Source organism: Phaseolus vulgaris, chromosome 6 (assembly GCF_000499845.2).
Source record: "Phaseolus vulgaris cultivar G19833 chromosome 6, P. vulgaris v2.0, whole genome shotgun sequence".
NCBI lineage: Eukaryota > Viridiplantae > Streptophyta > Magnoliopsida > Fabales > Fabaceae > Phaseolus > Phaseolus vulgaris.
This window is the reverse complement of record NC_023754.2, coordinates 21,671,381-21,932,972: the sequence shown is the minus strand read 5'-3', so window position 1 is coordinate 21,932,972 and position 261,592 is coordinate 21,671,381. Positions and strand designations below refer to the sequence as shown.

The window sequence follows — 261,592 nt, the reverse complement described above, 5'->3', positions numbered from 1 at the left end:
TCTTTTGTAAGAATTAAAGTTGAATTCAAAGATATTTTAATGGTCCAAAAACACGTATTATTCATGCTTTTAAAATAAAAATATTCAAACAAACATTTTATTTAACAATTAATTTGAACTAAAACTAGTTTTTGAAATGCTCACCCAAACACTAAATGACGTTATCCTTTCCAATGCCGGTTATTTAAATTACATGTTTATTCTTTCTTTTTTTACTTCATAATTACATGTTGCTTCTGTCCATTGATGTGTATAATAAGATTTTAAAATATCTCATAATGGATTTACATTTACGGAAGTGTAAGACTAACTTTTTTTATACCACGCAATAACTTTGAACAGTTAGGAATTTCAGTTCAATATTTGAGATCATATTTTAATAAAAATGTTTTAGAAAAATATTTAAAAATCATAATATCCAATCCTTCCTTTTGTTTGTGATAGTTCAAATCATTCTAATGTAATCTACAATCAAGAATCTAACGAATCTGGTAAACTTGAGATCTTCGACAATATTATATAATGTAATTCTTGGATAGTTAGTATTTTGTAAAGAATGTATTTCTGCAAGAGGTATTAGAAACATCACTACTGTTAAATTATTAGAATTCAAACTCATTCATTTGCATGGTACATAAACAAGTTTTGTTGAATGGTTGATTTTTCCCAATTTGTATAACCCCAAGTTTAATATTGTGGAAATTGTCGTGTTGGATCTTAAGAACGAAGCACGTCATTCTTCAAAAATGTGTCAACCTAACAGTTGATCCACCTTGTGAGAAAGTATCTTTTCCCTTAAGCATAAGGTTGCTTCATGCATTCCAACAAGTTCGCATGAATATTGTCCCTTGCTCATTTAAATTAATTATTGTTATAATAATGCATAAAACAATGGATCCAAGAAACTCACAAAATGGGAAAGGATATATCACTATAAAAAATGACCTTTAAAGACACTTACGTAGTTGTAATACTCAACACACAATTGAATCACTTCAAATGACATTGCTGAATTTGTGCCTGTTACAGCTTATTAAGTCCTAGTTTATAGAATTTGCTTACGCCGTTTTATGTGGCATGCCATTGAGTCAATTCCAGAACTAAACAAAAAATATACAAGACATACAATTCATAGTTTTGACTAGCAAGTTAACCATCGACTCGATCAGAACAACCAATGCAAAATATTTTTTAAAATAGTCCGATTTTAGTTTTTTTTTTCCTTATAAAAGTGTCCTAGTTTACAAAAATAATTCTGTCTAAGAAATGGATCTTACGAAGGAATCTTAGCCTATAGAAATTAATGAATTGGGCTTGTGATAATTCATAAAATACAAAAAATCGTGTGAATTCGTATTCAACAAAACAAAACCTATTTCCTATGTGCAAGTTAATCAACTAGCTGATCAGACTGACTGTCAAAATCTCGTACCATTCGTACAAAGGCACTTATTAACTTTCCTCCTATATCTGCAAATGAAATGATAACAAATATACGCCATACGTATACAAGGGGGACTACGGAATGAGTAAGACAATTATACCGTGTGTTCTGTTGCCTCTTGAGCTGAGTTCTTGTAACATCAGGATCATGATTTCATTGGGCATGAGATTGTTGTCTTGGATGTAATTAACTACTAAGCTTAAAAGTTAGAAGCCTATACCAAAAAAAAAAATATTCTATGAAGTGGGGCGTGTATGCTGTAAGGCATACTTCACAACTTCGTAAAAGGAGACGACTATGCCAACCGATGGACCAGCACGACATACGCGAGGACCAACACCTGTAAATAGCCCTCTTAATCCTCCATCCCTGTCCCAATAAAGTGTTAGCCCCAAGGTCAGTTAACAAGCCTATGTCCAGAATGTACCTCTAGAGTAATGTTGTTTCGTATCAATGTCAAGTTTAGGAAGATGCACATACCTCCAAATCTCAATTAATGTTGTTCTTGTTGTCATCTTTAAAGCTCTTTCATGATTCTTCTGTAAAAATGCAAATGAGACCATATTTTAGAAAGAAAACAAAAGTCACCAAACTATGTCTTTTATGAGTGCAAATTAATTCAATGTACATTATTCCTCATTGAAATTTAAAAATGGCGATGACTGTAAAGAAAATGGTCGATTCTACATTAGGAAACTATCCCTGTAAATAAAACTATCTACTGGCCGTTCATTAAAGATTAGAGTTGCTTGAAAGCCATATCAATGGCCAGTTATAAGACTCTTAAAGTTAATCTACATTATGAAAAGAGCTTACTTTAATTTAGGAATGGCTAAATATTCTAAATGAGTTGAACTTGCTTACAATTTTTCATTTAATTTTGAAGCCCAACGTCATATGTTCTCAAATAATGACACAAACATGAACAGTTGAAAATATAGCACATTCACCCCCTTGCAGGGCACTCGGAAAAAAAATCAAAAATCAGTAAAGTTGTAATAAACTGCATAATGTATTTGATATCAAGTATTCTGATTGATTTTTGAGGCTTGGCTTACAGGTTTTAAAAACCAAAACAGAATAGTGACACTGGCTGTTTGATTTAAGTCAATAGTTAGCGTGGTATTTTCTATATGATAAATTCACCTTCTAAAAGAACCTAGGTTATTACTTTTCCTGATGATGCAAGGTCCAAATTTCTGACTTTTCTTGGCAGTGGTAGGGTGATTAGAGGAATAGAAATTTTATACACTAAGTCGTGGCTTTGAGAAATAACCTCAATTTGTCGTCGAGTTTTTGCCACATCTAGTGGACATGTGACAGCAGATGCCAAAGTTCCTGCCACAAAACCAGCAGAAAAATTTGCTCCAAGGACAGTGGCTGCACTTGTTTTATCACCCACAAGGCCGAGAATGTTTTTCCTAATCTGCAAAATAGGCTCCAAAGTTAACACATAATACCCTAAACAAAAATAAAAATGAACTCCTTTTCATTTTGCTCGTTGTATGTAAGAAAATCTCACTGGTTCAAGGGTTGACCAGCAAATAGCAGAGAATGGAACATCCCGAGAAAGTTGTGCTCCAAGGCCAGTCCACCAGAAACGGTATCTATGAACTGTTCAGAAAAATGTAATAAGAAGAATAACAAATAGAGGCAACCAAAAGAACACAGGCAGCGTGCAGTCCAACAGAAACTGAAAACTTGGTCATGTACATAAGAAAGGTTTATGAAGAAAAGTTCGCCTAATCAGTAATCACGTGTGTATGAACTCAAAAATTAAACAGAGAAAGATAAATCAAAGAAGATGCCAAGAGTAAACTTACAGCTTTGAAAAATACTTGTGCTCTTGTCAGGGTGAACGACTTCAAGCAATGTCTTCCACACCCCTGGAGGCTTGCCACTTTGGGTTATTCTAAATGCCTAAAGAATGAGAGAAAACATGTAAGAATAGAAATTTAACATACCCCCAACTTTAGCACTTAAAATTATTACCTGCATGCGAGTCCTTGCAAGTTCTACAGGATAACAAGAAATGCAAGCAAATGAGCGAGCAACTGATCCAGCAAGTAACGGCACATAAGGGGTTAAATTTGGAGCATTCTTTGTAGTAAACTCCTCCATCATGACACGTAAAATATCATAACAAGGCATGTAGATTCCAACCTATACGACAGCAGAAAAACACAAGACCATAAAACATATACAAGGAGACCCAAAATATATCAACTTTTAAAGTAAACAACAAATCATGGAACAGAAAATTCTAGACAGAAAATATAGCTTACAGTTGGCACAGCCAATGCTAAACTTGCACTTGTGCCTCTCCACAATCTCGTAAAGCCCTCCTGCAAAACTTAATCCTGTGAACCGTCTATTCGATGCAGACTTGAACAATTACTGCATTTGTGAAAACATGACTTGACATGCAACCCCTTTACTAACTATTTCATCATAATATTATCACAAACTTCATGCAAGTTTAATAAATCTATTTCACCAGTTAACACTATCAAGGTTGGAGTTCCTTATAGCAAGACTTGCAACATCTCAGCCTTAAATCAAACATAACTTATCAGATATATTTGAATCTAAACAGGTATACCACAGAAAATCCCCTTCACCATAAAATTCTAGAAACATAATTTCTTTCTAATCAACTTTGAATGAGGTACAGAATTTCTCAACCTACTCTTTTGCACAAACCAAGGTCTAAGAGGATCATATGCCTAAACAAGAAATAGAAAAAATTATCAAATAAACTTTCATATCTTGTGCCCTGTAAAAACCATAACTAGTTAACTACCTTACCCACAGAAATATCCATTTAACAAAATCCCCAAATGTCCTGTGTATCAGTGGCAGTTAGTTACTGTCACAATCCTGTATGCACGAAAATAGCTTTGCCTTTTTCTTCGCCCTTCTATGAGCAACCGTAAAAAACTCTAAGGAAACATCATTACACGTAGTCAAGGAGTGACAACCGACAAAACCATCTACACAACATGTCTTTATGGACGACACAGTATAAATTTCTAATTTTCTGTTGTGAGAAAATAATTTGCTATACAAAACTACTCACATAGTTGACATAACTATCTTCACAATGAGGAAATCAAGGGTCATTTGACAAGAGTAGAGTGAAATCTTGCAACTTACATGACGTATAACTTTGTAAAAAACGTCTAAGGTCCCTTTATAGGTGCAACACCCAAAAGAACATGGCCGTGATGGCTGAGAGCCAGAAACAGGAGACATGATATCTTGTAGTCTCTGAAAATAAACAACAGTTAAAACTGTACAAAACACAATTCAATTAAAGAATACAAATTTTGGAGAAAACATTACTGTGTTTGTTTGAAAAGGTGCCATTCGGCAAACACCTTGGTAAGGAACACCCGCAGCCTGTGCTTGTAGTCTTGTCTGAAAGCAGAGTGGTATGTCACCGTGACATTTCGTGCATATAATTAAATTGGAACTGCTTTTACTAACGAAGAAACAAAATTGATGGATACCTTGGCGACATCGAGGGGATTTACAATAATGGCGGATAGGAAGGCGGCACCAGCGGCGGAAAAAGCCCGTTCTTCGATTCTCAGTTGCGTGTTAGAATCGGTATCGATATGTGGTCGTGACATTGGGGAAACGATTTTCCAAGTCAACATCAGCTACGGCGTAACAACGGTTTAGGTTTTGGTTTCTTCTTGCAGAGAGAGAGACAAACAGAGAAAGAGAGAGATTCGTGGCGTCAATTTGAGGGCGCCAAGCAATACACATGGGCTTTCAGCCTGAGGCAGGTGTGTGGTTTGGACTTTTGGACTCAAACTCAACCTGGTTTCGAACACGAATAATCTAGAAACCAAACAGGTTCTTTTTTCTTCTATGATTTCTTAAAAATATTATTCAATTATATTTTGCTATACCTAAAAGATGTTTGAATGGTTTTATTCAGAGATATTAAAGAGATATAAGATATAAATACTGAGATATAGTTAATAAATTGGTATATAAATAGTACTCTTTTATTTTTGTTATATAAATATTACTATTAAAAAATATTTTTAAATTATTACTATATTTTATGAATGACAATGCGGGTTGTTTCGTCCGTCTATTCCATATTTAGTTTGTAAAATGTAAGTCAAATTGTTTCTCGTATAAAAAAAATACATATTAATTTTATTGATTTGTTTCGCATAAGAGTTGATAGGTAGGCTTGTGAGTTAGCCTGCGTAAGAAATATTTTAAAACTAATGAAAAATAAAATTTTAAATAAATTTATTTTTTTATTAAATTATTATTTTTTCTTATTTATATCAAACAATATTATTTTTACACGTAATAAAATATGAATAAAAGAAATATTATGATATTATGATTTTCAATAAAATTTAATCTTACTAATAAATTTGACTAATAAAATATTTTATTAAATATATAAAAAAAATTAAGATAATACAATATAGACATGATTCTAATTTGACAAATAAGTATAAAATAATATATACATATATATATAATATTATATTTATATTTTATTATAGAAAAGATTAATCTCTCACTGGATGAGTATTGAAATTTAAACAAAAATATATGCCTATAAAAAAACAATAAATACTATTAAATATTAAAAATTCATTATCAAATTTGGTATTATGAATTAAGAATTAAGGGAGTTCCTTCGTGCAGTGCAGTTTCGTGCCTTTCTTTTTCCACCAAACTTCAACAAATATTCAAAATTACCTTTTGACTTCTTTTTAATGTTTTTTTTTTCTTGGATCATAGAATATGAAAGTTAAAATTTGTGTTTCGGACTATACAATATTTCAAATTTCACAATCCAAAATACATATTTATAATCCAGTTCGTAGAATTTGGAAATGATAATTTTAGAAGTTTTAAAAATAAGACTACAGAAAAAAAAAATTACGAAGGAGCAAAATAAAATTTATAGATTTTTAATATATGCATGTATGCGGGCTAGTCCGTCCTATACTTGATCTACAAATTATGTGAAACAAGCCTAAATAGATTAGCAAAGTAAAATAAACAAACCCGCGTTTATGCTTAGTGGACCACAGATCACCTCGTACCGTCATCACTTCTAGGAAGTACATAATGTTTACAATCAAATAAATATGAATAATATATTTTATATTTTATAATAATAAAATAAATTTCTACGAAAAATATTTATTTAAGCTCGTTTAATTCTACAATATAAATTTTAAAGGTTGTATAAATATTTTTAATAAGCTCTCAGTATACAAATTTTACACTGATTATACATGTTCACTGCGAGTTAATTATCTCTTTTACACTATAACCTCGTGCTAGTTGTGATATATTAAATTGTCTCAATTGTTGATTAAGGAAATAATCAAAACAAGCTACCTAATTAAAAAAAAAAGTAAATAAATCACAAATAATGAACTCATCCTTGTTAAGAAAATGATAACAAATCAAATGTTAAAACTGAACATAATCAATCATCTATTTAAGTAACTATAATCACAATATAAAATTTGATTTATTTAGTTTATTTTTCATAAAAATTTTAAAAAATATTAAAAATAAATAATATATATATATATTCTTTTATAAGTTACAAATAATTACGATGGAAATAAAAACATGTTTAAAGAAATTAATACGAAAATTACATATTTAACAGAATAGAAAGAAAACAAAATTGTATTGACGAAAAAAGTAGTATTTAATGGTGTTGTTGAAGATGACAAACAAAAATGAATGAATAGGGTTTAGAAGAAGAAAAAATGTTGCATTTTTAGGAGACACGGGCATCGGAAATATGAACCAGGAAGGAGGGGGAAAAGCCAGAGAGAGTAAAAGTCCAATAGAGATATTTTTCATTTGAAGATTTTTCTTTTTAAGAAAATAATATCAATATATTATTTTTGTATAAAAATTATAGTAGGAAGTTTAGAAAACTATTTAATAATTGAAATTTGGTAGTGGATAGTGAAAAAGTTTTAAGTTAACTTATTAAATTTTAAGAGTGTGATAAAATTAACCGTTAAATTGAAGTAAAATGATAATTACAATATGTTAATAGGATATGCTATATAAATTTTAATTTTATATTTATCATAAAGTATTTTGGAGCATTTTCAATTTTTAATCAATTTAAAAGTCTAATGGTTTTTTTTTATGAAGTGGTTATTTTAATTGTACTTTCTTCGTTCCAGTAATTGCATTTTGTTATTGTGTTTATATTATTTCTCTTATATTATATCTTAAAAGGCATTCAAACTTTCAACCAAATTTAAAATAAAATAATGTATTATATTTTCGTTGTGTTGATTAATTTATAGTAACACATAATTATGAGATACAAAAATTAAAAGACTATAATGTGTTTTTTTTGCCTCTTACATTTTGAATCGTCCCATTTTGGTCATTCATGTTTTAAAGTAATTGTTTTTCTAATCAACAATATAAATTGAAGTTAGAATCCTGGTGAGCAACCATTGTCCTTACAGGCAACAAACGGTTTGAAGTTTTGGAATGTATTTGCAATCGTTTGATTTGACTGAATGTTAAGTAGTTTGATTTTATGTTAAAATTTTATAATAAAAAAAATGTTGAAAAAGGATGAAAAGCAAATATGAAATTTATAGCTTTTAAAGTTCAATAAAAGTGTATTTTAAGGGTTTGAAAACGATACTATGTTTTTTTTTTATTTAAAAAATCTAAGATACAAATACTTAATAAGCGTTTGTTTAAAATTCATGGAAGGATCTGGTTACTTTTGAAATTTAAAACATCGAAACATAAATCATTAAAAAAATAAAGGGATTCATTTATCTTGAATTTATAGTTTATGCATGTAGATTTAGAAAACATTTCCACACTTATTCTTTGAGTGCATAACTCTTCTTCATCCTTCGCAGTATGTTATCAATCATAAATTTCATATTTTTGTTTTTTGGGTGATACATGCTAATAGAAGCAAAACATACAAGTTTGTGAAATTTGATTGAATGTTATTGTTCGTGGTAAATAAAGAATGACGAATGTATAATAATTTATAATTTATTTTTGAAATAATTTGATTATGGTAGGGTTTCGTTAAGTAATATTTCCTGTAAATTAATGAAGGGTAGGAACAATCATTAGTTTATCATGATCTTATGAAAAGAAATTTCAGTGAGAGATTTAGTGAGAAGATCTTCAATTTGTTGGTGGATATGAATGTGTAATAGCCAAAGGTGTTTTTGTTCAATAGAGTTACATATGAAGATAAAGATTGAAATGTTTAAGTTTTGAGTGTATTATAGGATTAGTAACAAGCAAAACAACATCTAAGTTATCACATTAAATTTTTGGTGTATGGTATGCTACGCGTATTTCTTGAAGAAGATTACGAACCCATTTGATTTCAGCTAAAGACACAACAATATTGCGTTATTCAGCTCAGTGGTATTGCGAGAGACAATCTTTTGCTTGTTTGAAGCCCATAATATTGGATTGAGTCCCATATATACAAGCCAAAAGTGGATTTTCGATCACCTGGTTGGATCCCCAATTAACATTGGTAAAGGCAGTTACGGTGAAGCGTGGAGAAGGCTGAAGTAAGAGACCATGTGATGTGGTGCCATCAAGATATCACAATATGCATTTGACAACTTTCCAATGGTGAAGTTGAGGATGGTGAAGAAACTGACAAGCTTTGTTTACGCTATAAGACAATTCAGGACGAGTGAAGAGAATATATTGAAGGAAAGCAACAATGGATTTGTATAGAGAAGGATCATCAATTATTGTTGTGTCATTCCGTGTGAGACGAATAAAGGATATCATTGGTGTAGGTTGTGGTTTGGATGACAACATTCCTGAATTTTGTAGCAAGTCCTTGATGTACCTTTGAGAAAGATAAAGAGAGTCATTGTTAGTCCAAAAAGCTTCAATGTTAATAAAATAATGGAGTCTGCCAAGGTTTTGAGCCCAAAATGTTGTTGTAGCGAAATAAATAAGTGATTGTATAGCATTAAGAGAACTCTTAGTAATTTAGAATATTATCAACATAAATCAGAATAAATAATGTAACATTTGTATCAGTTTAATAAATAAAGAGAAATCAGATTTTGTTGAGAAAAAGTGACGACTTAGTATGGAAAAGTATGTTAATGATTAATCCTTTTAAGAAATTCAAGATTGTTTATTGGTTTTATAAAATATGGTGAAAATATTTATGGATAATGTGTTAGATTGATTTTAATTTTTAAGCATCTGACATTTTTAGGGATAGTAAGAAGCATGCTTGTATACTTACTAATTTGAGGACCAATTTTTTTTTAAAAAAATATTTAGTTTGAGAAGCTTATTAATTTGGATTAATTTTCCTAATAAATTTTGGCCAGTTAAAATACATGTGTTTCTTATTTTTGATAGATTTTGGTTAAGTTTATCAATCTAGAATAACCTAATATTGTGTAGATTGATACTTTTTATATATAAAAGAGGAAAGTTTAAAAAAGACAAATGATATTGGAATAATAAAATAAATATTATGAATTATATATTTGTTAAAGTAAATAGTGCGATATAAAGGTTTTAACAATAAACCTTCTATATATTATGAAATAAAACTGTCAAACCACAAAATGTAAAAATAATATTGAAATTATACTTTTTTTTTGAGCGAAATAAAAAACAAATATAATTGTGCTGTTCTAGTCCATCAAAAATTTTAAGGAGCTTATGATGTAAGAACTATTTAGAATAAAAACTTAAAAATATATCTTAAATAATTATCGATTATATGTAACATCGGATTATGGAAAAAAAAATATCATCTCATCCCAAAAAAAAACATGAATAGGTAACTTTTTATTTATTAAAAGTAATAATAACGTAGAAAAATGATATATTAAACGGAGATTTTGGTAAAACTTTTAAAATAAATATTTAGTCTTTTATTAAAGAAAAAAATAAGATTTTTTTGAGATTTTTCTACGAATAGGCTATAAAAAATAAACTTCAAAAGATGATAAAGATGGAAAAAAATATTTTGTGCTTATCTTATGTGAAAAATAATAATAAAAGAGGAAATGTTATTTTTTGTTTAAAATTGAGTGGATTAATTTTGAAATTAAAGCAAAACAAAGATTTGAAATGAGCATGGAAAAAGAAAGATGAGATGAAAATTTTGAGAAAAAAGAAGAATGCAAGTTGTGGGGGCAAAGGGGCAGCAGAGAGGAGCAGAGCAGTGTCATAAAAAAGGAAGGAATTGGAGATGCTCTTCATTTAATACCCTTGCATTACCAACAACCACAATCAAAACTACCTCTCTCTCCTTTTCACAAACATCATCAAAATCTGTTCCAATAACACTAGGCTTTTGGAATTGCAATTCCTTTTATTTTCGTATACTTTTATTAATATTCATAAATCTGACTGCATGGTCTTCCAAATCTACCAAAATATCATGACTTCTATGAAATTTTGTATATTAATTTCATAAAAATAAATTATATCGAATTATAAAAAGTTAATAAATTACTTTCACCAAATTAAAGGAAGTTTATATATATACGGGTGTGTTTATTTTTCATAGTTAAATCCTATAGAATTTATAATGCATTTTTCCTCTATTCGTGTGACTGAAGAAAAGTGTAATATTGTTAGTCATCATAAGATATGACTAATAGTTTGTACCACTAAGACGAGTAAAACAATATTTCAATTTTTTTGATCATTTTATACTGTTTTCTTTAAATATTTATTTTACTTGTCATCTTTGTTTTTCTTTTACTCTTTCTTCATGTGTTTATTATTTGTGTTTGGTATATAAGTTAAATGTTACATTTAAAAAAAATTATATGCACTATCATATTATATTTATTTTAAATTTTTGAAATATATTCTGTGTTTGCTTTCATTAGAAGAACTTGGTTATTATTATATCTTTTTTTAGTATATCTTTCAACCGGAAACTAACTAACATAAAAGTGTGTATCCAAACAAATTTCACCAGATGATACAAATCATATAATATTAATAATTATTAATCATATTATACTTGTCACTATCACCTATATAATTACTGCATTCACTTGTTACTAGTTAGGATTTCTTTTTCTTATTATTGATAAAAAAAATGACATTAAGTTAATCATACCACAAATTTCAATCTTCTGTATGGAGCAGTTATAAATTTATTGGCACAGTAAAAGGTTTTGGAAAAGGACCAATGAAAGAGTTCACTGCATGAGTATGAATCTGGTTTTGAACACACCTTTGTCTGTGAACAGGATATGCAAGTTGCTCTGTTCTCTTCTGTTCTGCTCTCATTTAAATCCTATTTCCTTCACATGTACACACTAAAGCACCCGACAAACAAAAAGTCTGTACCAACCTCAACCTATTTTCTCCCTAAACATTTGACCAAACCCAAAAATAGTCATTTATAGCTAGAGCAAATTCAAGAAGCGTGCTCCCATTTTTACCCTAAAAGCAACTCACCATTCTCTTATCAGTCTTACAATTTTAAGATGATCAAACTCCACACTTCCCAATAGACTGTGATCTTTATTTGTTTCTAGGCAAAACTAAGAAATTACTATCACCCTTTTTATTCTACTATCTAGGACAGAGAGCACAAAGGTAAATATCTCCAAAAAAACTACTCAATAATCAACCCATTCTGTTATATTTCAGTGTCTTTTTTTTACTCCCTAATCAATAAACTCTTTCAAATCCATGGGTCAATGTCTCTTGATGGGGCCAACTAACTCATCTTGGTACTCAAAATCTTTGTATGGGAAGATGGTTTGGTTTCATAATACACCTTTTGTAACAACTGTTTCCTACTACATTCCATCCACACTCTTTTGAAAAGATCATGCTGCTACTCCTATGTCCTCACCTCATGCCGACATCTATCATATCTGTCTTCCACATGATTTTTTAAAATGGTTTTAAGGTGTCAGTTTACCACATGCCTAAAGACAAACAATAGTATCTTTCACAAAAAAGTTGTTCTTATTATAACTGTGTTCTTATTTCTTCTACAGTTAAATGCAGTCTTTATATACATCTTTAATTATAATTACATGATCCTCCTTACTACCTTCATCTAGCCTATTTAAGTTATTGTACTTAGAATGTTAGACAAAAAGACAACTCATCTTCTTTGGAAGAAGAGATGTTACCTCTAAAAGTGTTATGAATGTGGAATGGTTAATGGTCAACTATTAATTAAACACGACAACTGAAAATTAAACTTTGCACCAGCCTTTCACAACTAAACATAAATAACTTACCAACTCTTCAAACTTAATATATAAAGATCAAAATCTAGAACAGAGTCAAAATTGAAAACCAGAATTGGTTAACATTACATAATACTCAAAACAAATTGCAAACATACATCCACAATCTGAGAAGATGTTTCAGTACATTTAAACAACAATTGGTATATCTAATTCAACACACTACTTCAGTCACTCTAAAACTTCGCTTCGTGGACTTGGTGAACACGGAGAAAGATTGTTGAAATAACTATCTATATCCCAGTTGCAGGATTGAAAATTCTCATTGAGAAAATGGGAAATATCACTCAGACTGTCATCAAACTGTTTTACATTAGTCTCAGTGATAAAATGATTTTCAAAATTGAAATCTTGTGAATCTAAAAAAGTATCTTCGAAAGTTGGATCTTCTATAACCAAACCATCTGTTTGAAAAACTTCTTCTAACTCAAGTTTCTCATGTTCAAGTCCCAGCACAGAAGTGGGTGAAGGCAGATGAGACTCTTTACTTGAATCACTCACATTCTCAACCAAACCAGTCACACTATCCTGAGATTCATCATAACCATACTCAGAAGAAATAGCATCCCTGTGGCTGTCTTCCCTTGTAGGAGGCATGATGAAATTAGTGAGAGCATTGCAACCTCTTAAGTTAATAGCTGCTTTGTCATAAACCATGGCAGCTTCTTCAGCAGTGTCAAAAGTCCCTAACCAGACTCTTGTTCGCTTCACAGGATCTCTTATTTCTGCAGCCCATCTTCCCCATGGCCTTTGACGAACTCCTCTAAGTTTTCTTCTACCACGCTCTTCAGTTTTTTCCTTGTAAAGTTGGTTCATTGACACAGTGGTTGAAGGCTTCTTCTCCACAATTCTGATTTCATTCACAATCTTCTTTATTTTAGGAAGGTTAACCAACCCTTCATCTTCATCATCTGTGGCATAGGGATCCATCATAGAAATCCTAACTATCTTTGGTGTTTGGTTCAAAATGCCATGTTTGACATGCATGTAAGTGACAACTTTCTCCTCCCTCAGAATGGTTTCCATGGAGTGAACAAAACAGAGAGAGTCCTACACTAAGAGAATTGTACGTCTTTCACTCGTGTACATGTCACCTTTATGCTGCTTCAGTTTTATATAATTTATTATAGATTATGATTTTCAATTTCTTTTTTCTTTTCAAATCTTTCCTTTCCTAATATCATAGTTTTTCTATTCTTGATCTTCTTATTAGTTTTTATCTTTTTTAAATTCGGTTTCTTTTATATTATTAAATAATTAAGTTACTTTTATTTTAAACTTAAAAAATATTACTTTTAATTTTTAAACTTCATTATAAATATGTTAAGATACTATATAAGATTAGTAATTGAATAATACAATATAAATAATTAAACTAAATATCAGTCAAAATAACTGATTTTAAATGAAAGTTAGTATAAAATTTAAATTACAAATATCTCGAAAATATTTATCCACAATTTATAAACTTAAAATTAAAAGTACAAGATTATGGATTGATATTGTTATTTTGGATTTACAATTCTCCATATATATCTTTACCAGATGTTTTTTTTTTTTTAAAAAAAAAGCTATTAGAAAAAAAAATTAGGAAAAAAAGTTATGATTATTCAGATATGAAATTTCTCTATATAAAAAAAATAAAAATTATTTTCACATTTTGTTCTGTCGACAATTTTGATCTCACATTCTTACAGATGGAGACATTTGATTTCTTTCTTTAAAGAATCCATAATTTTAATGAAATCCTTATCTTTATTTCTTCTTATATTTAAATTAATGAATTTAATCTCTATGATACTTTAAATCAAAATACCAGGTTTACAATTTAATTAATCAAAATAATAAACAATTATTTCTTTCTTATATTTAAATTAATGAAATTAATCTCTGCGATATTTTAAATCAACATACCAGGTTTACAATTTAATTTAATAAAAAATATATATAAAAAATATTAAAAATTCAGGTTTTGACTAAATTTACAATTTAAAAAAAATCAAATATTCTGTATTTAAAAGTAAAATAATCACTATTTAAGAAAATCCGTTGAAGAAAATTACTAATCAAAACTACATCTAGCCATTTCAGTAAAACAGGAATATAGTTAGAGTAAGATCATTTAAGATTGTATTTTATAATATAATATAATATTATCCTGTTTGTATTATATCTTTTTATCAAAATATATGAATTTTGTATAATAATAAACAATCTAAAAATATACATTCTATAAGGACATATAAGTAAAAAAAATATAATTAAGGTGATATTTAAATATTTTATTATTAAAATAAAAGTTAAAATAAATAGGAAATTCAATTATTTTGGTTTTATTTTAAAACAATCATTGTATATTTGTAAAAGATTTTTTTTATTATTTTTCTTCTCTTTATAAATCTAACTTTATTTTTTATCAGATCCTCACGTCTTCTCTTTATAAATCTGATTTTATCCTTCATGAGTTTGATGATCAAATATCACCTTAAGACTTTTGATAATGAATAGAGCAAAAGTTGTCCGATCAGATTTTTTATTTGAATAAATTCAATTTTTTTTTCTTTGAACCAATTTTTGGATTTTTCTGTGTACCTAGATACATGTGCCTTGCATGTTAGATTAGTCTTTGTTAGCTCAGGGTCCTACTAGTGATATGTTTAAATTACTGAGCGAGACTCTCTGGTGTATTTTTAAGTTATTTGTGCTTTCTTTAAAAGTTTTAACTTGTTGTGAGTACTCGTACTTCTAATAAGGTAAGGAAACTAATTTGATCTTTCAATAGAACTATAGGTTAGAGAATCTCAATGTGAAGTTGAGGTGATCACAAGTTCCAAAATTCTCTTAGTTGTTTGTTGTGTGAAATAAATGTTAATTGATAAGAACTCTTTGAAGTTTATCAAATTAAAAAGTAGTTAATAAAGTATGTTTGAGTTTGAAAGGGAGTTAAATGTTAGAGTTTTAAAGTCTTGGAATTATTTGATGTGATTTCAATGAGAAATACATATTATATATATGAGCACTTTAAACGCATAAATTTTTTTACGAAGTTGCAAAACTTTGTATTAATATTGAGTAAAGACTTTAAAATTGATTTTTAGGATTCCGTTAGAGTTTGGTGAATGAGATTTTTTATGATATTTTTGTTCAAACAAAAATATAAAAGAAATCCAAGTCTATACTTAGTTCTATTTTGCTTTAAGTGCAAAGTTATTTTTTCTCAAGGTAAAAAAAAAAATCGTTTTTAAAGGTTATTTATTACTTTAATTAAATTATATAAATTTTAATTATATATGTATTTGAAACATTGATTTTACGTGTTTGTGATATTTTTTTATATTTTTTAAATGTTTTGAAGATCTAAATTTTTTGTGTGAGATTGAAAGATATATTGAAGGATGATATAAATTATGAATAATGTGAAAATATGATCGAGACATAATATTTTTAGAAAATAAAATATGTTGTTGAAATTGTCAGGATGTGCATTGAATTAGAGATTCATCTAAAATGAGATATATCGACTCTATTGGTATGTTGAAATCATATATATATTTTTTTATTTTTAAAAATATATGATGATTGTGTGTTATATCGGAGTAAAACATGTTAAAAGTGGTAAAACTCCATGAACTCATTTTTTTTAGATATTTTTGTTTTGACACACATATATATATATATTAATAATTTCTATGAAAAAATATATCTTTTGTAATATTATTAATTTATAATCTTATTCTTTTATTTCCAAACAAATAATATATGACAGTTTTCTTAAAAAACATTTAAATATTAGGATTATAATTTAATTATCTTGTTATTGGATAATATTTGTGATATATAAATTGTATTACCAGATAATTGAGAAGACTAACATGGCCGAATGGTCAAAAATGTTGAATAACTCTCTTAATCAAAACACAGTTCGTAAATCCATAATTATCCGTAATTAAGCTAGGTCAGTGATAAATCATGATTAAGGTATGATTGGGTCTTTTGTTTGACCCATAAGCAGACCCATGACAGTTAAAACTCATCCAAAAGGTATAAATACCAGAGGATACCTAGCGCCAAAGGTAACTTTTCACTCTCAACTCACTTGCACCTTGTACAAACTATAGAAGGACCTATAAAGAAGAAAAATACTCGGATGAAACAGAAACTTAATGGAGATCCAACAATCCAAGAGACTATAGAAGGGGAGCGTCCCAAACTAAAAACATCTATTCGAGACAAATGTTTATATGGTATAGCTATAATAATTAATTAAAAATATATTATTTAATTAAAAGACAATTTTCCATTTCTAAAATTTATTTTTATATATTTAATAGTTTTATATTACATAGTAATAGAGAGAGACGAAGAACAATTAAATACACCTTTTATAATGGAGTTTCAAATTCTAAAATTAACAATAATAATTAATATCATGACGCCGTTTTAGAGCGGACATATTTTACAATAACTTTACCTTTTTTTGTTATTAAGCAAGAAAAGATATTTAAATCAATGCCAACATAGATTAACTGGTTCCAGCGTCAAGATAGAGTGCCACATCCAAAATTTAAAATATTAGATCAATTATTTTAAGTGCAATAGATAACTTATTTATATTAACTACCATTTTATATCACCCAATGTTATTATTAATACAACAATAGTATAACATTTATTTAACTATATTATTTTTTATTCAGGAGAGAACTTTTTAATAGACAAAAATCATGATTTTTTATACACAAAAGTCTTGTATTTTTTTATAATGGTAAATTATAGGAATTATGATTTGTAGGAATGACTAAAAACATGTTTTGTAAAAAATATTCATATAAATTTTCTTGAAAGCAAGAAATAATATGTTGGTCTGTCTCAACAAAATAAAATAAATAGAATCACCTTGCAGTGATAAATACACAAGATGATAGCACGTTTCCTTTCTCAACAGTCAACACAATGATAGAAATGACCCACTGTATTTGGTCTTTGATTTTTGTTCAGATGTGTTTAAAAGTGATTCATGTATTCTTGTAACTTTTGAGACACCTTTATGTAATAAGAAAATATAATTGTTGGAGTTTGAAACAAGATAAATAAAACCTAGTTAATTAAAGTTAAATTATAACTTTTCCCCAAACAGAACAGAAGATGATTCTATAGTCAATAACATAAATACAATTTCAGTATATTTATCCATATAATGATATATATAAAGTCATAAAGAAGTGAACTATTGTTAAGGAATCCAAGTAACTTGTAGGAACTAGGAATCATCATAGCATGCAAAGATAATAAATGTGAACACACTGAAGAACATAAGCAACTGATATTTCCCAGCAATCACAGGAGAAGTTTCATACAAAACACACTAAAAATCCTCCCTATTGTCTTCACAGATGTATGTGGGCAACACCTATCCTCGACACAAGTCAACAGAGGGAATGGAAAGATAGATTATACATTAATGTCTTTTAACAAATGGAAGGAACACGTCCTATCCTATATAATATAAGGCCTCATTCCAACATGCTAACCCATTGCATACTTCTGAGTCCAGCTCCTAGCAGTTGTCTCATACTTGGACCTGTCTGTCTTGTACATATGAGCAATTTCAGGCACCAAGGGATCATCTGGGTTTGGATCCGTCAACAGGGAGCAAATGGAGAGCAACACCTGAAAAAGGAAATTGAAACCCTTCCCACCCATTTAAAAAACAGCAATAGTCCAACAGAAACAGCAACCATACATAATTCATTGCAATGGGAGGCCTTCTAATGTTTCCCCCAGAAAAAGTTTCCCAACAACAAGACCACATTAAGAAATGTTCCTTGTATGATATAATATTACTAGCCACAACTTAGGCTTTTGAAGGCGAGACAGATGCATGCAATAACATAGTATGCTACAAGAATGGCACGCAGTCCAGACCCCAGAATTTGAAATATACCCAAGATATTTTTCATAACATGAGAAATGAAAGAGCCCACCCTACTATTGGGTGAAATTTATTAGAAATCATAAAATTTAGTGGGTTCCAAATCATATTTAATGAGTCTTATTCATGATTTACAATTTACAATAAATTTTAGCCAATAGCATAAAATGCATTAGAAAGAATATGTTTCTTGCACTCCCCCGATGGCATACTTATCCATCAATATTCGGGATTATGGCAAGACATCCTGATACCATAGGTTTGTAACCTTGTACAACACGATGCTAAATTAACTGATGGATTTTTCTACGAATTACTTTTATATTCTTTGCCTCAGAAAATATTTGTGATTTATTGTTGCTGTATTACAAAACTACCTTTCCAACACAAGTGAAGCTATTGAATATTAGCATTAAGAAGTTTAGTACAGTCATGACCTTAGATATTGTCAAGGCAGGGCTCCACTGCTCCTTTAAGATATCGAGACAAATGCTACCATTGCTGTTGATATTTGGGTGAAAAACTTTGGTCCTAAATGCAACCTGCAAGAAATAAAGTAGACATACAGAAAAAGAAGGGTTAAAGCATTGAAAAAACGGAACTTTATGTGAATTGGAGGTCACATCGTGAACATAAAAGTCATCGGAAAAGCTCATTCCATTTACCTAAAGACAGAAGAGAGGTTAACACATACTTTCTAAGCAAATAAATCAAATCTAAATTCTGAAATATCAAATAGAAAGTGCGAATCCAGATCACTAAACTAGAGAATTTATTCTGTTCTGTCTTTAAGGTGCAACCACACAAACTTCTGTTGAATGATTTGAAGGTAAAGTTAGAGTAACGATACAAGCCCTCAGTGAAAGAAACCAGAAACCACAGTAAATTTATTTGCATACACCACCACTCATGGTGAATTGGATGAATAAAGTATGAATTTTATGATTATGAATGAAAAAAGATAAAAATGGTTGGTATTTTTATAAAATACAAGCACATGGACAATTATGAACATGTTACTTGTAAACTCTCTTCATTTTCTCTACAACAGTTACTATTTACACTTTACTCTCTAAAGTACACCCTATCACATGAAGGATCTGGATCTTTCTGATGGTCAATGGGTTCTCTGAACCAAGAAAAAAAGGCTTTTCTGTCGTATAGATATTGAGTAACCACCAGTTCCACGGTCATATCTTCTAATAACTCTCTCCTCTCCCCAACTGCTCTGACCCCAAAATCATGCCCTTGAAAGTTAATATTTCAACTCCTTTGATCCCCTCACTAAGCATATCCCAAAACAACATCCACTACTCCTAGTTGCATTCTCCAAGTAGTGGCTACTTCAAACTTAGCACCTTCACAGCTTATAATTACAGAATTCAATATTTTTCTAGTTTTTTTAACTTTTTATTACTCACTGAAAAAAATTGTTTTGATGAGGTGGCTCCATCTCTACAGGTAATTGTTAGAAACTTCAGCATGTGAAAACATCACACAAGCTTCTAAGCTAATATTTGCATACCCAATCAGGAAAACTAATATTTGTTTTTATCCCAAGTCAGCCAGCAAGCCCATATTGTGAACTTCTAAGCAGAAAATAAAACTCAACAACTGAAAAACTAGAATAGTCCACTACATATAAAATAACAACATTTCCATTAGTAAATAGTAAGGATTCATCAGCCCCCCAAAAAGGCCACCAGACTGTGATTTAGCACACAAATTAGTCACTGCCAAGATTCAACATATCACTAGTATAAAAATCTCAGTCAAGGCACTCATGTTACATTATGACAAGATTTTAACAGCACAGTGAAGAAGCAAGCATTGGATTATTGAAATCGAAATAAAAATGTCTTTAAAAAAACTCCATAAAATCTAATCAACAAATGGCAGGAACAATCTAAAATTCAGGAAAAAGAAGAAGAAAATGTAACAATATAAACGGAAAAAGGTCCACTATCCTAGCATAGATATAATAAAGGCAGAATTGTTGAAATTGTATTGAGCAGGACGCTAAGGCAATACCTTGGGTGGCTTGAAAGGATAATCAGGAGGAAAATGAATAGTAACCAGAAAAACACCCCCAGCATAAGGACTGTCAGGGGGTCCCATTATAGTTGCTTGCCAATGAAACATATCCTCTGCTACGGGACCTGGGAAGGTAATAATCATCAGAAAACAATAAACTTAACATTTAATTTGAAATATGGAACCAGAGAATAATGGAATAATGTATACAGACTTAATGGAGTTTAAATAAAATGTTCAAATATATACAGACTTAACAAGTTACATCTGCTTGTTTGAAAATACACTCTTCACTTCAGATAATAATATATCAGTAAAATATAATCATAACATGAGAGTAATCTTCCAATGCATTCAACAACCAAAGCATATATAATCATAATAACTCAAGAATGATAGTTCTTGCAAATCCACAACTCAAGAATCTCAGACTTTGGAGAAAATCTCTAATAAAAGAAGGTAATAGAGATTCTAACAGTCGCGGCGTTTGCACTTCAAATGCAGGGTTGATTAGCTTCAGTGGAAAGAACACGAAGGGGATTTAATTTAAAATAAAGAAAGAAATCCGAGAAAATTTAAGAAACAACAAACTTGTGAATCGTTCGTTATTAATTATTGCCCTTAACCATGAAAAGCTTCTGACTAGCAGAAAGGTCTCACAAGATATAGTATTGAGAATAATCCTCTAAAGTCACGCCCTGGGGTGAGAAGCTCGCAACAAATATATCATCCTACCACCTCAAAAATTGAAAATTTATTACATTCATACACGTAAACCACCATCTAGTAACCACAACAAAATCAAGACAAACCCATAAAACAAAGACAGATAGAAAAAAAATAAAACAACGACCCAGATACTTGTAAATTCTAAAACTCATAGATCGATCAACATAGGAAGCTTAATTAAAGTTTGGGGTCGATACAACGCGAAAAGGGGCAAAAAGAAGAGGAATTGGGTTAAGGGAATTGTACCGGCACTGCAAGAGGTTGGAGGATCTTTCTGGAGGTCCTTGAGCTCCTTCAGAATCCGCTTGGAGGCCATGGAAAAAGAACAGAAGAAGATTCACTTTCGATCTACGAAGAAAAGGGAGCGTTGCGGGGAGAGAGAGAGAGAGAGAGAGGTCCCTCTTGAACGAAACAAAGGAGGAAGCGAAAACCAAACCAAGTTGCAGATATGACTAAGTAAGGAAAGAGACAATATAATTATACAAATACAAATCTAAAATCGCTATCCATTTTTACTAATCTTGCGCGGCCAAAACACAGACCCGTGTTTTTTTCTTTTAATGTTTGAGTTTTTTTATTTATTTTTAGGAACATTTTTTTATTGTTTTTATCTTTCTTTTAATTATTTTTACTGCTTTCATCTTTTTATTTTTTTCATTTAAGCCAATAATAGCTTTTAAATTATATTATTTGTTTCAATTACTTATTTAAACTTTTTATAATACTTTTCTTTTCTTTCATAAGAATAAAAATAAATCTATGATTGAAAAAATAATAATCAAGAGTATTTTTTTAATTTTAAAATAATTGATAAATAAAAAATATTTAAATAAAACATGTAAAAATATTAAAATTACTTTCTTGCACATTTTCTACAATATCTTTAAGTATAAACGAGAACTTAATCCACTCGTTCCAATCCAACTAGACTCCGCAATGAGTGACATTGGATTGGGTTTAAATTCTTAATTGTAGTTAGGTTTACGTTTTCATATCCCAAAGATTTTTTTTTTTCAATTGAAAAAACGAAGGCAGTAAAATTATTTTGCTCTAAATTCACTTTTTTAATCTTTATAAAATTTTAGTTACTTACTTATCTTTTAAAATTAAGTAATTTTAGTTTATAGTTAATATATCATTCAATTGTTAAAAAAATATTAACATATTTGTTAAAATAACATGTATGACATTTTTTTAAAAACCTTAACATTAATATTTTTTATAAATGAGTACCTGGCACTATTGTCAGTTATATATATAAATTTTTATTATTAAATAAATAACAAATTAACAATTAACCAAAATTACTTTATTTTAAAAATTAGAGAAACAAATCTGTAGTTAAACTTATATTGATATTAAAATTACACATTCGCAAAAGTATGAAAATTAAAAGCACATTATTTTAAGTGCGATATATTTATTAATAATTTAAATTTGTGCCATAGGAGCATCAGAATTAGTGTTGGTCCAGTGTAAACTTGATTGATGTTATTCATGTGCTCTTAATTGACTTTATATATCGCTTCCTTCATTTTAAAGTAATAATTATTACACACTAATTAAAAAAAATAGTCAGTTAATCCGAATTTAAGAAACAAATATCATCAACTTTTCAACTACTCTAAAAGAACTATTATTTTGAAATGGCATTTTTTTCTAGTAAGTGACTTTCACCCCTTTTTTTCAATATGGTCAAATATTTTATGTGGAGGCTTGATTTCTACAAATAAAATTAAATATTTAAGTAAGATATTATCTTTAACAATAATGTTAGTTTTGAAATCTTCCTATATCCTAATTAGACTATAACCTAAAACTAACTAATCTTTACATAATATATTTATTTTCACTTGAGTTTCAACCACTTTCATTAAGTAAATCGTTAACTGCTTATTTAAAGTCACATTACAAAAATTTACTTTGATATCCTTACATTTCTTTAACACGTTGGATTTTTGATAAATAAATAAAAAAACCATTTTAGTAAAAAAATAGTGAAAAATTGTGATTTTTACTTTCATTAAATTATCTAAATCTTGTAGTGTCTTGATAAAAAAAATTATTGTAACCATAAATCATATCCAATAATTCTCAATTAGTACATAATAGTATCAAATATCATTAATATATAATAATATTTAATATATTTGTAATTATGATATTATTATTGTGATTCATGTTACGACTCTCTTAATACGGGATACACATGCATCGATCGCGATCCTTACATCGTCTTACCCGCCTTGTGATCATGGTGATTAGCACGACCACCAATCTGAATCATAACTTCTGGCCTTGAGTTGCGAAGCGCAAGAAAACTTACTAGAATTCAAGGGATCGAGGTGATTAGCTCAACCACTAATCTGGACGATTTACAGCCCCCATCCCTGAGTTGAGAAGTACAAAAAGGCTTACCAAAGATTATTTTGATACTGTGAATAATTGGTTTGGTCTCATGCTCGAACATCTCATAATCATATTAATAAAAAATTATCAAGTGGTGAGAGTCGAGAGATGTTCATATAACTATGTTTGCAGTTTGAAATATATTTGGTCTGACAGGTCACATGGATTTACCGTGGCATATAAGAAGACTTAATTTTTTTTTTTATAAAAAGTTTTTATGTTAAACATCACTATGCAACTTGACATCTCAGCTAAATATAAGAGGACTTAATTATTATGTTCACGTCATTGTGTGGACAGATAACATACTATAGTATGACAAGTGCATATTTTTTAGTCAAATTCATCAGGTGTCTTATAAAAATATAACTAAATATTTATGTATGTAGGTAAGTTAATGTCTGTATTAGTGATATTAAATATAAATTATTCAAAAATCCTTAATTGTTTAATACACTATAATGAATAAAATGTAAAAATTAAGATATTTGTTAGTGTTACACGAGAAAAAAAAATAGGATGTTGAAGGTGATAAAGTTGTCAATAACAACTTTAAAGTTTCATAATCTCCTTTTAATTGTTTTATTTCAGATACATCATATATATATATAAACATGTTTTTAGGTGATGTAACCAAAAGTATTACAAATAACATATATTAATTTGTGAAATGTGTATTTTTTATCAATTCAATAAAATAGTAACTTTTTAATTATTAATTTAAACTTGAAAAGTGGTAAAAAAAAGAAAAATATAATTTAGTCCATGGAATAGTAGTATTTATCTCAAATTTCTATATTTTCAAACCTAAATTAAGAGATACTAAGAAAAAGTAAATCGAGGAAATAAGTTTTCTTCGCAATTAATAATTTTTGTGCTATTTAGCCATTATATTTTTTTTGTTTTTTTTAATAAAACCAGTAACACTTTTAGAACACAAAAATCGTAAAAAAAAAAAAAACAAACTTAACAATATCATTAAATTTAACTTTCTATCATCATTCAATAATAATTGGAAAAAAAATGCATATAAACAATAGATAGAGCAACACATGATATATCAAAACCATTCATATTTTAGCTAATATGTACTAAAAACAAAACAATAAAATGTTTACTTTTTCTCAAAACAAAAAATTACAAAAAACCTGTTATATGAAAAATGAAAATATATTAAATTTAAATAATTGCCACGTCACTTTAATCAATTGTGTAAAAAATTAACGGAACTATTTAAAATCCAAATAAATAAAAACACTTATTATACGAAGTTGAGTCAATTCTTTACCTAAAGTAGAAGTAATGAGTGTCATGCAAGAGAAATGCAAATTAGCTAAACAATCATTTTATTCATTTATCTAATTGCCCTAAGCCCTATTTTGCTTTTGCTTCAATTCAATCACATTATTATTGCTTCTTCTTTTTCCCATTTGGGAGTTTGATAGGGTGTTGTGCTCAAACAACACCCCAAATTTCTTTAAATGTGCTTCAAGTTTCAGATCACTATCCCAACAAATTCTTGTTTCTCCACTCCTTTTCTATCCAAAAGGCTATAGCTCAAATACTTTGCTTAATTTTCTATGGGAAAAGTTAAGGAAGTGAGAGCAACACATGCAAGTTGCAATGAACTTAATTTGAAAAGAAAATTATTGAAAACTTGAAAAACATTTTATTTCTGCAGTTAAGCTGGATGCAGCATCTGGCTTAATACCTAGTTTTTTGATAAAGGAAAAAGTTTCCATGTAAGCTAATAGCATGCATGTAGAATGCAAAACTTTCCATGATGGGGAAATTATACCCAAAATGCATTATTACTTTACACCAAAATAATTAGGCACAAGGTAGCAGACCTAACATCCCTCTCTTCCTAACTGATGACCATTTCTTTCACCAAAATTATTGCTTTGGTCTTTAAATTCTCTTTCTACCATAGTTTACCAATGAGAATGATACGTTACACCTTAAAAAGCTACCATAACTTATATTTAATTTGCCATCTGATGAAAGCTACCATTTCTACTTACTCCCTAGTTAATTTACAAGGAAAAACTGAGTTACTCTACTGATCCAAGCTGCTCCATCACACTGTGGTTTTCTTCTTATTCACAAAAGAAGCAGTGAACATTTTCTCAAGTACTTATGATTCCTATATCACCAACCACACAAAAAAACCAGTAAAAATGTTTTGATCAATACAAGCTAGACTTATGTGCATTCCACTTCGCAATCGGGAGAACCAGCAGCAAGTTAAACTGCTGTAGAAGAGACCCTTTTCTTTTTTCTAAGCAAAGAATATTACATTTCTTTTTTACATTTTATTCTTCCTTTACTTTTGTAAAGTGAAAAAAAGAATATAAAAAATAATTTAGATACAAGCGCACAAAATCTTCACCTCTAAATGGCGCGCAGTGGACATCATTCCGCCATATGTATAGAACACATCTCCAACTCATCGTATTTTGATCCTGTGGTCAATTCAAAGCCAAGCAACAACATCAATTAGAATAATCAAATTGCAAACACACAAGTATTAAGCCATTCAAGACCACCATAACATGCATTCCACCAAGATCCAAAAAGCCACGTTGAAGGTCCCTACCCTATTCACCACATACACCTAATGCAAGAAAAATGACAGTTGACCATTAATTTGGATTTACATTTTCTTATTGCACATTAATTATGCAGCAGATTCATGAAAAACAACTTTACTTTTTTAAACAATCTACACTCCACCCTACCCTTATTAATTTTACATTTTGGTGAATGATTCACTATATTAAATACAAAAACACATAAATTTGTGAATAGCTTATCAGATTCATCACATGGCAGTAGACCGGTTTGAGAAAGTTTTGAACATAACAAAAAAGAAAGGCAGATCTTCAATTCCCCCACACATGATGTTCTTGTTTTTCCATTATAAATAAAAGTTACGTATACATATGTCATGTAATTGTACTAGCATCAACACTAACAATTAACACACGTAACAAGTACATTGAAAAGTTCTGATCTATGAACATAACACTTATGACGTCTTATCTGATGTTTAAAACAGAGATACCCATTTGAGAAACTAACATATTGAATAGATGACTTTTCATAGTATATACAGTGATCAAATTCCTGATAACTGGAAAACATAGTTATCTGATATAAATGTGGCGCACCATGACGCTATGCTAGCACTTAAAAACAATTAAGAAACAAGTATGAACATGGGTGGGTTATAGAAAGCATTAATAGCAGTGAGTAGTGTAGGTTACCATCTGAGGAGAGTGATGGAGCAAATGGGAGGGTCTCCGTTTTCAAGTGTCCTCATGGGGACACCTCCGCATACGATAGTGACGGCGATGGAGGGTGACTTCCAACCCTGCAAGCCCACACTGGTTTTGGTTTGAACCTCCAAAGTGGGGACCAACATTTTGCTCTCCACCGCGCCTTTAAGCCTTCTACTCTGCCTATCTTCCAATGCAAGCTTCCTCACTTCCATCTCCGCCTTCACCTGCGCCAAACCCTTCTGCTTCACCACGAAGCCCGCCACCTTCGTCGACCCCAGAATCAGGTTCCCGCCATACGCCGACACCGACACCTTGCTCTTCCCGAAATGCCACGACATCTTGCCGCTCCGGTTCTTCACCTCCACCCGCGCCGCCGTGTCAGCGTCGAGGTAGGCCCCGTCGTTGCTGTTGGAGACGTTAAGCTTGGGCACGCGGAAGGAGCCGAGGTGGAACACGGGCAGGGCGGGGTCGTACAAGAGGTAGAAGATGGCGGCAGCGATGACGAAGAGGAGGAAGAGGATGATGAAGATGATACAGAAGGTGCAGCAGCATACGCCGCAACAGCCCCTGCGCTTTGGTTTGGGGCGGAAGGAGGGTGGGAGGACGGGCTTTCGCGGCGGCCCAGGCGGCGGTTGGGAGTCGAAGTCTCGGTAGGCGGGGGGTTTCTGTAGCATCGGTTTGGGTTGGGAGTTGGGGTCTCCATAACCGGGGGGTTTGGGTAGCTGGGGTTGGGGTTGGGGTGCGGATTGTTCCATAATGGTGGGAATGAGATGAATGGGAATTGTGGAAGGCAATGAATCAATTGGGCGATGTGATGGAAGTTGAATGGTGTTTGAGAATGTAAATGAATGCAGGAGTTAAAGGGGTGGAAAGATGGAAGGTGATGGACATGTTTGTGAGTTTTGGTGTTGTGATGAATGAGATGATGAGAAATTGAAGATGATGAAAATGCAGGAAGGTTAGGGAATTGAAGATGAATGGTGTTGGATCTAAATGTAGTGCATGTTGGGAGAGAGAAGATGAAAATCTCAAAATGGTATTTGAGAGAGAAGCGGAAGTAAGTGTGAGGAAAAGGTAAGGTTGTGGTTGTGGAGTAATAAGAGGCTGGAAATGAGCAGTACAGAGAGATACACGCGCCGCTTTGTGTTTGGTAGGGAAGAAGAGAGTGAGTGAGTGAGTGACATGGGCAACACAGAAGTGCAGTGTCACAACGCACACCACAAAACACTCATTTTCTCCACCTTTTACTTTCCTTCTTATGTTCCAACTCACCTTCTGCACCCAAATACTAACATAACACTACAAACAATTGTATTCTCGTACATTTGTTCCAACAATCTTAATCTTCCAACCCTATCTGCACCCATCCACGTGGATTCATTCACAACCACCCATACATACACCACACTCCTAACTAGATTCATTCACAGTAACTAAAATAATTACTTCATATCTTCACTCCTCTCTACTATATATACTTCTTTAATTCTTGTATTTTTTTTTTCATTTTAACTCCTTCATATTTTCTAATTCTTCCATATTAATTTTACTAAAAGTATGACCTGTTGCTTAGTGTAATTAAATAATATTTTTAATTAAGATAATTATATTTCTAAGTTTATATAATTTATTAAGTAATATACTTTTATTTAATCAAAATAAGATAAGCTAGTTATATTTTTATTCAATATTTTACTTTTAGTATTGTATTTTTATTCAAAATAATTGTGATTTACCAACATGTTTATAATATTTTAAAATTATATAAAACAATCATTATTTTCCTATGAGTGTTTCCACAGTATAAAACTAATTTAAAATTGTTTTTTTCCAAATATATTAATATATTTTGCTATTAATCCTTCTTTGTGTATAATATGTAATTGTCAAAATAAACACTATATAATAATTTTATTTAAATACATTTTATAAATACAAACAAATTAATAATTTGAAAATAATATACATTTATTGTTCATAATATATTAAACATATTACATGTGAGCATCTTATTTGTAAAAAATATTAAATACGTTATTTAATTGAGATTTTCTCTTAAAAGTAATCTAATTATTTTAACTTGTATTTATATATTTTTGGTACTTAATTAACTGTAGTTGATAATAAGGACTAAAAAACACTAACGAAATGGGAAATTGTTAAAAGTAACAAATAAGATTCATAAAGATTAAATAAGATGATAAAATATTTGTAGAGACTTGAAACATATTTAACATAATTATTTTATATTCGTTTTAAATTATATAGGGATACAAAAATAAAATAAAAATATTTTTTACATGTATAATTTAATATATTATAATTATTAGCTTTAAAAATATAAACAAACTCTCATAATAATAAATATTTTTAGTGTTTTTTTTTCTCACTTCGATGTTTTTCTCAACCGTAATGTATTTAAGGAAAAAAAAAACTGTCCTTATCATAGTTTATAATTTATTCCACCAAACATTTAACCTAAAACCAAACTTGTCAGAAAATTTATAATATTAAATATGTTGGTTATTGATTGTATCAGAGCAATTAACTCTTACAGTCAATAATCTTTATTTTTTTAATTAATTATTCATTTAGTCCCTAAATTTGTAAAGGAAAATATAACTTTTAATCCTTAAATCAGAATAATAATAATAATAAAATTGTATAGAACTACATTTAGAAAATAAGGAAACATTAAAAGAAACAAAAAATCTCTATTAAAAAAAAACTTTTTTGTTAAAACTTTAAGTCTTGTCAAATTACATGGTTATTATCAATTATTATTTTTTATTTGATGTTGATAGTTTATGTTAGATGATTTTAATTGAGTATATTGATTAACGTATTTAGTGACTAGTTGTTTATTTCGAATGAATTAGTTTAGATTTAATAAGTTTTTTTTTTTAAAGTTGAAGTTGAGTAAGTTTATTATGTTTTTTTAATAGTCTTCAAAAGTCAAGAGAAAAAAAAGCATATAAAGTGTTCTTGGAATAAATATAACAACTACATTAAATTAAATCAATCAAAATATACTAAACATCAGATAGTTATTAGATGTAGTCTAATAACTTGAAGATTACTTAAATTGTTACAGTGAAAAAACACTTATTTAGTTTTAATTTTATTTTTTTAAAACTTCTATGTTAGACATTTTTATTAACTTGTCATCTCATGTTAACACCTTAAGCAACAATATTCATCTATCATTACATGAAAAAAATATTATTAAAAAAACTCATATGTTAACAAAAACGATACATAGATTAGTCAACTTATAAGCATATGCATATCTTTCACGAAAAATATGAAAAAAAAAACTTTATTATAATTATAATTTTAAAATTTTTTTAAAATTTGTAATTTTGATTCTTATATTTTGTAAAATTAGTAATTTTATTGTTTCTTAACTTTTTTTTTTTTACATATTTTTAGTCCTAGATTTGGTTAAATTAGTATTTCTTTTTGCCACATCTATTTTTAAAAACAAAAGGCATACTTATATAAAAAATTAATAATTTACTATAAAATAAGAAAGAAATAATTTAATAAACATAAAAAATATTATTTCAGATATTAATAAAATGTTTTAAAATAAAAATTAACAAATAATTAAAAATCAAGGAATTCATTTTTTTAAAAATAATTAATTGTAAGATATAGGAATTAAAATTTTTAAAAATATAGACATCAAAATGAAATTTCGACAAAATATAAAAACAAAAATTTAAATTAATTTAAATATTTTTCCAAAATAAAAAATTAAGTTTTTATTTTTATGTTAAGTACGAATGTCAATTTTTTATTTTAAAAATATATAAATATGTTGAAATTTGATTTAAATAATTTTAACTTCATTAATAAACACATTTTATTTTAAAGTTCACATTTTAAACTAAAAACTCTGAACATCGCAAACAAATCCTTTTTCCTTTGGTCGTTTATTTCCTTGTTTATTTTACTAATACTAAAAGAATCCTTTCCCTCTAAGCTGAAACGGTTCAAACCGGGTTCAGTTCAGCCGCTAATATTTTTTTTATAGAAAAATCAAATTTAAACACAGAACAGCGGAACCCTGCCTGACTACACTCGTTTGCAGTGCGCAGACCAACTTCCGTTCTCGCCGGCGCCGCACACAGAGTCACAGCCACCGTCACATATCGCCGTCAGTCAGGTACCTTTCCTTCTCTTTCTCTCCTGGTCATCAAAGTTCAAACCCTTTCAATGTTTGCTTTCTCATGAATAGTGCCTTGCAGTGTCACCACTCACCATCAAATCCTCTTTCTGTTAAACTCGTAAACTTTGTTATGCTTTTCTAATTTGATCAATTCAACATTTACAACCAAGAAAAATGGAGCTTACCACAACTTTGTATAAGCTTCAAACATTGAACTTCTTCATAACCAAATACTCCTACACTGTATCTGTCTATCAATCAAACTTATTAGCCCTTCTTTGCCCTTTGTATAAATCTGTTATAAGTTGTTTTAGGTTGTCTTCTGTTATTCTTTTGAGTGGATTGACTTTTGAGCAGACAATCGTTACCTATATAAGCAATAAACATTTTGTATTCGGATAGTTACGAATTGTTCTCTTCTCGAGCGCGTCTTTCCCTTCCTTTTTCGATCGGAATTGCCTTTAGGGTTCCCTCCTGGGTCGGGCTCTTCGGTGGCTCTTAGGAGAAACCATCAATCACCTTTTGTTTTTATCAATTGGTATCAGGATTGTCTTTCCAATGGTTAATGTCAGATACTCGTATCGGACACCCACACTCATATGACACTTATAGGACACGTATATGTGAAGTGTTCAATTCAAAAAGATTTGTTGGATTTCTGACAATTCTAGTACTGTTCTAACACAATCTTAAAAAGGAAAAATACATTGATTTTCTAAAAACTCAAACTTATTGTATAACTTTTTATTATAATTATAAAAATAAGAAACAAATCATTTTGAATTAGTCATGAAGAACATCTTTCTGCTCCAAAAAATAATCTGGAACATACTTGTGCACATAAATCTTTATTGTCAATTTATATAATTCATAATTATGTGATATATAAATCTGTGTTCCCGTGTCCTACATTTTAGAGATTATACGTATTTCCGTGTCTGTGTCGTATCAGTATCTGTTCTACATATACACGTTCTCCTCAAGCGGTTAAGGAGATGGAAGAATGAATTTCACTACATATGGAATCTCGTTTTATGGAATTGGCTTCTTCTTTGCAACAAACCTAGACTCTTTCTTTGAAAGAAAGGTTGCAAGATTTGGTCACCCATAAGATTGGTGATGGTAATCTCACTTTTTCAACACACCTTAGATGAATTCTAGGTGGAACTGGCTATTGTACATCTAGAAGGCAAGGCTTTGCAATGGCATACACCTCTTGCAAAATCTTGTTCTAATTCTTCTATGCTTTCTTGGTCTGAATACAAGAAAAGACTAAGTGACCGGTTTGGAGATGTATGTGATGTTCCAATGCTGAATTAGTGATTAAGGCATAAAAGATTAATGGACGGGTATCATGAAGAATTTGATTCAATCATTACAAGATTGAATTTAACAGAGGCTTATGTTTTAAGCTGCTTTCTTGGAGGGTTGAAGAAAGATATCCAAATGACGGTGAGAATGTTTCAATTCAACCCACATTTGTGCTATGTGCTTTTACTCTATCTCAGATGTACGAGGCTACTAATTTGGTTAATGCTTCCACCAAGTTTCAGTGAGGAGTTTTGAGTCTGACTGTTGCCTCTATTGGCTAATATACGAGCCGCTACACCTCCAAAACCCAAACAACAAAGAAATCTAACACCAGTCAGAAAAGAGAGCTAAAGGACTTTGTTATCTTTGGAATGAACCTTATTCAATAGAAAACAGTTTGGTACATTAAAAATTACAGATTCATGTGGTTTAGGTGGAGAACAAGGAGGAGGGTAGTGATGGGTGTGTGAGGGCTTAGCCACATATTTCTCTGAATGCATTGACAGGTTTGGCGGGTTTTAGAGCAATGAGGATCACGGGATATTACCTGAAAAAACCTTTACACATTCTTACTAGGGGCAGCACCCATAAATTTTTGGACATGCAAATAGCAGATAAATTAGAGGGGTATTGTTACATGTTAACTTGTTTTAGCTTATTTTCTATTTTTCTTTGGGGTGGATTGACTATATAAGCAATACGATCTTGTATTCGGATTACAAATGAAAAATACATACCTTGTTCTCTTCCTCTTTGCTTTTCTCTTCTCGCACATGTCTTTCCCTTCCTTGTTTGATCAGAATTTCTTTTAGGGTTCCCTCCTAGGTCGGTGCTCTTCGGTGGCTCTTTTGAGAAACCCTAGATCCCCTTTTGTTTTCATCACAATCTCACAAAAACTCTCATAAAATGCCTGCATCTTGAACTTCTATACCACTCAAGATAAAAATCATTTTCAGCACAATTGGAGAGTTACCAAAATCATTACTATATGTTATTAGTTAATTAGAGTGGCAACACTGTCCTTCTCATATATAATTGACTCAAATCTTTCATCTGTAACTCTTAAACTAAAAGCTTGCTCATTCTCCTTTAGAAATGTGCTGAAATTCGGGGAGTGCTAAAATAAAATAAAAATAATAATAGTCCGCAGTTATGAATTTGCTTCCTGGACCCCTTTACAATATCTTTCTGTCCGTGGTGTACTTTCCTCTTTTTCTTTGCTCTCATTAAGATTAAGAGCAAACTTAAATGTTTAAAAGGGTAGTGACTCGAGTAAAGTTTATTTTCTTCGAATATTGGATTGCTAATTTCTAGTATTGATTATGCTATATTATTTACCTAATGACCCCACCTAGAGGGCAAATACTTGTTGTTTGTTTATATGATATTCGTTCAAAGTTTGTTTTCTTCGAATATTGGATTGCTAATTTCTTGTATTGACTATGCTATATTATTTACCTAATGACCCACCTAGAGGGCAAATACTTGTTGTTTGTTTATATGATATTCGTTCAAAGTTCAGATTGCTTGTTTTTTTGTAACCTTATTTTCACCCTAATCTTTTCAAAGCAACTGGAGTTGATTCTGTCTGCTTCCAATTGAGCAGTGTTATTTACACAAATTTCTCTCTCACTTGTCTGACTGAACATGCTAACTACTAGAACCGACACAAAGTTTTAAATGGCTCAGATTCTGCAAAAATCTCACCATTTTGTTTCAATAACTTTTTGAGTAGAAGATATAACTTTTTTTCTTCAATGCCAAGAACATAAAGGAACACAACACAACTCCAGCTGCTTATTTCTCATCTTTGTCTCCTATTTTTCACTGCCATAGACTGACCCTGAGGATGGAATACGTCAGCCCAGAAGGACTTCGCCTGGATGGTCGCCGACCCATGGAGGTACTGCTATTATTTTTTTAATGGGCTATTTTTTTCTCATTTTTTCTTAAAAAAGTAGATCTGTCAAAAATACTCGCGAAGCATATGAAATACTGAGAATTGATAAATAATAATATCCTGCATGAATTCGTATACAGTCATGAATTACTGAAGCTTTATGTTAATTAGAATATATAGATCTGTAGATAGTGCTAGATATGGGTTATATGTAGTTGAGCCATGGGTAATGGAAATTTGCAAGGGCACATTTTGAACTAGAAAAAAACATACAAAGAGATTAGAAATAGTAATCAACGTGGTTTGACTCAAAATAAGCAGACTAGAACTTGAGTTCTGATAAACATTAAAACCTTGGGAACTATCAATTAAAAGCTAGAAAATTTGTACTTTGCCAAGTGATAAAATTAAGAAAATGGAGGATTTATAACCCTAAGGATGTCTAACTAACCTTTTTAGTGAGTTATGAGTTAGGGCATTGGCCCTACTAGGAAGTGAGCTAGTTGAAAAAGGGGCCAACTGCAGTGTTTTAATGTCTGGCCTATGGAATTCAGTCCTATTTGACAGCTGCGTTTTGTATTTGGGATTCAACTATTCAAAACGAGGGGATGCACTTTAGACGATAAGGTGAAGTTATTACTGTTTATTAAAAAATTAGCAGTTAAGGTTGTGATAAAATATATGTACATGTATCACAGACTATGAAGTTATTAAAATCTCAATGACTGCTACTGCACTTTATCCTCTAAACTGCTATTCCTTTAACTGTAGAGGATCTAAATATATGATTTTGTATTTCTTTCACTCCTGATCTTTGCCCTTACCTTTTTCTCCCCTCTTTATGGTATATCCTAGATGCGACAAATTCGTGCAGAAATTGGTGCTGTATCCAAAGCAGATGGGTAAATGAATTTTAGCTTTTCAGAAAATTAAGTCGTGATTTCATTTGAAGCATTTGACAATAAAGTTTTTTTCATTTTGAAACCAGTTCTGCCATATTTGAGATGGGTAATACCAAAGTTATTGCTGCTGTTTATGGCCCTAGAGAGGTACTGTTTAATTATTTACCTTGCTTACGAAAATTTGTCTATGTAATTTGAGGATTGGTAACTATCTTTTTTGGGTGTTTGTTAGTTTAAATGTATAAAAATGCTTTGATGTTGTATTTGAGCTTTAGATGATTTGCTGTTTTTCTTTAGTAACCTCTGCATTTCAGGTGCAAAATAGGAGCCAAATAAGCAACCATGCTCTGGTAGGTTTTTTTTTCAAGTTATAATATGTTGTGTGTATTTTTAGTGTATTTATATGCATTGTAACGAAAACTTAATTGCTGCTTATGTGCTATGTATGTCTGTAGGTTCGATGTGAGTACAGCATGGCTAATTTTAGCACTGGAGATCGCATGAGGAAATCAAAGGGTGACAGGTTTTGCTCATTTACTTGTTTTTGTTTAACTTCCTATTCCCTTTGGCCTTTTACTTTATTTTTTATATATTCATAGTTTCATACTTGTTAAAATGGTATTGTTGGAGCATAGAATACTAGGATGATTGTGAATGTTGCATTAACAGAATCTATCTTAAGAGTACCTTGTAATTGTAAAATGGACTTTTTCATCTTTTTACAGAAGTAGGAATTTAACTGCAAAAGTGGTGATGCATGTTTAGACTTATATAGACTATGAATTTTGATTATTAATTAGGAATATCTTTATTTTATTTTATTTTGCATTTGTGCTTGTTTTTTTTTTTTTTTGATCAGCAAAGAATGAAATTAAATTAAGAGGGATATAAAAGGGGTATCCCAACCCTTTTACATAAACCAAATCACATTAAGAATCTCCAAGAATAAAGAGATGAACAAACACCCCAGACGCAATAGATAGATAATGTTTGCTGCATAAGCTAGACATCCTATTCCAGCTAGCACCGTGCTCGTATTGGAATGCTATAAGCACTGCAAACTGCAGCTACAAAACCATCAAATACACCCTGCCTCTATTGGTCTGTTATAAGACACATCAAAACAGAATCCTCCATCATGTCCTTAACATTCCTTTTGACTCCCTTGCATACAAGCACATATGTCCTTTCCATCTTGCCCCTGCTGCAGGCCGTGACAAACCCACCAACACCTCCAACCAAATTTGTGCTTGTAATACAGTAGAATTTTTTTATCTTGTGTACATAATTTTCAGTGTGACAGCTATCTTGCTATCCGCTAACCTACTTTAGTGTTTTTGGGGCCGGCTGCTCCATGCCTTTGAGATCGATGACTGCATGCTCAGCAATGGGTTATGTATTATAGAACAGTGAAAAGCAAAATCCCAAGCACCATTGCCCTTCCTCATTTTTAATTTTTTCTCCAAGTTTTAACTTTTGTGAGCAATCTCTGGCCAAAACTCACTGAGTAGTTTCGAGGGCTTAACCATCTTGTTTTGCTTCTCCTTTATTGGTTTAATATGGTTCTCATTGTAAGGTTCTCTTAGAGAAGGATAATAGGATGACTTTTTGTTTTGAACTACTTCTTTAGCGTATATTGAAGTGTTCTCATGCTACAGGAGATCAACTGAAATTTCTCTGGTTATTCGGCAAACCATGGAAGCAGCTATATTGACCCATCTATTGCCTCGATCCCAGGTTTTATTACACATTCATAACTTATTTTGTATAAATGTGTATTGCTTTTTCCCCCCCTTAAAGATTTAGTTATTAAATTTGCAGATAGATATATATGTCCAAGTTCTCCAAGCAGATGGAGGTAACTAAGACCTGATAATGGGATCTTGTGATTCTCTTCTCTCATTGCCATTTCATTTTCTCTCCTATACTCATTTAATGTCTATTAATTTTGGGTGATGTTAACATGTCTTTTATAGGAACTAGATCTGCTTGTATAAATGCTGCAACTTTGGCCCTTGCCGATGCTGGGATCCCTATGCGTGATCTTGTAACTTCCTGCAGTGCTGGATACCTTAACAGCACGAGTCTGCTTGGTATATGTGTGTTTTTACTTGAATTTTGAACTGGCAAAACACAAGGGTGGTGTGTCTGCTTTTGTTTCCGTCAACTTCTGACACACGGGCTGTCCTAATTATTAGAAGTTTCTGAATCTGTACAGATTTGAACTATGTAGAAGACTCTGCTGGAGGTCCTGATGTAACTCTAGGAATTCTGCCAAAACTGGATAAAGTGACACTTCTTCAGGTTAATTCTCATATCTTATTATTTTCTCTGTATTTATTTTGTAGTCAACCAAGTAAATTAGTTCAAGAGAAAGGAAAACTTGTATGCTTCCTCCCGGACTGTAGGGCCTAAGTTATGGTGTGTATTGCTTGTATATTGTGAAAGTTTCTACCCTCCATGCTACTGGTATTAACCTTTTTCGTGGATCCCTTGAGCCCTCGAGCATCTTCTTTATAGTAAAGGGCCTGGTAGTTTTGAAGCTGTAATCCCTCTCCTTCCTTCCAAAATTGGTCTCATTATTAGACTTGCAAGATTTTGGATGTGTCTCATTTGAAGTAATGAATGTACTTTAGGGGGAATAGTGGAGTTTTAACCCTTGGTTAGTCGAGGGAGTAGGTGCATGTTTGGAAACCCCCAAAGGAAGCTTATCTAAGCTCACCTCAGATTTAACAACTTGATAGTTTGGTGTACACATGAATGAATCTATTTGTTTTTTAATCAACACATATGACTTCGTTCTATAATGCATCCATCACTTCAGAAAAGTCAAATTCAAATCTTCATTTTACTTTCTATGAATTCTTGATAGAGTGATTTGTTGCTGTACCCTTAGATGGTTGTTAGACAAATCTTCTTTTTAGTCCGAGTTAATGTTTGATCATGTGTAACTTTACTTTCCCTCGTTGTACCATATTGTTAGCACTTGATTTGGGAATTCCAGTTTAACGTCTTTTATTTTCTTAGTTGCAGATCTTTTGTTAGTTCTTTAAATTTAGACTGAAGAAAAATACTAACAATATACTTGATATATTCTTTCCGTCACATTATTAGAGGATGAAATTCATGTATAATCTACAAAACAGAGGGGAGAGTCACTCGCATGGATTTCATCCAGTGACAGTGTTTCAGTCAGTTTATTGCTAGCATTCCTCTTAGATCGATATTGTGAAGTTGTATTTGTTTCGAACATGAAAAGGCTCCTATTGAGAACCTTCAAATGCTGGTTGAGATTGAGATTGAGAACCTTCAAATGCTTTTCTTTTGTATTTTGTAATCCAGCTTATTTCTTTCGTTCACTTCCTGCCATATCCCGTAGTTTAGAATGGAAAAAGGCTCCTATTTTAATTTTATTTGCACTAATTTCTGTTCTTACTGTCTATAGATGGATTCTAAACTACCAATTGACATTTTGGAAACTGTTATGCAACTGGCAATTGAAGGCTGCAAAGCAATAGCAAACTACATTCGGGAAGTAAGAACCTGTTGCCACTTTTGTGATTATACGGAGAGGAAACATGTTTTACATTAATTTCACAGCTTAAATCCTAATTTATTTGTTGGTTGGCAGATTTTGCTGGAGAACACAAAGCAATTAGAGTATCGACGAGGTGTATAGTTTTTATAGCAGAAGTAATGTTCTCTCTTTTTGTTGGTTTATGCTTCCATTGTGGCCCGTGGTCATGGTTTTCCAGATTTGTAGGTCCGTTCTTCAGCATTTGTGCTTTTTTTTGTTATGGATGAGAATTCTCTTGTATTTTACGTGAAACGTTTTTGTTTTTAGCTACGGTGCTGAATAAAACGGAAATGTGTTGTAGAATTTTTTTCTCATTTCTGCCCACTTATCTTTCACTTTAGGTAACAAATTTATGATTTATTTCGGGACCACGTTCCTGGATTTCCACAAATCCCCCAAAAATAGATATGTAGAATGGAACTAATGATCTAACACTTCAACAAATGAAGAATTCATAATTGAAGTTAGAATCAAAATAATTAGTGGGTTGGTTGAGTGTGTGTACATGGTGGTTGTTGCATCCTAAGAGAACAAAGCAATGGCATCATCATTGACAATTTAATTGCTAACTAATTTCAAAGCTTAGTTTCCTAAATTTCCTTTTTGGGTACGATAAAGTTTGATAAAGACAGCTTTGGTGATAAGTGGTTGTATTACAGATAAAGTCTTTAATAGGGCGAGTTAACTGATTAATTATATAAATATAAAAAATAAATAATTGGTAATAATTTCAAAATCCTGATTAGTTTTGGATCGATTGCAGTTTAATTAAGTTAACACTTTATTTATTTTAAATAAGTATGCTAAAGCCGATAACTGAAGTTTTTGGAAGAGTTGAATACTGAAGTTTGAAACATAGTATTTGAAGCAATCAAGTTTTATGGACCAAATATTTTAATTTTTCTGAAAATATATAATTTAACAGATAAAATTAACCTGAAAGTTTATAATCAAGAAAAATTTAGGATTATTTCTACGATAATGGCAAGTGTTTTGAATAAGTATTTTTTTATATGAGTTTATTTTTAATTAATATTAGACTTCATGAAAAATTATATTATCATACTACATATTTTAAAAAAATAAGCTACAAAATAAGTTTGAAGTTATGAGAATTATGGATAGTTAGAGAGTGATACAACGAGAATATGATTGAACACATAATTTTAACTTATTAAAAGAAACAAAAATAAAAATAAAAATTATGAGTGTAGATGAACATATGAAGCTCTTAGTGTAAAAATAACATTTGATCAACCAAATTTAAATATTAATCTACTGTCAGTGTTGTGTATTATGGCCATTGAAAGAAAAAGTAGCCTAAAAAAGTAAATAGTGATTTATAGTTTGAATAGCAGCCAGAATGTCTCATATCTTAGCAACTTCAACCTTTTGATGCATACCCCGTGGTCCCATTTGTACAAAGCACAAGTGCTATTGTTTTTTGACGCACCACTTTTGACCCACTTTATTCAATAAAAACATCAATTCAATTACATCATTGTCAATAGCATAGTTTTTGACAATGTCATTCAATTGTAACTATCGTTTATAATAAAAATATTGACTTCTAGATTGCTTTAAAAGCCCATTTATAGTTTTTTTCAGCCAATTAACTATGAAAGAAAAACAGTGACAGTATACAAAAGTTAATCTCTGAAAGTTATGTGAAACTTACTAAATTATGCATGTATCACTATAAAATGGAACATAAACAAAAAGGATGCATGATCACATTGTTCTGTAATCACTCGTTTTATCTGTGATTAGGGGTCGATCATAGCCGTTACCATCCAATATAAGCAAATTGGAACACGAAAGCTAAATTATCCATGCCGTGGAACATATCATAAAATCATGGAGAGAATAAACCTACACAACAAATCTAATGTTTAAAGAAGGAGCATCCATAGCAGAACTGAACGAACCAACTAACTAATAACCTGGTAACACTTGAAAGCCATTCTCAAAAAAAACATAGGCCTCTCTAAAGCACTATTTCTAGCCTAAGATCACAATAACATAACTAAAGAACACTATTTCTACAACTAGATGCTACATTGCTGGATGTAGCAGCATAAACTCAGACCCATTTTGTACAATTCCTCAAAGACCACTTCTGTCAAGACCCAGACGATCACTGCAAAAACTTGATGGCACAATCGATAGCTGCAGCCGCCCGGTCCATTCCTCTCCCGGCTTCAAGCTCACCGGTTTCTCTATCACCGACCCGTCAACACAAAGCATCTGTTTGTACTCTTCATCACCAAAATCCACCATTGACTTTGATTTCTTCTCCCATGGATTCCACACAGCTGAACACCATAAAATTTAAGATGAAAAGGACAGCAATTAAATTTTCTGCAACAACTTGAAACCGTATCCATATTTGTCATTTGTTTCTGGAAAAAAATTACTAGTAATAGAGCTTACCAACATCAGGGAGACCTTCCTTCCTTATAACAAATGTTCGCTTCTTCTCGTGATCTAGCACTGCAATTATGTTTGGAGAGCTAAGATAAACTCGATCCACCTGCCATGAAGGAAATATGGATATTCAAAACCTCTTCATTAGCCTTCATTGTGTCAAAACCAAAAGACTTTAGTGGATATTGTATGTGTTTGACAAAACTGCAGCATAGGCCAGGAATATAGTGCTATATTACCTCAACATGAAGCAATAGCTTAAATTGCAGCATGGAAATACAAATATCTACATGTTGTTAACATCAATATAACCTAGAAGGATTTACCTCAGATTCAAATGTTATTGCATCTCCTTGTTCTGTAAATCGCTCCTTTTTGAAAAGGTTGTCTAGGTAATCCAGTGTCTCCAGACCTTCAATCCTTATCTCACTATACAAAATTGTTAATGTGAAGTGAATAATGATTGCCAATCTTAAAATAAAATTCCCTGTTCTAAAACAATCAAAAGAGGGATAGTTCAAATAAAAATATATAAACAAAGCATCTATATAGGCAACAAGCACTGCAAACTGTAGTTTGCTACAAATGCTTACTAATTCTACAGTCTGTAAAAACTTTGTTCTTTCATTACGACTGATCACTTGTTTCATGTTTCCCTATAACTGACCTGAATAAAACTTATATAATTCCAGCATTCAGAGAAGAATCCACCTAATATATAAAGTATCCATGCTAGTTTCAAATGATTAGAGTGTAAGTTTTCAGTAGTTTCTAAAGAAGAGAAACAGTCCTCTAAGACCTGATTGTTTAAAGCCTTCAGCAAACAATTTGTTTAATGTTATATAATATATGCAGAAAATACACGTTTCAGAACAAAAAACAAATATTTGTCTACAATAAATCTTGAACAAGGAAGCATCATTACTGCTAAATAAATTAAGTGTTCCAGTATTCAATTTACTGTGTAAAAGAAAAATGATGGCTGGACATCATCCCACACACTCAGAAAGGCCAAGTACAACAAATAATTATCCATACCTAATGTCAGAAACCAATAAGTAAGTGTGATATGCGAATGAGAAACTAAACGGCTTGCCATTTATATTCCTGACTCTAGATATCAAAGTCAGGTCCCCATCTGTCGCAAGAGACACCCGAAGACGGAATTCAAAACTGGTACAATTATTAAACAGTCGTTAGATTACTACTGCTTGAAGTTTACTGCCAAACACAGGAGAAAGTAATATCAAGTGCATATATGTCAGCTTCAAACTATCAAACGCAGGGAGAGTGGATATCCCTGCTCTACTGTCACACCATGCTATTCATACCTGTGTGGCCAGCACTTCATATCTTCTTCAGATGATTTTAGCACCAGGTCAATGAAGGATTTCCCACTGGAATCATTTCCAGGAAGAGGAGGAGGATTTTCATCAATTGCCCACATTCTATTTCTTGCAAAACCATGCTGCTCCAGCGATCCACAGTTTCCAAACTGTCAAACAAATTCAACTCAAGATATGTAAGTGTGCATGTTACAACTTACAGAAAGTGAACGTATAAAGGAGTAAGCGTACCTGTGGAAAGCACATCGGAATCCCTCCTCGGATTGATTTTGGAGCCTTGAAAATTGCCTACAATCAACGGAAAGTGAAACAAAATAGTTAGTTATTACTACTTGCCTCTTTAAAAAGTATAATTGATTAAAGTTCTATGTTTCTAACAAATCATCATCTGTGAACCAAGGTACCAAAAAGGTAGCCACTTGTTAATATACAACAATTGCAAATCAACATCATCAGTTAGCAAGTTGATTTTCCAGTCAGAGTTTTCATTGAACCAGTATTCAACTACAGTGATTCAAAAGGACAAAAAGCACTACATATCTGCCAACTAATAGTAAAATGAGTCAAATTAATCAACCTCTCCCCACAAAAATAACGAAGTGCAATATTAACCGGTGCACCCTTCTTCCCTGTTTTTCTCTTGCATTGATGTGATTGATGAACAGCATAGAACACTATGATTCATCAACATCCAAACTCTTCTTCAATTTATTAATTATTTGGGCCAGTGACCTTCACATACTAGTTGCAATATAATGCAGATTATCCCAATATGAACTCATTTCAGAAACCAGGATTAAGAAATGTTGACATATTTTCCTTATCAGCGCCGACAACTAACAAATTCATATAATTTGAAAAAGTATAAATTGATTTTTAATCAAAATTGACAGACATACCTTGCTGCTTGTGAACAGAAGTTCTTCCCCATGCTCATTCCGCCATGAAGTGACCTGCGCCCCATGTAAGCTTACCTAATTTCAAGACAAAACAGTTAATCCGAGTACTCATAGTAATTAAATTATGTACTCAAACTAGAAATATCTTTTTACAAACCAATTTATCCACACCCAGAATTGACATTGGATGTTATGGTAAATTTTCAGATCATAACTTCACCAAAATGTTAAAACGGATGCAAAATTTGCAATGAACAAGTTCTCACCCGTGCTGAAGAACCCCTTGGGGTCCGAAGCAGAATTTGATCAATTCCATTCCAGTCCTTAGTAATTTCAGTTGCTGCTCTATAGTCCCATACGGCTGCAGAATGCCCCATTCAAATTAGTGTAGATCCTAAACTTCTTCAGCAAAATCCTATAAAGCTTCTCAATTTCGGTACATGCAAATGCCACAGGATTGAAGGGGTTTCCAGCTCACACCTATACCGTAACAAACCATTGAATTAGCCTCCTCATCGGTTAAAGCCAAAATCCCAACAGCCAATTTCACTCAAAATTTCACCTCACTGGTATGATTCAGATCTACGGAACAATAAACCTATTTAAACAAGAATTAGGAATGTGTGATAGAATTCAATGAAAACTCTAGAAAGCCAAGAGCAGAAACACCACTTTCTGAACATTTGGCAATTGAACACCAATGTACCTGGCACACATCTAAACATGTCCTTGAAACTTGTCAGATTTACAGCAGAAAAAGACAACTAAATCATGAAAAAACTCCGAAAGATTAAAAAACATAATAATTATCAATAAATAAATCACACATACATACATATATACACATACATACACATATATATTACAGCTGTAATAAAATTAAATTTTTCTTTAATATACAATAACCATAATTTCTCCAGGAAAATTCACTCAAGGAAGAAAGACCAAATACTAGAAACTCAAGAGAATACTGAATAATAAATCTTCCATTAACCAAACACTTAGTAATAATAAGTATACTTACTTCAACAATCCGGAATCAGGAATTCTAAGTCTAAACCGACACCAGGTCTTGGATGCAGAGAGAAGCAGCAGTAGAAGCCAGAACAATGCATTACCTCTGTGAAATGAGTTAAGAAATTCACACATCCAATGACACGAGGCAGCACATGTTCATCAAGTACATAGATACATACACGACGAAGAAGAAGCGTTCAAAAAGTTGAAAGGTACCCTTTTCTTAGAAGTATGCATTCAAGACCATACTTGCAATTGAATCAAGAAAAGTTTAAAACTTTCAACAACCCCAAGATTTGAAAAACTAAAAAACTACAGCAAACGGTAGGTGGCAATGTTGTGTGAGGGTGAGATAAAAATTTTACACAAGCTTAAGATAAGGAGCAAAAACCGGTTCTGTAAATTCTGTGTCTCTTGGCTGCTGAAGAGATCTAGTTCTAGGACGTGGAAATACGAGAAGTACAAGTACACATGTACAAACCGTCAAAAAAATTGAACATTTTTTAATGTCAATTAAAGTATAATTATTTTGTGTACAAGATTTAACACGAGAGTAAAATATACACCATTCCAGTACAGGGTTGAAAGCTACTTTTTCTTTGGACTGTGGTGAAGAGAATCAACAGTCACGCACACAACGCAGCACAACACAGCCAACACAACAGAGGGTGATGGATGAATCCATCTGAATATGAAAACGAAAGTAACAAAGAAAACAAATAAGAAAACTTATGTCTTAAACACAGAACACACAACACAGAGCCATCACATCACTTCAACATACTATTATAAGGGCATGCGTAGATGTTCAGTATTTCTTCCAATGAGGTGTGCAAAATGGATTTGTCACCGCAATCCCGGGCTTATCTTTCAATTTCTCTTTCTTTTTCTTTTTACCATTTTTTATTTAATATAATATACTAAGACAGGCCACAAAAAAAAGAAATTGAAGTTCCCACAAAAGAAAATTTTAGTCTAATACATTAATATTATTATGATTATGATTATTTCTTCACGGCTGTTGAATTGAGAGGATAAGGGCGAAGAGACTTCATGGAATTCGACTCTTGAAGTTGTCTGCATCACCGTGAGTATTTTGAACTTTTAGTTAAAATTATTCTATAATAAATCGTTTAGTAATGTTGTCTTCATTGTCTTTTTCACTCTGCACATTTATTTTCTTTCCTGTCTCTTTCAATTATGATTACATACACAATTTTTGCATTTTCTACAACAAAAATATTGTTTTTATCTTTTAACCTTTTCAATATTTTCATTCTACAGTAAACCATTGTAATAAGGTTTAATATTGTAAAAAAAACCTTTGAACTATTTGATTTTTTTGTTAGTGTCATGGAATGGGACGAACAAGACTGAGATGATAAGACTCGGTCTCCTGATCGGATGACCGAGACTCCACGGACAGTCTAGTCGACCGACACATTTAATCAATATTCAAACTAAACCAAAGTCACTGAAACTAAATTACCATTAAAAATTAGGTAATGCAATCATAAGTGTGATTCATCTCACTAATCAGGTTCAATAAGGTAAATTCATTAAAATAATATAAATAACATACATTCAAATGAATAAATTCACCTGAATGTTGAACACCCTTCCAAGACTTGAGAGCTGAAAGAGTAAATAGTGTGAAGACAAGAAAGATCACATCAAGACCCTAACAATATGTCCGAAGAAAGGAAGAACAATATGTCCGAAGAAAGGAAGAAGAAGAATTTTTCAAATTTTTTAGGTCTCATCTTCCTAAAAAATAGTTAGACTCTTAATTAAATTATAATTCATTCTTCGATCTTCTGCAACTTATATAGGAGTACCTGCAATTATTTATATCGATAAAAAAAAATTGGGGATAAGGAGAAAGTAAACTAAATATTTAAAAATATGTTTGGTTTGCTTTATCATGTTTCTAAAATAGTTCTATAGAAAACAACGAAACAACCTTTCACTATGTGTGTGTTTTGGAATGGTGAGTTTAAATTCTAGAATGATGATTTTGAAAAGGAAAACTTTATGAGCATCTTGATGTGAGTGTTGAAGAGTGTGATTAAAAAAAGAAAAAATTGAAGAAATTATGGGAGGAAAGGTGCGGTGTGAAGATTGATGGCAGAGTTGGCAGATAAGAAATTCCTCCCCAAACTTGAAGCTTCCATACTGATTCATTTCAGTGTTTTTGAGTATCAAAGTTTGGATTAAGGTTGAAATATAAGCATGTGTTGAGAGTGATTAATGGCGTAGGGTTTATGTTTGTTTCATAGGAGATGATGCACGTGTTGAGGAATGGGCGTAGCAAACTACCTTCTCATGTAACCAACTACCACCGTCCATAACATGTTTGAGACACATCCTCATCCTTAATGTCCACTAATCAACGACACTGCTTTCCATACCTATCACATCTCCCTCCATCTGTCAGACCGCACCCAGACACAATCCTCAACTCACATATAATAATCATCTATATCTAAATATTAACTATTTCAACTTTATACTCATTTCTATACTTTATAATGCTTTTTACTAAGTCGATGTCGTATTTGTGGATTAGAGATTAGAATAATTTATTGTATATAAGTGAGTTTAAATCTCATCGATGTTATATTTGTTGAAGATAATACATTTATTAGAGATTAAGACAATTTATTGTATATAAGTGAGTGGAAATCTCATCTTATGAGCTGATTTTATGAAATTGAGTTAGATTTAAAATTTATTTTATAATATGGTATCAGAGTCATTTAGAATCTATCTTAACGAATGTTTGTTAACCTTATCAGGCTATCCCTATCAGATCGGTATAGAACCACCCATAATATGTTATCTCACGTTCGATCTGTTTTCCTATAACATTTTCTTCAATTAGTTTCTACAATATTACCATTATCTAAATAGTAGAGATTTAAAAATATAATATATTAATGGATGATAATTATTAATTATTAAAACTGATAATTCATTTTATTTCAATTTCCTTATAAATTAAATTTTATCTTATTATTCATCTTTTACATGTGTATAACTAAGAATAATTCAAAACTCTTATCATATTCACATATATTTGGGGAACTCATTCTCGATAAAAAAAAAAAGACGTAAATAATTTTTTTATCTCCCATTCAAATGAAATTTTCAACCAAATTCATATTTATAAAAATTCAACCTATGTGAAAGAGTTTATAACAATTCACTTAACCTATTTAACCAAGTGAACTACATTTGATTGAAGTATAAATGCATAGATATATGGTTATGAGATTCAATAGTTTAATTATTGGTTCATTTGGGTACACGGGACCTAATGTAAGGTCAATGCACGTGGTCTAGATCTAAGATGAAGTTGTTATTCAACTTCCAATAAGTTCATGCATTTATGAATAAATGATTGAAGAGGAAGCATTTATGTGAGTTAAGTAATATCATTCTTGTTCTTAATGGTATTTACTATTGTTGGTTAACTCTGAATCACGTCAATTCAAATGCACACACTCATGTTTTCGTAATTTTTCTAATTTGTACTGTAAGTTTGTAGCATTGAAAAATCTTTTATTTTAAAAAGTATTCTGATTAGCTTTGGATATGCATTGTGTAACGGTTCATATTGAAATTGATAGATTTGTACATTCACTTTTTTTCTTCTATATATTTCAATGTCCATTGATTTGTATTAGAAGTTTTTGTTTATTTATTTGTTCGTTAGAGTTGAACACAAGACTTGAGAGATTTACGACAGCTGATACACTTTATTCAACCAACATGTATTAGAAGTTTAGAACAAAAGTATATGGAAATTTGAGGTAGTATTTTAATTTTCTTGCACATTTTTCCATGAGTAATGTATAAAGTTAGTGAGACACATTAAAGAAGAGAACACCTGAAATCTGATAAGTCCAATGTGGTAACTGTACAGTACTGAGAACATTGGAGCCATGGGCTTAAATTAAAATAATAAGGCAGTTTCTTCATGCAGCCTTACATTTTTCTTCCTGCATCCTCACAATTTTATAAATCTCACAACTGATCTTCACCTTTTATTTGAAATCAAGATATGGGAGTGTGTTAAAGATTCATCGATCTTCACCTTTTACTTGAAATCAAGATATGGGAGTGTGTTAGAGATTCATCAATGAAGAAGTGAATAATGTTACTTTCCGGATGAGAAGGTATTCTGGAAGCAAAGTTTGCATAAATTGTTAAATCTAGAGGCCTAATTTCTATTACTGATTGATGGATTCAAAATGATTTTTTTATTATGGATTTCTGAATCTAGAATGCCTATTTTGAATTAAATTATGAATTGGCGAATCCAGAATGATTTTTTTAATTATGGATGTTTTGTATTTTTTATTTTGGATTAACATTACCATTCATTATTACAGGAAGCACCAATCCAATCAAGGAAGTTACCGAACACGCAAATTTAAAAATTTACCGGATTTCATAATCTGGAATGCAAAAAATTAAATGTACAGTTTTGTATAGGAACAGTTTTGTCTTTGCACAACATTGTGTGGGTGTAGGAAGAAAAATTTAGGGGTGCAGGAAGAAAATGCCAAATAATAATAGGCTGGACCAATTGGACCTAGTTCAGGCCTGAATGTCTGTGCTGGAGGATTGCATTCTGCACCAAGTAATTTTAAATAACAATTTTGTCCTTCTGAAAAACAAATTATAAGATGTGGGTAGTTTTTTTTTGGAGATTTTTCAGCTGTGGAGCATGTGTAGTATTCTGCACTTCTTTTTATTCTTAGTTAGGGTATGTTTATTGAAAACCCTTATGAGTTTGAGATTCTTTCAAACAGAGCTTCATCTACCATTCCAATTTTTTAGTTCTTAATAAGCTGAAAATACATTTTTTTCTAACATTTTTCACTTTTCTTTATTTATCTCTTTATTTTTAAAAAACTAACACTCTCATTTTGAGATGCTTTGAATTCTATATTCATCACTTTATTTTGAGCACAATGGTTTTCATCTAGATTACTTACCATTTGCAGTTGTCAGACAATTTTTTGAAGTAATAGTTTAAATCTTATTTATTTTACTAATTCACAATTATTTTATTTTTCTAATAAAATAGCTGTTCTTTATTAATCAAAGTTGAATTGAAAGTTTATCAAAGAAAAAGGTTTTTTTTACAAATGTTTTTAAACATGTTTGCTTTTAAATGCTTTTTTTTATTGGAAACACACTTTACGAACAAAAATGTCACCAGACTCCTTATTTTCAAAAGCTATAGATAAATAATTTTAATGGAAAAAAATCAATAAAATCATGTGATTAAAATATGTATAAATGATATTAAAAATTGTTGTGCTGATAAGATTTGTAAAAAAAATGAAAACAAAATTATATTTATTTAAAATATAAAATTACCAAAGGCATTGAATACTATTTTAAACTTAAAACATCTCACTAGCATTTTAGCTTTCAGCTAAATTTTCGTTATGCAATAGGAAAACAATGTTTCCTTTTTGAGCTTTCCAATTGATTTCTTACAAACTCTATCAATTTTATCTTAAAAATACTTTGGTAAATTATATATATTGTCATTGATTTTAATTTCTAACTAAAAACGTATTGGAACAAGTCTGATAATTAAAAAACTAAAGAATATATTAGAATTCTACTTTGTTTAGCACGAATTTAAAATATGAACAAATCATATCATTTAGCAACTAAATCTATTGTTTATTTGTAGTTCAACAATAATGGTACTGGAATGTGACAGTGCTAATTTTGGGGACAACACAGTTATTGTGCTCTCTATTTGGAAGAGAAGTTGAAGTTATGCTTAAATTGCATGGTTCACTGTGGTGCACTATACTACTCGAGAATTACTACATTTTGGTAATATATTGTTTGGTTAAATATATTTTTTTTTCAAAATTAGTTTTAATTTTTGTCAAACTTTACATCAATCACTTTCATAGTATAAATATTTTTGATTGGTGTAAAATTTGGATTAAAGAAAGAAATCAATTTTATGTTATAGTATATTACATCAATCACTTTCATAGGTCTAAAATGTTTGGATTAAAGGAAAAATTTCATAGGTCTAAAATTTTTGGATTAAAGGAAAAAATCAATTTTATGTTATAGTATATTACATCAATCACTTTCATAGTATAAATATTTTTGAATGGTCTCAAATTTGGATTAAAGGGAAAAATAAATTGTGTTTATAGTATATGGTAGAGATTGGTCATTTTTGCTGAGGAAGTTTGATCCTGTTTCTAATTTCTAGCTTTCCCTATTAAGTTATCAGAAAAATAGAAGTGGTGAGGTGCGTTTGTAGTGCACAAGTTGATTATTGGGGCAAACTTTGTCTGGAAACAGTTTTTTGTTTATTTCTTCACTAGCCAACATATTCACTTTCCCTGTTCCTCCCCACTTTTTCCTTGCTTTCAACAAACTTTCTTTTGGTGTTTCTAAAAAAAGTGGTTGACACGTTTGCCTCCTCTTGGATCCATCCTTGACTCAATAAATGTAAAATAAAAGATAGTGTTATTTATACATCATACTGTTGGACAATAAGATGCAGGAAGAGAACTGTGAAATGACGTAAGAATGAGTTAAAAACAAAGGTTGAGTAAGCATCCATCCTAAAATAAAAGTAGGGAACAGTAAATCCATTTTACTACCTACCTTAATTTTGGTGTTCTCCACTACATCTAATATTGTTTTTAAATTGTCGGTGTGTAATTCTATATTTCTTTAAAAAACCACGAACAAACTGAAAACAAGACATATTGCACCGACATTTTTGCCTGACAATTAAAAGCATAAATAGCCATACATAACGTGTAAAGCCACCATTTTTCTCTCTTAAATATAGCCACCAATCCAAAGACTAAATAATAGACCACCCAATACTTTCTATTGTAGGCAACCCGTGTGAAAAGGTGTGCAGCAACAAACCCATCTTGAAAAGTTAGTGAATGGATTTAATTACTTTAAAGTGAAAGAGAACACTCTAAAATATAAAATGCAGATGCTGTTAGTACATTTATGAGTGGAGTAAAAATATAATTGACATGGTGGCGAAATGAATTGATAGCAAAAAAGATAGACCAGAATAACTTTATACCAGATACCGTTGGAAACTCCACACCAATCGTTAATGATACAAACGCAATTATGTAACGGTTTAACAACTCTCTCCAAACTGAAATCTCTAGTTCTCTTCTTCATTTTACAAACTTGGTCATCCACTTTGGTCAAATCTAATAGTAACAGAGATTTTGTCCTAGGTAAACTGACAAGCAATGAATTAGTTCTGATTTTGATGGATTTAGATACTAAAATTCAGCTGATCCATCCCTCTGGAAACTGTTAGCGGTAATTTTGGGCTTGTAATATGCCAAAAGTACCTGATCAGCCAGTACAGTTACTGGTTTTCTGCATCAACCAGCTGCCACAGCATCAGCTCTAGGACTTGTGTCCAGTAGTTGATGCAGCTTTGCACCAGAGTTTGGTTTATTTTCACAAAAACCATTCTCATCCTCCACAGTTCTATCGTTAGAACTGGAATTATTATTCACTCTAGATAGTAAGTTTTCTGTGCTTACAGGTGTAGCCCTCTGACTGTCAATTATGTTCAAAGTTATCTCTTGTGTTTGTCCCAGTTGAGCACTTTTAAGTTTTTCCTGAGTCAGAGACAGGATGACATTCAGCATTAAAAAGTAACACAATGAAATGCATGTCCAATGAGGAATAGGTTGTGAAGAGTACCCTCAATGTTGCATTTTCCACCCTCATTTTCTCAGAACTTTCAGTCAGTCGATTTATTTCTGATTTCAGTGTCTCATTCTCAGTATTCAAGGATTCAACTTTTCGTGCCAGTTCTTCAGTTTCAGCCTGAGCAGCAGGAATGTGGGCATTAGTCATAAGTCCATAGAATACAATCTTTACTTTTGTTTTTTCTGGAGGGTTGCATGCACAGGAATCACGTGCAACAAATGTACAAGTGAGTGATAAAAGAAACTGCTAAATTAGGATTTTTAAATTGACAACCGAAGTAATTGAAGGTTTACAATGTTTTTGAAGAAACCCCACAATATTTATACCTGCTTTCTTAGTCTAGACCTTCTAGCAGATTCTCTGTTAGATTGTTTACGCCTCTCTCGTTTCAGCTCACGCTCATTCTACATAAAACAAAAACATACCCACAAGAATTACTATAGTGTCAGCAAAAAATGAGGATACCACAATATTATTACATGTTTAACACATGTATATATATAAATGAGTATATGATCTAAACTGCTAGGATGAATTATATATGCTGACCATACCTGTAACCAAGCTTCTGCAGGTAATACAGAAGGTTGTGGGGCACTTGTGGTATTTGCTTTAGAATGAACACTGGAAGGATTTCTCAGCTCCAGCACGGTGGTCATACCTGAAGAAACTACAGGTCCAACTATTGTTCCTGCAACACTGGCAGGGGCAACTGCCACGATCTTATTAGAAGCTGCAGTATCTTTAGAAATGGGACTGCTTTGTATCTCAGTTTTCCCTTCTCCATCTGCTAATACAGTGCAGAAAAAAAAAACCCATCAACACAGATTATGTTCAGAACCTACTCTAAAACTTCAGATGCCTGTAATTAAAATAACACACTTTGGCTTGTGAGACATTTAAACAGAAATTGCAATTTGCAACCATGGGACACCAATACCCCATACCGTATTTATCAAACTATCGGTAAATTGAAAACTTCGGCAATTTCACCTTGATGAAAAACTATTTTACAACAGCATCTAATTATGAAGACCCAACTGAATAAACAGATTGGACACCATGTGTAGAGTGATGACAACAGAAGAATAATTGTGATCCCACGACAACTCTATTATTCATCAAGATGTGACACTTGGTGAAGAACAGAGTCATACCAGTGGTCGGTGTTCCCTCACGGCTTCTTTTCCTTCTTGTTTGATTAGCCTGAGCATAAGATGGGCAAATATCATATTTTAATGTTTCAATTTAGTCAAACCATTTTAAAAATAGACTATACGTGAACAATTTCAAAATGGTCAACAAAGTACAGCAAAAAATGCTAATTGCAAGCAAGTTCTCACCCCTGAAGTGCTGCCATCACTTCCATCACTGGAACCCTCAGTATCCACACTGTTCACATCATCAGTAAATTATTCAGTCATCCACAAGACTCCCTTACATAATCTAGTCATGGACCACTATTCTAGACAGGGAGAGGAAGTAGGTTAACTCACTAAAGAGTATCAAATGATAGATTTTCCCCTCTACACCACCCCCATCACAGAGGAGGTGTCTAGAAACTCAGATAACATGCCATTAAAAATATTCATACAAAAAGAGAACAGATCAACAAACCTCTGTGACAGCCTGTTTTCACCTCCACGCTCTACACTTTCATTATGGCCATTGCCTATTGACATTGCAAGTCCATCAAACTCCTTCAATTTCTTCATTAAACCATGATCAGTATTTCCTGATGATTTGAGGGGTGTCTCCATGCTTAAAGGAGTCCCAGCCTGAATTGTTACACCAATTCAAACCAATCATAAATTGATAGTATTCAAGGACTTAGTAAGTTAGAGTGGAAAGAAATAAGTGAAATATATTTCTGAGATATTTTACAAATGTGATTACAGTCTCTATTTATAGACTGTTTTACAACCTAATTAAAGAAAGAAATAATAGGCAATGAAAGCCAGAAATAATGAGTGTTTAAAGCTGTACAAATCAAATCAAATCACTAACAAATCTGTCCTAATAAATATAAAATAGAATCTGCACTTAATTATAACATAATTCTCCTGATTATGCAACACTCCCCCTCAAGTTGGTGAATGTATATCTATCATTCCCAACTTGCAAGTAAGATCTTCGAATTGTTTTGCGGGAAGTCCCTTAGTAAACATATCTGCCAATTGGAGTCTTGAAGGGATGTACTCAGTGGCTATAAGACCATCATCCAACTTTTCTTTAATAAAGTGTCGGTCTATCTCTACGTGCTTTGTTCGATCATGTTGAACCGGATTGTGTGCAATACTGATAGCGGACTTATTATCACATGCCAAACTCATAGGAGCTTCATATTTTATTTTTAGGTCATCAAGTATGATCTTCATCCATAAGAGTTCACACACCCCTTGAGCCATGGCTCTAAATTCTGCCTCTGCACTTGATCTTGCAACTACATTTTGCTTCTTGCTCCTCCATGTCACCAGATTTCCACCCAAGAACATGCAGTAGCCTGTGGTGGATCTCCTATCAACAATCGATCCTGCATAGTCAGCATCAGTATATACTTTCATGGATAAGTTTTCCCCCTTTTTGAATAGCAATCCTTTTCCTGGAGAGGCTTTTAAGTACTGAATAATTTTATCTACTGCTTGCAAGTGTCTTTCTCTTGGATCATGCATAAATTGACTAACCACACTAACTGCATAGGCTATATCTGGCCTAGTGTTTGAAAGATAAATGAGTTTTCCCACAAGTCTTTGATATTGTGTCTTCTCCACTTTTGGGTTTTCCTCATCATTCCCAATCCTATGATTTTGCTCTATTGGCACTCCAGTGGGCTTACAACCCAACTTACCAATCTCTTTGAGAAGATCAAGGATGTATTTCCTTTGAGAAATAAAGATGCCCTGTCTCGAGTAAGCAACCTCTATCCCAAGGAAGTACTTCAGCTTCCCAAGATCCTTCATTTCAAATTGAGCAGCTAGTCTCTCCCTCAAATTTTGTTTTTCAATCTCATCATCACCTGTAATAATCATATCATCTACATAGACCAAAAGTAGAGTGAGTTTACCATTCTGAGAATGTTTTATAAACAGAGTATGGTCACCTTGGCTTTGTCGGTACCCCAAAGATACCATAGCTTGAGTAAACCTTCCAAACCAAGCACGAGGTGATTGTTTAAGACCATATAGGGCCTTCTTAAGTCTGCACGCCTTATTCCCTTCATTAACAATACCATACCCAGGTGGAATCTCCATGTATACTTCTTCCTCCAAGCTTCCATGCAAGAAGACATTTTTAACATCAAATTGATGCATTGCCCAACCAAAGTGTGCCGCCAGGGAGAGAATAATCCTGACGGTATTCATTTTTGCCACTGGAGCAAAAGTCTCCTCATAATCGATCCCATAGGTTTGAGTGTACCCTTTTGCAACCAACCTTGCTTTATACCGATCCAGTGTGCCATCAGACTTATACTTAACTGTGTATATCCACCTACAACCCACTGCTTTCTTATCTTTTGGTCTCTCTACAATCTCCCAAGTCTCATTCCTTTCTAACGCGCTCATTTCTTCATTCATGGCTCGAATCCAGTTATCATCTTTTAAGGCTTCTTGTACCGATGTAGGGATTTTGATAGAATCAATAGCTGAAAGAAAACTCTGGTGCTGCATAGAAAGTTTTTCTGTAGACACAAATTGGGATATAGGATATTTGGCACAAGATCTTTTTTCTTTTCTCAAGGCAATAGGTAAATCATTTAGGTTAGGTTCAAAAGCAGTATTTAAGGTGTCCTCAAGAGTCTCACTGGTATGAGTTCTTACCTCCGGTTCAGACAATTGAAGTTGCTGTTCGACCAGGACGGGTTCTTGTTGCCTTCGCTGATATTGTTTTCCAAAATATTTGTCTTCATTATTCTTCTCTGGTAATGATGTTGGTGCAGGGTCTTTGTCATCCTTCCTAAGAACGAAATCCTGTAACAAAGGAAAAGGTGGCAACTCAAGGTCCTCAGCTTCTTGAATACTCTCCCCCTGAAGCTGAGAACTAGGAAAGAAAGACTCTGTTTCATGGAAGGTGACATCTTTGGAAATATAAACTTTACGACTTTGAGGATGATAACATTTGTACCCCTTTTTGTAGGGGGCATAACCGATGAAGACACATTTGATGGCACGAGGATCTAACTTACCCCGATTAGGACTATGAACATGGACAAAAGCAGGACAACCAAAGACACGATTCTGAAGACTATTCAACATGGGAATAGAAGGATAGAATGTGGTCATAACCTGAATAGGAGTAACACCCTCTAGAACCCGAGAGGGTAATCTATTAATCAAATAAGTGGCAGTCAGGACTGCTTCCCCCCAGTAAGATCTAGGAACAGATGTTTGGAAAAGTAAAGCTCGAGTAACCTCAAGGAGATGACGATTTTTCCTTTCAGCAACCCCATTTTGTTGAGGAGTGTCCACACAGGTTAATTCATGAACAACTCCATTTTCCTCAAGGAACTTGGAAAGGTTTTGGTTCACATATTCTCTTCCATTATCAGAACGCAATCTCTTAATTGAACTTTCAAATTGTGTTTGAATCATTCTGTAAAACTTTACAAACAAGTGAAAAACTTCAGACTTATCTTTCATGAGAAATAACCAAGTAACCCGAGTACAATCATCAATAAATGAAACAAACCATTTTGTACCCGAGATATTAGGAATAGGTGAAGGTCCCCATACATCTGAATGAATAAGATCAAAAGGTTTAGAACTTTTATTACCATTGGGAGGAAAAGTTGTCCGATGGTGTTTAGCAAACTGACAAACATCACAATGAAATGACTCAGCAGACACTTTTGTAAATAAAACAGGAAATAAGGACTTTAGGGTACTAAATGGAGGATGACCAAGACGTCTGTGTTGAAGCCATATCTGAGAGGATGACCAAGATTCACGACCTTGCTGAAGATTAGAAGTGTGTGCCTGTAGTCTAGCACCCTTTTTACTTTCTTCATGCTGTAAATAATATAACCCGCCCTGCTCTTTAGCAATTCCAATAGTCTTCCCCGTGACAAGATCCTGAAAAACACAATGGGAAGGGAAAAATACCACTGTACAATTTAAATCTTGGGTAATCTTTTGAATAGACAAGAGGTTATTGGATAGTTTGGGAACATGAAGCACATTTTTTAAAGGAAATGAAGGTTGAAGGTGAATGTTACCACGACCATTAATGGGGGTAGTGGAACCATTAGCAATAGTAATATATGGCTTACCGGATAAAGTAGTGTAGGATGAAAAAGAAGAGGAATGAGGTGTCATATGATCAGTAGCACCAGAGTCTATAATCCAGATATTTTCAGTACTAGAAGCATTAAAGGATAAAAAACTAGAACTCTTACCACTCATAGTAAAGGAACAATAGCTAGATGGCTTACTAAGGGAGTCCATGAGAGTTCAAAACCAACTGAGTTTTTCAGATTGGCAAAATTTGATCCTGTTCACACACACAGGAAAAAAAATCTGCCGGAAAAATTTTCCGGTGGCGGTTTCAGGCGGCCAGCGGCGGTTTCCGGCGAGCAGTGGCAGTTCCGGCGAGCGGTGCAGTTTCCGGCGAGCGACGGCAGTGGTGGTCGGTGGTGGTCAATGGTGCAAGGTGGTGGTGGTGGTCAATGGAGAAAGGATAAGGAAAATAGAAAGTTGCAGCAATGAAGGCTGTCCAACAAATAATTGCAGCAATGAAGGCTGTCAAGGAAAATGATTACAGCAATGAAGGCTAAAAAAAAATTTGCGGAAGCAGAGTCTCCTAGATCAGGAGCTCTGATACCAAGTGGAAAGAAATAAGTGAAATATATTTCTGAGATATTTTACAAATGTGATTACAGTCTCTATTTATAGACTGTTTTACAACCTAATTAAAGAAAGAAATAATAGGCAATGAAAGCCAGAAATAATGAGTGTTTAAAGCTGTACAAATCAAATCAAATCACTAACAAATCTGTCCTAATAAATATAAAATAGAATCTGCACTTAATTATAACATAATTCTCCTGATTATGCAACAGTTAGTAAGAGTTGGTTTCGGATGAAATTAAAACTTACAGCTGGTGAAGATGGAATTCCTTGACTATGTGTATGTGGCCCCTATATTTTGTAAATAAAACTCATAAGAACATGCCTCAAAATTCCTACCAATAGAAACATACTTCTATAGGAAGAAAAGTCTTTTATTGCCCATTTTATAGGCTATAAAATAAATCAAGATTTTATTATATTAAGGTTATCCAAGCATGGAGAGGTTAAGCTGCCAGGTACAAATAACTGTGAAATTACCAAGGGCCAACAGAACCAGCAGAATCACATCATACTATATTCTTAACATCTGTCATCCTTCCATTTTCAACACATCATAATAAATACACCAATTCTCAGACCAGAGAAAGAACACTAGTTCCAACAACAAAAAATGTTAATTAAACAAGCATAAAAGAAAAAAGTAAATTGCAATAATGCTAGCTTACAATTGGAACTGCAGGGTAAACCCCTCCATGTGAATAAATTGCTGCATAAGGAGGCCCATAAGGTGGCATCATAGGCTGGAAGAAATAATGTCAGAATGTTACTCATCCTTGTCATCTAGAATACATGCAAAAAACAAAGAATGGCATTCATAGAACATACAAATGATTGCATTGAGATACTACTACCTGTGGTCCCCACATGTATGGGTGAGGAGCGTGACCAGAAGCCACAGCCGAGTTGTAGTATGGTGGCATGGTGACTCTTGGCCCATAGTATGCCTGGAGATATAAATAGCAAACATTTAAAATCATAATAGAGTCACTATTCCCTAATTAGAGGGCAAATATGGTTGAAAACATGCACGATGAATAGATTTGAAGGGATAAAAATTAATAGTCTCATACCATCAAATCTATATTACTTTTAATGACTAACCAATCTAGGGGCAAAGCACATCTCATCCTAGATATTGCCACAACTGATTGCCAAAATCAGTAGCAATGCAGGGCATAATTTCAGTTTGGTAATAATTAGGGAAACATACTGATAGCAAATCACAAAATACAGACTAGGTAATAAAATGGACCAAAGGAATGGCCCTCTAATACTAATATTCAGAGAGAATGGTCAATAACTCAAAAGAGGGAATATAAACAGCTTTCTTCTGTTCATTGCTTCGTCCAGTAAAAAAAATGGAAATACACAAACAGTATTTTTAAATATAAAGATAGAAGGTGTCTTCCTAGGAAGATGTAGTTGCAGATCATTTCACTTTGAAACATTGAAGAAATAACACAATGAGGGTAATGTTCTCCAGTTGTCAGTGTTAAGTTAAGACAAAATCATTAGCAAAAAATCTTCAAAGAGAGCGAAGAAGCCAGAAGATAATCAAATAATTGACATAGTTAGAATAGTACAGCTTAAACTACTATAATTTGAGAGTATTAGTTTACATTGAAGCTAGCTAACAAGAAACTACTATGAATACTTCATTCACCAACACACAAAATAATTCAAGGCAAAAAGTAGGTAACCTGCATGGCTGCCCAATCAGGATATACATGAATATTGGGCTGGTTGGTCTGATTGGCCTGATCCTGTTGACAAGTTTAAACAGCATTAAAATTCAAGCTTGTTACAAATTTGTCAACAACCAGATACACTCTTTTAAACTCACCATTGTTACAGGTGAAGAAGGCTTTTCGGTCTTGGTAGATTTCTCTTCCTCATTGTTTCCCATTGTAAGCTCCAAATAGAGAGCACTACTAAGTCAAATAATGTATAAGGAGCTTTGTTACTTCTGGAAAAATGTCTTAACTGCATTCACAGGAGGCATGTTCAGCTTGTTAATTGATATCAGCAAGAAAATGTCACAAGGAAATTAATAACTGACATTTAAAATCTACATATCGTCCAATATATTCTTGGCAACCAAGATAATACAATGCAATGTTTACTGATTATAAACGGTTTACTGTTGTAGATAAGTTATACATGAAAGTATATAACACAATAGCAAAGGGGAAGGGCGATTCCAGCAATTGCAAAGCAATTTCAAATAAATACCTGATAAATCAACTCAAGAAAAAAGGGGGGGAGCTAAACAAAGATGCAGGACTAATATACATCATTATTTCATCGAAGGAATTGATGTTTTAGAAGCCATATAACAGCTGCTGGAAATCTGATTCACCACAAACATATAGTGCACAGCAATAGCAAAGGGGAAGGGCGATTCCAGCAATTGCAAAGCAATTTCAAATAAATACCTGATAAATCAACTCAAGAAAAAAGGGGGGGAGCTAAACAAAGATGCAGGACTAATATACATCATTATTTCATCGAAGGAATTGATGTTTTAGAAGCCATATAACAGCTGCTGGAAATCTGATTCACCACAAACATATAGTGCACAGCAATTTCTGCTATCTAGTTTACCTTCCAAGCTAGCATAACATAGCACCCTACAAAAAATCCAATTTCCTAAATGGAAAATTGAATGGGTTAATTTTCCATCTCCAATATAACCTTCAGATGAGATTCAACGAGTCTCACATGAAAAATCTAGAACCCACCAAAGATGACCATCCTGATATAGCTAAGTAATTCAGGATGGAGTTGGCAAGGTGAAACACGTTTCAAAACAAGTCAGAATCACCGACTGATCTATACCGATGAGCAGTTCAACAGTGAAAAAAAATGACATGATTTCATAATTAATTAGAGACGAAGCAAATGCTTAAGGAGCAGAGGGGGACCTAAAGATACTACTGGGCCATCAGAGAAGGTACCAACACAGAGTTCAACTTTTCTGGTTCCTTGTTTTAGAGAAAGTGAGATTTCAGAAAATACCTTTCAGGAAAGGCTGCAGTATTAATGGTAAGCTACAGATAGATAATTCAATCCAAAGTAGACGCAAGAGTCAAAGACAGAATGGTAAAGGGTCAATTTTGTCTTTTGAGCACTCCACAAGCCGTATGGAAAGGGAAGAACACACGCAACAGACCATACTATAATCCCTCCCAGCAACACCACCCCTTAGCTAAATGACAAAAATACCCTTCCAAAGCAAACATTTCTCACTTTCACACGAATCAAGGAAGCTGAGAAAACGAGTGAAACTCCTTAATTAGCCAAAATATTTTAGCCCCGATCCAGAGACCCTCTTCAGTTACAGGAAAACGAATTTCACAAAAATAGCATGAGGCCAAAAAAAGGAAAATAACATCCACGTGAAATGAAAAACGTTTCACTGAGCAAATCAACACAGAGAAAGCACACAAACTCCAAACTCTCACAGATGCAAAAACGAGATCCAGATGAACCCCAATTCTAACCATCTTGTTTAATTATGCAAAAATTCAAATAAAAAAAAAGGAACAGAAAATTTACGGTATCCTCAAGTTCTCTTGGTGTTTCCAATGAACAAAAATCTAAACTGAAAAGCATATAAACTGTTCCTCTTCCACACAGTCTCCAATCATGAAACAACTTCAAATTTTCACGCATACATAGTTTTCACATACCCTGATATAAAAAAGCATTAAAAATCAAAACTTTCGACCAACGGCACTGCAGAATTCCACGTACCTCACCACATACCCAATTGGCCAATTGTTATCCTCACTCACAAAACAACGAGCCAAAAAAAAACATAAAAACACAAGGGAAAAACTACTCCTGGTAGCTCCGAGTATCCTAAAAAAAGGGTCTAAGGTATGGAGAAGCAATTAATTGAGGTGGTAAGTGTGCATTTTCTCTCTCTAAAAAACGAGGGAAACACAGTGTGGCTTGACGCAAAGATGGGGTATGGTGGTGGTGGTGGTGACAAGAAGGGAAGGAAGGAGCGCGAAGGCGAAGTCCACGTCACCACACACGTGTCGTATGTGGAATTCGGCGTATACGTATATAAGAGCGTATATACGGTGTGGGTCGTGGTTGTTGGTTGAGGTGGCCATTTGTTTATTCCAACGTCACCAGAGCCGTACACGTGGTGCTCAGGGAATCCATCTACGCGTCTTGTGCTAGGGTCCAGCCTAGCTAAGCCACACCACCACCCTCTTGTCATGTGCCTTACGTGCCCTTTCAGAATCACGTTATCAATTATATTAATTTATTATTAATACTCTCATCCCATTAAACTAAATTGAATAGCTCATTTGGAATCCACCAGTAGCCACTTATGATCAATTTTCCTCACGCACGCACGCTCGCCCCGATACTGTTTCTGATATTTTCCTTCACACATAACTGCATCATATCTTCTTTTCTTCTTTTCTCTTTAATCCCTTTTCAAACTTTTAGCTCTAACCTATGGTAAACCCCGCAATTTTTTAAATTCCCTTTCATGGCCAAGGAAAATTAGGGCTCAAAAGTGTCTTTTCATGCTTAATAATGCCCAGAAACTGCCATGTCTCCTCCATTAATTTAACTGCTCCTTCACAAATTAAACATGGCAATTGTATTATGGTGCTGCTGCAGAGATGCTGACTGCTCGAACAGAAAGCTGCATAATCCATATATATGCCTAATGAGACCGCAGAAATAAAAAGTGGCATCAATAATTTCACAGCACTTCCATTCTCCCTGTAGTGGCTCTGGATTTTGCGCAAAAGTTGTTATCTTATGTACCAATAGATTTTCTCTCAGTTTTTTTTTAATAGGATTTCAGAAAGATAGATTTTTTTTTAAGTGGTTGAATTAAAAATCTATGTATGATTAAAAAATATTACATTAACTATTACTGGTTGAATATATAAATATAAGTACATATTAATTTAATTTTAAGTTATAAAAAACTGAACTACAAGTTAGTATACTAGTACAGAAAAAAAATGTTTAGGTTTTAAGATAAAATTGTATTATATCGGTAATTAGTAATAACAGTGAAGCTAGTTTTTGTAAAGAACAAACTTAAAATTAAGTTACTAACATGTATTAATACTTTGAAATATATTAGTGAATTAAAATTTTAAATAATATGATGGATCTTTGTCGATTTGCTCAAATACGATGAATTTAAAAAGTACAGATTTGTTTTTTAAATTCAAACATTTCTTGTCTTGTATACTAAGAGAAAAACAAAAAGTTAACCATGTTATTGACTGGTCCAATCTTGAATCATGTCTTACACATTACTATTTATGTGCATTTTTGTTAAAATTGTGTTATTCATTCAATGCGATGAAATGTATTATTTTTTACAAGTGTAAATTTCTATGTAATATATATTTATATGTTAAAATATTTAAACTAAAAGGATCTTTTATATATATATATATATATATATATATATATATATATATATTCACCCTCACCTATAAAATATAAATAGCGGCACTGTAGCCCACTTATTTCAATAATATTTGTAATTATTATTGAATATTTTATCTTGTAACCCAATTTGCAATGTACTCATTTGGGAGAGAACAATTGTTGTTAAAGGGGTTTGGTCCAAAAACTACTACTTGTTTGTATAAAAATAAATACCAATTCTAAACAAGTGGCTTACGCTCATTTTTTTTATAAAACTACTGGAATAATTTGAATTTATAAAATGTAGAAACTGCTATGGGACTATCAATAATTAAAATAAAAAATAACTAACTTGGGTAATCTTTGTATAAGTATATATAAGAATAGGAAGATTTTTTTTTTCACAATCAACGTTCTTACATTTCTCTTATTTGTTTTTTTTTTAATTTATTTCATCCTTTTACTTGTTCTCTTCTGTTTATATTTCTACTCTTATTCAAATCCTCAAGTTTTTCTTGTAATTTACTTTTATGTCATGGATCGAATAAAATAAAAAATTAATATCAAATCTTCTAATTCCTTTATTTTCACTAAACTCGTAAAATAACCCAGAATATATTTCATTTTTTTATTTTTTATTCTCTTGTTTTTATTTCAATTACATAAACAATTACATTTTCAATGTATTTAGTATAGATAATCTTGTCACAAAATTAAAAAACATTATTTTGAATATGAAGTTTCATTTTTTTTTTCATTTTAAGATCACGTAACATTACACTCAACAGAAAAGAAAAGAAAAAATAGGTTTGCTTCTAAAGAAGATAAAATTTTTCATCTAATTATAATTATATATTTTAAAAGATACAGTTGTAAATAACCGGAAAAAATCATTTAAAAAAAATTAAAAATAACAAAAAATAATATTTTTTTTAAACTTAAAATCAAGTATAATGAGTATTGTGATATTTTCAAACAAGAAAGTCAACGCAATTGAAAGCTTGGTAAAAGATGAATGAAGTAGGTTGAAAAAATTGTAGAATGTTGCAGTTTATCAAAGAAAGAACAGTGATGGTTCTGATTTGACTTAAATATTTCAAAAGTCTTTATAAAAATCAGCATGATTTGAAATGCGACGATATATTGCATGTGGTGGAATGGAAGTGTACAATATGGTAGCAAATAATGTAAATACTTCTGTTACTATTTTTGAATGAAAGTATATTAAATTATTTTTTCAACCGTTGATAAAAAATGAAAATAAAGTAACATGAAGAAAAGGTAAATATAATAAAAGTTTTGGGATATGGAAGGTTGAAAATAGTGAGGGAGAAATATAGTATATAATATAATTTGTGGTGATCCATGTCATGTGTGATGTCTGACATATCTGTCCATTGACTCACACCTTCTATTCCAACTCATCCACACTGTCCTCCTTGGATCTGGGACCCACTCCTTCCTACATCACAATCACACTGTATTTTCCACCCAATCAAATTCACCTAATTCAATTAAATTCGTCAAGTAAAAAATCATAAATACTAATTTCAAATAAATTATATATTAAAAAATATGTTTTATATCTAATTCAATCTTATATTATTTGTAGTTTAATTATTAATATTTTGAAAAACTATAAAGTATTTTTTATTGAAAAACTAGACAACAGTTACTTACAAATTTAAAATGATGACAGATATTTAAAATTTGAATATAAAGCTATTTTTAATATAAAGTAGATTAAAAGTTAAAATATTTTTAAAATTTATATAGTTATACACAAATTTTCCATTTTGACGTAAGTTTACTAAATTTAGAATAGTATATTTAGTTGGACGAGCATCAGCAAGCCTTTACAAAATTGTACTGTATGGAATATCACCATACAATTTGAGTTTTGAATCACATGTGAGTTTAAAGCCAAAATTTGTATATTGTAAAAATATTAGTTACTTTACTTTTTTATATTAACTTAATTATGTTATTATTACTGTATTGTAAATGTTCACATAAAGACATAGGAGATGATATATGAAATTTGTCAAATTAAATTACTTTCACTAAAATTCTTAATTTTATACGACTTAATATTTTGTTTTCCTTAAAAAATATTAGACATAAACTTATAATAATCAAAATCATTTTAGTTATACATAATACCTATTCTATTATCTATGTTATTCAAGGAAGTTGAGCGCACTTAAACTAAACTTTTATTTTTCATTATAGTTTATTGCTTACTCAAACATATAAGGTTTATTTTTCAATATTAATATATTTTCCTAATTAAATAAAGTAATTGAAATTTAATTTATTTATTTGATTTTCTTAATTTAAACGCACAAAACCTTATAAGGTTTAATTATTGTCTAAACTATATGATAAATACTTCATTATTTGTAGGTTGTGACAAATTTCTTGCTTAGGTTTTTAATTTTAATTAAAAAATGTAGAAAGAGAAGTGGGGTTGTGTGGCAGTGTGGGCACCAAGGTATTGGATTTTTCTAGATAAATCTTCTAAGTCACCCACGCGTCACTTCCATCAACATGATACCACGTGGTCGCCAATTTTTTACTGTTGCAGAGGAACCTTTCCACCTGTTTCATAAAAAAAATTAAAACAAAATTAACTTTATTAAAAAGTGATAAAAAAGATTCAATGTACTCTGTTAATCACTTTATAAACCAATTATTATTTTATAATTGATAGTTATCACATATTATTTTGCTATAAAAGATAAAGCCTAATAACATAATATATTCATTTAATAGAGTAATAATCCATATTTTTTATGCAACACATTACAATTTTTAATATTTTTTTAATATTATTCAATTCTAAACTTATCTTTTATTACATATATTTATTTTTAAACTCATTACATAAAAAATTATATACAACTTAGAATTATCAAAATATCATTTTCCTACTTTGAATCATAATGGATAAAATATGGACCAAGGAGGAGAAAGATTTCAAGTAAATATCAAGGATAAATGGAGCATTTTAAAAGTTGAGAGTGCAATTAGATATTATGAGACTGTAGGAAGCAAAACCATTTTTGAAATATAGCACGGATTGGGTAGGCCCTTGGGCCTATATTCAATAAAAGACAAATAAACTTTTTAACTAAGGAAATGCGTAACTATTTTGCTAAGTATAGCTCCGTCGTAAGTTTAGGTTATTTTAAACCAAAATAGCCCTCATAAAAATACGATTTTATCTTCTTTGTATCATAATTAATTCAATTAATACAAAAAAATATTACTTTCTAACTTAATTAATTATTTTTAATTTAATGTGTACTGAATTGTTTGCATGATACCATTACAAAAACGTAATTACAATTGCTAAAATATTTCAATATATATATATATATATATATATCCTTTTGATACATTATAATTCACAAATTTAAATTATAATTGTGCATTATACGAAAATTAATTCAATGATAATAATATTACAAATTATAATATTATAATTTTCCGAAATTAAATCTATTTAAAATATTAAAAGCATAAAAAATCTAATGCAATACAAAATCATCTTTCATTTTGCATCAATAATTAATGCAAACATGTTTCTGTTGGATATATTGCTAGGAAAAATGTTTCCATGTCAGTTTGTTACATGGAAATTTAATTTTGTAAATCATACTCACATAAATTTAAGAAACAAACAAAACAATTGAAAATTAGTTTATATATATACTGTTTTTAGCCTAAAAATCTATTTTTTATTTTCCCCTTTAATTTTTTCTATTGAGAAGATTTCACACAAAAATTGTCCGAACATATCCTTACTTGTTAATACCACATTATAAGAGATGAAAAACCCTTAGGATAGTGAAATAAAAGTATCAAATAAGGGTAAATATCAATCACATTAAAATCACAATATTTTAATAACAAAATGTTATATAAAAAGATAAACAACAACATAATTTTAGTTAAAAAGGTGAAGGATATGGGAGGTAACAAATTAACCAATATTGCACTAAAAAAAACTAGATTACGAAATCAAACAGAATTAATCACTAATTCCAAGCTGCAACCCGTAAAATATTTGCTCCTTACGTGTTTTTACGTTGTCATGACAAAAGTTAATTAAATAAAAATAAATAGAAATGTATTATACTTGGTTTACCTTGTTTTATTTCACAACCATTCATTAACAGAGGGCTTGCATTGCATTGAATTGCATGTCATTTTTCTTCTCTACCTTTTTCGTTTTTCTTTCTTCTTCTTCCTCCTTTCTCTGCTTGTAGTTGCAGAGGTAGGAGAGGTGGTTGTGTTGTGTGGTTTAGAGGATGAGGGATTTCAGTTTGGATTTATTTGATCCAGGAATGACGATGGAGTCCTCTTCCTCCTCCGATTACTCTCGTAGTGCTTCCTCTTCCGATTCCGATTTTGGATTCGCGTTTAATGACAGTAATTTTTCTGATAGGATTCTTCGCATTGAGATCATGATTGACGTCGTTGAGGCTCCACCTAATTTTGAGGGTTGCAACGCAATTCTTGATTGGGCTCGCCACCACAAAAGGAGGCGTGAGGATGTTAAGAAAGATAACGGTATATTCACTTTTTTTTCCCTCCTTTTTCTTTTGTTTCATCTGTTCACAAATCAATAGGGGGAAAACACAACATTAAGAGATCAAGAAAATTGTTTGGCATTAATTTCGTAGCCTTAGTTGATTTGGAAATTACGAATATCATTTTCTTGTTGTTTATCTTGTTTCATCTTCTAAAATGTCAACTTCTTGTAAGTGTGGTATGTTATGACATTCTCATCTCATTTTTTTTCACATTGAGCATGTTATACTTATACTACTATAAATTCAATATCATGTTTATAAAGAACCTTTACTGAAAAAAAAAAAAATATCGTAATGAAATGTGGGTTGGAGAGAATAAATTATAAAGATATTTTAGTATGGTTGTTCTGGTAACTATTTTTTTTAATCTTTGTGAAAAATCTTAAACTTCCCTTATTTTAAATTAAATTAGTGGAATTATTGTGGTTCTAGTAGAGCTGGAAGCCTATTTTGCACTCATTATTTGGAGAATAAGAGAATGAGAGGAAAATAAGTTGAAATGAAACACTAAAATAAATAAAGTCATGTTGTAAAGTATCATGATTCATTCAAACTCTGAGAAGACATTTCTTTTGCATGAAATGAAAACAAACTTACATATGATATACTGAATTACTCTTGATTACTCATTTAACCCTTGTTAATATGTATCAAACTTATTACACATGTTGATTGCTTGTCAACTGTTTCATGATTGTTTGGAACAAAACTTGTTACTGGACTATACAATTTGTTCATTATTTGTCATACAACTATCTATTATTTATAACACACTTCAAACATTGGTAATAAATATAAAACATTGTTATGTGTTTTGAAAATTACTAGTCATCCAACTCATTGATAAGTAAGAGTAAAAAGTAACAGACTAACATGACATCGTATAAAACTTTTGTTCACTTTAATAATTAAGAAAATGAGTTGTTGCGCTCTTTAATCTAAAGCAAAATGAAAAATAGTTATGTATCAATTCTTCCTTTTTTGGTGATTCAAATTGTGAGAAATATTTCAATTAAGTCGTATGATTAAGTTTTGAATGTTGTGATAAAAGAAAAAATAACTAATTTGTTTTATTATGTGTATGGATTTTTGCCTAAAAATTGTGTCATTGTGCATGTGAGACCGAATTTATATGTGTTCGTCTTTTTTCATGTCATATATTACAATGTTTTCTTTTGCTTGCAGTTGTTGATCTTTCTTTGCCTGACGAACAAATTTTGAACGAGAATCAACCTGATATGGATGACTCTACACCCCCTGAAAATCTAGATGAAGAGGCAATTCCAATGGGTGAAGAGTTCCCTTCAGGTATTTGAACATTAAAAAAAACAAAACTTTTTAAATATAGTTATTAAAATATATTGTACCATGATTATAAAATTATTCACAATATCAATTGTACTTATTGTATGGTTTTGTCTAAGTCAATGGGTGAATGCTACATAATGCTTGAATTACCAATTGACTAAAATTAGATGATTTAGTACAATTCATGGCTAAAAAATTAGATTTGCTATTAAAAATTGGATGAACTTGTACAATACTATTTATTCCACCCACATCTCCCATATTAGTTATTTATTGATTGATTTCGTGTATTAATGCTTATTGAATCCTTGATTTTCTTTGAGTTTAAATGTGGAGTGCTTTTTCAATGAAATTCTTGAATGCATAAGATAATTGTGCTTTAAACAAATATATTTGAAAATAGATAAATTAATATGTAAAGAAACTTACGTACTTGACATGGAAAAACAATCACAATTTTTTTTCTTCGTATAGGAATGAAATACATTTTCTTAAAGTTGTTAATTATTCTTAATGATTTGAGTTAGTTATTATTAACGTAGGTGATGAACCCACAAATATGAATGATTCAGATTGGAATATGGATTGCTCTGCAGTTGTGAGAGTTAGAACACTACACATCAGTTCTCCTATCTTGGCAGCTAAAAGTCCTTTCTTCTACAAGGTAAATTTTTTTTTTTATATATATAATTTAGCTTTATGAGTAATGCTAAAAATATGTTGAATTATGTGTATTTTGCAGCTTTTCTCAAATGGGATGAAGGAATCAGAGCAGAGGCATGTCACTCTAAGAATTAATGCTTCTGGTATTAACATGTATATGTAGTATATACACACACATATATAAATATAATTTAGATGATTTTCTTTACTATATATATTATTTATTATAGTATTTGGTCTAGTTATCACCTTATAAATACCGAGTTTTCTTTACATATTACAGAGGAAGCTGCTCTTATGGAACTTCTGAATTTTATGTATAGTAATACCTTGAACGTTTCTTCAACACTTGAAATATTGGATGTGTTGATGGCTGCTGATAAATTTGAAGTTGCTTCATGCATGAAATTTTGTAGTCGATTATTGCGAATTATTCCCATGACACCTGAGTCTGCATTGCTTTACCTCGAGCTTCCTTTTAGTGTGTTAATGGCTGATGCAGTTCAACCATTGACCGATACAGCAAAACAGTATCTTGTTGATCGATACAAAGATATAACAAAGTAAGTTTTTCCACTTTTTGTGTAACTCAATTGCGTGATATACATTTCATGCACTATAAACTACATTTGTTGTCTACTTTCCATTATATACGAACTTAATTTTTTTAATATTATTCATTATTCATATCACTTAAGACTTTTACTTGCTTTTTCACTTTTCTTAAAAGATGATGATATTGAAGTTTGAATTTTGAATTTTGTTGCAGGCAATTTGTTCTAAGAATGATTTTTCTGGTGTTTATGTTCAACTGCATTTAATTATCAGAAACCCTTGCAAAGGACATTTTTGTGAATGATTTCCACCCTTAATCAACCAATTTCAAGTGTTATTAACTTCTTAAGTTGACTTTTATACAATTTTAGCATGCCACGAGATAAATAATTTTGCTAATAATTTGATATTTTGGAATTACTATAAAACCAGTAAAGTAGTTTAAAAAGTTATATTTAGATAGAATGCTACATTAAAGAAAAAATTATTCGTGTGAAGTTTTATAAAAAGGAAGTGATAATGTTATAAATGTTATTTGTTTTTCTTGAATGCCTTTGCTTTTAAACTCATGTATATTTTTTCACTTGAGTGATGATAAGTTTCATGTACGATCAGGTTTCAAGAAGAGGTTTTGAGCTTGCCTCTAGTAGGAATAGAAGCAATATTATCAAGTGATGAAGTCCAGGTTGCATCAGAGGATGTTGTATATGACTTTGTGTTGAAGTGGGTTCGAACACAGTACCCAAAAATAGAAGAAAGAAGAGAAGTTCTGGGTACACAACTTGCTCGGCTAATTCGTTTCCCTCATATGACTTGTCGAAAGCTTAAGAAAGTGTTAACCTGCAATGACTTTGACCAAAATGTTGCATCCAAGCTAGTTCTTGAAGCCCTTTTTTTCAAGGCTGAGGCTCCTCATCGTCAGCGGATACTAGCTGCTGAGTCTGCTTCCTATAGTCGACTTTTCGTGGAACGAGCATATAAGTATCGCCCTGTTAAGGTGGTGGATTTTGAACTTCCACGACAACAATGTGTTGTTTACTTGGATCTGAAGCGGGAAGAGTGTGCCAATTTGTTTCCAACTGGGCGAGTTTATTCGCAGGCATTCCATTTGGGTGGACAAGGGTTCTTCTTATCAGCACATTGCAACATGGACCAACAAAGCTCTTTCCATTGCTTTGGTTTGTTTCTAGGAATGCAAGAAAAAGGCTCAACTAGCTTTGCGATTGACTATGAGTTTGCTGCAAGGTCAAGGCCAACAGAGGAATTTGTTAGCAAGTATAAAGGAAATTATGTATTCACTGGGGGAAAGGCTGTTGGATATAGAAACTTGTTTGCCATTCCATGGACAACATTCATGGCGGAAGATAGTTTATACTTTATCAATGGTATACTCCACCTTAGAGCTGAACTCACCATCAGACATTGACTTTAATTTATACTTGTAAATTTGTTTCTTCTAGCTACTAGCTTTAATTTTTTTTGTCATATGTTTCTCCTTTTTCTACTAATTTGTTGTAATATTATCTAATACCAAGATAATGTGTATTAGGTGGTTAGTGTTAACATGAAATCAAAGGAATTATGAGAATCTTTTACATATGAAATTAAATGAATTATCATGATACAATTTTTCTTTTCCCTACAATATATAAAAATTCGATTACTAATAAAATCAGATTTATTGTTTTTAAGTGATTTCATTTTAATAATAAAACATGTGAATTTTGTATACTTATTGACCGAGACTTTTTCATGACATAAGATATATAGATTTTTAAAGTGTATGTGTAATTTTTAAGTATCTTAGATGTATTGTCACTATTATTTGAATAATTTCTTATATTTTTGTGTGAATAAAAGTGAAATGATATTGAAAAAGCAAAATAAAGGAAAAAAGGACACGATATTTTTTTTTTATCATTTTCTCTTTTCTTCCATGCACTAAAATCATTTATGTCTTTTTATTCTTTACACCAGGTTAAAATTAATTTTCTTGAAACATGTTTTCCATGGAAGGAGTCAAATGTGAATTAGTGGTATTTTAAAGGACACATATTTTTAATGGTTAGCTTTCTTGCCAACTTGACATCCTTATTTATTTTTACTTAAAATACAATTATTAAATCATTGAATTGGGAGAGCAATCTATATTTTGATTGGTGGTGAGATTGTTGGAATTAGTTGGAGGGGGAGTTCTGAATATTTTATCCATGTTTTGAGAGGTGATTTTTAACAAAAAAAAAATGTTCATACAAATTTCAAAATATATTTTCTAATATAAATTAGTTCAAACACATATTTAGATATAATTTTAAAAAAGGAAACGTATATATAATCAAAAGCACATATATGATGAAGAAGGTGCGGTGAAAAAGTTTGAGCAAAGTGTATGATTGAATAAATGTAAAAAAGATATAAGAAAAGGAATGAATTGGAAATTTGGTAATTTGGCAGGATATGAAATTGGAATCCAATTCTCTACAAAGCATGATAATCAAATAATGAATAAGTTCCATATATCACCTCTTAACCTTTCCTCAGAATAATGACTTTTTTCAAATACCAAAAAACCTTGCATTGCCTTTTTTTTGGAATTTTATTAATTTGAGCAGAATTTTTTATTTGTTATTTACATTTTATTCATAACAGAAAGTAATAACTAAAAAGAAAAATATCTTATTCATTACAATGTAAAGAGTTTCTATATTGGTATTCAATTACTTCTGATGAGATTTTTTAAAATTTTTTAAAATTATTTTATATGAATTCTAACTATTTGATTGTATACGTTTTTTTTTAAGTATGTGCTAAAATTAAACTCATTTAAGAAAATAGCAAAACACTTTCATACAAAATAAATCATAAAAGAATTGTGTGTTCCAATAAAATATGAAAATTTTAATTATTCTTATTTCATTATGTATAATGTTTAACAACTTAATAAAATGTTGACTTATGAATTGAATTGGATTTTTGATATTGAAAGAGTTAACAAGAAGATCTGTTACATTGCACATTCTTCAATATAAATATATATTTTTTTGGGTTGTGAATTATAAATATATGAGGTAAATTATGTATTTTGTACTGATTAACTGATTAAAAATGAATTAATATTTTCGTAAAATCCTGATAAGAATAATATAAAATAAATAACTAAAAATAAAATGTAGTGAATTAAAAATTTGTAGATGAGATGATTAAAGAGAGTAAAAAGTTTTAGAATGTTGAATTAAAATGGAATAATATTGGAAAAAAGTTTAGGGCGGTAGACGCTTGAGTTGGAAGTGTAGATGGAAAAAGAGGAAATGAAGGGAGGTTTAGGGAATATATAAAAGGAAAAGAATAGGGTGAAATTAAGAGGAGAACAGAACAACACACGGCACTCATTTTATTATCTGTGGTGTGTTGGGAGGAGAAGAGAGAAAAGGAAAGGAAGGAAATCAAGAGAAAGATAAGAGAGGGGTTGGGGTTAGGGTTAGGGTTGGGTTTTTAGGATGCCGAAGAACAAGGGAAAGGGAGGTAAGAACAGGAAGAGAGGAAAGAACGAAGCCGACGACGAGAAGAGGGAGCTGGTGTTCAAGGAGGACGGACAGGAGTACGCGCAGGTCCTCCGCATGCTCGGCAACGGTCGCTGCGAGGCCATGTGCATCGATGGCACCAAGCGCCTCTGCCATATCCGCGGCAAGATGCACAAGAAGGTCTGGATCGCTGCCGGTGACATCATCCTCGTCGGCCTCCGGGACTACCAGGACGACAAGGCCGACGTCATCCTCAAGTACATGCCTGACGAGGCCAGACTCCTTAAGGCCTACGGCGAGCTCCCCGACACCACACGCCTCAACGAGGGCATTGGCGCCGGCTTGGACGAGGAGGACGAAGCCACCGCCAACGACTACATCGAGTTCGAGGATGAGGACATCGATAAAATCTAATCTCCACCGCCATCACAGTTATTATCCATATAATAATATATCTCTAGTATTTGTACTTGTATTTCTATTTGCTTCCCTGCACCACTCGTCGCTTTACATCTATGTGTTGGATTTTATTTTATCATGCGCTATTGTTCAATAACTCAGATATTTTCGACTGCCATATCATCCCATTTTTGTTTCGTTATGATCGTGCTACTGCTATGTATTTCATTTACATGCTATTTAATTAGAGCTTCGTGGATTGGATTGTCAGTACAAAATATAATTGGAAAAAGTTGAAGGGATTCGTCTGTTGTTTTCCTTGACCTGCTAAATGTTTTACTTGCTTTTGCTGTCGCAATCTTTTATATTCTGGTGAATTGCAGACAAACTGTGGTTGAAGAGCGTGGATTTTTTTTAAACCTTGTTCCTGAGGACTGCTTTTTGTTCTAGTGTTTTTTTGCCTAATGTTCACTGTAGTTATGGTTTTATGCTGGAATGTGCAGCTTAATGGGATTGTGTGATTGTTCCGTTTCACTCACTTGCTTAGGTGTTTGGATGTCTGATAGAGAGTACAATTGAATGGGGTAGAAGGGATGAAAATTGAATAAATTGTGTTCCATTTCCATACTTCCCAAGATTGAAGGATATTTTATCCCTTTGTCTATCCAATTAGAACCTTGGACTCGTTGTTCATAGACTTCTTTTTGTATATGGCTTACAGTTTGACTTCACCTTCCTCTCAGTTATGTGGGTTCTACTAATATTTTTTTATAGGTTATGTGAATATTATTTGATGTGAGAATTCTAAAAATTTCTTGACATAAAGGGGCTCTGTATAACATGCTTGGCTGAGGAGGGAGAGGAAAAAGTTGTGTAGTATCCACGATTTGATAGCTTAAGAAGGGGAATGAGGGGACCTGGCAAGTATCTTGTCTGTATGGAGATCTGCACATTTCAAAACAATCCTTGCGTTTGTGTTTGTTTACTCCCCTGTCTTTTTTCTTCCTCATCATAGGCTCTCTGCAATACACTCCCACGTACGCCAACTCCAACCTCTTGATCAAATAATTAAACTTCTCTTGCTTCATCTTGTCGACTTCTCATTGACAAAGCCTAATAGAATGTCTTAACCATGTAATGTTTCGTCAGTTGGATCACGTTTGAGTTCTAAGTATAACTTGGAACAAAGTTTAGAATATTATTAACCTGATTGAAATCTTGTGTCAAGATTGGTGTAATAGATTAATCATTCACTTCTCGAAGTTCCATCATAAAACTAGAAGAAAATATATTTTTTTTCACAAAATAAGGCCCTCTGACATTATTTTTCTGAAGGTGTAGTGGTGAACATGTGATGGGTTTTCGCACAAGTGGGTGATTCCTAGAGATACACGCACCGTTTTTCATCTTGAACTATATTGTTTTTCCTTTTATTTTGTTGCACATGTTGTTTAACCGAGTTTAAAAATACATTCCTTTTAATTTATTTTTCGACACATAATATAGATAACTGATCTTCACCAACACGCTGCCCAAACAATGAGTAATTAATTTAAATTATTCTTTCCTCTGAAATTGTACATTTCACTTTAATTTTCGTACTTTTTTAGTATGACCAAACATTTTTTAGAAATAGTAGATATTAACTTTCAAATTGAGGATGTATACGCCCACATACAATTTCGTTATACATTTTAAACTCGTTGGAGTTAAAGTTTATTCATATTGAATTCAATTGTGTTGTTTCTTTATTCTAAATTATGTTATTAGTTTACATTTGTCTGTGCTAAAAAGTCCTATCATTGGAATCCTTATCTCTTCAAATGAAAGAGGAAAATGTTTTAAATAAAAAGGGATTGAAATGGTACATGTGCTTTTTGGCAAAATATGTGACTATATACAACTACAAAAGTAATGTCAAAATGAATGCGGGCAGCATTTTGTCTTTCTGATACATCGGACAACGTCCTGGTACGAACCAGCTGTATTTTATAGACAATCGTTTGATAAATAAATCAAACTTTAATGTTCTTTAGCTAAAGTGTCAATTTATTCTACCTTTAAGATTTGAGTCGGAAGTAATCGTGTGTCTGGACACTTTAATAACACGTAAAAATTATGTTAATTTTTGTCAAAAGAAGCAGGCATAAGCTACAGTTTTTGCTTCAATATGGACGCACGCCCAATCTAAGAAACGTGGAATAAAACACGCCATGAAACTAAACTACGCTTATTAAGCTTCAATGTAAATCTAGGAAACGTGGAACTGACAAAAATTTATGTGAGGCCAAACTATGATAACTAGGAGCGCTGAAGGGATGGTTGTTACTTGCTTAGGAATACACTGCCCCTTGGCAGGTAATGGACTCAACAATGATCTTCATCCATTTAACCATGTAATTCCTACGTGATAGCTGTTTACCAAAATAGGTTAATTCTGGACACTGATATGCAGTGTGCCTCATCAGAGTGCGATACCGTGGCAACTACTCACATTCCTATGTTTCTCATTGCAAACTTGTCTGGCAGAAGAAAATGAGCTTTTGCTAATGCTTGCTCTAGAGCGGGATTTCTGCCTCTCCATCCTTGCTTCAAGCAGTTTTGTCATCAATGTGTCTTTTATAGGCAATTTGGAACAAAACTCAGAGTTGTCAAAATCTGGGACAATCAATGTAGATTTCCACTGTTGTACTGGACTACCTTTACCAGTAAGTGCGGTGCGGAGAAGTAAATCTTCCCTGAAAATGCTCTCTGGATAAACCTTATCATTGCCTTCAGAAGACAAGGAACTGTTTCTAACTGCATGACTTGCATTCGTTCTCTTTGTCCACAATAATGTATTACTTTCTGGTGGACCTTGTGTTGCCTCACACACAGTACATGTCCCAGGGGTGTTAAATAGAGCTGTGCTGTCCCCTCCAATTTCACTTGATTTCCTCTCAACAAACCAACTCTCATTTTCATCACATGACACGTTCTTCATCACACCTGCTTGCAACTCACAACAGTCCTCAATGATTTCCTTGGACTGATCATGTTTCCTCATAAAATTGTGCTTTTCTTTATGAACCTGTGCAGTATTGTTACTGTTCATTTTTGAGTCAAGTTTGTCGATTCCTTTGTCTGAATTTTTTTTCTGCTCTAGAATGTAGGTACCAATGGAGTCTTCTTCAGCCACATTAAGAGGTGCCCTTATAGCCTCCTTCACTGGAAAGGAATCCCTTGAATGCAGGCAGGGGTAAATTTCCTTTGCCTCCTTTGTGGAAGAGTTGCTATATCTTAAGTTAACAGATCTTTTTGCATGCAGAAATGCTTCAATATCAACACCTAACTTGTCAACAATTGATGAATCTATCTCTGGGAGATCATGACCAGCTTGAACTAACTTCATTTGCTTGCGCTCATCAAGCCAAGCATCTGACAGATGAAGTATTAGCCTATCAAGGCTATCCCCTTTAACCTGAGTTTGACCCTGCTCAGAATTATCATGCACAAGAGAACGTACCTCATATTCATAATCTCTTATCCCTTTGGCAAAATCATCACACAAATTCTCTAAAAGGATCCGTGTTTTTCTTTCTTTTTCAAGATCTCTCAGAGAACCACTGAATGAAGACTTCACTTCAGAAAGCTCCCAAGCCAGTTTCCGATGCAAGCTTTCTGAATGCTTTCTTAACCTCCTTTCATCTTTTATCTCTTTCATGACAGATTGAATAGCAGCTTTAACTTTATCATGCTCTTTGTTCTTCCTAACAATCTTCTCCTCAGTTCTTTGCTTCATTAAGTTCTCCATTTCATGCTTATTCAATTGTTTTTCTTGCTGTAACTCTTTAACCTGTGCCCGAGAAAGATCTAGTTCCATTTTCAGGGCCTTCACCACTGATAGGTTTGATGCATGCTGTTCTTCAAGACACCAGATATGGTTTAGTACCTTGAGTAACTCTCTGGATGTTTTAGGGTTGCGACTTGACTCTGTAATCCAACCCTTGAAGTCTAAGGATCTTATAGGATGATTATACGGTGCAACCTGTTTTGAGAAAATTGCATATTCATCTTATTATACCAGATACAAAGCGAAAATAGGCAACTTTTTTAAAATGATATGGTCAACAGACAGCCTTTTAATATATGCATTAAAAATGTCACAGAAGGATTTGCAATTAAGAAAACATATTATCAGTCTATCGTTTTTAAGATATGCATTGAAAATGTCATAAAAGAACATTTCAATCTTGCAAAATTCGCCTCAATTTGTCCTCTATATTATAGAGGTTCTTCAACTGCAAGAAGAATGTGTTTCCTTCTGGTGCATTTGGTGGTTATAAGAACAAAGCCACTGACAGAGCTACAACTAGGGTAGTCCCTTAATCAGCTACCAACAAAAACTAATGATGGTAGTTGTTAAAACCCACATCAAAGAAAAGGCAAAAATTAACCATTAACTTCGTATCATCGTTCAACATTGATATTTACAGAGAACTGTTAATTTGTTAGTATTAGTAATATCTTAAAACTAGTAGAACTGCTCTCTATTTGAATGGAATACACGCAGACACTTACTTGCATTGAGCTACAGTGACAAGGAGGGGATACAGGCAGTTTAGTGCGACCATTTCTTTTAGCTGATCTATGGTGCTGAACAAGTGATGTTCCAACATGTCCTGTCAAGCCCGTAACGGATGTTGGCTGCAATGAGGAACAAAGCAAAGGTCAGCAGTCTAAATAAACGTATAAAATGCCATGAAAGACACATAAACACAGCACGAGTACTTCTCCATTAAACAATATTATTAAAAAATGTTCAGCAAAATTGACATGAGCAATTTGAGTGTTTTAAAATATCAGTATCAACAATTTTGTTGCACTGATGCTTGCCATGTTGATCCAAGTGATCTAAATGTAATTAACTTAGGAAGCTAAAGGCAACTCTGAAAGTGATTGCATTAACATGTAGCTTAATTAGTGCAATTACACTGAAGTACTGAATCACTTTCTTGTCTCGTGAAGCCGAGAGAACAAACCAACAAATTCAAAAACCATTTAAGGGAAAACAAAGCGTGTTTTCTTGGGGGGATGAAGAAAAAGTCTAAACAAAAATATCTCTATCTAACAAAAAAAAACTACGACATATACATAAACAAAGACTAGTCACTAACTTAAAAAGCCAAAGCTAGAAGTTTTCCAATTTTAGGTGAAAGATAAAAATAGGAAGAAATTTACCAAAGGAATATTTTGTAAAAATGTTAAAGGTAACATAACAGATGTGACACTCTACCCGCCCATTAGAACATTTCTGGATAAGCTCATCTACTAAAAACAGGAGACAGCAAGAGGTGGTGAAAGAAAAAGCAATAACAACAGAAAAAAAAAGGCAGAAGACTAGTACACAAGCAAATCATATATGAAAAACAAAACTGAAAACTTGTTTCAAGTAAGAAAAAGCCACTACAGCTCAATGATGCAGAAACAAAGAAAGGTATAAGGAGATGCAAGAGAAGCTGAGATAATTAGACCTCACTCACCACTACAGCAAAATGTTTAAGATTTGGAACCTTGAGAAGGGTGTCCCTACGGTGGCGGCGGGTGAGTGGAGGCTTGTTCATTTTGGGAAGTGGGGCCTGTTGGTGGGGCTGAATTTGCCAGAGTTTGGCACAGAGTTTTCTGGCAGAGAGTGTTGTTGAGGTGGGAATGTTGAGGAACTCTTCAACCTGGTTTTTGTTTTTGCTTCTGTTGTTACCATTAGTGTCATTCTGCTGAGAGGGAAACTCAAGTCTCCATGTGGGTGGGGGAGTTGAAGGTCCTCCTCTTTTCCCCACAACAACCCCACCTTTCAACTTTTCCGCCATTAACCCTTCCCTTTTCTCACCTTTTTCTCTTCTTTCCATCTTTCTATTCCTTCTTTCTTCTCTCAATTCTCAACACTGCAACTTCAAATTTTAAACTTCATTTTTTATTCTTTTTTAACATTGAGATTGAAGTGTTTTCTTCTTGTTTTTTCTTTGAAACTTGACAGTGCTGTGTCACCCCTCAAAATCACCAAGCAAGCTCCAACAACAAGTAAACTCTGAGTGTAAGTTAGAAAGTCAGTTATCTCTTCTCTCCCAGACATTCTGCCACGTCAACACATGATTCAGACTTGGCTCCACTTTCATTGGGCCCTTATCCCAACACCTTAATTTTGTCGTCCTTCTGTCTTGTCTCCTCACTAAATTATTGTTACTCACTTTTTTTTCTTCCCTTTCTTTCATTCACATTTCAGTCTCCATCCAAATTCCTCAATCTTTATACTTAAATCTACATTAAAAAAAAACGATTGTGTATCAGACTTATGATTTTGTCAATTTATACTATTGTCTAACATTTTTTATTTAACTAGAAATCTCATGTCAAATTATGTCAATCTTATTTTTCTCTAAAAATTATATTATGGCTTGTATAAAAAAATCACAGCTCTCTGTTCAGAATTCAATATCAACAATTCAAACAGAAATAAAATATATATCACAAATTTTTCCATATTTCAGTTGAAAATTTGAGATGGTCTAGTAAATGAAATACGTTAACCTCTTACATGAGGAAAAATAACTGAGTTGTACAACTATTCAGAAACAAAATGCTTATTCCTTTTAAAATCTAGTTTTATATATTTTGTTTTCTAGTTTAATGATTATGGCATTGTACAAAGTTTTACATATAAAAAAGTTGAGTGTAGTGTTTACATGTTAATTAATAACAATAAGGAACACAGCTTCGTTATGAAAGTCTTAAGACATCATCATCATAGCTTTGAAAGACAAACAAAACAAGCCATGAGGGCGGAAAGAAGAAAAAAAAAGAAGGGCAAAAAGCCAAAATTTACGAGGAAGGAAAAACTTGGACCTGAAAAGAAAGGTGAAAATTTGAAATTGTGGTTTTGCTTTCTTTCATGCCAAGCTAACCTAAGCTATAAGCCTAAAAATGTAGTATCTGTTGAAGAGTATGTATTTTGCATGTAATTATGAGTAAATATGTGATGAAGGGTATTAAAACCTTTAAGCATGCGGTTTATGGGATGTCGCAAAATGCAGTGAGAAGTGACGATGAATCTTTAGACACATGTTGTCTTAATCAATCCATCGATTTTGGGCTCCATCTACAGTACAAACAAAGGGTCCACAGATGAGTGTAGGACTTATTGTCCATTATGAACATCAAGTGAGCTTGTGGTCCATCTTTCCTCCCATCTCACGCCATGTCTTGGAATTTATTCCTCCACTATTATTTTTCACTTATTTGTACCTATTACATTCTGGAAGTTAATTTAAAAGCAAAAAAGCAAGTTCAACATAGTTGAATACTTTTTGGGAAAATGGAACTAAGACTTCCTTTCACATACTTCAAAATTGGGGGTTAACCATTGCATCATTAAAGGGAGTTATGACAGATTTCATTACAATTTTAACCCATGCAGAGTGTGCCATTGCCCTTGGGGCTAGACCTTCACTTTTCTTTTTTGGTCTTTCAATCAATAAAAATGACAAATATGTACTTGTTCACCAAGTCAGTTGGTTTATTGGACAGCAAATATCTCTGCTAAATGCATCTAATTGAACTTGGTACATCACTACTTATAGGTAAGTTTCACTTCGAGCATACTTTTTCGTAATAAGTTGTAAATTAGTTAAATTTCACTCGAGCACATCTTTTTATAATAAGTCGGTGTCTTTAACTATGTAGTTGCATTTTCTTTTTGTAATTGGACTGATATTTTTGGATCTCTTTTCATTAAAGTGATTGTGTTCCAAAAAAGGAAAACTAACCTAAACAATAATACATATTTGGATATATTTTTGGATATCTTGAGAAATGATGCTTAACTTGGTAGCAAAATCAAGCTAACACATGTAATAGTCCTTCTCATGGTAAATAGAGGACGTGAACCGTGAAACATGCACCTTCTGGCTTTACACAGTAATAGTTAAAATCAACTGGAAAGATGCAAATGTTCCTTGCTTATCAGGGTTAGTATAACTGCAGGATATATGCTCTTTATGCTTGGGACTCAAATAAGAGGCGACTTAAAACACCTTTAGATTATGCGGGGTTGTGCTTGTTTTCCAAATCCTTCGACAAGCATGATGAATTTCACACAAACAAAATTGTACTTTGAGAAAATATTTTTATTTTCACTTTCAATCTCAAAATCACCACTTTATGTAAATCAACAGGAAAATTACATTTATTCAGATCAGCCAAGCCTTTGAATGTGGGCCAAATATACTATTCAAATGCTACTTTGGGAATGACTATAACTTTGGACTAGTACTTTCTTAATGGCTTATCATAAAAAAGTTGTGGAAATTTGATCCTACTTTTTTTTATCGATCATGCCCAGGTAACTCTAGGTAATAGAATAAGTTTTCAAAAGATCAACCTCATTTACTTGACATGGAAAATGGTATCGAGAATCAGGTCATGTTTCATAATTTTAAAGTGCTTGTTGACCTGCAGGCAATATACATAACAAAGACTGAAGATTGAGTACCTTGGTGAACATAGACATATGACATGGACAAGTTCTATAGTCTGTGTATGTCGTCCTCTACGACGGAGAAAAGAGCTACTGTAAATGCTTTTCATTGACTTTGGTACAATGCCAGTGTCACTGCTAGACCGTGGTACATCCTAGACTACTGAATAATACAACAAAAATATCAAACAATTTGACGTGTTTCTTCATACATAAATTTACTGTGCGAATATCAAGATCCTCGAGCTTTAAGGAGGTTAATTTGTGAATATCAAGCAGCCACAGTTCTTTTTGTACTAAGTTACCAACGCGAGCACTGAGAATCAGACCTGTGGGATCAGCACGAAAAATAAATTCCTTAAACAATGAAACACGCAATATTCAATTATATTGCTACCTTTTCACAGATTTAGTAGAAACCAAATAGTAACAAAATAGGTATTCTATAAAAAAAACTTTGTAAAGGATTAACTAGTGTCACAATTTTACCCTAGTAGGACCAGGAAAGGTCCCACCAAGGAGGATGGAAGGGGAACGGACAAGAACGGGTATGGGATGTCCCCTAGAGCGGGTACTGAACTCCCCATACCAAGAACTCTAGCAAACAAATTTCAACCAAAAGGGCTAACATTTTTCATATCTTTTTTCTCTAAAATTCAATTTCAGATCCCTAGTTGTGATTCCCGCATTATACCTGTCGTTTTTCAAATGATTTAGTTGTCCTTTTTGACTTACATGCTAGAGCTGGAAAAAAGAAGCCAGGTTTGTGGATCTTAATGATAAATGAATTTAACACAACTATGCATACAAAATTTCCCAGCTAAATTTTTGACAAAACTAAGCATAATGTTTGAGTCGTACAAAATCATGTTAAAATAATAGGTCATTGATTTAAGTAAATGTTTATATTTTTAGTCTCAACGTTAAATAATTGATTTTGAATTGAAACAATTTTAGCTAACTTTTATGTTGAATAAAAAAGTTGATAATCAATTTTACTACTAACTTTCTTTTAGAAAAAAAACATCCCACTATAAATAAATCACTTCAGTTCAAAACCAATTCTAATAAGAAATAATTTTGCAAAATCAGTTGCAAAATTACTACAAATTTTACAAACACTGAAATACTCACCCAAATGCATGTTAAATATTCTACACTAAAGGTCTAATTAAGTGCACAACAGTACAAGAATGACTGCACCTCAAAGATTGACAAATCAAATGTTCTTCTCTGCAAGGCCATTCAATTTTTCCAAATCTGCTTCTCTCCATATTGCTTTCACTTCATCTGTCCGAAACCGCTGTGTGAATGTTGAATTCTCTAGTGAAGTCGATGCACCATGAGCAAATTCAAGGAGACCAGTATAAGCTATCATTGCTCCATTGTCAATGCAATACCGATCATCAGTAGCAAACAATCTTCCACCACGTTCAGAGCACATGATTCTCATCATCTCTTGCAACCGCTCATTGCAACCTACACCACCAACTATAAGAACATCTTTTGTGTCACAATGAGCCATAGCCCGCTCGGTGATCTCCACAAGCATAGCAAACAGTGTCTCCTGCAACATACTAAAACACATCAACTTACACATTCATCATTCATTAATTTATATAACAGAAAGGGGTCGGCACACAAATTAAATGCACCTGCAAAGAGTAGCACAAATCTGCAGGCGTGCACTCATTATTCTTTAGCTTTTCAACAGCAGTTGCTTCAATATAGCTCAAGATTCCACTAAAAGATACATCCATCCCTTTCACAACATAAGGCAGGTCTATAAACTTCTCTCCTTTTTTTGCAAGCTAAATGATAAGAAAACTACATAAGCCAAGTAGTGATATATTCTCAAAGTGAAGGTAAGACAATTCCAATGAAAAAGAATAACAAAATTAGTCTATACATCATATCCTTCACATGGCACAAACTATCTAAAAACATATTCAATCTAGATTAGATAAATTTCTCCATGTATACCTAATAAAAATATAATAAATTAAGATGATATGATGAGCTAAAATTAACTTATTTAATCTTAAAAATTCTCTCATTTAGCTATCGTAAAAGATCAAGCTGCATAAATTTACTTTAAACAGTAACAAAAACTCAATTCACTCTCATTTTTTTTCCTTCTAAAAGTACTCACATTCATTTTCTTCCCTTATGAGTATTTAGGGATAGGGTCATTCAAAGAAGGATTTAGTAAAGTACAACCTGCTCAATGTTATATCCGGGGCTTGGATCATTGGAAAGGGTCAAGACCCTTGCAAAGCGATCCAAGCAATTTCCCACAGCAATATCAATGGTCTCTCCAAAGATTCTATAACGCCCCTCACTGTAAGCAATGACTTGAGTGTTGCCACCACTGACATACAAGACAACAGGGTCATCAGCACCGGTTACAATCCTTCCCATCTCAATGTGCGCCACACAGTGATTGACACCAACAATTGGCTTCTTCCAAAGCAGTGAGAGCACACGAACAACAATAGCAGAGACTTGAAGAGGAGCTCCCATGCCAGGACCCTTGGTGTAGCAGAGACAGTCAATGTCCTGAGGAAGGAGCTTTGCAGTTTCCAAAGCGGATTTGACAAGGGGAAGAACATGTTGGAGATGGTGTTGTGCTGTCTCTCTGGGAAGAAAGCCTTGACCAGGAGGAGTGATGTATGTGTGGCGTGGGTTTGACAGGATAGTGCCATCTAAGGTCACCACACCAACACCAATCTTATTTGCTGAACCCTCAAACCCCAAAGCTATCATTCTCTTCATCTTCACTCTGGGATCAAAATTAGATAAGGAAAACAAATCAATCACTGGCTTTTGATTATGACTAGGTTGTGTAATTACAAATTCCAAAAGAAAATAAGAGGGATAATATAAGATTTTTATAGTGTAAAGTGTAGAAAAGGATGAGAAATTGAGATGCTAGGCGAAGAAACGCATTACCTAGAGCAGTCGGCAGTTTGGGATAACCGTTCCTTAAATCCTTAAACTTCGGAACTGAATGGGAGGGTTTATGTTTTGTCTCTCTCACGTATTTTTGTTCCTCCTTGGAGCTAATAAGATTCTCCATGGACTTCATTCGGCCCGAAAAATTCGTGGGCTCTTACCAGGCTTTAGACGTTTTTTTCCTGCACTTCTATAGTTTCTTATGGCACCTCATAAGTCAGCCCGTTTAACTCTTAAAAATACATTTTAAATTATAGAATTAAAAAAATCTCTCTAAAAATACTTTCTCAATTCAACAATCTGAATTTTTTATTTATTTTAAATTATAGAATCCAGAAGTTATTTTTTAATCCGAAAATATTTTCTGAACTCTACAACCTAAATTCTTTTTTAAGAAATATATTTTGGGTCATAGAATCTAAAAATTACACGATAAAAAAAATACATTTTCAATTCTGCAATCCAAATTATATTTTGTTTTAAAAAATATATTTTGAATTATAAAATTCAAAATTAATATAATATATTTCAATGTAGTAAATTAATATAATACATTTTATGCATACTTTTAAAATATCCATTTAAAATATGTTTATATTTATATATAATAAATTAAGAATGGCTCTTGACCAACCTTATATAATATTAAGCGATTTACAAAAAAAAATATTTTTTAATTTTTTTTCTACAGAGTGTTTAGTGGACATTCTAATCAATTATACCCGTGTAATAATTGATTATGGATAGGTTAACATGATTTTTCAAATAATTGATTAGGTGATAATTTTATTTTATTTTTAAATTTTTTTATTGTGCATTTAGTCTATTGTTCTTTACAAATTGATGAATGATGTATAGAGGAGAAACAAGAGAGAATAAAGAATTATAGAGTTACAAAAAATAAAAATAATTTATATAATGTTATAAAATGAAGGGTTGAAGATAATTTGTTAGAAAGATGAATGGGGTGGGTGTGGTTATTAAATTAAAGCTTAACCTGGAATGGGTGCAAGCCTATTCATGCTCCGCTCAACTTTAGAAGGTGGGGAATATAAAATGATTTTGAAAAAGGAGAAAAATACAATAAGTTATGTTTTCATAAATTGGAATAGGATGTGACGCATTTGTTCTGCTATGTATATTATTATAACTTACTTTTATTCTTAGTCGGCAATTCTTTCTTCAATTGTTTGAATATTCTTGGCATGCCTTGTTGGCTACTGAATGAATGAATGGAAGTCATATCTAAAAAAGATGTTTATTTAACCTTTATATGTCACATCTTTACCAGAGAAAACCCAACTTCCTCAAACCACTCGTGGACCTCACTTATTTGCCATAAACTCTAAAAGCACTTTTATTTTTCAACCTTTTTTTAATTTGCCAAACATGTAAATAGTCATGTACGGACGACACACTCAATAGAAGGTAATCTTGGCCTAGCATGTCCATTGGCTCACCAATAAGTCAAAACTTACTTATGGATAGCTATAAAAATTTCCATAAAAGTCCATTTAAAATCATTCATGAGCCTCAAAGTTTAGTCAACATACAACCCTTCCTTTTCTTCAGGGTCTACACAAGAATAAGACAAACGGACTCAGTAATCTAGCCTAACCATGGAGTGATTTCCCATAAAGCATAATAGCATGTCTTGAAAATTTTGACTCAGTAAAAGTACAGCAATGAAGACAGTCTAAATAGTATTACATAGCTATAAAAGACACCAGTGGTATGCGGAAGGAAATAGTGTAGTCGTTCAGAAATTGAAGCCATCTGAGCTCTTAGAATGATGGATCATACAAAGCAAATGAAATGAATGTAATTCCACCACAGAATAAAATTTTCTGGAAAAGCAACGATAAACATAAAACAACTCTATGGGGAAATGTTATGTTGGTCCGGATTCGTACATGCATTATACATTTCAATCAAAATTTGTAATTGTTATTAGAGCAAGTGCATGAATAGAGAATAAAAAAAGGTAAAAAAAATATATGGCTGTGGTATTTTCAAATGCTATTAATAATATTCCTGTATCCATGAATAGGCAGTTTTATCAGCAAGAACATTTTGTATGAACTGTGAAAACACTGAAATTATAACAAATTTGTACTTCAAGAACAATGGAAGAAAATGAGCAGAAACCTTGGACACAATTCTCAATAGCAGCTGCTGATTGTAAGGAGAACTACGGAGCTATTTCAAGTCTAGGCTCAAAGCAAAAGCCAGTAAAAAGCTGCAGCGGGAACCGTTTTGTCACAGGGCACTTCTGAGACCATTTCCATTGTTTATGGCTCGTGTCAAATATGAGAAGCGCCGGAGCTCCATAACTCTGAATATATATCAGATCATCTGCACCACTGCTAGCAAAAACATCATCAAACTCTCCAAAGCCTTGGAAGAATTTGTGGGGCATTCGAGCAATTTCTTCCCACCTCTTATCATTTAGAAGCCAGATACCAATTCCTTTTATTATGTCAGGTCGATCTGGTTTGCCAATTCCTCCCACCATTACAAGTTTCTCCTTCAGATTCATCAGACGGCCACAAGTTAGAGAACAAGGTACTGGAATAAAGCTCCTTGTCAAGCTACATTGAGAAGAACGGTTAGACATGTTGTATGCAATTAGGGCATGACGATTTTCTGGTTGGCCACCCCCAGTTGAATAAACTAAAAAGTATAGCATCCCATTGCATATAACACTCTCATCACCACCTCTCCACCCCATCAAAACTTCAGTTAAAGTGGTCACCCAGGTTGTGTTTACTGAATTGTATACATGAATTGAGATGTCCCACTGGAAAAAGTTCTCCGGAACTTGTTTAGATTTTACAATTGCCACAGAATAAATGTGAGATTCTCTGTTCACTGAGATTGCTAATGCACTGTAATCAGAAAATTTCAAACCAAGAGGCTCCTCCAGCTTCCTGTAGGTTTTGGTAATTGGATTGCAGATGCATAATTCACTTCTGCTGTCGTTGTCCATGAAGCAGACCATGCCAATTGATGAAGCAATGAACCAATTTGATGTTCCAATGCATGGAAGTTCTATGCTATACCATTTACGAAAAACAGGATCAAAAGCATAACCAATTGGTTCATCAGAGCTTGTAAACATAAAATACCATGGTTTCTGCGGTAGAACATGTGAAAGGTTCCATAAAAACCTCTCTGAATTAACACTTTCATGCCATCTCTTAGACACACAACCGGCTCTAAAAATGCTTGCAATGGGTAGATAGGCTAGGATTCGTTCCAACAAGTCATCAGGCAAAATGACATCCAAAGAAACAGCAGTTGCATCTTTGTCTCCTTCCTCACCAAGTTCTAAAAATGAATCAAACACTCCACTCTCCCTCTGTCTGTCATCATAGTGGCTTATCCAAGATGTTTCTCCAGCCATAGGAGTTGGGAAGAAATACCTAGTGAGTATAGTAAAGCACAGAAGGAAAAAGAGCTGATTATTAAAGCTTCCTAAAATCAAATAAAAAAGAACACATGGTTTTTTCATCTAAGGATATACTAGATCATGGAAATATGCATCCTATTTTCAAATTGGACAAGGTGAAGCACTTATGGTTTATGGACAAATTGAAGGCCTTTCAGATCATCCAACCAATAATACCACAGTACGATAACATACAAAAAGCAAGGTAGAGAAGGCAGGTAAATTCCCAAATTGCTTTGTAGGATTTTACAAAATTCATAATGCATATTCATAATCCATATAACGTAAATGTCAGGCATCATATTCATTAGTTATAACCCATAAAATAGTAAAAAACTCAACAATTCCAAACACAAGTAAACAGCGCATTACAAGGCATAAACTTAAATACCAAAAACAATTCTCTAATTCTAGAATCTAGATGTCTTATCTAAGTCATGCCACATTGTAATCACAAGGATCCATCATTTGATTCTCGTCTTCAACTCCCTCTGCACTTCAAAATTGTGAACAAGGTAACAGAGTAAAGGTTAGCACGTGGCTGTGTTGCTAGGGATTTAACCAAAAAGAACTAGGAAGAGAGGGTTAGCACTTTTGGGATTGAAATTGAAAAGGAATTTAACTAAGATTGAATTGCTGACAGGGATGAAAATCATGACGTGGTGGAATTTTACATTATTCACAATGTAAAGAAGATCAAATGAAAAATAGAAAATCAATAATTTTTTGCCTTCCCAGAACAAGTAATCAAAGGATCCTGGAAACACAACAAGGAAGGGCAGAAGAAGATGGCAGCAAGAGGATTCATTTCCTTTTAATAAATCAAGTACTGCCAAAGGAGAGGAGCAGTTGAATGGCCATCAACTATCATCCTTTTCTGTAATTTAGAAATTCACATGGTAAAGATGTACATCAGTCACTACAGTAGAAAAATCTGGTATTTTTTTACATGCTACTACGCAAGAACTTGCAAATATTTGGTATATTACAACAGAAAATGCTGACAAAATACAAATCATGATATCAATTCCCATACTAGGAAAACTACTTTAAATTATTTCATATTTGAAACAAATATTGTGAATAAATTGAACAAAAATAGTTGTCAGTTGCAATCTACAAAAGCAAACATTGTCAGGTTAAGCAAAACAAAAATACTGGACGAAATGGGAGAAATTAGAAACATATAACAAGTTTCAGAAAATCTAACTTCATATATGCTACAATTTTCAACTCCCAGAAATAATAAATTACACTGTAAGCACACTCAAAATCTCCATACTTCCAGGTTATCTCAGATTACTAAGGAATCATACGAACAACTTGCATCAACAAAGGATAATTCTATCAAACACAAGAATAACAAAATTTCAACCAATGCAATGAATCCTCAAATCGAATTACGTCAGAAACTGAACAAGCATTTATCAGAAAGAGAAAAAAACGACGGTAAAGCCAACATTTTTAACACCAACTCTTCCAAAGACAGCCCGTTGATCCAAAAACAAAATCTTTTGTCCACAAAAACAACATTGAATGCTAAACAACTCTCCATAACCATCAAGCCCTAAGACAGCGTAGGAAAGACAAAAACTAATAAAGAATCAGGGTTTGGAGGGAAATCAAATGGTGAAAATACCCATAAAAGATAACCCAAGAACCCTCCTCGATCCTGACAAAACTGACCATAGAAGATAACCCGAGCTGATATCAAATTATTGAAACACAGACAGATCAACAAAGACAGAGATGCATCAAGAGAAGATAACAAAAATCAGTTTTTTCTTTTCTTTTCATTTTTCTTTAAATAAGAGCGAAAAAAGAGAACATTTTGAGAATTTGTAGCTGAAACCCGTTACCTGGTTTGAAACAGTCGAACAGTGTGAGAGGTTGAATGAGGCACACCACAGCACACTCCAGCAACGGGTTTGTAGGAAAGAGAGAAAAACGGAGAAAAAGAAAGAAAAGTGTAGGCGCAATTGAAGGGATTGAGTTAGAGAAGTGGGTGAGTTTTCCTTCAAATGGGAGAACAGAGAAACGGGTTGCTGTAGATTTAGTTGATAAACAAGGCGAAGCAACACCAACACATTGAACCCAAGACACCCAACACAGCACTCGAGAGAGAAAGAGAAAGAGAAAGAGAAAGAGTGTGTTATATTTATTTATATTATATGTTTGCGTTCTTTTTCGTTTCTTTTTTGATACGACAAAAACGACAGGCAGGTAATGAAGTGAGCAAGAGGTTTCTCTATATACTCTATGCACTATAGGAATACCAATGCTGCTTGCTTTTCTGCCACAGAGAGAGGCGCGTGATGGGGCGTGTCTCCTCTGTTCAGTGCTTCCATTGCACAATGGTTGAAGGGTTCAGTTGAGGGAGGGGTTTTATAATTAATATCCCATTATTATTATTTATTTAGATTTGGGCCGTACTCAATTAATTTTATAAAGTTCTCCATGTGCATAATGTGCTTTGCTATTTACCCCAATAGCTTTGATAGGAATAGTCGTCATTTTACTTTTTTTTTTTTCAATATATTTTTTTTATATAAATTTGATGACGGTGTTCTGATAAATTTATTAAATATTAATTTATTAAAAATAAACTTTAAATAATTCCAATAATATATTAAAAAGTCTACGTATTATAAAACCGGTTTATAAAATAAAATTTATACTACGTCATTAATCGATAGTTTACATAATGATGAAGTCCTGTTCCGTCCTACCATCTACTATTTAGGTTTCTAGTTTTTGACATTAATATCTCTTTTTTTTCATGCTCTCTCTTTAAACTTTTAACATTATCATCAAATCTGGTAAGAATATATTAAAAAAAAAATCTGAATTTTCTCTAGTTGAACCATTGCAAAAGCTGACCATTTATAAAATCTGAGTTTGGAATTTTCCCCCTCCAAGATAAGGATGAAAAACATTTCAAAGATATTTGATGATGGACTGAGAACCACAATTTATTCATCGTCCTACGAATAATAAAAACAACTGACACATATATATTCCAGTTTCGTATATATATTTGGAACGAAGAAAAGTACATTTGGAATGAAGAAAACTCATTAAAAAGGTTAATGAAAAAAATAATAATAAATGGATTTAATTTATTATGCATATATATTATGATTATTTTTTAAATAAAAGTAGTATGTTATTATATGTTACTGGGTCCGAATGTAGGTAATTTAATAGGTTGACTAAAATATTGGATGAATATGAATAAAATGGATAAACCTAGAAATGAAAGGGTTGAAGAGTAGTTTTGTTTTTTATTTTGTTGGAAGCATGGAGTCATATTCAAGTTGCCATATTCAGTGACACTCTTCACTCTTTTCTCTCAAACTCAGGGATATGCTTTGCCAACCTCCACAGATTTCTCTTCACCCTTTTCTTTTTTCTTTTTTCTTTATTCCATTTCCATATTTCAACTTCTTTTTTCTTACCCTTTTTAGTTTTAAGACCATAAAGAAGTCTGTGGGCTTGGACTATCAGTTTGTTACCTCATGGGCTTTTGGGCCTCTTCACCTTAATCCTATCTCATCTTAACTTTCTTTCCCAAACAATTTTATATTACCATCTTAAATCACACAACTTGAAGATTCATGCTAATTAGAAATAAAAAAATTTATAATATTTTGACATGAGGAGATTCCTGCGGATTTTTCTAAAGATTTTATATATATTGATATAGTGAAAAAGGCATCTAAATTACAACTACACTACAAACATGACTCTTAAGTACAATTATTTATAATATCGCGATCTTATCAGAGTTTTCGTCACCACCAATTTTTTTTGTTTTGATAAAACAGGTGAAGAAAAGGAATGGTAGAGAGAGAAATAAAAAAGTTGAGTGTGATATAATAATATATATAATGAGGGTTTGTTGGGTGTGTGTAGAAAATTGTGAAGAATTGGTGAAAAAAGATATGGTAAGTGGCAGCACCACTATAGTTGAACCCTCTTTCCAGCCAAGTACTTTCAATGCTTTATTCAAACCCTTCAACCATTCATTTCTCCACTTATCTATACATTTCTGAATCAAAACCTACCAAATACTCAGACTATGGCCAAATATTGAAAACAATGTATCTTCTGTTAACTCATCCAATTTCCTCCATAACATTTTAACCTACCACTTCTTTTCCAATTAACACACATATTCCTCCGTCTTCAATATAACAAAAAAATTAAGCCATTTAGAAATCCTAAACAAAAAAGTTATATACCTTTTTATTGAAAATAAAACCATAATAAAGTGATGATGATTTAAAAGATAAATTTAAATTTTTCTTTATATATATTGTATTTATGATGAAAAGACCAAAAAAACTTCAAATATTAATGAAATACAAAAATATTGTATTCATTTTATATTTTTATTTTTTCTCTCCTGTTTTTATCCAATGATTGTCGAATTTGTTGATGAAACATTGATGTTTAAATTAGTAGGAATTGAATATATATTTTAGAAGTATTTAGTAAGTAAATAAGAGATTGAGTGAGTAATCAAGTTATAATTATAAGACTTTTGGGTCTAAATTAATATCTAAATATAAGAATTTCAACAAACACTTTATGTACAAAAGCTATCTATATATACATCCCAACAAAAATCGACAACCTATCTATATAACTAGAATTACTCTTATAACAAATTTTTTTAATAAGACTTTCAAAATTAAAATTTTGGAGATCTAACATATTTCTTTGTCTAGAGGTATTTAGAGATAACAATAGAATACATATGTGCCAACCAAATATACTTTGTTTGGACTTGCTACAAGACATTGGGATGATATATTCTACTTCCGTTGTTACTCCTATGAATAATACTATAAAGTTTTGCATCCATTACTAGAGATACTCTACTTGATATCTCTCTTCATCTAAGATTCATCGAGAGACTTATATACTTAACTAACACGAGACCATATAAACTCAAGTTGTACACCATCTTAGTCAGTTTGTCTTTGCACCAACAAACGATAATCATCAAGCAACTATGCATATTTTGTGTTATTTGAAATAGAATTCCGGGAAAGGCATATTTCTTGCAACCAATAGTGAGGCTCAACACAAAAATTATAATGACTCAGATTCAGTAGGGTGTGATTATACAAGAAGATATGTGATTGACAATTCTCTCATATCTTGACATTCCAAAATTTAATCTATTGTTTCAAGAAGTTTGTCAAAAGTTGAGTACAATTACTTATATATCTTCTTGATGATATAAAATTTGATTACAAAGATCTAACATTACTTTATTGTGACAATTTGTCATCAATCCATATTGCCTCCAACCAAGTTATGCATGAATGGATAAAACACATTAAAATTAATTATCATATGGTTAGAGAAAAAGTTAATAGTGGATTGTTCCCTTTATGTCTTCTATGTTCAACTATGTTCCAATTTAAACATGTTTAATTTGTATTCCAAAGTTGAGAGGAGCATTCTCAACAACAAAGAGTTGAAAAATTGATAACAAAAGGTTGGAAAGAAACATTATTTGACATGTCCATATCATATTTCTCTTTCTATAATATTTAGTCATTTTCTCTTTCCATGATGATCAATCTTGTTCTTCTCATTTTGTTCTCTCCTTGTACATGTGAAATTGGAAAATACAATCAAACTCAATGTTAACAAATACTTTAATATATTATTTTCTAAGCATTTATTTTAAATAAAAATGTATATTAGATTAAACAGTGCGAAAAAGGTGCGATTGACCTTTGACTGACAAAAATAATCACGAATAAATTTGTTTTAAAGACACTATGTTATGGTTTCATTAAGATTATTTCTCATCTACAAGTTATTAGATACTAAAGTGAAAGAATTTTTTCATTTAACTTGATTAGCATTCGTGTACCTAATTGATCATCATCTCGTGCACTTAAATATGAATCTTCTCAACTCAGTTAGTTGGCATCAATTAATGGAAAAAACAAATGATTGATAATTTGTAATTTTACAAACATTTTCTTATTTCTTGAAAACTATTAAAAATAATATTTGAAGAGGATATTGGAGAAACTGAGACTGAATAAATGTAATTCAAACACGTAGATAGCACCATCCTGAGATGAGAGGAGTTGGTGGAGTTGAAAAAATGGAGAAAAGAGACAATTCAACACTGTTTATTATAATGTTTGTTAATGGACTTATTTTTAGAATATTCTAGGGTATTACAACGAGACATCTTTTTTGTTTCTTACTAATGTTAGGTTTGTTTGGGTTGGATTTTTTAAAATATATATTCTTTTATAACAATTAGTAAACTTCAATTTTAACTGTTATGATTTTGTATTTGTGACACTCATTAACGGTTTATATGTTTGATAGAATATCAAGTGATGATTTTACGTAATGTACTAGGATTTTTATAGTATAATGTCTAACATGTTATATTTAAAAAAAAAGTAAAACAAATATTAGTTATATATGTTAAGAAAATTAGGAATCAAATACAATAATTTCAGGTTTTGAATAAATTATTTTTTAAAATAAGAATTGTTCCTACTAGGGAGATGAGACCTAAAGAACTATTGAAGTCTTCTTTTCCTTCCTTCGGTCGGTCAGGTGACTGGGTGGTGTACTGGGATTCTTCTCGTCTTCTTGCCTCTCCTTTGGTACTCGGCCTCGGCTGAACACCGGATGGTGGGGTACCTGCGAAGACACTTCGACGCTCAAGTCAGTAAAGTGGGTGGTCAGCTCTCAGGTAGGTGAACAGTAATAAATGACATACCTTACTCTTTGGGATGCGCACTATTTATATTATTATAATGGACCTACCTTGTTGGACCCGTTTATCGAGGTGGATACTGCTTAGGGTTGTATTACCTAATTCTTGATGATGGATTAGCTTCACTGATCTCAGTTTGAGCGATAATTGTAATAGGCTTCGGTCATCGGTCAAGCTCCCATGGTGTGGGTCGGCCACCGGCCAAATCCTTGTGGTCTCGACCGTCTCGGCCAAGCCTTCTAAGGACTCGGCCCAGCCTTCTAAGGACTCGGCCAAGTGTATCGTCGGCCTCGTCCTCTCGATCGAAGTTCTTAAGCCTCGACCAGGTTCCCCAAGTGTCGGTCAGGTAGACTCGGCCTCGGACAGCCAGATGGATCCCGACTTCGTCCATACCGGTACAAGAATCAAAACTAAATTTGTGAATTTAATAATAATTAGAAATAATAACATCAAATTTCACGAGAGGGGAAAGCCGACGAATTGAAAAAATTGAAATTACAAATTTTTAAATTTATATTAATGAAATAAATTTTATCTTTTATAATAAAGTTTTAAAATATTTAATGACAACATCGTAAATACGTAATAAAATAATTCAAATATACATTGAAAATGTGTTTGAGAGATTAAACCAAATTATCCATGTTAGTTATGGTTTTACTTTTTAAAAATGGAATAAAATAATTTATGGTTTTTATACAAGCGGAGTTACGGAGGCCAATATTAATACAAACCGTCGGCAAGAGAAGAAAAGACACCAAAATTGCATTATTTTTAAAACAATGTTCCTTCCTGTTATTTCACTGCAACTAAAACTATTAAAAAACATGTATAAAAAATAATAATAAAACTATTAAAAGAAAAATTATTTTGAGGTACTTTATGTAAGTTGTGGTGTATGATGTATATAAGTTGCTTGCGATCATCGTCACCCAAAACGTTAAGATTGTAATTTTGTGGCTGCGTTGCTAATTTCAGTCATTCTTGTTTACGTTGGCTGCAGAGATAAGACAGAACGTTCTTAAATTAGGTCAAGAATATGAAAAGAGTTTGGCAGTTGTTTGGTACGTTTTAGTGACACAAAACATACCATTTTAGGGCTATTAAAAATAACATTTTTTAACAATTTAAAAAAAATAAACTTACCAATCGATCATCTAGTCTTACACATAATTAATGGTATATAAAATAAGTTGAGCACAATATTCATTTCATATATATTTAAGGCCGTTAATTAATAGTACTACTGGTAAGCATAATTTTATTTATACTACTAGCTTTAATAATAGACTAATAGATAGTAATTATAAATAAATTTACTCTTAAGTAGAGTAAATTGTATAGTGGTTACAAAGTAGATGGAGATAAGCGTGTAAAGTTAAAAAAAATAGATATTAGAGAGAATTATGAGTAAATATAGTTTGCGATTAAATAAGAAATAAAATTTGAGGATTCTATAAAGTTAAGAATGATAAACTGTTAACAAACTTTATATCATAATATTTTCTCAAGATTTTTTGAGATAAAAACCTATGAAAAGATACCAGTTTTTCACTTCTTTGTAATCCTCTTTTTTTTCGCATGAAAGACTAAATTTCTTTGGATTAATTCTCTTGTAATTTTACATTTGAGTTCTTAGATTTTGTGCAATTAAAGTGGATGCATGATTTAAGAGGTGAAAAATTAAAAATTACTGTTCAAAGAAGAGAGCATTAAATTCATTTTAGTTTTTTTCTTTGTAATCTTTTCTTTTTGTTTCTGCATGAAAGACTAAAGTCTTTTGGATTAATTCTTTTGTAATTTCACATTAAGGTTTGATTAATTCAATTTGTTTAGACGATTGAATGAATAATATAATTATCAACTAATAAACAATTCATTGTTATAAAAACTTTAGAATTAACCTCTTTTCTATACTGTTTTTCATTGTCAACTTACTTTTGTGCACAACAATTTAAAACTCCTTTTGTTTACTTTATTATTGTTATTGTTAATCTTACCATTTGCATGAATTATGAAGATTGTTTGACTGATTTCATTTTTTGATTGGTTAGAAAACGATTTGTGGTCATCTGACCTTATATATATTGTCTTTAGTATTAAACGATCTAACACAATTTATCTTTAGACAATCATTTTAAGTTGACCATTAAATGATAACTATAACTCATCATTCTCAAAAATATCAATATGAAAATTATCTTGCATAAAGAGAATTGAAAATATCAAATATAATTTTTTTATAAAAAATTCTTTGATTAGTCTCATTAGAAGTCATTTTGATAACACTAATCGAATTATGGTTGTTAAATTTCAAAAGTTCCACTTTTTAGGATGAATATATAATTTATATTACAATGCAATGACCAACATCTTAAGCAAAACATTTTGACTTAAGGCTATTGAGAATAGCAATTCTTTTATCATGGTGAAAGCAAAAAATGATCTTTGTACCAAGAATGTTTAGGATCTTCAAACTTTAAAAGTACCATTTTTTTTGTAGATTATGAATAAAAAAACCTTGGAACTATATCAACGAACAATTTAAATATAGTATACACTAATAATACATATTAACTATTTTAAAAATCAACAAATATTTGAAAAGAGTTAGTAGTATGCACTAAATACATATTCCTTAATAGATGCAAGTTATCAATTTTTTTAATTGAGTTAGAAGAATAAATTTTAAAAAGATTACATTTTCATGAACTTAATTGGAATGTTCAAATTTAAACGAGTTATGATAGGTCGATATCTTTGTAATTTTATACTACCATTATACAATTATATCTATTATTATTTTATTTTAAATTTTATATTTATTATTAAAAAAAGTCGTTAAATAGTTATTTAAGAAAAAAGTGGTTATGAAAATATCCTTTTCAATTTGAAAGGTGTTTTGAACGCATTAATAAGGAAAACCTACACTGCATTTTTCCAAAGTTTATTGGCATACGTCAATGATTCGTTTCTTCCAAAAGTAGGCACTGTTTATTTTAATGAAATTCATTAGATACATAATTAGAATGTGCTTAACTTAATTCTAACCATGCATTTGTATTAAAACATATATTTTTATTTGAAATATGAAAATGGTTTTCTTTAACACAGTGGTTAAGACGTTGGTGGGCCTTTAATTTTGTACTTGTTGAAACATTGGTTACCAAAAGAAGAGAAGACAAAACATGCTTTAAAATTGACCCAAAATGATGGACCATGAGCAAGGCCCAAACCCAGTACTCGTTTCTTGGTTATGATGATATAACGAGCCACATATTTGGAAATTGTGCTTAGCAGGTACGATGAGAAATCGCTTTCCAATTTTATTCCAACAGTGATTTTTAATCCTTTACATAAAAAATTGAAATTAAGAAAGGAATAAAGAATAATATCCTTCTTCCTTGGAAAGTTTACGTAATCTTGAAATTTCGAATTGACCGAGAGTATAGGAAACTACAACAGAGCAGGGAGTTCGACACGAAAAATGTGAAGGGGAAGGAAGAAAAGGGAAAGAAGAGAAAGAAAAGAAAACAGAGAGAGCTCTTTGGTTGAGTTACCTTTCTGGAGTGGTATTGGTTGGACTGAATTGTTGGTGAACACTACCTTGACTAACCAAACAACACAAGAATCCCGAAGCTGACATTGTCAGCGTTTTAGTTCCCGCCAATTCCCTCACTCCGTTCCAATCCCTCAGCGTTCTAGGCGACGAAGAAGACGACGCCGTCGACGACTCCCCTTCCCCCTCCTCAGTGCAAGAATTATCGCAAGATTCGCTCGACAGAGCTTCCTCTTCCGCCGTCTTTCTCCGCCGCTGCTGTATATTCTCTCCCATCAGGTCGCGGTACCCTATCGCCGAGATCTTATCAAGCGCGGGGAAGCCGGACCCCTCCATCACCATGGCGCCAATGTTCATCACGCCGTGGAACCTCCCTGACGGCCGCCGGATCTGGAAAGCGCTGAAGCACGGCGTCGACTCGTCGGCGTCGCGGGAGAGAATGTTGCTGATGAGGAATCGCAGGGTGCCGACGAGGTGGTCGCGGAAGGTTCCGACGGCGTAGATGGCAATGCAGATGCTGGAGGTGTCGCTGGAGAGAAACTCCGGCGACACGCGGAAGAGGAACTTGTCGTTCCAGGTAGGGTTGTGGCCGCCGAGCTTGTCAACGCGAGTTCTGAGCTTCGTATCGGGGTGGATCCATGTGACGGCGTAGGTTTGGAGCCTTCGCCGAGGAGACGAAGGCGGCTTCAAGCCCTGCGCGGAGATCAAGTTGATCTCCAATACTTGATGCGTCTTCGGCGATGGCATCCTCTCTCTCTCTAGAACCTTCCTTACCACAACATCTTTATTCTTTCTTCGGACTGCGGCAAGATGAACGGTCGTGATGGGCCAAGAAAGAATAAACGGTTGTGATTCCGGCGGAAGAAAGAGACGGCTAATGAGTTTTTGTGAGAGGAAAAGAAAAAGCCGTTGGTTATAATTGGGCTTTTTTTTTGTTATTAGTTAGGGTTAAAAAAAGTAAATTTCGGCTGTAAATAACTGGAGTGGCGTTAGGGTGTGAAAAGCCGCGATGTTGCTTGCCAGTTAATAACTAAACTGTAACTTCTGCAAAGCCTACGCATAATAACCCATAATTCAGTTATTTTGGATTTTTCATTGCTATTTTAAAAGTAAATTAACTATAATATGAACAGCATGAAATTTTATTATTTTCTCTTTTGCACTTTAGGTACATTTTCCACTAAAGTATGCTTATAAAAAATAAAATAAACAAATAACTTTAGTGTATAAGTTAAAAATCATTTGTGAGGAATTTAACTTACAACCGTATAACTTTTATCCATTATTACATTGTTATAATTTTTTTAATTAAATCCTTTTTGTTCAAAAATCATAATTCAATATAATGTTTTAACACATAAACATAGCGAGTTATTATAATATTAGATAATATAGTAATTTTAAATATGATGTTCATATTGTATTGTTTAACAGTATAATAGCACCTAAAAGGTGCAATTTGGGAGCATTCCCTTCTTACTTTTATTTTTGTAAAAAAATTATGAAAATTGTAATTGGTTAGTTCTCTGATTAATATAAACTGAAACAGGGGTACTATTCAAAGTTTGTATATTGGGAAGGAAATAAAATGAAAAGTACAGTATTTTATATAAGATGCAAATATCATACATGAAAGTAAAAAAGATTTTTGTTATTTTCTTAAAATAATCATACATTTGGTCTTTATATACAATGTTTACATATTTCGTTCATACACTTAAAAACCATTATTTAATCTTTAAACATATACTTTTATTTTATTTATTTTATGTTCTATTGTATACTAGAAACTAAAATAGATTAAAAAATGTGTAGGTAAACAACTAAGATTGGGCAAGTATATGACTTAATAATATTATTTTTAGTCAATAGAAACACAGGAGTATGTAAATAATTCTTTATTTCACTCCATTCATCCTTTAAACAATGAATAAAAGTTAAATTCCATCACAACAGATCTTAACAGTGAAATGTTAAATTGATTTCATAAGGTTCCATTACATTATTTTTTCATTGTAATTTATTTCATCTTATCTCTTTCAATAAATCCAAAATAGGTAAAAAGAGTTACAAATGAAGACGATATGGAGAATGAAGAGGTTCACGATGTTTGATCCATGATGATAATGCATTAACATTTATTTTTTCAAAATAATTTTTTTTTTGCTGAAAGTAAAAGTCTGATGTTTAATTCAACTCTAGATTATGTTGATATTATATCTGTTTTAACAAGATTATATGTCCCTTATTAAAGGTTTCAAACTCGTATTTCATCTTTCTTGATCTTTCGTCTTCTTATTTTTGGTTTCGATCATTTTTTTTGGTTTGAGTGGAATATTTGTAAAGATATTTTGACGCTTAATTAGTCATATGTGGTTCTATTCATGTTACAAGTTAAGAGTTCAAACATTCATTACTTTTCACATTGGGAGCATTCATCTATTTATAGTTGCTGATAAAAAAAAATAAAAAAAATAAAAAAATAAAAAAATAAAATAAAAATATATATTTATAGTTTTTGTCGTGGACTCCTACTTATAAAAGAGGTTATTCTAGGCTCATATAAACCTAATGTTCTCTAAATCTTGTTCTTAGGACGTAATTAAGTTTTATTAGTAATTAACCTTCATCATAGGTTTGACTTGCATGGTCGATTAGTCTTGACCAAAGTGTACTTGACTAAGTGGTTAGGAAACCGTTACGAAGTGGACTTTAAGCCTAACTCAACCCCATAAAACCGGCTTATAGGGTTGAGGTTTACACCCACTTATATACAATGAAAGGCTCTAAGATGTAGTCGATGTGGGATCTCCAACACACCCCCCTCACGCCGAGACTACCAACTCGTGTGTGGGACTATATATTATGGGTGGTCCGATAGCGGGTGGCACGATAGGCCCAACAAATACTCGCTAGGATAGGCTCGAAATGGCTCTGATACAATGTTACGAAGTGGACTTTAAGCCTGACTCAACCCCATAAAACCGGCGAGAGATTTGATGGTAACAAGGGTTGTCAAGCTACAAGGTCGAGGTGTCATAAGGTTCAATGGCACACTAGGTTGATAGTTGAGATACCATAAGGAATTGATACAAACTTGTTGACTTGATAAGTCGGTAGTACAATTTCCAAATGACTTTTAAACTATTCTTTTGTAGAAAAAATCACACTATTCTCTCAGTTTTTAAAGAAAATAATTTTAGTCAATAAGTGTATTTTTCAACTTAAAATTTAACTTTTCAACATAGAATATGAACCAAAATCTTTTCTATCACATCAAATGAGATTGAAATTTTTCAGTATAAGTGATGAATATAATTTCATTTACACCCAATAACTTTAATTATAAATTATTGGACTATAATAATAAATAAATTCATTATTTTAATTCAGATTCATATAATTGGGTTTATTCGACCTTAACTATTTTTTGTTTTAATTTTGTGTTTTTTAAATTAATTTGAAGGAAGTGTCTATCTTTGCAAATGAGCCAAATATGCAAAAGTTCAAGTTGCTTCTTTGAATCAAAATAAAAAACAAGATCTGAAGAGAAAAATGAGAAAATAAAATTACAATATCTCAGAAATAGAATTAGAAACAAATCTTTTGCAAAATACAAGGAAACAAAATCCAATAATTTTGGAAAGTTAGAAACTGATAAACGGTTAACAAAATCTAAGCAAGAACATTTTACCAAGATCCCTGGAGCAAACAAACCTATAAAAAGACACAGCCTCAAAGAGAAAGGGGAAGCTTTATAGGGTTTTCTTAGTTTTTTTTTCTTTGTAATTCTTTTGTTTTGCCTCGACATGTAATTTCCCATTGAGTTTTGGTGTTTTGATTAATAAAAGTTTCGTTTTTTGATTCTCTATAGTAGTTTTAATATTCTAATCTCTTGGAAAACTAGTCTTTGTGAGAGGTTGAACTTGAACGCATGATTGAGAGTCTTCTATATCTTAAACTTTGATTTCTTAGTTAATTCACATTGTTCTAATTAATTTCTTGGGCTCATGATTAAGAGAGAGGAGATAAGACTTCCCATAGAGTATACGCTGATTAAACAAGTAGACGCATGTTTTACTGGTAAGCTTCAACTTGAATTAGATTAACACATTTTCGACCTGGTTTAACTTTATGTAAGAATTGAAGGATAATAATCTTTAGATGACCTATGAAGAATTTATTGGTGAAAGAACTTGGGATCAACCGCTTTTTTTTTGCTTTTGTTAAACAATCTTAACCCATCTTTTTTTTTATATGTATTGTTAACTTTTCTTGCTTGTAGATAAATTCTAAACATTAATCTATTGATTTCATTATTGAATTTGTTGGGAGACGACCTCAAGTAATCTAACCAAAACTATACTATCATCTCTCTAACTTTAGTGTAGACATGTCACGTTTAAGAGCAAAACCAACTTTCAATAAATTCCAAGGCTTAATCTTTCTTATTTAAAACTATTTACACATATGTCATTATATAGAAGAAAATATATAATTTAATAACTTTGTTTAGTTTAATAAATAAAAACTAATTTATTTAATAAAATAAACAGTTAAATAACTTATCTTTATCTTAAAATAACTAAATAATTTTTAAAAAATAACAACTACATAAATTTTTAATATATTTTTATATATAATATATATATTTAAATTATATTTTTTATTTTATAATTAATTATTTATAAAAATAAAAAAATTATAAAATGTGAATACACATATACTTAACAACACATTGCTGTTAATAATTCTTGACATTATCAAGCATCAAACAAAATGTCATTTAGATTTATAAAAATATCATTTAATACAAATGGTTCTTATCCACCTTCCCTGAATTTTCTTGCCCTCTTAAGAACCCTTCGATGGTGTTTTTATGTGCTTTATTGTCATTTTTTTTTTCAAATCAGCAATCTACTTATATTATGACAATGAAGTAATTAATTCATTGAGTGTCAAACAAAGATATTTTATTCTTGTTATTTTAAGAAAGAAAATTATTGTTTGACACCCATTACTTAGCAGGAGTAAATATAGAGTACTCAAATCCAAAAGACTGACAAATTTGCATAATTTAGGGAGTGTTTTGGCTAGGAAGAAAAAATATTGAAGACAATAATTGTAACACTGAGTAAGATAAAACAAAATTAACCATTATATATATCAAGAAAATACAATTTCTTCCTTTGCAACTCAATGCCTTCTTTTTCAACTCCATAGAAGAAGAAGAAGTGAATTTACAATTTTGTCTTCTTCATCTTGTTGACACCCTACCTCCAACTTTCATTGCCGCAGCAACCCCCATCTTCAAACTTTCACTGCTATGCAATTCCCCACCTTCAACACCACCACTGCAGCAGCTCTCCACCTCCATCACCATCGCCTCCATCACCATCGCCACAGTAACCCCCACCTCCACAATACATTTCAAGTCCAGCAAATCGACGCAACAACCCCTTGCCTTCATCGTCTAAACAAAAAAGACTGTATTTCAAATTCTAAAATAGGAATAAAAGTTTGTATTTGTTTGTATTTTTATTCTACAATTTGAAATACAAAATTTTGTATTCCACATTATAAAATTCAAAAGAAATAATTTTGATATTTATGAAAATATGGGGTACAAGAAGAAATTATGAAGATGCAATAAATAACTATGGAAGTGTAGGAAGTATTTGACACATGAAAAACTAACGAAATTGAATTCTCTCGTGTCTGTTTGCTTCTATGGATGTACTGTTCATAAATAAAAATGTGAGAGAATATCAGTTATTTGGATTCAAGATTTCGTGAGGAAGATAAAGAAATGATATAAGTGTGAAGAGTAAATATCCTTTATCTTTAAAAGAAAGAGAAATAAAGAAAAAGTCACATCCGTATGAAGTTATTTTTGAATTTACCTTTAACTAACACAAATATTTTAATAAAATGAAATGATAATAATTAATAATAAAATAAATTTAATACAAAAATATATACTTATTTATAACAAACAAATTATATAATAATTATTATAAATATAATAATACTATTTAGATTTAACACAAAAGGATTTTTTAATTACAATTTTAAAGTTTATGAATATTTAAATTATTTATTTCTATATAACAATTGACAATTTTACATATATTCAAAATTTTAAATGTAAATTATTTTTTCGTCAAGTAACTCGTATTTTTTTAAAAATTAATTATTGAGTTATATCATATTATACTACTACTCATTTTAATTCATTCAAATTTACACAAAATACCTAATATTTGATTTTTTTTTTTAAGACAATGATAAATTTGTAATCTTACATTTTACACATTTTTAAAAAAAATCAAAATATTTTCACAACCATCACATGACTCACAAATTTTATTAAACTTTCTTCACAAATCCATCATAACACATTCCAAACACACTAACTTTTTCACACTTCTCTCTCAAATCCTCACATTCACTCTCTCAAATTCTCACACTTCTACTCTTCAATTCAAACACAACTTTAAACTCATTCTTCCATATAAGGAAGTAGCGATGAAAATAATTAAACCCTTATTTTTTATTTGTCCTACTGAATATTATGATATACTACAATTTTGAAACCAGGTAATAATATAAACCATATCAATTTAATTATATAGGTAAGATAATTTTAAAATTTAAAATATACATAAAAATCAACATCACCTGTATGATAGAGCGGGAAACTGTAATAATTAAATTAAATTAAATTATATCAAATCTATTAGAGACAATAACTGGAAGGCATTATAGTTTTGTTTTCCTTTTTTCATGTGACATTATACATTTGTTTTCGAATCTTCTAAGTTATTCTTCTTACTATACATCCTTGCCTTGTAAACTAAACAACCCTACTTATAATAATTATTATTACAATGCGTGAGTCACGGATTACATTTCTTTCTATCGTAATGCACCTTGTGCTTAAGGAAACATGAATGATGAATGACTAGAATCTGGATAAAATATATTTTTTCCTCTAAGTTTTTGTTTTTCTATTTTTCTTTATCCAATTTGATTGTGTATAATTTTCACATACAACTTTTTTATTTATTTATTTTAGAGGGTCAAATTATATGAACATAGAACGAGAAATTTGAGTGCTTTACAAATCAAGAGGTAGGGTACGGTCACGGAACTTGAATTAATTGTTGTTTGTAACATTTGATATAAAACTAAGATTGTTGTTATCTGAAGAAATGCTATTAAAATGAACAGATTCTATGTAAAAGGAGATTTAGACAAATGAACATTACTTTAACTTGTGTTTGCCCTTCATGTTTGTCTCCAGTCACGTCGTGGCACTTGCCAACACACTGTTTGCGATAACTACGCTTACCCAACTCATTGTTCAGGTACTTTTACATACATAGGTAGTGTTAAAACAACAATTAATTTGAAAAAATATATAAATAAAATACAATAAAAGACATAAACTAAGTTCAAGATTGATTATGGATTTGTATGCAATAATTGCACAACTGCAGAGTCTGCATGGTACGTGATGTCTGCTAAAACATTTACGTTGGCTCTATAAATTGGTCCCTAACTTGGTTGGTGTACATTAAGCTAAGATTGCAATGGGCAATAAAACACTACAAGTTCCAATTCTCTTTCTCTTGAATTTTCTTGCCTTGGTGTGCAGAACCAATGCAGGAGGAGACACTGTGGTTTACTGGGGCCAGAACGAGGAAGAGGGCTCATTAACCGAAACATGCAACTCTGGACTGTACAAAATTGTGAACATAGCGTTTCTGTCAAGATTTGGCAATGGGCGTGAACCCCAAATCAACCTTGCAGGTCACTGCGACCCTGCATCAAACGGTTGCAAAGCTTTGAGCAAAGACATAAAGAATTGCCAGAAGAGAGGCATCAAGGTGATCCTCTCCATCGGAGGTGGCGAGGCAGGGTACTCCTTGTCATCCGCTGGAGATGCTACAAACGTGGCAGATTTCATATGGAACAACTTCTTGGGAGGGAAATCTAGGACAAGACCGTTGGGTGAGGCAGTGCTAGATGGTGTAGATTTTGACATTGAAGTTGGTGGTGGCGAAGCCTTCTACGGTGTGCTTGCAAGGAGACTCTCTCAGCACAGCAGAGGGGGCAGAAAAGTGTACTTGACAGCAGCACCACAGTGTCCCTTTCCTGATGAGCACCAGAAAGGAGCACTGTCAACAGGGCTATTTGACTTTGTTTGGGTTCAGTTTTACAACAATGATCCGTGTCAGTTTGAGTCTGGGAACCCCAGCAAGTTCCAAAATTCATGGAAACAGTGGGTATCGTCCATTAAGGCTAGGAAAATTTATTTGGGACTTCCTGCATCTCGATCAGCAGCTGGTAGTGGCTTTGTGCCAGCACAAACTGTGATAAGGGAAGTGTTGCCTTTTGTCAAAAGATCTCGCAAGTATGGCGGAGTAATGCTGTGGGATAGATCTGCTGATAAGCAAACTGGATTTTCCAGGAGCATCAAGGGCAGTGTTTGAGCTTTGAACAAAACCAAGTTTGAAGTTTAGCTCCTCCACCTGTGTTAAATTCTGTTTCCTTGTAAAAGTGAATAAAAGAAGATCCCAATAAAGGGGGCAAGTATGTATGTAATATGTAGATTAAGGAGGTAGAAGGGTGTTGATGAGGCTTGAAATAGCTGGGAGAGGTGTCCCTCTTGATTCAATTTGAAACCATGCATGTAATGTTGTATAGTCTGCAAAATTATGGAGTACTTGATTCAATTTCAGTGTAGAAAATTTTCATTTGACATGACACAGGAATCACCTTCCTTATTTTTTTTTTATTTCATGTACAGACTTCTTTACAACACTCTTTTCATCTTATAAAAGAGCTACCACAAATATAAGAACAATGTTCACAAGTAAAAGAATATATAATTTCATTATTAGAAGAAAATATTGTGTTGATTTTATTTTTAAATGCCTGTGATCTTTTAAAATTGGAAGATTTAAAGACTAAGCAGGTTTGATTTAACTTTTGGAAAGTTCAAAACGGTGGCTTTGTTTTTAAAACGGTTTTGAGGTCCTAAATACAAAACTCGTCACGTTTTAAACTGTCGCAGAATTGACAAAAATTGATATAGAATAACTAATTTATGACAAAATTTGGGAGATTAAATTATATACACAAACTTATAAAAATCAAATCAATATAGGTTGTTACTTTTAAAACCATAATTACATATTCACTCATCATACATATTGAACGTACATTCTTTATAATGTAAACCACTAAGTTTCAATTATATTTTTATCACTGCTTTTACTATTACTATATTATATTATACTTATACACCCATATGTGATTTAACCAATAACTTGATATTTTCCTCAAGTTGAAGACCGAATAAAATTTAGTAATACGTAAAAAATTAATGAATGATTTAAGATGCATTAATTTATGATTAACATTAAACAATACAATAGATTATATGTATGCAATTTTATTTTAAATAGCAAAAGAGTATAACAAAGGATATATATTTGTAGAAAAGCTTAATATCAACAAGCGTTTGTAGTCCAACGGTTAGGATAATTGCCTTCCAAGCAATAGACCCGGGTTCGACTCCCGGCAAACGCAATCAGTTTTTTCCTAATGGCAAATTATTTTTAACAAAGCGCACCCTTAAAAAAGGGTTACTGCAATATTCAGAGACTATAACTGGAAAATACAAACTAAGGTAATTCTGTTTATTAGTAGACACATGGTGAAAGAAGAGAACTAAGCATCTGGGTATATGAAAGTTATTTTCTTAACTCCTCTTTTATCTAAAACAGAAAAAAAGGGATATCTATTCATATAATGCAGCTGCATAGTTTGCCATGAGAGGTATCACAACACAGAACCGGCCTTTAACTTAGCTGCCTTTTGCTTCATAAATAAAGCAGATAGCACACTTTTACTGCGACTGTGAACTTGGGCAGCCTCACGCCCATTTCGATCGTTAAAGGACCCAAATTTTGTCAATGGTTTGGAACCCTTCAGTGCATCCTGCAGACACAGAATCATCAGAAACTTCACCAAAGGTATGCCACAAAAGCACTAAGAAAAAGAAAAATCATCCATTCACACTTAAAATATATTATATTGTACAAGGATTACTATTGATATAGCCTGATTGCGAATTTGTGATATCAAAAGATTTACTGCACTGGATCAATATTCTCCTAAAATTTTTAAATTCAATGGACTGCTGATGGTGACTCCGGCAATGAATCTCAGCATGATGGACAAAATGGAACATGAAAGCTCATCTTTAAACAGTACCATTGTGTTAAAAAGTATTGAGTGATAACAGTATTATGCTACCAAAATTATCAATGACCTTCCCCCTTGCCCTCGCAAAGCGAATAGCCTTTTGGCTATGGAGTACATTAGTTATTTATGCATCAAAATTATCGATGAAAACAGTCAAATACCCCCATTTACCCTATTAGACACATATTGCCTATCCTAGAAAGGAACTTCTATCTGAACCTTTATTCAAGTGCAAAATCCAAACTACGCTCCCCGGACAGATTATGTCAAAGATCTTGCCAAGAAATGTTAAACAAAGATAAACAGTTTTCCTAACACATGAAATCAAATTAACAACACATAGGTCAATTATAATCGCATTTGACTATTCTATCAAACATGGCACCACACTACCATTTGAACTTCCTCATGAAAGCAAAGTTACCTCGCCTGTGACACCACAAGTTTGGGTGGTAGCTCTAGAAGTAAGAGTTCCATTTGTTAAGTGGAGTTGTGCTGCTGAAGGTTTCATCCATGTACGCTCTTCACTATCTACAGGCATGAAACTAGGAACTGTGAGGAGCTAGTGTGTTTAAACAGGGAAAACATTACATAACCACTGCTTGCTCAGTGTAACTGAATTATGTAATACAAGGGATACAACTATTCAGCGTACCTAAAAGGTGGAAAACTCCAGAGGTCTTGGCAGAAAATTTGGATTCCTTGGGGCTGCAAAAATGGATGTGTTACAATAGTAAAAAAACACTCTGTATCTTGGTCCACACTAATGCCATAAATGGAGGGCATAGCAAATAAAGCAACGAGCCTAGACGGCTGAAAATTGTAAGCTTACTTTTTTGAAGTGCGGGAAGTCGGTTTTTTTAAGCTAGACTTAGTTTCTGATGCTAAATGCCATGAAAGAGTTTTTGAAATAGGGGTACCTGGTACAATCATAATACATATTCAGTTGAAGGAGAAAAGGAGGAAGGTGGAGAATAGACATCAAAGCCAAAAATTCCAGAAGGGAGATTTTTCCCCAATAATAGACCTGAAGAAGGAAGACGAGTTCTGGTTCGAACTAGATTTTGTCTTGCATTAATCTGTCTGTGTGAGCTGAAATGTACCTTTTTATTCACAGAATCTAGCTTGCGTTGTTAAGCACAAAACAAGAATCATAAGTAAACCTATATCTGTAGAGTGAATAGCTAATTCTGGAGGAAAATAAAAAACAGTTAGGCCTACTTGGCAAAATGTAGTGCTTATGATGTCTGGGAACGAAAGCTAACAACTGCTGTTGCCGAAGGCCTTCTTTATCAGTGTAGACATGACATGTAAGAAGTTTCTGCATGTATGCAAATATCTCACTTCAACTCCAATTGGAATTTATTTATTTCGACATGATATCTAAAAAATATTTGTAATTACCTGATTCAACGTAGAGACCTTCAATTCCATGGTTGAGACGTCAAAGGTTTGCTGCTCAAGAAGGTCGTTTAACTTGTAAGCAACAGTTCCCAGATGATCAACAGCATTAATAAGGGCTCTTACAGCATAATCTTTCAGGTTGTCAAGTACCCTGTTGCAGAAATAAAATAAAACGAGTTTGTCTGGGTAAATCCACGCAGTTCAAATACAAAAGAATAATCAGCTGGCAGACACCAAAATTAACTAGGGACAAAAAAATCTCGGTTACAAGTACTTTTGAGAATGACCATATGCCATGGCATCCATTCTCTCCAATTTCACTATCCAGACACAACAATACATTTTAAGAATCATTACAAGTTCTTCTTCATATATACAATAAAGCAAATACTATAATCAGATCAGGGATCAATAGAAATCACTTAAACAATAACAAGTTTTAGCCAATATTCATTAGGTGTCCACTTTTGGACCATTTAAAATTTGTTATAAAAAATAATCGTATTGATTTTCTAAGTAGTCTCAATTTAAAGATTCGTTTTCTTATTTACAACATTTTATTATATTTATCCACAATTCCACATAAAGCAAAACTCACATCTAGCATTTATTGAAAAATTCAACGCATTAATATAAGTAGAAAGTTTTAGCCATAACATTGACAGCCTTGCAAGTACTAACCAGGACTCAGCAAAGCACTTCAGCGAAATCACTAATTGTAAAAACGAGGTATGTTTGCATTCTAGATCAACAAACTAAAATACCCATTAACAAAAAAGTAACCTTACACTTGTTTTTTATCACTATGGAGATAAGATTTCTCGCAGTACTCTGCAGCAGAATAGAGTTGAGGCCTCAGATTCTTAAGTTCCTGAAATGACAGTATTAGGAGGATCAGCACCCAGCAATTATAATGAGGATTAATTGCTTTTGGACAGATTAGAGGTCCCAAATGTAATGTGATAATGAGGTTTGTGGTTATGAATTTGAACAGAAGAGAAAGAATTGTAACAGAGACGGTAATGTAGTTTAGTGAGTGGGAAATAGTGATAGATCTGATGACCTGCAAGGCGAAGATGAAGCTCTTGCTGTGCTCCATGGAAACCACGTCCAATGTCATTGTGCAACGTTCCGTCAAAAAACTACGACACTAATGTTTGTTAAGTGTTTGTTTGTTTCGGTGAGAAAAACAACAATGGTGGATCAAATTGAAGAACTGAAGAGAGAGTGAGTGACAAGGAAGAAGACAAGACAGTCAAATTCCAAAGACAACATATCACTCATTTCATTGCATCTGAAAATCACCCAACACAATTAATTAATTAAGAATTATTATGTTCTTTGTTGTAAGTGAAACGACAATTTTCCAAAGACACTCATGCCCTTCGCTGTATTATTCCATTTTTATATCCACACTCCTCCTCATACTGTTCCTAAGTTATAAACACCTTTTATCCCACCTTATAATTCAGTATAAAAGACATTTATTATTTTAGTAAAAAAGATTATCTCAGATTTAAGTTTTGATTAACCATTATAACTTCTTTATTCTCTAAAAAGAAATTTAACTCTTTAAAGTATTTTTTAAAGAAGTAGAAAAATAGAGAAAAAGAAAAAAAAGAGAGAAGAAGGGAATATGCTCTCATCTAAAGGCAAGGCACCCAACCCAAAGATTCCAATCTTTCCGAAAGGATTATTCTGTCATCCACGTTGTTATCTCCATCCTCTCTCCATAAGGTCACATTTTCTAAGCTTTTTATTTGAGGAAAATAGGCGAAGAAAGAAAATCCAAATCCAACCAATCACACACTTTTCCCACTTAATAATCTTGTTTCTTTCAACTCCCTTTTTCTTTTCTTCTCATGCAGGAACCACATTTTCTTCTTTCATTTTCATCGCCATCACCATGTCCCTTCTCATCCATTGCTCCGAACCCTTCTTTGTCCCCAAAATTGTGCACAACCTTAACCCTAGACCCGGTAAGCTCTACAACTTTAAACCGCTCACAAAGAGCAAGACAATTGGGTTAAAAGTGAGTTGCAAAATTAAGGATTATGGGGTTTTGGGTTTGGATCAGAATTTTAGTTCGTACGGTCCTTTTTCGGCTCCAGTGAAGCGAGGGAGCAAAGGGGAAGAAGATCAAGAAAAGCAAGAATATTACGTGAATTTGGGGTATGCTCTTCGGTCTCTGAGGGAGGACTTCCCTGCCCTCTTCCACAGAGAACTCTCCTTAGACATCTACAGGTTCCATTCTTTTCTCAATTTTATTTTGTTTCAGACATAATTGTACTTGGGATTTTTCATTGTCTTATGTACAATTGTAAAACTCGAGGACCAAAAATGTAACTAAACATTTATTTATTTGCATGGTGTTTATTTTGCATAGTAGTAATTGTTTTATCTGCTTTCTTTGTTTATTGGAATTTGGAAGTTTTCTGACCTATGCAAATTCAATTTTGCGGTGTCTACAAACACATCTGTTTCTTTCAGGGATGATATTGTATTCAAAGATCCTTTGAACACGTTTGTTGGCATTGAGAGTTACAAATCAATCTTCTGGGCTCTGAGATTTCATGGCAGGATGTTTTTCAAGGCTTTGTGGATTGACTTAGGCAGCGTGACGCAGCCTGCTGAGAATGTCATTATGGTTCGGTGGACTGTTCATGGAATTGCACGAGGTCCATGGGAGAGCCGTGGGAGGTTTGATGGAACCTCTGAGTATAAACTTGACAAGAATGGCAAGATTTTCCAACACCGTGTTGACAATGTTGCTCACAACACACATTCTAAATTTAAAGTGCTGCGTGTGGAAGAATTGCTTCAGTCTATTTGCTGTCCGTCTACTCCAAGACCAACTTATTTTGAAATATCCTCGTCTACAAAGAGAACTTGATGCCTTGTTGCTCAACTTCTTCCAAACAGTTTTGCTGTAAATAATGAATGGCAGGGTAAATACATATTGAGCTACCTTCTTGACACATAAAGCTGTCTAGACTTTGAATTTTTCCCAATTGGCCATGCGGTGCTCAAATCTACTGCTGTGGACCAATCGGGCCTTTAATTGGGTGTTGTAACTGGTTGATCTTGAAACTCATGTATACTGTATATAAGTTATACAATAATAATACGATTGCAGGTTCATATATATCATCATCACTCATATAAGTACTTCATATGTCTTTGTTCTTCTGATTTCTTAATTAAACTAAGAATCTAATCAGAATACTGAATACATTAAGGACTGAATTGAGTATAATTTGGTGTATAGAGATTAGTTGGGAAACAGTTTTGTGTAGGGATGAGGTTGAGCAGCGTAGTAGAATAGGAAAATAAGGAGCTAAAAAAGATAATCAATGATATGTTGATACTGTTAGAACGTAAAGATTGAAGAGAAGAGTAACTGATAAGTGAAAGAGAAGGTGTTTAGTGGTTGAAGACAAAGGTGGAAGGTAGCACCACAAGGGGACTCCTAACAACATGCCTTCCTGTTTCTTCAACCCATTCCAGTGAACCAAAAGGTACAACATTTTCCTTCTTCATTTCAGACTTCAACATCAAACTGAATTTCCGTTTCTCATATTTTGCCTTGAAGACCAACCTATTGGGAGAAACTGAGATTTGTGTGCCATTAGACGAGCTCACACGTGCAGTGTAAACAGCTGAACCATCTCCAACGTACGTCACACTTCTGCGGAATTTTCTCTCCACTGCCACACTCTTGTCAACAGAAAAAGCCACGAAAGAGGGATAATTGACGTCGTAAGATGGGCTTGAGCAATTATAGTCCTTTGATCTAGTAATGGCCAAGATTTGGGCCTGGGTGAAATTCATAGCACAGAGGAGGTTAACATAATCTTGAGGGGTGGCGTCATAAATCAAACCTGGGTCAAGGGCACGGTTGGGGTCAATCAAGCCAGCGCCCATGGCTAGAGGAGAAGCCCGTTGAAAGAGTTCTCCATTTTCTTCAATGGGCTTTCCTGTGTTATCAAGTGGGCTGGCCGTAGTTGTCAGGGCGGACCTAACAGCCGAAGCACTCCACTCAGGGTGTGCATTCCTCAACAGAGCCACCACCCCGGAAGCATGGGGACAAGCCATCGACGTCCCCGACAACAAATTGTATTCATTATTTAGAAGCACGTTTGGGCCAATTTGGGCCGCAGGCAAGTCCGGAACCCAAGCCGCCAATATCGACGACCCGGGAGCCATAACGTCGGGCTTCAATACCCACGGACACTCCCAAGACGGGCCTCTGGAACTGTAACTGGCCACCGTGGGAGCCCGTTTGGTTCCAACGTAGGTTTCTTGAAACTTTATGGTGGCGGAAGCGAGTGGAGTGGCGCGTGCATATTCGATCACATTTTGGCCTTGGTGAGGGCTAATAACAAGGCCCGGAAACGTCATTTTTCCCTTTTCGAACAGAGTGGGATCAGCGGATATAAACACAGCTCCATACACTTGAGACAATGAGACGTGCTGAATCTGCTGGTTAACATCCATAACAGAATCGCATATGACGACGCTGCCGCGTGCCACTTGAGACAACAGTGTAGAAGAGTCACACGCCGAAGCCTTGTTATGGTAAACCAGAGGAAGGTTATTCACCGTGGCACTTCCTGGGAACACAGTCCACCCCGAAAACCTCTTCCCGTTTCCCAGAATTAACGTGCCGCCAAAAGAACGCTCTGTGTTGCTCGCTCCAACCGTTAAAACCCAAGGAATCCCGTTATGTATGGACCCCAGAAACGGACCTGCGTTTCCCGCAGAGGCTGAAACCACCACGCCTTTCTCCAAAGCAGAGAAAGCGGCGATTGCGACAGGATCCTCGTACAAGGGCACCATGTCGAAACCCATTGAGATGGAAATGACGTCCACTCCGTCAGCGATTGCCTGGTCCAAACCTGCGAGCATGTCCGAGGCAAACACGCCTTGGGCCCACGCAACCTTGTACATCGCAATTTTAGCACGTGGCGCAATTCCTCTTGCCGTGCCCTTGGCGTAACCGAAATACGACGCGCCCCTCACGTAGTTTCCCGCGACCGTGGACGCTGTGTGAGTCCCGTGTCCCACGCTATCTCTAACGGAGTCGGCGCCGATTTTGGTGACATCATCACCGTCGTGCGCTGCGAGAAGGCCTTTGTTGAAGTACCTTGCTCCTACGAGTTTGGAGTTACAGAGGGAGGGGTCAAAGCGTTGACCACCCTCGCACTTTCCCTTCCATTTTGGAGGAGTTTGAATTACCATGCCATCGTCTTTGAAGCTGTCGCTCTCTGGCCAGATTCCGGAGTCGACGACGCCAACGACGACGTTTTGGCCGTAGTTGGAAGCTGGCCAGAGGCCGTGAGAGATGTTGAGAGAGAGGAAGGCGTAGGAAGCGGTGGTGTCAAGAGTGGTTGCTCTGTCTCTGTATGCTGAGATGAAACCTGGGGTTTCTTTTAGACTCTCTAACTGCTGTGGTGATAAGGCAACACTGAAACCGTGAAGTGCGTTTTCGTAAGAGTACAAAATGCTACTATTAACGTGTTGAGTGGAGTCCAGAGAAGTTAGGGTGGATGAGTACCAATGGCGATGGGAGGTGAAAACTTTGGGCATGTAAGACTTGTCCATGTGAACTATATACGTAACTGCCTTTGAATTACATTGCCATACCAAACACACCATTGAGAGAGCAACAATAATGTGTGATAAACAAAATGGATTCACTCTCTTCATTGTCTTCGACATGCACCAGAATGAGGTTTATCACTCAGAGTTGGATTCATGAAACATTCTCAAGTAGTTCTTTAATTTTTTTACCACACTGCAATCATTTTCTTAAGGCCAGAAATATTTGGGTTTGGTTCCTGGAATAAAAAAACTAAATATTAATAGAATTTGATTAGTAATTCTTGGTTGAATACTAGGAAGTAGTGACAGATTTTAGGAAAGAAAAGGGTGCATTAATCATATAGCCAAAGGTCGAATGAATGAGAAGCTAAATGAACGAAAAAGTCATGCACTGCTTTCGTGTTTCTAAAGGTCAGAAGATTGAATTTCTCTATAAAGTACTTCATTTCACCAGTTTTGCCCAAACTCATAAAGTACATTGATTATATTATATAGTCCCTTCGTTCCACTCAATAATACTTATACTTTACTTCATAATAGTGTTTTGATCTGATAATATTTTATCTCTTTTATTCAAAATTTAGATAATTTATAATTTGATCAAAAAATACTTATTTTTCCCCTTTGTACTGTATTATAGAAGGCAAACAATCTTTAAAATGATTCCTAGAGAATGATTAATCATCTATCCATGCTAGAAAAATTATACCCTGAAACATAAGCTCTATATTAGTTATGCCTGAAAGAGTAGTTTTTTAGTATTTTCTGCTATGATAGGTAAATTATTTAGTATTGCCAATATATTTGTGACTATATGGATTGAGGTGTGAGGAGGTTGGGAATGATCAACTGAATAAAGCATTCATATGGTTGTGGTTGTAAGAAAGAGGTGAGAAATCCAAGCATGGAGAGCTATGAGTAAGAATTCATCACCCTACAACTTTTCTTGGAAAACTGGTTGGGATATTTTCCAATATTCTGAACATCTTTGTATTTCAATGTTAAAAGCTAGATGCATAGAAAAGGGAGATAATTTTATGGCTTACTCCAAAGGAGGGTCAACAAGTTAGAATGTCACGGTCAAGGCGTTGAATTTTAGAGGATGGTTTTGATTTGAAAATTAGCAATGATGAGACTAACTTTTGGTATGATCCTTGTGTAAGGCTCTTGTGTAATGGTATATCATTTGTGAGTATTCATGGTTCTTAATGTAGAAATGATGTTTGAAGAGTTGATAAGAGTCATTTGGATAGTAAGGCATAAGACCTTGAAGTGGTTTTTTGTTAAGTGTCTTCACAGTCAAGAGAATAAGTTCTGATGAGAGACATTAATTATGGGTATAGTTTTCTCATGGAAAATACTTTTATATTTTTAATTTAAAATAAATTCTGAATGTTTGTTTTAAATAAGTTTTTTAATAAGTAAATCACCCACTACTTCCTATATTTCTTCTAATCCTAACTTTTGGGAACAATATCTGCACTACAATCTGCACTACAATCTGCACATTGTAGTTTGTTAATGTTAAAAAAAAAATCCGCATACAGACCAAATCGTTTGTGCCTGATAAATTCTGACAAACAACTCCTTCCAGATAAGAAAAACAGAAAATATAATTACTTAGATTTTATAAAAATAAGTATTTTTACTTTTAAAATATGAAATAGTTTGACAGCCACATGGCACAAGCATAGGTTAACATATCTAATTGTTAAATACACCATTTCTTTCACTAATTAGTAATATTTAAATTTTAACTAAGAAGATAAGAGAAACAAATACTACTCCATAAAACATTCAAATAAGTTAATCCTTAAGCATAGGGATCAGATAAGAAATAGGAGAATGCTCCATTGTCGTAACCAGGCTTTGGAAAGAGCACCCAACTCACATCATAGCGAGCCCAATTCACTCCTCATATCCCATTAACTGCCTGAAGGATCATAACAACATTTTTTCATCTTAATTATTTATACAAATCAAGTTAGTTTTTCGTTATATTTTCTTCCGATGTGGGACAAGGTCATACGCAAATGATTAACTGGGCATCCCGAGTTGAAAGTTGAGGAAATACAGTCATGTAATATCAACATATCAACCTAGTGATTTATCCAACTTTCCATTTGGATTCATCTTCAAGTTCTAACTCCTGTAGAGTAATTCTTTGTACCTAATTATTAGTTCAGGTGAAGTTCTCGTAAATGGGAACCAGTTTCTGCGATGAAGGATTTGTTTTAGGACAATATTTATCTAGCATAAGTATAACAGTGTTGTGCTCCAATTAAATCTAAAATTTCATCTTATAAATATGTAATATGTTCAATAAAATGCAAAGCATCGATGTAACACTCCAAATTTAATTAGAAAATAATACCAGTTATACCTAGAGTACAATATATAAGTTTTGTTCTTTATTTTGTTGGTAGTACCAGGTAATTTGAAAAATTATATTTCTATATAGAATAATTCAATGTACTAACCTTTTCATTTGTTTTATTCATTATGATTCTGTTAATGATGTAAATGTGATACTTTTGTTTTGAAGGTTGCAATTTATTACTGTGCAAGCTGGCAGCAGAACAAGAATAGCGCTTTGATTCAACTGTACCTATGACCAAAGAAGACAATGGTGATCTAATTGTTCTTACTTTTTAATAATTATAAATCTCTCTTATTGTTGCGGGGTTAGGAAGATTGTGTTTCCTAGTATGATACAATGTGATTTACACTATATTACATACTGCATATTTGATGCTGAGTCTCGCTTAATATCATGATGAATTGAGCAATTCATCCAATAGTAAAAATGGATTGATCTTACTTATTTCAAGTTATTTATGTTCTCTCGTCGTGTTTGGTTAGATGAGAAAAAGTGAAAAGAAAATATTTTGTGAAGAAGACATTTTTTTAGTGAACACATTTTCTTAAGAATTTGATCTGGTCTAGAGTAACCAATTTAACTGCCAAAAGTCTAAAACTACAAAAATGACCATCATTTGATAGTCAGAGTTTAAGAGGACTGTTATTTGATTTTGCAAAAATTAAAATAATACATTTATAAAGACAACTACCCTAACTTTGATCTGGTCATATTTATGTCTTGTGCACCTGCGAACTGTGATCACATCTTCTGAAGGATGCTTTGTCCTTTTTTTGACTTTGACCGAACATGCTCTTGATTGCCCTAATGATAACAAAAAACAAACAAGTTAAATGTCTAAGATTTTGGTGATTGGGAAAAGTAATTGCCACCTTTGTAATTATGTGGCTGTCAGAACTAACCCTTGAACCAGCACAGAACGAACTCTGAGCAGTAATAATTAATTCGCTTCCTACAAAGCAGATGAATTTCAATTTGCATGCAGACTTGAAATAAGAAAACCTAGGTAGTAGCAGCAATTTATCCAACCGTTATGAAGGCATTTCAGAAAACACACAAGAAAAAAATATAAAGATGCACTGGACAATAACTGCCAAGAACTGACCAGATTGGCAGCAATTAGAAGCAAATCTCTAGTAACATCTTGCATACACCGTTCGCCCAGAAAAAAAAAAAACTCGAAGTATCAGTGGATTTCTCATGTAAACGCCATTTAAACATGTTTTTCCATGGCAGTACCTAACTCTGTAGATTAGTTTTCCCGCTAGAGTGAACTTCTTAACAAATCGACAAAGAAATATGTAATATTTCAAGACATAACGAAGAGAACTACAATTGAAAGATTGGAAAACCAAGAAATTTGAGTTATGATGATATATACCAGTTCAGATTATTCTCCCCAACTTCAAATCATTATAAAAAATATACAGACCAGATTCAAACCGTCAAGCCATTTTTCCAACATTAATCAATTATTAAGTGATATGAGAAAATAGGCACACAGACAGCCCGCCAACATCTTATGAAAACCTTGGCAAAAACTAATGGATTCTTATTGTCATTGACAGGTTCAGAATACATTTAAATTACAATACAGACAACATTAATTCTATTGCAGAATGTCCCTGAAGCAAAAGATATTTCAAACAAGCAAATTTTTCAAATGGGCATTGTGCATTTCTTTTGAGAATGTCCTAACATGTGACAGCGACCACATTGGACAACTCTTTTGGGACGCTTAAAGTTCTCCACTCGTAGAACCTTCTTTTTAGGCCTCCCAGGTGGCCTGCGAGTCTTTGGTGGGTGAATTATAATATCAACCCTTGCCCCTCCTCCACCTTCAGCTCCTTCTCCCTGATCTCTCCATTGGCTTTTATCTGGTATAGGATTAATCATCTGAGAGTAGGTCATTCTGTAACTTTGTACAGTGAAGCATGGTTCAGCAAACATATGGGCATTATGTCCACAAGAGATAAGTGCAGCAGCAGCATGGGCACAAGGTAATCCATACAGCTGCCAACGGCGACAAGAGCACTCACGACTCCGTATATCTACAATATTGGTCCTCTCTGTGGACACAATTTCAAACTCAACTTCATTTGCTCGGAGAACTTGATAGCAATGAGCATCAGCAATTGCCTCCAAAATTCGCTTCTCAGCTGATGGTACAAGAATTGATGTCCACCTCATGCCCATGTCCTGCCGATCATTAAACCAAGATACCATCAGCTGGCGGATGTGTTCCATCATCTGAACTATAGGGAGCTCATGACATTCAAGGGCCCAGTTATACAATAATTCTGTTACCCCAAGTGTGAAATGGCCATATCGAACACCATCAAAGTATGCCACAGCCCAAAGATAGGGAGGAAATTGTTGAAACCATGATATAACATCTTGTGAAATTTCCATCATCTCAGTAATCTTGCTTTCAAATTCGGCAGCAGTAAGCGCATAAACAGCATTCCAAAAGATGTTTACCAACTTTGTGTTTTTAAATGTATCACGAAAATTTTCACTAACAAAACGCAGACAGAAACCGTGTGAAGCACTAGGAAAATGTGTTTCTACCGCCTCCACCAAGCCTCTTTGCCTTTCAGATAGTATTGTCAGCCTAGGCATGTTATCTGTGTTCACTCCTAGAAGTTTCCGCAATTCTGACATGAACCACATCCAATTATCATCACTTTCAGTATCAACAACAGCAATGGCCAAAGGAAACAGCGCATCATCTGCATCAACAGCTGCAGCACATAGCAGTGTACCTAGGTATTTTCCTTTAAGATGTGCTTTGTCAAGTTCTACAAGTGGCCTACAAGCATTTATAAACCCATAAATTGATGCACGATAAGAAATAAACAGTCTTTGAAAACAATTTTCTTGTCCAGTAGCAACAACAGATGCAACGCTACCAGGGTTGGTTTTCCTTATTTGTTCACAGTAAGCAGGGAGAAGACGGTAACCCTCTTCAAATGTTCCATGAAGGGCAGCCATGCTACGTTCCTTCCCCCGCCAAGCTTGCATGTAAGAAACAGCAACTCCATGCTGATCACGAATATCTTGCAGTATTTCCCTTGGTTTGTATTGTGGATTATCTCGAATGCGTGCTTCAACAGATCTTGCAACCCAACCTACTGATGCCTGCTGATGATGAAGGTTCTGAACTCCCTCACAAGTATGCTCTCCTTGCAGTGTTCTTACAGTAAAAGTTGGAACACCAGGACACTTTGCTACATGGACACGCCATGGGCACCCTTCTTTGGAGCATTTTGCTATAAAACGACTGCGATCTGATTTAACTATCCGAAGATCAAAATGCATAGCAATGGCAATATCTTTCAGTGTTCTTCGGCAGGTTTCCACATCTGGAAACTCTTGCCCAATGACTAATGGCTGCTCTGCTACAGTAACAGTACTAACAGATGTGTTATCTAAAACTAAAGAATGATTAGCCATATATCCACCAAAACAAGGAAAGAGCAATGTCATTTGACTCTAAGGGTTCCCATCATATTTATGAATTATCAAGGGCTTCCAAGGATAGGGGTTGAAAAATGTCATTATATCAAACTTCCGGCCAATTAATGATTCTGCAGTACATAAAAGAAAGAATGGTTAAATTCTATAAACAGTTAGAAAGACATTGAAACAAAATGGAAATTTGGGATCGGTGTACAAGTCAAACACATACAAGCTGTAAATAAAGTAAGTAGCTAACTGATAATGGATGTTTAATAGTTAAAATATTCAAATACAAATAATTGCAGAAGGAGAAAAAAGTGAGAGACCCATCAGAAGACATAGAATATATAAATCTACAAACTTATACACTAATGTAGGAGTTTTTAAGTAGATTATTGCTTGTTCAATCTGAACACTGCGAGGCTGCCTACAAAATGAGAGTTGTAGAAGTAAAACATTCAACTCTGGCATAAAATCAATAAGTTCTTTGATAATAGAAATTCAAATTTTATAAGGAACCAACGGAACATAATTTGAAACTAAGCACTTTTTCATTAAACAAAATTAGGAAAAGGAGATGTCAGGATGCTGCCTTAGTCCAAGATAGGGAAAGCTCCCGAACTCGAAGAACACTGTTAACCTATAATTCAAAGGAAATGAGTGGGAGCTTGAGCCTATAACCTATAACCTATCAAATACAAGTCTATGACTTACACCACTTGACCAACACCTTGGGAATTGAACAAGCCTTTTTTATTAGTAATGAAAATCAATTGCTTTGGTTAATTGAATTCCAACCCTTGTGATTTCAAATTATTGTAAAACCCATCATGTGTTAGTCTGTATAACTCAATACATAGAAAAGATTACACAAATGAAACAAGACATGAGTGTAACATGCTACTGAGATACAGACAAAAATAATTACAAGATGATACTAGTTCTTTATCCCTCTAACTTAATTTTGTTGAAAACTCGGAAGCCTTGTATTTCTTTTTCTAGTTAATTCGAGAGATGATGAAAATGATATATTTAAGATGCCAGGGGATGGGGATTGAAATCAAGCATTACCTGAATGATATAATTGCAGGATTAGAACTAAATTATACTTTAATGCCATAATCACAATTCGAAAGTCGACCAGACAGGTTGCAGGTGAAGAAAGAGCTGCGTCTCAGAAACCATAAAAAGGATAAATTAATCTGGGTGGTTGCTGTGGAACTCGTTCAACTACATTTATCCACAAACTGCATTGTTTCTAAATCATCATGTAACTCATTGTAGCCTATGGAAAAATCCACATTTCTGAAGAATATTACTTTGAGCAGACCATTTTGCAAATGACCCTGCCTAAACTTCCCAAATGGTTGATTAGTCCTGCACACAGTCCCAGTGATTAATTCATAAAAGCTTGTTGCCTGCACAGGACCACTTCATCGTGTTTTCATTCTCAGGAATTATAAGAGGACATCACCGTAACCGGAAGTTCATTTAAAACAAACCAAAACAAAAACCTAGTGAACTCTAATCAGTCTACCCCTCTCAGGCATTTAAACGAAGAACACTTCATCCTTGTACTAAGCAGTAGTAACTGCGCCTATTTTGATCCAGAAGCTGAGGTTATGGGTTTTTATTAGCCCCTGTATGTCATAAGGTGATTCTATTTTGAAGAAGCAAACAGCATCAACAAACAAAAAAGCGGCATAAAACCCACGTATAACATAGTCTCTCAATAATATATTCGAGAGATTCGTATTCAAGCTTCAAATGAAGGCGTCACACTCACGGAACAAGGACCACATTGCTCACCTAGGTCATACATAAAACCACGACCGCAACTGTTAACACTCCTTTCGGATCCAAACATTTGCAATCAGGAAAATTCAATTTCTGAATCCGTAATCTTAATTTCGCAAACTACAAGGTCGGATTTCCCTTTGGTTTAGCCAATTCAGAGAAAACGACCAATATACAGACACAAGTATTTCATAAAATTGATTTTTATTTTTGGCACAAAGGAAATCGAAACACCCTGAAGCAGAAAGCTAATTGGGGATATGATGCAAAGCTAGAGGTGGAAGAAGGAAGGGACTTTGGCTGAAAACATGTGTAAACAATTATTAGGAAAAGAGAAAAAAAAAACAGAGAGAAAAAGAGTACCTTAGTTTGCTTACAGTTGTTGGTGTTTGAAATTCACGGTTTGTGCTACCGTTGTTGCTGCTGTTTCTCTTTCTTCTCCTCCTCCTCCTCCTTCTTGTCGTAGTTCTTTAGCTTCGGTCTCTTGAATTTGAGGAGATGGTGGACCGTAGTAAAACAAATTTCTGTTTCTTTTTGTTCTTCTCTGCTTTTGTTTTCCTTTTCTTTTTCTTTTTCTTTGATTTCCGTTCCAGAGTAGGGTACTACAAATTTGCTAAAATGTTTTTATCTACTATCGTTTTTTTATTTATTTCAAGTACTACCACACATGACTCATTTTTATATTATTAATTCATTTATCTCATAAATTCAAAACAACTCATTATCCGTGGTGAAATAATAATAATAACTCATCAATTTAATTCAGCTTTCAGGATATTGTAAATTTTGAAATCATCAGTTTTTCTTCATTCCCATCTTATAATTTATAAGACGAATTTGGAACAAGTATTTTATTTATGATATAGCATAAATAAATGTTTTTTTTATGCGACTAAAATTTATAATAAATAAATAGTTTAACCATATTGATTATATCATAATTAAAATCTATAAAAAAAGTAAATAATTTTAATATATGATTTTTTGTAATTTATGGTAAATAATTTGCATTGTGATACATTGTTGTTTTAAAATATTGATCACTTTTTAAAAAATAATACTGAAATTTAAGTTAGACTGAAAATATTCAAAATGATAGATTGAAAAAGAGAAGAAATTAAGTCGAATAATGAAATTAATATTAAAAACACAAGAAAACATGTATGTAAGAATATATTTAAATTTTAAATATATATATATATATATATATATATATATACACACACACACGTAATCGGTTTTCTTATTTTCAATTACAGTTTTTTAAACCATTTAATTAATTTTAAACGCATATAAAACAATCAGAAACGTCCTTGTGTTTTAGATAAAAAAAAATACAGAAAGTTTTTAACTTTTGAAGATAAAATATATATTTGAAATTGAATTATGATATTAGGTTATAACTTAATAAACCATTCAGATGATTTTAAAAATACAAATAGAATATATATATATATATATATATATATATTTTGATGTTAAGGAGAATGAAAATTGTCTTCTATTAAAAATAAGTATTAAGATGAAAATGGGTGTAGAGGAGAATAAGGAGAATAAAAATTCATATGGGAGAAATTTAATCATACTAATTTAAATAGAGTTAAGATTATCCAAGAATAAAAGTCTTCTTCCTAACTTTTAATCCTTTTTTCGTTTTTTATAGATAAAATACTTTTTTTTATCAAAAATCTATGTATAGTATTTGAACATTCTACAAGTTCCTCTAAAGTAAACAAAAAAAAGTGATTATCTTTTACACTGTGTCTTCTATGCAAATTTTCATTTTCAATAACACAAACAAACGCAAAAGCTATAAATGAGTAAATAAACACAAGAGCTAAATGTGAAATTAGTAACAAGATGGAAGAAGAAACATAATTTGCCATCACACAAACTAATGACAAAACATATTATATAATTGTTATTGTGGTTCTCGTGTCACTTAAGAGTAATGATTAAAGACAAAAATAAAAATAATCAATAGGAGACAAAAAAAAGTTATTTAGGTCCAATGGTCGTTTAACCATGTTTTACAATCTTTAATGAGAATTAATGTTTTTATCCGTTTGTTATGATGCAGGCATTATTTTACCATTAGACCGTTTAGTTATCAAATAACTCGTTTGATCACCGACAACTCGAATGTTTATTGGTAATGTTATAAAATGTCTTGCAACCTTTCCGATCAAACTTTTAACTGTTGATTCTTCACCATCTAAACATAACACTATACCGATCTAGACGTAACATGCTATGTGATAGGATTGAATTGAAATTGATGTTTTAGAAAAATAAGATTTAAAGTATTTTTAAGAAAAAAAATTATTTACTCAATTAGTATGTGTAAATGATTCCTTTTAATATAATTTTTTATTTAATTTTAAATTAACATATTTAAATTAATTAACACTAAGTAGAAGAACAAAAGAGTTAAATTGTACAATTATCAATCATTCTCTTTAACATATAATATTTGTAATTTTTTTTATATTTATTTCCTTTTCTTTTTCATTTACGTCTCATTAATCTTTTCTAATATATTTTTATTAATATTATTTATTTAATAAACAAAAAAATAAATTCACCTTCGTAATTGTACTCAGAGTGCTCAGGACTCCGTGTTTGAAGGTTGGATCTCAACACATGATGTAGGCAGATCAACTCGGCTATTGGGCCAGTGCAACGGCTATGTAATTGAGCCACAACTATGTGAGTAAGTCTGTTTCTGTATAAGTAAGATAATCCTTCATATGTGAAGCTCAGACGACTAATGAATGTTAGTGATGGATTTAGGGGTGCGCTTAGTGCATATAGAGTCTAGGTCAAGTAAGTGTTTTCTTTTAAACCTAAACTCATGTGTTTTAGGACACGTAGAGTTAGGTTACATGCATAATGAAAGTAGTGTAGCACCACGAAGAGGGTGTCTACGTAAACAAATTGAACCCGTGATGCTCGTACATGAGTTGGTACCCTGATGGTTATTCTATTATTATTTTATGCACTTTTGGAAGAATGTTTTTGTTATGTTGTAGCACCGTGAGTTTGCAGCAACGTGAGGGTGTGTCTTTGAACAAAATATTTTTCTCTTGAGTATGCTTTCAGTTGAGATTATATTCTTGTGATAGAAAATTTTTATAAGAAGGAAGATATAAAAGGGGTTGAAACTCTAGGTTAAGATACGCAGTTTTTAAGACTGAAAACCAGAACAGTAAAAGACAAAACAGATTCGTGAAGAGACCGATTAGAATTTATCATCAAAGTGAACCAGCTAGAATTTGTCAGAGTCAACCAACAACAAATTCAAAAGTAAATAAAATATAATTTGTGAATAGTTTATACATAATTCTGAATAGTTTATATATAATTCAAAATAGATATAAACATATAATATATGAATTAAGAAAAATAAATTTAAGTAAAGAAGTGTAATAATAAAATTTAAAAATATAAAATAATTAAATATTTTTTATGTTCGAGTATTTTCTTTACTTGCTTCACTATTTAAGATTTGACTTTAAAAATTATAAATTAGACAAATTATAAAATACAAAAGAGAGAACTTATCTATTTGACAAGTTGAATGATTAGAAAACTCACTCGATCAACAAATACATAAGTTGAATTATAAAATTGGATGAACAAATACACAAATTGAGTGATTAGAAAATTGATCAATATAAATTCACGAGTTCAAAAATTAACTCATTCTACTACTATTAACTCATCATACTTAAATTACTTAAATATAGACAGACTAATGAAAAAAGACTAGCTTAACAAGTTAAATAATTAGCTTAATGTTTATAAAATAACTCGTTCTACTTTCATAAAATCGGGTTAATCCACCTTGTTTTTTGTTTGTTTGTTTTTATTTTTGCAAGATGAAGTTCTTGTTTTTTATTTTTCTAAGATGAAGTTATGAAATTATATGCATTGAGCACATGGAACAGTGTAAATGAAAGGATCCTCTTTTTTTAAAAAAAACTACAGTTTTATTAAGAATAAAAAAGTTACATTAATAGCCTTTTAACCACGAAATTTAAAATCTTTTGTTAATCAAATAATCAGTAACTTTTAAACAAATCTTTCATCTTAAATTGTTTATCATTCTAAGCTAAAAAGCAAAACAAATAGCATTTTATAAAATTGAGAGTAATCTGATGTACTAAAAATAGAAATCATTCCAGTTCTAGTTTCTATAGTGAGCCTGCTTATTTGAATTGGTACGTGCAGGCAAAAGTAGACACAAACAAAAACAACATCGTAAATTGGGCGTGCCTCCTCCTCTTTTAATTTTTGCTTTTGGGCCTTATTTCGATGCCTTGCACGAGAAGGCCCCCTTTCCACTCCCCACTCTTCACCTCGTACACACCAATCTCCACCTCCTCCTCTCCTCCTCCACCGCCGTTGAAAAAGTCACCCAACTCCACCTCCATCCACCCATCGTCTCTCTCCTTCGGATGCTCACCTCCCACCGCTGAATCATCAACACGGGGCGGCGCTGGTGCCGGTGGCGGTGCCGCATCAAAACTATCCAGAAAACGAGAACGAACGCGGCTGAATATTCGAGGAACAATCTGGTGACGCGGCCTTCGAGGCGTCGCCGCCTCCAAGTACACCGTTCGCCGCCGAGCTTCACCTTCTCCGGCAATCCCAACCGACACCTCGACCGGCTGGTTCTCAAACCCGTACGCGCCGCCACTCCTTTGCTTAAACACAAGGTATGCCCCGTACAACGTATTGGAGGACAGCATGCTACCCTTGATCCCTCCCTTCATTTCCAACCAACACACACTAACCAGTTCCGCCACCTCCCAAAACCTACGTCAAAACACATTCCAACGAACATAATCTTGATACCTTGTTCAATTTCAGATTAATAAATAAATAAAAATATCTGAGAATTAATTAAAGAATAAATTACCTGGCCGCTGGAACAGAAGTCCATCTCCAGTACCTAGGAGTGTTTCCCCAAACAATGGAGAGACTTCTAGCAGAGAGCATGTAGCATTTTCCGGCGTTTGGTTTATCGAGTGCAAAGCTCTGAGGGATTATTATTATTATTATTATGATTATTATTGTTAATTGACAATTATCGGGAGAAAGCGATTTGTTATTTGAATAATTACCTTTTGACCAGCGTCTATGAGGAGGGGGTTATGGCATAGGTGGAGGTAGAGTTCCTTCTTGGAAGAGTAAGAGAGAGGTTTGGAAGTTTGGGAAACGATGGCGTGCAAATCGGAGGGGAGGAACCTCTCCCACACCACGTCGGATTGTGCGGCGGATCTGAAGGAAGACGAGACCAAAGAGAGAACGCAGGCATCACGAGGAGTGGTGAACGAAAGAATATTCGCTATGCAACCTTCTGGAAGATGCTCGAACTCGCCACCGCCACCGCCACCGCCGTCACCTTGTTCTGCTTCCACCACCGTAAACTTGTTACTGATAACAGTAACCATAATAATATACAGCACTAACAAAGAATACACCTTCCTTTTTCTTGATTCCGCTCTGTGTCGGTTTGCTGTGTGTCGTATATAATGCAACGCAAAGAGAAGTAGTGAATTTGAATACGGGGAAGCTTAGCGGTTAAGCTTCGTTCCTATCCAATTTTTATTTGCCGCACAATTCCAAGCAAAGATATTTATTTATAATACTTTTTTTATCAAATTACACTATACCATAAAAAAGTTCACCAAAAGTAAAAAGAAACACTACACACAAAAATAAATACTTACTTAATAGACGAAATAAGAATGTTATAGAAATCATTAATATGCTTTTGTTATATACAAAGAATGCACTACTGTTTAATTTTACATATTTCCGTTTTATGTCAGATGAAAATCAGTGCTTCGAATAATGGTTGAAAATAAAATTTGGGATTTTTTTTAAAAAAAAATGAAAGCCTTTCGGTATGAAGATATAAAAAAGTGCGACATTTGAGAATATTTGTTTACTTTCTAGTCATTATCCTGGAGAAACAAATATTCGCAAAATCAGTTCAAGGCATTTGGTTTTAGATTTAAACAAATACTAACGAGTATACATTTTAAGAAATAAAATATTTTAATATTTGCTATAATTTTTAATGCATCTCAACATGAATTCCTAATAGAAAAGCTTTAATTGATTGTAACTATACACATTAATGAAGATTTATTGGTTTGAGTTGATATGTATAATTACTTAAAATATTCCATTGTCTACAGTGAAACATGTTTGGTTTTTGGTAAAGTCATAAATAATTAATAAATAATTAGTAACCGACGCTTAAACTGGAACGTTAGAGAACCAGCGGTGAATGAATAAAATATATATATATATATATAATTTTGTTCAACTAATTAAAAAATGATATATATTTATTCTTCTTTATAATGCGTTTTGTGATTCAAATAGTGTATATGATAAAGAATAAATAGAAAGAGAAAAGGTTTTTTCTCTTTATTGCATAATAAAAGCATTGGTATAAGATATCTACGTCAAAGAACAACTTTTTTAGCATTTTAACAATGCGTTATGGATTCGGTGAAGTAGTAATAACATGATAATGCTCTGTTCCGATGGTTATACCCTGGACACGCTCTTTCGTGATACCTTTTTCATTCGGTATTCTCGTCATGCTCACACCTCTCATCTAACATAATATAACGTGGAAATTTCTTATAAAAAATTATTGTGAATTCATACTTACTTTAAGCCATCTAAATCTTATTTTACTTCAAATAAAATCTATTAGGTTACACATTTTTAATCATATATTTTATATTTAAATATTAAGTTAATGTTTATATTTTTTTTACTTAAGATTGTTTAGACAGTTATGTCACGCATAATTGAGCTGACGTAGGACATAGATTTAAATAGTATCTTAAAATCACACACATCTCGATAATCTAAAGTGAGAGTCTCTTAAAATGTGAATTTTACAGAGAATTTGTACTTTATATTAAATTAATACAGAAATTAATTGCGATATTCGTCCTAATCCAGACTCATCAATCCATAAATTTAATACACATTTATACCTTTTATTTAATAATATTTATTATTCTCTGTTCTAGCCAACTCGAGGTCTGGATGAGCTTCTAATGGTGGTCTCCCTTCAAGATCTAGTGATTCAACCTTCGAGAAACGAAGGGGACTCCTCTTGCGATGATACTCCGACGCTCAAGTCAGTAAAAACATAAAATTATAATGAGTATAAGATAGAATATGAGTTAAAAGTACCCCCTGTGTTGTGTATTAGATGATATGAGATGATTCTTTTTGTGGACCGAATTGTAACCTAGTCTTAGAACCTCTCTAAATGGCCTAGGATAAGTGTGTAAAAGATAGATCTTTTGCATATCCTACGTAACATATTCCGATCTTATCTTTATTGAGTCATTAAAGGTGATTAAGTCTAATAACGCACGTTTCCTGTTAATGATATAATTCTATTTTGAATAGGAGAAAACATTTTATATATACTTCACACATTTCAACCAAAAATAAGAAACAAAACTCATCTATCTCAAGCCAACACTAGAGAAACCTAAATATGCCAAGACATTGATGTCAAGACCTTCCCAACCCAATGAACACAATTTTAAAACATGACGCATATCTTAATTTTAATCAACATGTTTAGCGTTGAAGATTTTTTAACAAATTTCAAATACAACTATATCAAATTTGTATAATTGAATAATCAACTTATAAGTAGTACTTTTATGTATTTTGCCATTACTTTTACGAATTTAGCTATATTATATTTATTTATTTACTCAAGAACATGTAGTACTTTATTTTAAACGGTTCTAGTGAAACACTCACTTTTCAATAAATACATTACCCGATAGAGACATAGAATAATCAATTTGAGAATAAATAAAAAACAATATTTTAAAAGATTAAAAGGTATGAATCAGTTAAATTGAATTTCTTTAGAAAAAATTCTCAAATTACACTTACATTCTTTTCTTTTACCATGGAAATGATCTATGGTATTTACATGTAATGTTTTTAAATTTTAAAGAATTGCATATATAATGTAAAAAATAGTGGATGCCACTGTAATTTACTTTTTTTTAAAGGTTAAAATTATAATCAATGGAAGGAATAATAAATTATCATGTATTATAAACTTATGAATTTATACAAAGTTTTTAAATTTATATTATAAATTAAAAGTCACGTATTAATCATTTTAATTTAATAATATTTTTTTTTCACGCCAATCATATATAACAAACTCATAAACTCATTAAACATGATAAAGGATATGAAAGGATTGCTTGAGGAAGAAATTGAATCTCCTTGATCGGAGTAAGAAAAAGGACAAAGTGAGTCAAAAACGTCGTAATTTGTTTGTTGTAGGCAAGAAAAAAAAAGTGGGGGAAATGAGACAACGTGTTTAAACCATCTTAAACTTCTTAATCTTATTTATGTCTTTGAGATTTTGAGAGATGGTTATGCCTTTCTTTAGATAAACACCTGAATTCAAGAGAAAACATTAAACTGGATTAGATGGTATATAGTTAGTGTAGTTTTCACTTTTACCAACTTAACTTATCAACTTTTTATATAACTAGATATGTATTTTATGAGTTTTAGTTACTATTTGTTATTATCTGAATTTTTATTAATATTATTTAATTTTTGAAATTGGTATCTTAATCAATTTTAAGAACTACAATTAGATTTTTTTTATTAAAGTTCTAGTTAGTTTTATTGAATTTCTCGATTGATGATTAATAAACCCGATAATAAACTCTTTATATAAGTTACATTTTCTCTCTCAACATGAGATACACTAAATAATTGTACACAACCCACAACAATCTCAAGATGAGTAGACAAAGGTGTTTATCCATCGAAAAATATGAAAATAATGTAGGTGTGCCTAATTGATATCAATGCTTTAATAATCCAGGTTGATTTCACTTATGACATTAATTCTTATCTTCCCCCGAAATCAAAGACCCAACAATTTTAACCAAACCATGTTTGTAACTGAGTTAAATCATCAAAATCAAATTTACCAACACCATCACCATACTATTTTTTTCAAAACAATCTCACATATATATGACATGGAAGAATCAAACCCTTCTATCTATGTCATACAACTTCTCAAACAATGAAGCAAATCAAGGAACAAATTCAAACTATATGTATCTGTTCTAGACAAGAGTATCGACGATCTCAAACCTAGAGCATGTAATTGAGGTCGGTTAAACTCCGAGAAAACTCCACCTGTAGAATATACTCTAACGTTTAAGTTAGTAAGAGTATAAAATACAATGAATATAATGTAAATATAAGTTAAAAATAATAATTAGAGTAACTAACGATAAAATTATTTTACTTAGAATTTGATGAAAAACCAAAATATTCTTCATACACTCATAAAAGATCATTATGAATATAATATTTATATCAAAACATAATTAGTGTAGGTAGCAAAAATATTAAAATTATTGAATATGTTTAATAAATTTCTTTTAAAAAATTAGAAAAAAGAAATAAAAAAAAGATAATATACACTAGATTAAAATGTACAGGTTAATCTTTCTATCCTTCATAAATTTATTATTGTTTTGTTCCAACAAACAATATAAATAGTGTTTTTCACGGTGAAACAGAAAATAAAAGAAAAAAGAATATTATAAATTAAAAGTAAAATTATTAAAGAAAGAGGTGCATGATAGAGCAATAAAACAGGATTTGATGTGGAGTAGAATGAGTATAATGAGATGGGGTGCAGCGTTACATCTTCAAAGGTACAAGGAAGTGTCTTTATGTTCTATTCACATCTTTACTGCAATTGGAAGATCTTTTGACGTGTGCACTCCTTCGCTCTCTCATACCATGTGCCACAAATTTGGTTCCCACGTGCAATTCCATTTACACACCTTCACCCACCACATATTACAACTAAAATAATATACTTTATGTTCATCACAATCTATAACTTATTTGGATCTATTTACATTTACTAATTGGACTTTGTTGGATTATGGACTTGGCCGATATTTGGGATCATTTAGGTAGGAGGCCGATGTAAATGAATAATGTAAAGGAAATAGTATAGGACGATGATTTAGATTAATTAACATTAATCAAACAGTAAAGAGAAAATCATAACGGTAGACACAGGGTTAAGACTGACTCCATATACTAGGTAAAACCTCCCAGATGAACAGATCACAAATTAGGTTAAGAGTACTTGTTCTTGACTATCTTGAATGTTCTGGGTTTAGGTCTCCAATTGGCCTGTCTAGAAAAGACTTTAATCCAATTAAAAAACAAACATCTTTACATAATGATTTTCACAGATAATATAATTATTATGTTTTAAATCTTATATAATTATTTAGATTAATTCATCATAAACTGACATCATTCTAAATCTAGTCGAACTAGGCCAATTTTTTTGTTAAAATCTTTGGAATCACAATTTAAATCTAGTCAAAGTCTATGACTACGATTTCTAGTTCATATTCAAAGGTTGAATTATAAAGAACTCTATGTAACTGTGGCGTTATTCGAATTTAAGGAGCTGAAAACCATGAGTTGTACTCAGTTGAAACTCACAATCTATGTATAGCATAGATGTGAAATAATGACAATATATAATAATTAATGTTTTAGTGAGAGAGATAATCATATATATATTTATGGAAAGAAAAATTGGAGTCAAAATGTGACCATAATTAACGAAAGGAAAACGTTAGATGCCAACCATGCATGGTTGGATTGGAAGACAATAGTAAAAATGAAATATAAGTTCCACATTTGTAGGAAGGCATCTAAAAAGGACACCTCATAATGATGTCCACCCAAAATGTCCCTTTTTTCTCTCCGAGTCTTCTGAGAAAACGTCATCTTTTTGCTATTCCTCTCATACATGCATGTCTAACTCCTCCTCCTTCACCTTCTGCTGTTCATTTCCCTTTCATTTTAATTTATAGCCCCTGCTCCCTTTATGCGGGGTCCTTCAATCTCACTTGGGGGAACCTCCGTCCATTGCTCAAGTTAACCAGAGTTCATGGAGCCTTTTATTTTTCACCTTTGCAATCACTAACATTCTTTAATTGAATGAAAATATTCTTTAGAACCAAAACCTGCACATACACCAACTAGGAATCCTACTGGTACCTTTTGTTTTTGTTTCTAGAAATTTAGAAGAATGAATTGTTTTCCGTGTTTTTCAAAGACTAAGAAATGCAATAGCAAGAGGGAGCAGCTAGGGCTTTCAGCACAAGAAAACGTTATAGCAACAAGAACACCTCAGGGTAAGATGAATGAATATAAACAATTAAAATTACCTGCTTCAGTGTCATTCATTTAATCAGAATGTGCAAGCGATGCAAGAGAATACAAATGTCATTTGAAAGGTATAATGATTGAAAATAAAATGTTGGGGTTGGCATGCAGATGTAAAGAAACAAAAGGCAGATGATGCAAACAATGTCGACACCTCAAATATTCAAGCACAAAATTTCACGTTCCGTGAGCTAGCAATTGCAACAAAGAATTTTCGGCAAGAATGCTTGATGGGTGAAGGGGGCTTTGGCAGAGTTTACAAGGGAACCATTCCTGCAACCGGGCAGGTCATACACATCACAAGCCCTTCAATTTTTAGTGCAGAAAAAACAAATAAGTTCAATTTATATATATTTTCACGTTTGCATGTGTCATGTGTGTTTTGTTCCCCTATTTAGGTGGTAGCAGTGAAACAACTCGACCGAAATGGAGGGCAAGGAAGTAAGGATTTTCTAGTTGAGGTTTTGATGTTAAGCCTCTTAAACCATGAAAACCTCGTCAAACTCACTGGTTATTGTGCTGATGGAGATCAACGTCTTTTGGTGTATGAGTTCATGGGAGGTGGCTCTTTAGAAGGCCTTCTTCTTGGTATACTCCCACCTTATTTGCATATTCCCTCTTAAATTTTTGACACATGCATGTATATGACATATTATTATATGTGCATCATCTTTGCCTTATTTCTTTGCCGACAAACAATATATAAGATTAAGATTATTGTGCTCATTGACTTACCTAATTAGTTTTGGTAAAATGTTAGTTTGTAAAACCAAAATAAAACATGTGTTTGGTTTTATAACAGGGAGGAAAACAGATGAACCGCCATTAGATTGGTATAGCAGAATGAAAATAGCATCACATGCCGCGAAAGGACTATGGTACTTGCACGATAAGGCCAACCCTGCAATTATATATCGGGACTTGAAATCTTCGAACATCTTGCTGGATGATGATTTCAATGCAAAACTATCAGATTATGGATTGGCCAAACTTGCTGGCAAAGATAAGATGAACATTGTCCCCACAAGAGTAATGGGCACTTATGGTTACAGTGCTCCTGAGTACGTAAGAACAGGTAACCTCACCTTGAAATCAGATGTCTACAGTTTTGGAGTTGTCCTGCTAGAGCTCATTACTGGACGACGTGCGGTTGACACCACAAGAACACACGATGAGCAAAATCTAGTTTCATGGGTATACCTATAACAACCTCTTTAATTTGAACATTATTCTCTCTTGTTCTTGTGACAGGGATATTTTTATATTGTTGAACAGAATTCATATACTTCTCATTATATCATTAATGAGTTCCTACAGGAATTCCACCTAACAGTACAAAATGTTTTAAAGGACAAGACAAATACAATTCTTTATATTTTAGTGTTGTTTTTCAATCAAAGTTCATTAAGTAATATGCAAAATAAGGGTTGTTTTGTAAATAAAATTATGGAAGTGAAACTTGATTTGATTCTGATTGATGAACAACACAAAAGGTACACAGGGTAATGTATCCAAGTTTTTTTCCTTTGAAAAAATGTGTTGTTGTATAAAAATGTTTAGGTATGTCTTTTCTGGGCAATATCAAACAGGTTAATTTTATCCCAAATATCTATTTTGTTAATTATGTACATTTTCCCTTATAATGATTGAGCAGGCACAACCCATATTTAGGGATCCAAAGAGATATCCAGATATGGCAGATCCAAATTTGAACAAAGATTTCCCAGAAAAGGATCTTAACCAAGCTGTTGCAATTGCAGCCATGTGCTTGCAGGAGGAAGCAGCAGCTCGTCCTTTGATGAGTGATGTTGTAACTGCTCTCAGTTTTCTATCCACCGCTACTCCAGAGGGTGAGGGTGAAGGTGATGCCGCTGAAAATGACTGTTGTAGCTTCTCCGGTGAAGATAGTTCTTCTAGCGAAGACAATGGAACTGCTAAAAACCAGGTTAGTGCAAAATACCAAGAAAGTGAAGACGCCTCAGAATCTGAGTATGATTATTATGAGAATGAAAACCAACATAATTACAGTCCTCAAGACACTGAAGAGACCAAGGAGTTCTACTCCAAATCGAGCCGCAAGAGCAGCACCAAATCAAAGAATGGAACCGCTTCCTCTATCCAAAGAAGCAGCTCCAATTCAGATTCAGAACATGGACGTGTCTCAATCGGCCGCAAAAGCAGTAGGAAAAGTAGGAAAGAGAAATCTTCATTAAACCAGAGGAGCAGTAAGAAATCTTCTTTGAAGCAAAAGAGCAACAAGAAATCTTCTGTCAAAGTATTAAGCAACAAGAAAAGCCATTCATCCAATTCAAGCAGCAGTGGAACGTTACAACATGATGGTGTTGATGTTATTGACCGTAGCGGAAGCCGGCCATCAGAAGGGAACATTTCAATTGGCCTAATTAGTAGTGAGAGTGTTCACTCAGACAATGACAGCAGCATAAGGTCCAAGGAAAGGAGCAGCATGCATTTAGATTATACCAAAAGCCAGGAATCATAACAATAAATGTTCATTCACGATAAATACCCACGATCAATGCATGCATGGTTGCAACCACAACTTAATTTGGCATCATATCATGCTTTGTACACTTCTGTCAATGTTTGTTTATACATTAGTATGTATGGTCGAGTGAAACAAATGAGATAACCGTATCTGGTTTCCGCTATTTTAAAAAAAAACTCGAACAACCCATATAACACCTCAAATATTTGAGAACTCATACACACACCTATATACTTATTCTTTAGTAGGTTTTGAATATGTTCTCTGTATCTACCTTTAGTTTATGAACAAAGAGAGACGATAACAGTTAATTTCCATTGAGGGTTGTTGACATTATTGGAAATAGTGATCCTCGTTTGTATTATGTAATAATTTTTGCAATTTTGATGTTCCTTTTGTCATCATATATATGCATGTGACAAACAAACCTTGCCTCCTATCATGGATATTCATCCCTATTGATTCCTTGGATCCACAATAATTATTTTTATAACACCTATGAGAAGATTTGGATTACGGGCAAATGCCATCTTTTCAAGGTTCACATATGACTATGTCTATGAGTTCTCAACTTCATCCGTCAGTCAATTCTTAACTATTCACAAAACCCATTTATAAGAAAGAAATTGTAGGCTATTTATATATAATAATAATATCCAAATTACACAATGAATAGCTCAGAATTAATAGTGTCTGAAGAGTTCTTTAGTAAATGTGCTATGCTTAACTCAACTTTACAAAGTCCAGAAAGAATATTACCATTGAGACATTTTACAGTGTAATTCTTGTTAACTATCCACTTTACATGTGTGAAGGAAAAGAAATTAAAAATTGCATAAAAGGAAGTGAAACAAAAAATTTAAATGTAAGGAGTTGTAAGTTGTAACTAAGTATATAATATGTGTGATGATCTGATAAGGAATTTCAATAATTTTTAACCATAGATTAGGATTGACTAAGGACTATTTACCCTATATACAGCAATATGATTTGGTCAACAAAGCTCAAATATATTTTAGAAAAAATATATCTTTAACAGTTGTGAACCACTTAATAATTTTTAACAGCAAAAATACATGACAATAAGGGAAAGAAGTTTCACTACATATTTTTTTAATTAAAAAATTACAATTATAAAATAGTTTTAGATGTTAATACTCTATTTTTTAATGTCTAACATGTTTTCCTTAACCTTCTATTTGATTATAAGTTTTTATTTTTAATGTTTATAAAATGAATTTTAAAATATAAACTAGAGTTAAACAGTGTAAGTAACTTCTTTATTACTAAGTTAATAAAGAAAGAGTTTATAATTTTTCTTTAATTTCAACTGACTTTTTAGCATACCAAAAACCAAAGTACATATCAATATATGTGAATACATCCATAACTGATATTAATACACACCAACAAAGTCAGACCGATTATCCAATTCAATCTTATTTATGTTTATTCCCTTCTGTTCCTTTCATTATTAAATATCCAAATATACATTGAGCCTAAAAAAGAAAAGAGTTGTTGTGGATTTAAATTGCTACTACTGTAAGTCTATAAGAACAAGTTTTATAAATATAGTAAGACCTGGATGATTGCACAATAAATTTGATTCTCTTCCCGCCACATGAATTACTTTGTTGGATCAGCAGTTCTGCACAACACACTGTGATTTGGAATAGATCCACTTGGGAATTCTGTACCATCGTCATAGTTATATTCTGAAAGCAGTATCACTTGTAATATATCTTCATTTTCTAATTTCCATTTACACTACATTTTCAGGTTTCATCTCACAAACCAATATAACAACCAACACAACACAACAACCTTTTTATATCAAAGATGAGCTGATCTGGAGGATTTGGAGCTGGGGGTGGATGTTGTTGATGAGCTCTCATCCTTCTTTGTCTTCTGCATGAAAAAACTGTTGTCAATTTGATAAACACAAAGCTAGGACTAGTACTAAAGGGCTTGTGCACATTAGTTTGTAATCAAACTCTGTAGTTAGAAGGAGTTTAGGAGTAACTTAGCAAATATATATTTACCATCTTGGTTTCTGTGTCCATGCAGACCTTGTCCAATTCTTCAAAAACAACCTCAATGGTAGGGCGACCTTTGCTTGATTTTGCAACACACAACACTGCAATTTGTAGGATGGCTTCAAAGTCTGCCTTATCAACCTTTCCTTTTAGCCTTGGGTCTTCAAAATCAGACAATGGACGCTTTCCCATACTCACATCTCTTGCCTACAAAAGAATTTTCAAATTATCTCATTTTGAGTTGAATGGTGTGTAAATATAATAATGAACTTATTTTTAAGTACCTTCCTAGTGAGCTGATCTCTGGCATCAAGATCCAACTCTATGACTTTCTGTCCAGACAATATTTGCAAAGCAACAATACCAAAACTGTATACATCACTGGCACATGTTAGCTTGGCATTACTCATGTATTCTGGATCCATGTAGCCTATGGTTCCTCTTACATCGGTAAAAACCTTGCTCTCTTTGATTCCCATCACCTTTGACAGTCCAAAATCTGACAGTTTGGCTTGGTATTTCTCAGTCAAAAGAATGTTCGTAAGCTATAAATTAAAAGCAGTGAGAGGCATTAGTATAGTGCTAACCCAAAACATTGTACATATTTGCTTCTTGTTTTCAACTGCATAATGTACAACACATCCAATTTTTCATTGCATGTATTACGTACCTTTATATCTCTATGGACTACACAGCCTTCCATATGATGGTGGAGGTACTTGAGTGCAAATGAACAATCTCTCAAAATTCTCACTCTTGTTTCCCAACTCAAGTGACTATCTCTTCCTGACAATACACCATATAAAACATTTCAAGAAAATCAAAGATTTAGATGCATTTCTATGGATAAATTTGATCTTGTTCTCCCATTAAAATTGAATTGTTCATCTAACAATTTAATCAAATATAAGGATGGCAATCCAGAGTTTGGATCCATTCATTTAAATATTTAGTAATATTCAACCTAAAAACAATTCTAATAAAAGATTAAAAAAAATCAATACATGTTGCAATGATGAACTTAAATATCTAGCCGTTTCTACACTTTTTCACAACTAGTCATGCTTGGCCAACCCACATTATCCGAGGTGAAGCTTTAATTCTTGTATAGAACCAAAAGTAGCATGAAACTACATTTAAAGGAATCCTAAGGCAATTATACATCTAAATAGAAGTAGAAGTCATTGTGCACATTAGAGTTGTGAAATGATTGATGAAGAGTGAAGTATGAGGGGAGAGAGGACATTACTTAAGAGATGTTGAGCAAGATTCCCGTTTGCACAAAATTCATAGACTAAATATCTCTCATCCCCTTCAATGCAGCACCCAAAGAGGCAAACCAAGTTTGGATGGCGAAGCCTTGAAAGGCCTTCAACTTCTCGCGTGAAAGACTCAGAGGTGTTACTCTTTGTTAAATGCTTGATGGCCACGATTTGACCACTGGGTAGAACGCCTCTATATACCTGCACCCAGAAACAAGCTTTTCATATTCAGATTGACATCTGTGTAATAGAATGCATAAGATCCTTGAAATCAATACTAATGAGGTAGGCCAGGGACTAATCAAGGAAAGTAAGGGATACGAATAATTATAACAAGGGGGCTGGGTGAAAATATTAAATTGGTATAAATATGTTTTATGGGGTAAGATACTATACAATTACATGCTTTTGGCTCAATGCTGCATAAATCAAGTATTCTGGGAGATGGTGCTGTCAATATGCATAACTAATCTAGAAGAATAAATATAGTAGAACAGAGGATTTGTGAGGCAGTATGCAGGGGTAAAGATATTATGTGTGCGCATAATCTATAGACAGTTTCAATGAAAGGATGCCATTTTAGCTCAAGTGCAGGGTTCAAGCACAATGTATAGAGGTGCAGCAAGACTAGAAGGACATAATGCAGAGGTGAACGTGAACCACATAGCAGATATTCAGATAGACATACTATGAAGTAGGGACTGATTTCATAATATACTTAGTTATTTGGTAGGTAGGGTTGGGCTGCTTTGTTGTTATAGGTAATGGGAAATTGTATATCACCTAGGATATGACAGAATAGTCTATGCTAGAAGTGGAATGATACGTAAACTCTCACTTCATCCTAGTATATAGTTTTGTTTCATCCTAGTATATAGTTTTGTGTATATAAGGGTTGAAGCACTTAGCACCCCAAGTGCTCCTACCTGCCCTGCACTTCCACGTCCAAGGCTTATCTTTCGACCACCATAATTCATGGCATTCTCAATTTCCCTTTTGCAGAACCAGTACAATCCAGACCATGCAGTGATCTCTTTCAAGTCAACCTGTCTACGACCCTTCTTCTTGGACAAACATTTGACCATAATAACCACAAGCAATATTACAATCACAACTACTGGCACACTCAGCAAGGCTTTCCACAGAGATCCTGGGGACCCAAAAACACATTTTGTCAGTACTCTCACTTGGTTCAACTCTAACTTACACCAAAAGTAATATGTTTAGAAGCTCAAAAGATAAAATGATAGAGATGATTACTCTTGTCTGATCCTGAGGCTGAAGGTGGCAAGCATCGTAAAAATTTGTCAACTAGAGGATCGTTTGGTCTACCAGCTGCAAGAGCAATAATAGCTGCCACCCCACATATGGCTCTGTCAGTGTCGTTGTTGTTGTTGGCAAATTGAGAATATAAAGTATCTCTCACGCTCAATATTCCACTGGTACAATCTGCACAAGATTGATCAAAACGTTGGTTGAAGTGGGAGCACCGGCTCAATGTGTCTGGATATTGTTGCAGGGTCCTAACATCCTGCAAAATCAAGTCGGAGCATGGGGAACTGCCTCGGTAGAAGTTGTCAAAGCCACATGAATCAAGTGACATCCCTTGTTGCGGGTGAAATGACTGGGAACAACTCTGCCATTGATCTTGGGAAAGGAACACTCTTCCTCCCGAGTTCAGTGCTTGTGAAGCCAACGCATTGGACAAAATCGTGAGAGCATTTCGACAGCACAACGTGGTCGGGAACCCATCCTCACCCCACATGTAAATACTCTCTTTCACACCGATGCACTCACCAAATGCCACATATTGGCTTGTGTTGAACTTCAGCACACATGAACCTGTGCCAAGGAGAGCTTTGAATCTAGAACTCTGTGAAACTACTCAAATTTTCTATTCATACTTGATTGCAAAATTATTATATGCTAGGAGAGGGATAATTGTATTAGAAAAATATTAATTTCACACTGCATAAGACATCAGTTTATTATCTTTCATCTCCTCACATAAGTTCACATTTGAGTGAAAAATTATTTCTCATTCTATTTTATAATCTATAACAATTCAGTGTTGGTTGTCAATATCAGGACTCATTGTATTATTATATGAGAGAGATTAACAACATGCATGTTACGTAGACATTAGTAAGCACTACATGCTTCCAATCTATGTTTTAATTTCTGCACTTACTTGCCCTACTGGTTTGAATCCTCTAATCTAATTTTGTGTTAGTTTATTATATTTGGCTGCATGTCTAGATAACATATTTAGCAAAAATAGGATAAATGTATGACATGTCTAACTTAACGCCAAAAAATATCTAATCCACTAGAAATCCAGATGAACAATAGCTTATAAAAAACTGTTTTTCTTAATTTTAACTAGATATCTGAATTTAATATGTTATTATTGAAAGTGAGTTATTATTTAATTGTATAGAAGAAGGGGTTGACAAGAGATGTTTTTTATAAATATATAAGTTTGTGAATGCAGAGAAGAGAAAGCAGGCATGGGAAAAATGAAAAAGAGAAGGGAAAAGGAATGACCTTGTGGAAGAGAAAATGCAGGAGACGAAAGGAGTGGGGAGGAGTGTGGGAATGGTGCAAGAAATAGAAGTGCAAACAAAAGGTAGCGAGGTAAGTGGACTTTCGTTTTCATGTCCAAGCCAAACCTCTTTTACTCTTCACGAAAACTAATTTAGTCCATTGTGAAGCAGCGTAACGTTGATGGCAGATGAACCAAAAAGTAGAATAGAGAAGATATAGTGTGAGTTTTCTTCGTGAACATCGTTATGTATGTGGATATTCTCGCTCACATAATGCCCTTAGATTACAGCTTCTGTATATGCCTTGCTTTCATCACCACCTTTCACATCTTTTTAATCTTATTCTCATGCCCCTTAGCCGATCAAGAATTAACTATGTTCTTGTTGTAACTTGTTTGTCTTCTGATTTCAAATTTATTAATAAAATCGTTAAAGATAATTATGTATAAGATAAAAGTTAAAAAGATTTATGATTTTTTGATAAATTTTAAGCATCTTACATGCATTACCTCGCCGTAACCATGTTTCGTATTTTACCATCTCAGTTCTTTCTTTTTGATTGGATAGGAATCATATTTTTGGTTTGTGTCTTATCGGTTGTTAACAGATAAGGTTTATTTCATAATTTGACCCAAAATCCTTAATTCCGACAAAATTACGAGATTAGGGGGAATTTCTTGTTTTGTCAGTAATATTTTATTTGAAGAGATACAATTATAAATAGAAAAAGAAAATAAGAAAGAAGACTTTAATTTTAATTTTGTGATAGTATTATGAAGTGGGCCTTGAAAGAAGGTATTGGACTTGGAACTTTGAGTCCATTTGCAAGAAAATTGGAAGCAAATTGAAGCGTGGACGTGTGCGTTGTGGTTGCAGAATGCAGTGACGGGTATGTTTGCAGTCCACACGAACACCATCATGTTTTTATCTATCTCATCTCATCTCCTCCATCCATCCCGGAACACTCATCTTATGCTACGCCGCCACTTCTCTCTTCTCAATCCTCTTATTCAATTATTTCTTTCATTGTTCCTGCACTTCGCCTCATATACACCGCAAGGCATGTTTCACACTCTGCTCGTTACAAATCGTGTTTCTGCTCTCAATTACTACCACTTTTACTATTTATTAACTAAATTTTGGAACTTGACTAATGACAACTATTGGGTATGAAATATTTTTCCTTTTATGTTGGAGTTTTTAGCATACCATTTTCTGCCACGATTATTACTCTGCATTCTAAATTATACGCTGTTGATCTTGCTGATTTATGCTCCGTTTTTATGGGCATATCAGATTGAATCTGGAGGTGAGGACATACACATACATATACCATTGTTATATTGTATGTATGAATAATGGCAGCGTGGGGTGCACATTCAATGTTGTTATCCCATGGGGAAGGCACTGGCACTCCCAATGTATCTTTAAAAGCAGGACTTAAGGTTAGAGGTGATTTAAGGTTTCACAGAACAAGAGAGTTTAAATATGCTCCTCGTATGGTAGTGCTCAAAGTGTTTTCCACCGCGAGAAAGCCAATACGCTTGTGCTTGTTAAGGCCTTGTTGTAGTTTAGGGGGGAAACACAACCAAGGGACAGATTATTCTTCACCCACTACTACACAAATACCACGTGTAAGTAACTGCTTCTCTATTTATCCTACTTCATTGTTATTGCAATCATGCTTCCCCCTTGTGTGAAAATGCAAATTTTGTTCCTAAAGATAACACCTTTGTATCCAATGTCCATGTTCTGAGTTTACTTACCCCTTGTTTGATAGCAACAGATATTCAAATTCGTTGCTGATCGAATGCTTGTTGTTCTCAAAGATTGGAATTGGAGTAATTTACGCATCATGGCAGTAGCTGGCATATTGGTATCAGTTTTAATGATCACTCCATCAGCTGATGCTGTTGATGCTCTTAAAACTTGTTCTTGCTTATTGAAGGATTGCAGGTATGCCCTCTCTCTTTCTCTAGTGCTATTTCTTCCATAATAACGTATATACCTTACATGTCACCTTAGCAGTATGATGGAAAGGTATACAGTAGGCCTCCAATTTCATGCTCTTTTGTATATGCAGGTTGGAACTGGCTAAGTGTCTTTCAAACCCATCTTGTGCTGCCAATATTGCCTGTCTCCAAACTTGCAACAATCGACCTGATGAGACTGAATGCCAAGTTAGTCTTGTGCTTTACATGAAATTAATGCCTGCATCATTCTTCTTGTCTCCCAAACCTGCTCATGGAAGCTTCTTTTTCTTCCTAATTTTCTCAGATTAAATGCGGGGACCTGTTTGAAAACAGTGTGGTTGATGAATTCAATGAGTGTGCAGTCTCACGGAAGAAATGCGTGCCTAAGAAATCTGATTTGGGAGAATTTCCTGCTCCAAATCCTGATTTCCTTGTTAATAGCTTCAACATTGCGGATTTCAGTGGCAAATGGTTCATCACTAGTGGCTTAAATCCTACCTTTGATGCCTTTGACTGCCAATTACATGAGTTTCACACAGAATCCAATAAGCTTGTGGGTAATTTGACATGGAGAATACGGACTCCAGATGCTGGATTTATTACTAGGTCCGCTGAGCAGAAATTTGTTCAAGATCCTTCCTATCCTGGAATCCTCTACAATCATGACAACGAGTATCTTCACTATCAAGATGACTGGTAATTTCTTACACATAAGCTCTCTTTTTAAATTTTACATAGTTATAGCCATGTTTAGTCAGAGGCACTGGCAACTACAACTACATGAAGCACATTGACGTGAGATTGGTGCTGAAGCCAAAATAAAGTCAGCTTCCTACTTGTAGTGTAAGGCACGGCCTAAGTCATTCTTCCATTGACAAAATTGAGTTTATTAATCAAGTTAGGGGAGTTAGAAAAGGGATTATGACCATCATAAGTAGATTAAAATTTAGCAAACAAAATTTGAATAGAAGTTTAAGTGATATGAAGCTCAACTTAAGAAATTCAGTAATTCACACACGTGGTAGAATTCATTAGATCACTATGTTTATTCTGTATCCAATTATTGTTAATGGTTGAATTATGTACTGGAAAATCTCCTCTGATTCAATCAACGAATGAAAACACCAATTTGCATTTGCAACACCATTGATTTAAGAATGATCCAATTAACTTAGACCACAAATTTGTTAGTCTAGCCTGTAAAAACTAAATTTTTTAAATGAATTTCGAGACCCAATCAGATTTAGTTCAGGCATAAATAATTACGCTAGCAAACAAATTCAGAAAAGGGGAAGTTTGAATCCAAAATAGAAATAAGAACAAGCATCAAAGTCCAAATCTTTAGACCTCTCGTAGTGATCACCAATGAATCCAAAAGGATATCTCATTCTGAAACGAGATATCCAAAGGTTATCATTTGGGCTTAAATTAAATGATATAAGCTCAAAATACAAAAATGTGTCGTGCATGCACGCCCAATACCTCTGGTTCAACTTCAAAGTTGAATTTTAACGCATTGGTCCAATAATTCAAATCGGTGATAGGACTAATCATCAATCAAGACCAATACCACACAAGTAAGGTAATTATAGGGGAAATTGAATATGTTAGAAGTAGTAGTTACCACACACATCCTGCATGTTGCTATTTAAATGAAATTGTTTGAAGGAGCTAAATGTTACAATCCAAGTTGAGAAAAAGAATACAACATGCCGCTGTTCCTTTTACGTGTGCACACCTTAAATCATTTTACATTTGCAACATATTTGGATTGAAGAGTCTTCTGTAAACTTCACTAAACTTACGAACAAGGACATGTATATGCAGGTATATTTTGTCATCAAAGATTGAGAATAAACCAGATGACTACGTATTTGTATACTACCGAGGCAGAAACGATGCATGGGATGGCTATGGAGGTGCTGTTGTGTACACAAGAAGTGCAGTGTTGCCAGAATCTATAGTTCCTGAACTTGAAAAAGCAGCCAAGAATGTGGGAAGAGACTTTAGCAAGTTCATAAAGACAAATAACACATGTGGACCAGAGCCTTCCCTGGTGGAAAGGTTGGAGAAAAAGGTAGAGGAAGGAGAGGAGATCATTGTGAGGGAAGTTGAACAGTTAGAAGAAGAGGTGGAGAAGGTGGAGAAAACGGAGGTTTCACTGTTTCAGAAGTTGGTAGAAGGGTTCAAAGTATTTCAAGAAGATGAGGAAAACTTCTTGAAAGGGCTTTCAAAAGAAGAAATGGAGATACTTAATGACCTCAAAATGGAAGCCAGTGAAGTAGAAAAGCTCTTTGGAAATGCCTTGCCCATAAGGAAACTAAGATAAGTCTGAAAACCATGTCCAAGATAAGGTGGCATCAAAATCCTTTTGATCATCTTAATTTTCTCTTTGTTTTTATTCATTCACTATATTGTATAATACTTGGATATAGGTGTCCTTCCTTCTTAGTCATCTGCTTATATGTTGTATGAATATTCAAATATTTGTAAACGCATTTATCATTGTTGTATATATATATGCAGACAATTGTATTTGCATATAGGTTCATACCGTGCTTGGTCTGCACACATTTAGAAGCTATTAGCCGTGACTCTGGCATCTTTTATGTATTCAACGTCAATTTTTTTCCTCCTCAACCCCTTATTCTTTCTCAAATCATTGAAATAAAAGCCATTCACTAGTTTTACGTCCTTAAGATATTAAACTTGTTAATCAACCATAGTTTTTAATTAGTCGACAATGTATTTTATTAATTATTCATTCACTTAGAAATATGTTCATTCTGTCTTTATTAATTTTTTACAGCTTCTTGTGTCAGTTATAAAATTTATAATGGAAGTATCCTTTTTGGTTGTAATGAAAATTTCGAGTGACTTCTGATGCGGTTGATGAGACATTTGTTTTCTTGCTTTTTCTTTTCCGGTAGTATAGTACTTGTTTCAGTCTTCAAGGCATTTATACTATCAGATAATTTTTCAGGAAAAAGTAAAGGGCAACCAAATCATGAGTTAATGGTAAAATATTGTTGAGAGTACATATGAATTTATAGAAATGGTGGGTGGTTCAACTCCGTAACGCATGGACCACAAAGGAATAGTCAACCCAAATTGTCTTGGGCCTAAACTCCAAATTATCCAACTTAGACACAGTCACTGTCAGAATCTGGACTTGTTGCTCTGCTTTTCTGTAGCTGGATAGGATAATGTGGTAGAGGCCCTCAAACTTCCATTCGCCTAAAGTTTTCCATAAAAAGTTATAAATAAATAAATAAATGCATGTAGGGTATGAGAAGCTTTTGTATGTATTGGAAAAAATGCATATAAAGAATAGGCGAAAGAAAAGTGTGGGTGTTTAGATATAATGCACTTCCCCTCTTTTGCGTGATTAGATGTGTGAGATGCAGTTGAAAGGGTGGTACAAATGTTACGTTGAAATGAATGAATTTGGTGCAGTATAGGTGAGAATGCCATAATTTCACTGCCCGATGCATTACTGTGAAAACATCCAAATCCAATTCCATGAATTACGCATGCATAGAGGGATGCTCACGTGGGGCAATTCCATTCTTTCATTGGTACGAGTTCAGTTTTTTATTTGTGGATCAAAAAAATAAGGAGATAAGAGAAGGAGACACAAGTGTCGTATTATGGAAGGAAACAACCAAATTTTGGCATCTCATCTCATGTGATCTTCTTCTTCTCTTTACTAATCCATCTCATCTCACTTCATTCAAACTTCTGTTAAAAATAGTTTATATATAATTTTTTTCTCTTAATTCTTTTAAAAATAAAATCGTAATGTAATTCTGAATTTCAAAACAAACTATATCTCAAAAATAGAATTAAAAAATGTGACAAATTTATATATGCAAGAACCAAGTTGCTGCCGCCACAACTTACTATGCTGTATTGATTTGGTTAATTAGCATGAATGCATTGGTATTGTAAGTGCGTGGTAGGTTTAACTTTTTGGTAAAATTCAACTTTAGTTCATTAGTTAAGACGTGCTTTTTACACTTTTTTCTATTAAAAGTCTAATAAAATGATTTTCTAAGTTGAAAACAAATAGGGGCTAAGTCAAACTTGGGATATTAAATTAAAACATTTCACGAGCACCACACCGTGTTTTGCACTCTTCCATGTTCTTCTTCACACCTCAAAATCTCTATCTTTTTGACAAAAATCTCTTTCCATTACAGCTCAACGTTTGACAATTGTCTTCGGTGTTTATCGTTTAAGATTTTAATATTTATATTAAAAAAAAGTAATCGATTTCTTTGTTTAAAATAAGTTCAAGTTTCATAAACACTTAGTTATCAACCATTACAATTATCTTTATTTTTTAGATAATTAATTATATACAATTAAAAAATATTAAACATTAATAAATTAATCTGTCAAATTAATATATTTTTTATTTTTATTTATGTGTTTATTATTTCTCTTTCTTTATTGAATAAGATTATAATTTAGAAAATAAAAATTAATAACATTTAGAACTTTTAAAATGTAAGTAATAGAAATAAAAAAATTTCTACACATTAAATAATTACTTATATAAATCATTTGATTCTAGGAACAGTGATTTTGAATTAAAGAAAAAAAACATGCTCTACAGAGTTATTTTTGTATTATGATTCAGTCCCAAAGGGTTATACTGAAGAAATTGTATTTGATTTGTTTAGTGTTTATTTTAAAAATGATTAAACCTTTCCTTGCAAATGTGTTTAGTATTAATAATAGTGAGTTTCAAAGGATACATAAACTAGTGTCGTGTTTGACTCATTGCTGCTTGGTTTGACTATGCTTTCTTTCTGCAAACCTTGTCTCGCCACATCCGTTTTCTTCGCTGACTTGTACACTCGTCCCTATTGACTATTGGCCTATTGTTTTTAACTCTAATAACTTATGTCTCTTCACTAGGCTCTGCTTTTCAATTGCATTTTAAAATGTTTTTAACTCTCTTTTGCATCATTTATTACAGATTTTACCTTTTCCTGCTTTCTAATAAGGAACGTAGAGAAGAAAATCTGATTTGAAGGTTTTAGTTTAGAATAAAACAAATGCGTGAGATCCGGCATGAACCTAAAGAAAAAAGAAAAGACCAATAGAATAGAAGAGAAGGAGTAAATGGAGGGGAATTGGATTGGTTCTTTCTTTGTTTTGAGTTGCATAGAAAAAGTTAGGGGACTTTTTTAGCGAGTTTGGCGCAGAGACAGGAGGTGGGGGGCCTTAAGCATTGGTATGGTTTATAAAGGCAAAAGTGAAGCAGAAGAGAAGAGAAGAGAAGAGAGTCAACAGTGACAGTTTGGCAGCAGCCATTGGCATTTGAAATTCTAAGTCTTTTTTCAGATTGGTCATACTTCTCCACAGTAACACCCACCTACTTGTCAGCAACACTCACTCGCTTACTAAATTCCCCAAATCTAGCTACATACCCTTCCATATCACAACCGACCAGTCCCTTTCTCTCTTCCTCCATCTCCCTTCTTCACATTCCTCATTCAATTTACTCTTTTCTTTTTCCATCAACCACCACACCAACACCAACATAACTCTCTTCTTTCTTTTTTCCACCAATTCTCTCTGTGCTAAAGGGAACAAAGTGCCTACCTAAACCCCCTTTTCTGTCTCTTCTCAACTTCCTGCATTAATTTCTATATCCTTTCCTATCATAACAACAACAAGAAAGGTAGTAAAAAAGTTTTATCTTAAACTTAACCCCACCCTCTGCCTCCTCTGCCCTGCCTCTGCATCTGCCTCCCTTACTTTTCACTTTTCAGATTCTTTTTCTCTCCTTCAAATTCTGGGCAGAGAATTTATATCCCTGTCTGAGGTTTTATCGGGAACCCCCTCCATACGGATCCTGTCTTTTATTTAACCCTTTTGCCCTCTCTCACTATTCCTTTATAGTTCAAACCACCACTCCTCCAACCCCACCCCAACCTTTTTTTTCTAGGACACCCCACACAACAAACAACCACCCAGTGCCCTTTTTTCCCTCACTTCTATTTCAGCACCACCCAAAAATGGATGTAAGCCTTCTTTTCATTTCCCTTTTCTTTTTTTTCCGATCACTAATCATTAATGGATGTGCTTTAATTACCCAATTTGTGTTAATTAATTAACTGCGACATGATTGATTTAATTTCACAGGAATGCAAGAGGAGCGGCCAAATACCTGCTTTTGGAAACTGGGATTACGCAAACGAGTTGCCAATCACCCAGTACTTCGAGACTGCCAGACAAGCTGGTTTAGTTCGTTACAGTTCCTCCTCCGGCGAAAGCGATCCTTACGTGCGTCCCCATCGCGATCTCTACGCCGTCGATCTTAAGAAACCTCTTCGGAACATGCCACCGTCCACTGTTAAAAAGGTCCCTTTTTCTTTTCCTATTCTTCCCAATTTTTACCATTCAATCCAACCCCCACAACAATCATTGCTCACTGTTGTGTTTTCACCTTAATTAAAAATATTTATTATCACATTATACTATAATGGAGAGTAAAATAAAAGTTGTGCTGTTTCAGCATTTTCTTTCTCTGCAATGTTTGTGGTACTACGTACATAAATGCGCATCTCGGTGACCCATGGTTAATAATGCGGTGGTTGAGACAGGACGTGAAACCTGAAACCGCTTGTCTATTTATACCATGTTTTTTTTTATTTAATTTGTTATTTGAGAAATGGAAAGGGTAAAATTTGGTGATCTGCGTGGTATGATGGTGCAGTCGGCCGCGAGGAACAAGGAAAGGAGGTGTGCGCAGGTTATGGTGATGGTTAATGATAAGGAAAAAGAGAGTGTGAAGGTGAACATGAGAAAGCAAGGAAAAGTGTGCGACGTGATGGAACAGGCAAGGAAGCCAGCGAGGAAAGAAATGCATCTACACGGCGCTGTTCCGCTTTCTCCGCCGCCTCGTGCCGTTAGACTTCCGAAACCTGTCGATGAAGATCTCTATAAGATCCCTCCAGAGCTACTTCGCACAACTAAGCGCGTTAGTCACCTCACTTTTTTTTATTTGTATTTTTATAATATTTTAGTGCTGTCTAATCCAGATACATTTGTCTATTTTTTTTGTTGACTTTGTTGCATGTCATGTGCAGAAGAAAATGCTGGGTTTCATTTCCAAGTGTCTGGTTCCTGCGGCTTGCGTTTCATGAGACTGCACATTTGTTTTACTCTGAAGCTATGTTGGGCTGGTTTTTGCTGCTCCCTGATGCTACTAAAATGACTGTTAGGGATAAGAAAAAAAAAAGTTATTTTTGTGACGTTGAGAATGAATGTAGTAAATAAAGTAATTGTGTATTAGTTTAATGGGTTCATCTCCTTCTTCATTTACTCATTTAGTCGGTGCTAGCATTTATTATTGTCATTGAATTAAATGATTATTTGTTGGTATTGTGAGGTGGACCCTTAATTCCATATGCCTGATGTCATATAATGCTCCTGTTTGTTATCACTACAAAGCGTGTGTTTGAATCTGCGTCCAACACGTGAAATATTAATTAATATTCGCCATTAGAGTGAGTTAACAAGCTCAGAGGAATGAGGAATTGAAGTGTGGACTGGGTTTAGGTTAAGGTATAGGAGAAACACGGTTGAATAGGACATAAGTGTTTTTTGTGATGATCTATGAAACATAAAACATTGTTGGAACACAAATCTGACAGGTCCTATATATATAGGCTTGCATGCATCTTCACACCCAGCTTTAACTGTGTCATCTCCCAAATCACTTTTTGTGTCCAACCTTACAAGGCATAAGCCATGCCAGGCCTTATAGGAATTGAAATAAGAATTCACAAAATTTACATAGTCAAGTTTATAAGATATATCAGCTTAGAAAAAAATCATTTAGTTCTAGTTTTATTTTATAAATACTTCCGAAAATAATTTATAACTTATTTCAATCATAATTTTATTGTTATCAAAAGTATAAAAGTATAGGTTAATTGTAATGATATCATTTTTCTAATTCAATATAAAAAACAATCTATTTTAATTGCGTTTTCAAATCAGTGCAGAAACCATTTTCTGATATTTGTTATCCAAATAAGAATGATGCTATCATAAACTCGATTTAAAATTAACTATAAAACCACATATTATTTAAAATATTTTTATTTTTATTTTTCTATAATTTAAATAGTTTAACATAAAACATTGATTCATCAGTGTCAGCTAACTACTTAGAAACAAATTTAGTTAACGTTACATTTTTTTCAAATACTATAATATATTAAAATAAATATATGGATATAAAATGTATGGATCTTGACACATTTAATCCAAAGATTGCATGGGCCCAAACTTAATCTTTAAATGAAAAAGAAATTCAGGTAAAGAAAAAAAATCTTTATTTTTTTTTTATTTCTGAAAAAATATTTGTATATTTAAGATCATTTTCTGTTTAGAACAATTTTAATAAAGTAATCTTATCAAAATTTATGATGAGATCTTATTTTACTTCAAATCAGTTTCATTATATTATAATATTAGTTTTAATATCTAAACATAATATATTTTTAATAATTTTATTTTTATAAATAAAAAATGATTTGAGTATATAATTGAATATTTATAATTAGTAATACTTAACTTTTTTCATAATGTGATATCAATTTTAAATCCTAATACATCATTTTTATTTTACTTCTTCTGAAAAGAATAAGTATATTTGTTTTAAAAATATCTCTTTATTTCTCATATTTTTTTAATTTAAATTATTAAATTATCTTATTTTTCACTTATTTTTGTCTTAAATTTACTCTCTAATTTATCTTTAAATCCAAAACAAACAAAGCATTAAGTCTTATCCTATCAAAGAGGGAATTCTCTTTCTTCACTTCTACCAATGCATAATTATGAGCAAATTACACAAAGTCACAAATAAATCACTGTTGTATCAGATGCTAAATTTTATTTTACTAGTCACTCATATTTATAACATCTTTTTAATTAATTCATACTTTTTAAAAATAAATAGCTAATAATAATAATTTGTGAATAATAATAATAATTATTATTATTATGTTAAATGTTTGGATTACAAAGAATTTGAAAAGGAGGAACAATAAATATTTTTAAAGGATTTAAACGTGCTTGCATTTAATTGTATTAAATGATTATTAATAGGTATTATGTGACGTTGACCATGTGGGTCTGATGTCATCCTAATCCATAGCATAATGCCATGACTCTCACCATCTAATGCTCAAGCTCCTGCCACACACGTTGCTGTTTCAAAGAAGGCTTATCAAAAAAAAAATTTACGTAAATAAATAATGTTTTAAGTTTATATTATTGTTGTTTCTCCATGTATTTTAAATGGATCAGTGTTCTAACGTGTTAAAATTTTATTTTAAACTTTTCTATAAACAAAAATTACTATTTTTTTTAAATACTTACATATTTATATAATTTTTGGTTTTCGATAGAATTTGTACATATTTATAGAAGTTAAGAAAATAAATAAAGTTTTTTAATGACATGAGCCCCAATAACTACTACTTCTTTTGACTAGTTACTTTCTCCAATTCATAAAACAAAATTGAATGGAAATCAATGAAAAATTGAAAAAATAATTAACATTCATCCAAATTAACTTTAAGAACTTCTATGCATAATTTATTAGTTTTTGAAGGTCAAATTAAAAAGTAGAGAATTTTTTATGAAAATTAACTTAATGCATTGATGATAAAAATATCTTTAATTACAAGTTGTTTCTCGAAATTCAATTGTAAAAAAATAAAATAAAAATATATTAATTATTAGGTAAGTTAAAAAAATAAAGTATATTTTATTAATGTTAAAAACTTTTTTTCAAATCACTTTTCTTTTGGATGGGTTCGGAAGAATTTTGTCCGTAAGTACTTTTTAGAAACAACTTTTTTTTTTAAGGAATTAATTTATAAATGAGTTAAAATCAATTATTTTATATTAATGTTTACGAAAATGTTCTCTCCAAGCATATACTTTATATTTTAAAGAAAAAATTACTCTCAAATGGCCTTATTTTAATTTTGTTTTATATTAAAAAAACTATCCAGACTCATTGTGGACGCAAAGCATGGAAAGTTTTGGAAAATATTATTACATTTAATTTTACTTTTATCTATTTTATATTATTATAATAAGTTTTTTATATTTTATCGACGATAAAAAAAATATAATAAACGTACTTTTCATATAAATTTGCTAGAATCTTAAGTTAATAACACTTTTCATTGTTTGGGAAATTCTCAAATCTCCAAAAAGTCATATTGATAATATTAATGGTTATTCTAAGATGATTTAAGGTTCTAAAACGGATTTAAAAAAAGAAAAAGCGTAGATATTTTGGCGGATTTCTTTGTTGCACTTCCATATTTTTCTTTATGCAACCATATACCTTAAAATACTAAAATATAGAATCTTGACACTTCCTAAATTAAAGAATCCAGGATTTGGAGGCTTTATACATTTGTAATGTCTATGACTATTTTTCAATCTTGAATTGATTTCCAAATAAATGGTTTATGAAAGAAATATCGAAAGTGGCAATTGAATTCGATTCATTTTAATTTTTTATTAATATGTTTATAATGTAAATTCTTTCTCTGCACCTCTATAGAAGTGGAGGAAAAAGCACAATGGAGAATTTGAGTGCTCATATGTAGTGGAAACACATGGAATGCGACTTTAGAGACTTTATTCAGAAATCCACATATGTTTGAGGGAGGCAAATTCTTCCTCCTCTGCACTACATATTTTCTACATATTTGTAAGAACACTATTTTATCCATTTTAAAAAAGACTTAATTGTTTTTTTTAATATTTTTACAACATATTTTATTAATTCTGAATTTATCAATCCGAAAATAAACAAATATATTAAAAAAAAACATTCTGAAATGATTTTTTTGTCTAGAAATACCTTTTGTTTATGAAAATATTTTTTGTTATGGAACCTTTATTTTAGAATCAACTAAAACTGTTTAGGATAATTTTAGTATTTCAAAGAATATAGATGCAAGAATAAAAATGTAGGGTGCAGGAAGAAAAATATAGAGGTGCATGAAGAAACTTCCCTTATCAATTCTAACCTGCATCAAATCTGTTATTAAAAATGACAAAAAATACTAATTACGTAGTGATGAAAATAAACTTAATTTGGATTTTCAAAATATATTTTTGAATTTCAGAAATTTTTATCTGCATTTTTCATTTTTTGTTCCAGAATGTATTTTTTAACTTTGAATTATATTTATTAAATTTCAAATATTTAAATCCGGAATAAGAATAATTTTTGGAAATTTCAAAAGATTATAGGATGCAAGTTAAAATTGATATGCTGCATGAAAAAGTTGCCTTTGACGGATATGCATAACCTGAATTTTATTATTGGGCCCAACTAATTGGGCTGATTAATAAATTATCGTTGTCCAACAAAACTTCTGCTATTTATAGTTCTTAATTTACTAAGTACGGTAGCTTTCCTTTGTTTTGCTTAGATCTATCTAAATATATTTTTTATGCGTTTTTTTTTCAAGTAATCCCCATTTTTTCAAACTCAAATTGTTCTTACTATAAATATTATACTCCTCTCTTCTTCTGCATTCTTTCTCAAAAAAATGGTTTTTTTTCATTTCAATATCTTGTTTTGTGGATATGTTGTCCTCTTCCAAAAACATCAATTACTTTGTCTCATCTCTTTAAGAAATGTGATTCGCTATTTTTTAATTCCTTTGTTCTGCCAAACTCCCTTTATTGTTTCATTATATTCGCGATTTAATTTTTGATATTTCAATATATTTGTCAATTTCAATTTAATATAAAAATCGAATCAATGTAGTTTAGAGTATATCAATTTTTCAGTTTTTATTACAATAAAAATGGTTAAACATTCTATAATAAAAATATGTTAAATAAAAGCTTATATCGTAATTTCTTTTTATAATTTTTTGTTGTATTGATAATTTCTTTTTTTTAATATTTATGAATAGGTTATATACTTTTGCAGTTAAAAACTATAATATAAATTTACTATCATATTTTGACAAATACAAATTACTACAAGTACACTATAATCAGATGGCAAAATAACTTTCAAGCATTATACTTATATGTATTTGTTAATGTTTAATATACTCAATATGATAAGTGATTTGATTTGATTATTACTTTCTAAAGCGAAAATTTGAATCAATTTATTCTATTAAGAAAAAAATAGACTAAAAAAGTTTTAAAAAATTATTTTCCATAATATATATTTCAAAATTGATCAAGAAACATAACGCAGTTATTTACAATTAGACAAAATGACCAAAATGCGAAGCATGATGTCACTTCTTTATTTTTTTTGTTTGTTTTTGTTTTAAGAAGTATAAAAAATGTAAATGAGAGAAAAAAAATTAATGTTCTGAAAGTGTTGTAGAAAATATGTTAATATAAAAGTGGAATCAAACTAATATGATATTGTTCAGTTACCAAATTTTCAGTTTTTATAAAAATTATAATTTCATCAACAGTTTATTTTAAATTGTATGGAGTTATATATCTTATGAAAGAATCTTAAGTGGAACACTTGTCTTAATTAATATGACAAAATAAAGTTTGAGGTTACTAATATTTTTCGTGAAAGAAATGCATGTGCAAATAAATTGACTAAATTAAGATTTATTCATAGACTCATCTCATTGACATAATAAGCTTTCATCTAGATTATTCTTAGAGTTCTTTATAAATAAGTATAGTCTACCTATGTATCATAATTTTAACATATGGGTTTTGGTATAATCTTTCCATATTTTTTTGTAATTTTTTTTAATAATATTTTTTTTCATGTGATAACATATGATTGTTATTATTTGGGATATCATAAAACCTAATATATATAAAAAAAATCTTATTTTAAATGTAGTTTGACACCATTGAAAAGATTACTCTCACTACAACACAATATATTTTTATTTTAATGAAAAAATTTATATTTTAATATATATTATTATGTGAATGTAAAGCAGAAGTATTCTACTTTATATAGATCTCAACTATCAATTTTGTAAAATGTAAAAGTAATTCATTAAAAACAATTGAATACCCAATAGTGTAAAAAATGAAGAAAGTCTCGTTCAGCAACTCAATAAAACTATTTACAAAATAAAGCATGCCAGAGGATTTGTGTTTTTTTTTTTTTTAAAAGAAATTTCTAACTTAGCACCTGTCAAAAAAATTCAGTGATTTTATATTGTGAGAAAAATGTGTAGCAATGTTAACAGTAGTCTCATGTCATGCAATCACGTTAATGTTGATGTTAATGACGAGGGTCAAAACTTAACTTATATGCATATATGTAGGAATTAAAACTTATAATTTTCAGTATAAATAACTATAACTTTCATCATTACCTTTAGTTAATCCTCTGTTATGAGAATCACTTAACATTGTGTATTAACCTTTACAAGAAAATGACATTAAAATATAAAAAATCATGTTCTATAGAAGAAAAATATTTCTTACTCAAAAAATTCTTAAGAATGTTTATTTGTAAGAAAGTAAGAAAAAAAAGTTTAAATAGTGATAATAAAATCACCATACTTCATCACATTGATAAATGAAACGTATTCAGTTACATCACTCGTAAGCTTAAAGGTGCTGGTTGTTCAAGTTCAGAAGCTGATGATATAATATGCATAGAGATAACAGCATTCCTTGTAGTCATGAAAAGCATATACTAGTTATTGAGTAGTCTTTAGTGAAAATGGTGACACCCCTTTTATAGATCTTTCTTCTGAAGTTACTGTAACTCAACTTGAAAGTGATTGAACACGTTTTTTGAAGAAGAAGATGCATGCTGCAGAAAAACTTTAGGTAGCAACGCATGAAGATAGAAGGAAGGCAATTACCTGATGAAGTGGTAAACACAAACACAATTGGTTAGGAGAGAGACCATGTTGGAGAAGGAGAGCACCTGCAAAAAATTACGTGACATTTTAGAGCCAAGAATCTTGCACGTGCCCTGCTTCTCCAACGAGGAGTTTCTCTGCCAGTAAGTAAGGACCGTTTCACCTTGAGCTTCAGGAGAACGGTAATGAAAGTTGAAGTTGAACTAAACACGGAAAAGGCTCATATTTATAGATGCAGCTTTAGAGAGAGAAAATAGATTCATCTAAGGACATTGGTAGGGACAATGAGAGAAATTCAGGTCTTTCTCTGCAGAAAAATAAAAAATAAAACTCATATCATCATGCCATGACAGTACACAAACGTAGCGATATGGAAGGAAACTCAACCAGATTGTTGCCTGCTTTAACTTCATAAAAAAAGTAGAGTGCAAAAATCTTCTCCTAAAATTCAGCACAGCCACATTATTATTTCTTTATAGTGCTAATTATAAATATAAACGTGGTACACATCGTTTGCATCCTTAAGGTTTATTGTTTAACAAAGCCAACAAGTCCTTATTCATTTGATGTTCACTGCAGCAAGGAGACAAGTTTTTCCTTGTACTGAATCAAATGGCAGCCTATGGATAAAGAATGTTGGGTCCCACTTGCACCCTTTGTTGCCCTTTTCAATTGAAGAAGAATTGGATGGTGCAAGAATAATGTATGAGTGCACGTAGGCTTTGCGTGTTGGGTTGCAAGTTTTTGAGTATGGCATGTGCATGTGTGTGCTTGTGGGAGTTTTAGAGAAAGTTGGGGACTTTCACTAGGTAGATATCATTCCCTATACGTAATAGGTCCTTACCTTTTGCCCCAAAGTTTTTGGTGATTTTACAGAGAGTAGACTACAACAATTTCAAAGGCAACATTAATAATACACATAGCAGAAAAGGTAAACAATGAATGAACACTGCCTCTAAAGGACACAACTTCCACAACAGGGCAAACTTAGCACTCAGCAAGCACAACCACGGTTTGGTCAAAGAAATGTTATTTATACACATTTTCATTTCTCTTGTTTGGTTTTAACACTAGTCTCATTTTTCTCTGTAATGCATATTTAGTTGTGACCATAGTGTGTTGTTCATCGCAGATTGCTAAGCCTAGCTCACAGCATGCGGGAATCTGTGACGTGCGACATTGGGTTATATATTAGTGAGGAGTTTCTACATAGGCCACGTTCACAGTTACTTAGCCATCATTTCGATTTGGTGAATCCTCCACTGCCATATAAGTTTAAAAACACAAAGTGCAATGGTGCTTGCCTGTGCTGTGAAATTTTCACAAGGGCTTGCGTCTGATGCATTAAAGAGCTGATGAGGTCAATGTAAGGAACAACATTTTTTTGGTGTCATGTGAAAAAATGTCTTGCAACTGTTATCAGTTGAAAATTGCCATGCTCTCTATCTTGTGGAAGAAGAAGATAGATTCTTGATGAGATCATTGTCAAATCTAAGGACTTCAATATTGGCGTGTGCATCTTACGCTTGGTATGCAGTAAAAGCTTTATTTGGCCATACACTCTTGTTATTCAAAGACATGTGAGACTCAACCATGCTCCCAAACGGTTAAAATTCTACGGCACTTGATGTCTGTTTTTTACTATGCTTCAGAAAAAAGGAACAGCAACCCAACAAAAAAGTGCTGGCTTCCTTGTTCATTAAACTTTACGACCCAAAAAATCTTTCAACTTATTTTCTCTCACTCCGAACCTATTCACATGTGAACAAACACTTGCCTCATTCTGATCAACACCTAACTAGGATTCTCATAAATGGATTGTTTCCCATAAATTCATCCAAAACTATAAAAAAATATAAAATATGAAACAAGATAGAAAATTAACAACATTTCATAATCAAGATTAGTCGATTATAAGTATAGAAAGATTTATATATGACCTTCAATTAATAATTTAAAGACAAGAATAAAATTTCTTCACAATAATACAGAGAGAATTTGTTTGAGAGAACATAAAACTTCTATTTCAAATTACTCAAAATTGATTACAAAGTTAACCAAAAAAAGTATTTATAATATACACATAAAACTACTAGGCCCCTCAAAACCACTGCCTTTTTGTATTTTCTTTCCCTTATATAGTAAGAATGAGAATATCTTGAATTTCCCGTCCAACGTTTTTAATTTTCTAACTCCATCACAAAAACTTGATTCATCATTTCTACTAAACTAAAAAAGAAAAATATTTTTTGAGACATTTTTTAAAAACAATATTAGCAAAATAAAACAACCAAAACAATACAAAAAAATATTAGTCAAGTAAAAAAATTATACCTTATTACTAGTTAATTATTTACATTAAATCACTTAATTTACTTCTGTATCAATCTTGAATGACAATTTCTGAAATATACATTATTGTCTCCTTTGACTCAAATTCCTCTTTAATAATTAAGAAGAACTTTGAATCAAGTGATAAAAAATTATATTAAGTGAAAAATGTAATAAATCTAATATCAACTCAGAAAGTCAAGAAAAATGAAAACTTCTAAGATTAATACAAATAAAATTAAGGAAGAAATAGACTAAATCAAATGGATTACAAGATATAACAAAAAAACTAGCAATTAAGATAAAGAGAAAAGGACTTCAAAAATATGATTAATCCTAAACAATAACTCTATAACTACCATAAGATACTTATAAGAATATATAAGAAAGCTAAAAAATTAAAATACCAAGTTTTAATAAATGAACTAAAAGTACTCAAAGATGGGTAGAACTAATTTAGACATCCAATAGAAAAAAAAAGAGAGTAAATCTAAGTCTAAAAAATGTTTAGATCATGCGCACTGTTTTGTTTTAATTTGTTTAACATGCTTGATATGAATGGAAGCTAACTAGACATCCAGCAACTCTCATGATTTTTTTTAATGTTGTGTTTTTATTCACATAGCATAGATAGATGTTATACTTAGTTCCTAATTACTTAGTCTAAAACTTGAAATCTAACAAACAAGATATCTCTAACAATTAAACTTTCAAAACTTTGAGGTGAACGAAACTTTTTCAAATGTGAAAAGGAGAATTACAACTTCCTTTTTCAACATATGCCTCACAAATAGAATAAAGGTATGAAAAACTCAAGGAAAACTATTGGAAAATAGACTTAAATCAAGTTAAGAATTTAACTTGCATTATTTAAATCAAGCTACCGAACACTTTTTATGCAGTTTTCATAATCATGCCCTGCTTACGTGACAATAGAGCACGAAAAAGCTTCCATGGAGTTTATGCAGTGAAAAAAGTAATAGTTGTTGTAGTCAATGAACACATGTCATTTGATCTTCGTATAAACTACATTTGTTTTGTACAATCACAAAGTTGAGGTAAGTCGTGTAACCGCAACAACGTGATCTTTTACAGCAGTAAATCCAAATTGCCTGCTTTTAGAATTTACTTTAGACATTGGAAAAGGTTCAATCTTGCATTCTACTTTTTGCCAATGTAGGGACAAAGAAAACACCAGATTTCAAAAATTAAGCAGGGATAGCACGTCACAAGAGGATAACCAAAATGATTTGTGTACTTGCGCAAGGAAGACATCATGTATTCACTTATGGAACTTCATCCAGCAAATGTTGGCAGGTAATTTTCTTCAAATAAGGGCAAAAGCAAGTCAATTGACAAATCTAGAAAAAGTAAAATAATAAATTTGAACTAATTAGTATTTTTCCTAAATACATTTGTATAAAAATGACAGTTATTATCCGTAACTACAATCATACTCGAATCAAGGCTGTGCCAAAGATAGATGCCAATTAACATTACACCACTGCATGAAATGGATTAACAACTGCATGCTGAAGATGGGACTCCTGTCTTTCTCATACAAGTTCAAGAAACTGCTATCTATTTTTTGGCATAAGTTATCAACATAGGGTTTTGTGGGGTTATCTTGAAACCTTGCAGCGACTGCATAGCCACTGTGGATTGCATCTCATCTCCATATTCCACAAAGGCAATTCCTGGCTTTGTTTCAACCATTCTAACTTCCTTGAATCCAGGATATTGAAGAAAGAGCATTTGCAGCATCATGGGAGTTGACTCATTGGGAAGATTCTGAATAAAGAGAATATTATTTGGTGGTGCAGGAGCCTCAGGTACCATGGATTTTGCACCACCTGGATAAGGTATCTAGGATAGTTTCAATGTTAGAAAGGCATGTGTAACAAATATAGAACTAAGTAAACATGGAGACCATAAAGAACAGAACAAAGTTGTTCAAGCTTCTGTTTATTTGAATTACTTGCTTTAAAACAGATAATGCATCATCTCATAATCTCTATTTGATTACAACTTTTCACCCAATCTCACTTCATACTAGAACATTTTCTCCCTTCTTTCAAGTCAAATTCAAAATCAGAAAATAAAAAATTATTTCTCAAAGGTAAACCTGAGAACTTTAGAAAAGACTTTCCTGTCTGTTAGAGACAAATTACTACAAAACAGGAGAAAAAGACTAAAAAGGTGCTAAATTTAGATGTGGGATATATTACTAGCATTTTAGTAGGTCTTTAACATGACCATGCCTGTTGATGATTGACCACCTCCCCCCAAAAAATCTACAACAGCAGAAAAAACTTACAGTAGGTGTTGCACCATAACCACCAGAATAGGCTGGATTTAGTCCCATTCCAGCTAAATTAGCATCATGTTGATCCTTCCGTTTTTTGCCTGCAACAGAACATAACAAGGTTACTTCCATGTAAAGTTGTTTATTGATTATGTAATGTGTGACGTAAAACATGTACACTTGTATGGTCCAACCAAACTACACAGATTTTCAGAACAAAAGTTGCAGTGCACCCACCTAGATGCTCAACAATATGGAATAACCCTGTCCCTTCGTGGACAGAAACACAAAAGTGAACTTAAAATGTAAAAATGTCACACTTCTGAGTAACACAATTTCTTATTACGTAAGGTATTTAATAAAACACATAATTTATATGATCCATAAAATAACTACACATGCCTTAGGAGTATTAAGGCACGCACTAGAGTTAGATATAGAATTTCTTAGAACTTTCCTTCTTCAGTATTATCAGTTACAAAAGTCTAAAATCCATTGGAACCATACAATGGCAGTTGCATGAAAAAGACGAGACTGTTTTCAAGGGGATAATACCCCAAGAGACAGAATAGTCCTTTGATTTTTCAAGGGAAGACAATTGTATGAAATCAATAGGATAAAATTGTCATTGTTGGGCATTAAGTGCTTTGGGCCCTCAGTTTATGGAAGGGATGGACTTTTAACCTTGTTTGTTCCTGTTCCCATATGGCCAATGGGTTTAAAATTTCACAGTGAAGCATCCTTGTATAAAAAGAATAGAGTGCTTGAAGAGTGTTGTACCTTTGTCATCATGCCTCTTACGTTTTTCCCTAGGAACAAAAGTACCATCCGCTTTTGCTATTACATCAGATTTGGTCTTTGCGTACTGTATTTTCTGGATAAAATAGCAAAATATAATTCAATTTCTAGAAAAGGATAATTTGGCACTAACACAAATTGAGATAAAACTATAGTATATATGAATCGGCAGAAGAAAGTAAGGAAATAAATAAGCAAATTGTTTGACCAATCAGTTCTTTTTTTCAAAAAATAAATATATAAAAAATATAGAAGTGTTCACATTAAAAGAATACAGATGAGATGATGATTATGATAAAATTCATTCCTAAAATGAACACTAGTAACTTTTTTATTTGACTAGGTGATTTACAGTCACAATTCAATTTAGGCATAGTTCTACTAGTGGTTTGCTAAATATCAATCAGGTCAAGCCAACGGCAATATGGATTCATATTCACGACATGGATTAGCAGGTCAAGCCCCTAGTAGAGAGTGGGCAACCATTATTGCACAGAAAATTACATAGGCAATTCAGATGGAAATGATGGTCAACTTTTTAATGCCACATCATGATGTCAACCAAATCACAAAATCTTCTATCTCCTCTCTCTTTTTCAGTGCTACACTGCCACATAAATCTAAAAACTGATTTGGTTCAGCAATTTATGATCAAAGCTTATTCAATAGAATTGCAATTACAATTTTCCCTTGGGACGTAATCAGGATGAGATGTATCCTTGACGCCCAATATACTATGGCGTAGTTAATTTGGCACAAAACGGTAAACCACTGAGTGTATGTTAAATTAATAATAAAGCCATTTGTAGTCAATGTTAAATTGAGGATGAATGTATGACAAGTTCTACTCTGCCAGTCCTTAGCGTCAGTTTTGCCTAGAGTTGTAGGCTATTTCTATCTAAAATAATTTGATCCTACCCCAAAAAAACCTTCCTCTTTTGTTTGGTGAGGTGATGAGATTGGAACCTGAATAATAAAGAAAAATTATTCCACGGACAACATCGCAAACATGATAGTCACTGCTGCCACTAGTCAAACGTTGACAGTAATTTGACACAACATTAGTCCTTTGTTCAGCATCTTCATTTCCCATGAACAAAGTAAATATCTAATGAAAAGAAAAGAGCTGCTAATGATGACAGATATGCATTCTTCTGCAACATTCTTCATTTTTACTATTATAGAAACAAGAAGAGTTCTTAACTTTGTGGCACGTAAATTCAGCTAAATTTCCAAACTATTTTCTGTTTGTACGAGCTTCTGCAAATTGGAGATTATCATAGTTCTTATCAAGTAGTAGAATTAAAAATTAGAACCACACAATAACACATAATTCCAGCCAGAAAATTAAACATGATTAACTAAAACTATACCCCCAATTCCAAACACCTTTAAATTAATAATAAAAATTACAAAAGAGATATAAATTTTGACTAGCGGAATAGAAGATATGATACCATGGGCTTATCATAGAAGGGAAATCCTTGCATTTGCCTCAGGGCATTGGAAGCAGAAGAGACATCCTCAAAAACCACCCAAGCTTGACCTTTGTGTTTTAGGGTTTTAAAAGCTAAAACCTCAAGTATCTTCCCGAACTGAGTAAAAACAGCGTTCAGAGACTTCTTCAACTCTGCATCCAACATACGACAATTCAAAGAACGTGTAATCCATCGAAATTGAAGTTGCGGAAACAAGAAAAAGAACGCGTACCCTCAATCTTGATCTTCTCGTTGATATTGTTGATGTAAATGGTGTTGTTTTGAGGAATTTCAGGTGTAGCACTCACTTCAGACATTTTGCGCTCTGCAAATGAAAAAGAAGAAGAAGCTTTTCCACGACGGGGTAAGGTAAAACCCTAAGCCACGGCGGGGGAAGCTACTGCTGATTTTCAAAATAATTGGGCTTTGCCTATCTTTTTACAATGGGCCTAATAATCTCTACCCTTGAGTAATGATCTAATGAATGATAAGCAAATTGCTGAATACACTCTTCTAGTGATTTTCTCTTATTTATTAGTCAGTATCAATGAAACTCAGACACTCCTCTTAAATGACGTGTCGGTATCTGATACTCGTATTGGACACTGACATTTTTATAATACGTATCCATGAAGTGTCCAATTCAAAAAGTATTTGTTAGATTTCTGACAATTCTAGTATAATTATAACACAATTTTAAAAAGGAAAAATATATTAATTTTTTTAAAATTCAAACTTTATTGTATAAATTGTTATTATGATTATAAGAATAAGAAACAAATCCTTGTGAATCAGTCATGAAAAACATCTTTCTACTCCAAAAAATAATTTGGAACATACTTATGCACATAAATTTTTATTATCAATTTATATAATTCATAATTATATAATATATAGATATGTGTCCCATGTCCTACATTTTAAAAAATTTACATATCTTTTTATATATATATATATATATATATATATATATTGTCGTATCAGGTCTTGTTTGTGCTGTGTAAGTTAGAATTAAATACATCTTAAATAATTTAAAGGTAATAGTGTAATATTTACATTGATGTATGAATAAGTAACTTATTTTCTTACATAGTACTGTACGACACAATTTTGGTATTTAGTTTTAGATTTTTAAAAATACTTTATAAAACATATTTTTCATGCTAAAAGTAAAATGCCATAAATCTTAATTATACAAGTTTCATAAATAATTGTGTCATAAATCCTAGACATAGCTCTGACTAATTCACAGGTGCTATGCATTTTATGATATTTTATATAAAAAAAAATATAAAGTAATATTTTGTGTGAAATAATTTATATAATGTTATTAAAAACTTAGTTAATAACGATGCAACACTGAAGAATATAATATATATAAAGTTTGAATAACTTTTACAAATATATTTTAGCAGGAAGGAAAAAAAATATTAGAATAAATCTAAACAAGGAATTTCGTCATAACTTTTTTAATTAATATTTAAAAAAAATAAAAAATGAAGAGCTAGTTATATATATATTTAAGATTTATTTAAAAAAACCTATGAAATATTCGATTATTTTATATTTATTTTTAAAAAATATTTTTACATGTTATTCTTTATTTTTTTTTAAAAATCATAGTAATTTCATTTATAATATTATAATTTTAATTATATGTTAAGAAGTGGCCTCATGTAAGCAATCTATTAATTATTAGATTTTATGCAAATAATTTTGAAATTTATAATCGATTATAATTTATTGAAATATATAAAAAAAAATAAGAAACTCGTAAAGAACTACAAATATTTATAATTTCTAATAATTTAAAGATACAAAAATATATTAACTCGTAAAGAACTACAAAAACATTTTATACCATCGTCACTTTTTCAATTTTACATACTTGTTTCTATAAGTCGATTTAAAAGGTAACAAGAACAAGTAATATTTATAAAATATCATAAAAACATTTACAATAGAGCAATCAAAATTTATTACCCATAACAATTAAGCTTGAAAATATTGTTGAGATGAGAAACTAACTAATATCATAATCTACTAAAAATTAGAAAAGTGACATCAAAATATTTTAAGATGGATACAATTGGATTGTTAACCAATGTTTCTTAAGAAAAATAACTTCATTTTATTATTCAAGAATTAGAAGACTAGAATTAAAAGTCACCTATTCAATTCAATATCTAAATTCTTAATAGAGTGTTAAAAAAGTCATCATATTACGAAAAATATTAATAATTTTTTTGTTGAAATATGAATTTCATATGAAGTGATGAATAAATTTTAAAATTGTATTATGTTAAAGTAACATTTTCATATTCAATAATAAAAAAAGGAGAGAAAATCGATTGTCAAATTAAACAACATTCACTCGTCCGTAGCGACAAAAATTGAAGGAAGAAAAAAAATAACATCATTCACTCTCCCGTATTGGACATTGAATGAGTCATACCATTTGGCCTTCTACTTTGGTTTGTTGATAAAACCTTACTAATCACCTTCTAACTGTGCAATCTGACTCTTTATTTTTTTTTACCAAAACCAAATAATTCTATAGATCTTTGGAGATAATGAGATTATTAATGAAAAAAAACCTTTATTTTTATAAAATAGCTTTCATCTGAGGTGAGTGTTGATGTAAAGATAGGAAGGAGATTACCATGAATCTAATAATACTACAAATGTTTGAGGGAAGAACTTAGTGGATGAAAGAAGATGGGAAAATGAGGGGAACGAGAAAAGTGGAATAGTGGAAGGATTATAGAGAATGATGATTGATTGGGCAAAGTGGTACTCAAGTTGAACATGAAGTGATTGGTTAACGAAAAAGCAATTGAAGAGAGTGAGGGTTAGGAAGGTTCCCCTAAATTTGGGCAATGATTCAAGAGACGTGCATTGACTAGGCACAGTGAGTGATTGTGCAAACGACACGTTTGTAATTAGTGTGACCAGATTCAGCTCACACCATCATTGACTCCATCTCACTTTTCCAATCCTCACACCTCCTTCCTATGTCCTTATCTCACCACCTTTTCATCGAAGGTTACCTAAATTTCAGAACCTTCCACATTCCACTTCAATTATTCATATTTTGACGCGTCTATAATTTCCCTCACCATCTCCTTTATATAATGAAAGACTCATCTCTCACAAACTCAATCAAAATCTTACAGTTTGGAGAGCTTGTCTTTGCGCACTAACAGCAAGCTTTCCTCACTTGTAATCCACTCTTCACTTTCATCACCAATGGCTCGCTCTTTCGCTAACGTCAACAATTTCTCTGCTCTTCTCCTACAAGGATTCAACAACGCTCTCACCAGGTACCTAACTTTTTTCTTCTTTTAAACTCATTTTTACGGTTATTAAATTGTTAATTACTGAACTAATCACATGATTTATAATATATGGTTTATGTTAAACAGACGCGGGTACTCTGTGGCGATACAAAGCGCGACAAGGGGAGGAGTGAGCTCCATTGCAGGGAAGTCAGGGGAAGAGAAAAGGGTCTCCACTTACGAGGTTTCATGGGTGCCAGATCCTGTCACTGGTTACTACAAACCAGAGAACATCAACGAGGTTGACGTTGCCGATTTGCGTGCTACTCTTCTTCGCAAAAAATTCAATAACAACTAATTTCAAACAAATTTTAGCCTCCGTTCATTTAATTATAAAACTATGGAATTAAAGATTCAACGGTTCGTTTCTTGAGCTCTCGGGGTGGCTTCGCATGACGGCTTAACGAAAACTAGGGTGATTGATTGATTGATTAATTTTGGTTTTCATCAAAGAAACCGAAAATAATTAATGTCTGTGTTTTCTCTGTACTCGTTAAAGTGAAGATAGTGTTTTGATTAGGTTTATGGTTTTTGTGGCTTTAGTTTTTAGAAGTGAGTTGAGCTATTATTAGCAGCTAATCAAAATTGTATGTCTTGGGGTAATGTACTAATGTTATTGATTACTTGGAGTTTTCTCTTTCTTTTGGTTGGTTCAATTTGATGTAAAAGAGCATACTCAATTCTGCTATTCATGTGCGTTTTATAAGTATTCGTTTATTATTTCTTATATTTCATTGCATTGTCACGTATCTTTTAAAAAATATAAATAAGTCAATAACTTTAAAACAAGCCTTTTTACAATTTAACTTGAAAAAATATTCCGTGTAGCATTCAGGCAGGATTTAAATAAATGAAAAAGGAAAAGTTGTTTTTGTTTAGCAACTCAAGAGTTGGGAAAATTGTTTTCCAGAGGACAAATATAGTTATAATTTCAGTTGTATATTTAGAATAATAGTTATATTTTTTAAAAAAAAATATTTGTTGAATTTGAATATTTATATCTTTCATATTTTTAGATATTTTTCTTTTAGCTAATGTCGAGTTAAAGATCATCAATTCAATGATATCAAGACCATCAATGTCTCATATAACTCACATTGACCTTTCTTTCGTCAAACTCTCACTTCCATGAGAAATTTTTTTTGAATACTCACTAACTCTTTTGCCACCACAATAAACATTTTGAATAAGGACATAAAGAACAACAGAATAGAGGACCAAATGCGTTCAATAACTGAGTCGACCTGTAAGCACCAATCTCCTCCCAAACCAATTTCTTCTCCGAACTAGAGCAATAAACATTCACAATTGTGACATGAACCCCGTCCTAACCTTCCAAAACCCTTCAATCACCTAACTTAATCTTACAAAAATGACTCATGTGCATGTCATTTATATATTATGAGATGTCTTTATCTATAGTGAGCGTAGATCTCCAACATATAAGTTGATAGAAGGATAAAAAATGAATAGTTTAAAACTTTTGAGGAGACCAATGGTGAAAGCTTGGATTTGGATGATATCTAAAGAAGGAAATAAAACAAAAGAGAGGAGTGTATGGGAGAAGAGATAGTTCCATCAATTAAAATGACTTCAACCTTTTTAGTAGATTATGTTATAATCTCTTATTTTTGCATCTTGATAAATTTTCTAAACCTAAGTGAATTAATACTCTGAACCAAAGAGTATTCTTAACTTCAATTAATTCAACCCTATTAATGTTTAAATATTTATATCATAACATGCATGTTTGTGTTTTTTTAAGTGATTGTGGTTATTAATGTATTTTTAACTTCACAATGTACATAATTAAGTTCAAATCCATGAATATCTATTTGAATCTACGCTTAATTAAGTTTTAAGTCTCTTATCAATTTAAGTATCTCTAGTTAAGTTTTTGTAAAAAAAATTGTTTATCGAGTACTTAAAATTTTTATACTTTTCAATTTAATTTTTATCATTTTTTTTTATTAACTGGGTGACATTGTTGTTATATTTGGTCTTCATGTGTTAAGAAATGCGAGGTTATAAGTTTAATATAAAACAATAATGTTCCTAATGTAAAATGACAAGTGATTTTTATTGTTTTAATTGAAAATATATTGGATAATGAGATTGTCATGCTCTTTGATGAATTTTATGTTACCTACATAAACTAAGGGGAACTATCGCCATCACTACTTTTAATGTAGGTGGCAAGTCTTTTTATCCAACACTTGTTTTCAATGAAAGTAATAAAAGTTTATTGTCCTCTTGTATTAACTAAAATTTTATTAAAACATCATATTCAATAAAACTTAGAGACAAGTAAATAAGATGATGGTGCATAATAATAATAACGTCACTTAGTTAATGAAAAAATTTAACATTAAAAACTCAATTGATAATATATTTTTTTTTAATACTTAAAGAGAGAAATTCTTTTGAATAAAATCTCAATTAAAAATATCACATTTATGATATTAAAAATTGGAACTGAAATTTGATTTTGAGCAAGATAATAGCAGCACCATAGTGTTTTAATCAAATATTAAACCCTTTATGTGCTCCTAACTGAAAACTCAATTAACTTTTGAATTTAACAATAAAATTTTTTGCATGGATCTGAGTGTTTGAAAGTTTCCATTATTTACAAATACTTGACAGAAGAACGAGTTAAAACCAGAAATCTCTTGTCTAATAATAATGAAGGTCCGATAGAATATGTATGTGCTAATCTAGGATTTTTTTCTCACGTTTTTAACTCTAAAAATTATTAAAAATATATTTAGTTACTGTGATAGTTAAATAATCTAAAACAGAATATCAATTTATAGAGTATTACTTCATGAATGATATGTATTAAAGTATTATTTCGTGAATATATTTTACTGATATTTATTAATGATAAAAGAATTAAACAATTAAAAATAAAAGTGAAAGAAGAAAAAAGATAGAAGAATGAAATAAGATTTTGTAGTTATTGAAGAAAATAACACCCGTTTCCGTAAAATATTACATTTTAGTTAGTAAAACAAATACACGTATTTTATATTCTTGGAAATAAACAGTACTGAGAATAATTTTCAAAATTTATACCAAATATGACAACCTTATTATTTTTTCTCTAGACAACTGTAACTACATTAAATTGGGCTTGCAATCTGGGCTTATAGGGCTGAATTGGGTCCGAAGTGTTTTAGTACGGCTAATTCTTTTTGCACCATACAAATTTTAATCTGCACCTATCATATTTTAAATTTTCTAAAATTATCCTCTATTTTGGATTTAAAAATTTGGAATTCAAAAATTAAAATTTCATTCTGAAAAAGTAAATCCAAAATAAAAAATATATATTTCAGAAAAGAAATTTGGAACACAAAATCTGAAAATATATTTTGAAAAAGAATTTATGAAATTCAGAAATTTATTCACAAATATATTCTGGAAAGAAATTCCAAAATATTTTTTATCCATACCCTCATTTTATTTAAGATCATTTTCGTGACATTTTCGTTTTACTGCAAATTAAAATTGATATGGTGTAGGAATAATTTGCCTTTTACTACGGATATAATAGTTTTTTTTTTCTATTTATATATTTGATGATTTTCTTTTCACACGTTTTCTGATGTGTTTCTTATTTTTTATTTTACTGAGGTCATAATTTCCTTAAATAGTTACAAAATCCCTTTATATTAGAAGTTGGAAAGTAAACTATTCAGATGAAGATCAGAATGGATGAATGTGTGGATAATTGAAATCCTTATACTATGTTTACTATTGTACAAGTTTTAAAGAAAAAAGTTCTCAGTAAGAATGACATGAATACCAAAATTAAAATTTTTCTTTACTGTAATATTTTTTTTATTAATTTATTAAGTGGTATTTTAGAGACATTCATGAATCAGTATATCAAACTTTATATCTACACATCCAATAGTATACATTTATGATATCAATCTCTCTTGCAAGATGTAGATTAATTTTAAATGTTGACAAAAAGTTATTCAAAAGGTAATGAATGATGTTTGTGGACCATTTTGTGTGTTGCATGTTGATAGGTGATTGATGATTGTACCATCCTCCGCTATTTGGTAGTCAATATCAAAACTAAGTGTCCACTCTGTACATTAAGGACCACTTCAAAGAAACTAAAAAAGATGACTCAGAAAAATGGTATACTTAAGACAGTTTCACTTCATAGTTCACAAATTCATAGTTCACAAATTCATAGTTCACAAACTAATAGGTTATGTTTCAGGTGCTTGTAAAAAATCAACAATCTTCAACTCAAGAAATCATAAGAAAGTTCAATTTGTAGCACTCTCTAAATGAGATTCCTAGGGAAGTGATTTTGACAGGAATTCGCACATCTGGATATGGTTGTGGCTGTGGACGTGATCATTATCTTATAGACAGTAGCTAAATAAGTGACACAGCGTTACATTGCCTGAGATTCCACAATTACCATATTCAGCCATTAAATAATGGCGTTCAGTTCACAGTTTACTTTGGAACAAGTTGTGTGGAGCCCGTGACTGCCTAAAAAGAAAAAACAGTTTTTCCGGATGAGAGGGTGGCGTTTTATAGAGCCCACGAAAGGGACCTTCCAAATTCTTCTCTCCATCTGCATTTGTCTTCTTTCCAATTCAACTTTACACTATTATTATCCACAAATATGAAATCTTTTTCAAATTTGGTGTATCCACAATTCGGGAACGACCTTTCAATACCTATATGTAAATAACTCATGAGAGTTGCTTAAACATGGACTGCATATATGCTACTTCTTTGGGAGAGAGAAGAGATACAGCAGAAAAACCCTCCTAATAGTATCGGGGACCCTAATCACATGCTCCATGCCGAAACAATGAACATATACCTATCTAAATTTACCAACCACAACCACTTTTATTCATTTACTGCCATTTAACTATTCTCTGGATGTTAAGGAATGTCCAAGAGAAGAATTACCCCCACAAGCATAAGTGTCAGGAGGGATTCAACCTCATCCATAAATTTTCCATTAATAATGTAAAGAAAAGAAAATAAGAAAAATGAAATGATTCATTTCATAAATTAAAATGAATTAACTTATGTATTATTTAAAGACGTATTTTAAAGAAATTAATATAAAAGAATTTATAGCACAAATAGCTGATGCCTATACTTATCTGTCCACATGAGCTCCTGGGAGGTACTTTATATGCAACAGTTCCTTACAAGTAGCTCCTCCAAAAACTGCTCTAAAAAAAGTTTAAAATCATTCTAATTGAACCACAAACTAGTCATCCTTTTAGACTTAATAATTGAATTCTGCGAGTAGGCTACTCACCAACCTTTTGCAGCAAACCTAGTATAATAAGCGACAATAATGGCAATATTATTTTATTGAAGTAATCATTATCATTGCGACTAGTGAATGAAATAAAAGCTCTAGGCACAAAGAACCTTATCATATAGAAAGGCATGATTTCAGCAGTACTCAGCCTGAAATCGTCCTTATTTTCCTAACACTCTTGATTTATGTGACCAAACCAATCCACTGTTTCTTTCCTACCTTTGGATAGACGGTTGGAACAAGTTAACTAAACATATTCGGTGGAATAACAAGTTAGTCAGCACCCGCAGGCAGGACATGATTAAGATGCTGAATAGTTAGGCATGCATGACCCAAGTAACTTTAAATATTCTAGACTGTCGGTGACACCATGGAACTGAATTTGAAAAATAAATTTGAATAAAAAGAAACGCACAAGTCAAAATACCAGTCATGTCAATTTAGAGGTGAACGTACGTGACCGATAGTCATATATATATAATCAATTCATAAATCTATGCGGCATGGGCAAAATTGGTGTGTAAAAGTGTAATGGGTAAAGATAGAGCAACAAAAACGGTGCCGACACTCTTCAGTGGTTGGCGAGGGAAAGAAAACAAAAGGAGGCCCTACCCTACCCCACTCCCTCACACTAAAAATTCTCAGCTGTAAGATACAAGTTACCAGCAACGAAAACCACACACAAATACAACAACTGAGCCACTAACAAAATACAAACAGACACTTTGTCAGCACTCAAAGTTGGTTGGCTACGCGACAAACAAGTGAAGAATACTTACAAATTTAGACAGCAAAAACAGCAATCACGGGCAGTCAGTCCGGCAATGAGAAAATAGAAGAATATAGCAACTTTAGCAAAGAAAAGAAAAGGGCTTTCTCAAAAGGGATAAAGAATCAAACAGAAAAGAAATAAAGGAATAAGTAACAAACTCTTTGCTCATTCACCCTGATTGTAAGTGAAGATTCTGTACATAATATGTGAACTTCTCTTTCCCATTTTTACAGCTACCCGAGATGGTTTGTGCTTGTACAGAAGAACACAAGAAAAACTATTTACAGAGTGGTTCCTAATCCCCGAGGTTTAATTTCACTAAGCAGTGTGTGTTAAGTAGGGGGATCTATTAAGCCTTTCAAGAATACCGTTAGCCTTCCTTTTTGCCCTTGAAGTTCCACATTGTGCAAGATTTAACAGTGTACCATTTGCTTTTTCTTCTTCTCTAATTTCCTTCAACTTTGTTCTATCACTAAAACAGATTGTATACAGAATTGCAACACAATTTTCCTTGCTCCTCTCCGATGTGCTCTCCCTAATAATCCTCAATAACAAAGGAACAGCACCTAGATCACCCATTTCTTCAATAGCCCTGGGATGACTGGATAGGAGTGCCAGTATAGCCAACAACTCATCAACCAGAATGTGGTCCATCATCTTCTTCAGAATAACCCGAACGGCCCCATCTCGCACTGTCCTCCCTTTATTCTCGTGTACAAGACAAAGGTTAAATATGGCTGAAGCAGCATCTTTCATGGCCAATGGCTGTCCCTCATCCAAAAGCTCAAGCAAATGCTTGATAGCCCCGGATTTTCCAATGATGTGTTTGTTGGAATCAAGCGCGGACAATGTGAAAATAGCAGCAGCAGCATTGCTCCTCGTTTGAATTGTTCCACTTTTCAAGGCATCAATAAGCAGAGAAATCACTGCAGGATCCTCTGCAAAGCCCTTCTTGTTATCATCATGGATAGAGAGATTGAGAACCGTAGTGATCAAGTCCTCGTGGAGATCAGGGTCAGCAGAAGCCGTGCCGGGCGATGATAATGGACTCAGCAATTGGGGAATCACATCACTGGACTCCCCAGCAAGAATTCGAATCGAAGGCATTCGCTTTGTCAAAAGGCGCAGCTCCTTAGCAGCTTGTTTCTGATCAGAAACAGACAATGACAACTTGCGAAGCAACGAATTCAAATGGTTCCTATCCGCATTAGTTACCACTTCATCAATGTCATTAACAGGTTTAGGAAGCTCAATTCCACGGTCCCTACACCACTGCACAATCATGTCTCGGACCAAGTAATTAGGTGTTAAAATTGAGTGAGACAAGACCTGCTGGGTCTGTGGACACGTTCTGTGGCCCTCTTTCAACCACCTCTGAATGAATGGCCTATCATAAGTCTGAAGCAGCAATACAAAGAAATTAAAACACATAAAAAAGCACACACACAATCATTCACCACTCAGTGTCAATAAACTATAAACACTCAGCACTAACAGAAAAAAATGAAATTGAAATTGAAAAGAGGGAATAACCTAACCTGGCCGGTGGATAAGATAACGGGATCCGTCATCAACTGGGTTGAAATGGGGCATCGAAATTCGGGAGGAAGGGGAAAGTCGTCCAAAGAGTTTGGAGACTTAAAATGTTTGAGAGCCGAAAGGGTGGCGATGGCTTCGTCGGCGGCTTCCACCGTGTAGTCGTCGGAGTCCACGATGGCCTTCACCAATTCCCTCAACCTCTCCTTCAATTCCGACGCCGACACTCCTCTGACTCGCTCCCTCTTCGCCATCACTATTCCTACTAACTCTCCAAATTCATTCCCTTTTTCTTTCTTCCTAATTCAAACAACTGAAAATTCTCTCTTCTCTTCTCTTCTCTTCTGTATCAGAATGATGACAGTTAACGAAATTATAAACAGTAAGCAATGTGTCTCTTGTCTCTGTCCCTGTCATGTCATGCCTCACAACACGACACACAATTTAACTCTCTCTTTCTTTTTCTCTGCGAGTGCGCGAGTGCGCGTGTGCAGAGTGCAGATACCGTGTAGCGTGGTAGAGTGATAACTCTAATAATAAATAAATAGATAAAAAAAGATAGTTATAACGACACGCCATCGACCCACTGGGCCCGGCCCAGCCCAGCCCATATCAAAGGCTGGAGTGTAATGAGCGCGTGAATCAAATTGGAGCACACGGGAATGCAATAATTATGAATGTTCTTTTTATTTGCTTCTACCTATATTAGTTAGCACAACAAACAAACAGGTTTTTAAGGAATGCAGAATCTGGAACTTATTCCTTGTAATTAAAGAACTTAGTCAATGATATAAACTGACAAAATCACTATTAAATGATTACTGTCTACAACAAGAGATCCCCATATTTAACATCTTGCCACATCTTGCCATGAAGTTAATGTCTTAAATATGATTACTTCTCTATCAAGAATTATAAATATTTTCCTTTTAATCAAAACCTATCATGTGTTTAAAATTACTTCCTTCTTTAATATTCTGACTGGGTTGTTGTAAAATGTGCCTTCATCTTAAATGTATTATTAATGTTTGGTGAACTAAATAAATCATATACTATATAGTAAAATCTTTTAAAGAAAAAGAATTTAACAATTTGAGAAAATTAAAACAATACTATATATTTTATTTTTTTAGTTCCTAAACTATTCACACAAACATGTTAAAAAAGAAACTACAAATTTAATTATGTGAAATAAAAAAATAAAAAATGAACGCATAAAAGATTATAGCAAAACCAAACTGACGATAATATTGTTCTATAAATATTTAAAAAGAATACATTTTGAAATTTTATTTTAAATGTTCACTAAAATTACATTAATCAAATAACTAATAATTAATAACTAATTAAATATATATATATATATATATTAAGAAATTGATTTAAGTTTAACTCAACCTTATAAAATCAAATTATATATAAAATAAGATTCGTAACTTATATAATATATTAAATGTTTCTTATATAATATATGAAATGTTTACACTCGTTGATGTAGAATTTCCAATAAAAATAAGCGGACAAAATTATCAACCAATGATAATAATGAAGTTAATAGTGTCCTAAAATCAGTTTATAATTAGGTTGTAAATTAGTTTTAATCTAAATAATTGTTATCGTATTGTTGCATTTCTTACACTAACAGCGTATTTATGAGAGTACATTATGTGGAAAGTATTAGTTATTTAAAAAATAAGAACTATAAATTTGAGTCATATAACCCACTCGCATGAATTGTTAGGACTAAATACTAGTTAAATGTGACATAATAACTTAAGAATCGTGCATATTTATCTTCTAATCGTGATAATTTATATATGATATAATGAAACTTCATCAAATGAGAAATGAGAGTGAGCAAAGCAAATCTCAAATTTCTACTTCAAAAAGATGATTAAGATCAAAACTAATTAAAACAATATTGATAATCCACTCATGATTGTACTTGTATATTATGATCAATTCCTTTTACCTTTTATATTCTCATTAACATGCCTTATTTTCTTTTAATATTAACTGTTCAAATAGGTTCTCACAATATATATTTATAATTTTTTTAACAATAGAAAGAGTTTTCATCTGATATATGCATTAGTTATCAAATGACTACTAAAAAGACGTCTATTTTTTTTTTATAAAAAAATTGACTATTCAAATAAAATCTAAAATTCCATAATTATATTTCTCATTTCTAATAACAATGAAAAGAGTTTTTATTTGATACTGATGCAACCTAAATCCCCTGATCATTCACACGTTGCTTCGAAGGAAGGTTACCTTGATTAAACTTGAATGAAATTGCACTAGAGATGGTTTGAAGAGTGAATTGTATGGTGGTTGGATTCATAGATATTACCATTTCTTGAGAGCTAGCTTTGTTACCACTTTGTTACCACGAGAGGTGTCAGATAAACAAAGAATTGAAGGGAGAGTTTGGAGAAAAAGAAAAGGCAGAAAAAAACAAAATTAATCTCCAATTGAATTACTCTTTATAGGTAGAGTAACGAGTTTATACAACAAGCTTATAACTAATAGCAAGTGATAGTTATAACCGCCAACTGACTGAGTTCCACTACAGCTGTACTCTGACAGCAATATTTTAAAAATTGTTGCCACCTTTGCATAGAAACTCAGCTCATGAAACATATACATACAACAACACAAATACAGGGAACAGGGGACAGAATTTGCAGGAAGCCTACAACCAGACTACTCGTTTAAGCACCTTTCTGCGGCAGTGTTTCAAATGCTGAGACTGTGTTATCAAATTTTATACGATGTATAGGAGCACCACTTTGCTTAATAGCACAAGCTGTCTTTTCTTCAAGGGGGCAACGTGCTTTAAGCATAGAGAATACATGGTTATTTAATCTCCTAGCTTTTTTCATTGCTTCCAATAAGGCTTCCCATCCCTATTAAAAGAAAAATAAATGTTATTTAAGTAGTACACAAAGAAAACCATCGCGCCTTATGCCGCGAGGACCTGGAATTTAAATAGCACTATCAGGTCGCAGCTTCTTCATAACTAGTAACCATTTGGTTATTGTTAAAACATCTGATACGACATCCATATAAAATGCAGTAAAGAAGAATAAATAGTTCAGCAAGACGGAAAACATTTCTATAATGTTTGCGTGAAGTGTGGGCAATAAAGAAAGCAGTAGTTTTACCGATAGACAATGCTTATGTAAACATAGCAAGTATTATTTTGGGTGATTTGAAGAAGAAAAATAAACCTGGACAGCAAATTGTGAGTTCTTATGTGTTTGCATAACAGATATAGCCTCCACTTCTGCGATATTGAGGATCTGATATGAAAAGTCAAAGAGCTCAAAATGCAGCTGCTGCCCAAGCAAATAAATAATAGTGCAGCCCCCCCAAGCAATTGAATCTCCCAGCCTTTCATGGCTATTTGATGGCACTTGAGCAGACTCTTCCAAGTATCCCTATGTAGCTCAAGCAAAAGCAACATTAGTTATTATATATATATATATATATATATATATATTCTTTAAAAAAATTACACAGCAGGAAAGGTGTATGGAGATACAAATAATTAAACTCCACATGCAAATAATTTGATATGCGGAGTCAATTCCTCATTCGAAGCACTATCAAGTTATTAAGCAGTGTGAAAAGTGAAAGTAGGATGTGGAAGGCTGCTCCTTACAATTTGGAGACCACTGTATATTCGATAGAAATCTTTAGAAATTGTTATGTCAATGAAGCCTGTTTTGGGTGCAGCACTCCATTTACTACAATATTTATCCAAAGCAGCACTAGTGAAAGCAAGTGCATACTCTAGCACACTTCCAGTATTCAAGTTAGCCTTGTATAAAAGATCTGCAATAAGAGAAACAAGGTCTGAGCCAACTAATAAAGGATCATATATGTGCTTTTATTTTAAATTCAAATAAGGATTCTAGAAGAATTAGTTAGTTATGATGAAGATCAGATTATCCGATTTGATTCCCCCTTTCCCTATCTTATCATTGTATTTGTTTTATAATCAGGGTGGCTATGATCTCTACTAGCCAGCTCTGCTTATATATCTCTCATTAATTTTGATCAATGTATAATAAGAAGTGTCCTTTTCTTGTCCTAAAATTACAGATCACAAAGTAAATGAACACAAAGCATCAGTAACATCTCTAGAAGAAATAAATAATATAAGGTTTTGTTAAAATAAAATCCCCAGAGTAGATTCTAAGCAACCAAAACTCAGAAAGTTCTATTGACAAAGAATTTATTATAAATAAATACAAAGGTATATTAATGCATATGTTGATTAAAAAGATTTTGGGTATAGAGGGAGAAAAAGAAATGAAGTTTAATTGATATTAATGTGATATATTACAATGCATTGACGTGTTCATAAAACCTACAACACTAACCCTAATTTATACTAATCATACTCCTACCTAAATAGATAAAAAAAATCATGATAATAATGTGTACCGACCCATCCTCGGGCGTTGACCGGCCTAGGGCGTTGACCGGGCTTAGTACTAGGAATGTGCCTATGCCAGAAAGGTGTCCCCCCATGATACCCACGGGTAGGAGTAACCGTGGAGGAGGCGACACAGAAGGAGGCGGCACGGTAGGGGCGTAGAGGCCTCGGTACCCCAAATAGTAATAGAAGGAGAGGAAAAGGGTTCTCAAGCCACACCTCCAGCACCAGAAAGGAGAAGCCCCACTCACAAGGTACCAATGCATAGAGTGTAGAGACGCGGAAAGTACGCACCACTGCTGGAAAGCCCCTGGGCAGAGACGACCCATGAGAGGGTCACGTCCCAGGAGGCGATTCGCATGCATGGTACGTGAGGAAGGCAAAGAGCCCTAGGGAGGATGACTCAGAGGATGGGCGCATGAGTTGGCACCCAGACAGTCACCCCCGTGCGGGATGCACTTCGGGAAAATGGCCTTACACACTGGGATTTCCCTGAGTTTGGGTTACAGTGTCGTGAGGCTGCACCCACAGATAGGCTTAAGTCAGAGGTAGACACGTGGCATAAACACGGGCAAAGGTATATAAGGCTTTGTTACAAACAGACTAAGGTGCGTTTTCACACTTTACACACAAGTGAACTGAGAGCGAGAGAGTTTGAGTTACGCACTTCTTTGAGCACTGAGTTAGTGGTGTTCTGCGACGGGAAGTGTTACGGTGTTTTCTGCCATAACTGACTTGAGTGTCGGAGTGCAAACGGCCGCGAGGGCGCCCATTTGTCTCTCTGTTTCAGGTACTCACGGCGGCAAAGGGTGAAGTTGGAACGGAAGCAAAGGAGTCCTTGAAACGCAGTTCGTAGCTACGCACGAAGGTGATCCAAGTCAATCGACAGGAACATTTGGCGCCCACCGTGGGGCCTGATCTAAAAGGACAGTCCCACCGCAAGAAGTACGAGATTCAATGAAGATCGTGAAAGTTCGTGGAAGTTTTCCAAGATTCTTGAAAGGCTTGTCATGAATCCTCAAGATTTGCTCAGTTTCACCAAAGAAAGTTCCAAGATTCGCAAGAAAGATCCAAGATTCTCCAAGAAACACTGAAGAATGAGGAATACAAGGCAGAGTTCAACGGCGCGTGTAGAGGGTGAGAGCATGACCTTGCAGCAGGTCATGGAGGTGATGCAAGGCCTTCAGGAGGCGATGGCGGCGGAGCAAGAACGCATTCAATTAGACCTTGCAGCGTCGCAAGCAAGAAACGAGGAGTTGCACCGTGGAATGCGCAACCACCTTGGGAATCGCGAAATAGAGGATCGCGACTGCTTCACACCCCCCAGGGAGTTTCCCATGCCCTTCTCGCAGTCTATCATAGAAGCAGTGATACCACCCACGTTCATAGGCCCGAAGGTTATGTTCACTGGGATGGAGGATCCAGAGGCGCACCTCACTGCGTTCCATACGTAGATGATGCTGGTTGGCGGTTCTGACGCCGTGAGGTGCAAGTTGTTCATGAGCACGCTGGCGGGAATGGCGATGGACTGGTTCATCAGCCTCCCAAACGACCACGTGACCTCGTTTGCACAATTGTCACAACTGTTCAGGGAGCAGTACATCGCGAACCGGGCTCCCCCACCGGTGTCGTATGATCTTTTCGACGTGAAGCAGTACCAAGAGGAGACGTTGAAGGAGTATATCAATCGCTTTGGGGCGCAGGTGGTGAAGGTAAACACCACTAAAGAGCCAATGATAGTATATGCGTTCAGGAAGGGAATTTTCCCTGGACCATTTAGTGAGTCACTCATCAGAAACCGCCGCAGAACCTTCGCTGAGATCAGGCGTCGTGCAGTGGAGCACATCGCAACGGAGGGAGAGGTATGTGAGAAGCGCGCAAGTGTTGTACCTGCACGCCCTCGAGCACCGTCGCGTGCACAACCCGCGAGGGTGAACGAGGCCACGACAAGGAAGAGAAGCCAAGAGAGGAAGCACCCTTATGAGCCCAGAAAGCCTCAGGCTAAGGGACGCTCAGGGGAGAATAGGCCGGTAAGGCACAACTTTGTGGTGGAGCTGAAGGATCTGATTGTTGTGCCCAACATAGCGGATAGGCTGAGGATCCCGGCGAAGACGGATAAGGTGTTGGGACCACGCAAGGATGCATGATTTGAGTTTCAACAGGCGTTCGGGCATCCGATCACCAACTGCTTGGCTTTGGGTCATCAGTTGGACGAGCTCGTGAAGAGCGGTTTCTTGAACGATTACCTGGTGGGGTCATCAGAAGCGGCGGCCTTGGCGACATCAGCAGAGAACCAGGCTCATGAGATGCCTATCCATGGGGAAGTCCACACCATCTCTGGTGGTTTTTCGGGGGGAGGATGCACTGCCTCTCAGCGCGAGAGGTACGTGCGGTCAGTGATGTCAGTAGCAAAGCAGTGGGCAGACGACTCGCTGGACATCGACCACACACTCACAAAGGCCGATCTTCACGATGTCGTTCCGCACGATAACGACCCCGTGGTGATTTCGGTTGTGACCGTGGGAAGAAAGGTGCACCGAGTGCTCGAGGACCAGGGCAGCTTGGCGAATGTAATGTTTTGGTCCACGTTTAACAAGCTACAGTTGTCTCCCGACCTGTTGAGACCATACACAGGATGCTTGTATGGCTTCGCAGGGGAGCAGGTGGAGGTGCGCGACTATCTGGAGCTGAGGACGACTTTTACAGATGGCACTGCGTCTCGCACCGAAAACATAAGGTACTTGGTTGTGAACGCCAATTCGGCGTACAACATTTTGCTAGGAAGGTCATCCTTGAATATGCTGAGGAGGGTGTCGTCTGCACGGCACATGAAGTTGAAGCTGTCCGACCTTAGCGGGAAGGTGATCGTGATTAAATCCGATCAGAAGGAAGCCAAGAAGTGCTATGAAAATAGCCTTAAAACGAAGAGGGGCGTATTCATGGTGGTGGAGCGCCCACTCATGGAGGAGGCGCCTGCGGGAGCAGTACCCATGGAAGAGGCACCTGCAGAAGCAATACCCATGGAGGAGGCGCCTGTAGAGGCAATTCCCATGGAAGAGGACCACACAGGCGTATCTCGCGCAGAGAGCGCTCGGGAGAGGCGGCCCGAGCCGGTTGAGAATGTGGTGGAGAGATAGACTAGTGGCAAGACGTTTAAGCTGGGCCGATCGTTGGGTCGATAGGAGCAGAACCAAGTGGCGGAAGTGATCTCACGTCACCTGGACGCCTTCACGTGGACAGCCTCGGATATGCCAGGCATCAATACGGACTTTCCGTGCCACCATCTCACCATGGACCCTAAGGTCCGACCCGTGCATCAAAGAAGAAGGAAGTTCAACAAGGAGAGGCGCCTGGTTGTGCAAGAGGAGACCAAAAAGTTGTTGAGCGTTGGCCACATCAGGGAGATCCAATACCCTGAGTGGCTGGCTAACGTGGTTTTAGTGAAAAAGGAGAATGGGAAGTGGAGGATGTGCGTGGACTTCACTGACCTGAACAAGGCGTGCCATAAGGACTTGTACCCGTTGCCAAGCATCGACGCGCTGGTGGATAGCGCCTTGGGCTGCAAAATGCTTAGCTTCCTGGACGCGTTCTCTAGGTACAACCAGATGAAGATGCATCCTCGCGACGAGTGTAAAACGGCGTTCATGACTGAGACGTGCTATTATTGCTACAAGGTGATGTCGTTTGGGCTGAAGAACGCAGGCGCCACCTATCAGAGGTTGATGGACAAGGTCCTTGCACCCATGTTGGGTAGGAACGTGCAGGCCTACGTGGACGATATGGTGGTGACCTCCTAGGAGAAGGGACGACACATAGCTGATCTGAAAGAGCTGTTTGCCACTATAGACAAATACCGCCTCAAGTTGAACCCTGAAAAATGTGTGTTCGGGGTCGAGGCGGGCAAGTTCTTGGGGTTTCTGCTTACCAAGCGAGGAATAGAGACGAACCCTGACAAGTGTGCGGCGATCCTTGCGATGAGGAGCCCCACCTCAGTGAAAGAGGTGCAGCAATTGACAGGGCGGATGACGGCCCTGTCCAGATTCGTATCCGTTGGAGGAGACAAGGGTCACCCTTATTTCCAGTGCTTGAAGAGAAACAGCCGGTTCATATGAACCGAGGAGTGTGAGGCGGCATTCCTCAAGCTCAAGGAGTATCTGGCTGCTCCTCCCGTGCAGTGTAAGTCACAGACAGGCGTGCCCCTCTGGTTGTACTTCGCGGTGACTGAGTGGGCGATCAGTTCTGTGCTAGTTTAGGAGCAGGAGCAGGATCAGACGCAAAAGTCGATATACTTCGTGAGCAAGGTCCTGCAAGGGCCAGAAGCGAGGTATCAAACTTTGGAGAAAGCAACTCTAACCGTGGTGTTCTCGGCCAGGAGGCTCCGTCACTCCTTCCAAAGCTTCACGGTAGTAGTAATGACGGACCTCCCTATTCAGAAAGTGTTGCAAAAGCCGAACGTGGCGGGAAGGATGGTCCGCTGGGCAGTGGAGTTGTCTGAGTTTGACATCTTGTATGAGCCTAGAGGATCCATAAAGGGACAAGTCTACGCAGACTTCGTGGCGGAGCTCTCGCCAGGGAGTGCGCAACAAGAGGAAGAGGTCGGCTCCCAGTGGGTGCTTTCGATGGATGGATCCTCGAATCAGCAAGGAAGTGGAGCCGGCGTAGTCCTGGAGGGGCCGAACAGGCTGTTGATCGAACAGGCCCTGAGGTTCGCCTTCAAGGCAAGTAATAACCAGACAGAGTACGAGGCCCTGATAGTTGGGATGCTCTTGGCCAAAGAGATGGGCGCGCGGAGCCTGCTGGCGAAGAGTGATTCGCAGTTGGTCACGGGGCAGGTAATCGGAGAGTACCAAGCCAAAGATCCGCAAATGGCTGCGTACTTAAGAAATGTTCAAGTTCTGAAAGGGGCGTTCGTGGCGTTTGAGTTGGTGCACGTCCCAAGGGAGCAGAATGCCCGTGTTGACCTGCTTGCCAAGCTGGCCAGCTCGGGTAAGGAGGGAAGGCAGAGGACATCATACAAGAGACCCTCAAAACGCCACGAACGTTCGTGACAGATAACAAGGTGGACGTCCTCCAGATCAGCACGTCTAAAGGGCGAGGAGTCATCGGTCGCTAACTCAGGGCACAACGAGAGCCCCCAGCATAAGCGTTTACCCCACCTCGCCAGGAGGGAGGGACCCCATGCAGGTGTACGCCCTGGAAGAAGGGGACACGTGGATGACGCCCCTATAGGCGCTACATCGCTGATGGGATACTCCCAGTAGAGCCCGAGGAGGGCAAGAAGATAAAAAGAAACTCCGCTAGGTACACCCTCGTGGATGGGGCACTGTTCAGACACGGGTTCACACACCCGATCTTGACGTCTGTAAGTGGAGATGAATGCACGGGAATAATGACTGAGCTCCATGAGGGGATCTGCGGGAGCCATGTGGGGGGAAGATCTTTAGCATCGAAGGTCGTGCGTGCAGGGTTCTACTGGCCAACAGTAAGAGAAGATTGTGTAAGGGACGCCCAGCGCTGTAAGCAGTGTCAACAACACGCCGACTGGCACAAGGCGCCGCCAAAAGAGTTGAGGTCCATCTACAGTCTGTGACCTTTCCATACCTGGGGAATCGACATTCTGGGGCCCTTCCCGTTGGCAATAAGGCCGATGAAGTATTTGATAGTAGACATCGAATACTTCACAAGGTGGATTGAAGCCGAGCCAGTGGCGCAGATCACGACCCACAAGGTTCAGCATTTCGTATGGAAGAATATAGTATGTCGTTTTGGCGTACCGAGGCGCCTTGTCTCCGACAACGGGACATAGTTTGCCAGCCTGCAGTTGGGCAAGCTGTGTGCAGAGGTTGGTATAAAGCAGGTGTTCGTGTCTGTCGAGCACCCCCAGACGAACCGACAGGTGGATTCCACCAATAGAATCTTGCTAAGGGGATTGAAGAGAAGGCTTGTGAAAGCCAAGGAGACTTGGGCGGAAGAGGCGCCCAAGATAGTGTGGGCTTACCACACCACGCTCCAATCTTCCACCATGGAGACGCCGTTCAGCTTGGTATACGGATCGGATGCGATGATCCCGGTGGAGATCCATGAGAGCTCACCACGTTTCCAAAGTTTTGTGGCTGAAGAGTCTAACGAAGAAAGGAGAGTGAATCTAGACCTGCTGGACAAAGCCAGAAAAGAGGCGAGGATAAAAGCTGAGGCGGTAAAAAGAAGAGTGGAGCACCAGTACAGCTCCAAGGTGAAGCCCCGACAGTTCCAGGTGGCTGACTTGGTCATGCGGAAGGCTCATCCGTATGAGTTGGAGAACAAGCTATCCCCTAAGTGGAGCGGGCCCTTCAGGGTAACCGAGGCTCGGGGGAACGGATCATACAAGCTTGAGACTCTGGAGGGAGGTGCCATCCCGCGCACTTGGAACGCGGCAAACCTAAAGTTCTATTTCAGTTAAAAACTTTATGTTGTATACAGCTCAAGGGGACACTCTTTTTCCCTCTCGAGGGTTTTTTTAATGAGGTCACCCAATTAAAAACCAGTTTGAGAATACATAGTCTGAAGTTTTTCATTACGATGTAAGGAGACAGTAAGTAGTAATAACGTGGTTCAGTAAGAAACGAACCCACGACCTTGATGTTTAGACACCTCGAGGGGAGCCGCGGGGGCGCCTCCCTCGAGCGTGGGCATCAAGGGCAGAAGAAAGTTCGAATCAGTGGAGAGCCGGGCGTCTTGGTGTGGGTACACCCCAAAAAGGAGTAGCGCTATCCCTCGGGACACCTTCTCCTTGGGCGTGAGCACCAAGTGCCTGGTCATCTTGGTGTTTAGACACCTCGTAGGAGAGAGCGGCGTGGGGCGCCTCCTTCGAGCGTGGGCACCAAGTGCACTGATTGCCTTGGTGTTTAGACACACCGAGGACGAAACGGCGTTGCTTTGTAGCAAGCCTCTCCTCGGGCGTGGGCATCCAAGCGCAAGTTATAAGGACTGATCGATAGTAAACTGGTTGCTTTAGTGTTTAGACACACCGAGGACGAAACGACGCTACTTTAAAGCAAGCCTCTCCTCGGGCGTGGGGACCAAGCGCACCTGTTGACCTGGTGTTTAGACACACTGAGGACGAAACGGCGCTGCTTTCCGGCAGGCCTCTCCTCGGGCGTGGGCACCAAGCATGAACAGTAGGCTTCGGCCAAGATAAGTCCTCCTTCGCCTTTGAGCGATGCTGAGGCCAGTAATGCTCTTGAGGCTAGGCGCCTCAAGACCATGGAGAACGAGTAAAGACCAAGTGAAGAAGTCCCCACGATTCGGGAAAGAGAAGGGGTCGAGTTAGAAAGTGAAAACACGTGCTACCTATTGTTCGAGAAAGAATAATTACTCGGAGTAGCGCACAAAGTTAAGTACAGAGGCATTATTATTAGAAGCAATGAGTAAAGCACGAAAGCAGAAATAACAGTTAAGACGAAAAATGCAAACTTGCTGCCAGAGTATATAAACATGTATCAAAGTTACACCCAGTGCCTCCTTTAGAGCAGCCACTTGGATGAAGAAGCGGTGAGCTTGGTTAGCCAGTTGTCCCTTCACTAATGCCAACTCATCAGCAAGAGCTTGATACTCCTTGGCCTTTGCCTCAGAGTGATGCAGGAACGAGTTGGCACGAGCAAAGAACCCACCGAGGCTAAGGGCTATACCCTCCAACAAAGCCTCATCCACTGAGCTCCCCGGGGTCTCTTGTTGATAACCCCTTAGAACGTGCTGAATATAGCTCGGGGAAGCTCGGGAGCAGGAGTAGGGGTGGGCTCTGGAGCGGTCTCAGCTCCCTCCTCAAGGGCAAGATAGTTTGGAGGTGTAGAGGCGCTGAGGGGGGTGGTCCCTAAGAGATCCAGCCTTCTTATCAGAAGAAGAGTGGAATGCAGCCACATTAGTGGTCCTTCTCCTCTTGAAGACGGGGCCCTCTGTGGAGTCTTCATCTGAAGGAATGATCACCACCCCTTTATTTTTCTCTAGAGGGGCTGGCAAGGGAGAAGTCCTGACCGTGGCTAAGGGGATAGCCACAATCGGGATGGGAGAAGTAGGGATTGAGGTGTTGTGAGAAGGAAGGGGGTTCTGTGTAGTTTGTGGAGATGCAGGTTGATGGTTTGACTGTGGTGAGGCAGGTGTTGGTGTGGCTTGTGCGGGGGAGATTGGAGAAGTGGCAGGGGAAGCGACAGGGGCCGAGTGCGTAGAGGTACCAGCCCCGCCAGCAGAGGCATTGCCACGAATGGACAAGACTCCAGCTAGTCTCATCCGCTTCTTAGCATCCAGGACCATGTCTGTACCAAAGAGAAAGAATTATGAGTTAAACATGCCACGCAAGTCAAAACAATTAGTGTAAGTATGAGTCCGCAAACAAACAAGAGAAGACATAAACAGAGTTAGAGCTTGAAGAAGGCAGGGAAGGGATTATTCCCATCCCAATGCAGCGGGTGAGTGCAGCAGAGTCGTATTCGTGCTTGATCAACTCAGCAGTGTTGAAGACCACCCCCAATGGATTCATATCACCCAAGCTTGCCAAGACCTGGCACACCTTGCGGTCAGCAGAGGATAGCTCGTCCAAGGTCTTGGCCTTTTTCAGTTTCAGCTCTCCTACCCAATATAGGGGGAAGCCGTCCAAGGCTGTGGGGTCAGCTTCAGAACTGCATACCCTGGAGAATTTCCCCCTGAACCCTTTGCATGGTTGCTGAAAGAGGGTCATGATGATCCTTCCAACTATCCCACTAAAGCTGACCCAAAGGTTCTTCTCGGGGCTCTTAGCTTCAAAGAAATGTAGAAAGACATCCACTGAGGGGATGGCCAAATTGACTACAGAGGATGCCGAAAGCCCTGATGAAGGCCCAGCTGTTAGGGTGCAACTGGGCTGGGGCTACATTGATCTCAATGAGGAGTTCCCTCTCGAAGTTGGTGAAGGGAAGGCGTTGTCCAATACGTTTGAACACCGTTTGGTAGAAGAAGAAGTACGATTCCCCACCGTTCGAACGGTTATCAACACAGACAGGTTCGCTCGCTGTGCAGTGGCGAACATAGGCATCGTGCCTTCTCCCAAAGGCTCTACCCTTACAGCCAAGCTCGTTGTCCAGATGGTCCCTCCAGTCAGAAAAGGAGGTCAAGGTAGAGGTTTCTGCGAGGAGCTTGTCGGAGGCCCAGGGATAGAGGAGTTTGTAGTTAACACTGGGAGAAGGAGGATTAGCAGTGGTTTTAGTTCTCGCCATGGCACAACAAAGGAAGCTGGGAAGAAGAACAAAGGTTTAGCAAACAAGGCTATTGTGTGAAACTTGGGAGAAAACCCAGAAAAACCCTACCCACGCGAGAAAGTTCAGAAAACAGGGGAACGAAGAAACGCGAAGAAAAACGTAAATGCGAGAATCTAAACGGTCCCAAGCAGTAATATCAACGCATGAAATCAAGAGTAAAGAGCCATCAATGCATAAAAATCATACCTTTGATGTTTGAGCAGCGAAAGTCTCAGACTTGCGAAGAGGGATTAGAGAAAGTTTGAGGAAGAAGATGAAGAGTGCAATCGTTCGCGTAAATGATGGAACAATGTCTAAAACGCGCCTTTTCAAAGAGTTTAACGTAAACTTAAGAAGCGCAAGAGACGTTAAGTCATGGTCGTGCGATTGGACCACGTGTTTATGGATTACCACATGAGCAAAAAGCGTCATTTCATAGCACAAAGTGTCTTGTCATAGAATGCCACGTAGGACGGTAGGGCGAGACCTTAGTCTTTTCGCTGAGCAGTTGTCAGCTCAAGACTGGGGGACTTGTGTACCGACTCGTCCTTGGGCGTTGACCAAATTCAACATAGTGGGACCCATCGGGGGCGCTATGAAGTAAGCAAGGGAGTAGACAAGCCTCGGGCGTTGACCGGGCTTAGTACCAGGAATGTGCCTATGAGCAAAAAGCGTCACTTCATAGCACAAAGTGTCTTGTCATAGAATGCCACGTAGAACGGTAGGGCGAGACCTTAGTCTTTTCGCTGAGCAGTTGTCAGCTCAAGACTGGGGAGCTTGTGTACCGACTCGTCCTTGGGCGTTGACCAAAGTCAACATAGTGGGACCCATCGGGGGCGCTTTGAAGAGTAACCGTGGAGGAGGCGGCACAGCAGGGGCGTGGAGGCCTCGGTACCCCAAATAGTAATAGAAGGAGAGGAAAGGTGGTTCTCAAGCCACACCTCCAGCACCAGAAAGGAGAAGCCCCACTCACAAGGTACCAGTGCATAGAGTGTAGAGACGCGACAAGTACGCACCACCGCTGGAAAGCCCTTGGGCAGAGACGACCCATGAGAGGGTCACGTCCCAGGAGGCGATTCGCATGCATGGTACGTGAGGAAGGCAAAGAGCCCTAGGGAGGATGACTCAGAGGATGGGCGCATGAGTTGGCACCCAGGCAGTCACCCCCACGCGGGATGCACTCCGGTAGAATGGCCTTACACACTAAGATTTCCCTGAGTTTGGGTTACAGTGTCGTGAGGCTGCACCCACAGATAGGCTTAAGTCAGAGGTAGACACGTGGCAGAAACACGGGCAAAGGTATATAAGGCTTTGTTACAAACAGACTAAGGTACGTTTTCACACTTTACACACAAGTGAACTGAGAGCGAGAGAGTTTGAGTTACGCACTTCTCTGAGCACTAAGTTAGTGGTGTTCTGCGACGGGAAGTGTTACGGTGTTTTCTGCCATAACTGACTTGAGCGTCGAAGTGCAAACGGCCGTGAGGGCGCCCATTTGTCTCTCTGTTTCAGGTATTCACGGCGGCAAAGGGTGAAGTTGGAACGGAAGCAAAGGAGTCCTTGAAACACAGTTCGTAGCTACGCACGAAGGTGATCCAAGTCAACCGACAGGAACAATAATATAAAGAAATATGGTAACTAAACTTAAGAGATTTGTCATAACTGCCACTGGAAAATTGATCAATTACAATCAAAGTACAATAATCAATTGCCAGAGAGTATCCACACAAAGTAATTGATTGTTTTGTGAAATAACTCGATTGAGTGTTCGGGTGCAGTAATCAATTAGACGATTAGTAGGGTCAGTTACAACTGAAAGTAACTGATTACCAGTGCAATAATCTATTACTTTATGCAGATTTGTCATTTGTGTGGCCCATTTGAAGGGGTAATTTCTGAATACTTGAGCCATGGTTTTTGAACTTGGAAAAAGTACCCCATGCTGCCAAAATTGCGAGCAAAATACATTCAACCATCATATTGAGATTTTAAAGCTTTCATTGGAAGAATCATGCACCAAGGGAGTGTGCTACTACAACACTATATTTTTCTCTATTTTGTGAAGTTCGAAAATGAGCCCCCCAAACATATCAAGAGTGGAGTATCTCTTGGCTGAAGACATTTGGGTTGTGGGATCCCGAGAACAACAAAAGTGAGATGTGTTTTGGTTGTATGAACTTTGATTTTAGTGGAAATCCCACAAAGGGTTCTTTAGGGACAATATGTAGATCGCAATGATGGTAATTGAATCAGTATAAAATTTATATGTGCAATCTTAAGAAATTGTTTTTTTTTTACCGAGTTCAATGACATATATAGTCAACCTCACATAGAAAGATAAAGTTATTGTTGTTGAATATCTCTTGACATAAAGACATTGTATTAAGTTTTCACCATAATTTCTCCATGAAGATGTTTGGACAATGACATTCATGCCTGTTGCATCATAATGATACTAAACTTTGAGTTATACATTTTTTTCCTTTAATTTATTTATTTCTATTTCATTTCCTTCATTTGAAATACCTTATGGCCATCATATTTCCTATTCCTATAGTTAAAATCTAAGTCTCTCAAGTAATTTTTTAACTTCATGCATTAGTGCCTTTATTTATACAAAGAAACATGGCAAGCTAACAGCAAAAAAATTAGAAAGCATTCCAACAACATACCTGCTGCTTCTGCTTGTTTTGACATAATATGAAAAGAGGTAGGTGATGGGCAACCAGGGTATGAAATCATTGCAGCAGCTGTTGATTTAAAGAGACTAACAACAGGGCTGTGTTCACCATCTTGAGAAGTTACTATTTGACCATCTCCTCCAGGAAGCAAGCCCAGCCAAGGAGCAGTTTGCATGAAATCCATAGAATCCTTTTCTCTCTATCAAGAATGCAATGTATTTATCACTAAAAAATTAAAGTAGCATACATGAAAACATCAAGATTAAAGTTAAAGGAAATATATGATTATTTCTCCTTATTTCCGATGTAACACGATCAATTTTCCAAAATTTATTCTTACACACTATGCATCCTTGTAAAATTACTTTGGGAGTTTGATGATGATAGATAAATTATTATACTTTAATTGACATTAGATCTCCTCTAGTTCTGTCGTTCAGATTCTTAAAATGCATTTTTGTGAGATTTCAAACTCCCTAAATACCTTAGTTTGTCTTGTCTAAGTATAGAACTAGTCTTCTTCAAGTCCAAAATATGATGGGACTGGACCAGTTAAACTTAGCCCACAAACACCTAACTTGCACTCATACATTCTCAGGTCCTTCCACACCATTTTTATACCTTCAAAACCAAAGCCCAAACTTTTCTAGTTCTACCTAAATAAACGTGCCCTCTCCATCTATATAAAGTTTCGGACCAAATAAGGACTTCAAGTAAGTCATCTGCAAAACATTTCCTTTTTGTTCATAGTATTTACCAAGCTTTTCATGGACTTTAAGTTTCAATATAGAAAGGTTCTTGACAACAGGTACACTTGGATACTTTATATCCTATAATTGGCTAAAATAATTGTTTTGTCCCATTCTCTTCTTTTTAGGTAGTATTAGAAAAAAACCATGAGTTCTAAAATTATCTTGAAATATAAAGCAGATTTATTAAGTTTTCAGCTTATGCTGATGGCAATTCCAATAGACAAATTGGAAATTAAACTGCATCACTGACCAACACAATATCTAGAAGCCCCATCCAATATAATACACTTCCAATCTCTTTTATGCCATGAAGAACCTCAGCTTTTAGCTCCGATTTGGTCCCCCAGTTAAGATGTTCCTTAACAAGTCTCACACAACCTGTGTAGAAATAATTAAAGTTAATCAGATATGATAATGTATCTATGTACTGTATTACTTTGCAGTTAATTTGTTTATGAGAAAATTATTTGTAAAGACAATGAACTGTCCTGATATATCTAGCAAAACCTTTCAGTGCTTTTTGAGATTTTGAAAAAAATGCTTGATTTTCTTAAGGTTTTTCCACCAATATAAGGAACACGAGAAGAAAGAAGTATTATGCCAATGACCTCAAGTCCATGACAAAGAAATGTATCTAGTATTACTTTATTAAAAAGAAAGGGCAACAAATACATGCTACCAACTACTAAGTACTAATTATTAATATTTATCTAAAAAATGTCTTTGGTCATGCACTGTGTAATTGGTGCATATTTACCAAGAATTTGGAATATGGTATGATGCATGTATACCAAAAAATATGAATCACCAAGACTCAGCATTCTTTTGTCAATGATTTCCTTTTAACAATTTTATAGACTTAAATTTTCTATGCAATGAATCAGTATGCATAAATAATTTACCATCAAGATGTTGAAGGAAGAATATATTTTAAGCATTCATACATAAGTAAATTGCAGAACAAACCTTTTTTTTAATAAAAACAAAAGTAAATGTAAAAATGTCACCATGCACCTGTCACACCTCCATCGAAAGGAAGAAGTCCAATTGATTTTGGCAAAGATTCTTGTAATCCTGTAATCATTGGCTCAAGCAAAGTAATCTGAAAATAGCACGCATTTATGTTGTTAGTGAGCCACACCCAAAATTTCCTTTAATAATAATATCACTAAATATAGACATATCTAAACTAAACGCATCCAGTATGTATGTGTGTCTATCTATAAACAACAATAAGTTGCTTAATATGGTTGTTATGGTAGAAGCTTTTGTGAATGTCATTGTGTAATCTATACATCTGAAAAAATACATGTTGCAACATTTTGTCATTCATTTACCCTATCCTTAGCATAATAGTGTCCACACTCTTATGCTAAAACTTATTATCAAAGCCTTGCACTATGTATTCATTGCTCGAGTCATTTTTACATGATTATAAAGAGTTAGTTGATCAGTTTTCCATAGCAAGGACAACTTTGCACTTTATAACATGTTCTGCTACGCCCAAAAGTTTCACATAATTTAGGAGTTGAACTCAATAGTCATCTATATACACCTTCCACTCTTAACCCACCAAGACGTCTTTTAAGGACAAAATTGTGACGTAGCAACCGAGTTCTAGAGCGGATAACACCTCAAATACAGTGATTGACTCTAACGAAACTATCTTATCAAACTTTAGGTCAAAACATTGGCGTCTTTCGTGAAAATGGAAAAAAGGTCTAAAAGAGAACACTCCTTCCCCTTAGCCCTTGACTGAAAGCCTTATGTTCTAATATGCTCAAAAGTCTCGCATCACTTAGAAGTCAAGGCCAAGAGCTATTTATAAACATCTTCCTATCTTAAGGTTTCCACAGGAAAAAAAAGGTGTGCAATTATTTATTCAGAATTTAGCAAATGTAAAGAACAACATACCTTGTTTGATATGTGATCAAGAAGGGCTCTAATAAGCCAAGGTAATGATCGAGATCCCAGAAGTCGAACAATAGAAAATGTGTGAGGTATTCCAAAGAATCCACTATGCAGTCGTGCAAAACTTTGATGGGCAGAATTCAAATCCTATCAGTGTGAGACAATGAGACACTAATATATTTACATCTATATGTATATATATATATTTACATCTATATATATATATATATGTGTGTGTGTGTGTGTGTGTGTGTACACAAAGAAGATTGTAGAAAGCGAACACAAACACAATAGTTCATCTCCCTCTCCCTCGTTATAAATACACTGAACAAGTAAAATAAATAAAAAATGAATATAACAATCAGAAAAAATATAGAAAAACAGAAAAGTTGAGAAAAGTGATCTAAACTCCAAGAAATTTGCATTGGACTTTTCTATACTTGGAACAGCCAGCGTGCATGTGGTCCTAAGGTGTAAACTGTGCTGAAATAAATTTTGGAACTTCCCAAAATGGAAAGTGAGATAAAAAAATTTAGTGAGAGGAAGTAGTAAATCACATTATTTTACCAATGTAAACATCTGACTTAAGCGAGACTTTTAACAGCTTGTATTTAACATGTTTATGATTATTTAAGCCATTAAAAAATATTGATTCTGATTTATAAAAGTTGTACCATTAAAGGCAGTACAAGGAATGCTTACTTGAGTACCACAATAGAAACTAGGCTTAGCAGAGGGTACAGATGGCTTTTGAACAGGAACAGTCCTTGATGATCTGATAAAACGTTGAGTAGTATTGCAGAGAATGAAATTTGGCAAAAAATCGCTTTGCATCTCTGACCAAATCTAGCATACATAAAGAAATAGATCAATTCAAAATTGAAAACAGACCAAGTCATGAAATTATTAATTACCATTTTTAAATAGTGGTTTCAACATTCAATATAAAGATTCAATATTAGATAGAAACTAACAGGAAATTAATAATCACTGTTGTGCAGAAGAAAGGGAGACATCAAATTAAAGTACGTCTTTAGAGCTTAACAGACAAACCTGTGAGGCCAGTCGACTAGAAAATGATACAAGGGAGATGTTCTCTTGCATCTCGTTCAACATGAGACTGAAAGAGTCTACAGAAAGATCTCTAGACAGTAGTTCATGGGAATGTTTTAGGACTTCCAACAACTTCTCTAATTCCTTAAATAAAATAGTCAAGGCATTTTTTTAGTTAATGAACATTGAGAGAAGAAAAGTAGTTCATAATTGTTGGCAATGGGAAGTAGCAGAGGTAAAATCACTAACCACTATGGCACAAAGATCCTGGCATTCAAAGCGATCAAACAGAAACTCGATATTTTCACGGAAAACCTTGTTAATCCTTTCAGTAATCAAACTTCGCAAATTAATCATCCTTCCAAGAAGCTGTACATAGTATATTTAATCACGTGAGAAATTGCAATTATGGCATCCAGTAGAACGTGTGTATGAGAGATAGAGAGAGAGAAATCATATAAACTGAAAAAAGGAATACACCATGAAAATAAAAAAATTATAAATCATATAAGCATCAATCTTAATCTTCATAATTATTTTCTTCATTAGTTCGTTAGAAAGAAGTCACTTATGTACTTAATCATTTTTCTAGAATTGTATTTGGCCCAGCTTCTCGTTTCAAAGAGAGATGTCCCAAGAAGTTAGACCAAACACTTCGTTAGACTGTTGGTATCCAAAAGCCACTTCATAACCTAACTAATCAATGTGGAGTTAGGTTGAAAAATTATAGCGGAAACACTCTCCCAGCACCTGTTTTTCCAATATTTCAAACCAGGACTTTCTGATCAACAAACTTGGTTAACTCACGGGAAGCTTTTTATGAAACTGACTGATAATCAGTATGAAATCAGATTCTAGAGGAAAAATATACTAACAACTTATTCCTACGTATAATAGTACACAAAAGTTGTCTGTTTTGTATACTTCCTCTTCCTCCAGTTAAAGAAAGTCACTTAATGATAATGAGGTTTGGATCGGTAGCACCCTGATATGTATTAAAAAATAAGTAATAAAATAGTTAATCTTTTTTCATTTAATGCAGGGCTTCAGTCAAGTGTTTCCAGATTTTTCTGGGAGAGGGGTGATCTAACAGTATGCACACATTTCTCCAATCCTCCCACACATGACCCACCTTGGGCTATTTTTTAATCTCCAAAAATTGTTAGTATACACCCAGCTTACAGTTTAAAGCCCCAAATCAAAATTATGTAAAAGAAACATGATGATAATGTAATTCATTAACCTTCACTCTAGTCATTTTAAGCAGCATATTGAGCCTTATGGGTTGCACAGCATACTTTTCTGCATTGTCTGAAGCAAAGAGGAATGAAGGATCAAGCAATTCGCTGCATGATTTAGGCATCCATCAGTACAAAAATAGGTTAGTCCATGGAATAGTGAAAAGAAAAAGCGGTTGAGCCAGAGAAAAATGAGCATACCTTGCTGCCCAACTTTTGTAATATGTGAAAATGGTTTCACATAATTTTGTAACAAATATATCAAAACAATGATCCACCTGTGAAAAAAGGTAAACAGAAAACAGTTGATTGTTGTAGAAAGCATATGGAAACTGGTAAAAAGAAGCAAAAGTCTTTTTTTTTTTCTTTTTTTAGACTAATCTTCTCTGTATCATTCCAATTTAATCGGATGTCCCCAAAGGGACAGCAAAAGTCTACTTTACTAACAACATAATTCACTATCTGCTACCGGTATAAACTGATGTTAACATAATTCACGAAGAATGACTTAATTAAATATAAAAGAAAATACACAAAAATGAAAGTTTATTGAGGGTCATCATCCCAGTCCGAAAGTCCTCACTCAATTTTCTGGATGCCTCCACACGGATCCCCCCACTTATACCCCTTATCCTCAATTCCCGTGGTATTCTTACATCATCTCTTACATTTAGTAAATGTAGGATACCTAACACCACATAAGTTACTCCCATCAATTTAGTGCACTTCACCATATGCACCTAATCATCTGTATCAGATATTATACTGTTCCAGGAAATTCACCATATAATCAACTAGCATTAGCTTCAAGTTACAAGTTTCTAATACCTCAGCCTCAATTTCATCGTATAGGAACCGTTGCTTCAGCAACACCAAAGCTTGCTGAGCTGAATCATTGTAGATGTCAAATGGCATCAGAACACTCTCTAGAAGACCAGAATTTGGTGACTCAAGAACACATTCCACCAACATCCAGGGAAGAGAGCACTCAATTGGAAACTACATTAAATAATGAACTAAATTTAGTACAAGAAGGGGGGTGGAAAAAACATGCATATAAGAAAAGAATAATAAAAAAGATCACAAGTTAGGTAGAATTTAAAATTTTCAAAGTTTGAAATACAATATTGAGAAACCCATTACACAGGAATGACTTCTTCAAATTAGAGTAATGTTGAAGTTCAGAAAAGGCTACCAGCAAGAATGAAGAAAGATCAGATTCACACAACATATAACTTTTCTTTCTTAATAAAACATGTTTCTACGAAATCTTCAGCCCTTTTTAGCTTGTTATTTCAGTCTCTGAGTATTTTATGTAACATTAACAGAATCAGGATTTGGTGGGGGCGTAAGGGATGACTAAAGTATGCAGAATTAGAGACAAAATATTAACTTTCAAAGGGTCAGGATAATAAAAACCTCAGTATTAGAAGAGAATTTTGGAAAAAATAGCATACAAACCATCATCCTACCATATAACAACACATTCCAAGTTGCTAGGCTGCCATTATTTTAGTTTTTTTATTCAATTACAGGTAAAAATAGATGAGTGAATGCTTGCAAGGAGTTACGAAGTTAGGTGGTCTTATCAAGAGTGATTGCTGTAAACATGATAATTTGAAATTCAAATAATTTGGTGGTGATGAGTATTACCTGAATGACTCGTGAAGACTCTAAATAGAATTCTCTAAACCATAAGAAACCAAGATCTGTCAATGTTGCAACAGTGGCTGCAAGCATCATCACCCAAGTCAATTACACTGAAGGACTCAACAAGACATATGCAAAGGATTCTATCAGTAAACTGTTTCAGAAGTTAGCAGGTCAAAATCTTTCAGAACTTACTACCTTCTAATGTATTTCTTCTCTAGTCAAAGAAATTAAAAACTTTTAGGATACTTTCTAAGAAAATTGGTGACAATGAACTTCCAATTGGTATACTTAAGGTATAATAATGAGCAGATAAAATCAAGTTGTGACAGAAGCACAAAGATGAGCTTGGAAGCTTTAAAAGGACCAATCTTCACTGTTAGGCCCACATGGCAGGGGCAAACATAATCCGAACCTGATAATTTGTAAGAAAACTAAATAGCACCCAAAAAGCATAAATTTATTCAGAAACTATTTTACTCAAGAAAGTAGATGTCAGTTTAATGTTGTGTTCAGCTATCATTTAAACATCCATGTACCCTCCCAATTCAATGATGTTAAGTTTTGTATTAGATGTTTTAACTTTTGCAAGAGCCCAAGGATTTCACGAACACCAAATGATATTGTTAATAATCATCTATCAGTCCCATTGCATGTATGTTCAATTTCAATTTCTAGATGTTGGACTAGTTTACCCCTTTATTCTCTCATATATACATGAAGGATCCCCGAATAGGTTGAAAGAAGTGCACCATAAGGCGATATATGTTATCAACAGCAATATAACACAAAATGTAATGCTTCAAAACTAACCCCCTAATGTAGGAGAGGAGTCATGGGGCGGGAGTAGTGAGGGAAGAGGTTATCAGAGTAGATGATATTTGATATATCAATGGAATGTGAGGATGAGTCTTTGCAATAACATTGATGCTCAGATCAATTGAAGATCATTACCTGAGTAGTCTAAAATATGAAGGAAAAAACCAAGCTTGTAAAAAAATGTCTCCAGCTGTTTTAAATCATTAACTGGGATTTCTGAGCCACTATTGCCAAAGAGTCCACCTGGCCTCCTAAGATTACCACCAGAAACCACCTCATATATTAAGAACTGCAAGCAGTGCACCTGTAGTAAAGAGATTAGCTAAGCAACAATTACACAGCATTACATATATCCACAGAAAGAAGTTGTTGTAGAGCAACCCAAGTCAGGATATAGTTAATCTTTGGTAACAACTTTTGATTGCTATATGTATGTGAATATACATGAAGAATAGCATTTCATGCAGAAGACCTGAACTTGAAAAAAGTAATCTAAGGAAGAAAATACATTTATTCGAAATCATAACCTGTAAGAATGAGTCTTCCTATATGCATGACCACATAAATGAATGCTCGACATTTCAGAATAAAGGCACACTTGAGCAACTTTATTTATTTTCCGCTATCAAAGCATTGGTAAGTCCATATGCTAAAACATCTATACAGATAGCAGAGTCCAATATATAGCATTAAAACTTTGATCCCTAATAAATGCAGCTCTTTGAGCATATTGATATAACAAATTATATAAGAGAAGCTGCAAGAGAATTGAAAATGATGCAGACCTGAGCAGTAGTTGGGGCAACTGCTCTTGGATAAAATATGTTTGCTTTGCTTTCTTCACCTCCATGCTGTGAAGACTGTAACTCAGATTCTGATTTGTTTGTATTAGCCATCCAATCAGCTGAGAGGGTCCGCATATCTGAAAGAATCCTGAAAATCCATATTTGGGTAATTGATATAAAAAAGAAGAAAAAATGAAGGAACAATTGATGCAGACTTTTCAATCAATGATAAACAAATACAAAAAAAATTGCAAGAGAAATCAAACTCTACTTCCTATGTTACAGGGTATGAGGTTACTATGGTGAGTTGAACCATTATTATGTAATTTCCAACAGATTACACACTTCGAAAAATCAAAATAAGCTAACAGGAAAGTTAACTAAATTTTCTGTGGGTATTATGAAATACTCTGTAGAATGAATATTAGTCCCAACCAACTATCTCATACTTTTACTTATTACAAGGCTATAATACAAGATGTACATAAACACCCATAATTGGTATAAATAAAGCAAAAAATAGAACAAGCCAGTCTCTTCCATACTTTCAACAAGAAGCATTTTATCTCTTCTTCCAGTTTAATTGTACAACCATAAAATTGTATCTGGAAACCAACTATTTTCAACTTGCAATAAGAAAATACCCTGTAATATTTTATTAGGGCATCTCTATTGTAGGGTCATACACAGGATTATAAGCTTAAGACGTGAGTCTTATAAGACCTCCTCATTAGAGTACACTGGCATGACATAAAATTTAAGACCTCACAAGAATAAAAAAAATATTTTCTATATTGGAAACATATATTTTTGTCAACAACCAAAGAAAACATTAATTAGTATGGGTCTTACAAGACCCTTGAATTGGAGTAAAAGTTACAAAAAGTCATAAAAGTGATGTGGCACAATGGAACCTGCAAAAATTAAATTAAGACATCATAGAATGATTTTTACATTGAAGATAACCTAATAGTGGTTTAATATTTTTTTCACCCAAACCAAGGAAATGATATAACTTTTCTATTTTTCATGCAATTTTGACGTTACCTATTACATTTATGTGTCCTTGTATTTTCTCTCTCCGTATTAATTAAATTAAAGTATCTGACGTTATGACGTACGTATTCACTCTCCATATCAATCATAAGAAAATGTCGTATGCTTATTTGTATTCTCTCTCATTAATTATAACTACCTTTTCTTTCTCAATGTGAAATCAAAGGGTTCTGCACCATTTTTTCTCTTTCAAAAAGCCATTGTTGTTCTTGAAGCCTTTTTTTGTTCACTTAACATTTTTTTAACAAAAATTAAGCTTCCATCCATAATTTTATTTGCACTTCTCTCCTATAAAATTAGATTCAGGTCATATATGATCATAAATTTTCTAGCTGGAAATAGATAACACATGGGAACTTTTCTCAATATGTATAGAAATGTCAACTAAAAATTTATTTAATGTTCAAATTCAAACAACTTTCAATGCATAATAGTCATTTATTTTTATAAAAATGGAAATAAAGGTGTAATTGGAAAACAAGACATGTTATCTTGAAAGTAAAAAATGACAGATAAAAAGGAACAATTTTTTGTTAAAAAAACATTTTTAAAAAGGAGCAAAGAGAACATTGTTATATAGTTGATTATTGTGCTGTCGGATAGGTCAAACAGGTCAGTCAGTTGACCAACCTGTAAGTCAGGAGAAATGGTTAGTCAAAGGGATGAGGAGACGTGGGGGTAAAACGGTAACAGCAGACTTCCATACAGGATCATAAAGGAAAGGAGGAGAGCTGAGGAATGGGGGGATGATTTCTTTGGGGAGAGAACATTTCAGGAGAGAAAAGAGAGGTCGTGAGAAAGAAAGAGAATCAATGTTTGGCAAGGTTTCACAATTTGTAACCTGGTCAGAACAATTATGATCCAGAAGAATTATGTTTCATGATACATAATTATGATCCGGAGCAATTCCATGAGAACACTGAGTCCAAGGAACATATCAGCTATCAACTTAAAAACTAACAATTTTATACCATGTAATGATAAATTAGAATACTACCTAGAGAGGTCCTTCTTCTTTCTGAAGGTAGTCCGCAACATAATAGCTAATGTGTTTTGGACAAAATCCTGGACCTCAGCATGTATTGTTTCCCATAAAGCATCAGCAACCACTGTATCACACCGCTGCATCATAGATCCAACACTCTTTATGTAGCTCACAAGTTCAACCAGTGCTTTCCTTTCTTCTGCACTGTAATTATATCTTACTACCTACAAGAAACACAAAGCTTATGATAATATCTACTTTTTTAATAGAATCCATTCAAGATAGATTTTGATTTGAAGTGTAGGGTGCCAGTTTGAGTTAAATCAAACACAAGTACAATTAATAAAAAATCACCTTTGTGTGTAGTTAGCACAAATAACTGAAAATAAATGGCTAACTGATACAATAATTGATTAATTTGTGTGATAAATGGTTAGGTTTTACATGGCTAATGTAAATAACTTTATAGCTAATTCAAAATTTAAGTGTTTAACATGCCTGAAGTAACAAGGAGTATCAACACCACTGAAAGCACAAGTTCATATTTTAGAATTGCTCTAAATTAATTGTTTTATAACAAATAAAAAATTAAGGAAATATTGGCTTAGAGTGAAAATGATTAATTTTGAATGTGTCTAATGGAAAAGCTAAATCAATTTGAGCAATATTTAAGATGGATAAAACTACAAGTGGTATCAACACCACTGCACATACAAATTGTAATTGTAATGTCGAATTGCTATTCTGTATAAATAGTTAATTGCGTTATACAAATAAAAAATTATACCAATATTGGCAGTACTGAAATGCCAGTACCAGATTAGAATATCAATCAACCATCACCACCAAGGAGAAAAAGAATGATAAGAATAAAAGCACAAGGAACTAGAAGATTTGAATACTCCTTACCTTTTCATAGTCAGAGAATGATGGGGATGCATCTTTGCATGGTCGAGAAAATTTCCAAGCACATTGTTCCCATATGCGTGCAGTCCATTTGCTTAATAGCTGAAAACCTTCAACAATCATATCATACATGTTCCCCTTGACTTCTTTGCTCCATTCAACATCAGAACCATCAGTTGACTTTAACAATAACAGCTGTAAAAATAGAGATAAACAACTAACTAGCAGGTATTACATGCTAAGAAATAGTCAAAAGAAACAAAACAAATAAGATTTCAGGGAGGGCATTCCATTTGCAGCCAAGGTAGAGCAGAGGGAAGCACCTGATTCATTGCAGAAGCAAATCGAATTACAAAATCATCATGCTCAGCACGGATGGCTCCAATATGATTTATGATCAAATAATGTCTCTGATATGTGTATCATGTCAAGTTTACATTCTAAAGGAGCCAGTAGGAAGAGGCTTTATAATTTTATGAAAATCAACATTTCAAAAGTAAAAGATTCCTCAATAATGTTTTTAATAGAAGTTCCCCTAGTAATCTTCAATACAAATAAATCTAAGTTCTAAAATGCATAAGGGGCTGCAATAACATATATTAATTAAACCTACAGTTTTCCATGTCACCCAACAATGAATACACAAAAATTTGGAGGAAAAAATTAACTGCATAAACACCATTCTTTTTTAGGAAGCTATAACCACTCCAGTTTTCAACTCATGTATTCTTAAGTTCCAGCTGATACACAAAAATCAATAATAAAAAGATAACTATATATACCACCCTCCTGGCATTGTTTAACTATATTGAACAGAAAACATGTTTGTTATCCAAAAGTATATATCATGGTAACAACTCATCAAACTGCAGTTAGAGTGGTAATAAAAAGTAACAGCAGTTCAAGGATGACACTCAAGGAAGTGATATTTAGTTAAATAACAAATTAGTATAAACTTATCAGTAACAACATAAAACAATTTGGAGGATATTCTTGTGCCTCGCGAGGTGGAAGCTCATGAGGTGCCGGAAGTGTGAGAAGGCGAGTTTGGGAAGAAAATTTTGGAAAGTAAGTTGATAATTCCTTCAATATTGCAGCTGGAGACAAATGCAGATCTGGAAATGCAGGAATGACTGCCTCATTCTATAAAAAAGGATAAAACGATACACAAATTTGAACTTATTGGCAATAGAGGAAGAATTCAATTCATTAAAAGTAGAAATATTCAGGTAATCTAATAATAGTTATTTTGTTAACAGTACAGTATATCAATAAGCATATATACAACGGTACCTTAAATATATTCATCAGTCTGTTGATTTTCACCCTCTTGTACAGAGACTCACTATCTTTCTCTGATGATGTCACTAGGACAACAAGAACAGGCAAAACACGCAAGAGAATGTGGCGCTCTGGAAAGAGAAGTGCAAAGTCCAATTCTAAAGACTCTACAACAAAGACTATAAGAACTTGAAGAATGTCTTCAACACTATCTCAAGTCAAGGATTTGAATAAGAAATTTAAAAAAAAAATGAGGATATTTAAACAGTGTTACAAAGTACAAGTTTATTGGTGTGATATATCGATAAGAGTTCTTAGCACTTCTTTGTGATAGTATTCAAGGACAAAGACTAACCCTAAATTTTAGATTAAAAACCCCTCTTATAAGCTAGATTTCCTTTGATTTGCTTTAAACTGCAAACCTGAATAACTAATCAAAAGAAGGATTTGAGGTAGCCTAGCCATCAGTTATTTTCTTTTTCTCTTTAAGGATAAAATCCTCCGGTCTCCTACATACTCTCATCGTCACTAAAAGTTCAAAAACAAACTAGCACTCAACTTTTCGTTTTAATAGACCACCTTATTTGTCAAGTAAATCAGTTTCCACATACATCCTAAACACAGATGACCTTTTTCAAACAAAATATAATTTACAAGTTAAACCAAAAGAGTAGGTATTGTAGTTTTGCAAAAAATCTCATGTGGAAAAAAAATGTTAAATAGATATACAGGATACTTGTTCACACGGAACATCTCCACATGCAAATTCAACAAAATAGCCCATCTTGTGCTCAAGAAAATCTGCACATTAAATTAAAAAATATCAATCACCATCCATCTTTGTTTGGCATATTCCAAAGTACAATATGAACATGGATGATTTGGGAAAAGACTCTTTCATAATCAATCAATAAATAACAAATTTACAGTACTCTATATGTCACAGACTTGGAAATTTCATCAATTATGCACCTGCAAATCATCTAATTCCTCCCTCATTGAATCAGTGTCTTGCCACTGACCACTGACTTGTGTAAAAGTCCTGACAAAATGAAGGGAAAAAAACCAATATGAATGACTGAACTTCATGAAGTAACTTCTTAAATATGGAAATCCTAAATCAGGTGAGAAGGTGATTGCATAATAATATTCCTAAAGATTATCAGGCATGGCATGAATCTTGGAATGTTTGCCACTTTTTAATCCGAAGTTTGGCAACATTCTAAGCCATTTTTATAGTTTTCCCATCTACAAGTTATGGATAAACCTGTATTCATTAACAGACAAAAATGAAAATCATATTTTCAACATTCTTACATTGCAGCTTTGTTTGTTCAGATGATTTACAGCTTGCACAGAAGATGAAAATGAGAGGGAAATTAACTTCACTTTTTCGTTTTTGAATGAAATGGAGAAATGTGAATCTTTTTGAGGGACCTACATGGAAATAAGTTCCTCCTGATTTAGGCATGAAATTCTTTCCTTGAAGAATTGTCTCCCACATCTACTGTTATATTATTTTTGTTTTAATTTCTTAAAAATTAAATAAATTATTTATAACTTAGAAATAATAAATAAATTTATATTAAGAATAAGAACAGAATAAAATATTCTTTAATTAATATAAAAATATTTTATATAATTTATTTGTTTTCACTCTCTATTTATCCAAACAAGTGGAGAGAATTTTTTTCATTTCTTTCCCTTCTCATTTCAACTATTCCAAACAATATATCTTTTCTATTTTATTTCTCTTTCATTTTATCCGTACTATTTCTTTCCTATCTATTTCAATCATCATCCAAACAAAGCAATAGAATTGATATTCATTTTATTACCTAAATGGCCAAATAAGCACTCTAAAGCTACATTATTTAACATCACACATTTGAAATTTTCTAATTAGTTTTAAAGAAAAAGAAATTCTATCAGAGAGTAAGAAATAGAAAAGGACAAAAATAAATTTTTGAGCTGTTTTGTAAATCCAATTGAATGCCCTAGAAGAAAAAATCCAATACTCTTGTACATATGTCAAGGATACTTTCCCTAAACCTAACTTCCATATTGTAAATTGGTCTAATCTCTAGTCAATGTGAGATTTTCAACACCATCCCTCACGCTAAGGTATGTACACCTCGTGCATGGGTCTAGATATTCATGGGTGATCCGATAGCAACCCCCGATAGCGGGTGGTACGATAGGTCCATTAAACCTTGTCAGGAAAGACTCTGATACCATATTAAGAAATGAACTTAAGCCTAACTCAAATTAAGAAGTGAATTTAAGCCTAACTCAACCTCACATAACTGACTTATATACAGTAAATTGGCCAAATCTCTAGTTGATTTGAGATCTCCAACACACCTTCTCACGTCGAGACATGTCCATCTCGTGCATAGGACTAGATATTTGTGGATGGTCTGATAGCATCCTGATAACGGGTGGCACGAAAGTGATTTTAAGCCTAATAGGTCCATCAAACCTCGCTAGAACAGACTATGAGTTAGGTTTAAACTCACTTATTAATATATATATATATATATATATAAGTGGGGGGAGGCAACCCTCACCCTATTTTGGGGTTGAGTTAGGCCCGAACTCAAATTCTAAGAATGTTTACCATTAGATCATGTTAGAGGAGAAAGAAATTATTCATTGATTGTAAAGGAAAAGAATACATAAACTGAAAACCTAATTATTCTCTATAACACAAGCCCTATAAAAGACCAGTTAATAGATCTTTAGCAGCCATTACTAACAGAAAAATAAAAGATAACAAAATGACTAACTGAAAAGTACAGAGAAATCTATCTAACAGATCAACTCTGCAGAAGTTATAACAAAGAATTTTGGAAACCAAAACTATTCATAAACAGATTAAATCTCTATTCATCCTTATACAAACAAATTGACATGCTCCTAAAGCACCATGAATAAAAAAAAGTTCCAAGAAGAAATGGATACAAGATATAACAGAAACAAAGTAAAGCACTGAACCTGAAAGAAAAGTTGAAGACCCTCAACCTGAAGATAAAGTGAGATAGGCATAGATAAAATACATACCTTTTATACCATGAAAAGTCATTAGGTATGCTTGCCTTAGCATTTTTAAGATGATCAAGTTGCACCAAAACATCAAGCAACTTCAACATAGACCTGACTCAAGAACAAAGCTATTAAAAAATACGAAAGAACAACAATAACAAAAATCAACAACAAAAACATAATCATTATAACACACCACAAATGAGATATTGTAGGGCCATTAATGCGTCGTTCAGGCCTAGAAAAACGTTGCATGTCAGCAGCTAACTGCATAAAAGTGTTTATATTAATGCCCTAACTCTGGATCGGCTAAGCTTCTGATAAAATAACAAAGGGTCTTATAATAAGTTGAGAACATCCCATACTTTTGAGGAAGCTGATGCTTGCCATCGCTGAATTTCACGCAGACGACTCATTTCCAAATCCAGAACTTGATATGTCTCCAAATACAAGTCTGCTTGACTTTGCTTCATAGAATCAGGTAGCTGCTCCATTGTGGCAAAATGCATAAATTACATAAAACAATATAGGCATATGTAAATATTAAAATGGATCTCCAGTGTAGTCAATTTAATATTTCCAATTATCAACAAAGCAAAAGAAAATGGCAGCACATAAGATATCATATTGCATTAGACAAAGCTATCAGTTACACAAAGCCTTGTCTACTTTAATTCATTCTTACCCCCGAAAAGCTAGGTTTTGAAAAAAGTAACATACTATATATATATATATATATACATAGTAAGTCTGAATTAGTGCCAGTGAAATGTAATGTACTTAAAGTCCAAAGATTAACTCCTTTTGTTCTGACAAATTTTCTTTATTTATCTAAAAGAAAACTTATTTTATATGCACTGATGGACTCCTCAACTACCAGTAGCTTTGGAGAAATTTTACCTGAGGAAGTGCTTTGACGCAACTGCGATAAGTGTAAAGCACTGATGTCATCTCCTTTCCCTCTTGGCTAAGGACACTCTGCATTTTGTAACAGCAAAAACAGTTAAAATTTATAATCAGAAAAAAAAAATAGTTCAAGAACTGCATACCAACTGATTGAGAGCTTTTGTGTCCTCGGACAGAGATAGTCGGTAAGCAGAAACATCGCTGTACTCTACAAAAAAGAGGGTGGTAAATGGCAATTACTAATAACTCTGTGCATCTTAGAAGCTATTAAGTACAGTCATCGCAGCGTAAAAGCATAACATATCCAAAGAAAAAAAAAACGGAAGAAGAAAAAGAAGTACCTATTGGACTTTCTGTTGCACCTCTCTCAGTTGACACCCACACTCCAGGTCCCTGCACCTCCGGTTGCTCATCCTACATAATTCACAACAAAATAAATACAAAAGAGATACAAGAAAAATAACTCTCGTACATGTAAATAAAAACCTCAAGATCCGGCAATGCGTTATTTTGGGACATCAACATAAAATTACATGCCATGTAAATCTAGCATTCTCAGATCAGAAGTTTGATTCAGTTATTATCTGCTTAGTAAACATTTCGGATAAAGAAAATAAAGAAGCCACACACAGTCTATAACAATGAACAAAACTTCAAAACCAAAATGGAAGTTTCTGTAATTAGAATTAGCAACAAGAAATTAAGCGTGTAATGGAGTGAATCAGACAAACAATAGCAAAATCACAAAAAGAGGAAAAAAGATAGCTAAGCGCATTTCAATGTTGGTAACAAAAGAAGTGAGAAAAATGTGGCGAAAATTGGATTGAAATAAAGAAAGAAATCGAGGTGAGAGAGTTATAGGTGAAGAGAGTACCTCGAGCGAGAATGTGGATAGAGCAGCAATGGCTTCCTCGACGGGCACAGCCATCATCAATTGCTGAGTCAATTCTTGGAGAAAACCAGAGCGCCAAGAATAGAAGAAAAAGAACACAGGGAAGATGAATCTTTCTCTCTCTCCCCCACTACTCGGTTGGTACATAAACACAAGAGTCTTCAATTGCAAGTCTGAGCAGGTATCACTTTTTGTATGGACTAAAAGGCCCTTCTTCTCTGCTCTATCTATTTCTTCTTCTATGTTTATTTAGCACAAATTACATTTTTATATTTTTAATAAAACAAAACTCAGCTGTACTTTATTTACTTTTTAAATATTACATTTTTTTATGTGCAACACTCATTTAAAAAAACATGTATAAAGTAATTAAATCATTCAATTTATTTTGTATGAAAAAAGTTATTCTATATTTTAAAACTTTATTTCTAGTTTTTTTTTTTGTAAATTTAAGTTTAAATTTCAGTTAATGTTATATTTTTAATAAAAGAAAAAAGTGGGTGCCACTCTATTAAAATATGATAAACGAAAATAACATTTATTATGTATTTTAAAAATTAAATAAGATGTAAATGTTATTTAATATAATATCACATATATTAGTATAATGTTTTATTTGGATTTTTATAATATTATTTTAAAATATAATTTAATAACACGTCACTATTAAATTTATTACTTATCCTGAAAATAAAAATAGCTGATATCCCCATAAGAAAGAAGTTGGAGGGAAGGGGAAAATTTCAGGTTTTAGCTATTTTCTTAAAAATTAAATAATTTTTCATAATAAAAACTAAAACTATAATAATTGCTTTAATTGTAAAAAAAATAAAAAATTCAGCGGATTAAAATATTTATTAATATTGAAATTATGTATTTTTAATTCATTCTTATCTCTCTCGTCTATATGTACAGGGCGAAAAAGTATGCACTCTTTTCTTTATGTTTTTGCAGATTTAAATAACATTTTTTCCCATATCTTTCACTTCTCATTTAGCATTTTTTTTTAAATCGCACAATTATTATTTTTTAATTGGTTTGAAAATATTGAATAAAAAATTGGATTACAACAGATTCTATTTTTATAGAGGATTTGATAGGGGGAATTTTACTCTCCTTTTTCTTTTAGATAAACCTGAAACGATTTGATTTCCTTGCTAAAATCAATTTGATCTGGTGCCCCTTAAACAAAGAAGCTTGATTAGGGACATCAATTTTACAATAATATAATAGAAATGAAATAAATAAACTAAGTCAAATATCTAACCTGGCTGGGATCAAAGTAAACATGGCTTAGGTTTAAGTCAAATATGAGTTGTATCTGTTTTTTTTATTATTATTTAGATGAAGAAAGGAAACAAGAACAGAAAAAAACTAAGAGAAGTAAAACTTAAAGAATTAGCCAGGATTTAGTTATGAAAACTATATCACTTTACAACTTTACCAAGATGGCTATGAGATTTAGAGATTTAGTTAGGATGTGAAATATGAATATGATTATTCATTTGTAGAGTCTTAAAATTCCAAAATTAACTTTTGAAAAAGAGTTTATTGAAGTGTAAAAAATAATCAATGTCACACTTTAATCATATTAATATTAAGGTGGAAGATTCAAATAGATAAAGCTGTAGTAATATTAAAAGGTAGTAAATAGAAGAAGTACTTTTATGGTTTATATATTTTTATTTTATCTTTAAATAAAATGTTATTTTGATATCTGCAGAAAAGATATTAAATTAAAAATGTAATTTAGTCAAAAAAATATTTTATTTCAATAAAAATATTTTTTTTCTATTATAATATAATAAAGGTTGTGAACATATCGACATTTTTTTTAATTTCATGACAACAAACAAGTCATCATGTTTTATGTCTTGAGTGAGAAAGAGACTAAAGTGAATTGGTTGTATAAAATTTGTCATTTTTTTACCTCATTTGGTTCACATAATAATTTTGTTTAACAAAATTGATAATTGTTTTATCTCTTCATAATTAAGTTATTTATATAAATAAGCATTTATTATAAGTAAAATTGTGTTAAATAGTTAACAAACTTATAAATTAAAAAATTATTATTACTGTAATTAAATAAATATATATTATGCAAATTAAAAATATATATATTAAAATAAGACAAGAAAAGAAGTCCAAAGTCTAAAATTTGTAATGATCAATAAAATATATACTAATATCGTATTAATAAAATGGTAAATGAAAATATCAATATAGAATATAAGTGTAAATTACATCGGACAAACGTATAGAAATCAAGATGTTAAAATGTCTAATTCTCATAATTGAATAACATTATCATCTGTATTTAACTATTTTTATTTGATAATTTGTTCACTAGTGCAGAAACATAAAATAAATGCGGCTATTTCGAATTTATAAATGCGGCTTTATAGCCGTATTTGATCAACACGCACTTGTAAATCAAGAAATATAAATGCGGCTATATAGCCGCATTTATAAATACCATTTACAAGTGCGGTTATTTGCTTTAACCGCACTTGTATATGCCAAATCATTAAAAAAAAAAAATTTAAAACATCATCAATCTTGTGTGAAGCCAACGTTGATGAAAAGTCACGGGAGCGCCAACAACGATGGCGGCAGTAGAAGCGACGGCGGACAGGGAAGCAGCAACGGAGCAAACCAAAAAATCCACAAGAAACCACGAAGACAATGAAAGAGTACTGAGCAATGCGAGAAACCAAACAATGTAAGAAAAACGAATGTCAGCCAACGAAACAGTGCTTCGAGATCACCAATGCAAGGAAAAAAACATATATAAAAAAAACGAAAAACATTTATGCATATATTTGTGAAGATGAAGAGGAAGAAAGAGAGTTCAAAAAACTTACATTGCACAAATGGAATGCAGATGCAGTAGAAGGAGACGAACTCAGAGTGCGAACGCGAAACGAAGGCAAAGACGAGAAATAAAGTTTGAAATTGTGTGTGGCGCGCTTCAAAATTTAGGGTAAAAAAGGATTTACGAATGCGGTTATTCAAATAACCGCATTCATAAATCAAGCGTTTTGATTTACGAATGCGGCTATACAAATAGCCGCATTCCTAAATCAAGCGTTTTGATTTACAAGTGCGGTTATACAAATAACCGCATTCGTAAATCAAAATAATTTCAAAAATGCTACCACGTTTTTTACGAAAGCAGGTAGCGCAAAAACCACACTAAATAAAACATATTTTTTTCTTCTTTTTGCACTAGTGGTTATTGGTTAATGACATTCTATTTCATTATTCTTTATAATAAATATAAAAATATTTGTTATACTTTTTTATCAACCTATCATCTATACTAGTTTCATCTATGTTGTTGAAATATCAAGTTGTTATTTAAGGAACAAATCCATAACATGTTCTGTAGAAAACAACTACCAGGCAGATAAAATAGCATAATTGAGACATACATAGGTTTGAAAATTCGACCTATTAGTAATCTAATACACAATACAAGATTAATATGCCAGTCTCAGTATGTAAAAGACGACTTAAAAAACTTATTCCTAATTCAGTCTTAGACTTTTAGCTGTATTTCACACAAAAAAAACTTGTTATATCCTCCACTGAAAAAATTGTCGAGTGCTTCTCAATTGCTTTGAACCAAAGTAAACAGAATTACTTTGCTTTGAACCAAAATATATAAGTGTGATTTTGAGAATATTTTTATGCCAAATGCAAGGCTATTTGGTGGTAAATAACACACAATTAACACATACAGTAGAAAAGGAATGGTGCAGAATAAATGTTACAGACTATGGAAGAGCTAATCAATTAAACAGCAAAAACTATACATAATGAAAAAGTGAATCAAGTTGTAAAATGTGGATGGTCTTGCAAGACTTGTTCAACCTTTGTTCGATCAAGAGGTTTTTCAAAGCAATAGTTGGATCCTGCACCTAAAAATTCTTCAGTATCTTTTCCATCAGCACGCGTAGTAATTCCCACTATCAAGCTCTTAACACCCATTCCACGTAGCTCTTTTGTGGCCTATTTAAGACACCAATCATAATCACCATTAAATAATCACATTAAATACTCTGCTTCACTAATTAATCACACATCACTTTTTTTTATCCGCAATAAAAAATAAATAAATAAGAACCACTTCAGGTAGTTCAACTTTTATACATTGTACACAAATGTCAGCTTTAAACAAAAATCACCGGATTAACTAAAACTCCCTACACTTACTATTTCTAGAAAACAACTTCAACAAACCAACTTCATACTCTCCACAGGTTCCAAACACCAATTAGAATAAGAAAACGAAACAAAGCGAATTTTTGCAGAAATCCAAGATCAAACCTTTATTTGCACCAAAACAAATACTTCAGACACGTCAGTTACTCCCTTTTTGAAAACAATATGATTCTTATTGTTTCAGATTTCACTCATCACCCCAACCCAAATTGTGCTCTATACAATATTAACCGAATCAGAAGACAAAATCATCCCAAATTAATCAAAGTTTGACTTTGGATGAATACGAAACACAAACGATACACCAAACCATTTAAAGCATAAACGCCACCCATCACTTTCACACATATATAATAAATGTATCATGCTACAGTGTACCTCGTGACCATCCATGATGGGCATTTCTTTGTCCATGAAAATAATGTCAAAATTCGCCCCACATCGATAGAGTTCCACTGCTTCCTTTCCATCATTAACCGTTTTCGCGTCCATGTTAAATAACCGCTCCAACATCGCCTTGTGGATTTTCCGAATCATAGCATCGTCATCCACAATCAGTGCTGAAATTCTTGATCCTTCCTTCCACTGCTTATTTGACTCCATTTTATTCCTGTCATCACACATTAATCAATTAAGTTCAAAATAATTGTAATAATAAAGAAAAATTCAGGAACATAACGTGCATGTACATGCATGGCATAGAAATCCAAATTCACGTACACGCATAATTAAGCATTGACATAACTATTTAACAGAATTAGTGAGTGATGAATGAAGTTTAAACCTAAAGTATATCTAATAAAGGCAAAGAAAACAGTTACACACCCAAAAGTAATGCTTCACATAACAAAATGAGAGTTTCTTTTATTTAATCGACAATAAAAAATAAATAAATGTTCAACACTTATACATAAAAAGCAAGACACCTTACCATATTCCTATCACAAAATACTTACCTGATTATCTAAGGAACAACCAAACTAATCACAGAAAAACATTAAACAATCATCCTCATACAATCCACTAGATTCAAAACCCAATTAGAGTATCAGAAGGAAACACAACGGGACTTTGAGTAAATTCACGACCAAAACTTTACCTGTACCAAGGCGAATACTTTGAGCGCATCTACGACCCCTATCGAAGGATACACAGTTCTTATGATTCCAAATATCACTCACAACTCCAATCTAAATTGTACCTCAAACGTCATTAACCGAATCTCATGAACTGGAAAAAATTTACCAGAGGATCCTTATGTACATAAAGAATGATATCGCTTCAGTTATTTTGATTCTAATTGGTGAAAGGTGTATCATAAGTTCTTGTCTGCATATAAATACTAATTAACATATATGCATTTGGGAGATTAAAAATGATGGATATTGAGAGAAAGAGAAGCTGAAATGGAAGTTTGATAATGTATTTCAATTTCCCTGTTGGATAAGGAATTAGATACGCAATTATTAATTTAGGTATATTGGATGTGTAATAATTATATTATCGCCATATATATTTAATCCAAATCCATTGAATGATATAAATTATTAAACTACTGTGAAAATCTTTATTTAAATGGTAAAAGGATGAGATGCAACCCTACATTTCTCTATCCATTAAAATATCCCCCACTCTTAATTTGTAACAAAATCGCATTAGATTTCACTTTGTATGCATTTCATTTTCCAGTTTTAGGAGAATCTATTTCTACGTCTATAATATTAATTTATACTATTAATAGAGGGGATGATTTCATTTTCTCCCTTTCTTAATAATTTATAAAGTTTACCTCTTTCTATTCACCCATTTACCTATTATATTTTCTGTTTTTTCACTTTTATGTTTTTCTTCTCTCTTATTAAAATGCAAACACTAAAAAATATATTTAAAATTACATTTTTTACTTCACATTTAGTCATTCACAAGTTACATAACAACAATAAGTTTATGTCAAAATGATTAAAGATAATTTATGAATTTGATAACACACTCGAATAACAATATGTATTAAAAAACATTTTTTATTGTTGTTATTAATTACACAAATTAGATACATTAGTTGTCTTTCAATCTTCTAAAAAAAGTGATCACTTTATATAATAAAAAGTATATATATATATTGTCATTATTACTTAAGTATTTAAAACAGTTATTTATTGCAGCATATATCTTTAAAAAAATTATCCTATTTTTACAAATTAAAAAATATTAAATTGATTTTTTTATTGAATGAATTTTTTAATAAAAAAAATCAATGTATTAAGTTTGATTACTAAAATATAAGTATATGTTCATATTTTTTATAAGAAATTATTCGTATTAAAAAGTATAAACAAATTGTGAAATTAAATTAAGCTCGCATTATTTAAATTAAAAATCGTGTATAAATATCACATTATAAAAAGAATAAATTAAAACTACAAAAAAATATGATTTTCAAATAAGAAATTTTTTTGTTGAGAGAGATGGGAGGGATTAATAGTTACAGTTAGATTAAAATAGGCAGTTTAAATTAAAATATTTGTTTAATAGTTGTTTGCAAACTTTTATATATTATTAGATCTCTAAATATTTTATTTCTTTTTTTAAACCAAAAATTTTAAAATTTTAAAATAAAATATCTCAATTATTTAATTTTAAATATATCTTAATAACTATACCAAATTTAAATTATAAGGATTAACTTCTTATTATCAAAATCACTAAAACATTCTATTTATAATAAAGTTAAAGATATTGATTTTTTTTTATAATATGAGTAGATCACTTTATTAAATTTCAACTTAAAATATGAAATGAAATATTTAACATTAATTAATAATGATCTTTTTATCTTAACAGTTTATACATTTGTAGATAAATTCTTTTATCTGATATATAACAATATATATTTATTTTATTAAATTAAATTAAAAAATAATTAATGTACAAATAGAGGACAAATTAATTGGAGCAAATTCAGTACATATAATGAAACAACCAACTTTTAACTGTGTTCTTGTTTTATGGTTCCCATTAGCTAAGGAAATACTAACTGCATCATCAGAAAAACAGCATAAAATGATTACCTAAACGTGTAGCTTCTTCTTCAGTAGAACATTGAAAGTGCTTCTGGAAAACGTAAAATCTGGAGCAGGAACAGGGCTGAAAGAATCAAGATCTTCTGATGGCTGGTTGAAAAGAATGTTTTGACAAAGGCAAAATCCATGAATCGGAAGCACAAGTATGAATATATATATGGTGATAGAAAGGCACAGCTTGTAGATGAGAAGCAAGTTTGGAATCCTTGAGAGTGAGAAAAAACAAAATGCATTTGCTTAAAGAAATTAAGTTCTGAAACGTAACCTAGCTAAAGATCACCACTTTGATCATACCAACAATGACTTGTTGTTTTTAAATGTCAAATATAATCCAAGGAACTTTCCCAATACATTTGATTTTCATTTTATTTTTGCAAAATCTATCACTTCTCGTCCTTTTGCGTGTGCTAATCACTCGTCCATATACTGAAAATAAACAAAACAGTGCATCCAAGTCCATCCACCACGTGAATGTTATTATTATAGTTTGGCCTTTGTTAAGGCCAATTTACTTTTTTACACTTTTACCGGGTGCAAATATGAATTATTTTATCTTGTTTGTTTTCTTTCTTACAAACAAATGGTTTAAATTATGGTTATGCTTATAGTTTTTACGTATTTATTATTATTTAGTTTACTGTCATTGTATAATTGTGCAAATCTCTTATTAAATAATTGTAAATCAAAATTACAACTTTAAACATCATGCCTAATGTACATCACGGGACAATTAATATGCAATAATGTGTACGGGACGAAAATTGATATTAAGTTAATTAGCTAAACTTCTATTACTCGATTTGAAGATGGGACAAAAATTGATATTAAGTTAATTAGCTAAAGTTTTGTTACTCGATTTAAAGATGAGATAAAAATTGATATTAAGTTAATTAGCTAAACTTTTGTTATTCGATTTAGAGAAGATACAAAAATTGATTTAAGTTAATTAAACTCTTGTTACTCAATTTAAAGATGGGACAGAATTTGATATTAAAGATGGGATACAAATTGATTTAAGTTAATTAAACTATTCTTACTCGATTTAAATATGGGACAAAAATTGATATTAAGTTTACTAAACTCTTGTTATTTGAGTGAGAGATGAAAACCAATTTGATTTAGAGATGAAAATCAAAAACAAATTTATTGGCAAAATTTTAAACTAATGACAGAATTCAATTTCAGAACATACATAATGACCAGTTTAAGTAGTAATATCAATGATCAATTTAATGACTAAGATCATTGACCAATTCAAAAATTATAATAAGTCATTAATTTAGGAACATATAATGAAAGAGACTAAAATTAGTGAAAAAAAAACAAGAAATGATCGAAGTTAGTGACAATTATTAGTCACCAATAGTTTTTTCCTTTAATTTTCTTTTTCAAGACTGATAGAAATGAATGTTTTATTTTATTTTGATATATTTAGTTTAAAAAATAAAAATATTAATTTTCTTAATATTGATATCTCTCCTAACTACTTAAATTAATTTATAAGTATATTTATCATTTTTAATAAGTATATTTTTGTTAAATAAAGTCGTTTATTAATTATATAAATGATATAATTGATACCTTTTTTTTTAAATCATACAATATTTTAAAACAAAAATAATTTACCCAATAAATGTACAACTTAAATTATAGTTTTTTTTTATATAAAAATAAAATGAAGTCAGTAAAACCAGGGACATACTTATAGAAAAATGAAAAAAGAATTTGTTTCTTTAATAAAGGAGAAGATCATTTAAGAATGATATTAATAATAATATTATAATTTAAATAACGAACACCTATAAATTAATTATTAATTATAATTAAGTAATTTAATATATAATAATAATAATAATTTTAATTTATACAATTAAAAATATTAATTACCGAGTTCACACTTTAAAATATTTATGTAATAAAATTTTATATATATATATAATGTGTGGACTTACTCTTTAATAGGAAAGAAAGGTGGTTGAAGTTCTGAACTCATGCTGGTCATCACGAAAGGGACTTCACTCTTCTTTTAATTTACCCCTTTTTGTATGCAACATGTAGAAATACTAAAAGTATAATTTCTCGATTCAAATAACGTACTCTACTGCAATTTCTCACTGGATCTTATTGGTTTTCTTGTTTATTTTTTTATTTTTTTATCAACAATAAATTAATAAATAAAAACAAAAACAGGACACTTGACATCTCCCAACCTTTATACAAATCTGAAATACTCAATTACAATCCAGAGAACTAAAAGCATGCATGGCTTTCAATTACTCCGCCAAAGACATGGTTTTCTTGTTAATGTCCTCGAGTTTATAAGCAAGATGCAGAGTATATATAAAAAAAGAAAGGCCAAGGAAAAAAGCGGAGAAGATTGAGTAAAATTATTTAATTGATCAATAATTTGTTCGCGAAATAACAACTCTAAAGACTGTGACAGTCGCACACACAAAACAAAAAACACCTGATAGTCGATACAAGTTTATAACAATCACCATTCCAATCACAAAGAAGACATCGTAAGTGTTTGTCATTTTGTAGCATCCAGTGCTAGGACGGTGCTGAGGTTCATTGGTTTCATGTATCGTTTAGAACCCGACATAATCTGCTCCACAATGATTCTGCTTGCCTTTTCGGATGGATGGAATGGATCCCAAAACGCATGCAAGTTTCTGTCTGGGCACAAGTTTGAGAGTGGTGTGCATAACCCAATCCCGTTGTACGGTCCTTGCCCACAGCAAGCAATTCTTGATGTAGTAAATCCTGCTCAACAACAACAACATACATTAACGTCTTAATTACTTTGTATTTAATTAATATGAACACAATTATTGGAATCAAGTTGACATGCATGAAAGTTTATTATATATATGCAGTGATCAAGTACCATATGCTGCAGGGTTATTTACGAAATCATTGTGCATCAGTGCTGTATTTGCAGCGATAAAAACGTCTTTGCCAATTTTCTTGTTGAGTCCTTGAATCATGTGTTGCAGTTGAGGGTTGTAGAGTGATGCAGCTCGTTGAAGTTCAGCAGAACATCCTCCACTTGTTCCACGCAAGGCCAGTTCTGCTGGAACACAACCCATTGGTCCAGTTCCTGTCACGATTACTCTTCGAGCTCCCAGATCATACAGCCTCTGTAATAATTTGTGACAAATTAATTTAAGCAATAATGTGTGTGTCAATCGACATGCGAGAGTGATTCGCTTACCATCAAGAGTTTACGGTACTCCACAATGAGATATTTGACATAATTCTGCAGCGAAAACTGGCGAGACCTTGCAGAATAAGGTACCAAGTAGTAATTGTTTACAAAATCGTTGCCACCAACAGTGATGAGGACCAATGCTTGGTTCACAAGTTTCTTTGCCCGCGCTACTCCAGTTAGAATGGACACTCGTTGCTGGTATTCTTCAAAGTAGTCCAACTGTCTATACATTCTGATTATGTTTAGCTGCAGAATTAACTTAGGGAGATTATTTGTGTACAACAAGTTTATATACAAAAAAATTCAGACCCTTATATATATTTAGTACGTAACTCGACCATGATTACTTCTGAACATATCTGCGTATTACTATACCAACAAAAGAAACAAGTAGCAGCAACACACTCACAAACTGAGCTCCAGTGTCGTTAAGAATGCCAATTCCAGCGGAAGCAAAGTTGGCTCCATTCAGAAGATTGTCACCTTTTAGTTGTGGACTCAAATATGGCAACACGGATTCACCACCCATTCCTTCACCTGATAATCAACAAAACAGGTTAACTAATTATATATACATGCATGGTTAATTCTAACACTAGCGATGACAAAACATTGATTATTTATATGCAATGATACTTAACTGATAAGATCAGGAATGTTGAGGCCATTGGAAAAGCGACCAGTTGCTTTGCCAGTTGGATAGTCAATGCCATAAGGAGGAGAATCGGCTCGTGCAGTGGTGGCCAAGTAATTGTTGTTACCACTGTCAACGAGTGAATCTCCAAACACAAAGAAAGCCCTGGACTTGGCCTCAACCCCAGCTACCAAAGCTATACCGAAAAGTATCAGCATGGTGCCAACAAAACCTGAGGGAACTGCCATTGGGTTGAAAACAATCAACCTTTCGATGTTGATGTTGATGTTGATGCAGTGAGAGTTGAAACAAGGCTTTTTATAGCCGCTTAATAGTTTACTTTCAAACTAGAAAATAAATAAGAATGGAATTATAAACGAAGGATTTTAGCAGGGTATGCAGTAGGCAATTAGGTTTTGGGTTTTGCACGTCAACTTTTAGGTGGTGTTTAAATTGAGAATGAATAATTGAATGATTGTATAGTTCTAAAGGTGCATGAGGCATGTGATGAGAAGTGGAAAAGAGAAATTATTTCCGCCGCCCAAGCATTATACGCAGAATTAGAAAGAGACGAAAAAAGCGAAAAGTGAAAACGGGTATGTTTCCTTGGGTTGATGCGTGCTTTTAATATACAACAGTATATAATTGTTGTTGTCACCTAGGTCATGAATTATGGTGGCTACAGTCACGAGTGGAACTTCAGTTTTCAGCTAACTTGTTTTCACAACGCCTTACACCTTTTGCCAGCTTGCAGCTATCCAAGGTTAATTATTTCTTGCATCAATGGTTTCAAATGGTTAATGATCAATGAACCATTTTCCTTTGGGTAATTAATTAGCTCCAACGACGAAGTGAGCTCTTCTAAATGGATTTCGACTTCACTCTCAAAAACTTTTTTTTATAGGCACCTTGACATGTGGCTCAAGTAAGCTGAGTTTTTTTTTATCAAAAACAACATAGTGTAATTTTATCCTGAAATTTGACTGATTTTAAAAAACTTACTTTAAGATCACGAAATCATATCATAATGACACAATTTTTAATTATTTTTAAGTAAAGTCATATCATACATAACTTTACTTCAAATCATGTTATCTTGAAGTTATGTAAACCTTACATGATTTTTGTGCAATTGGATTTAAACTGAAGTGTGTCATTATGGTATGACTTTTGTCTAAGTCAATATTTATTAACATACGTATTTTAAAGAAAAAAAAAATATTAATATACATCATATTAGTTAACGTAAATAGTGGATAAATTTGATGTAAAAAATATTGTTTTAATAATTGTAAAAAAAGAGAACAAATATAAATTTAATAAAATTATAAAGATAATAAAAGGTGTTTGAAAATTTGTTATAAAGATTGTGATTTTAAATATTAGTTGGTTAGTTTTATGGATTTATGTTGCATTTAAATACATATAGGTAAGAAAAAATATGAGGAAATTGATAATGAAAGTTGGAACTAAATTTAACTATGAAGCTTGTTTATATGAATAGTTGTTTTTATTGAGAATTTTACTCCTACAATATGAACACTTTTTTCACTTGTTCATAACTAAATCATCTATTTCATAATGGATATGTTGAGTATTTAGTCTTCCTTATTTGTGTCGACACATCATCGGATCAGGTACCGAATTTGATCATTTGTAAGTAAATCAATAATCTTCATTTTGAATGGGATAAAATTGGACCCTATAAACCTTAAAATTATAATTTTTTTTATATAAAACTAATTATACCCAAATATGAAACAATACAATATTAAACAACATTTTTTTCTAAAACAAAACTCCAACATAAATTTTATTTATCAAATAACCTAATCAAAATATTACATAACTTACTATCATTCAATACACAATTTTAATTTATTTCAACTATAATTAAATATTATTATTTACATAAAATTCATTGCTGATAAAAAAAAACTTTTTACATAAAATTTATCTATTATTTACATATCAATTGTTGGTTAGTAGGAGAATAATGAGTTGTGTAGTAATATGTTAGAATAAATATGATATTTTCAGTTAATTAATCCAAGATACCACAATGGTTCAAAGTTTAAAGATAGCAAATTCTTCCTCCACCTCATGAATAAGTTGTGACATGCACGTCTTAAAATTTCTAAAATTCCCCTTCATTCTAAAATTAAAAATTCAGAATTAAAAAAAGTAAATTTTGGAATATATTTTTATTTTAAAAAAATAGAACTTTGGAGTAGAATTGAAAAATCAAAATTTTACTAAAAAAACAATTTCGGTATAAAAAAATACATTCTAAAATAATTATGAAAACAAAATTCAGAATATATTCTAGAAAAGGGAATTCAAGAAACCGACAAAATTCCAGAAATTCAAATCCAAAAAATATTAAAAAAATCAATTTTAAAATGTATATTAATCCATATCTCATTTTATTTAAAATCATTCTTATCATTTCACATAAAAATTGGTCCATGTTCAAATTTGTTGGGTGGAGAAGTAATTGTCAATAAACAGCATTGATTGTTAAGCCCAAGTCCCAAATATTTGAGCAACAACAATGTTTTAATTAAATTTTCAAATTATATAGTTTTAATTAAATTTTCAAATTATATAGTTTTAATCTATACATTTTCTTTTACTATTTTATCTATAAATTTTAAAGGAAAATTTATTTTATTTGTATATTATTTTAAAAGTTAAAATGACATTAATCATTACTTTTTTTAATTACACCCTTATAAAAAAAGAAAGACACATTAGTGTACTAAATAAAAATTGCATATTACAAACTATAATAAATAAAAGAAAACGAACTTATGTTAAAAAATGTGGTATAAAAGTTATACGTGTTCGTCACGATGTCATACGTAGAAAATACAGAAACGAGGAACACGGGAGACAAATACGAAGTTTAGGGTCAATTTATTTCTTTTAGAAAGAAAATGCGTAGATTATGTCGGCACCGCACTACCTAATGGTTTCCATCGAATAACTAAATTAAATAGAGAACGTGGTTATACGTGGAATAAAAAGTAGTTATAACCATCACGAATTAAGTCAAGCACGTTAATGTACGTTTTTCATGCAATTAGAAAATTCTCACTAAGCACCATCGCTGACTTGAGCGTCGGAGTGTAATCGCAGGTACCCCACCGACCGATCGAGACAGTAAAGAGAAAAGAAAACTTGAAGAATAAGATAACCAAGAACGAAGTAAGCATCGTACATTGACATGGATTAACATTACCCATCCCCAATATTCACACAGGTAAAAAAAAAAACATAATTGGATAAGTTAGACAACATTTAAAAAAATAGTTAAAAATTATTAAGCATATTTATTAAATTAAATCATTGTTGAAAAGTGAATGTGTAGGGTGTTAAATTAACACCCGTAAAAAAAATAGTCCTACCAACTCCACTTGGAATAACCTTGCTAATATCAACTTAAACATAACATGACTTATATTTTCCAATTGGTTACAGGATATTATTAAAATACAATTTAGGTTTTTGTATCAAAACTGAATATATTTCAATAACAAAGTACAAAATAAATTTTATTTTAATAATAACGTACAAGAGTTTAAAATAAATTTAAGTGACACCTTCTAACTCTTTTTTTGTATTATACTAATATTCTTAGTTTTCTTTTTAATTATATACAAATATAAGAGTATCAATATTTTTTTAATGTTTTTTTTATTGATAAAGAATAAATTAATTAAATAAATAAAGCATTTGAGGATACTCAAATTCTTATAAACAAAAGATTGGGCTAAAACGCTCTGATCCAAACAAACCAACCCAGCCCAAACATAGAAAAACATGCGCTGTATCACATACCAAAAAGACTGTTTCTTCATGCACCTCCATATCTTCTTCTGCCATCTCCATACACAACATGAAAATACATTTTTATTCTTCTTGTCCCATAAAATAACTTTCGGATTATGTAATCTGGAAACGCATTTGAAAAAAGACTTCCGGATTACATAATCCGGAAGTTAAAAAAGACTTTCAGATTATATAATCCGAAAAGTAATCATGCATCTGAAAAAAGACTTCCATATTATATAATTCAGAAACTAATTACAAATTTGAAAAATGACTTCCAGATTATGTAATCCGAAATATTATAGAGGGACATTTTTGGAAATTCAAAAATCTATGGAGGTGAGAGAAGAAGGTATAGAGGTGCAGGAAGAAGCAGCCTACCAAAAAAGCTATGCATAAGCCTCCTGCGTCCAAAACAGAGTGCATTGTAAAAACACTCACAGAACCTCTGTTAATTTAGCATCCATTTTTTCTATGCATCTTCTTCTTTGTTGCGTGCAGTCTCACTACAAATGAAAATTAAAAAAAAAATTATGCAAGTAAGCACGATTTCATTGAAAATAAAAATTATGCTTTTAACTTTCAATAAAATAAAAAACAAAGTATGCTTTTAAGCAAGATATCATCTTTGAGTCTAAATTTGTGTTGGAAGAATGAGTTATTCATTTTTGAAATTGTTATTCTAAGCACATTTTACTTAGTTCCATAATATTTTTAAAGTTTTTCATTTACGTAATATTTAACTGAAATTACTATAGTTTGGTTAAAAAAAACTAAAAAAGTTAAAAAGATGTTCCTATTAACTTTAATAGTTGATCAAATCTTCCAAAATCATAAAATGACGTTTTAACACTTTTTTAAATGCATGCATAAGTCAAGCTTTGTAACCTTGTTTTTTATAATTAGATATACTACTTTTCTGTCTTAAAATTGATTTCATTTTTCAGACATACGAAAAACTTGTTCAGATTTACTGTTCATTTTACATTTTAAATAATAGAAATAGAAAAAAAAATTGTTTAACCATGTTTTATTATAGCTCATTATCAAAATATAATTGTTCCTAATGGTATTCATAAACATAATGATCTTCATTTATTGATTATTACCTAAGTACATAATATAAGGTAGTATTAATAACTAATTAGAAACTTGGTGATTTTTTAAATATAATTAAAAGATTTAGAAGATGAAAATTTGATTGAATTTGAAATATTAAGTAATAAAAAATATTTCTCTTAATTCTTTCATGTACTAAATCAGTTGCCTTACCTACTGTGTAGTCCTCTGTTCGTCAATACTTGTCCTTCCAGAATAGTTATGCACATTGAAAATAATAGATATATCTTTCTGTTCGGTGGTGTGACTATGCAAAATGTTAAAATAATTTTTAAAATTAAAAAAATTATAAATGATTAAAATATTAATATTTATTAAGTTGTAGTGTGTAAAAAAATATTTTTGTTGTACGTGTTAGATTATGAGTCTGTTTGGCTTGGTTCTATCTAGTTTACACCAAACACATCTCTCCATAATTAAAACTTCTGATTATATAACAATTAATAACGTTTTCTAAAATAAATAAAAAAACATGGAATAAAACTATTTAAATGAGACAAAGAAGAAAATGAAGAAATTATATATTGAAGATTACATTCACTCAATTATTATGCAACAATTTCTTTTGCACTTCCCAAGAGAAGCAGAACCAAGACGGTTGTAAATACCATCATCCATATCCACCACAACATCATAAAATACTATTCACTGACACTCTATAAACTTAATCGTAGATTACTATATAACACCAAATTTCAACACATATATGTCACAAACTATAAGTAGAATTTTGCAAGACACAAAAGATGAAGGACAGTTCCTTTGATATTCCTTGATCATGGATGATCTAGTTCTTGTTGGAATCCAAAGCCAAAATGGTGCTGAGATTCATTGGATACATATAATCTGAGCTTCCTGACAGTATTTGTTGAACGATCAACCCATTAGCCCTTTCTGATGGATGGAAAGCATCCCAAAACGCATAAACGCTACGATCAGGGCACAAGTTGGATGCCACAGTACATAGTCCAAGACCATTGTAGGGTCCTTGGCCGCAACATGCTACTTTTGATGTAACAAATCCTGCATGTTCACCCACAAAGGTTTATATTTAGGGCATAAATAGTTAATGCCACATCAACACATAATCCACTTCTTCCTATATTATATGGATAATAATATCTTCACATCTAAATCAACTTTTTACAATCACTATTACTCTTCAAAAATTATTGGTGTGTAATTTTCTGTACTATATATGTGTGGCCAGCGATGAAGTTCAATATGAACTACACATGCAATTCTAAGCACATGATTTTCATAAATTTATAACTCTGTCTTTTTTATATGCAACAAAAATAATTCTAAGGGTTAATTTTAGTTTCCTACCTCTATTAGGCAATTACCCAACCATATATATATATATATATATATATATATATAGCGCATTTATTATAGTTTAAACAAAGAAAGAAGGAAAGAAAAGGAAAGGAAACTATTCCCCCATATATGATTATGCATGCATGCCTTTATTAAGAAGCGTCTACCTATATTAACTTTATCCCATTAAATATGTGTACGAGAGTTGCGTGACTTTTATTTTCGCATTCGTATATTATTTTGAAAAAATGACTTTAAAATAAAAATCCATTTCTGTTTTCTTTTTTGAATCTATTTTAAAAGAGTGAAATATAGTTATGTTTTTTTAAATTGATTTTAAAACAATTATTTTAATTCTTATATTTGTAATATAATTTTGTCTCTATTATTAGAAAGTTTAGGAATTAAAAGTAAAGTTTATCAGTTATATAAAAGTGCAAGTGATGCAATAACTATTTCTGATAATGTGATGATATATTGATAATGGTGGACGAGATTATAAATGGAAAGAGAATTAATTTTGAAATTTTACCTAAATCAGAATTATAAAATGTTGTTTTGTAAAAATAACATTTTTGTTCTCTATTTTTTCGAGAGCCAATAATGAAGGAAGTGTATTTTACCATATCGTTGAGGGTTACTGATGAAGTCAATGTGCATCTGTTGCGTGTTAACTGCAACGAAGACTTCAGAACCAATTTCGCTATTGAGTTGTCTGATTATCTGAACAAGTTGAGGGTTGAACAAGGACGCCGCTCGCTGTAGTTCAGCTGAACATTCACCGTTTGAGCTTCTCTGGGCCAATTCCGCTGGCACACAACCCAATGGACCAGTTCCCGTCACCAACACCCTACGTGCTCCAAGTTCGTATAGCCTCTGAAATATACATACATACATGCATGCCACCATTTCAATTTCAAATCTTCACTAATTTTCTTTTTGTCTCAACGAACAACCTTAATTACTTTAACCAAACATGTACTATGATACATGTTATTGTTTCCTGTAATGGATGTAGACCATTGCCAGTAGAAAGACCTAGCTAGCTACTAAAGAAAACTGGTGGAAGATAATACTATATATATAAAGGATCTGAAACTACGTACCGCCAGAATTTTCTTATACTCAGAAATAATATACTTGACATAGTCTGGTAAATTGTATTGGCGTGATCTTGCAGAGTAAGGTACCAAGTAATAGTTGTTCACAAAGTCGTTTCCTCCAAGAGTGATGAGGACTAATGCTCCATTTATTAAGCTTTGAGTCTGTTCAGATCCTATGATAGCACTCACCCTCTGCTGGTATTCTTCCCAGTACTGCAGCTGTCTGTATATTCTGATTATGTTTACCTGCAATTGTAACAATATGTTATACACCAAACTTAAATAATCTATCTATATAATTTTATGCACAACCAATAACAACACTTATCAATCGGTTTTATAAGATTAGTCTGAAATCCCTAATACTCTCTTAGTCAATTAAACGAAAAAGACAGGTGGAGTTAGGCTTCCAAACACTCCCTTAGTCAATAGGGTATGAAAATATCACTAGTCTTTGTCTATATAGTAAACTTGTTAAATCGTTGTCCATTAATTATTAAAATATATCACAATTCGGTGGAAAAGTGTATGGAGATAATAGACATGTTATTAATAACCACATGTATGATCCAAATCTTCCCAGCTAATTTTTGCAAATCATTGAATTAAAGAATATCTGTACGCACTTAGTGCATGTTTGAAAAATTAGACACTTTTGAACATGGATTTTCAACACAACTGGAACACACGCAACTGATGTGACTTACAAATTGGATTCCAGTGTCATTGAGAATTCCAATTCCAGCAGAAGCAAAGTTGGCACCAACAAGCAATCTTTCCCCGTTGAGCTCGGGATCCAAGTATGGCAATGTGGATTCAGCCCCAAGAGCTTGACCTACACAAGAACACACATAAATAAATATGAGAACAATGAGTTAAGCAACTAGTACATTACATTATACATGTACACAGAAGCAAGCATGCACACACACTAGAGATTCAAGCAATAATTAACAAAAAGAAGTTAAAAAACGGAACTGATGAAGTCAGGAATGTTATAGCCATTAGAGAAACGGCCAGTGGCTCTTCTGGTTGGGTAATCAATGCCATAAGGAGGAGCATCAGCTCGAGCTGAAGTTGCCAAATAATTGTTGTTGCCATTATCTACAAGCGAGTCTCCAAACACAAAGAAGGCACGTTGTGCCTCTGCACCTTTCCAACACACCACTGACACTCCCAAAACAATAATGTAACACGCAAGAGCCATAGAACTAGCCATGGATATTGAACTGCAACTACTGCTCAAGTTATATATATAGAATCAGAGCTGTGCAGACATATCTCTCTCTATATATATATATGTTAACTTGATAGATGTGTGTGGTGAGCATGCAAGAAGAGGAATGAGGAAGAGGTCTTATATAATATGGAGAGTGATTTTGGGAAAAGGTGAATGGCCCACGTTGCAAAAGCTAGGACAGGTAGTTGCATGTATTGGAAATTATGGCTGTGAGGTCATGTCTTACCAGTGTTTGGAGTGAGGGAGGGACATGATATGATGCATTTAACGAAAAGGAAACACCCATGTGCCTGAACAAGCCCTCAACAAAGTAGTAGCTCACATAATGTGCGAAAGATTTGACCCTCTTTTGAAGGGTGAAAGAATGGAAGTACGTGTAAATCTGTGCCCATTAAGGATCAAAAAGTACAACTGACAATTTCGTTACATTGGTCAGCACTGACACACATTTACCACTTCAATTAAATGAAACTACTCTTCCCATTCTGTATTTTCTACTGTACATGCTTCTTTCTTTCCACTATGTACCAAGTTTTCTGATGTTGCTTTACTCACAAACCTTTGTGTTTTTTTTATAAATAAAGTTATTGGGTTTTTTTTAATTCATACATGCAAGCTAGTAATTCCTGTAACAGTGAAAGAGAAGGAGCACAAGATATTTTCATTTCACAGAGAAAACGATTTATACATTCCAAATTATTAGGTTTTAGTTTGGTGGGGCGTTCAAATTAATGTTTGTGCAAGGCAAAAAGCCACATACAACTATTTCTTGCAAACCATTATTCCTTACAATTTTTGATTGAGAAAAAAAATACTTTTTTTCTGAGCAAAACATGTCTCTCTAATTTGATATAAAATGCATGTATATAGAGAGAGACACCACACGAATATTATTAGAAAGTATTTGTTAAGATGTGTGTTTTCATAATTAAACTGATGTCGTTGTTTGTCATTTAACCACGGATTTCTCCGACCATGGTTGTTGTCAACATCCTCTAATACAGCACTTTTGTTTAATTTTAATGCTATGAAAGTTCATATTTTAGTTTGAATAATATTATATGGTTCGAGCATTACCTAGATTCAAATAATTAGATCACTGCTCCCATGATAGAAAATAAAGTATGCTCCTTTCAGCAAGTTTCATTATCTATATGCACTTTCGAATCGTAATTGATGTGTCTTTCCTCCCAATTTTGATTTCGACTTATAATAATAATCCTTGTCTTTATTTGATTTTTTATAATTTAATTTTTAAATAAAATACTAAATTTAAAGTATTAATTGTAACAGAATTGATTGATTCAGTGGGATTTTTGGACAAACGTAATTGGTCTCTCAAATTAGAAAGTTAATATTGTACACTTTAAAAAATATTAAAAACTTAAAAAAAAAAAAGAGTTCATGATAATGACTTTATAACTTTTTTAAATTAAACATCCTCTCCTTAACAAGTGACCTTTCAAATCAGAGTTTAAAAAAATAATGTTTGTTTGTGAAGTTTATCCTCATGTATATTTAGAGACGGATTGAAGTAGACTGGTGGGTTAAACCACCTCTACATTCCCAATTTTTAATTAGACAAGTCTACTCATTAGTACTATCTATTTTATCACAACATAATTCAGCATCTTATTTATCATTTGGAGATACCATTTTAGTTATATTGAAGTAGGAGGATAGAGAGATTCTGGTTAATGTTTAGTATAAAGAAATTAGGTGTTAAGGATTTCACCGAGATTATAAGATATTTTATATTATATAAGTGGGTGTAAAATCTCATTTTATAAGTCGGTCATTTTATAAGGTTGAAATACGTTAAATAATTTTTTTTTAAAGACAAAAAACACATTTGTGTGTTTTCCTATGAACTTTAAGCCTAACTCAATCCTATAAGATTGAGGTTTGCACCCACCTATATACAATGAAAGGCTCTAATCTCTAGTTGATGTGGGATCTCTAACACACCTCTCACGCTGAGACTGTCAACTCGTGCGTGGGACTATATATTATGGGTGATCCGATAACGGCCCGATAGTGGGTGACCTGATAAGCCCAACAAATACTCGCTAGAACAGACTCTGATATCATATTACAAAGTGGACTTTAAGTCTAACTCAACCCCATAAAACCGGCTCATGAGGTTGAGGTTTGCACCCACTTATATACATATACAATGAAAGGCTCTATAATCTCGACGTCTCCCACATTTCCATTAATATTTTGTTAAAGTATTTCACCTAAAAACGTTTATTTAGTTTAGCTTATTTAAAATATAATTATTTAGTTTCGTTAATTTCATAAAGGGGATTTTAGAAAATAAATAGTAACAATTTTCTCATGTCCAGATTTACACTAATCCTGCATGTTCTTTTAACCCTTTCTTTTTATTTTCTTTTTCCTCACATTTTTTTTTTTCATTTTTTAAAGTCTTTTCCATGCACATACAGATAAAGCTGCTTCCATTGGTCAAAATAATTGGCGGCGTCTAGAAGCCCCCATTAAATTTTACCTGATATCATCGGCAATGTTGAAAACAGAAAAAATAGTTTGATATCCACTTTTTTTTCTCACACAACTAACCATTCATTCTAAGAATAACAAACTAAATTAAGATATTTAATTAAAATATAGATTAAATTATTCAATAAAATCTAATAAAAAAAGTTATAAAATAATTATATAAAATGACAATGTTGTCATTATATCACAATTTTTTATTTAAATTTTAGGTACCTTAGATATCTTCAATTAATTTTTCATTAAAAAATTTCATTTTATTGAATATTTAAAATATATTTTACTTTTAACTGAGTTTCATATTAATTTGATTTTTGTGTTGATGACACGATTTTTACTCTCGTCTTCTCATTTTAAATTTATCTACCAACTCTCTCTGTTTTCTTCGTAATGTATATTTAATATATTAGTGGTAACTAAATACTCTACGTAGGATTTCTTGTCGCATTATATCATCTTCACATGATTTTTTATTTATTTATTTTTTCTTTTTCTTTTCATCTGTGGATTAATACTCTATGGCATAAAAGATTATACATTTGCCTATTGTTTGGGTATTGTTGATAAATGAATTTGAACAATGTAATTTGTAAAACTATAACCTGATTAAAATAAATTTTGCCAAACTTTTGTCTGAATAACAAATATTAGAAAAATATTTTTTTTTATAAAAAAAACACTGTTTGGATCATTGAATCAAAATTTATTAATAAAAATACAACAACTAGAATTAAACTTCAAACTTATTGAATGAAGCAAAACCAATTTCCCCTATTAATGTAATGCCACCATAACTTTACCCAGTTAACAATATTTTTTTTCAGTAACCAAACATCTTAACTATAAATCAACTCATATTTAACTTAACTCACCCTAATTAATCCACCATAATTTCAGCACCAAACTTATCCATAATGCACACTTTTCACAATTTCTGCTTCAAATTCAAAATTATTTATTTTATTCTATAAAAAAACTCTGTAAAATTAGATTTTAAAAAATTATGGATAGAATAATTTCAATTCACTCTTCTCTTAAATTTTAATGAAAATAATTCATCTCATGGTATTTGACGAAATCCAATGATTGAATCAACCAATGGAAGCATTTTTAGGACAATGGCAATGCTCTTTTATCATACCTATATAAGTAGATATAAGTCAAGATCCCATCTACACGATTTCAAAAGGTTTCAGAATTTAATATCAACAGTTAATGTATTAGAATTTTCTTTGAGTTAGCTATTAAAAGAATTTAAGTTACTTTAAATTCAATCAAACCAATTATAGCGTGTTATATATAGCAAAATTGAGACCTTCATAGTCTTGTCAATTATTGGAACACATTAATGAATCAGTAAAACAGTGTTTTCATATACGTATATATGTATGTATATGTGTATGTATATATGTGGAGTGACCAACCCAACAATGATACAGTAAAACCAACTTTCAATACGTATAATGACGTTTTGCTGCAATAATCATGAATTGAAATGTGTGAAGAAAAATTAAACTGATTGCATATATTTAATAGGTATGTATTCTTCTGTTTGGTGTAAAAAAGTGAAATTACAAAATTAAAAAAAAATGAATAATTTTTAGGTTATTCAATAGAAAACAATGAACCGAAAGTGATAACATTTTTTTATTTGATTGTATTCAAATTAGAAAGAAAAAATATGTATAAAAATTACATAAATATCAAAAAAAAAAGTGACAAAAAATATAGGTATTTTGTTATCTGCGCATCAATACAAAAACTACTCCATTAATTAATGGAAGGAAGAAAAAATATGGAGAAAAAAATATTTTTTCACTATTTTTACGTGAAATTCATATTAATCCCTACCATCACTATATTTAATAGTTACAAACAAATTCATTAAAAAAATTCAAGTATTATTTACTAAAATAATTATCTAATACATGAAAAAAAAAAACATACAATCACTAAAGTAGTAAAATTTAAGTCTAATTTATCTCGTTATATATATATATATATATATATTATATTTTTAGCTAGTACAAGATCTTTCACACACTTTCTCAAGTTAAATACATTAAACAAATAAATTTGATAAAGAATAATAGAATAAATTTAACCAATATAAACAGATGATATTTTATTGAAGTAGTGAAACTAAAATCTAACTCGCAAAATTAGTTTGCAAAACTTTGCATTCATTTATATATTAATATATAAATTTGATTATATACATATATTTTATATTTGATTTCCAACAAATCCATCAGTAAATTTTTATTTTTTTTTAAATTACTCTAATTCATTTATTAATATATCTTTGTCAGATAAACTTAACACCTAAATCAGTAAGATACCTTCAATTTAAAACTTTAGTGGCATTTATATAGCCTTACTGTAATGAGTTAAATAATATTTGACTTATAAAAAAAAGTATAATCGAAAGGCACATTATAACTACAGGACTTGACCTAGAGCTAGAGAAGTCAAATATGTGTAGCACAAGAGACGGATGAAGTGCAAACAATAAGGAACACACATTGAGTAGCCAACATTATTATTTTTTTCTTGAAACAAAATTACTAGTTCTTGATAAATAGTAGGGCTTTTGAAGATTGATGATAATTAGGACCACTTGGGTAATATATAAATATGTTTAAAAGAAGAACAAGAGTATGAGCTGTATACACATTTATAATACCAACTACTCTACACCTAATATCCTCAACATCACATAATTTGGCTGGAGAAACGGTTCAACTAACTATCCTTCTCCCATCACAACTCTGTAATTGATTCCAGTGACATGCCTCAACCACCATTGCAGGCTATTCAATTCCAACCAATTCTACTTCTAAAACTCCTTCTCAAACTCACTCACTCACCCACTTCCTCAACCCTATACCTCACCCTAGCTAAGAACACACAATTCAAGTAATTCACATGGCAGCTGCATGCATGCCATGCAATGCACCACCACATTTTCTTATGAATAAATCAGTAAATATGGATTTTGCTTTGCTTTCAAAAACATGCATCAAGGTCAAAATTTAATTTGGATTAATTATTTTACTCCGTATAACGTATTTGGAGGCTGAGTTAATGTCACACCACATGAGTTAGCTAGGGCACAATGGCCCTATATATTTATTTCACCAATGTTCAGCACTTCTGAGGTTGGTGCCTTCTTTAATGCACTGGTGGGGATTTTGACGTAAATTAAGCTTTCATGCCTTCACTTTTTTGTGCTCTCTCACACTACGTACCTTCACATATATCCACACCCTTTGCTCACGTAATTATCATTATCTTTCATATTCAAAAAAAGAAAAAAAAAAACTTAGATACCATCACTTTTACCTATGCTTGTTCCTCAATCAAAGTTTTCTATTTCAGTCATTTGTTGAATAAGTCTGGTATAAAAGATCGCGTAGTTTATCGAAGTAATATTTCGTCGATTTTAATTAGATATGAATAAAACTAATATTTAAGATATTGCATCTAAATTTTGTCCTTGGTCCTTAATTATCTATTTTATCTATATTTATCATGATTAATCACCAGCATTTAGCTATATATAGATGTAACAACAAGGTGATCCTTCCGAGACAAGTCAAAGTCTTTGTTTTAATTAGGTTTTATCTTGTGAACCACTACATTAAATAACTTTTATAGTTCATACTCCCAACATAAATTTTTCCAATTCCCTTAACTTAAAGAGGGGTAAAGAATACACAGACGCATATTTTTAATAATTCAGTAGTTTTAATAAGGTTCTCTAATAATTCTATGCATTTAGTGAAGTTTGTAACATATTTGCTATAATGAAGTTTGGTGCTTAATAATGCTGTCTCGTGCTCATTAACCGTCTAAATTTCGAAAGTGTATAAAAAAAATTGTAATCACAAAAATCACAATCATTTTCAGTTAGCTTATTGTATTCTAAACAATTTACAGTAAAATGCAAGGGAAGAGTGGAGGAAATTAATTAATTAATAATTTTAATAATAGTTCATTTTTTCATATGATTTAAAATAAATTTTATTTTCTAAACTACTTTTTACGTTAATTGATGGAAGACTTCACTCTTGAGAAAACTTATTCAAAATTTTGTCGGTGGCAGAATCTGAATAAAACAAAGCAATTGAGATGATTTTATTAAATATGGAAAATGTAGTGGAGATGAACTTGGTATTTAGATCAGAATAAAATGTTTTTTTTGTGTTTTCAGAAAATTTAAATTCTGGCAAAGTAATTAGATCCAGAAATGATGCGAAGAAAGAAATGATAAAAGAAAAACATAAATTTATTGGTGGTGAGAGACCAAAATTACTTCCAACAGAGAATAACAATTGGAGGGAGAAAGGAGCAGAAGATAAAAGAAGTTTGCAGCACAAGGCACACTAGCTAGGGAATGATGAGAAGCAGATAAAACAAAGAAACAAACATAGGGGCACACATATATAGATATAACATCCTTTGACTTTTGTGAGATACGTAAACGGAAAAACGATGAATCAAGTCCTGGAATCGAGTTCCATGATAGTGGTGAGATTCATGGGGTGCATGTATTCAGTGGTGCCTCTCAGAATCTGTTGGACTATGATTCTACTTGCTCTCTCTGATGGATGGAATGGGTCCCAAAACGCGTAAAGGTCTCTGTTTGGACACAAGTTTGAGGCCGGTGTGCACAGTCCAATTCCATTGTATGGCCCTTGCCCACAACAAGCTATCTTCGATGTCACAAATCCTGCAAGCCCAAAAACATTTCCAATGGGCTTATTGGGCTTCATTCATAAATAATAATAATAATCTATTCTTCATTTTAATATATATAGATCAAAATAATATTTTGAGAATCTAAACTTTTGATTTAGATATAAATATATATATATAGATAGATATAATTAAATAATTAAATAATATAAAAAATATTAAAATAATAGTATTAAGAATTGTAATTAGAGAAATTTAAAAATTTAGTGTTGCATGCAGGTGCAATAGGTATTTTACTCATACCATAAGCTCGAGGGTTGGAAACGAAATCCATGTGCATGCGATAGGCATTGGCAGCAATGAAAACTTCGGAACCAAGTTCTTGATTGAGTCCGTTTAACATTTGAACGAGTTGGGGGTTGAACAATGCAGCAGCTCTCTGGAGTTCCACGTCGCAATCACCAGTTCTGCTTCTCATGGCTAATTCCGCAGGAACACACCCCATTGGTCCTGTACCCGTTACAAGAACTCTTCGAGTACCCAAATCATAAAGCCTCTGCATGTTTTCAACCATATACAACATACTTCATTATCTATCTATTTCTGCTAATTATTTAGTTAGTATATATAACACTGAAATAATCAAGTAATTGAAGGTAAGCATGTACATTAGGGAGAAAATATCTAATATTTTGTGTCATAAATGCTTTGCATTGAATTATAAGATGCTCGAAAGTGAGAAAATAGATTTGGTATCCCTCACCAACCAAAACAGACACACTGTCTTTTGTTTAATGCACATTCTTTCACAGAGACAGTAACACTGGTAGTTAAGTACAAGCAGCACTGCGCCAGAACATTTTCAAAAACTGATGATGTATTTTATGGTGTATGCATGATGATTTCCAATGCCGTGTTCGTAAAATATAGCCATTGTTTTTAAATTTCTAAAACAATGACCCACAATGATTAATCATTCAAAGACTGTTGTAACTGTTGTGTTTGGTGATGCATACCCTGAGAACTTTGCGGTACTCAGATATGAGATAGCGCACATAGTCTGGGAGAGAAAACTGACGAGATCTTGCTGAATAGGGGACCAAGTAGTAATTGTTGACAAAATCATTGCCTCCAAGAGTGATGAGGACGAGTGCTCTGTTTACTAGGTTTCTGGTTCCCTCCGCACCAATGTGTGCACTTAACCTTAGCTGATACTCATGGAATAACTTGAGTTGCTTGTAGATATGGATAATGTTCAACTGCCAAAACAACCATATACCAACCATACCATATATCAACTTTTGGAATATAATCACCATGAATTGATTTTATTCACTCTAAAAACGAACCATGTTCTCAACAATCAAAAACTAATAATGTTTAAGCTTACAAATTGAATTCCCGTATCATTGAGAATGCCAATCCCAGCGGATGCAAAATTGGCACCAACTAGCAGCTTCTCTCCAACCAGCAAGGGGCTCAAATAGGGCAGTGTAGGCTCTAGACCAAGTTCCAAACCTGCATGCAATTAACAAGAATTGATATATATATATAAATAAACTATAGCAAGCCTAGTTATAGCCATGCATGCAAATGATATACATATAGAGAAACTTTAAGCAGGGATGAACAAGTGTATAACATTAGTGAAAACATGTTGATTTGATTTTGGCAGCATGTGAGAAATGAATTAATTCATACTGATAAGGTCAGGGATGTTTAAGCCATTAGAGAAACGTCCAGTGGGTCTGTGTGATGGGAAGTCAATGCCATAGGGTGGAGCATCTGCTCTGGCTGTGGTTGCCAAGAAATCATTGTTGCCACTGTCCACGAGTGAATCTCCAAAAACGAAGAAAGCCCTTGTTGGTTGGGCAGAAACAGAATCTGGTGCTACAACCAAGCTTATTATAGCACAAAAAACAAACACCAAAACATTAGTCATGGCTACAAAACAGGAGTGGAGTGAGTTGTTTGTGAATATATGATTCTTAGTTTGCTGAGTCGTGGTTTTCATCAGGCAATTGGAAGAGCTATATATATACAAAGCCTGAGAGGTTGATTTATCTTTGCAAACCAAATTCATAAATGTTTTCTTCTACCACCTCTTTAGATTTAAAGCAAACCGCCGAATCAAGAAGAAGCAAGTACATCAAGTAATTGCTCTAGGGAGTGGTCTTAACAGAAGCCAAACCCTTCCTTCAATTTCAACATCCAAATCCAGCATAAATAACTTCAAGCCGCGTATGTAGACAGAGTTTAAAATATTGACGTTGTTTCCTCCTCAACCACAAGCAAAAACTCAAGTTAAATATTTTCACCTCTGCTTCTGGACTTAATGCTACAGCAACTACGCAATTTATGTTATATGACATCAATTTGAATTAATTTTCAAGTACATTGACGTAATTTATCGAAGTTCGCAGTTAACAGATTAATAGACCAACATGTTGGATCAGTAGAACTACGTTAATCACAGGAATTAGGAAACTTCATTTTGGGAGAAGTGTTAACAGCAGCTCCTATGTTACTGCTTCTCTTAAACTCTTGGTCTGCATTCCAGTAACTATCTTTAAAAATAAGTTTAAGTAAAAATCATAAACTTATGTGTTTATTTGAATACTTGTATTCTAAAACCAAGTTAATAGTAAATCATGGTATAAGAGTTTTGATTCACAGAAAAAACTACCTAAATCAAATTCTTTAAAACCAATCATGAAAATATTTATATAGAATCGTACTAACAGCTGTTTCAAGGCAATTTTATACCATATATTGCGAATCCAAACAGTTCTTTTGGAGAAAGCCAAGTTTTAGAATTTTGACTTTTCCTGAGAAAAAAAAGTGAATACTGTTCACTTAATTTAACCCTGATAGAAAAAAAATATATAGGTAGTAAGAGAGAGATACAACTTTCTTGACTCTTTCCTTAGTGGGTAGTATCTTACTGAGAAGAGAAATGGAATTGAAGTGTAGGACATTTATTAATGTTAGGATGAGAAAGTAGATAGTTATTACAGGGTACCTCCAAAAACCGGTTAAGATAAAAAAAAAAAAGTGTTTAAGACAAGAACTATTTCAGGTAAATGGAATTCTAGAGTTTTACTATCAATTTTGTTGTCTAGCTCGTTCTGGAAGTAGTTTGTATATTGTACACCATTTGAAACTTAGAGATAGTGAACTAAAAGACTAATATTCTAAATAATTCTTCACACTATCAGTGTCAATCTTTTAATAGAAACTCTAATAACATTAACTAAATCTGAGTTTGTAATATGTCAAATCATAAGCTAAAATTAAGCAGAAGTGTTTGCTCATAGAATCAAGCATTGGGCAAGTCGCTTTACTTGCATTATTGCAGTTGAGTCTAACAAAAATATCATCAGACATACTTGTTTTAAGCACCGCAAACTTAGGAAGATGTGAGAAATATATTTATAAAGGACACAGAAAGAAGTTGCAGATTCGGTTTCAGATGTATTTGAGCTAAATTATGAGTAATTATTAAAAGGTTTTCTTTTAAACTTTACAATCACTGGTATCTTGGTTGATTTAGAACTACAACATCAAGCATAAAATGTTGAAATAATACTATTTATGTGTGCTCTTTTGAGCTAAACAAGATATGAAGCAAAAAGGAGATGTTTTTCCTAAATAAGGATTGGATTATGGGTGGGGACGAAAGAAACACATGTACACGTGATTCACATAAATAGGTTGGCGTTTTGGTCTCAGCTACCCTCATCCAGCATCACTAGTTTTAGATTCTTTCCCTTCACAGAGACCCTTCCATTTTCTTCACACTGTCTCACAGTAGTTAAATTCTTCTAAAATAATTTTATACGTTGGACATTGGACACTGAATAAGGTTTTACTACAACAAAATCATCAAACCGTAACTTATAATAGAAACTTATTAAGTATTCACTGTTGACTAAATTAGTTATTATTGTAGAATAAAAATATATATTAATATATAAAATGTTTTTTTATTAATAAAATTAATTCTTAAATTGATATCTAAATTAGTTATCAAATATTTTAGCTACTAATATTTTTAAAAGACTAATAGAGACTAATATAGAATATAAAGTAATAAATAATTAAAAACTTTGTACGGTTAGACACCAATTTAAAAATTATTTTATAAAATTTTATTAATAATAAAAACTATTTTTTATATTAATAATATTTTTAGTTTATAAAATGATAGCTACTTTAGTCAAATAATAACTAATTATTTTAGTTTTTAAAATTAATTTTTATTTAATTATTTTCTTATAATGTTTAGAGTTTAGAGTTTAAAATTTCAGATAAAAATCTCATTTTATAAATCGATTTTATGAAATTAAATTAAATTTAAAATTTAATTTTTAATATTCTATCATAAAATCATTTAATATTTTATCAAACTCATTTATAATTTATCATAAAGATTTGTTAAACTTATCTTTTATCGTGTCATTTAAAAAAAATTATGTTTTTTTATACTTAGTCAGATTCTTTTAGGAGTGTGAAATAACTAGAAGTAGTTAATTAAACTAAACTATACTACAATTTAAAAAAAAAAATAGACTGGTTTTTTGGTTTCATTTTTAAAAATTGAACTACAATAGTTTAGTGAACTATTTAAACTATTACGAAAATTAAAAATTTATTTATATAATTATTCACAAGCAGCTCTTGAAGTCGACGATTCTTTAAAATAAATTTTCGAATATAATTAATTTGTATAGTGAGACTATTTATATTAGTTTATCAGATATAATTTGTCGATAAAAGACGGAAGACTGTATGTTGGTAATAAATCAATTCATACATGACTTTAAGTTTAAATAAATATATAATGATAAACTCTTTTTTTATTCACTTTTAGTGCGTAATAAAATTGTAGGTAAGATACTTCAATTATTTTAATTTATGAAAATTAATATTTCAATTAAAAAGGTAAAATATAGTTAATTAAATAAAGAAATACTTCGCTTAGTTCAGTTTATTCTAACTGTATTTTTTAGTTTAGTTTTGGACAAACTATTTTTTTAATTTAGTTTAATTACTACAGAATTTATTTCACTTCAACTCATTAATTTCTAGTATTCTACTGGTGGAAAATAATACATCTCCATTGCTTTTTACTTTTTTAATTTGTGAAAATAATACTCCTCCTCTTGTTTTTCATAACACAATACTGATAACTTTTTTATTTATATTTTTAATTCTTTTATGTAAATCTCTAATTAATCTACAAGATAATACTAATTTTTTTTAATTAATATTTTTCTTTCACCTATTCTTTTATTAGTTTATATTTTTTAACTTAGAAAGGAAAAGAATAAAAGTGGAAATTTAATAAATAAAATTATATTTCTTATTTTCTGGAAAAGAATTTTATGCTTAACATATTACTATACATCATTTAATGTCATGTTATGGTCATGTACCCATCATATTTACATTATAATAATCAGTTTTATGACACTGGGCCCAATAATTTATATTTTCAAAGCTCCACATAAACTTGAAGTTTAATATACCAAAGCATATAAACCAGATTTTATTTATGTTTACATTAATGGAAGTATAAACTCTTATTTAAACATGTCATTCTGCATACCATTTTTTTAATTATTGTTTTGTGAACAAACTAACTTAAATGGATCCATAAAACAGGTTAAATGTAGACAAATTATTAATGAGACAATTTTATTAGTTCACTAAACCGCTTTAGAATTACTATAATATTTGTGTCAATGATAATACATCACAATTAAATTTTGTTGGCCATCGTATTGGAACTCCTTATCTTTTATTCCATGGACAATTGTAATCTCATTGTTTCACTTTATAATTACATTACGTATCTTTATCCATTTATTCATACTTTTATATTTTTTATTATTATATTAGTAAATAGTATATTCACTCTAAATTTAAACTCAACAGAAAAATTATTATCTATGGATTTATTTAAATCTAGTTCAGTACAACGAATAAACATAATAAATAATGTTTTTTTTTATAAAACAATAATCAATTATTATATCATCTTTATCAATAAGATTATTTTTTTATCGGTAATAAAAAATTAATAAATATGAGTCACTTTATGAGTGATTTAACCCTTATACATAACAAACAACCTTAATCACTCTCAGTAAACATATTATCATGTATGCCTATACAAAACACTCTTAACTTAACCTAAAGAAAGTCGTATAAGACAAACAAATATACTATGTAAATATCTCATAAGATCATTCTCATGCATTATTTTCTTGATACTCTTCTGAATCAATACTTGTATTGTCACTTTCTTTATTATTGTCATCAATAATTTTCGTAAACATTATTGGATTCTCACTAGTTCTATACTAGCATAAGTCTTTTTTAATTAATGAAAACTCATGTTCATTATATGATGCATTAAATGCAAATGAAATTGAGTCAATATTTTCTTTTACAACTCATTTATAGCTTACTCTCACATATCATACAAATCTTGAGACTTTATTTTCACTACTACTAGCCAATTGAGATATTTTGTGTCTTTAACTAATACACTTGTTAAGTTTATCTAACAAAAACATATAATTCATTAGTCTCAATTTACATTTACTAATAATAATAAATTTATATTTATCTTTTTTTATCCTCTTCACTTATAATAAACATCCACTAATCACATTTAAATAAAAACAACATTATTTTCACCACCGTAACTTAATTTAACTATTAAATTATATCAAGATATATATTGTCACAAATATTTTTTTTCAATATACATGATATCTAGGTTATGATATAATTTTAGACGTATCCAATAAGATAATTAAAAAATGATGTTTCTTTTGATTATTAAGTAATTAAATTTGTTTTCACTTTCTTTTTGTCACAAACTTACCAAACATCACCTATTTATATTTATTATAAATAAAAATAAATACTAATAAAAAACATGTAAAAAAATAATGAGTTAATATATGCACAAAGATAACATGCTTCCAATAAAAAAGTATTAATTATTTTATTTTTATAAAGTTTTCGTGTTAGGCATCATTATGCAACTTGACATCTCAGCTAAGCAAAAGTATTAATTATTTGTTTTTATTAAATTAGTTAATTCAATTTAATTTAATTTTAATTTAATTTGCATATATTCAAAATATGTGAATTCATAAAATTAAGTCATAATAATATTTAAATATACAAAATATTTAAAATAATATATAATGAAAAAATAATGTTGTTTTATCTTTTAATAGTCACAAAGTTACCTTCTTGTCATCACAATATTAATAATGACATATTTAAATTTGTATATTAATGTATATACCTAGAAAATTCTTCATTATAACTTTTTGATGTAAATAAATTTGTTCATATTTTATTCTTATTAATATTTTATTTTATTAATTTATTTTAATTATTTTGTTATTTTGGCAATTAAAAAAATTAACAATTGTTAGATGTGGAACACCTAGTAGGAGAGAGTGAATAAATATATACGCTGCAATTTTAACTCATTTTTTCAATTGATATTATACAGTTTTGAAATTCCTATTTTATTCTCATTAATATTTTTTTTATAAATTTATCTTAGTTATTGTGTTATTTCAGTGTTTTTCTATTTTCAACGGATTTTATTCTTTATTTTTAAAATTAAATATATTTATTGTGTCCTTCTTTACCTAGTTTTATTTTAATATTAAACACATAAATATATATATAAATTATAAAAAAAAATATAAATACACATACCCAAGATATGTGTTCTGACTAGTTAATAATAATATTTATATGAGGTATTTTTTTAGTTATGTATATATAAAAAGGTATCAAGCATTATTGGTCTGAATGTTTATTGTAAATAAAGCCTTGCAATGAATTGAAGAAAGTGCATATGAATCTAAGTTAGAGTTTGCATGGAATGGTTTTGTAGAGTTGCAGTACATTATAGAAACCTAAGTTTATTACACTATAAGTTTGAAGCCCGAACAGGTTTTGGGCTTTTATCCTCTACCCACAAATTATCTCAACCCAAAACGATAAATGGGCAACAAGATACACAACCCTAAACTGGGACATTCAATCACAAACCATGGAACCAATCCCATGGCATCAAATAATTTGTAACATACACCTTAAACAATGAAATATATAGGCACAAAATGTAATGCACAATGTACGTGACAATCATAAGAAGAAGAAGAAGAAGAAGAAGATAATAATCAGGTCCTTGAATCCAAATGCATAATGGTACTGAGATTCATTGGGTTCATGTATTTGTTGTCTCCAATCATGAAGGTGTCCACAATTATTCTGTTAGCTCTCTCACTTGGATGAAAGGGGTCCCAAAATGCAAACACATCCCTGTTTGGACACAGGTTAGAGATTGGAGTGCACAGTCCAATCCCATTGAAACGTCCTTGACCACAGCATGCCACTTTTGAGGTGATAAACCCTGCATTTCAACACCTTCACTGTTACTTCATGCTTCTTCTCTGTAACTATAAAAAAACTATAACAATTCTGCCAAATAATAAATTTTAGTATTTTAATTGACAAGTTTGATAATGAATATAATTTATGTGATTGATTTTTTTAATATATTTAAAAATAGTTTATAAAATCAATTTTAAAACGTTTTTGGATAATTTTTTAAATATTTTAAATCAAGATAAAACTTATTATTTAGCATTATACAATAAAATAGAGTTTGTATCTATACCTATATATAAAAATATTCATCTTTGTAACATTTTTTTGGTATACACTTTTTTTTTATTCTAACCTTATTTAATATATCTCATTTTATTAGTATATAATGGAGTATTTTATCATTTTATATGAATTATTTTAAAAATAATTTTTTTTTTAATGTTTAAATTAATATTATGGGACATTTTTACATATAAACTAACTTTTCACTATTTTCTCAATTTCTTATTTTAAGACAACAACAGAAAGAAAGAGAACATACTCTCGCAACCCTCACTCAGTTTCCAAATCTCACGTATTAAATAAAATAAATATTATTTTCAATCACTCTCTCGACTCAATTTCCAATATCTCTCTCCACTCCATTTCAAAAGAACATTATTCTTTGATAAAACTATCATATTTTTTATGTACCATCGAGTGAATCATAACTTTAACGTGAACATTATCAAACTTTCTAATCCTAATACCACCAATGGAACAAAATAAAAAACTTGAAGAAGAAGATAAACTCAAATCATAGAAAAAAAAAAGTTGATTAATCAATTATATTTTATTTTTTTTACATTTAGATACAGACACCGCTAATATATAATAATAATTTTTTCCTAATATTCTTTTACGTTGATTTTGAAAAAAAAAACACGTACATAATTGATTATATTTTAAAATATATTCGATTATAATATTTTATTAATATTTATAACATAATTGTTTCATAACTGATTATATATCAATTTTGTTTACCAATTTTTTTAATATTACGAAGAAGGTTTAATTCTTCCTTTTTCATATTTTTAACTGTTTTAATGCATCGTTTTCTAATTATTACTTTTTTACAATCCGCCTTGATTCAGAGATCAGTAAGGATGTGCAGAGTTTGACTTAGGATGTGTTTTGGCGTACAAAAATTTCAGCTAAATTTTCTCAAGTGGTATTTTTTTAATTTAAATAAAATAAAATCCTTTTAACATAAATATTTTGATTTTTTAATCTTCTATTTAAAAAAAATATTTATTATCATTAATGGTGGGAAGAGAAAACAAGAGAAACAAAAGGGCTGGTTTGGTTTTCTCCAAACAGTGAGGCCCACACCACTTCAAAAGTCATATAATTTGGGCCTCTTATGGTCCCAACCAGTAACTGCACGCTAAGCAGTTTTTGATCGAGACAACTTCTTCCTTGACCTTATCAATTTTAACCCGCACTCTAACATTTTCAAAATTTTAAAATTATATTTATTCCAAATTTAAAAATTTGAAATTTAATAAATATAATTCAAAATAAAAAAATACTAGAAAAAAATTCAGAACACAAAATTAAAAATATATTCTAGATAAGAATTTTCAGAATTCAAAAATGTGTTTTAAAAATCCAAATTCAAAATATTTCTGAAAAAGGATTTTGAAAATAATTTTTTATTTACACGCTCTTTTTATTTAAGATTATTTTTATATTTTATAATTTTTAATAGTAGATTACGTACATATTGAAATTAATATAGTGGGAAGAATTTGTCTTTAGTCCATGGTCATCCTTTATAGAGTTTATGTTTATAAATACCTTTTCATTTCGTAGAAGACTTATTCTTTAAGGAAAAAAAAAATATTTGTACAATATATTAGCATGATATTCAATTTTACTTCAGCTTGGCTATTAATTTATACCTAAATTAAATCGTAAAAATATTTGGTATTAATTTCTGACTCATATTTGAGATTATTTATTAAATATATGTAATTTCACTTATTAACTATTAAAATATAAAAAAAAATTAAAATTGATAAATTGTGGCAACTTCACAATAAAAAAATAAATTATATGACACGATTTTAATAAGTATTTAAATTGAATTCGTGTATACACAATTTTAATTTTATCATATTTCAAAGTCCTATTATCATCCCAACACAAATTATTTATTTTAATATTTTTAAAAAAAATTACTTATTTTAATAATAACTTTGATATAAATGATAAAAATGTGAGATATCTAAATTAGGATATAGAATAAGCATATATAAATAATAAAATAGAAAGAGAAAGTGTTTGTACATACCGTAGGCTTGTGGGTTACTAATAAAATCCATATTTGATTCGAAGGCATTAGCTGAAACGAAGATAACTGAACCAATTTCAGAGTTGAGTTGATTCACCAACTGCACCAGTTGCGGGTTGAACAATGCAGAAGCTTGTTGCAGTTCTGCTGCACACTCCCCATTTCTGCTATGCTGTGCTAGTTCTGCAGGTACGCAACCTAATGGCCCAGTTCCAGTCACCAAAACTCGTCTTGCTCCCAATTCATAAAGCCTCTGCATGCATCACAAAAACCTCTCATTCATTATTATTATACAACCATTTATTTACTGCTTCTCTCAACAGTGCCATATGCATATTCTTCAAAAAGACTAGGTGCATGAGAGAGAGAGATCACGAGTTATGACACATTAATTCTACATTTATAGTACCTTACCCCACATGCTTCTTACATCAATTTTTATAAATCGGTAGAATGAATCAATGTTCAATGCCTTCAACAACCCCTCATACCATACCATAACTCAACTTGCTTCACACAACCACACTCATTACGTATGTATTAAGTTTCCACTATACTACATTGTCAATCATTAATAGTGGCTCAAGTCTAACAGAAATTAAGTACACTAGAATCAATATTATATATAATATAAATTTAAGATCTGTGTTGTATCATTTACTTTACTTTGACATTATGCATGTTTGACAGGTCTTGTTCTTGTCCAACTTATCTGTGTTTTTTTTTTCTGAGACACAAGTCTTGTATTTACCCAAGAACCTCAAACGCTTTATTACTAGCTAGTAAATAGTACAAATGGATGCTAACAGTTTTAGGTCTGCTGGTTCTGACATAGTAAATTTTTACACTTTCAAACACAATATTCTAATAAAAAATTGTTAGTATTAAGTGTAAATCTCAAATTATAAACAAATTTTATAAAATTGATTTTTACTTAAAATTCATTTATTATAATATATATATATATATTAATGAAAAGTCCCTGTAGAAGAGAAAAGAGAAAAAAAAACATATCAAAATGTCCACAAATAAAAAAAAATTATTAAAGACTATTTAAGGGCTTAATTTATTTTAATCATGTATGTAATAAAAAAAATTATGTTCACGTTAATTTTTATAGTCGTTTATAATCATAAAAACACTATTGATAATGAATTATTTTATTGCAGATACTAAATTAAGATAGTATTATAGTTTTTATAATTATTAGAAAAAAAACTAAAGAAAACCAGTATAACATAAAATTTAAAGTCCAAATATCATTTTGGATTGGTAACATGACACTTTGAGATTTTCTATTTGAATATATAACTGTACTGTATATGTATCTAAATTTAAAAATATATTTATGAGATTAAATTAGACTGTAAATTTATTTATTATTATGATTATTGTAGCTTAAATTCGTTATGAAATCATGTAGTCTTTTCAAAATTTTCTATTTTGGGAAAGATTTTATTAGTGGCTACCCTCACCTTTTAATATTATTTTGTGAGATACACCTATACTTAAAGTTAAAGTTGACTTCTATAAGTAGCAAATATTTGAAGAAAAGAAAAGTATATGAAAAATGAGCACGACTTAGTCCCAATCAAAAAAGTTTTGGATCGCAGGTTGGTGGCAGTTGTGTATACGATGATAATGTGCATGGTAAAAGTAGTTTGAAAGGTGTTAATGGCCCGAATTATAAAAGGGAATATAGTGTAGTAATACTATAAAAACAGCAAACAGAAGAGAATATATACCAGAAGAATTTTGCGATACTCGGAAATAATGTATACGACATAGTCTGGGAGTGCAAATTGGCGTGATCTTGCAGAAAATGGCACCAGGAAATAGTTGTTAACAAAATCATTGCCACCTAAGGTTATGAGGACCAGTGCCTGGTTCACAAGTCGTTGAGCCTGTTCTGCTCCAATTAGTGCACTCACCCTTTGTTGATACTGCTCAAAGTACTGTAATTGTCTTCCGATTCGGATTATGTTTATCTGCAAATACATACCATTTCTCATTCAATGCCAGTGTTATTTCAACACATTTTATTCTTTAACACTACTAAATTAGGAGGTAGACTTGTTTAAACAAGAAACAAAGCTACTAACAAAACTTGAGATTTTCAGTAAATTTCTGTCAAAGTGTAAAAAGTTTGTTCTAATGAAGAGAGAAAAAAAAATGTTGGCTTACAAACTGGATTCCAGTGTCATTGAGAATTCCGATTCCAGCAGAAGCGAAATTGGCACCAACGAGTAGCCTCTCCCCGTTGAGCGCAGGACTCAGATACGGCAACGTGGGTTCTGACCCAATTTTCTCGCCTATTTGCATCACACACTTCTCATAAGCATATTAATTATGCATTATTAATACCAAGAGGAACAATAAATGTAGCTTAGGTTATCAAATAATGAAGAGTTTTAAAACATAAGAAAACAAAAAACATTGTCGAAAGAAAGTGAAACAATTAATCAGAACAGCGACATGATTAGGGACCCAACTGATTATGTCCGGGATATTGAGGCCGTTGGAGAATCGACCGGTTGCCCTGTGAGTGGGATAGTCAATGCCATAAGGGTAAGCGTCGGCACGAGCAGTGGTGAGTAGGTAGTTATTGTTGCCATTATCAACTAACGAATCGCCAAAAACAAAAAATGCTCGAGCCTCGGCTTGTGGAACAACGTTGTTGTTCCATATGATTAAGATAACAAGCAAAGACAGAAACATAGAAGAACCAAAAAGGCTTTGGTCCATGTCTGGCTTATGGTAAATACGTTTAACACTGAAACTGAGTAGATGTGTGAAGAAGTAATAAGTTGGGTGGTAGGTTTATATAGAGGTCATTGGTTGTGATATTTGATGTGGCGAATTAAATAGCTTCTGCTACCACAAGCAGATGAAGATAACGCTCATAATAAAGAGAGAGACCTATCAATTCTATTTTGAATTCAATTGTTTGTACCACTCTTCATGTGCGTTAAATGCATCATAACCGGCTTACAGCTACTTTTCTATCCTCTTTTTTCATCTTCATACTTTTCTTATAAATGAGATCAAAACCATGGATTTTATTGCTTCTATCTTCAGAATATTTCACATTTATTGCCTTTTACCTAATTCTTTTGTTTTCCAACTATTTCAAATGGGGTATCAATTAATTTTATTGCAGTAGGAGCATGTTACAACAGATCAAACTCCATAGTTGCCATTAAGAATACGTATGAGAAAAAGGAGAGGAACAGTACTTACTAGGTATTTGCATATATCATGTGTATCTAAAAGATAAATACTTGAATCTACCACATTGAAGCCTCTTCAATATTTGGTCTCTCTTGTTCCCAATTTCCCCTACCCACTTAGCCTGTATATGGATGGATCATGTACAAGGGGTTAATAAATAACACTCCATGTGCACCATAGCCCTTCTATTTCGCCATTGGCTTCAAAAATTTATACACCTACGACCAGGTTGCCAATTAATGCCCTTTCTGCTAAAACATTTCTTTTTTATTGCTACCAATATGCAAGAATCACCAATTTATTATTATTATTTAACTTTTTACCTTTCTATTTATTTCTTTCCTAACTAAATTTGTTTTCTTCTTTTTTGCCTCCTACTCCCCTGCTATATATATAAATATAGGTACACAACATTCTAAAACTTCAATTCTAATACCATCCTCTGTTTCTACTACACCTTTCCCCTGGTTAGTAGTTGTCAAAATTTATGTTTTGTACTTTGTTTAATGACATCATCTATTCAAACTATTCCTCACTATTTAATTTACCTTTTTTTTTATCATAACTCACTCATGGTGTATTTATGGAAAGTATATCGTTAGGAACTAAATAGTATATTGAAGTTCACATATGTAAAGGAAAACGAAACAAGATAAATGAAATAAGTTAAACTATAGAAAAAATTAAGTGATGTTAATGTTAATTGCTAACCATGATCTCTGAAACAGAAAACTAAAGGATGTTTAAATGCAAGAAGTTTAAACCATAATTATTATATAAAATTGTAGATATAAATTAAGATTGTAAATAGGGTTGACGGGGTGTTTTGGTTGGAATCGTCGTGGTGTGTAGATTTATTTTTTGTGAATAACGTTACAAAAAGTTATATGCTAGAAGATAAATGTAACTATTGACCCCAAAAGTTTTCGGTAACGAAATTCCGTCACTAACACGAGCTTATAAATGAATAGTGACAGCTAATAATTCACTGAAAGTGCATTTATTAGTGAATGTTCTCAATGGTCAATTCAACCATTAATTATAAAATATAAACCACAAAGGGTAATTGTTTCTATTTAATGTCAATCTAAAGAAAGATTTGAATCATACACGTTTAGATATTTAGGGAAGTGTCACAGACAAGGGGAAAAAACAAAAAACCTACATCACAAATAAGGGATTTAGGATTAAGATCTATTTAAACATTAACAGTGTAGATATAGCAAAGTCAAGGCAAAAAATACATTGGTTAATGCAAAATTTAAAACTCAGATCTATGGGAAAAAAAATCTATTTAACAGCATAATTTCGCATCATTTTTTAACAATCAATTTTAAAAAACTTAGTACGGCTTTGTCATCGATTATTATATAATTTATCAAATATTTGCAGCATTGCCCCCAACCTCCTCCTTTGCCTCCACTTCTAAATCAACTATTGTTTTTGAATGATTGAAGACACTTGTTTATTACAATTCTCTGACATCTTTTATTACAATGTTAAATAAAAAAAATATTAATGATAAAAACATAGTTAAAAATCATAATGTTTCTTTTAATGTTTATTCGGTTTGTTTCTATTGGTGCCTTAAACTTAGTTTTTTATTAAAAGTTCGTGATTGATTTAGGTTGATCGAGTTGCTTTTCTTATGCTGGTGATGAGAACTTGATTTTGAGGGAGAATTAAGTCGTAGGTGTTCATGTTTTTCTTTTTTGTTGGCTTTGTTGGAATTGTTTGTTTGGTAAGTAGACGTTAATGTGTTTTTGTACGCTATGTATTATAATTAGTTCATAAATCATATTTATTATTAATAAAAAAAATATATAATAAAATTTTAAATTTTTTAAAAAATATACACGTCCCAATCAAGATAAAACTAATATAATTATCCATTAAACTCATTCGAACCGGTGCCTAACTTTATTTTATTTTACCAAAATGAAGCAAACAACCTTCTCCAAATTAAGCTAGCAATAAATTTTATAATTTAATATGTTATCGATTAAAAAACATATTTTATAATATAATGCTAATCAAATACTTAATGATGTTATATTTAAATTTGTGTAACCTCGATTTATGCAATTAATTGTATTAAAACAAATAAAAATTTAATTAAGAATATTTGATTTTTTTGTTTGATGTATAAACAAATAATTTATGCAATAATTTGATGTGCTAGCCCTTTAGTTCATTGATTAGTTTCAAATAATTTACTCTGTTATAAAAGTGTCAATAATTTTATGTAATTGTCGATTATAATGTGACTTATTATTATTTTTTTGTTTTTTTCTAATATATTATTTAGACTAAAGTAAATAATTATGCTAATGCACTATGTGTTGAAAAAATGTCAACTAATTTGTTTTGAAAAATAATATTCTTAATATGATTAAAAAAACTGTACCTCACACATGTTCGTTAACTAATCATGTTATTTAATTTAGTTAGTTCAGCATTGACAAATTAAATAAATACGAAATATTAATTAATATAGTTAAATTTTCGTGAAAGCATATTCAATCAAGAAATTTACTATTTTAATGTATTGCATGTAACTACTCTAAAAATTTAATGTATTAAAATAGTAATATTTATCTAGCTTTTGAATTTAATGATTTAATTTTATCACCGTACTTTTAACAAAAATATAAATGATTTAGTTTTAATACGTTATTTTATCTTTAAAATCGTTAATTTAGTCTTATTGTAACATAATTTAATTATCATATCACAATAAGTGATTTCATCTTAAAAAAACGATATATTAAAAAAAATTGTAAATGTCATTGTAATTGTAAATCTTAAATATTGTAAGTCTTTGATATATTAATTATTTTAAATTTTGTTTAAATTTTTAGGAGTGAACTTTTGATTTTTGCATACATGGTAAAAGCATGAAATTAATGCTTGGCATTTGATGGCACGTGACTAAAATAAATAAGATGGAGGAATATTATGCATTCACGAGGCTTGACCGCCATAATCCAACCTAAGTAAATTCATACCCTTTGGTTATTTATTTATTTATAATAATGTTTGTTGTTATTTTTTTATAACACTCTATTTAAATTGTTTTTGTATTACAAAACTCTTATTTGAAAGAGAGAAAAGTTATACTCACAAACAAAGAGTTAGAAAAAATATATTACATGAATGTATTAACAAGGAACCAGCAGAAACAGCGCAAACACGGAGCGATTTACATGGGTGAACTTTGAAACCTCTCCAGAGGTAAAGCTATATGTCAGTGCCTACGTAACAACAATAAATATTAAATAAGTCAATTGTGTGTCACATCATTACTTCATAGTTTCATTATTTGACGCAATAATGGACTGATATTACGTAACATTCCAAAAATTTACTACTCCTTCTACTATAAATTTATTAAAAGGTATGTACAGTTAAATTTAAACACACACGCATAAATACTATTAATATTTATAAAATTGGATAAAATATGACCAACAATTCTATAGAGCACATGTATATATACATAAAAAAAAAAAAATAGGTCTATACATCAAGAACATTCAACAATCATATAAATCACACATGATAACACGAAAAGCGTCGGATAAGGGAATGTGACTATGAAAATGTTGAGTTTATTTTGAGTTGCACTTAGATCGATTCTCTCTTTCGGTAGCATTTATACATCAACATTCAACAAACATATATACCACATGATTTTTTACATCAATGATATTCAACAATCGAAACAACAACTCACTTCTTTCGAAAGAATCGTATTAATATGTTCCACCAGAGACTAACATATGAATCATTACACAATACTTAGAATTACAAGTGAACCTAAGAAAAATTATTAAGGTGAGTTCGTTATAGCCAAAATCGTGTATCTACAAATGATCGTGGGTGACATCTTAGTTTATATAACTTAGACCATCAATGAAGTTAAAAGATCTCTGTTATAACATGGACATTCGTACTTAATACACAATCAAACAACAGTCATACATATCTCAAGTATATGACGTCAATCTTATACAAATTTCATCATTTTTAGTAACCATTTTAAACTTTCACAAAATAATATTCACTTCAGATTTATAAAAATACTATATACAATAAGAAAAGAAATGAAAAAAATATTTGTTTAGCTTAATTTCCATGCTGTGAAAAAGATAATAGTTAAAATTAAAATTAAGTAAATACTTAACACCATAGTCTGGACTATATTACAAACTCTAAGGATAAAAAAAAGTTGGAAAGACATTACATCTTTGTCTTTTAGAACAAAATTCCATTGAAAATGGAACTTTTTTGTTTAGTGAAGTCAAATACGAACTACAAACTTAACACGACTACATTCCAATTTTTCTTTTGGGGAATTTCCTAAAATATAACATGTCGAAATTAATTAAAATAAAATGTTCAAATATCCTTTAAAGAAAAAAATGTTGAATCACAAGTCCCAAGATACGGCCAAGACCATTAAGTAGTAGGTCCTGATGGGCCATAAAGCCCATGCAAAATATTTGTGTTTTTTTTTATGATAGAAATACTAACTAATTGTTGTGACATTTAAAAACGAAATTCATAAATTTACCGGATGTACTTTCCGTAAAGTTCATTTCCAAATTGTATTACAAAGCAATTTCTTACGGTTTGGCAGTTAAAAAAAACATTAACACTAATTTTCACCGTTTTCCATCATTTAAACAGATTAATAACTACCCCAAGAATTCAAGAATACAGGTGACTAATTTTCTCAAGCTTTCACGCATCAACCTTTAACCCCAAAGCACAAAGTTTCCCTAAAATGGAAGATCCAGTTGTTGTCAGACGAATAACAGACAAGGGTAAATTTAGTATTTTGAAAATGATGGATGTAAACAAACACACACAAAGTTTCTCTCTCTCCCCTTTTTATTTCTCTAACTTTTTTTTTCATCTCTTTTAGAATTTAATCGTGCATTGATGTAGCTCATGAATGCTCCACTGATATTATCCGATCATAATTTTTTTTTAAAATATTTACTTTATAAAATCACTTATTTTTTATTAAAGTTGTCTCGAAAACGAACAATTTAAATAAGCGTAACTTTAACTTCTAATAATATTTTATGTTATAAGATATGAATGTGAATGTGAGGTGGTCATAAGTTTCAATTTCTTTTGCATAAATATTTATTTAATGAATTTGTTTGATTATATGTTGTATGCACATGTATAAATATTAATAAATTTTGACAATTTGGTAGTTAAGTGTTGTTTTTTACTTTGGAAATATTCTTGAATAATAGAAATTATTGTGAAATATAAAGCTAAAAGTGATAATTTATTAAATCAAGGATCATGGCATTATATAGCCTTACAGGAGAAATAAACAAAATAACATAAGCAAGCTAGAAACTAGGAAACAAACTTCACTACAGGTGACTTATTCAACTAAGATAAATTCAAACTCCAACATACCCTCCCTTAAACTTAACTATCCTGAATTAAGTTTACATCAGACAAGTTAACAATTCCAAGTGATGCTCTCAACTTCTCGAACTGCTCCAGCTTCAACGGTTTCGTAAAGATATCCGCAACTTGGTTTCTGGTTGCACAATACTCCAGCTTAACAGTTTCGCTATTCACTAGCTCTCTGAGATAGTGAAACCTTACTCCAATATGCTTACTTTTCCCATGAAGAATGGGATGTTTGGATAAAGCAATCGTCGAACTGCTGTCACAATAAATGACGGTTGCAGACTTTTCTTCAGCTCTAATATTCTCTAAGATCCTTCTAATCCACACACATTGACAAGCACAAAAGGCAACAACAATATATTCGGCCTCAGTGGTGGAAAGGGCAACAACAGGCTGTTTTTTTATGCCCAAGAAATCGCACCAGACCCTATCAAAAACACACAGCCTGTTGTGCTTTTCCGATCATCCAAATCGCCAGCGTAGTCGCTATCCGTGAATGCCATAAGTCTCGTACTGCTGCTTTCACTTTTCCTGTAGAAGATTCAAAGTTCCATTGTACCTTTTAAGTACCTTAAGATCCTCTTCGCAGCAAGCCAATGTGACATCCTTGGATTTGCCATGAATCGACTTATGAGACATACTCCATACATTAAATTTGGCCTGGTTACTGTTAGATACATAAGACTCCCAACCAATTGCTTGAACATGATTGCATCCACCTTCTCGCCATCCTCATCTTTTGTGAGCTTCGTTCCCGGCACAATTGGATTCTTAACAGCATTACTTTCTTCCATTCCAAACCTTGCTAAAACTTCATGAGCATACCGTTTTTGACAAATAAAAATCCCATTAACACTCTGCTTCACCTCTACCCCAAGAAAATATTTCATTTTTCCCAAATCTAACATCTCAAATTCCATCATCATCGACTTCTTAAACTCATCACACATAGCTCTATCATTTCCAGTGAATATTAAGTCATCAACATACAAGATGACAATGAGAATTTTACCTCCTTTCGTCTTGGTGAATAGAGTATGCTTGCTCGGACACCTCTCAAACTCCTCATCCAAGAAATATCCTTCAATACGGCTGTACCAAGCTCTTGGGGCTTGTTTGAGCCCATACAACGCCTTCCTCAGCTTGTACACTTTCTCCTCTTCTCCTGTCTTTATAAATCCCTCCAGTTGTCGTACATACACATTCTCTTTTAGTTCCCCATGTAGAAATGCACTCTTGACATCTAATTCGAAGATTTCCCAATTTGATTGTGCTGCAATCGCAAGTATAGTTCGAATCGTATCGAGCCTCGCCACCGGAGCAAAGACTTCGGTATAGTATATGCCATAACACTGAGCATATCCCTTTGCTACCAACCTCGCCTTGTATTTGTCGACTTTACCATCTTCATTCAGCTTTGTTTTATATACCCATTTCACTCCAATTGGTGTAAAACCTGCAGGTAAGATAGTTAGCTCCCATGTATTGTTTTTCTCGATCGCTTCGATCTCGTTTTTCATTGCTTCTCTCCACGCCTTGTCTTTCATTGCTTCTTTGAATTTGATTGGATCATTTTCTGTCATCATCATCAATAACATAACCGATAAGCTTTCTTCCTCATGTTCTCCTTCACCCGTGACATAATCAGCCAAATAACCCGGTGTTCTCTTTGTCCGCGGGCCTGTAACCACTTCTCTTTCAATTGATCTTGATGGAGATGACGAAATTGAACTGGGCAGAGGAGAGACTGGGCTTGGCGGTGTCGAATTACCATCAGATGCTGAAGATGAAGACGAACCAGAAGGCGATGAATTTGCGGTTGACGGAGCACAGACCATGTCTGTATTTTGTTATTCTTCTCCACAGTCGAGTATTTTCTCTTTTACACCAGTTTGATGCCAATCCCAACTTTTGTCTTCATCAAACACTACATCTTTGCTTATCACGATCGTTTTCGTAACCGGATCATACAGTCTCCATGCTTTCGATTCCTCACTGACTCCGAGAAAAATACATTTCTTGCTTTTGTCATCTAGTTTTCTCCTCTTCTGATCAGGTATGTGCACATATGCTATGCACCCAAATACACGAAAATGCTTCACCTCAGGTTTTGAACTGCTCCAAGCTTCTTCAGGTGTCATGTCTTCTACTGCTGCTGTTGGAGATCGATTCTGGATGTGCATCGCGTTTGTCAGAAGTAATAATTGTCCCTAAGGACGGATATCGATCCCACAAAGAACAGTGAATCATCGAGTACAATATTCGCTAAATATAACAACAGAACAATAAAAAAGAGTGTGAAGTGATTATGTTGGCACTGATCAATAAGAAAACAAACAAAGAATTAGTTGCTTCAATTGGAAAAATTGGGATTAAGTTTCATCTCTCTCACTCTCATGTATTTTGATTAGCATGTTAATATTAAGTTCTTTAATTGAAATTGATGCCCGTATAAAAATCATTTATATCGATTCCTCGCATATAAAATCCTTAAGAATGTTCCCTAACTATCGATCCCTCGCATACTTATAAGAACAACTTAGAACGAAGCTCAGACGTTTAATAGCAATTAACATTTCAAGTCTATTCCTAGCACTCAAATATGTTAAGTATTGTTGTTTAGGTCCGAACCCTAAAAATACCTCCCGGTCAGATTTAAGATTCTCAATTTGTCACGGAGAATTAAAAGTAAAACAACAATACCAATAATCAATCAAGAACTGAATATTAATATATAAAATATCACCTCAATACATAAGAGTTTGAGCAGATTACTCCCAATCCCAAAGGGTAGAATTAGCCACGCATACTTCTATCACCTTCCATTCTCCCAATTGGGTTACAATTCACTCTATGGTGTTTTCCTCTAGCCCTCTATTTATCCTAGTTTTCTAGGGTTAGGTTGTTTCCTATGTCGCGCTAATGGGCTAAATGATAAAACATAAAAAAGGCCCAATCTTTCTTTGCATCTTTTTCCATTCTGGGACCTTCTATCTTTATCTTTTTGGCTCAAGTCATTCATCTTTAATCCAAATCTCCAATCTTCCTTAGAAATCTGCAATTAACACCAAATTTGGGAATAAAATACTCTTATTCAAATAAAGATCATGAAAAATGTAAAAAGGTATAAATTCATAAATTAGGGATTATTTTATATGTAA

The 261,592-nt window shown here is 32.6% G+C and overlaps 31 protein-coding genes and 2 non-coding genes across 67 annotated transcripts; 9 read left to right on the top strand and 24 right to left on the bottom strand.

Moving 5' to 3' along the window:
• Positions 1–1,273: 1,273 nt before the first annotated feature.
• Positions 1,274–5,360, bottom strand: LOC137831878 (mitochondrial carrier protein MTM1). Its single transcript, XM_068639760.1, has 10 exons — positions 4,957–5,360; positions 4,790–4,864; positions 4,601–4,714; positions 3,730–3,789; positions 3,437–3,607; positions 3,268–3,364; positions 2,967–3,058; positions 2,721–2,870; positions 1,925–1,983; positions 1,274–1,813 (listed from the first exon to the last, which is right to left on the bottom strand). The coding sequence occupies exons 1-10, from the start codon at positions 5,104–5,106 to the stop codon at positions 1,681–1,683; spliced, it is 1,101 nt and encodes a 366-aa protein (XP_068495861.1). The 5' UTR covers positions 5,107–5,360; the 3' UTR covers positions 1,274–1,680.
• A 7,471-nt stretch (positions 5,361–12,831) lies between these two features.
• Positions 12,832–13,794, bottom strand: LOC137833114 (ethylene-responsive transcription factor CRF6). The gene has a single exon (XM_068641488.1). It carries the CDS (start codon positions 13,762–13,764, stop codon positions 12,910–12,912), a length of 855 nt encoding a protein of 284 aa, XP_068497589.1. The 5' UTR covers positions 13,765–13,794; the 3' UTR covers positions 12,832–12,909.
• Positions 13,795–18,042: 4,248 nt separating this feature from the next.
• LOC137831877 (ubiquitin-conjugating enzyme E2-17 kDa-like) lies at positions 18,043–21,964 on the bottom strand. Its single transcript, XM_068639758.1, has 4 exons — positions 21,680–21,964; positions 20,702–20,829; positions 19,108–19,212; positions 18,043–18,408 (listed from the first exon to the last, which is right to left on the bottom strand). The coding sequence occupies exons 1-4, from the start codon at positions 21,747–21,749 to the stop codon at positions 18,265–18,267; spliced, it is 447 nt and encodes a 148-aa protein (XP_068495859.1). The 5' UTR covers positions 21,750–21,964; the 3' UTR covers positions 18,043–18,264.
• A 3,932-nt stretch (positions 21,965–25,896) lies between these two features.
• Positions 25,897–28,429, bottom strand: LOC137831876 (NDR1/HIN1-like protein 13). Its single transcript, XM_068639757.1, has 2 exons — positions 27,112–28,429; positions 25,897–26,307 (listed from the first exon to the last, which is right to left on the bottom strand). The coding sequence occupies exons 1-2, from the start codon at positions 27,879–27,881 to the stop codon at positions 26,292–26,294; spliced, it is 786 nt and encodes a 261-aa protein (XP_068495858.1). The 5' UTR covers positions 27,882–28,429; the 3' UTR covers positions 25,897–26,291.
• A 2,682-nt stretch (positions 28,430–31,111) lies between these two features.
• LOC137831875 (exosome complex component RRP41 homolog) lies at positions 31,112–39,293 on the top strand. The gene is made up of 12 exons (XM_068639756.1): positions 31,112–31,297; positions 34,448–34,514; positions 35,367–35,413; positions 35,500–35,560; positions 35,728–35,763; positions 35,869–35,936; positions 37,072–37,150; positions 37,235–37,271; positions 37,390–37,506; positions 37,632–37,717; positions 38,859–38,948; positions 39,045–39,293. Exons 2-12 carry the CDS (start codon positions 34,461–34,463, stop codon positions 39,090–39,092), a joined length of 723 nt encoding a protein of 240 aa, XP_068495857.1. The 5' UTR covers positions 31,112–31,297; positions 34,448–34,460; the 3' UTR covers positions 39,093–39,293.
• Positions 39,294–40,812: 1,519 nt separating this feature from the next.
• On the bottom strand, positions 40,813–46,924 carry LOC137831872 (putative glucose-6-phosphate 1-epimerase). 6 transcript variants are annotated; one of them, XM_068639751.1, is made up of 10 exons: positions 46,282–46,924; positions 44,687–44,782; positions 43,929–44,142; positions 43,663–43,737; positions 42,995–43,051; positions 42,749–42,912; positions 42,456–42,590; positions 41,744–41,846; positions 41,424–41,523; positions 40,813–41,305 (listed from the first exon to the last, which is right to left on the bottom strand). In XM_068639751.1, exons 3-10 carry the CDS (start codon positions 44,037–44,039, stop codon positions 41,097–41,099), a joined length of 954 nt encoding a protein of 317 aa, XP_068495852.1. In that variant the 5' UTR covers positions 44,040–44,142; positions 44,687–44,782; positions 46,282–46,924; the 3' UTR covers positions 40,813–41,096. The 6 variants fall into 6 exon arrangements, with proteins under 6 accessions (XP_068495852.1, XP_068495850.1, XP_068495848.1 ...); XM_068639749.1 differs by lacking the exon at positions 46,282–46,924 and adding an exon at positions 45,464–45,482; XM_068639747.1 differs by lacking the exon at positions 46,282–46,924 and adding an exon at positions 44,896–45,437.
• Positions 46,925–51,750: 4,826 nt separating this feature from the next.
• Positions 51,751–62,347, bottom strand: LOC137831868 (common plant regulatory factor 1-like). Of its 17 annotated transcripts, none has more exons than XM_068639729.1 (13): positions 62,043–62,347; positions 60,130–60,269; positions 59,987–60,049; positions 59,135–59,230; positions 58,952–59,026; positions 58,533–58,574; positions 54,058–54,218; positions 53,784–53,832; positions 53,598–53,646; positions 52,995–53,230; positions 52,767–52,844; positions 52,432–52,557; positions 51,751–52,346 (listed from the first exon to the last, which is right to left on the bottom strand). In XM_068639729.1, the coding sequence occupies exons 2-13, from the start codon at positions 60,190–60,192 to the stop codon at positions 52,104–52,106; spliced, it is 1,281 nt and encodes a 426-aa protein (XP_068495830.1). In that variant the 5' UTR covers positions 60,193–60,269; positions 62,043–62,347; the 3' UTR covers positions 51,751–52,103. The 17 variants fall into 17 exon arrangements, with proteins under 17 accessions (XP_068495830.1, XP_068495840.1, XP_068495834.1 ...); XM_068639739.1 differs by having other exon boundaries at positions 52,995–53,227; XM_068639733.1 differs by having other exon boundaries at positions 59,138–59,230.
• Positions 62,348–67,863: 5,516 nt separating this feature from the next.
• LOC137831867 (BTB/POZ domain-containing protein POB1-like) lies at positions 67,864–72,461 on the top strand. Its single transcript, XM_068639728.1, has 6 exons — positions 67,864–68,285; positions 69,494–69,616; positions 70,159–70,280; positions 70,359–70,422; positions 70,563–70,842; positions 71,450–72,461. The coding sequence occupies exons 1-6, from the start codon at positions 68,024–68,026 to the stop codon at positions 72,258–72,260; spliced, it is 1,662 nt and encodes a 553-aa protein (XP_068495829.1). The 5' UTR covers positions 67,864–68,023; the 3' UTR covers positions 72,261–72,461.
• Positions 72,462–74,206: 1,745 nt separating this feature from the next.
• On the top strand, positions 74,207–74,956 carry LOC137831866 (eukaryotic translation initiation factor 1A). Its single transcript, XM_068639727.1, has one exon. The coding sequence runs from the start codon at positions 74,332–74,334 to the stop codon at positions 74,767–74,769; it is 438 nt and encodes a 145-aa protein (XP_068495828.1). The 5' UTR covers positions 74,207–74,331; the 3' UTR covers positions 74,770–74,956.
• A 1,896-nt stretch (positions 74,957–76,852) lies between these two features.
• LOC137831865 (uncharacterized protein At5g41620-like) lies at positions 76,853–80,820 on the bottom strand. Of its 2 annotated transcripts, none has more exons than XM_068639725.1 (3): positions 80,277–80,820; positions 79,315–79,440; positions 76,853–78,781 (listed from the first exon to the last, which is right to left on the bottom strand). In XM_068639725.1, the coding sequence occupies exons 1-3, from the start codon at positions 80,637–80,639 to the stop codon at positions 77,219–77,221; spliced, it is 2,052 nt and encodes a 683-aa protein (XP_068495826.1). In that variant the 5' UTR covers positions 80,640–80,820; the 3' UTR covers positions 76,853–77,218. The 2 variants fall into 2 exon arrangements, with proteins under 2 accessions (XP_068495826.1, XP_068495827.1); XM_068639726.1 differs by lacking the exon at positions 80,277–80,820 and adding an exon at positions 79,975–80,259.
• A 2,331-nt stretch (positions 80,821–83,151) lies between these two features.
• On the bottom strand, positions 83,152–86,377 carry LOC137831864 (uncharacterized). Its single transcript, XM_068639724.1, has 5 exons — positions 86,216–86,377; positions 85,484–86,045; positions 84,919–85,074; positions 84,467–84,830; positions 83,152–83,592 (listed from the first exon to the last, which is right to left on the bottom strand). The coding sequence occupies exons 2-4, from the start codon at positions 86,036–86,038 to the stop codon at positions 84,483–84,485; spliced, it is 1,059 nt and encodes a 352-aa protein (XP_068495825.1). The 5' UTR covers positions 86,039–86,045; positions 86,216–86,377; the 3' UTR covers positions 83,152–83,592; positions 84,467–84,482.
• Positions 86,378–88,203: 1,826 nt separating this feature from the next.
• On the bottom strand, positions 88,204–92,055 carry LOC137831873 (F-box/kelch-repeat protein At3g61590). 3 transcript variants are annotated; one of them, XM_068639755.1, is made up of 2 exons: positions 91,946–92,055; positions 88,204–89,643 (listed from the first exon to the last, which is right to left on the bottom strand). In XM_068639755.1, exon 2 carries the CDS (start codon positions 89,622–89,624, stop codon positions 88,410–88,412), a length of 1,215 nt encoding a protein of 404 aa, XP_068495856.1. In that variant the 5' UTR covers positions 89,625–89,643; positions 91,946–92,055; the 3' UTR covers positions 88,204–88,409. The 3 variants fall into 3 exon arrangements, with proteins under 3 accessions (XP_068495856.1, XP_068495854.1, XP_068495855.1); XM_068639753.1 differs by having other exon boundaries at positions 91,529–92,033; XM_068639754.1 differs by lacking the exon at positions 91,946–92,055 and adding an exon at positions 91,529–91,928 and having other exon boundaries at positions 88,204–90,546.
• Positions 92,056–99,739: 7,684 nt separating this feature from the next.
• LOC137831863 (protein SRC2) lies at positions 99,740–100,940 on the bottom strand. The gene has a single exon (XM_068639723.1). The coding sequence runs from the start codon at positions 100,742–100,744 to the stop codon at positions 99,995–99,997; it is 750 nt and encodes a 249-aa protein (XP_068495824.1). The 5' UTR covers positions 100,745–100,940; the 3' UTR covers positions 99,740–99,994.
• Positions 100,941–107,444: 6,504 nt separating this feature from the next.
• Positions 107,445–108,764, top strand: LOC137831862 (basic endochitinase-like). The gene has a single exon (XM_068639721.1). It carries the CDS (start codon positions 107,593–107,595, stop codon positions 108,493–108,495), a length of 903 nt encoding a protein of 300 aa, XP_068495822.1. The 5' UTR covers positions 107,445–107,592; the 3' UTR covers positions 108,496–108,764.
• A 761-nt stretch (positions 108,765–109,525) lies between these two features.
• TRNAG-UCC (transfer RNA glycine (anticodon UCC)) lies at positions 109,526–109,597 on the top strand. Its single transcript has one exon. It is a non-coding gene; the product is annotated as a tRNA-Gly (tRNA).
• Positions 109,598–109,653: 56 nt separating this feature from the next.
• On the bottom strand, positions 109,654–112,986 carry LOC137831860 (protein ABIL1-like). The gene is made up of 9 exons (XM_068639718.1): positions 112,743–112,986; positions 112,468–112,550; positions 111,680–111,830; positions 111,497–111,596; positions 111,303–111,395; positions 111,108–111,195; positions 110,931–110,983; positions 110,700–110,806; positions 109,654–110,008 (listed from the first exon to the last, which is right to left on the bottom strand). The coding sequence occupies exons 1-9, from the start codon at positions 112,797–112,799 to the stop codon at positions 109,850–109,852; spliced, it is 891 nt and encodes a 296-aa protein (XP_068495819.1). The 5' UTR covers positions 112,800–112,986; the 3' UTR covers positions 109,654–109,849.
• On the top strand, positions 109,910–114,824 carry LOC137831861 (uncharacterized). Of its 2 annotated transcripts, none has more exons than XM_068639720.1 (3): positions 109,910–110,043; positions 113,548–113,923; positions 114,170–114,824. In XM_068639720.1, exons 2-3 carry the CDS (start codon positions 113,586–113,588, stop codon positions 114,570–114,572), a joined length of 741 nt encoding a protein of 246 aa, XP_068495821.1. In that variant the 5' UTR covers positions 109,910–110,043; positions 113,548–113,585; the 3' UTR covers positions 114,573–114,824. The 2 variants fall into 2 exon arrangements, with proteins under 2 accessions (XP_068495821.1, XP_068495820.1); XM_068639719.1 differs by lacking the exon at positions 109,910–110,043 and adding an exon at positions 113,322–113,416.
• On the bottom strand, positions 114,695–117,400 carry LOC137831859 (subtilisin-like protease SBT3). The gene has a single exon (XM_068639717.1). It carries the CDS (start codon positions 117,398–117,400, stop codon positions 115,103–115,105), a length of 2,298 nt encoding a protein of 765 aa, XP_068495818.1. The 3' UTR covers positions 114,695–115,102.
• Positions 117,401–119,105: 1,705 nt separating this feature from the next.
• On the bottom strand, positions 119,106–119,207 carry LOC137833786 (small nucleolar RNA Z279/snoR105/snoR108). Its single transcript, XR_011084834.1, has one exon. It is a non-coding gene; the product is annotated as a small nucleolar RNA Z279/snoR105/snoR108 (small nucleolar RNA).
• Positions 119,208–121,183: 1,976 nt separating this feature from the next.
• Positions 121,184–125,570, bottom strand: LOC137831858 (uncharacterized). Of its 3 annotated transcripts, XM_068639715.1 has the most exons (3): positions 125,286–125,542; positions 124,197–124,502; positions 121,184–123,253 (listed from the first exon to the last, which is right to left on the bottom strand). In XM_068639715.1, the coding sequence occupies exon 3, from the start codon at positions 123,150–123,152 to the stop codon at positions 121,323–121,325; it is 1,830 nt and encodes a 609-aa protein (XP_068495816.1). In that variant the 5' UTR covers positions 123,153–123,253; positions 124,197–124,502; positions 125,286–125,542; the 3' UTR covers positions 121,184–121,322. The 3 variants fall into 3 exon arrangements, with proteins under 3 accessions (XP_068495816.1, XP_068495814.1, XP_068495817.1); XM_068639713.1 differs by lacking the exon at positions 124,197–124,502 and having other exon boundaries at positions 125,286–125,570; XM_068639716.1 differs by lacking the exon at positions 124,197–124,502 and having other exon boundaries at positions 125,300–125,542.
• Positions 125,571–129,037: 3,467 nt separating this feature from the next.
• LOC137831857 (putative F-box protein PP2-B12) lies at positions 129,038–130,631 on the bottom strand. The gene is made up of 3 exons (XM_068639712.1): positions 130,052–130,631; positions 129,847–129,965; positions 129,038–129,743 (listed from the first exon to the last, which is right to left on the bottom strand). Exons 1-3 carry the CDS (start codon positions 130,379–130,381, stop codon positions 129,212–129,214), a joined length of 981 nt encoding a protein of 326 aa, XP_068495813.1. The 5' UTR covers positions 130,382–130,631; the 3' UTR covers positions 129,038–129,211.
• Positions 130,632–135,784: 5,153 nt separating this feature from the next.
• Positions 135,785–139,182, top strand: LOC137831854 (probable serine/threonine-protein kinase PBL26). 2 transcript variants are annotated; one of them, XM_068639705.1, is made up of 6 exons: positions 135,785–136,207; positions 136,350–136,525; positions 136,637–136,826; positions 137,041–137,432; positions 137,893–138,183; positions 138,267–139,181. In XM_068639705.1, the coding sequence occupies exons 1-6, from the start codon at positions 136,102–136,104 to the stop codon at positions 138,279–138,281; spliced, it is 1,170 nt and encodes a 389-aa protein (XP_068495806.1). In that variant the 5' UTR covers positions 135,785–136,101; the 3' UTR covers positions 138,282–139,181. The 2 variants fall into 2 exon arrangements, with proteins under 2 accessions (XP_068495806.1, XP_068495805.1); XM_068639704.1 differs by having other exon boundaries at positions 135,816–136,207; positions 137,893–139,182.
• Positions 139,183–140,325: 1,143 nt separating this feature from the next.
• LOC137831853 (probable receptor-like protein kinase At2g42960) lies at positions 140,326–144,851 on the bottom strand. Of its 2 annotated transcripts, XM_068639702.1 has the most exons (9): positions 144,590–144,851; positions 143,303–143,884; positions 142,969–143,192; positions 142,030–142,243; positions 141,451–141,566; positions 141,065–141,325; positions 140,787–140,987; positions 140,569–140,652; positions 140,326–140,459 (listed from the first exon to the last, which is right to left on the bottom strand). In XM_068639702.1, exons 1-8 carry the CDS (start codon positions 144,699–144,701, stop codon positions 140,578–140,580), a joined length of 1,785 nt encoding a protein of 594 aa, XP_068495803.1. In that variant the 5' UTR covers positions 144,702–144,851; the 3' UTR covers positions 140,326–140,459; positions 140,569–140,577. The 2 variants fall into 2 exon arrangements, with proteins under 2 accessions (XP_068495803.1, XP_068495804.1); XM_068639703.1 differs by having other exon boundaries at positions 140,435–140,649.
• A 487-nt stretch (positions 144,852–145,338) lies between these two features.
• On the top strand, positions 145,339–149,102 carry LOC137831855 (violaxanthin de-epoxidase, chloroplastic). 6 transcript variants are annotated; one of them, XM_068639711.1, is made up of 6 exons: positions 145,339–145,477; positions 145,885–146,222; positions 146,375–146,544; positions 146,672–146,768; positions 146,866–147,257; positions 148,389–149,102. In XM_068639711.1, exons 2-6 carry the CDS (start codon positions 145,947–145,949, stop codon positions 148,888–148,890), a joined length of 1,437 nt encoding a protein of 478 aa, XP_068495812.1. In that variant the 5' UTR covers positions 145,339–145,477; positions 145,885–145,946; the 3' UTR covers positions 148,891–149,102. The 6 variants fall into 6 exon arrangements, with proteins under 6 accessions (XP_068495812.1, XP_068495809.1, XP_068495807.1 ...); XM_068639708.1 differs by having other exon boundaries at positions 145,377–145,477; positions 146,369–146,544; XM_068639706.1 differs by having other exon boundaries at positions 145,386–145,648; positions 146,369–146,544.
• A 2,383-nt stretch (positions 149,103–151,485) lies between these two features.
• On the top strand, positions 151,486–154,030 carry LOC137831852 (uncharacterized). Its single transcript, XM_068639701.1, has 4 exons — positions 151,486–152,599; positions 152,721–152,939; positions 153,295–153,558; positions 153,668–154,030. Exons 1-4 carry the CDS (start codon positions 152,594–152,596, stop codon positions 153,722–153,724), a joined length of 546 nt encoding a protein of 181 aa, XP_068495802.1. The 5' UTR covers positions 151,486–152,593; the 3' UTR covers positions 153,725–154,030.
• A 10,103-nt stretch (positions 154,031–164,133) lies between these two features.
• Positions 164,134–167,867, bottom strand: LOC137831851 (U1 small nuclear ribonucleoprotein A). The gene is made up of 5 exons (XM_068639699.1): positions 167,595–167,867; positions 167,342–167,514; positions 165,867–165,960; positions 165,099–165,187; positions 164,134–164,647 (listed from the first exon to the last, which is right to left on the bottom strand). The coding sequence occupies exons 1-5, from the start codon at positions 167,677–167,679 to the stop codon at positions 164,363–164,365; spliced, it is 726 nt and encodes a 241-aa protein (XP_068495800.1). The 5' UTR covers positions 167,680–167,867; the 3' UTR covers positions 164,134–164,362.
• A 9,066-nt stretch (positions 167,868–176,933) lies between these two features.
• LOC137831850 (U-box domain-containing protein 9-like) lies at positions 176,934–178,869 on the bottom strand. Its single transcript, XM_068639698.1, has 2 exons — positions 178,334–178,869; positions 176,934–178,193 (listed from the first exon to the last, which is right to left on the bottom strand). The coding sequence occupies exons 1-2, from the start codon at positions 178,583–178,585 to the stop codon at positions 177,114–177,116; spliced, it is 1,332 nt and encodes a 443-aa protein (XP_068495799.1). The 5' UTR covers positions 178,586–178,869; the 3' UTR covers positions 176,934–177,113.
• A 1,915-nt stretch (positions 178,870–180,784) lies between these two features.
• On the bottom strand, positions 180,785–212,200 carry LOC137831849 (protein PIR). The gene is made up of 30 exons (XM_068639697.1): positions 211,969–212,200; positions 211,436–211,508; positions 211,238–211,302; positions 211,089–211,166; positions 210,554–210,673; positions 210,385–210,455; positions 210,207–210,299; positions 208,116–208,185; positions 207,880–207,944; positions 207,156–207,351; positions 206,854–207,005; positions 206,186–206,279; positions 205,866–206,057; positions 204,969–205,180; positions 202,916–203,063; positions 202,266–202,434; positions 201,315–201,391; positions 200,490–200,660; positions 199,863–199,939; positions 199,667–199,769; positions 198,673–198,792; positions 198,424–198,567; positions 198,073–198,216; positions 197,374–197,517; positions 196,474–196,561; positions 195,710–195,837; positions 194,699–194,906; positions 182,002–182,174; positions 181,568–181,777; positions 180,785–181,243 (listed from the first exon to the last, which is right to left on the bottom strand). The coding sequence occupies exons 1-30, from the start codon at positions 212,131–212,133 to the stop codon at positions 181,049–181,051; spliced, it is 3,945 nt and encodes a 1,314-aa protein (XP_068495798.1). The 5' UTR covers positions 212,134–212,200; the 3' UTR covers positions 180,785–181,048.
• A 3,456-nt stretch (positions 212,201–215,656) lies between these two features.
• Positions 215,657–219,594, bottom strand: LOC137833113 (two-component response regulator 24-like). Its single transcript, XM_068641487.1, has 3 exons — positions 219,285–219,594; positions 216,595–216,826; positions 215,657–216,003 (listed from the first exon to the last, which is right to left on the bottom strand). Exons 2-3 carry the CDS (start codon positions 216,817–216,819, stop codon positions 215,824–215,826), a joined length of 405 nt encoding a protein of 134 aa, XP_068497588.1. The 5' UTR covers positions 216,820–216,826; positions 219,285–219,594; the 3' UTR covers positions 215,657–215,823.
• Positions 219,595–221,673: 2,079 nt separating this feature from the next.
• On the bottom strand, positions 221,674–223,455 carry LOC137831847 (GDSL esterase/lipase At5g33370-like). Its single transcript, XM_068639696.1, has 5 exons — positions 223,152–223,455; positions 222,920–223,047; positions 222,514–222,756; positions 222,187–222,439; positions 221,674–222,062 (listed from the first exon to the last, which is right to left on the bottom strand). Exons 1-5 carry the CDS (start codon positions 223,390–223,392, stop codon positions 221,830–221,832), a joined length of 1,098 nt encoding a protein of 365 aa, XP_068495797.1. The 5' UTR covers positions 223,393–223,455; the 3' UTR covers positions 221,674–221,829.
• A 5,147-nt stretch (positions 223,456–228,602) lies between these two features.
• LOC137831846 (GDSL esterase/lipase LTL1-like) lies at positions 228,603–231,989 on the bottom strand. The gene is made up of 5 exons (XM_068639695.1): positions 231,499–231,989; positions 231,228–231,355; positions 230,524–230,766; positions 230,041–230,293; positions 228,603–229,120 (listed from the first exon to the last, which is right to left on the bottom strand). Exons 1-5 carry the CDS (start codon positions 231,737–231,739, stop codon positions 228,885–228,887), a joined length of 1,101 nt encoding a protein of 366 aa, XP_068495796.1. The 5' UTR covers positions 231,740–231,989; the 3' UTR covers positions 228,603–228,884.
• Positions 231,990–238,555: 6,566 nt separating this feature from the next.
• Positions 238,556–241,364, bottom strand: LOC137831845 (GDSL esterase/lipase At5g33370-like). Its single transcript, XM_068639694.1, has 5 exons — positions 240,683–241,364; positions 240,372–240,499; positions 239,998–240,240; positions 239,285–239,537; positions 238,556–239,015 (listed from the first exon to the last, which is right to left on the bottom strand). Exons 1-5 carry the CDS (start codon positions 241,062–241,064, stop codon positions 238,783–238,785), a joined length of 1,239 nt encoding a protein of 412 aa, XP_068495795.1. The 5' UTR covers positions 241,065–241,364; the 3' UTR covers positions 238,556–238,782.
• Positions 241,365–246,879: 5,515 nt separating this feature from the next.
• LOC137831844 (GDSL esterase/lipase LTL1-like) lies at positions 246,880–252,558 on the bottom strand. The gene is made up of 5 exons (XM_068639693.1): positions 252,248–252,558; positions 251,940–252,067; positions 251,501–251,743; positions 249,756–250,008; positions 246,880–247,439 (listed from the first exon to the last, which is right to left on the bottom strand). Exons 1-5 carry the CDS (start codon positions 252,498–252,500, stop codon positions 247,207–247,209), a joined length of 1,110 nt encoding a protein of 369 aa, XP_068495794.1. The 5' UTR covers positions 252,501–252,558; the 3' UTR covers positions 246,880–247,206.
• Between the last annotated feature and the right edge of the window lie 9,034 nt (positions 252,559–261,592).

What these genes read in the sequence shown, in the direction of transcription:
- LOC137831851 (XM_068639699.1), bottom strand. Translation starts at nt 167,679, where the DNA reads ATGTCTGAAGTGAGTGCTACACCTGAAATTCCTCAAAACAACACCATT. An exon ending in CCTTCTATGATAAGCCCATG is followed by an intron (nt 165,961 to 167,341) that starts GTATCATATCTT and finishes TATTTTATCCAG; the next exon opens with AAAATACAGTACGCAAAGAC. An exon ending in TAAGAGGCATGATGACAAAG is followed by an intron (nt 165,188 to 165,866) that starts GTACAACACTCT and finishes GTTCTGTTGCAG; the next exon opens with GCAAAAAACGGAAGGATCAA.
- LOC137831877 (XM_068639758.1), bottom strand. Translation starts at nt 21,749, where the DNA reads ATGGCCTCCAAGCGGATTCTGAAGGAGCTCAAGGACCTCCAGAAAGAT. An exon ending in ATCCTTTCAAGCCACCCAAG is followed by an intron (nt 19,213 to 20,701) that starts GTATTGCCTTAG and finishes TATTTCTTGCAG; the next exon opens with GTTGCATTTAGGACCAAAGT. An exon ending in CTGCCTTGACAATATCTAAG is followed by an intron (nt 18,409 to 19,107) that starts GTCATGACTGTA and finishes TTCCTTTTTCAG; the next exon opens with GTGTTGCTCTCCATTTGCTC.
- LOC137831861 (XM_068639720.1), top strand. Translation starts at nt 113,586, where the DNA reads ATGTCCCTTCTCATCCATTGCTCCGAACCCTTCTTTGTCCCCAAAATT. An exon ending in CTCTCCTTAGACATCTACAG is followed by an intron (nt 113,924 to 114,169) that starts GTTCCATTCTTT and finishes TGTTTCTTTCAG; the next exon opens with GGATGATATTGTATTCAAAG.
- LOC137831852 (XM_068639701.1), top strand. An exon ending in CACCGTCCACTGTTAAAAAG is followed by an intron (nt 152,940 to 153,294) that starts GTCCCTTTTTCT and finishes ATGATGGTGCAG; the next exon opens with TCGGCCGCGAGGAACAAGGA. An exon ending in TACTTCGCACAACTAAGCGC is followed by an intron (nt 153,559 to 153,667) that starts GTTAGTCACCTC and finishes TGTCATGTGCAG; the next exon opens with AAGAAAATGCTGGGTTTCAT.
- LOC137831853 (XM_068639702.1), bottom strand. Translation starts at nt 144,701, where the DNA reads ATGAAAACGAAAGTCCACTTACCTCGCTACCTTTTGTTTGCACTTCTA. An exon ending in GACGTGGAAGTGCAGGGCAG is followed by an intron (nt 142,244 to 142,968) that starts GTAGGAGCACTT and finishes TTCTGGGTGCAG; the next exon opens with GTATATAGAGGCGTTCTACC. An exon ending in TGGACACAGAAACCAAGATG is followed by an intron (nt 140,653 to 140,786) that starts GTAAATATATAT and finishes TTTTTCATGCAG; the next exon opens with AAGACAAAGAAGGATGAGAG.
- LOC137831854 (XM_068639704.1), top strand. Translation starts at nt 136,102, where the DNA reads ATGAATTGTTTTCCGTGTTTTTCAAAGACTAAGAAATGCAATAGCAAG. An exon ending in TTTAGAAGGCCTTCTTCTTG is followed by an intron (nt 136,827 to 137,040) that starts GTATACTCCCAC and finishes GTTTTATAACAG; the next exon opens with GGAGGAAAACAGATGAACCG. An exon ending in AGCAAAATCTAGTTTCATGG is followed by an intron (nt 137,433 to 137,892) that starts GTATACCTATAA and finishes ATGATTGAGCAG; the next exon opens with GCACAACCCATATTTAGGGA.
- LOC137831867 (XM_068639728.1), top strand. Translation starts at nt 68,024, where the DNA reads ATGAGGGATTTCAGTTTGGATTTATTTGATCCAGGAATGACGATGGAG. An exon ending in GGGTGAAGAGTTCCCTTCAG is followed by an intron (nt 69,617 to 70,158) that starts GTATTTGAACAT and finishes TTATTAACGTAG; the next exon opens with GTGATGAACCCACAAATATG. An exon ending in TCTAAGAATTAATGCTTCTG is followed by an intron (nt 70,423 to 70,562) that starts GTATTAACATGT and finishes TACATATTACAG; the next exon opens with AGGAAGCTGCTCTTATGGAA.
- LOC137831875 (XM_068639756.1), top strand. Translation starts at nt 34,461, where the DNA reads ATGGAATACGTCAGCCCAGAAGGACTTCGCCTGGATGGTCGCCGACCC. An exon ending in AGGAAATCAAAGGGTGACAG is followed by an intron (nt 35,937 to 37,071) that starts GTTTTGCTCATT and finishes CTCATGCTACAG; the next exon opens with GAGATCAACTGAAATTTCTC. An exon ending in ATAAAGTGACACTTCTTCAG is followed by an intron (nt 37,718 to 38,858) that starts GTTAATTCTCAT and finishes TACTGTCTATAG; the next exon opens with ATGGATTCTAAACTACCAAT.
- LOC137831876 (XM_068639757.1), bottom strand. Translation starts at nt 27,881, where the DNA reads ATGGAACAATCCGCACCCCAACCCCAACCCCAGCTACCCAAACCCCCC.
- LOC137831858 (XM_068639713.1), bottom strand. Translation starts at nt 123,152, where the DNA reads ATGACATTGCTCTTTCCTTGTTTTGGTGGATATATGGCTAATCATTCT.
- LOC137831863 (XM_068639723.1), bottom strand. Translation starts at nt 100,744, where the DNA reads ATGCCATCGCCGAAGACGCATCAAGTATTGGAGATCAACTTGATCTCC.
- LOC137831865 (XM_068639725.1), bottom strand. Translation starts at nt 80,639, where the DNA reads ATGGAAAGAAGAGAAAAAGGTGAGAAAAGGGAAGGGTTAATGGCGGAA. An exon ending in TTAAACATTTTGCTGTAGTG is followed by an intron (nt 79,441 to 80,276) that starts GTGAGTGAGGTC and finishes TCCTCATTGCAG; the next exon opens with CCAACATCCGTTACGGGCTT. An exon ending in GTCACTGTAGCTCAATGCAA is followed by an intron (nt 78,782 to 79,314) that starts GTAAGTGTCTGC and finishes TTCTCAAAACAG; the next exon opens with GTTGCACCGTATAATCATCC.
- LOC137831864 (XM_068639724.1), bottom strand. Translation starts at nt 86,038, where the DNA reads ATGAAGAGAATGATAGCTTTGGGGTTTGAGGGTTCAGCAAATAAGATT. An exon ending in CCGGATATAACATTGAGCAG is followed by an intron (nt 85,075 to 85,483) that starts GTTGTACTTTAC and finishes CTTATCATTTAG; the next exon opens with CTTGCAAAAAAAGGAGAGAA. An exon ending in ATTTGTGCTACTCTTTGCAG is followed by an intron (nt 84,831 to 84,918) that starts GTGCATTTAATT and finishes AGTATGTTGCAG; the next exon opens with GAGACACTGTTTGCTATGCT.
- LOC137831872 (XM_068639751.1), bottom strand. Translation starts at nt 44,039, where the DNA reads ATGGGGCATTCTGCAGCCGTATGGGACTATAGAGCAGCAACTGAAATT. An exon ending in CAAGGGGTTCTTCAGCACGG is followed by an intron (nt 43,738 to 43,928) that starts GTGAGAACTTGT and finishes TCTTGAAATTAG; the next exon opens with GTAAGCTTACATGGGGCGCA. An exon ending in TTCCGATGTGCTTTCCACAG is followed by an intron (nt 42,913 to 42,994) that starts GTACGCTTACTC and finishes TTTGTTTGACAG; the next exon opens with TTTGGAAACTGTGGATCGCT.
- LOC137833114 (XM_068641488.1), bottom strand. Translation starts at nt 13,764, where the DNA reads ATGGAAACCATTCTGAGGGAGGAGAAAGTTGTCACTTACATGCATGTC.
- LOC137831845 (XM_068639694.1), bottom strand. Translation starts at nt 241,064, where the DNA reads ATGAATTTGGTTTGCAAAGATAAATCAACCTCTCAGGCTTTGTATATA. An exon ending in ATGATACGGGAATTCAATTT is followed by an intron (nt 240,241 to 240,371) that starts GTAAGCTTAAAC and finishes TTGTTTTGGCAG; the next exon opens with TTGAACATTATCCATATCTA. An exon ending in AGTACCGCAAAGTTCTCAGG is followed by an intron (nt 239,538 to 239,997) that starts GTATGCATCACC and finishes GAAAACATGCAG; the next exon opens with AGGCTTTATGATTTGGGTAC.
- LOC137831866 (XM_068639727.1), top strand. Translation starts at nt 74,332, where the DNA reads ATGCCGAAGAACAAGGGAAAGGGAGGTAAGAACAGGAAGAGAGGAAAG.
- LOC137831860 (XM_068639718.1), bottom strand. Translation starts at nt 112,799, where the DNA reads ATGACATTGGACGTGGTTTCCATGGAGCACAGCAAGAGCTTCATCTTC. An exon ending in GCTTCATCTTCGCCTTGCAG is followed by an intron (nt 112,551 to 112,742) that starts GTCATCAGATCT and finishes CTGTCATTTCAG; the next exon opens with GAACTTAAGAATCTGAGGCC. An exon ending in CATAGTGATAAAAAACAAGT is followed by an intron (nt 111,831 to 112,467) that starts GTAAGGTTACTT and finishes TTTCTGCAACAG; the next exon opens with GGTACTTGACAACCTGAAAG.
- LOC137833113 (XM_068641487.1), bottom strand. Translation starts at nt 216,819, where the DNA reads ATGGAGTCAAATAAGCAGTGGAAGGAAGGATCAAGAATTTCAGCACTG. An exon ending in CCATCATGGATGGTCACGAG is followed by an intron (nt 216,004 to 216,594) that starts GTACACTGTAGC and finishes TGTCTTAAATAG; the next exon opens with GCCACAAAAGAGCTACGTGG.
- LOC137831857 (XM_068639712.1), bottom strand. Translation starts at nt 130,381, where the DNA reads ATGGTTACTGTTATCAGTAACAAGTTTACGGTGGTGGAAGCAGAACAA. An exon ending in TCATAGACGCTGGTCAAAAG is followed by an intron (nt 129,966 to 130,051) that starts GTAATTATTCAA and finishes ATAATCCCTCAG; the next exon opens with AGCTTTGCACTCGATAAACC. An exon ending in ACTTCTGTTCCAGCGGCCAG is followed by an intron (nt 129,744 to 129,846) that starts GTAATTTATTCT and finishes GTTTTGACGTAG; the next exon opens with GTTTTGGGAGGTGGCGGAAC.
- LOC137831849 (XM_068639697.1), bottom strand. Translation starts at nt 212,133, where the DNA reads ATGTACCAACCGAGTAGTGGGGGAGAGAGAGAAAGATTCATCTTCCCT. An exon ending in CCACCTCGCGAGGCACAAGA is followed by an intron (nt 206,280 to 206,853) that starts ATATCCTCCAAA and finishes GACATGATACAC; the next exon opens with ATATCAGAGACATTATTTGA. An exon ending in AGTCTTCACGAGTCATTCAG is followed by an intron (nt 200,661 to 201,314) that starts GTAATACTCATC and finishes TATTTAATGTAG; the next exon opens with TTTCCAATTGAGTGCTCTCT.
- LOC137831873 (XM_068639754.1), bottom strand. Translation starts at nt 89,732, where the DNA reads ATGAAAAAACCATGTGTTCTTTTTTATTTGATTTTAGGAAGCTTTAAT.
- LOC137831878 (XM_068639760.1), bottom strand. Translation starts at nt 5,106, where the DNA reads ATGTTGACTTGGAAAATCGTTTCCCCAATGTCACGACCACATATCGAT. An exon ending in GCTGGTCAACCCTTGAACCA is followed by an intron (nt 2,871 to 2,966) that starts GTGAGATTTTCT and finishes CCTATTTTGCAG; the next exon opens with ATTAGGAAAAACATTCTCGG. An exon ending in AAACTCGACGACAAATTGAG is followed by an intron (nt 1,984 to 2,720) that starts GTTATTTCTCAA and finishes GCATTTTTACAG; the next exon opens with AAGAATCATGAAAGAGCTTT.
- LOC137831846 (XM_068639695.1), bottom strand. Translation starts at nt 231,739, where the DNA reads ATGGCTAGTTCTATGGCTCTTGCGTGTTACATTATTGTTTTGGGAGTG. An exon ending in TAACATTCCTGACTTCATCA is followed by an intron (nt 231,356 to 231,498) that starts GTTCCGTTTTTT and finishes GTTCTTGTGTAG; the next exon opens with GTCAAGCTCTTGGGGCTGAA. An exon ending in AGTATAAGAAAATTCTGGCG is followed by an intron (nt 230,294 to 230,523) that starts GTACGTAGTTTC and finishes TGTATATTTCAG; the next exon opens with AGGCTATACGAACTTGGAGC.
- LOC137831859 (XM_068639717.1), bottom strand. Translation starts at nt 117,400, where the DNA reads ATGTCGAAGACAATGAAGAGAGTGAATCCATTTTGTTTATCACACATT.
- LOC137831855 (XM_068639708.1), top strand. Translation starts at nt 145,947, where the DNA reads ATGGCAGCGTGGGGTGCACATTCAATGTTGTTATCCCATGGGGAAGGC. An exon ending in TGCTTATTGAAGGATTGCAG is followed by an intron (nt 146,545 to 146,671) that starts GTATGCCCTCTC and finishes TTGTATATGCAG; the next exon opens with GTTGGAACTGGCTAAGTGTC. An exon ending in CTTCACTATCAAGATGACTG is followed by an intron (nt 147,258 to 148,388) that starts GTAATTTCTTAC and finishes ATGTATATGCAG; the next exon opens with GTATATTTTGTCATCAAAGA.
- LOC137831850 (XM_068639698.1), bottom strand. Translation starts at nt 178,585, where the DNA reads ATGGCGAAGAGGGAGCGAGTCAGAGGAGTGTCGGCGTCGGAATTGAAG. An exon ending in TTATCTTATCCACCGGCCAG is followed by an intron (nt 178,194 to 178,333) that starts GTTAGGTTATTC and finishes TTGCTGCTTCAG; the next exon opens with ACTTATGATAGGCCATTCAT.
- LOC137831868 (XM_068639729.1), bottom strand. Translation starts at nt 60,192, where the DNA reads ATGGGAAACAATGAGGAAGAGAAATCTACCAAGACCGAAAAGCCTTCT. An exon ending in CTTCTTCACCTGTAACAATG is followed by an intron (nt 60,050 to 60,129) that starts GTGAGTTTAAAA and finishes ACTTGTCAACAG; the next exon opens with GATCAGGCCAATCAGACCAA. An exon ending in CTGCAGAAGCTTGGTTACAG is followed by an intron (nt 52,845 to 52,994) that starts GTATGGTCAGCA and finishes TGTTTTATGTAG; the next exon opens with AATGAGCGTGAGCTGAAACG.
- LOC137831847 (XM_068639696.1), bottom strand. Translation starts at nt 223,392, where the DNA reads ATGGCAGTTCCCTCAGGTTTTGTTGGCACCATGCTGATACTTTTCGGT. An exon ending in ACGACACTGGAGCTCAGTTT is followed by an intron (nt 222,757 to 222,919) that starts GTGAGTGTGTTG and finishes TTAATTCTGCAG; the next exon opens with CTAAACATAATCAGAATGTA. An exon ending in AAATAACCCTGCAGCATATG is followed by an intron (nt 222,063 to 222,186) that starts GTACTTGATCAC and finishes GTTGTTGAGCAG; the next exon opens with GATTTACTACATCAAGAATT.
- LOC137831862 (XM_068639721.1), top strand. Translation starts at nt 107,593, where the DNA reads ATGGGCAATAAAACACTACAAGTTCCAATTCTCTTTCTCTTGAATTTT.
- LOC137831844 (XM_068639693.1), bottom strand. Translation starts at nt 252,500, where the DNA reads ATGGACCAAAGCCTTTTTGGTTCTTCTATGTTTCTGTCTTTGCTTGTT. An exon ending in CAATATCCCGGACATAATCA is followed by an intron (nt 252,068 to 252,247) that starts GTTGGGTCCCTA and finishes TGATGCAAATAG; the next exon opens with GCGAGAAAATTGGGTCAGAA. An exon ending in AGTATCGCAAAATTCTTCTG is followed by an intron (nt 250,009 to 251,500) that starts GTATATATTCTC and finishes TGATGCATGCAG; the next exon opens with AGGCTTTATGAATTGGGAGC.